Below are 288,358 nucleotides of genomic sequence, written 5' to 3'. Positions count from 1 at the left end.
AGCATCCCTTTATTTCTCTGCTCACCATGAATCTATACTCAGTTTGGTGTGTGTATCCTCACATCAGAACTTTCAGGACTTCCCTGACAATTTTAATGTGCCATTCAAGGTTGAGAATCAGTGGATTAGAGTCTAGATTTTTCTAAAGCCATCTTCTCAAGAAATAGGCAAGGATCTTCTTTCTTTCCCTTTTTTCCTCCCTCTTATTAATTAGGAGAAAATTGCAGATAGAAGTTGCTAGAGAGTAAGGTTCTTTCCCTTTGGTGGACAAGTGCAGTGAATTTGGGAGCTTCTCTTTGTAGTGATTTTTAACTTTCAAGTAATGTTGTAAAACCATGTTTTCAAATAATGTAATTCTGAATCATTAAAAAAAAATGCAATTTTAATTTAAAAAAAAACCCTTCATTTAACTGTACTTATTAATAGCTAGTTAACATTTCTCCTGCTACTTTGTGATAAAATCACAATTGTGTTTAATTTTCAGTATCACAGTCTCCCACTGGAACAGATGATTCACTTCTAGGGGGCTTACAAGCAGCAAACCAGTCCAACCAGCTTATTGTACAGTTATCATCTGTCCCAATGTTAAATGTTTGTTTCAACAAACTTTTTTCCATGCTTCAAGTCCATCATGTTCAGGTATGACTTCAGGAGAAATGGTGTATTTTTAGATGTTATTGCCGGCCTGGAAAAGATGAAATAACTGGGAAGATCAGTCTCAATTAGACAGGGATGATTTCTTTGTCATACTCAGATGGAAAAATCTTGGAGGTATTTTAATTAACCACAGTTCATCAATGATAGCTTATTATTTTTATGATTTTAAACTTTACTTTAGTTCTAACTGCATATTATATACACACCTGTATTTAAAGACTTGAGTCACCTCTTTTAATTTAGTGAAACATTTGTATTAGGTAAATTGTAAATTTTAATTCAGTTAAATTTCATTTGATCTAGATTTTTAAGATGTTTGCTCTTCACCTGAATTGAAGTAACCAAAAATAGTATTTAATTGACAAATTATTTACTCATAATCGTAAGGATTCATTCATAAGTTTTTTTGTTTACATGTTATTTCATAATATCATGGGTACCTTTTCTGTCAATTTTCATTGCTTTTCAGTTGGAATCACTTCTCCAGTTGTGGCTCACATTGAGTCTGAATTCTAGTTCATCTGGAAACAAAGAAAATGGAGCAGACATTTTTTTATATAATGCTAATCGAATACCTGTCATTACATTAAATCAAGGTAAGATTTACTTGAAGGAAAATCATTAATATAGCATAAAGTAAGTTAAAAAGAAAATGATTACGTTAATAATCTTTATCATGGTTGTAATGTTTTAGTAAAAAAAAAAATACCTATTTTAATATACTAACTTATTAAGTAGCAGGAAAGAGGACAGAAAGCTGTATTCTCTGATCTGTATTATGTCTGTGTATAACTCTACAGTGTACTGTTAATCTTTACATTGTATTTCCTTAAAATATTGTCTTGTTCATAAGCTATTCTTTTTTTTCTTAATTCTTTATTCATTTGGCTGTGTCAGGGTTAGTTATTGGGTCTTAGATGCGGCACACAGGGTCTTCATTGTGTGATTTTTGTTGCATCTTGTGCATCTTTTGCAGTGCACGGACTCTAGTTGTGGCACGTGGGCTTAGTTCCTCTGAGGCAAGTGGGATCTTAGTTCCCCCACCAGGCGTCAAACTGTTGTCCTCTGCATTGCAAGGCTATCAAGCTCCCATAAGCTTTTCTTTTGCAACTGGTGTTTTTTTAAATGTGCAGTAACTCTAGGAGAATTAGTAGATTGGAGAACGATGTCAATTTTTTTGTAGAAATTGTGTTCATTCATTTTGTTCTTTTCTTGAGAAATGCAGAAATGTGGGAATTGCAGGACTTGAATAATATCCTTTGATAGGAATAGAACTCGCTTTCAGCTCTGGTTACAGGAATCTGTTTGAAGAAAAGTAAAAATTATTTATTCCTGGTGCTTTCTCTCTGGAGATGTGCATCACACATGGCCCTCATATGGCCTGTCTCTCAGCCTTAGTGACAGCTGTGCTGTCTCCTGGTCTGCTTATATATGCATTGTTTCTATAGGAGCCAGCCCTACTTTAATTATTAGGTTTCCATCTGTTTCACTATATTAATGATTATTGTTATAAATTTTGCTCCCATCCCTTTTTTAAACTTTATTATTGTGAAAAACATTAAACATAAACAAGGGTAAGAAGTATTAATTATTTCTTACTGTCATCAGATATTTGGTCAGTATTCAAATTTCCAATTGTCTAAACTGTTAACAAAACTTTTTGGTTTATTTGAGATAGAGTCTGTAGAGGGTCTGCACATTTTAATTATGTTTTTAAATTCCTCCTATGTCTTTTTTTCCCCATTCTTTGCAGAATTTTTTGTCAAAAATGGTTGTTTGGTAGTTAGACATGGAGTTTAATCTGATTTTTTGTTTTGTTATTTAAAGGCAGTTTCATAGGTTGTTTGTTTTTGTGTTGTTAGTAGGCATTGATGATTAATGCCTAGAATTACTAGCCATTCACAGGAAGTTCCAAAATGAAAATAGTCTAATTTTGTTATTCCTTTTTTAATTTATCTTGAAATATCAATACTTCCATAAAGAGAAACTTCCTTTAATATGCTATCATGTCACCCTTTGGACGTACAGTTTGTGTAATGGAGGCAGAAAAAACGGAAATTTTTTGTATTTTAAAATTAATTTTTAAAGTTAATTGGTTCACAAGTAGTCTATAATCTAGACCACTTAGTTTCTTTAATAAATATGTCATGATTTAAAAATATTTCTTCTGTTTCTGTCATAATCATTGTTTATTGATGCTGAAATTATCCAGTTTGTAGTCAGTAACATACTTTTTTTTAGATTGTTTTGGTTTTGTTTTTTGTGAAATACACAATGTCTTTTTTAGGTTTTCGTGCGGTAGGTGTTGCAGACTATATATATTTCCTGCCTGGGATCTGGAGTCAGCCATTTTACTTGGTGTTTTAAGGGCACGATTAAATGCTCTGTGTTATATTTGCTTATTTTTAATACCTTTTTTCATTTCTCCACCTGCCACACGTGCTTCTTATCCAGACCTTGTAGGTGACTTAGTTATTGTTTTAGTTTGTGCTTTTTTCTGGGAAGTTGCATTGATTTTGAATGGCCTGTCCCACCCCTCTCTTTCCAGGATGCCCTGTTATTTTCAGTTTTTGGTTTTGCAGAATATGAGAACATTAAGTAAAGCACAAATTGTGTTATAGTAGAAGTGCATGTAGTTTGGAAAGGATGACAAATGTGTAGTGATGACATGTTATTTTATTTGTCATGGAATGAGCTTTAAACTTAGACATAAAATGTTGCTGACTCTAATGCTTTAGTTATATTTAATGGGAAACTCTTGTTTATGTTTTTAGGGCACTAAATTGATTTAAAAAATAATATCATGGTTTTAAATTCTTTTTGTTTTAATTCTTAATAAACATTTGCTATTTCTGAGTGAAAATTTCCCCTTTCTCTTTTCCACATAGCATCAATAACCAGCTTTCTCACAGTGTTAGCTTGGTATCCCAATACTTTGCTCCGGACGTGGTGCCTTGTGCTTCATAGTCTAACTCTCATGACAAACATGCAGCTTAATTGTAAGTTCAGACATTCGTTTGTATCTATGACATACACTTTATTTTTCTTGCTATCAGGTTCTTAAAAAGATGTTTCCAAGAAGTGAAATAGTTGTGAAAATGATTGAATTTCTTATTTGAATATGTCTCTGTTAGACTTGTTCTTAATGTGTCTTGTCCTTTGTGCTTCTTTACTTTGATTATATACTCCCATGTATCTATAATTACAGGTTTAAATTATATTTTTACCTTCTGAAAACTTTTAATTTTAAAAATTACTTTTAAAGTACAAAATCAAGTATTTAATGTTAGCCTGTGTCTTGTGCTGGTTATTTATTCTTTTTAAAGTAACTTAGCATTTAAAAATAGTTTATTCATTAATATATTCGTGAACATATATATATGACTAGATACCTCGGTTTGTGTTTTTCACATCTAAAATCTGTTTTCATGGAACTTAATTGTTTCTTCTCAGATTCTAAACTCCTAATAGTTTCCTACTTTCTTTACCCCACTTCTTTTTTTTATTAACTAATTAATTTATTTTTTTACTTTACAATATTGTATTGGTTTTGCCATACATCACTCCACTTCTTTATTTCTTGTTTAAGTTAAGATAGTAAAATTAATTTTTGAAACTTTTAAGAAGGAAACTTCCCTGGTGGCTGAGACGGTAAAAAATCTGCCTAAAACTCAGGAGATCCAATTTAATCCCTATGTCGGGAAGATCCCCTGGAGAAGGGAATGGCTACCCACTCCAGTATTCTTGCTGGGAAAATCCCATGGACAGAGAAGCCTGGCGGGCTACAGTCCTTGGGCTCACAAAGATTCCGACACGCTAAACCACTAAGACTTTGACTTTCTGTATGATACTGACGACAGATTTGACTCGAGTATTTTGTTCTCTTCAAAAAACTGTTGTATTGTCAGTATATATTTTAACAGCATATAGTCTTTATGTAGCTGACATGCTAAAATGAATAAATTTTATCTCAGTTTATCTTCAAAAGCTGGGTTAAACTGTATCTGAAAAATAGATCTTTGTTTCTAGAAGGGGACAGTGATTACTAAGAATAGGCTGACCAAAAGGACAGTAAGCATTTAGTTATTTCTTTTCCACTTGTCTGTATACTGAATAAGATATACATTAAACTAGATATTTTTCACTGCTAGAAAGGAGGCAAGAGATCTATGGCAGAGGAAAATAGAGAGTGAGGCTCAGTCAGAAGAGATTCAGATTGTTTTTAGTAACTATCAGGAATATATGAGTTTTCTTTGAAACCAAGAGATGTTTTAAATACTGCAGTCCCATTGTTTCAGACTATTTGTTGAGAACTTTTTTTTTTTTTTTAATGTTTTATAGCTGGTTCCAGTAGTGCCATTGGAATTCAGGAGAGTACTGCCCATCTGCTGGTTTCAGATGCAAACCTGATTCATGTTTTAGTGAAATTTCTTTCTGGCACAAGTCCACATGGAACAAATCAACACAGTCCACAGGTATATGATTTTTGAAAACTAGAGATAGGCTTAGATTATATAGTAAACTTATTTCTAAAAGAAATTTTAAGCATACCTAAATATGTAAAATTTTTATTGCTAAGGTATTAAATGATGGCTTTTTATGTATAAATAATGTTTTGAATTGTTTATAATAATAATCACTGTACTGAAACAATATAGCAGGTAGTAAGTTTTCTCTTGGAATTACTTGATTTTTATGCAGAGATGCATTTTTGGTGTTGTATTATTTGTGAAACCTAAACAAACACTTAAATGTTAGGAAAGCATTTCAAAACTTTGGGAGTTTAAAAATATTTTTAAAATAATGTATTGTGTTTAATGACCTCTACAATCAAGATTTAAAAAGTCACTTAACTTAATTCTTTTATAATATTAAATATTTTGTTCAACAAAATACAAAAAGTTGACATGAATGGACCTAAACAGTATTATGCTAAGTGCAGTAAAACAGAGAAAGACAAATGCTTTGAGTTTACTTATATGTGAAATCTCAAAAAATGTAACAAATGAACAAAGGTAATAAAAGTGAATAGAGTCATACATACAGGGAACAAACAGGTGGTTGCTGAATGGGAGATTGGGGTCAGGGGGTGGGAAAGATGAGAGAAATGGATGAGGGAAATTGAGAAGTACAAAAGTCCAGGTACAAAATAAATCAATCACCAGTATAAAATGTACTGCGTGGGGCATATTGTCAATAATAATGCAATATCTTTATGATGACAGGTGGTAGCTAGACTTACTGTGGTGATCATTTTGAAATGTATAGAAATATCAGATCACTGTTGTACCCCAGTATCTAAGTAGTATTGTAGGTGAATTTCACTTCAAAAACAGACTCATAGAAAAAAAGATCAGAGGTGGAGGTTGGGGGAATTGGATGAAGGTAACCAGAAGGCAAAATTTTCCAGTATAAGATAAGTAAGTACTAGGGATGTAATTTACAGCAAGATAAATGTAATTTACATTTCTGTATATTATATATGGAAGTTTTCTGAGAGAGTAAATCTTGAGACTTATATAGAAAAAAATTTTTTCTTATATTTTGTATCTATATGAGATGGATGTTCTCTAAACTTACTGTGGTAATCATTTCATTGTGTCTGTAGTCAAATCGTTACTCTGTACACTTCAAACTTACATAGTCCTATGTGTCAATTATATCTCAAAACTGAAAGGAAAAAGATAAATACCGCTTTTGTTAATTCAGAAAAAAAAGATATATCTGAACTTACAAGCTTTTTTAGTCTAACCACAGATATTTCTTTTATATCAATTTAAGCTTTTGTTGTACTGCTTTTTTTTTTTTTTTCACTCCTCAAGTGTTTATTCCATAATCAGTTACTGCAGAGGAGAAAAACCCAATTGTACATAGGTTGAAAGCAAAAAATATACAATTTCACACAATATATCCAGTTTTCAACCCCAATAGGTATACAGGTACAATACAACATAGAGTCAGTGAAGGAAATCTAACAGCTCAGGCTTTATAAGCACTGAAGAATCCAAGAACGTCGCTACCATCCATGTTAACAAAATTCAAGTGCTTTGAAGAACCAACTGGAGGCCTATCCACAGACGTCTTTCGTTTCACAGGATGAGCCCTAATACGGAGTTTTGTGATTCTGTAATTTCCAATTCTTTGCTAGCCCTTTCTGTTTATGGGAAAACTGTTCTCTTCCATTTATCTTTAAGGCAACCTCATACGAGCATTACATGCCAGGTGTGAGGGGGGTCCCATCAGGAGCCACGTGGATGAGCCAGGCCCACAGTGTGTCAGGAGGATGATGGCGGGGCTGGGGTGGGGAGGAGATGCAAGACCATCGAGAAGCTGCCTCATCTGAGGTTGGGGACAGAATGGCTGTCACCTGCCTGACCCCACCCAGAGAAAAATGGAGCAGGCGGACTCCTGACCACACAGTTTGGCCTGAGCAGGTCAGCTGCGTCTCTCATCCTTCCATGTGTAACACCTGTCACCGTTCGCAGGCCTCTCTCTGCCTCGACGTTGAGTTCACCTAAAGACTGAATGTGAAAGCATGAGTTTGGGGTATAAGCTGCCAGAGCCTGCCGGGCTCACAGTTACAGGGTCTGGTCCCAGGAGGCGGCTGCCATTGCACTCTGGCCACCGCGGCAGTGAGAAACATGGCCCACTGTTGCCAGAACTTTTTCTCTAGAGAAACTGACAATCCAGATTCATATGAGCCCCCCAATTCGAAAAAGGATGCACTTTATTCACATAATTTAAAAATTATTTTTCCTTCATTATATTTCTTTTCAAATAAAATGTATTCACTGTTGATAGTATCTTTCTGATGGACATTATTCATAATTGTCTTACAAGGTTATCTTTTATTTCTTAGCTATGTGCTTATCTATGTGTAAGATCTGTGTACTGTTCTGGGTGCTAGAGATTTATGTAGTTAACGAGACTCTGCCATTCTTGGAGCTTAAATTCTGTTGGGTGCATTTAGTCAGTACTGTCATGCTACAGAATAGACTTAAATTTTGTAGATCATCATAAACGAGACAAAGAAAAAGATAAAAAAAAGAAGAGACTATTTGTAGTTTGATTGGCCCAGAGTTTTGATGAGGGGGCAGAGACATGTTATCAAGTATACATGTATGTATATTTATACATAAAGATTGCATGAATTTGGAATGTGAGGATTCCTGAAATCACTGATTCCAGCTTCTTTATTTTACATGTGAGAAAACATGCATTATCTGCAATGCCCACAATTATACAACTAGTTCATGGTGGAGCCTACGTTTCAGGGAGCATACTACTGTATAAAATAGTTTCCTCTCCCCCTACTTTTTTTTTTAAAGGCAGAATAAAAGTTACTGAAGATCAAGCTTTCCCCAGATATTTTGGTTTATAATAGATAGTTTGGTTATGAATGTTAAGATTTTTATGCTCAGAATTAGAAATGATGTTTGTCTAAAATGGTTTCGAGAACTACATTGCATTTTGTTTTTCCAAAACTCCTCTAGGGTTTATGATCATAACATTCCAACATATAGTTCAGGGTACATGGTGTAGCTCTCACTATCGTTTTTTTTTCATTGAAGAGATAGAAGTTTGGAAAGCTTTTTTTTTTCTTTTGCAGATTGCTACAGGTTTATTTTTAGCTCTGTGTTTTTGTTTGGAGGGTTTTTTCCCTCCATTCATTTTAGTAGTTGCTCTTGTAGTCATTAGAAGCATGACCTTTTGTGGATCACTTAGCCTGTCTGTTGAAATGGGATAATTAAGATCGTGAAAATCACAATTTTTTGTGCTTTTGAAAGCGTTATAGAGATATTTTTGTGTAATTTAGGCGAGTCTTTGTCTATATTGAATTAAGTCTGACATAATGGAAAAATATTGACCATAGAATCTATAGTTTTCAATTTAAAATATATCAAGACCTAAAAGCTTAATTGGTTTCCTGCTATCACTGTTAATATTTTTGTTTTTCAAATGAGACGTTTCAACCATATGGCTCTTAACACTTGATACTTTTAAATGAATAATTCAGTAAATGGAATCAGTAAGCAATTTTCAGTAGAATTACATTTTTCTTCAGGTTGGTCCAACAGCTACGCAAGCTATGCAAGAATTTCTTACCCGATTGCAAGTGCATCTTTCTTCAACATGTCCTCAGATATTCAGTGAATTTTTGCTGAAGCTAATTCATATACTTTCAACAGAAAGGTAAATTTCAATGTCATTAACATATATTCCTGATATATTAATAGAAGTAATAGGTAATCCTCCAAATAAATTTTCTCTTATCATTTGTTGGGAGTTTATCTGGGGATAGACAAGCAGGATGATACCAAGAATTAAGAGGGAAAGATTTATTGATATGTTTCCTAATTGTTTTCTTTTCATTATGGCTCTCCCAGATCCTAAGCTTCTTCTATTGTTAATGGAATAATGGGTTCATAGATTAGTAGTTATAAACCTTCTATGTGAAATTTACTTGAAGCTCTTTAAATTATTCTAGAATAAAGGTAAGGAATTAAAGCTACCAGTAATTTTATCTGAAACCTACTTGATAAAGGTATCTTAAAAAAGAAAAATATTAATCTCGTATCAAAATCCTAAATAAAATTTATTACCAAAGTCAGGCTATAGGTTAAAAAGAATAAACTGTGACCATAATGGGTTGATTCTTAAAATGCATGAATACTTCACTATCATATACTATTTATCATATTAACGAATCATTTCATCATACTCTGAGATAAAAAGCCAACATTGCTTTCTGAGAAAAACTTTTAATGAAATATTAACTGTATCATCTTATTTAAAATTACAAAAAAAAAAACATTATGAACAAACCAGACACTATTATGTTTATTTTAAAAGTTCCCATTGATATCAGGGAGAGTTAAAAATGCTGTTTGCTATCTTTATTATTTAGTTTCATTGTGGAAGTGCCAGTGAAGTTTTAAAATATTTTAATGTATATTTGAAAATGATTAAAATAACTTGGAGATTACATCACTCTCTAACAATTAGTTTCAAAATATTGGAAGTCAGAAAAAGGTATGGTTTATAATACCATGAAATAATTAATAAAATAAAACATTAAAAATTAATAATTGGTTTAAATAGCATACATTAATAATTTATTCATAATAATAGTTATTTTTAATAGATCCATAGCAAAATGCCTTCAACCTAATATAAGAATTAATGCAAAAATTTATATGGAGATATGTTTTCATAGTGGCAGAAAATTTTATCTGAGTACTATCCTCATTTGTGTTTTCTTCCTCCTTTATAGCTATTTTAAAATACTAATGTGGTTGTAGTTCAACTTGTTCATAGTGTATGTGCAATGATGAAGCATAAGTGTGGGAAGGAGTAGATTCACAAAACCAAAAATGTGATGTTATGATATGCATACATGTAATTGGAAAACGTGAACTTGAAGTTTTGTTGTATGATTTCACTACAACTTCAAGAGTTCTCACAATCCCCCTTCTGGTTCAGTAGCTTTCTAGAAAGACTCACAGAACTCAGGAAAAACATTTTACTTACATTTTTCACTTTATATAAAGTATAAAACTCAGGAACAGCCAGATAGAATAGATGCACAGGGCAGGGTATGTGTGGGGGATGTTGAAGGGAGGTTGCTTGTGAATGAATGTGAATTCTCAGGCTCAGTGTTAGCACCCTTACATACCCGGAGTAATTGTTAAATATTTTAGCTGAATTCTTCTTACACTTATGTATGTTGCCACCATCTTGACTTCCCAAGTTCTGCCACAGGAAAGCCAATGCTCATGTTCCACTTCCCGGAGATGCCTATCTTTTCATGGATTTCAGTCTTTTTGGTACCCTCAGCTCTCTGATGGGTTCAAGAAAAGCTTTGACTTAAGCTCTCTGATAGGTTCAAGAAAAGTTATGACTTAATTTGGCTTTTTTTTAAATTGTTAAGTTGGGGGAACAATGATCTTTTCAGCTTTCTATATCTTAAGCATAAGCAGAACTTGAGAGCATTCAGTTTGATGTGTAAGAGTGAATTGGTTGAATCCTAATTTATGAAAATCAAGATCAGTAGGAAATGTTTAATAACATTTGAGGTTCTAACAATACAGAGCTCATTCATTATGAGGAGTGCCTTGTGATATGTAATTACTTTAGTCTATGGCTTCAAAATCACCTCTTTGATTTACTTGTTCTTCAGTTTTCTATTTGGAAAGAAATTTATTTTTTATTTTATATGATAAAATGGAGATAAGAACAAGAAGGACTCAGGAAGAGTGGGAAACTCTGCTACAAAGTGAAATAGTGAATACCAGGAGTTTAATTATTGTTTAGCTTTCTTGTATTCTGGTGGTTACCTCTTTCAAAACAATTTAAAATGGATTAATTTGTAATCCTCTCACTTTTTCTGCAGGGGTGCCTTCCAGACTGGCCAAGGACCTCTTGATGCCCAAGTAAAGCTTTTAGAATTCACTTTGGAGCAGAATTTTGAAGTTGTTTCCGTTAGTACTATTTCTGCTGTGATAGAGTCTGTCACTTTTTTAGTGCACCACTATATCACTTGCTCAGACAAAGTCATGTCTCGAAGTGGATCAGATAGCTCAGTGGGTGCCCGAGCATGCTTTGGGGGACTCTTTGCCAACCTCATTCGTCCAGGTGATGCAAAAGCAGTTTGTGGTGAAATGACAAGAGATCAACTCATGTTTGATTTGCTAAAACTGGTTAACATTTTAGTTCAGCTGCCTCTTTCGGGCAATAGGGAATATAGTGCAAGAGTGCCTGTGACCACCAATACGACAGACAGTGTTTCAGATGAAGAAAAAGTTTCAGGAGGCAAAGATGGTAATGGAAGCACTAGTAGTATTCAAGGACCACCTGCATATGTCGCTGACTTAGTGTTAGCCAACCAGCAGATTATGAGCCAGATTTTGTCTGCTCTGGGCCTGTGTAATAGCAGTGCCATGGCGATGATAATTGGTACGTATTGAGAATATTAATCTTAAACCTGTTTCTAGTACTGTATCTCTTTCCTTTAGCAATGTATGAATTCATTTTCTTTTTACTGTACAGCAGAGTGTTACTTTGTTGTAAACATCTTATCCTGATTGATCATTATTAGTTAAAACTTCTGTAGAGTGGCATACATCAGCTGAAAATTTTTAAGTGTGAAATTTTTTTAAATTGGAGAATACTAACAAAATAACTTGTATGGAATTAAATTAAGAAAAGGAAGCAGTTTTGTAAGCTAGGCACCATAATTTATAGTCATATATCTCTAACATTTTAAAGATGAAGAATTAGACTTCAAATTTCATATTAGGGAATGAGTAAATTTTATTTACTTACAGTTTCTTATAATGTGAAGTATAAATATTTGTTCAAGTTTTAACAGTTTCAATGACACATTGATGTAAATTTATATGTTGTTTCTTTACTTTTTTACTTCTTTGAAAGCTAATATGTTAATTATTTTAAACTAATTAAGCTTCAGTATGACAAAATCCATTCCTGATATGATTTTGCTTATTAGTATTTCTTCCTTCATGTAAGGCAAAAAAAACTATTGTCTTTTTGATTAAAAGTTTTGAAGTATAGTTGCATAATAGTATCAGTTATTTTTCTCTGCTTTTCTTCTTGATATGTATAATGTATTCCTCAGTTGTGTGATAGAAGGACTTTTTTATATTGTTACCAACAACAGAGATATCTTCTATAAAAAGATAACCAAAAATCATTCTTTACTGAATGTTATGTTAGGTATTTTAATTTCTAGACATGTGTATATGTATATAGACACACAACATGCGGACACACACACAGCTGTTTTGTATGCATCCTTCATTGGTTTGGGGGAAAAAATGGCTTGTAAGACTATTTTAATTATCATTGGTTTTTAAGGATTTGCTTTTTAAAAAATGTGTAAACTTTTTGTTTAAACTAGGGGCAAGTGGATTACATCTCACTAAACATGAAAACTTTCATGGTGGGTTAGATGCCATATCAGTTGGGGATGGACTGTTTACCATACTGACAACTCTTAGTAAAAAAGCGTCTACAGTTCATATGATGCTGCAGCCAATTTTAACCTACATGGCCTGTGGATATATGGGCAGACAGGTAAGTTCAATCCAGCAACAATTGCAATGATTTAAGTAGTTAATAGCAATAGGAGCAGAGAATTATCTGTAAGACAGAGACAAATACAGTATTCTAGTTATATATTGAAAAATGAACAGAATCAGCAGATGAGAACCATAGATTAATAATACAAGTTGAAGAGAAAAGTTTCCTTGAAATTGTCAAAGTTAACTGTAGTGATGCAACAGTAAAATATTTTTAAATTTTAAGATTTTTTTTTCCATTGTCTTAGGAAGTAGTTCTTTCCTTTTCTCTAGAAATAGTGTAGTTGGATACCAACATGTTCTTCATAGAAGTATATATGAAAATTTAATATGAGTGTTTTTTTTCTAAGCTTAAGTTGCATATTTAGTTTCCTTTCAGTTAAAAGGGGTTAGAGTAATTTTAAAAGAGAAATAGGTTAGAATGTTATTACTTTTTAAATTTCCTTTTTAAAAAATGATATTTTAGGAGCCAGTGTGATTATTTTACCTTCTAGTCCATTTACTATTTTTTTTCCAAAAGCAGGTTTTAAAATATAATTTCTTAAGAAATCTTTTATTTGTCATTGTATAATTATCATTTTCATAAATATGGATTGAATCTATATATATATTTCCCCGTTGGAAGATATAGAGATAAATATTTGAGAAGGCTACATTTTTAAAGGAAAGTACTGTCTAGTGGAAAAGGAAATCAGTGCACATTAAGGTAGAAAATGATAATGCTAGGTAAAGACAGACACAAAAAGTGCTGAGTTCAGAGAGGAGACTGTTCACTTACCTTCTGACACCGGCAAGATTTCTTAAATTATTTGGCAGACATTTTATATTAATTGATTTAGGTTAAGGTTACCATTTTATAATGATTAACTATAAGAGAATGTTATATTCAGTGAGACTTAATTGTCCTAATTCATGTGAAATTAATAATCACCTTTTAAAAATCACAGCATACATGTATGGTTTTTCTTTTAGGGCTCTCTTGCTACTTGCCAGTTATCTGAACCATTATTGTGGTTCATTCTGAGAGTACTGGATACTAGTGATGCCTTGAAAGCATTCCACGATATGGGTAAGGCAAAATTTCCAAAACTGCCATTTAAGAGTAATCGTTAAGTAGTGCAGTATGTTCTTATTTTGATAGTCTTCTGTGAGAGTTGACTCAGTGTCAAATCATCTGTGTTAAGATAATTTTCATTTAGTATTCTTTATAAATTTAGGTGGTGTTCAGCTCATTTGCAACAATATGGTTACTAGTACAAGGGCTATTGTAAACACTGCAAGAAGTATGGTATCAACTATTATGAAGTTTCTTGACTCTGGTCCAAATAAAGCTGTTGACAGCACTTTGAAAACAAGAATCCTTGCTTCTGAGCCTGACAATGCAGAAGGGATCCATAACTTTGCACCCCTGGGTAAGAATACAGTTGTTTCATCTTATGGGTGTGAATTTAAATAGTAGTTAGTTAATTGGCTGGTATGAAGCAAAAGTAGTTGTTAAAATAAATTGATTGTGTTATAATATCACCATTTTAATTACAAACAATTGATTTTAAAGGCTCTAGTTTTCCAAACCGCCTACTGATTAGAAGGAAGTTTTTAATTCTTCTGTAGTAGGAAAATTTGTTTTTATTACTGAGTTTTAATAGTCACAATTTATGAAACTAGGTAGTATAATTCTTATGTCAGTTTTCAGTATAAATGTTTGTTTTAAAAAGCTTGTTCCTTCTTGAGTGATTTTTTTTTTTAAAAAGAAATTTAAAATTTATATAGTTATTCATTCTTCCAGTCTACATAGTTTCTTTTTGTATTTTTCTTTTCATATTTGTAACTCATAAACATTGATAATTTAGAATAAAGGTGATTATTTTCAAGTTTATTTTTTACTATCAAGTATATTTTATTTCGGAGAAGGCAATGGCACCCCACTCCAGTACTCTTGCCTGGAAAATCCTATGGACGGAGGAGCCTGGTAGGCTGCAGTCCATGGGGTTGCTAGGAGTCGGACGCGACTGAGCGACTTCACTTTTACTTTTCACTTTCATGCACTGGAGAAGGAAATGGCAACCCACTCCAGTATTCTTGCCTGGAGAATCTCAGGGATGGGGGAGCCTGGTGGGCTACCGTCTATGGGGTCGCGCAGAGTCGGACACGACTGAAGCGACTTAGCAGCAGCAGCAGCATATTTTATTTTCAAGGCTGTATTGAACATTGCTTTTTACTTAAATCATTTGAGAATTATTGTGCTAAGTTTGTTGTTGCTTGTTTAGTTTTCATTTGACATGTTAGTACATAGAAATTAGGCAGCAGTTAACAGTGAACTTGTCACCTTGCCAGTTGACTGGATGTCCTGATTATTTGCGAATATTGTGACAAATTATGCTAAGTATATTATGTGCATTCATAATATTAAATGTTCATGTTTTTAGCTAATTTTTCTAGTGTAATTATTGTGATTTGAATAGTTCTTGATGCTTTATTGGGTTTCTTCTGCAAGTTTTTATTTTATTTGAAATACTTCTGTAGGTACAATCTCATCTAGCAGTCCCACTGCCCAACCAGCTGAGGTGCTTTTGCAGGCCACGCCCCCCCATAGAAGAGCTCGCTCTGCTGCTTGGTCCTACATCTTTCTGCCAGAGGAGGCTTGGTGCGACCTTACCATTCACCTTCCTGCAGCAGTGCTCCTTAAAGAGATACATATCCAGCCTCACCTGGCATCTCTTGCAAGTGAGTAATAATTTGTTTAAAGATCCACCATGGGGATGGGGGTTCAGGATGGGGAACACATGTAAACCCATGGCTGATTCATGTCAATGTATGGCAATATCCACTACAATATTGTAAAGCAATTAGCCCCCAACTAAAATAAATAAATTTATTAAAAAAAAAAAAGATCCACCATGAAAATAAACTATAACATATAGAAGCATTTAAAAAATGAGAAATACACTTAGCAAACAGTGATAAACTTAGATAAAATTTCCAAATTGCTTAATTTTGAACAGTTTAATATAATATTTAACGTTAGTACCACATCATTTACCATCAAATGAATTGGCATGACTGTTCCCCTGAAATAAATAGAAAGTGTGATGAAATTTAAAGAAATATACCCTAGGTGTATATTATTTTGCCTTTCGTCTTGTCCCGAATTTATGGCACTATAGCATTAAGATAAAATGAGTTAGTTTGTACAACTGTAGATAACTGTCTTAGTTTTTCTAGTCCTCAGTCCTAGCTCTGTAATGTGAAATTAACATAGATTCCCTTTCCATTGTAAGATAATTACTTCTGCAAAGAATTTTTTATTGTAATATGTAGAGTGTGATATTTTGAATATTATGACCTTTAAATTTTTAATGTTTTGAGTATCTTCCATTTGATGCATTTTCATTTAATACATTTTGTTGTAACTTTGCAAGGGAAATAATTAATTGTAAAGAATTAAAAAAAATAAGTTACACATTAAAAGAAGAAGGAACTCTTTCAAGCATTCATGAAGAAATATAAAGTACTATTTTAATTTGTGATGGTCCCCAAATTCTTTCAATATAAATATAATGATTTATACAGAATTGTTGAAGTTGTGACAATCATTTATTTTCATTGATTCTCATTGCTATCATATGTCACTCAATAATTCAGTGAAGATCTATGGGAAATTTTGTAGACCACTTGAATATTTGGAAGAATAAATTTTTATACTTATTTGCAACGTAAGATTATTATTATACCCTAACAGAGTTGTAGAATCCACACATAACCAGGTTAAAATAGATATAATGAATAAAACGACAGAAGAAAAGTATATTAATGCAGTGTTTTAGCAGGTCAAAAATAAATATATTACATGGCAAAATGTAAGCCAGTATAAGACTTAGGAGATAATCTAAGATGAGGAGGAAACTGCTTTTTTTGGAAGGAGAAAGTGGCTTTGAATTGTAGCTAGAATTTATACACAGTAATTTGAATAGGAAAGATGTTACAACGGAGGACTCTGTACATTATGATAAATCGATAGATTACATGTTTTCTAACACAAGTGTGCTTAATACTTTAGGTTTCAGATCAGAGTACAAACTAAAGATATAGTGTATTCCTGTAGAAATAACATAGCCTTTAGGATCAAAACATGGGCTTGAACATAAAATGTGCCCTTTATTCATGTGAGGGTTTGGGTTAATCTCTTTTTATTAGTTTGTATTGGTAGAGTCAAAGAGATTATATAATGTGGATAATACTTCCTTGAAAGGTTAAGATTAAATTTAAAAATTCTGTGACTTATCTAGTTCTCTGTGCAAACCAGAGGTATAATTGGCATATAATAAAAGTTAACTTCCTGATTTTATAGTTGGCATTAAAATCAAGGCTCAAAGCTTGTTTTAGTTGATAGATAAATTTATTAAATGTTCTTCCATGTATGTGAAAAAGAGTTTTCCCATAGCAGCTGCTAGTTAATTACTTCATTGTGTGTGTATGCTCTGTCATGTCAGACTCTTGGTGACACCACGGACTGTAGCCTACCAGGCTCCTCTGTCGATAAAATTACCCAGACAAGAATGTTGGAGCATGTTGCCATTTCCTACTCTAAGGGATCTTGCCACCCAGGGATCGAACCCACATCTCCTGCATTGATAGGCAGATTCTTTACCACTGCAGCACCCAGTTACTTCATTCAGTTCAGTTCAGTTCAGTCGCTCAGTCGTGTCCGACTCTTTGCGACCCCATGGACTGCAGATGCCAGGCTTCCCTGTCCATCACCAACTCCTGGAGTTTACTCAGAACTCATGTCCATTGAGTCAGTGATGCCATCCAACCATCTCATCCTCTGTCATCCCCTTCTCCTCCTGCCTTCAATCTTTCCCAGCATTGAGGTTTTTTCCAATGAGCCAGCTCTTTGCATCACGTGGCCCAAGTATTGGAGTTTCAGCTTCAACATCAGTCCTTTCAATGAACAGCCAGGACTGATCTCCTTTAGGATGGACTGGTTGGATCTCCTTGCAGTCCAAGGGACTCATAAGAGTCTTCTCCAACACCACAGTTCAAAATCATCAATTCTTCAGCACTCAGCTTTCTTTATAGTCCAACTCTCACATCCATACATGACTACTGGGAAAACATAGCATTGACTAGACGGACGGACCTTTGTTGGCAAAGTAATGTCTCTGCTTTTTAATATGCTTCTTAGGTTGGTCATAACTTTTCTTCCAAGGAGTAAGCATCTTTTAATTTCATGGCTATAGTCACCATCTGCAGTGATTTTGGAGCCCCCAGAAAATTAAAGTCTGCCACTCTTTCCAGTGTTTCCCCATCTATGTGCCATGAAGTGATTGGACTGGATGCCATGATCTTAGTTTTCTGAATGTTGAGTTTTAAGCTACCTTTTTCACTCTCCTCTTCCACTTTCATCAAGAGGCTCTTTAGTTCTTCACTTTCTGCCATAAGTGTGACGTCATCTGCATATGTGAGGTTATTGATAATTTCTCCCGGTAATCTTGTTTCCAACTTGTGTATCATCCAGCCTGACATTTCTCATGATGTACTCTGCTTAGAAGTTAAATAAGCAGGGTGACAATATACAGCCTTGACATACTCCTTTTCCTATTTGAAACCAACCAGTCTGTTGTTCCATGTCCAGTTCTAACTGTTGCTTCCTGACCTGCATACAGGTTTCTCAAGAGGCGGGTCAGGTGGTCTGGTATTCCCAACTCTTGAAGAATTTTCCACAGTTTGTTATGATCCACACAGTCAAAGGTTTTGGCATAGTCAGTAAAGCAGAAGTAGATGTTTTCCTGAACCTCTTGCTTTTTCGATTACTTCATTTGGCCTCCTTAATTTGTAGCAGGAAATTATTTTAAATATTTTGAATGTTTAAATTTTGAAAGGCAAAAAAAGATCAGAGGTGAAAACAATTTCTAAACTCAAATGTGTTTAAAATCATAGCAATATGATAGTAGTGAAATAATGAGTTTGTGAAAAGGTACTTTTAAAGTCACATTCTTCCTAAATTATATATAGCTGTAAACCACAGCATACTAATCAAATGCCCCATTTTGCCTGTGGTAATTCTGAGAGTAGAAATAATAGAGTAATTGCCAGTTTTTGTTTTCTTCAAGAAAATGAAGTATATGTGGATTGCATATCTTCAGTTACTCTGTTTTTTAGGTTAATGTTAGAATTTTTTATGTACAATTTTTATTATACTATAACTTTCATATAATAGCTCCAAAATCAATTATAATGAAAGATAGCAACAAAGTATGACTTAGCGTATACATATTCTTTTTATGAATTCGTAATGAATATAACTGAAAGCTGCCATTTTACTATAGTTGCCTTTAAAATAGGAACTAGAGTTTACTTTTTCTTTATTAATTATTCAATTTTCTCTCCGTGTAGCCTGCCCATCCTCAGTTTCTGTAGAAGTAAGTGCAGATGGAGTAAACATGCTACCATTGTCCACTCCTGTTGTCACAAGTGGTCTTACCTACATAAAAATTCAACTTGTGAAAGCTGAAGTAGCTTCCGCTGTCTGCCTTAGACTCCATCGTCCACGAGATGCCAGCACACTAGGCCTTTCACAGATCAAATTACTGGGCCTCACTGCTTTTGGTACCACTTCTTCAGCAACAGTTAATAATCCCTTTCTTCCATCTGAAGATCAGGTATCCAAAACAAGGTATGTAGTTCCTCATTCTTAAGAAAAACCTTTCTGTGCTTTTCATAAAATTTATTCTGTGGTTTCTTTGTGTTTTTTTAGAGTTTAGAAAATTCTTTGTTCCATAGGTTTCTAAATAATATCATAATTTTTTAAGTGTAATAAAGAATAATTGCATAGAAACAGAACTTTGAGGCTGGTTAAAATTGAGATTCATGTGTGTTTAATTCTTGAGATGATCTGATGTGCTCTATATGGGTGTGAGTTCCACTTCTTTGGACTGTAATCTTGTGTAAGCATTTCCAAATCCCTATCCCCAAGAGTATATCTGAATCAAGTAAGTTGACCACACAGATAAGCACCTGGTCTGTTATATAGTAATTCTTAAGTTGCCAGTCAATAAAGGGTTTGATTTGAACCATACAAATTGATACAGACTGACCAAAGAAGGACCTGAATGTGTCCTTTAATTTACATTTTTCTGATAAATTTGGATGGTTGAAAATTTTATATATTGGTTTCATTGTACATTTTAGCTGAGAAAAAAAGTTGGGATTTCTTTTTTATTTTCAAGTTGCTAGGTCTTTTCAGTTTTGCAATTCTGTGATCCTCTGCAGCTCATATTTATGCATATATGTATATTCAAAACTATTTCCTGACTAAATAAAAAGCAAGTTCATAATTCCTAAATGCGACTTGTACTGAAGTATTTTATTTTTTATGTTACAGGGGAAACTTACTGTGTGTTTAACTCTTATTGATGTTATAGTATTCTAAAAATATTCTTTTTTTAACATATATTGGTGCTACCTACTTATGAAATACAACATGCTGGTTATCTTTTCTGCTTTATAAGGCACAAATATTTTTTTATCACATATCTCCTCCCTTTTTTTTTTTTTTTAAGATTCTTTGCATGTAGTCCATTACAGACTATTGAGTAGAGTTCCCTGTGCTATATATACATGTATATAGCATATATATATTGGAGAAGGCAATGGCAACCCACTCCAGTGTTCTTGCCTGGAGAATCCCAGGGACGGCGGAGCCTGATAGGCTGCCATCTATGTGGTCGCACAGAGTCGGACACGACTGAAGTGACTTAGCGGCAGCAGCATATATATATGTATATATATATATAGAGAGAGAGAGAGAGAGAGAGAGCAGGTTCTTAGTAGTTATGTTTCATATATAGTAGTGTGTGTATGTCAATCCCAATCTTCCAGTTTATCCCTGGTAACTATAAGTTTGTTTTCTAATCCATGCCTCTGTTTCAGTTATGTAAGTAAGTTCATTTGTACCCTCCCTCGCTTTTTTAAATAATCCTCATATAAGTGATACCATGTCATTTTTGTCTTTCTGTGTAAGACTTCATTCAGTAAGACAATCTGTCTATGACAATCCATCCACAACTTGCTGACCTTGGAGAAGTTTTGTTTGATCTTGGAAAAGTTTTTACTTCAGAAGTCTGAAGTAATTTAAGCTACTTAAATTAACCCATATAGGCTGTTTTGTGTTTTGTATTTCAGTATTGGATGGTTACGGTTATTACATCATTGCCTTACTCACATAAGTGATCTGGAAGGAATGATGGCAAGTGCAGCTGCACCTACTGCTAATTTGCTACAAACTTGTGCTGCCTTACTGATGTCTCCATACTGTGGAATGCATTCACCCAACATTGAGGTTGTGCTTGTAAAGATAGGACTTCAGTCTACTCGAATTGGCCTAAAGCTTATAGACATTCTTCTGAGAAATTGTGCAGCATCAGGCAGTGATCCTACAGGTGACAATTAATTTTGATATTTGAATTTTTTTACGTATCTGCAGAGAAATAATATTTGAGCTGTGATGTTTGTGATTAATTCCATTTCCAAAATTAAATTCCATATGGCTTCATTATTTTTGGAGTTTGATTTTTTTGTTGTCGTTGAAATTTATAGAAGTTATGTTTAATGAATAATTTAAGATTAAACTGAGCGAATCTTTTCATCCCATTTGCTTATTTAGCAAATTTTTCCTTTTGATTCTCTTTTTGCAAGATTTGAATAGTCCTTTACTTTTTGGAAGACTGAATGGACTCTCTTCTGACTCTACTATAGATATTCTTTACCAGCTCGGAACGACTCAGGATCCTGGAACAAAAGACAGGTATGTGGTGATCTCATTTTTCACATGAGAACATATATACACATAATCTCATGTAGTGGATGTTACTAATAATGCTTTTTTTTAAAGATCTTTTTGTAAAAGTTAAGCTTAGGTATTACTAAACTTACAGAAATAAAGGAATAGTGTGTCTATATTAGATACCTGGACTATTTTGATAATAGTAATGTTTATTTTCACTGATTATTTATATTATCCATTGACATCTTTTCATTAGATTCTTCCCCTTCTTTCTCTTGCTTCCTACCACAAAGTGAAACACTGTCATACCAAGTAAATAATACTGATTGTTTCACCTAAATGTTTACTGATCTTTCAGTATAGGTAATTTTAGGCAAGCTTTACTAATGTAGTTCTTCCTTGATGTCTTCTACCTTCAAATTCATAAGGACTCCAAGTATCTTTGGAACATGTTTTTGTTTGCATAAGTAATATGAATTATCTCTATGCTGGAGACTGTTTCCTGAGTTAATATCCTTTTAAGTATGTTGAATATTTTATATTCAATTAAGATTCTTTATTTTTATTAATTTGTATTTAAAGTGAAATCATTTGGTATGTTGTTAAACATCTTCATGAATTATTAACAGATTATTAATTTTTTGGTGGGTTCTTACTCATTTTACAGCTGTTCAGTGAGTAGTTGGTATATGTCTAGCATTGTGCTAATACTAGAGAGATCAAGTTTATTCAATCCAGTTTGTGCCCTCAGGAGTGGGGAGACAGAACAGTGTCCCTAATAAGGGGAGATTAATGTAGGTCAGACTGACGGGTATGAATTAGAGTGCCTGGCAGTGAAGGCATCTTGGAAAAATTGTTACTTAATCCCTGATAATGTAATCAGTTCAGTTCAGTCGCTCAGTCGTGTCCAACTTTTTGCGACCCCATGAATCGCAGCACGCCAGGCCTCCCTGTCCATCACTAACTCCCTAAGTCCACCCAAACCCATGTCCATCTAGTCGGTGATGCCATCCAGCCATCTCATCCTCTGTCGTCCCCTTTTCCTCCTGCCCTCAATCTTTCCCAGCATCAGGGTCTTTTCCAATGAGTCAAGTCTTCGCATCAGGTGGCCAAAGTATTGGAGTTTCAGCTTCAACATCAGTGCTTCCAATGAACACCCAGGACTGATCTCCTTTAGGATGAACTGGTTGGATCTTCTTGCAGTCCAAGGGACTCTGAAGAGACTTCTCCAACACCACAGTTCAAAAGCATCAATTCTTCGGCACTCAGCTTTCTTCACCGTCCAACCCTCACATCCATACATGACCACTGGAAAAACCATAGCATTGACTAGACGGACTTTTGTTGGCAAAGTAATGTCTCTGCTTTTTAATATGCTATCTAGGTTGGTCATAACTTTCCTTCCAAGGAGTAAGCGTCTTTTAATTTCATGGCTGCAGTCACCATCTGCAGTGATTTTGGAGCCCAAAAAAATAAAGTCTGGCACTGTTTCCACTGTTTCCCCATCTATTTCCCATGAAGTGATGGGACAAGATGCCATGATCTTAGGTGTCTGAATCAGTTTAAGCCAACTTTTTCACTCTCTTCTTTCACTTTCATCAAGAGGCTCTTTAGTTCTTCTTCACTTTCTGCCATAAGGGTGGTGTCATCTGCATATCTGAGGTTATTGATATTTCTCCCGACAATCTTTATTCCAGCTTGTGTTTCTTCCAGCCCAGCGTTTCTCATGATGTACTCTGCATATAAGTTAAATAAGCAGGGTAACAATATACAGCCTTGACGTACTCCTTTTCCTATTTGGAAGCAATCTGTTGTTCCATGTCCAGTTCTACGTGTTGCTTCCTGACCTGCATACAGGTTTCTCAAGAGACAGGTCAGATGGTCTGGTATTCCCATCTCTTTCAGAATTTTCCACAGTTTATTGTGATCCACACAGTCAAAGGCTTTAGCATAGTCAATAAAGCAGAAGTAGATGTTTTTCTGGAGCTCACTTGCGTTTTTGATGACCCAGCGGATGTTGGCAATTTGATCTGTGGTTCCTCTGCCTTTTCTAAAACCAGCTTGAACATCTGAAAATTCATGGTTCACATATTGCTGAAGCCTGGCTTGGAGAATTTTGAGCATTACCCTACAAATTTCAAAGCATTATTGTTTCAAAAAGTCTTTTGCTTTCATTTTGTGGTCCCCAGCTGTAGGCAATGCAGTATAGTAGGGTGGTACTTGAAAACGTATGTGTGTTGAGGCTGTTCGGTTGTCAGAGTGCAGGAAGGTGGGGTGTCTGCTACTAGTATTTAATGCTTGAGGACCAGAGATGTGAAACATGGTATATTGCATGAGATTCTGCACAATGAAGAGCTGACCCCCAATCACTGCTCTATGGTATGTGGATTTATTATGAAATGAGTAAATATTTAGAGGATAAAATTAGTTTTTTTAAACTGTGTATCCTGTAATTCTAGACATATATATTCTTCCATAAATGAGGTAAGAATATGTGTATGCTGATTAGATGAGTTATTGCAGATATTTTCATCACTTAAATAGGTATTATTGGAAAATTAGAATTACTTTGACATTATTGATTGCATAATTCCTTTTCCCTCCTATTTTACATTAAAATTACTGAGAATAATCATATATTATTCTCATATATACATTGCTTACATGCAGTGGCGGAATTTATCTGTATTAGATGTCATCTGTAGTATAATTGATTATTATTTGAATTCGTCTTCTTTTTTTAAGAATTCAGGCCTTGTTAAAATGGGTCAGTGATTCTGCAAGAGTGGCTGCTATGAAAAGAAGTGGCAGGATGAGTTACATGTGTCCTAACTCTTCATCAATAGAGTATGGTCTTTTGATGCCATCTCCTTCTCATTTGCACTGTGTAGCAGCAATTTTGTGGCACAGTTATGAACTGCTGGTAGAATATGATTTACCAGCACTGCTAGACCGAGAGCTCTTTGAGTAAGTATGATTTACAAAATTCTTTTTCTCCCCAGTATTAGATCACTTTAGGTTTTTACTTGATAAAGCACCATTTTTATATGCTTAGTTGTATAAAAATAATGAAAGTGCTGCTGCTAAGTCGCTTCAGTCATGTCCGACTCTGGGCGACCCCATAGACGGCAGCCCACCAGGCTCCGCCATCCCTGGGATTCTCCAGGCAAGAACACTGGAGTGGGTTGCCATTTCCTTCTCCAATGCATGAGAGTGAAAAGTGAGAGTGAAGTCACTCAGTTGTGTCCGACTCTTAGCGACCCCGTGGACTGCAGCCTACCAGGCTCCTCTGTCCATGGGATTCTCCAGGCAAGAGTACTGGAGTGGGGTGCCATTGCCTTCTCCGAATGAAAGTGCTAGATAAGTATAAATGATATCATTTTGAAATGAGATGCTACTCAAATTTAATCTTCATGTTTTAAGAAGCTGTATTAGTGTCATTGCTGCTTTTCCCAACTAAATTCGGAATGTTTAATGTATTCTGCAGTTCACAGTATTTATTCTCTTTTGTAAATTTACTCACTAGATTCTTTTATCTTTATATACAACTTTGGAGGGAAAGTGTAACTAGAAATTTTAAAAGACTACCTTAGACAGTTCTTACAGTTGTTTGTTTCTCATTCTTTCTAGACAGCTATGATTATTCTTTTGACTAGTAGTTTCCACTTAACCCACATTTCTTCACCATACACAGTTAAGGCTTTATTGAGCTGACTGCCTAATAACTGAGTCTATGGCAAAATATAATATTATTTCTGAAGAGTTCCATGACTCATAAAAGGTTGGCCTTTTGTTCTCTAGTTTGTCATTTTCATATTTGCTTCGTTTACGTGGCATAATCCATGACTTATTAGTGAAGGTCACTAATAGTTTTCATTTTGCAGACATGAATTAAAACCATTAATCATGTCAAAGTCAATCTAAACATTTCTTTGCTATAATTTTTTCATGATTTTCTGTATGTCATTTTTTTTTTTTTAGGGCACATGGAGAATGGTAGAACCATTTTGATAGAGATCTCTTAGTTTTCTGTGCTCATCTTGCAAGTTTTACTTCAGCATACTGAAGTACTTAATGATGTTTATCAGAACCAATCTTGCTGTGACATTATAATGTCGTAATACTGAGTGTTAGACTATGTAATTTTCATTGAGTGATTTCTAGTAGAAATAATGGACAGTGAAGTCTTTCTAAAAATAAATGTGTTTTCTTTAACATGGTATCTTTTATTCCCTAGGTTACTTTTTAATTGGTCCATGTCTCTTCCCTGCAATATGGTTTTGAAGAAAGCTGTGGACAGTCTGCTTTGCTCGATGTGTCACATACACCCAAGTTACTTTTCTTTGCTCATGGGCTGGATGGGCATTACCCCTCCCCCAGTGCAGTGTCACCATGGACTGTCCATGACAGATGATAGCAAAAAGCAAGATCTCAGTTCATCTTTAACAGACGACTCAAAAAACGCACAAGCACCTCTTGCCCTAACTGAATCACATTTGGCAACCCTTGCTTCCTCTTCTCAATCTCCAGAAGCTATCAAACAATTATTGGACTCGGGTTTGCCTTCTCTTCTTGTGAGGAGTCTGGCTAGTTTTTGTTTTAACCACATTGCTTACTCTGAAAGCGTTGCTCAATCAGTAGACACGTCCCAGGACAAACTGAGACGGCACCACGTTCCACAACAGTGTAGTAAGATGCCTATCACAGCAGACCTGGTTGCTCCTATTCTTAGGTTTTTGACAGAAGTTGGCAATAGCCATATTATGAAAGACTGGCTTGGTGGGTCTGAAGTCAATCCACTGTGGACAGCACTTCTGTTTTTATTGTGTCACTCTGGATCTGCCTCTGGAGGACACAACCTAAGTGCACAACAGACGAGTGCAAGATCAGCTTCTCTTTCCTCAGCTGCTACAACAGGATTGACTACTCAGCAGAGGACAGCAATTGAGAATGCGACTGTTGCATTCTTTTTGCAGTGCATTTCATGTCACCCTAATAATCAAAAGCTGATGGCCCAGGTAAGAGTAGAAAAACTGACTTACGTTCCAGGTGTCTTATTATTTTAATGTGCTGTCACATAAGACTCTTGAAATTAGTTCAGAAATTGGCATGTATTAAGGCCAGGTGATGATGAAGTTTCTGGTTAGGTGCATTTAAGGATTTGAACTTAAACCATAATTAAAATTAAGTACTGATATCTCCTCCCTCCTCTCTTCACTTTTTACATAAGTCAGTTATTCTTTTTGATGAATGATGGACAAATTCTTCAAGATTCTAGCTAAACATCACACATTCTTCTTTTTAAAAATCTACTCCCAATATGATGCTTCAGCTCTTGGAACAAGATTGACCACTTAAAGGTGGCCATTGAAGGCCTCATCTGCATCAAGGCATTACATTTTGTAGTAACTGGATTGTTGAAAGCTGTTGATTTGCTTCTAATGAAGCAGATATTAGAGTAGGTTTCAGACAGAAGACTCTTGACAAATCACATACAAAGTATGAAAGATTATTGTATTGAGTCTGGGAGCCAAAAATCTTGAAAGCTGGAATTATCTCTAAAATAATTCTAGTTCCTTTTTGCCAGATTTTGCTTGTTTCCAGCTGTTGTGATCTTCAACAAAATTTAAACTATAAAATGGAAATAGTAATACCTGCCTCTCAAAAGATTTTTTTTTTTGAGAGGATTATAATGTATATGAGCATGCTATGCTATATATACTAGCATAGAGCTTATTTGAGACATGGTTCAGTTCAGTTCAGTTGCTCAGTCGTGTTCAACCCTTTGAAACATGGTAGACACCAATAAATAGGAATGAGCATTTACTCCCTTATTTGATAGTGCTTATTCGGGTTAAACTATTAATATCTAAAAGGATGAGCTATTATAATTTAAAAAAATTACTGAATAACTTAGCTTTTAGAAGAGGAAAATACTTTATTGCCTCAGCTATATTATTGGTAAACTATCTACTTAATGTGCCTAATTTGAAATAAATGCTTAAATTACCAATTTTAACGAAGTCCTTAAATATGAGTATTTGAAAATTTGGTTTCTGCCTGTGGGTACAGTGAAACTTTCTGTGCCATTGTCTTCTGTCCTGGTTATTCTCTCTTAGTTTCTTGTTAGGGCTTTATTTTATATTTTTAATACTTTTTTTTTCAGAATTTTTATTGTATAGTAAACACATTCACATATTGATTGAAATTAAAATTAAGTTGGTTTTGCCAGGTATTTTGTGAAAACCCTGTACTAGTAACTTCTCTCATCCACAGAAATTTCTGATTCACTTTCAACTTCATGTCTACTTCTTATTCATTTATTTTAAGATGGAATAACAAATTCTTTAATTGCTAATTTGATGAAACATACTTATTAATCCACATTTTAAATTTCCTCTTTATTTTTTAAAGTAAAAAGCTGTAAGTACCACATTTAACTTTTTAAATCTCTCACTTTGCCAGGTTCTCTGTGAACTGTTTCAGACATCTCCTCAAAGAGGGAACCTTCCAACATCAGGCAATATTTCAGGGTTTGTACGTAGATTATTTTTGCAGTTGATGCTGGAGGATGAGAAAGTGACAATGTTTCTTCAGTCTCCCTGTCCAGTGAGTATTTAACAATTAAATTAAATCTTAATGATAAACTGTGTGTAAAGGTATTTTATGTTTTCATATCAGAGCTTACAGTTATCTCTGTTCTAATTTCTAATACAGCAGAATGAAACTATCATAGCCTTTATACTTAATGATAGGACTTAGAAATCTCAGCTAACCCTCTGTTTGGAATAACCTAGTTGTAAATTGCCATGAGTAGTATAATTTGATTTGGGAGGAAAATTGACAGATTGTTGGTACAACAGTGCTAATGCAAAATTTGACCAACAAATCACATGACAGACATGCCACATTTGAAGAAATGCAGAAAATAAACTCGTATATTTTTGTATGCATTATTGAATTTTTATTCTTTTATGCTTTTGAAATTGTTATATAATATATATTTCAAAAAATCTGTTCTTTATTTCTTGATTTCCAGCTGTACAAGGGGAGAATTAATGCTACTAGCCATGTCATCCAGCATCCAATGTATGGAGCAGGCCACAAATTCCGAACACTTCATTTGCCAGTCTCAACAACATTATCAGAAGTTCTGGACAGAGTGTCAGGCAAGTCAGACTTAAATAGTTATTTTTCTTTAACTTTGTTATATGTATATAGGAATTTTATCATTTTTATAATTTTATTATTTTCACTCAGGTACTATTTGATGACATGAAATGGTCAAGATGGTTTCACATTTCAAAACATGATGCAGTGTACAAAATGTATAATTTCCAGCACCTGTAATTCTTTTGTTGTTATGTGTGTTATGTTTAGTAGTGGCAGAACTGGCAGTTGGAAATGTCAATTAGCTGTGGAAAGTTATTGATGGAATTTTCTTGAGATAAACCATAAGTCTATATTATAGTAGATGAATTACACAGTATATTAGGTTGAATGATAGCATTCTAAGTAATAAACATTTACTAAATCTAGGGGAGAAATGAATGATCAGTAGGTAGGATCGGCTGGTGACTTTATTGTTTATAACAGTGAGGAAGACAGAACTTGTCACCTAGATTTGTTGCCTGTATTTCAAGAGCTCTCAGTTGATGCCTTCAAATAGGATATAAGTTTCTGAAGTATAAGCATTTTGGGGGTAGAATGCTGGTTGACTGTGGTGAGTTTCACTTTTTTTTGCCTCTCTGAAATCCTAGTCAGTGATAAATTCATTGAATATCTGCTGTGTGTAAGCACAGTAATTTCTTCTAGGGTTGTGAAAGTGAGCAGGACACATACTCTGCCTCTTAGAGTATTTATGATATTTTGTATATTGTCAGAATAAAAAACAAACTGAAAATTTAAATGTTTGCAATTTAAATATAAGTCAGTGTGTTTCTAAGTCTTTGAGCAACACTGTTAACTGAAAGAAGTTAGGAGTTCCCCAAAAAACTGGCTTTATCTATTTATTAGTTGGAAATATTAATCCCAGTTTGAAATAAAAGACTGAGTTGAAGAGATGTGGGAGTTGTTACCATACATATTTGGGCTTCCCTGGTAGCTCAGCTGGTAAAGAATTCACCTGCAATGCAGGAGACCCTGGTTCAATTCTTTAGTCGGGAAGATACCCTGGAGAAGGGAGAGGTTACCCACTCCAGTATTCCTGGGCTTCCCTGGTGGCTCAGACGGTAAAGAATCTGCTTGCAGTGCAAGAGATCTGTGTTCGATCCCTGGTTTGGGAAGATCCCCTAGAGGAGGGTATAGCAACCCTCTCCAGTATTCTGGCCTGGAAAATCCCCATGGACAGAGAAGCCTGACAGGCTGCAGTCTGTGGGGTCACAAAGAGTCAGACATGACTGAGCGACTAAGCACACCAAACATACTTAAATAGACGGTAAGTTAAACCGCAAGAATGAATATGATCACTTTGAGAAAATAAAGTTGAAAAGATTTTTTATCGGTTTTAGACACTGCATCTAACACGAATGTGTGCCTGATATTATAATACTTTCCTGCATTTTACATATTACACAGTAAAGTGTTGGAATATATTATAAATGTCTAACATTGTTTTCTTATTTGAAAACCTCCACCTTACCTGTTATAGCTAAACTTTGTGAAAATTTGATTTTACACACTTTTTTCTACATTTCAGTTTTCTGAAATTGTGCCTTTTACATGATAAAGAAAAAATTTTTAATTAATTGAAGGAAGGAAGTGAAGAAGAGTACTGAAATTCAGTTTTTGAGATGTCAACATTTAACTTGATAATCAAAATGTATAGACATAGTACAAAATAACTGGAAGTTTAACATTTTTACTTATCTGTACTATAAATGAATACTGTTTTCTAAAATGTCTTGTTCTGTCATTTAGCATATTGTACAAAATAGCTCCCTTTATTATCTAAAAATTAAAAATAAAACTGATGGCTGTAGAAGAACAGTGTCCTACTAAAAAGTCCAACAGAGTTATCCTTAGCAAATATCAGAAACTTCTAAGTGCCTATTTTAACCTCTGGTTAGCAGTACTTTGGTCTTTAAACTGTATTTGTGTTCTTTAGTCACATCTCATGATATATTAACATGTGCATATGTATTTTACTAATATTCTTGAAAACCAAGAATCCAAAATGATTTAAATGGTCCCTTTACCTGCTTCTATTGCTTTTAACTATATTGCTTTCAAATAACAATTGTGTTTGTTGTTTTTTTTTAAATTTCTATCATTGTTTTAAGCAACTTGACTATTACTATCATCAGATAATATGCCTTGTGGTTTTCTTCATGTTCCTTATGATTTGAGTTTTTTGACTTAAATCTGTGTGTTTATGAATTTTTTCAGATTTGGAAATGTTTTGCCTATTAGTTTCTCAAATATATTTGTTTCCCCATAACTCTGCTCTTTTAGTGATTCTAATTACACATTTGTTAGGCCTCTTGAAGTTATTTTACAGCTCACTGAAGCTCTATTCTTTTTTCCCCCATTTCCTTCTTGTACTTTTTGAGTTTCTTAGTGGTTAAATAAGATCATTGTATGGTGATCATTTATTTCATGATTTACAATAGCATGCCATATTCAAAAGCATGAAAGAAAATATTAATTCAGAGTAATGACTATCTGTGAAAGTCCTTGGTATTCATTCTTAAAGTACTTGCAAAATATGTCATTTTATCTAAGATTCCTAGCCAAATAAAAACAATAAAACCAGCAACCTCTGATCCTTAAACTTGTTTGGTTATACTCACATTTGTAGCAGGAGAAGTATAATGTAATGAATATTAGGATTAATCCTGAACTTGAGTTTCATATTGCCCTTTATAGATTGTGTCAATAACCTTGCTAAGACTGTTTCCTTGTTTTGAAAATAATATTCTTCCTTGATATGCATGTTGTGAGGACTGAAATATATAGATCTAGGTGATAAGCAGATTGATCTATGCCTAAAATAAAGCAGAAGTTCTTGATAATAGTTTTTAAAACTGCCTCTAGAGGTAGTACTATTGTAATACAAAATATTTTCTAGAGGTTGGAGTTTAGGTATCCTGGCCTAAGGAGAATGATGAATCCCTTTCATTGATAAAATCAATGAGAATTGAATGTGTCGCACTTTTCTTCATAACGTTTTTTTCTAGACCACTTACATTGCCTTTGTGTTAGTTACAATATAATCTTATGTAAAGTCCCCTAAGATATTTATTATTTCCCTTCTTAATGATTTTTGAGAATCAATGTATTTTACACAAAAATTTCTTACAGATACACCAAGTATCACTGCTAAACTAATTAGTGAACAAAAAGATGACAAAGAAAAGAAAAACCATGAGGAAAAAGAAAAAGTTAAGGCAGAAAATGGATTTCAGGATAATTACAGTGTTGTTGTTGCTTCAGGTATGATTTTTTTCACATATAATCTTGACTTTGTTGGTTTCTATAAAGTGTAACAATTTATATTTATAGGAACTTCATGTAATAAACAGTATTAATGTAAAAGCTGGTATAATGATGTCTTAATATTAAATACACAATTATTGTACCAGAAACCAATTACTTTTGGCATTGGAATTATTAAACTTATTTTGTGCTTGCCATATTTCATCAGATTTTGAACATGTGTAAATAGTTTAGATGCTGCATTTCGACTTGACAGTGTACAGAGAATTATACTCTTTAAAAGTTCACTAAGTCTTAAGGAATTTTTCTGTAACTGTTTTTTTTTTTTAATACAAATTGAAAAAGTATTCACTAGTTTTCATTTATGATATTGTGCTCATTCCGTAAAATTAGAAAATAAAAATCTTCAAAAGAAAATTGGTTGAAAACTGAATTTTTACTATATTAGATGCAGGAAGAGGAAAAATTGGTCAAGATAAGGGATAATCTTGGAGAATGTTTTTCTTAACAAAATTCTTAGTTCAGAAAAGAAAGGTCAACCGAGATTACATTTCTTCTTAAATAGAAGACCTGTATATTGGTTTAATCTGTTCTTTCTCAGAGAAAAATTAAGAACACAAGCTTTTCTGTATATATTTGCACGAAATTACTTTCCAGTAAATGGATGCTCATCTACACGTATCTCAGAGAATACAGGAGTTAATTTATACTTTCTTGAAAAATAGTTACACATGCATCCAGTTATTCATTGCGGTTGTTTAGTTGCTAAATCATGTCCAGTTATTCATGAAGTATAATAAATGACAAATAGAATCAAATACAAATAGAGTCAAATGACAAATAGAATCAAGAGGTTAGATACTGCATGAAAAGAAATATTTCTGTCTTTTGGTGTTAGGAACATGGTGCTTTAGTAATATATTGTAGAAATACACTTTTACTTCATTAGTGTTTTGGCTATATACATTTTTTGCTTGTTTGTTTGTTTTAGGGCTGAAATCCCAATCTAAACGTGCTGTGTCATCTACGCCACCTCGCCCACCATCCAGGAGAGGGAGGACAGTGCCTGATAAAATAGGAAGTGCTTCCTCAGGAGCAGACGCTGCCAACAAAATAATTACTGTCCCTGTGTTTCACCTGTTCCATAAACTCTTAGCTGGTAATGTTCACAATGATAAAGCATATGAGAAATTTTAGTAATCTTACAAATGAATAAATCACATGTGTCATAACCAAAATCATGTTTAATTAGATGCTGTTGATGAGATATATAATTTGGTGAGACTTTATCCATACAGGTCTCTCCAAGAGAAGTGAGAATAAAAAGAAAGAAACCTGTTTAATACCCTTTTTATTTATTTATTTTTTTATAAATTTATTTATTTTAGTTGGGGGCTAATTACTTTACAATATTGTAATAGTTTTTGCCATACATTGACATGAATCAGCCATGGGTTTACATGTGTTCCCCTTCCTGGACCCCCCACCCACCTCCCTCCCCATCCCATCCCTCTGGGTCATCCCATTGCCCCGGCCCTGAGCCCTTGTCTCATGCATCGAACATGGAATGGTGTTCTGTTTCACATATGATAATATACATATTTCAATGCTCTTCTCCCAGAACGTCCCACCCTCACCTTCTCCCTCAGAGTCCATAAAATTGTTCTATGCATCTGTGTCTCTTATTCTGTCTCGCATATAGGGTTATCGTTACCATCTTTCAAATTCCATATATATGCATTAGTATACTGTATTGTTGTTTTTCTTTCTGGCTTACTTCACTCTGTATAATGGGCTCCAGTTTCATCCATCTCAGTAGAACCGATTCAAATGTATTTTTTTAATGGCTGAGTAATATTCCATTGTGTATATGTACCACAGCTTCCTTATCCACTCGTCTGCTGATGGACATCTAGGTTGCTTCCATGTCCTGGCTATTGTAAACAGTGCTGCGATGAACATTGGGGTACACGCGTCTCTTTCAATTCTGGTTTCCTCGGTGTGTATGCCCAGCAGTGGGATTGCTGGGTCATATGGCAGTTCTATTCCCAGTTTTTTAAGGAATCTCCACACCTTAATACCCTTTTTAAACATTATAATGTTGCAGTTTTGCACTAACTTCTTAAATTTTGTTCTGAATGTGCTGTAAAATGATCAGTAAAATTAATGTTTTAGTTCATTCATAACAAGTTATATAGGACGTAACATGAAGTTAATTTTAAAGAACTAGTTCTAGCAGTGAAATTCTTAGATGTAGTCCTGATGGTTAAACTTTCTCTCTTCCTGAATCATACTCTTTGACCAGTATACTTTCCTTTTGTCGAGGTAATAGCCATTTTATCTGCATGTGTGTGCTGTATCATTATAATCAAACTGCCAACTAACTTTGGATTTTACTTTTTAGCTTTAGACATTGTTGATTTGTAGCAGAGGTCAGTAAAGTATGCCAGGTAGACTGGATATTTCTTTTTACAAAAATATTTTCGTAGGAATACAGCTATACCCATTTTATATACAAGGCAGCAAAAGAGACAGAGATGTAAAGAACACACTTTAGGACTGTGTGGGAGAAGGGGAGGGTGGGATGATTTGAAAGAGTAGCATTGAAACACGTATATTACCATATTGTAAAATAGATGACCAGTGTAAGTTTGATGCATGAAGCAGGGCACTCAAAGCTGGTGCTCTGGGACAACCCAGAGGGATGGGGTGGGAGGGAGGTTGGGGGGGTTCAGGTTAGGGGGACTCATGTGCACCCGTGGGCGATTCATGTTGATGTATGGCAAAAACCACCACAGTATTGTAAAGAAATTATCCTCCAGTTGAAATAAATAAATTAATTTTAAAAAACCTTTACATAGGAATACAGCTGTGCCCATTCATTTATGTATTGTCCATAGTTGTTTTCATGCTACAGTAGAGGTAGTAGTTGCAGCAGAGACCATATGACCTCGTAGCTTAAAATATTTATTATCTAGCTTTTTTGGAAAAGATTTGCCAACTCCAGATTTATGGAAATTTTTTTTCTCCATAGTGCCATTGCTCAGAAGATCTTAGTGGGATTTGGTTAGTAACTAAGTAACACTTTGTATCAGTTCAGTTCAGTCGCCTAGTGGTGTCTGACTCTTTGCGACCCCATGGACTGCAGCATTCCAGACCTCCCGGGCCATCACTTTGTATAGACATTATTGTTTACACTTGTCAGAAACAGATTTGAGTTTTGTAAACTTTCTGTTGGCTGTTTTTATATTGTTTTGAAATTGGTGTCAGAATCAAACTCTTAACCTGTAATTTAGTAAAAGCATTAAGTGATTGAATAAATTGAATCAAGTAAATCTCCCTCTTGGATTCCAGTTTTAACTTAGTTATGTCATTTTTAGGCCAGCCATTGCCACCTGAAATGACGCTTGCTCAACTTTTAACTCTGCTATATGACCGAAAACTTCCTCAAGGTTACCGTTCAATAGATCTGACTGTTAAATTGGGATCCAGAGTTATCACAGACCCAAGTCTGTCAAAAACAGATTCTTTTAAAAGACTGCACCCTGAAAAAGGTACGTGTACGATACTTCTTTTAAGTTACAGTCTGTAATCTGAGCAGGCAGGTATTTCTGTAGCTGATTACTTAATTTACATTTTATTATGTCAACTTGAGATTTTTTTTCTTTATGACTGAGTTATTTCTGAATATAGAAAGTTGTCATTATTTCTGTTGGAAATTAATGTTAATTCCTTGTGTAGCATCACTTTCTTTTTATTGGCCCATATGCTGTAATTTTTTTCTCCCTTTGGCTACACCATTCAGTTTGTTGAGTCTTAGTTCCCCAACCAAGGATTGAACTTGGGCCCTCAACAGTGAAAGCATGGAGTGCTAACCACTGGACTGCCAAGGACTTCCTAATTTTTAAAAAATATTATTTCTGAATGAGCCATGTTAATTGTTCATAATTTTATAATCAAAGTGTGGGCCCCATTTAGAATTTCCAATTTACTGATAATTTATATTGAGTGATATTTTGTGCTCATAAATATTTCTTCTCTCAAAAGTGGGATCATACAGTTTCTTACCTTTTATTTTTATATATTCAATGAAATATTTCTAAATGTGCATTTTTACTTCCTGTTTTTATATGGATATAACAATTTATCTGTTTCACAGTTGTTGAAGCATTCTGACTGTAGTATTTCACTACTATAAATGCTATTTAAGCAATGATTTTTATAGTGTGGATATGGTATCTTATTTATCTTCAATTTTTCCCTTGATTAAAGTTCAGTATTTAATTATTAGCTCTTTGTGCTCTTTAATAAATTTTAATACATTTCCTTTGCCCAAATTTTCAGCAGGATAATTTGTCTCTTTTAATGTTCATAGGATCTGGTTGTATGTGAACATAAGCTTTTGGTTTTCCTCTGTGAGTGATTCAGATTTAACCAATATGGTATAATTTTCAGTTTTCAGTAAGAAAATTTTTTGTCACTCTTCAGTTTTTCCTAATTGAGTACTTTTAGAGCATAACATGCACATACATTAGTATTTTCTGAAGTCTCTGATGTTTTACTTATTTGCCCTAAAGAATAATACTTGTCAGACTTCAACGTGCTTGCAAATCACCTATAGAACATTATAAAATTGCAGATTCCTATTCAGTAGGTCCAGAGTATGACCTGAGAGTCTACATTTCAAAAGCTCTCAATATGATGCTGATCCTGACTGGACCATGTAGTGAAACAACTATAGGGAGCAACATCAGAAGTTATTTAAGTATTTTTGTAGCTTCTAGCTTTAAAATAACTAAATCTGAGTAACAGGATAATTATGCTCTTTTGTTGAATAGAGAGATGACAATAGCATCTGCTTTGTAAATGAAAAAGTATTATAAAAATAGATCCTCTCTTTTAGCTGTTATTTGCGATTATTCTTCTAGATCATGGAGATTTACTTGGTAGTTGTCCCGATGATGAGGCTCTCACTCCAAGTGATGAATGTATGGATGGGATATTGGATGAATCTTTACTTGAAACCTGTCCCATTCAGTCACCATTACAAGTTTTTGCAGGAATGGGTGGACTGGCTCTTATTGCAGAAAGATTACCCATGCTATATCCAGAAGTAATTCAACAGGTAAGATAAGATTCCCAATTAATTATATCATTCCATGGCCAAGACCTGTTTTTTTGTTTATGTTTAACTTAACCTTTGGAAGTATCCTTTCCCTTAAAGTCTTTGAGTATTGTATAAATCTTTCAAAGCTCAGCCTATATGGAGCTTTCTAAGAATTCAGTTCAGTTGCTCAGTTGTGTCCAACTCTTTGCGATGCCATGGACTGCAGCACACTAGCCATCCCTGTCCATCACCAACTCCCGGAGTCTACCCAAACTCATATGCGTTCAATCAGTGATGCCATCCAACCATCTCTTCCTCTGTCGTCCCCTTCTCCTCCTGCCCTCAATCTTTCCCAGCATCAGGGTCTTTTCAAATGAATCAGCTCTTCACATCAGGTGGCCAAAGTATTGGAATTTCAGCTTCAACATCAGTCCTTCCAGTGAATATTCAGGACTGATTTCCTTTAGGATGGACTGTTTGCCTGTTACTAACGAAATGTTGTAAACCAAGCACATTTGCCAAGGTCATCACACTATAGCATTTTTATTTCTGTGCTTCTTAAGATGTGATATTAATTATAGATACTACTAGAAAATACGGGAGTGAAATAGTAGTGTATACTTCTACCCAAATACACTATGTCTTTTTGCTTCACTTTTATTTCTTTTTAAGTGCCATTTCTATTTAAGTCATTTTTAAAACATTAACTTCTTCCCCTGTCTGTTAATGTTACTGTCATTGATGTGTGTACTTTAAATGTCCTTTTATTAAATGAAGTAAGTGTGTGATGCATGGAGAGCTGTAAATATGAAGTTCTTTATTTTTGTTGATTGAGTTAGGGAAATTATTCTCTGTAATTTTATTTACTTTGTGTGTGTGTGTGTATGTATAAGTTTATGTATGTATTAGTTTCCTAGGGCTGCTGTAACAAAGTACCACAAACTGGGTGGCTTAAAACAACAGAAATTTAATTTTCTTACAGGTCAGAAAGCTATAAGTCTGAAATCAAGGTGTCACCAGAGCCATGCTCACAGTGAAGTCTCTAGGGGAGAATCCTTCCTTACTCTTCTTAGTTTCTGATTATTGCTGATAGTTAAGGGCATTCATTGCCCTCTAACTACATCACTCCAGTTTCTGCCTGCAGTTTTACATGGCTGTCTTCCTTATCTGTATTTCCCGCTCCTTATAAAAACACCGTTCATTGGATTTGAGGTCCACCCTAAGCCAGGATGACCTCATCTCTTAATTGATTACATCTGCAAAGACCCTGTTTTCAAATAAGTTCGTATTCACAGGTGCTGGGAGTTAAGACTTGAGCATATCTTTGGGAGGATACAGTTCAACCCACAATAATACCTACCTAGATAAATGGTTATTACTTAACTTCTATTCAAAGAACTTATGGTATTTTTATTTTTAGATGATATAACCAGGATATAAGATGACTGTCACAGAAAAATATGAGTAAAATTTTACTGCTTTCTAAAAATTGTAATGATGTAGCTAAAAGTTTGAAATGTTGGAATGTTGGAAAAAAACTCCAACATTCTCAAGACTATTGTTGCTCAGTGAAAATGACTTTCCTAGTTCAGTATTCAGTATGGTTCATTATAGTGATTGGAGACCAAGAGCTGCTATAATAAATACCTAGATGAGTGAAAGTGACTTTAGAATTGAATATTTATCAGAGTATGGAAGAATTTTGAGGAGCATGATGTAAAGAGGTCTAAGTTGCCTTGAACAGACTATTAGTAGAAATATGGATGGTAAAGCCTTGTCTAGTGAGAGCCCAGAAGAGAGTAAGGATCATGATAGAGAGAAACCTATGTATCATAGAGAATACCTAAGTTAGGTTAAGCAGATTGTTGTTAGAAATATGGATGTTGAAAGTACTAGTGGTGTAGTTTAGTAGGGAATGCTGCTACTGCTGCTGCTAAGTCGCTTCAGTCGTGTCCGACTCTGTGCGACCCCATAGATGGCAGCCCACCAGGCTCCACCATCCCTGGGATTCTCCAGGCAAGAATACTGGAGTGGGCTGCCATTTCCTTCTCCAGTGCATGAAAGGGAAAAGTGAAAGTGAAGTCGCTCAGTCATGTCCGACTCTTAGCGACCCCATGGACTACAGCCTACCAGGCTCCTCCATCCATGGGATTTTCCAGGCAAGAGTACTGGAGTGGGGTGGGAATGAGGAAAATGTTATTGGAAACTGGAGGAAAGGAGATTCTCTGTCTTTTAGTGATAGAAATCTTAGCGTATTTGTGTCCTGTATGTGGAAGGCAGGACTTGGAAGTGATGGATATTCAGCTGAATTTCCAACCTAAGTGTGAAATTACCTGTTTTCTTCTTGGTACTTACTAATAGTAAAATGTGAGAGGAAAGAGATAAATTGAGGGAAGATGTTAAAATTAGAGATTTGCTATCAGAAAAGTAGGCTCTGGCGAGAAAGCCAAGGATGTGGCTTTCAGTGTTTGCTGGTGCCTCAGAAAAATCAAGATGCTAGTGTAGTCAGTCACATACAGGGTTGTTTGAAGAGATAGTATGGATCCCCTCAGTCATCTAACCCTGAGCCAGGAATGAAGAAAGTTGTGTGACAGTGCTAGCATAGTCAAAGAGGGAGATGTGATGATGAAAGCAGAGGTTCAAATGAAGCAGCTGAAAGCCAAGGAATATAAATGGTCTCTAGTAGCTGGAAAACACAAGGAACTGACACTCCCCGAGAGCCTCCAGAAAGAGCATTTGATACTTAGGATCCAAAGCTTTGATTCCAACTCCATAAGACTCTTAGATTTCTGACCTCTAAATCTTTCAGATAATAAATTTGTGTTGTTTTAAGTCAGTAAGTTTGTGGTGATGTGTTACAGCAAAACATATAGGAAATGAATACAGATTTTGGTGTGTACTCTTTTTAGGATTTTTTTTCTGGTTTTGGCATCAGGGTAATACTGTCTTATAGAATGGGTTGGAAATGTCTAGTGCTTCTTATTAAGAACTGTTAGATGGGTTTTTCAACAGATTAAACACTTAAAGATTACAAAATTAGTAGTAGAGAAGATATGTCAAAAGAAATAATCCAGACTGAAGCATAGAATGTGTAAGGAATGAAAAGACCATGACAGCTATATGGACATGTAGCTAGAAGTGAACAATTCTGATGTCTGTTTATGGTCACAGAAAAAGAGTGAATTGAAACAAGGATAGAAACAATACTGAAAGGAAGAAAATTTTCCAAAACTGATAAAAAACCTCAATCCAAAATTCAAGAAGCTCTCTAAACCCCAAGTAGGATATTCGTGCCTAAGAACATTATGATAAACTACGTAAAAACAAGAGAAAAGCTGAAAACCAGCCAAAAAGCAGTAAACCCATTTCTTTCAAAACAGTAACAATAATTCTGACAACTAACCTTTCATCAGACACCTTGGGAGCCAGGGAATTACTTCCTTGAAAGGAAAAAAAAAAAAATCTGCTATTCTAGAATTTTATACCCAATGAAGAAGATTTTGAACATTTTCCTCAACCACCACTACTCTTTCCATAAAAGGTAAATTGGTAATATAAAATAGAATATGAGCCACCTGGGAAGCCCAGTCACATATATATGTATACATGTTTTTCCTAGATTTGTTTGCTTATAGAGCATGGAGTCAGACTGCCTTAGGCAGTTTGTATATACCTGTGTCCCATATCTGCTTTGTAAAATATCATTTCCACTAAAAGAAATCAGTGCCCCTTGGAAAAATTCTAGGATTCAGCCAGAGAATGTACAAGATGAGCCTAGATACAGAAGTCTGCTTTAAGAGAGTTCCACTGACCAAGCCTCATTCTACTTGGTCATGAGATAAAATGATAGTAGCAAATTATTACTTGAAGAGTAACTTTAGAATTAATTAATAATTAAATTAATAAATGAATGAATAAATAGATGAAGAGAAGGAAATGTTTTTGTGTACAGTTCACTGCCAACCAATAAATGTAGAATTAATGAAAGAATTAGAAAACACCATTTGGCAGCTACATAGTAATTATTATTTCTCAAAAACTTGATAAAAATACTAACTCTGATGATCAAAGTTGAGTGGGAAACAAGGATATAGTCTCAAAGACTCTGTCTACAGAAACTTAACTAATCACAAAGGAGAAAATAGTAACTTTTAGAGTAGAAATACTTGGCTCACACCACGATACTCATGGAATCATATAACTCATTTTAAAAAACATGTCCTTTTATTGGTTTAAAAAGATTTTTTTATTTCAAATTTGAGTTTAGTTGATTAACAGTGTTTTGTAGTTTTAGATGTACACCAAAGTGATTCAGCTATACATTCTTTATTGATTTTTATATTCTTATTTTAAAGAGATCATTTGAATTCAAGTCTTTACTTTGAACCTGATGTTGAAACATACAAATAGCCAAACAAAATTGTTTTACTTTAGGTGAGTGCTCCGGTTGTAACATCTACCACTCAGGAAAAACCAAAGGATAGTGATCAGTTTGAATGGGTGACTATTGAACAATCAGGGGAATTAGTTTATGAAGCGCCAGAAACCATTGCGGCTGAACCTCCGCCTATCAAGTCAGCAGTACAGACTATGTCTCCCATACCTGCCCATTCTTTGGCTGCTTTTGGATTATTTCTTCGGCTTCCGGGTTATGCTGAAGTGCTACTGAAAGAGAGAAAACACGCCCAGTGCCTTCTTCGCTTGGTTTTGGGAGTGACAGATGATGGAGAAGGAAGTAAGTGTTGAGTGTTACTAATGAAATTTAATGTAGATGGGTTGTGTGAAATGTGCTTACAAAACTGCTGGTCATCTTTGGAGACATTTAAAGATGAAGCAGATATTTAGATCCTGCCATCAAGTAGCTAATGTGCTACAGTAATAGCAATGAGGAATGTCTATACACATATATACTTAACAAGTTATAAAAGCCTTGAGAGAAGTACAGTATTATGGAGACTTACAAGTGTGAGATTGTTTTCTTATGAATAAAACAGCATTATAGTTTTTAGTGGGCCCTTGAAGGAAATTATCAGTTGTAGACTGAGAATGGTTGTTTCAGAAAGAAGGACTGCTTTGAGCGGTGTTTATATGCTTATATTATATGAGAGGGCAGATGAAATTTACATAAAGCAGCACAGAGAACTCATTTAAAAAGCTGTTATTGATAACAGATCATGGAAAAGCTTCTTAAGACCTTCAGATTTTACTCTGAATAATGATTAAGATTTATTAAAATATGTTAAGTGATGTAGTGATGTGATGAGAATCTTTTTAAAGAATTTTTCTGTGAATCTGGTAACAATATTTAGATGAAAGGGAACAGAATGAAGAAAATATAATAATAATGTATTTTATAATATAATGATAGTAGAGAATAATAACAGAAAGCTATGATGGTTATTTTCATTGGGCTGACAGTTTTTTTAATAGAAAGAAACAAAGAAAAATCATAGGGTAGTAGCCTGGCAAGTGTATTTTTATTTGGTTTACCTCTAGTTCTTCAGGGAATGACCATTACATTTGAGAATCAGAATTTTTTTTCATGTTATTTTAAAATCACGTGGTTTTGATTAGAGGTGATGTCTTTCACATGCTGTGTATGCAGTGTTAAACTCTGTACCACAAAGTACATATAATCCAATAAAATTATATGAATTTATTCATGAATCCTTTAACTTGAAAGCTACCGAGTATTGTGTATGTACTTTTTGGTGTGTGTTTTCATATTGATGGAATTCTTAAGAAACGTTGATATAATTTTAAATGTGTTCATAACTGTTGTTAAATTACAGTGTCTATATACTAAATACATCCTGGTTTATTTTCAGATATAAACTATGTATACTTATTTTAATAGATCAGAAATTTCTAATTGCTTGAGCTGATTTTTTAAGTAGCTAGAGTGTAAGAACCATGGTAATTTAGGACTCTTACTATGAGACAGTAGGTATAACCCTAAACTGAAAAGGAAAAGAATTGTCTTTAGGCCATTTCAAACTGTTTCTAGTGAATAAACAGTAATGTGTATTAAAAAGCATTATTTTATATATCTTTTTGCAGTGGTTGTCTCATCTGCCGTTCATGTAGAAGTGTTTTTTTGTTTGTTTTGTTTTACATTTAACACTCTGTAGCTAGAACATAGTAGAAAACTTTATTGCAAACAAAACAAAATTGTTTTACTCTTGCATTCATGGTTGAAACTACTTCCAGGGCAAGACTTTCATACTCTTGTAAGGAAGTTTTAATGCTGCTTTTTTAGTTGTTAGTTTAAATTTTTAGATTATAATAATTTTGACATAGTCTGTAACAAGTATCATATGAGTATATTTCAACTTTCTTTTGGAGTTTATATATTTGATGTCTTTTTAGACACTTTATTATTAAATACTAAGTATTTAATTTCATTTATGGTACTATTTTGTGGCTTTTTAATAAATATAATGATAAAATTTTATATTGTCATTATAAATTTGTGAGCTTATGTGTTGTTTCTTTTTGTGTTTTAAAATATTTTTTAATTTTGAGTTCTCTTCTTTTAATCTAGGTCATATCTTGCAATCTCCATCAGCCAATGTGCTCCCAACCCTTCCTTTCCATGTCCTTCGTAGCTTGTTTAGCACTACGCCTTTGACAACTGATGATGGAGTGCTTCTTCGGAGGATGGCTTTGGAAATTGGGGCACTCCACCTCATTCTTGTTTGTCTCTCTGCTCTGAGCCACCATGCTCCACGAGTTCCAAACTCTAGCCTCAATCAAACAGAGGTAGTTTCAGTTTTAATTCTTTAGATCATGAAAAATTGTTAAGATTCATGGAGTACAGGCATAGTGTTTTCTGAAGTAATTAGTATTTCAGAGGCTGGGGGGGGCGCAGTTTGTTTGTTTTGGTTTGGTTTTTTGCCCCTAAAACAAACAAACAAAAAGGTTATTTAAAAGAGGATAGAATGAATTGTTCTCTTCTTTCTTAGGCTCTTTCAGAAAGCCTTAAGTTAATCCATCTACTTAAACAAAAAAGATGTTATAGCTTAATAAGCTTTTCCATTTACCAATTTATACTGTGATCTTTTTCCTTTTTGAAGGTTCTAGTCAATACAGTAAGGTTCTAGTCAGTATAGTAAGACAAGAAAAATAAGAAAGAAAGAAAGAAAAAATAACTCTGATTGTTTTGAGATGATTTGATTGTATTTATAGAAATTCCAAAAATAAATAATGGCATAAGTGAGTTTAATGAGGATATAATTTCCAGTTTCAATATATAAAAATAAGTCATTTCTGTATACCAGCAACAAATATAAAATGAGCTTTTTAAAGATGTCCTTTAGAATAGCATCAAAAATGGGAAATATCTAGAAATAAATATGAAAAATATATGTAAGACCTCTCATCATAGAATATATAAAACTTTGTAAACAGATACTTATTAATTAGACTTTAATAAACTGAAGTCTGTCCAAGTTTACCTCTCATGAAGTAGAAAATACATTTCATTAGTATTTCTTCCCAAATTGATTCTTCTTCTTTTTTTTTGCTCAGTTTGCAGCATGTGGGATCTTAGTTCCCTGACTAGAGATAGGACCCATCGCCCCTGCATTGGGAGTGTGGAGTCTTAACCATTGGACCAGGGAAGTCCCACCAAATTGATTCTTAAGTTTGATGAAACTCCAGGTTTATTTTGGAGGAAATTGACAAGCTGATTGTAAAATTCACTGAGAAGCTCAAAGGGTCAAGGATAGCCAGAACATTTTCAAATAAGAACAATATAACATATATAGGGTTTTCTGATATTATGACAAAGGTGACTCTGGAACAAAATGGTGATAGGGTCAGTTAAATATTCATATGGAACAAAAATGAATCTTTCGACCCTACTGTGCTCTAAATGCAAACGTTAATTCTAACTGGATAGTGAATCTAAATGTATATAGTATGTACAACATATAACAATACCATTTTACCAAAAAAAGTAAGAGATACCTTTATGATCGATCAATTCCGCTATTTAAGAGAGTAAAAGGACAAGCCACAGAATGGGAGGCTATATTTGCATGTATCTGATAAAGGACTTATATCCAGAATATTTAAAGAGCTTCCAGAACTTCCAAAAGGAACTCAATCCAAGTTTCTGTAACAACCTAGAGGACTGGGATGGGGAGGGAGGTGGGAGAGAGGTTTAAGAGGGAGGGGACACATGTATACCTATAGCTGATCATATTGATGTATTGTGTCAGCTATACAATATTGTAAAGCAATTATCCTTCAATTAAAAATAATTAAATTAATTATAAAAATATTTCCCAAAGGAAAAAGCTGATAATGAGATAGAAAAATACAAGATGAAAAGCTTGAATGGGTACTTCACCAGAAGAGGCTATCTAAATATTCAATAAATGTGAAAGGGTGATCTATTGCTTTAGTTACCAAAGAAGTACAAGGGAAAACCTTTAATACACGGAGTACACATCAATCGCAATGTGTAAGATTTCAAAACTATTCCACCATACTTGTAATAATGTAAAGAGAACAGAATTTAATAAAATAAGTAATGTAAAAAACAGTAGAGTGGGCAAATAAGCTGTAGTCTATTATATAATAGAATACTAGAAAGCAATGAAAGTAAACAGCTATAGCCAACTACGTATAATGGAACTGATGAGTTTTATAATCGCAGCTAACAAGCTAGATATAAAGGAATAATGCATCATGATTCCACTTACGTAATGTTAAAATAAATATAAGTTATAGTGATTAGAGTTTCATGTTTATGTGGTAAAGTTATAAAGAAAAGAAAGGAAGTCATGAGTATAAGACTCGGGATTATAATTCGTTTTGTAGAGGAATGAGGATGTGAGGGAACAGGGCACTTTCTTGCATGCAGTGGCTTAATTCTTGACTTGCATCGTTAAGTTGATTTCAATTCATTAAGCTTTACATACTTGTTTTGTGTTCTTTCTGTAAATATGTTATACTTTACATTTAGAAATTTTTTTTTAAATAAATAGCTGTTTTTATTGATAACTCTAATTATTCTAGTGGTAAATGTATGATAATGAAATTTTCATGATTTGTTTAACAGTTTATTTTATAAAATGTGAAAGATGGAATCATTCAGTCATAGATTGACCCAACTCTCCAGATCAATTTATGAAAGTATCATTTGTCCATAATATTCTTTCGTAAAATGTTCCTATTAAAATATTTGCAAAGTACCCTTGAAATTAATACTTAGATGCAAATATTTTAATGAAAATTCTTTAAAGGAGGCTTCTTATTACAGAATTAATTTTATAGTCAACAGTAGTCATAGTAAGAATTGACTTTTACTGAGTTTGAGGTTATATTAATAAACCAGTGGTTCTCAGTTTTTTGTTTTTGTTTTTTCTTTCTCTGCAACATTCACGTTTTTAATATGTCCTCTATCCCCAAAAGAAATTTTTCTGCACATCATATTCTGAACAAAAAAGAAATTGAGAAGTACTCCTTCTAGAAATAGAAGCAGACTTTCTTGCTATGATTGAAAACATATGATACCATTACAGAGTAATCCTAGAAGATCTGGCTCATCTCTCTCTATTCCTTTCTCTGCTTTCTCTGTTTAATTTTGAGTCGTTGACTCTTTAGGCCCTTAGATGCTTTACTCAATCTATTCCTGATAGATTATTTTAAATGCTGATAAAAATTTCTTATATTTATTCTTAAATATAAGCATTTGCTCCCCATTTTTCTCTTTCCCTAACCTTGATAACTACCACTTTGCATTCTGCTCTAAGTACTCTGGATATTTCATAAAAATGGAATCATACAATATGTTACCTTTGTAACATTGTGTGTCTGCTTTGAATTAGCATATTGTTTTTGAGATTTATCCACGTAGCATGAATCAGTACTTAGTTATTTGTTATGGCTGAATAATATTCCATTGTATATATATGCCACAGTTTGCTTATCCATATAACTGTTGATGGGCTTTTGGGTTGACTTTTTGACTGTTGTGAATGGTCTTGCTATGAACATTAGTGTAATATATTTGAGTTATCAGTGGTTTTTTTCCCTTTGGATATATACCAAGGAGTGGAATTGCTGGGTCTTGTAATTCTTTGCTTAGTTTTTTAAAGAATTGGCCAAACTATTTTCCATAGCAGCTAAACTATTTAAATTTCTACTGGTAATTTGAGGATAAATAAAAGCAAACAGTAATAATTTTTTTCTTTTTGTTATAAGCCACAGGTTTCAAGCTCTCATAACCCTACATCAACAGAAGAACAGCAGCTCTATTGGGCCAAAGGGACTGGCTTTGGAACAGGCTCTACAGCTTCTGGATGGGATGTGGAGCAAGCCTTAACCAAACAGAGGCTGGAAGAGGAACATGTTACCTGTCTCCTGCAGGTATATTTGTAAAGTTGATATTGTCAGTGATAATAGTTCATCTTTTTTTGTGTGTCTGTGTTGATTTTTAAGTTTTATTGGCCTTATCCTCAGCTACTTTTTATAAAGTTCATTTTTAAAATGAAAAAACTTTCTCCCTTCCCTCAGTACATTTAGGATACTAGATAAAGATTGCTCTTCGGTGCTTGCAACTCTAAATTCTTCCCTCTTAGCCTCTTCACTGAGAGGAAAGTGACAAAGGTGAAGTTGTCCAGTAACAGGAATGTACCATATCTAGTTTCTTCTTGTCAACTTCTCATCTAAACTACTATATCTGGACTCTCTCTTTTTAAAAAAAATCTGTTTACACCTTTGTTTCTCATATTGCATTGCGTTTTCTAGAATTGGGCAAGGTGAACTAGTTTATAAAGTTTTTAATGCAGAAATGAGAAGAGTAGGTTCTTAAAGATTAGCTTTTGTTCCTGCATCAACTAAGTATTGACTAAAATTAGGGTTTTGTTTTTTATTTTTCCGAGCATTAGTTAAGTCTTTGAGCATTATTTTTGCAGTTCTAGAATAAGCTTATTCTCATATAGACTTCTAAGATTCCATCACCCTCAACTATAAAGTAAACCTACTCAGTAAAATAAATAATCTCAAAGTTGCAACTAAGCTTTTAAGTTCATGTTCTGAGGTGGATTGCTTCTATATGTCTGGTCATAGCACTGTACCTCATCATGAGAAACATATCCTCTTTTGAAAATGTAAAGGAAAAAAGTCTCATTTTTAAAACCTGTAGTATGAAGCATTGATTGAGTTGAAAATATATACTCTTCATATTCAGATTGAACATCTAACATAAAATATGGGATTTTAAATTTGTGAAGCTAAAAACTCAGTTTTAAATCCAAGGATTTTTATTTTTAGGTTCTTGCAAGTTATATAAATCCTGCAAGTGGTGCTATAAATGGAGAAGCTCAGTCATCTCACGAGAGTCGAGGACAGAACAGTAACGCCCTTCCTACTGTACTTCTAGAGCTTCTCAGTCAGTCCTGCCTCATCCCTGCCATGTCATCTTATCTACGAAATGATTCAGGTAAATAACATTGTAACTAGTCCTTTACAATATCTTAGTGGATGAGTACTTTTGTTTACTTATTTAATCATTATCACTTTAAATAATAAGGCTCATTTTTTTCTTTTAATAACCTATAACTGAAAATGATAGGGTAAAGGCTAGCAGCTTCATGACAATACTGTGATCCAAACAGTTAATTGAATTTCTGTGTGTTTTTAACATTTTTCTTAAACATTAGAAGTGCAGACAAGTAGTTTTTTGAAGAAAGGCAGATAGATAAACTATACAAGTCTGTAGATACTTGACAATGAGTATTAGTTTTTACAAATTCAGTTATGAAAGTACCTTAGGTAGATACTTTGCAGTATTCAACTGATTATCAACTGAAATTGCTTTTTTATTTCCTTGGTTGTGGAATGATCTTCCAGGAAATGTATCCTTCTCTTAAGTAGTATAGAAAGTTGATATTTTATTTAGACTCGCAGTGACATACAGGTATTGCCAAGAAAAATAAGCAGTTGGCATCTCCTCATTTTAACCAAGATGTTTATTTATTCACTTTTTAAAACTATGTGCTCTTCTTGTATTTGCTTTTATTCATATTCTTACTCATGAAAATAGACACACATTCAGTTAGATCATTAAGGAAGGTTAGGTAAGGAGAGCAATGGGAATGAATCTTGAAGTAGTCTGTTTTGATGCTTGGTAGCAGTTTAAATGCAATTAGATGGATGGAAAATGTGTTTGAGAAGGGATTACTGCTGCTATTCTTCACCTTCAAAAAATTATTCTACTTCCAAACACACTATTTCTGGGACTTCCCTGGCAGTCCAGTGGTTAAACCCTGCACATCTCAATGCAAGGAGTGTGGGTTTGATCCCTGGTAGGGGAACTAAGATCCCACAAACTTCCTGGTGCAGCAAAAATTAAAACAAAAAACACACCATTTCTCAGCCTACCTCAAACTTCTTATAAAAATATTGCTGTTACATTAAATTGGTTTTTTTAGATTGAGCTGTTTGATACATTAGGTTTGTCTCTTTTGAAAAAATAGATATCAAATGTACAATATATTTTTTGATAAGGTAAAACATTTAGAGCTGTGAACACTTAAGTACTTCAGATCGGTGCCAAAATTTAATAGTAAATCATTTAGGAAAACTGAACAGAGGAGGATAAGGTTTCTCTTTATCTCCTTCCACATTGTTAAAATATTAATCCTTCACTTTCAAAGTGTGTGACCTCTCAGAAGTTTTTCATTTTGTCTTGTTCTGAAATTCAGTCTTTGTGTAACACTGGGCTTTTTATCTTTATGGTTTAGAGTCAAAAGGGAGATCTGGGATTACCTTTATTGTTTAAAATAATCTATTCAAGTAGGTGCACTTTCTGGTAAGAGTGTATTTTAATAAATATGCTGTGATTCTGGTAAATATATGGAATTATAGCGAATTATATACTCTGTCTTGGAACTACTTTAGAAATTTAATGTTTGACTATCCTTTGTGATTATTTTCCCAGAGTAAAGAAATTTCTTTGTCCAAAGTTTAGATATATGCTTGAATCTGGTACTGTGTCGAGTGAATAATTTTAATTGATAGATTTATACTTGAATGTGGCTGCAAAAATAATTTTGAAATTAGATTTTAAGATAAATAAATATAAAATAATGAACTAAGTTAAGTATGTCATCAGATAATTGTCAGTTCAGTTCAGGTACTCAGTCATGTCCAACTCTTTGCGACCCCATGAACCGCAGCACTCCAGGCCTCCCTGTCCATCACCAACTGCCGGAAACCACCCAAACCCATGTCTGTTGAGTTGGTGATGCCATCCAACCATCTCATCCTCTGTCATCCCCTTCTCCTCCTGCCCTCAATCTTTCCCAGCATCAGGGTCTTTTCAAATGAGTCAGTTCTTCGCATCAGATGGCCAAAATATTGGAGTTTCAGCTTCAGCATCAGTCCTTCCAATGAATATTCAGGACTGATTTTCCTTAAGATGGACTGGTTGGATCTCCTTGCAGTCCAAGGGACTCTCAAGAGTCTTCTCCAACACCATAGTTCAAAAGCATCAATTCTTCTGTGCTCAGCTTTCTTTATAGTCCAGCTCTCACATCCATCCAACCACAGCCTTGACTAGATGGACCTTTGTTGGCAAAGTAATGTCTCTGCTTTTCAATATGCTGTCTAGGTTAGTCATAACTTTTCTTTCAAGGAGCGAGAGTCTTTTAATTTCATAGCTGCAGTCACCATCTGCAGTGATTTTGGAGCCCCGAAAAATAAAGTCAGCCACTGTTTCCACTGTTTCCCCATCTATTTGCCATGAAGTGATTGGACTGGATGCCATGATCTTACTTTTCTAAATGTTGAGTTTTAAGCCAACTTTTTCACTCTCCACTTTCACTTTCATCAAGAGGCTCTTTAGTTCTTATTCGCTTTCTGCCATAAGGGTGGTGTCATCTGCATATCTGAGGTTATTGGTAATTCACCCTGCAATCTTGATTCCAGCTTGTGCTTCATCCAGCCTGGTATTTCTCATGATGTACTCTGCGTATAAGTTCAGTAAGCAGGGTGACAGTATGCAGCCTTGATGTACTCGTTTCTCGATTTGGAACCAGTCTGTTGTTCCGCGTCCAGTTCTAACTGTTGCTTCTTGAGCTGCCTACAGATTTCTCAGGAGGCAGGTGAGATGTTCTGGTATTCCCATCTCTATAAAAATTTTCCGCATTTTATTGTGATCTACACAATCAAAGACTTTGGTGTAGTCACTAAAGCAGAAGTAGATGTTTTTCTGGAACTCTCTTGCTTCTTTGATGATCCAGTGGATGTTGGCAATTTGATCTCTGGTTCCTCTGCCTTTTCTAAATCCAGCTTGAACATCTGGAAGTTCTTGGTTCCTGTATTGTTGAAGCCTGGCTTGGAGAATTTTGAGCATTACTTTGCTAGCCTGTGAGATGAGTGCAGTTGTTTGGTATTTTGAACATTCTGATCCGTAGTTTTGACAAGCAAGGTATATTATTTAAGTATGCCCCTTTATAATATTCTAAATATAGATTATTTATTTCAGGAAAATGTAGCTTTACTGCTTATGTAAATTACCAATTTTGGATAAAATATTAATTTTTAAAATGACATTTTAAAATCTGAACAAATAAACTTCTTGGAACTTAGTAAAATTTTTGTTGTATAAAATTAGTCTAAAGTCCACTTTCCAATTTTGTCATTAGTCTGTAGAATATTATTTTTGACCTTTGGGGATTTGGGATAAGGAAGAGCATCCAGTATAGGATCTTTTATTTCATTCAATTGTCATATCTTTGTTCTCATTTAATCTGGTAACTTTACCAACTTTTCTTTGTCTTTCGTGATATTGATGACATTTTATAGACTATTTTATAGCGTATCCAGCAAGTTGTTTTTTAAGTGTGAGAACTAATAATTTTGTGTAAGGCATTGTATTCAAGAAATGGCTCACTTATGTTGCTAGCATATAGTATACAAAACACAAGCCTAATGTAATAGGCCCTTTCAAGAGCCACACTGAGCTATAGACCCTCCACCAAAACCAAAATCTTTCTGCTTTATTCTGTGAATGTTCGATGTATTCTTAACAGCCTTACCAGTTCACTCTGGCAGGCGACACGCCACTTTTCAAATGATCTCAGATGTTTACTTTCTCATCAAAACATAGCACTTGATGTTCCCTCTTAGCCTTTGAGATGTTGCTTTGACCACTTAATTGCTTTTTAGGAGCCTTCACCCCTGCCCCCCTCCCCCACTGCCCCCCAAAGAAACAAAAGGGTGCATAAAACACAGAAAGTGAATGAGGGAGAGGCTAACAATGCTCAGTAACAACAATGTGCTGGTCAACTATATGTAACAGACTTTGTAACTTTTTAAGTAGAATTTGTGCAGATTTTACCTGCAAAGAACTTAATTCAAAAAGCTGAATCTATAAAATAGTTGTTAGAAAAGTTATAAAAAAGCATGGATGTGAGACTGGACGGTGAAGAAAGCTGAGCGCCGAAGAATTGATGCTTTTGAACTGTGGTGTTGGAGAAGACTCTTGAGAGTCCCTTGGACTACAAGCAGATCCAACCAGTCCATCCTAAAGGAGATCAGTCCTGGGTGTTCACTGGAAGTACTGATGTTGAAGCTGAAACTCCAATACTTTGGCCACGTCATGCGAAGAGTTGACTCATCGGAAAAGACCCTAATGCTGGGAAGGATTGAGGGCAGGAGGAGAAGGGGACGACAGAGGATGAGATGGCTGGATGGCATCACCAACTCGATGGACATGGGTTTGGGTGGACTTAGGGAGTTAGTGATGGACAGGGAGGCCTGGCGTGCTGCGATTCATGGGGTCGCAAAGAGTCAGACACGACTGAGCGACTGAACTGAACTGAAATTTGAAGCCACAGCTTTAAAGTAGGTTACTGAAACAAAAAGTGATTTATATGTTTGTATTTGGCTCTTTTATCTCTAGTATCATTTTTTAAAGGAATGATAAAAGCTTCCAAAGAGAGAAAGTAGTTATTTTTATGAGATTTTTTTTACTAGATAGGAAGATCCTCATATGAAGTATATGTTCATTTCAGTTTCTCTCTCCCCATCTTCTGACTTCCTTTTGTTGTAGCCATGTTAGTTTGAAAATTGCTTGTAAACAATGATGTACAAGGACCATTTTTCCTCCAGCTGCTGTTTATATATGCATGCTATTGAGTAAGCCATCAGTTACCCCACTGGCCACTAGATGGCGATCTCATTTCATTGCCAGAAATACTTTGAGCTCAGTTCAGTTCAGTCTCAGTCTTGTATGACTCTTTGCGACCCCATGGACTGCAGCACGCCAGACTTCCCTGTCCATCATCAACTCCCAGAGCTTACTCAAATTCATGTCCATTGAGTCAGTGATGCCACCCAACCATCTCATCCTCTGTCATCCACTTCTCCTCCCACCTTCAATCATTCCCAGCATCAGGGTCTTTTCAGATGAGTCAGTTCTTCGCATCAGGTGGCCAAAGGATTGGAGTTTCAGCTTCAACATCAGGTCTTCCAGTAAATATTCAGGACTGATTTCCTTTAGGATGGCCTGGTTGGATCTCCTTGCAGTCCCAGGAACTCTCAAGAGTCTTCTCCAACACCACAGTTCAAAAGAATCAGTTCTTCGGCACTCAGCCTTCTTTATAGTCCAACTCACATCCTTACATGACTACTGGAAAAACCAAAGCTTTGACTAGACGGACTTTTGTTGGCAAAGTAATGTCTCTGCTTTTTAATATGCTGTCTAGGTTCATCATAGGTTTTCTTCCAAGGAGCAAGCATCTTTTAACTTCATGGCTGCAGTCACCATCTGTAGTGATTTTGGAGCCCCCAAAAGTAAAGTCTGTCACTGTTTCCATTGTTTCCCCGTCTATGTACCGTGAAGTGATGGGACCAGATGCCATGATCTTAGTTTTCTGATTGTTGAGTTTTAAGCCAACTTTTTCACTCTCCTCTTTCACTTTTATCAAGAGGCTCTTTAGTTCTTCACTTTCTGCCATAAGGGTGGTGCCATCTGCATATTTGAGGTTATTGATATTTCTCCCTGCAATCTTGATTCCAGCTCGTGCTTCATCCAGTCCAGCATTTCTCATGATGTACTCTGCATATAAGTTAAATAAGAAATACTTTACAGTGTGTGAAGGTGAGAAGTAGCTGGTGACATGTTTGAGTCCCTCATCCTCATGTTTCTCATTCCCATTTTTGAAAATGAGATGTTCCTGTTTAGAAAATAGCACCACTGAGCACATTAAATTACTTGCTCCAAATATATTAGAATACAGTAGAACTTTCCAGGAATGTTATCAAGTGTTAAAAAATTTTTGCCTTGTTAGTACTTGTTTCATAGTGTCCTAATAGGAAGGGGCAAATGAAATCAAGAGGAATTTATTCAGTTGCCCAACTTTAAGTTGGGCATAATACGGCCGTTATTACTAAACTCACATATTTTCAAATTTTAAAAATGATATAAATACCAGTATGGAAAAGAAAAATGAGTAGACCTGACATGTTAGAGGAAGGTCAAAATGAGAAGAAGCACTGTTGCTGCTGCTAAGTTGCTTCAGTCGTGTCCAACTCTATGCGACGCCATAGATGGCAGCCCACCAGGCTCCCCCGTCCCTGAGATTCTCCAGGCAAGAACACTGGAGTGGGTTGCCATTTCCTTCTCCAATGCATGACAGTGAAAATGAAGTCGCTCAGTCTTGTCCTACTCTCAACGATCCCATGGAGTGCAGCCTACCAAGCTCCTCCATCCGTGGGATTTTCCAGGTGAGAGTACTGGAGTGGGTTGCCATTGCCTTCTCCTGAGAAGAAGCACAGACCTTTTTAAATTGGGAGGATTATAAAGTATCTACTGATTTGGCTGGTTGTCTTGGCTGAGTGGTGTTACGTGCTAGTATTAAAATTTCATCATTTTCATTTTATTGGTTTCATAGTTCTGTAACGAGGTGTAATGGGACAAAACCCATTACAGAAGACTTTGTTATACCATCTGATTTTCCTTACCCTGGATTAAAAGTTACTGTATCTTAGGTTATTTCCTCTAAAATTCAGTATTTAAATTAATTTTATGAGAGAATAAGTTAATTCTGTTGCTATGCTAATGTGTTAAATATGACCACATTCTTTAAATCCAAATATTATTACTAAGTTTGTTGTATTTTGTTTAGTCACTAAGTCATTCCAACTCTTCTGTGACCCCACGGACTAGCCTGCCAGACTCCTGTGTCCATGGAATTTCCCAGGCAAGAATACTAAAAAGTTACGTAGGAATAAATGTACACTTGGAACTGTCACTATTTTTCCATGATTATATTTTAAGATATGCATGCTATTTATATTACCTGTAGGGATATTGATTGCACATCAGTTCAGTTCAGTTCAGTCACTCAGTCGTCCCCGACTCTTTGCGACCCCATGGATTGCAGCACGCCAGGCCTCCCTGTCCATCACCAACTCCCGGAGTTTACCCAAACCCATGTCTATCAAGTCAGTGATGCCATCCAACCATCTTATCCTCTGTCGTCCCTTTCTCCTCCTACCCCCAATCCTTCCCAGCATTAAGGCCTTTTCCAATGAGTCAGCTCTTCTCATGAGGTGGCCAAAGTATTGGAGTTTCAGCTTCAACATCAGTCCTTCCAATGAACACACAGGACTGATCTCCTTTAGGATAGACTGGAGTTGGATCTGCTTGCAGTCCAAGGGACTCTCAAGAGTCTTCTCCAACACCACAGTTCAAAAGCATCAATTCTTCGGCGCTCAGCTTTCTTCACCGTCCAACTCTCACATCCATACGTGACCACTGAAAAAACCATAGCCTTGACTAGACGGACCTTTGTTGGCAAAGTAATGTCTCTGCTTTTAAATATGCTATCTAGGTTGGTCATAACCTTCCTTCCAAGGAGTAAGTGTCTTTTAATTTCATGGCTGCAGTCACCATCTGCAGTGATTTTGGAGCCCAAAAAAATAAAGTCTGACACTGTTTCCACTGTTTCCCCATCTATTTCCCATGAAGTGATGGGACAAGATGCCATGATCTTAGGTGTCTGAATCAGTTTAAGCCAACTTTTTCACTCTCCTCTTTCACTTTCATCAAGAGACTCTTTAGTTCTTCTTCACTTTCTGCCATAAGGGTGGTGTCATCTGCATATCTGAGGTTATTGATATTTCTCCCGGCAATCTTGATTCCAGCTTGTGCTTCTTCCAGCCCAGCGTTTCTCATGATGTACTCTGCAAATAAGTTAAATAAGCAGGGTGACAATATACAGCCTTGACGGACTCCTTTTCCTATTTGGAACCAGTCTGTTGTTCCATGTCCAGTTGTAACTTGCTTCCTGACCTGCATACAGGTTTCTCAAGAGGCAGGTCAGGTGGTCTGGTATTCCCATCTCTTTCAGAATTTTCCACAGTTTATTGTGATCCACACAGTCAAAGGCTTTGGCCTAGTCAATAAAGCAGAAATAGATGTTTTTCTGGAACTCTCTTGCTTTTTCGATGATCCAGCGGATATTGGCAATTTGATCTCTGGTTCCTCTGCCTTTTCTAAAACCAGCTTGAACATCTGGAAGTTCACGGTTCACGTATTGCTGAAGCCTGGCTTGGAGAATTTTGAGCATTACTTTACTAGCGTGTGAGATGAGTGCAATTGTGCAGTAGTCTGAGCATTCTTTGGCATTGCCTTTCTTTGGAATTGGAATGAAAACGGACCTTTTCCAGTCCTGTGGCCACTGTTGAGTTTTCCAAATTTGCTGACATATCGAATGCAGCACTTTCACAGCATCATCTTTGAGGATTTAAAATAGCTCAACTGGAATTCCTGGAGAAGGCAATGGCACCCCACTCCAGTACTCTTGCCTGGAAAATCCCATGGACAGAGGAGCCTGGTAGGCTACAGTTCATGGGGTCGCTAAGAGTCGGACATGACTGAGTGACTTCACTTTCACTTTTCCCTTTCATGCACTGGAGAAGGAAATAGCAACCCACTCCAGTATTCTTGACTGGAGAATCCTAGCGACGGCGGAGCCTGGTGAGCTGCCGTCTATGGGGTCGCACAGAGTCGGACACGACTGAAGCGACTTAGCAGCAGCAGCAGCAGTAGCAGCAGCAACTGAAATTCCATCACCTCCACTAGCTTTGTTAGTAGTGATGCTTTCTAAGGCCCACTTGCCTTCACATTCCAGGATGTCTGGCTCTAGGTGAGTGATCACACCATCATGATCATCTGGGTCGTGAATATCTTTTTTGTACAGTTCTTCTGTGTATTCTTGCCACCTCTTCTTAATATCTTCTGCTTCTGTTAGGTCCATACCATTTCTGTCCTTTATTGAGCCCATCTTTGCTGATTCTAGGAATCAGTGAACTAAGATGGACTGGAATGGGTGCATTTTACTCAGACGGCCACTATATCTACTACTGTGGGCAGGAATTCCTTAGAAGAAATGGAGTAGCCATCATGGTCAACAAAAGAGTCCGAAATGCAGTACTTGGATGCAATCTCAAAAATGACAGAATAATCTCTGTTCGTTTCCAAGGCAAACCATTCAATATCACGGTAATCTAAGTCTATGCCCCGACCAGTAACGCTGAAGAAGCTCAACTTGAATGGTTCTATGAAGACCTACAAGACCTTTTAGAACTAACACCCAAAAAAGATGTCCTTTTCATTATAGGGGACTGGAATGCAAAAGTAGGAAGTCAGGAAACACCTGGCATAACAGGCAAATTTGGCCTTGGAGTACAGAATGAAGCAGGGCAAAGGCTAACAGAGTTTTGCCAAGAGAACGCACTGGTCATAGCAAACACCCTCTTCCAACAACACAAGAGAAGACTCTACACGTGAACTTCACCAGATGGTCAACACCAAAATCAGATTGATTATATTCTTTGCAGCCAAAGATGGAGAAGCTCTATACAGTCAGCAAAAACAAGACCGGGAGCAGACTGTGGCTCAGATCATGAACTCCTTATTGCCAAATTCAGACTTAAATTGAAGAAAGTAGGGAAAACCACTAGACCATTTAGGTATGACCTTAATCAAATCCCTTATGATCGTACAGTGGAAGTGACAAATAGATTGAAGGGACTAGATCTGATAGACAGAGTGCCTGATGAACTATGGACAGAGGTTCGTGACATTGTAGAGGAGATAGGGATCAAGACCATCCGCATGGAAAAGAAATGCCAAAAAGCAAAATGGCTGTCTGAAGAGGCCTTACAAATAGCTGGGAAGAGAAGAGAAGCGAAAAGCAAAGGAGAAAAGGAAAGATATTCCCATTTGAATGCAGAGTTCCAAAGAACAGCAAGGAGAGATAAGAAAGCCTTCCTCAGTGATCAATGCAAAGAAATAGAGGAAAACAACAGATTGGGAAAGACTAGAGATCTCTTCAAGAAAATTAGAGATACCAAGGGAACATTTCATGTAAAGATGGGCTCGATAAAGGACAGAAATGGTATGATTGCACATAGTTATGGATTAAGTTTTAGTATTCAGTCACTTGAAAGGATTTTTACTTTACAGAGAAATAATTTAAGGATAACTTAATTAAATATTTGAATAACTAATTTTTTAATTCTCACATTAGTTTTTGTGTCTACTCAAATGAACATTCCATAAAGAAATGTTACATTCCTAGATTGTATTGAGGTTTTTATACTTTAGGTGAGCCTCTAATTTTGTATTTCTGAAGTTGATCAGAGAAATAAAATCAGCATATGCTTAAAAACATCAGAAAAAAGCAAGATGTTTTTCTAGGTAGTTACTATTTATTTTGTATGTGATCTTACTGCTTACATACCAATGGATTAATATAAAGCCTGCATTTTTTTGAGATATTTAATGTAAATCCAAAGGAAGACAATGATGTTGAAAATGTTCAGCATTTACTGATGCTGAATAAAACTTTATTTTCCTATACATTTTGCTGGTCAGCTTTCCCATGTTGAAAAAATTTCCCTTTCCTATATTAGGTAGATTATTAGAAACTTAAAGTGAACATAAATGTAAAAGCAATTTGAATTTAAATGATATTCAATATGTAGTTTTAGAAAAATGTCTGTTGCATCATTGTTTTTGTGTCTTATTTCAGTTACTGTATCTTGTATGTTTTCTGGCATCCAGAAATCTTTATTGTCCATATAGTCACTGCTGTGCTTGGAATAAGGCAGTTACTCTGGATGCTGCCCTACGGGCCAGGCCATTGCCCTGGCATGTTATAATTTTCTGGAAATACACTTTTAAAGGTTATTCTTAAAAACAATTTTTTTAAGCTGTGTTTTGTCTTGAATGCAACCCATGAAAGAGACTTGTTAGAGTGTGATAAAGATATACACAAAAACAGTTACCAAGAGGTTAAGTGCTGTTGCGTGGGAGACATCAGTTTGATACCCTGGAGAGGGGAATGGCAACCCACTCAGTGTTCTTGACTAGAGAATACCATGGATAGAGGAGCCTGGCAGGCTATAGTCCATGTGTCATAGAGTCGAACCCGACTGAGCGACTTTCACTTTCTAAGTACTATCCCAATAATCCTAACATGGTCAAGACAGATTCTTCTTTTTCTTTTTCCTCTTCTTGTGTCTTTACATCTTTTGCTACAATGATGACAGGAGTACCTGTTTTCCCAGAAAATCTTTTGGTATAGAGGGAAACAAAAATTGTGAGAAAATCCCTAAGAAAAATGTCTTTGAACTGTATAGTGAAATAGGAAATAAATTTATTATACTTGTATTTGTTTCATAATTTTTCAGTCTGCACTTTTCTTTTGCTCTGTTGAAGGTGGTAGAAAATGATAGAAAATAAATGCGTTTTAGTAGAACTTCAAAGAATGTTTTATCATTTTAACAGTTGGGTGAATAATAGAAAATATAATGAAAACGTACATATTAGAACATTTATGTGTTCTGGCTCTATATTTAGTAGCTATAAATATATTTTTAAAGTCTTCTATGTATATTTAATGGGATATGCATACCTAATTGATATATTTAACATGAATAGCAGTTTATGTCTAAAATGTATAATCACCACATATTTTAGCCTAAAATACTGAAGTTATTAAATATCTGAGCTATTTTTTAAAATATAGTTGATGTATAATATATAAATTATAGGTGTACAAAATAGATTCATAAGTTTTAAAGGTTATAGTCCATTTATAGTTATTATAACATATTTGCTATAAATGTCTGAGTTTTAAAAATAATTAAAAGAGAAGTGTTCGTTACCCTCCATTGCCTCAGGAATGAAATATTCCCAAATATCCTACTTTAGTCCACAAAGTGATGAATAACTTCTGTTTACACTCAGAGAAAAAGAAGTGAACAAAAAACCTGACAAACTTCCTGATTGAAGGTGGCAAATGTTTTCAGTTCTCTGGAAGGAGTGGGTCTTTTCCATTAGTAATCCATGGTAAATTTCAGTGAAACTTTTTGGTTTGAATTGATAGCTTCTGCCAGTAATAAGCCAAGCAGTAAATGTTTTCCACTTTTTCTTAGAATTATTTTCAGCTTTTATACGTGCTGAATTGTGTGTTTCATGAAAAAATGACTAATCTCTATGATTACAAATTTCTTCTCACCAACCTTTACCCTATAGTTTTTCTTTCCAGCAATTTGAATATCATTTTCCCCACTGAAATGTTTTTTCATATACAGAAAATGGGAATTTTATTCTTTTACCCAGTACTAGTTACTCCTTTCAAAATAGAACATTTCTCTAACTGAAATAAGTATATAGCAGTGTCACACACCTGTATCTGTAGTTGTTGATGGTAAATTCCAAGGTATATTTCAAGCATTGCATAATTCAGCCAACAGGTACATCTGAGGATCCTAAAGATAGTGACTTTACTTGCTTGGGGGTAAGCAGTAACATGAAGTACGCACTTGGCACTTGCTGAGTGAAGAAGTTGCTGTAAGCCATTTGCAGACGTGGCATTGCATAGCAGTGGTGTGGTACTGCTCTTTTTTGTCAGGCTAGTCACATTTGATTCTGTAGTAATGATGACGTGTGCTGTGTGAAAGGACACCTGAGGGTTTTCTGATGAAGCTCTGTGTGGCAAAATACAGAATTACGGAATTCAGAATTGAAACACTTGGTGTATTTTGTACTCATCTGTATTTTATCATTAATAGTCTGTTATGTTTATTGACTCCTTTTGTTTGCTGACCACCCACCAGTCATGTTAGTTTAAAAGTGCCTGTCTTAAAAAGAGAGCAAAAATTAGCTCTCCCTTAGTTTTCCAGATTCCCCTTCCTGGAGATATCAGAAAAAGTCTTAAAGGAAAACATGAATAATGGAAATCAGATATGAATAGCCATTTTTCAGGTTCTAGACATAGCATGGATTGCTGGATGCAGTAATATCTGTGTGGAATTTGACATTAAAATAAGGACACTTGTTTATGTAACTGACTGTTGTCAAGAAGGTGGAATTACATAAAATCTTCATTTTTTAAGCTAAAAATTTGTCATAAGAAATGACATAGTACTGAAATTTATTTCATGTTCTTTGTAAATCAGGCCCATAAATGTATGTCTCACTTGTGTTTACTATTCTCAATCTCATCTACTGCCTGTTACCTTGCTTCCACAGCTTTTGCTTTTATCCTTCTTTGATATGAAGAGACTATCTTAGCTTTCGGTAGTTTAAGATTCCTAGTTGGAATCTGCTTAGTTGAATAAAATAAATATCAATGCATAAAAGGAAGTATCATGTTTCACTTAACTTAGAAAACCTGTCTTATTTTCTCTATGGCTGTTTATTTCCAGATTTTAAAGTTTTAAAAAATTATCTACCATTCATGTTTGTCAGATTCTTTTCCTCCACTGTCTTCTGTATTGAGTTTTAGCATGTAGGCTGTCCTCAGTTTATTCAGATAATGGAGAAATAGCTTCTCATTTTGTGGGTTTTTTTGTTGTTGTTCTTGATAACTTTATAACCATTTATTTTAAAAAACATCAGTGTGTCTTGGATTACTTACATTGTTGTATAATTTTATGTAAAATACTTTAATTTTAGACAGTTTATTTTTAACTTGTTAGACTAATGTTTTAAAAAATTAATCAGTAGACTAAGATTTTTAAAGGAGCTTCGAGTTTACAGAAAATTGAGCAGATGGTACATGTCCCCGCCCCCCCACTCATAGTGTCCTGTTACTTACATCTTGTATTAGTGTAGTGTGTATGTGTGCTCAGTTGTGTCTTTTTGTAACCCCATGGACTTGTGGCCCACCAGACTCCTCTGTCCATGGATTTTCCCAGCAAGAATACTGGAGTGGGTTGCCATTTCCTTCTCCAGGGGATCTTCCCAACCCAGGAATTGAACCAGCGTCTCCTGCTTTGGCAGGCAGATTCTTTACCACTGAACCACCTGATAATCTATATTAGTGTGGTACATGGTACAACTGATGAACTAATAGTGACATATTTTTGACTGAAGTCAGTATATTAGAGTTTACTCTTTGTGTTGCATACACAGTCCTGTGGGTTTTGACAAATGCCTAGTATTGTGTGTGTCACCATTACAGTTTCACTGCCCTAAGAAATTCTGTGTGTTCTATGTATTCATTCCACCCTCTCTCTTTCTCCCCAGTGAAGCCTCTAGTGACCACCGATCCTTTTTCTGGCTCCATAGTTTTTCCTTTTTCAGAATGTCATTAGTTGGAACCATGCAATGTAAACCTGTTCAGACTGTCTTCTTTTACTAAGCAGTATGTATGCATTTAAGTTTCCTCCATGTCTTTTCTCAGTTTTGTAGCTCATTTCTTTTTTTTGCAGAATAATATTCCATTGTATGGTTATACAACAGTTTGTTTATCCACTAACCTTTTGATGAACATCTTGGCTGTTTCCAGTTTGGGGAAGTTATGAATAAAGCTGCTCCAAACCTTCATGTACTCATTTTGTTATTATTTCTGTTCCATTGATCTATTTGTCTTTCACCAGTACTACATTCTCTTGATTATTGTAGCTTTATAGTAAGTTTTGAAGTCTGATTCTGTCAGTCCTTCGACTTTGTTTTTCTTCTTTAGTGTTTACTCATTTGATAGACATTTGAGTTGTTCATACCTTTTGGCTATTGTGAATAATGCTTTAGTGAACATGAATGTACAAGTACTATTTTTGTTCCTCCTTTCAATTGCTTTGGGTTTTTACTTAGGAGTGGAAATGCTGGTTCACATGGTAATAAGTTATTTCTTTACTTTTACAGCGATCTTAGTGCATGTAAGATGGCAGGTAACTCATGGTGGTTTTGATTTGCATTTCCCTGATGACTAATGTGTTTATTGGCCATTTATATATCATTTTTGGAGAATTATCTATTCAGATCCTCGGTTCCATAAGTGAGGCCTAGGCAGAAGGAAGCATCTGTCATAGAATATGGGCATGTAAAATAATGTGAAATTCGTTATCACTTTGCATGTCCACCTGTTTACATAAGTCTAGCCTTTTCATATCCTCACAAATATTTATGTTGTGTTTTATGCCTATCAATTAACTTTGGTTTGTTTTTTATAACTTAGGATTTTAACTTGAATTTCCTGAAAACTAGAGTGTACTATGTTATAGTATAGAATTATAATAAGAAGTAGCATTAGGTCATAAACTAAAAAAGAAGCTTTAAATACAACCAAATATATGGCTCAGTGGTAAAGAATCTGCCTGCCAGTGCAACAGATACATGAGACACAGGTTCAGTCCCTGAGTTGGGAAGATCCCTGGAGAAGGAAATGGCAAGCCACTCTAGTATTCTTGCCTAGAGAATCTCATGGACAGAGGAGCCTGGTGGGCCACACAGTCCATGGGGTCACAAAGAGTCAGACAGGACTGAGTGACTGAGCATGCACACATGCAAAGTTTATGTTTAAAGATGGAGAGTAAAATTTCAAGTAAGTGAAGAGATAATGAACAGTCATACTTTTTACCCCTGTTCTCTGCATCATTATTGGAAGGTGTGAAACAAGGGCCTACTCCTCCATAACTCTGAACAGCTCACTGTTTGTCTTCACATTACCAGAACTAATTTTTTAAGCCATCCCTTTACATACCTTGGCAAACAAAGTCCAGAATTCCTGGATGAGACCTCATCCCTCCCCATATCTAACCCCAGTATAGTGCTGTGGGCAGTAAGACAGTGTCTTCCTCAAGCTGGTACTCCCTAATTCTCCTTCCCTGTTTCGATCTTCTATTTAGCATTCAGTGTACTTAGTAATGTCTGAAAAAATTTTTACTCACTTGGTCTTCTCTACCTTGAGTGTAAGCTACATGAAGGCAAGGATTTTTGGTTGTATTCTTCACTGCTATGTTCCCAGCCTGTCCACCAGTAGGTTTTCAGTAAATAATTAAGGAATAACTAAAATAATAAACAGTTATGGATCAACTTTGTTCAGTAACTGCTATTGGAAAAATGTTGTTAGGTCCTTAACTCACATGATTCACAAAAGGAAATTCCACTTGGGAGGAAGCCACAAAACCTAACAAAACAGCTTATAAAAGCTTTAGAAGCAATATATGTTCTTAGAGCATGGAATCCACTGTTAGATGAATGTAGTTTTAAGAAAAAAGTTCATTTGATTTGTAGCTGATAGCTAAAAGCTAACACTGTCAACTTTCTTTTTTCCCTAACAAGTTGATTTATTGAATTTTGCTTTTGATAAACTGTGGCTGTATCATCCTGTTTTACCTAAGATACAATGGTTTCCTTTCAATTTAATTTGAAAAATATATTTCCATGTCATACTAATAAATGTATTTACTGCCCTAATATATTATTTGGACTGTTTAATCATTTTTATCTGTGATATAACTGAGTAGTTAACTTGGAACTTACCTGGTGATCCATTGGTTAAGCATCTACCTTCCAATACAGTGGACACGAGTTCGATCTCTGGTTGGGGAACTAAGATCCCACGTGCCATAGGGCCGCTAAGCCTGGGCACTGCAACTAGAGGACGCCAGCACCACAGCTGCTGAGCCTGTGTTCCACAATGAAAGAAGCCCATACAGTGCAACAAAGACCCAGCACAGCCAAAAACAAGTGGCAAATTACTTAATTCCATTTCTTGCTATCTCCCAACTTTGTGTCATGTTCATTTTTTTGTTGTCGTTCCCTAAAAGTGCCTCTTATATTCTATACATTGATGCTTCACAAACATCTACGTCAGTCCATTTACCAGCCTACCAACTAATCTCAAGATTGAAGTAGAAGCTGTATTGCCGTGGACTTAACTTTTATATTGCTCATTTTATACTTTTCCTCTCTTCCTCCTTACAGTTCTTGACATGGCAAGACATGTGCCACTCTATCGAGCTCTGCTAGAATTGCTCCGGGCCATTGCTTCTTGTACGTGCATGGTGCCCCTATTGTTGCCTCTTTCTACAGAGAATGGTGAAGAGGAAGAAGAACAGTCAGAGTGTCAAACTTCTGTTGGTACATTATTAGCCAAAATGAAGACCTGTGTTGATACCTACACCAACCGTTTAAGGTACTGTTCATTTCTTTTGACCTTTGCTTTTATGATCTTTTTAAAAATAACTTTGTTCATTTTTTTAAAATGATATATGCTGATTAAATACAGTATACACAAGCTATAAATAAAACTATGAAGAAAAAGTATCCACCAAATCCTACACACAAATGTTTATTCACAGTGGCTTATCAGACATCTCCATCTGAGATCTTATAGCTGTAGGTAGAGTTTTTGTTAAATGTTATCACATTGTACCTATTATACAAATAGATGCTAGTTTCACTCACTATTGAGGTGGAAGACACCTTCACTCTCAGTAAATACATACTGCTAATATTCTTCTGAATATTTATGATTATGCATTGTGTATAGATGCTGTATTTTACTTAACCATCTTTTTGTGGACATTTGGGTTGTTTCTAATTCATAACAACCTCTTACATCTTTTGGGATTTGTAGAAATCTCTGCAGAGTAGATTCATAGAATTAGAACTGTTGGATTTATGGATTACTACTATTTCATTTTGATACATGCGTTATAATTTATGTTATAATGTTTTTGAGAAGAAGAGGATTTATTTGTTGCAGTTATAATAAAGTTAGCATTTTATCTTCATAGAAAATTGAATTTTTAAATGAATCTTTGGTTTTTTAAGTTTACACCTTGCTAGAAATCAGATGATGAGTTCTCTCATCAAAAACTTTAAAAATAGCCTTTTCCTGGTAACTTTTTCCATTCTCTTAGCAGAATCTGTCTAGTGGTTGTCAGTTTCATCTAAAAGAGATGGCATAAATTCTGATGTTTGCATAAAAATTCAGAACTAGGCTAGAGGAAGTTTATTCCTTTCTAAGTGGTCTTGTGAATCAGTTAATCTTCTTTTTCATCTTTGCAATATGTTTGTCTTACCTGTTCTCACTTAATTTTTTAATAACCTAAAATTTGTTGAGAATCACAGAACATCAAATATTGTCAGAGAATTGGTCATTGGAGGAATGTCAGCCTTCATTTCTCAGAAGAAATCAACTTCTCAGATTATCCTGACTCTGTTAGCTTTATTGTACTATCATTATTACTTTAGAAACTGGTGGCTCACTACCAGGCAATAAGAATCATAAATTAGAGGAGAGATTAAAGAAGAGCCAGTTGGTAGCAATATAAAAAAATGTAGGTTCATACTTTTTCCAGGGAAGGAAAATGTAAAGGTATATTTTCTTTGATAGTGTGAGGTTTTTTTCTTTTGTAGAAAAGAAAATAATACTGCCTTTGGTCTCATTTTTCATTATGGCAAAAGTCTTTCTAACTGGTAACCTAGGCAGCTAACATAATTATACAAAAATACTGTGGCATTATCAGACTAAAGGTCTGATTTTCTTTTCTAATTGAGCTAAGTTACTGAAATGTTTACAATTAGATTGCCTTTTTTGCTACTTTATTGTATATAAATTAATGTATATCCTGTTCTTGAATTAATGTTTGTACTGTTCATATAACATGCAGTATAATTTTTTTAAACTGCATGAAATCCATTAAGTAATGATTGACTGCAAAAATTTAATTGCAGATAAGGATAACTGAATTTCATTTAACAGGAACTCTTTATTTTTCTACTTGGCTACCTGGAAAAAGATATTCTTTAAAATCTTTCAATAACACAAAAATGACACTTCAAACTTCTAAATTCTGTACCAGCAAAACATGCATGTAAAGATCATAATGACTGTTCACAGAAATCATTTCATTTTTTATTTTATCTTTACAGTAACCTTGTGCAGTTAACTTTTTAAAAGCTCTTTTACTGACAAAGAAACACTGACAGAGCGTTTTACATAGAGTTTGAATATGCTTCATGAAGATCCCTCATGGTATCTGTTATTTTTTTACATATGTATAAAATACAGCCTCTGTTAGAAAAAGACGCCAACAAAGATGTACATATTATAACATTCTTACTTTCCTTTCAAACTTTTGGTACCTTGAGAGCTCATTTTCCACTTCCCAGAGGGAAAATCTGGTCTTTTCCAGCCTGTCAAAACTTAAGATACACTTCTTTTCATATTTTCATCAGTATAGAACTCTAGTAAAGTGAACAGTATAGCCCAATTTCCTGCAAAGTTTATACTCACTGAAGTTGACCTAAATTCATTTTTAATACTGTTTCAAGATGCAAAGCTTCCCCCTACCCCTCCCTTCTACCTGCCTATCCAACCCCCAAGGGTATTTAAAAAAAACAACACAAAATCAGGACACTCAAAAGGGAATGGTCAAGGCAAATATGTTCTGTTTACGTATCATTTTTAGAGTATGTTTTAGTGCTTCATCAGGTTTGTAGTTACAATTTTGAAAATAATGTGTAGGTGTACCATAGCTCAGAACATTTTTACATTATTTTTGTCTCTTTTTCTCAGTAAGAAATAAGTGGGGAGGGTGCTGTGCCTGTGGGTGATTCCTTGTGAAGTCCTGGCCACGTCTGCACCCTGGGGTCTCTAGGGGAAAAAATGTTAGGGTAAATAAAGTACATCTATTTAGTAGACATACTAGTTTACTAATTATGTTCATATATTTATTGTATTGCCTTTTTTTTTGTCTTGTTATTTCTCCTTTGTTACTCTTTGTTTTTCCTTTCTTAAAGCCAAGTTTATGTAAAAGACATGAATTTTATTTTTCCTTCCAAATGAAATTTTAACTTCGCACTCTCTGGTCATCTTAGATAAAGAAAAAATAGATTCTCTGTGTAATTTGCAGGTCTCTAGATGATAACTGTGCTTACATGTGATAATTTACATTGAAATTGTTTTCTCTATATATGTTATACTTACAGTTTTTATATTTTGTGGATGAAGGAGATTAAAATGTTTTGCCCGAGTCCAAAGTTGACTTTCACTGGTTGGAATAACGTAATTAAGATTATTCTTATCTTGAGGACAGTACATAAACTCAGCTAATGTTGATCTCAAAACTTAAAAAAATGATGGAGATTATGTAGGTTTGCTGGCTCTCCCTCCTTAAGCCTGAAACTTTCTATAAGAGGAAATAGAATATTATTAAGACATTAAAAAGACAGATCATATATCTTTCTTTTATCCGATTTGTGTTTTAGAAACTTGCAGTTATATTCAGATAGGGGAGATCTGGCTTGGTCATAAGAGCATGACTGATTTTGTTCCTTCAACAGATGTTTATTGAATGTTCATCAGAGCATAACAAGAAAATTAGGCCTTTTTCCAAGGGGCTGACAAATAATGTGGGAAACAATAATTAGACAGTTTTAATAACAAGTACATGATATATGGAAAATTTAACACATTATTGGAGCATCAAGTCAGTTTTGGAAACCCAAAGAATATGTAAGAATTGGCTAAATAAGAGGTGCAGGGGACTGGTATACCAGACTGTGTGAGGAATGTTAGCAGCGAAAATTCAGGAAAATATAAAGAATGAAGAAGTTTGGTGAGCCTGGGTGTCCTTTGGGTGGGAGGTAGGGGTGGGAAGTGAGGCTGGAGAGGAAAACCGGGGCTTGAAGAACTTCATAGTTGTGCTGTGTTGTGCTTAATCGCTCAGTGTGTCCATTTCTTTGCAAACCCATGGACTGTAACCCACCAGGCTCCTCTGTCCATGGGGATTCTCCTAGACATGAGTACTGGAGTGGGTTGCCATGCCCTCCTCCAGGGGACCCTCCCTACCCAGGGATCAAACCCAGGTCTCCCTCATTGCAGGCAGATTCTTGACCTCTTCCCTGACTTAACCATAAGGGAAGCCCAGCTTCATAGGTACCTGTTTTTAGACGTGATGAGCCCTTGAAAGGATTTTAGCGGAGATTTATTAAGATTTGCATTATAAAAAAAGATCATCTTGCAGTGTAGCAGAATGGTAGGGTGGGAGTTAGAAGAAGACTGAGAAGAGAAGAGATTTTCTTCCTTTCTGTCTTGACAGTTGAGCTGTGTGTTTCATCTCCCATCTTGCTGTTGTGGGACTGAGGATTTGAATCCATTAGGATTCTTGCTCTAATATTGTGGTCTTTATAAAGATAGTTAGTTCCTGGGTAGAAATACTTCCTATGATTCAGATGTTTGACTTTATAAAAGCAATAATGTAACTCAGGCATTCATGGTCTTAGTCTTCTGCTTTTTGCATCCTAAGTTGCTTTGGTTGTGTCCAACTCTTTGCGACCCCATGGACTGTACCCTACCAGGCTCCCTGTCTCCATGAGATTCTCCAGGCAAGAATACTGTAGTGAGTTTCCATGCCCTCCTCCAGGGGATTTTCCCGACCCAGGGATCAAACTCGCGTCTCTTATGTCTCCTGCATTGGCAGGCAGGTTCTTTACCACTAGCGCCACCTGGGAAGCCCTCTTCTGCCTTTTATCTGTGTTTAATTGGGGGAAACTAAAGTTAGCCAAGCTAGCCTAGCTTGTTTTATATGTGACCGCAATTTAGAGTGGTATTTTGGTTCTCATCCTCACCTTAAGATTTTCACAAAGAATAGCTGGTTCTTAACATGCTTCTCTTTTTATTTTTCACTTTCCTGCTCACTAAGATACGCAGTGTCCTCCTCTGGCTGTGTGTATAGTGAAGTGTTTTATAACTACATCTGCTATGATGTTCCAGGATTTTGTTCTTATTCTTCAAGGCAGATTTCTTATTTCAGAATACTCTCCTGGGTTATTAAAATTTATATAAAGAAGCAAATGATCCTTTAGTCTTTCACGGGGGCACTTGTACTTTAATAAAGAATAACTCGGGTAATGCTTGAGTGAAGGAATGTATTGGAGATGTATTAGTGGGGTTGCCTTCTTTCATGTGGTCCGCTGAGGAATAGACTAGGTAGAACCAATACAGCATTACAATTATATTAACAAACTGTCTATGCATCCAAAGGCTTCAGTAAGAATGATTGCTTAGAGGTGAAACTGAGTTGGCACAGTGGAACAACACCATGCAACTAAATGCCTTTTAAAGCTGTTAGTTCTGTAATTAGGAGTTTTTGCTGTTACATGTAATAACATATGAGATAATTATATATGCATGTAATATGCAGACAAATACATATATCTGAAAAGTACCGTCTGACTTTTAGTATTTGAAATAATAGACTATAAGATATGTTTCAGACTTTCTGGATTATAATCATACCTTAATAATAAAATTATTATCTCTTGTGGGTGAGGATTAGTTTGGTGACAGATAATTACAGTACTCTGATGAGGTTGGTGTAAAGAAGAGCTCTGTTCAAGGAATTATTGTACTTCTAGTTTATTATGTTCATCTTTCCTGGCAAGATTAACCTCTTGACATGGCAAAGTGGCAACTAGGAGTAATTTATTGCGATTTAGTCTGTCTTTAAAAAAGTTGTTAAATATTTACTATACAAATTGCTTTAAGAACTTCCTAAAGATGACAATATTTTAATATTCTTTTATTCATAAGTCTATAGTTTTACTGTCTACACCTCTCCTAATAAGTCCTCTCAAGATTCACAATTTGCAGTAACTATATAGAGTTAATTTGAATCTAATAGTTAACATAAAAAAACTGATTGACATTGCTGTTTCCTGATTATATTAATAAGCATTTATATTAAGACAAATCAGAGATAACAGACAGTCTATAGAATTCTACAGGCCAGAATACTGGAGTATGTAGCCTTTCCCTTCTCCAGGGGATCTTCCCAACCCAGGGATTGAACCCAGATCTCCCATGTGGCAGGCATATTCTTTACCAGCTGAGCCATAAGGGAAGCCCAGGAGTACTGCAGTGGGTAGCCTATCCTTTCTCCAGTGGATCTTCCCGACCCAGGAGTCGAACCGGGGTCTGCTGCATTGCAGGCAGATTCTTTACCAACTGAGCTATCATGGAAGCCCTTAAATATCCATGGAATTCTCCAGGCCAGAATACTGGAGTACGTAGCCGTTCCCATTTCTAAGGGATCTTCCCAACCCTGGGATTGAACCCAGGTTTCATTGCGGGTGGATTCTTTACCAGCTCAACCACAAGGGAAGTGCAGCGTTCCTTTAGAAAACACTAAAGACTAGGCAAAGTGTATTACTTCAATATAGATATGTTTTACGTTCAGCACTTTGCATCTTTCGTCTAAAACAGACAAGATTTAGATAGTTAATTATAAGGATCTTTTCAGCAATTCATTTCTTCTGATTATAAAATAACATGTTTTGTACACCTGTTCTAGGCAGTTTTGAAAACATAACTGTCCTATAAGCATAAATGTAATTTTCTACTTCGGCCATTTCATCTCTTATTTAAAATTTAAACAAATTGGAACATTTTAGGATGCCATCATAAGGAAATTTTGCCCTTTTTTCTTATTCAATTGAACAAAAATGGGGAAGTGTGGTTGATTTAAATATTGGTTCTAATTAATTTAATTTGCCTCAATAACAATAAGTAGTTTTCAGTTCAGTTCAGTCAGTCACGTCTGACTCTTTGTGACCCCATGGACTGCAGCATGCTAGGCTTCCCTGTCCATCACCAACTCCCAGAGCTTGCTCAAACTCATGTCCGTCGAGGCAGAGATGCCATCCAACCATCTTATCCTCTGTCATCCCTTCTCCTCCTGCCTTCAATCTTTTCCAGCATCAGGGTCTTTTCCAGTGAGTCATTTCTTCCCATCAGGTGGCCAAAGTATTGGAGTTTTAGCTTCAGCCTCAGCTCTTCCAATGAATATTCAGGGCTGATTTCCATTGGGATTGACTGGTGGATCTCCCTGAAGTCCAAGGATTCTCAAGTATCTTCTCCAACACCGCAGTACAAAAACATCAATTCTTTGGCACTCAGCTTTCTTTATAGTCCAGCTCTCACATCTGTACATGACTACTGGAAAAACCATAACTTTGACTAGACAGACCTATGTTGGCAAAGTAATGCCTCTGCTTTTTAAAACGCTATCTAGGTTGATTATAGCTTTTCTTCCAAGGAGCAAATGTCTTAATTTCATGGCTGCAGTCACCATCTGCAGTGATTTTGGAGCCCAAAAAAATAAACTGTCGCTGTTTCCATTGTTTCCCCATCTATTTGCTATGAAGTGATGGACCCGGTGGCCATGATCTTAGTTTTCTGAATGCTGTTTTAATCCAACGTTTTCGCTCTCCTCATTCGCTTTCATCAAGAGGCTCTTTAGTTCTTCGCTCTCTTCCACAAGGGTAGTGTCATCTGCATATCTGAGGTTATTGATATTTCACCCTGCAATCTTGATTCCAGTTTGTGCTTCATCCAGTCCAGCATTTCTTATGATGTACTCTGCATATAAGTTAAATAAGCAGGGTAACAATATGTAGCCTTAACATACTCCTTTCCCGATTTGTAACCAATCTGTTGTTCCATGTCTAGTTCTAACTGTTGCTTCTTGAGCTGCATACAGATTTCTCAGGAGGCAAGTCAGATGGTCTGGTATTCCCATCTGTTTCAAAATTTTCCACAGCTTATTGTGATCCACACAGTCAAAGGCTTTGGCGTAGTCAATAAGGCAGAAGTAGATGTTTTTCTAGAACTCTCTTGCTTTCTTGATGATCCAGCGGATGTTGGCAATTTGATCTCTGGTTCCTCTGCCTTTTCTAAATCCAGCTTGAATATCTGGAAGTTCACAGTTCATGTACCGTTGAAGCCTGGCTCAGAGAATTTTGAGCATTACTTTGCTAGCGTGTTAGATGAGTGCAATTGTGCGGTAGTTTGAACATTCTTTGGTATTGCCTTCCTTTGGGATTGGAATGAAAACTGACCTTTTCCGATCCTGCAGCCACTGCTGAATTTTTCAAATTTGCTGGCATACTGAGTGCAGCACTTTCACAGCATCATCTTTTAGCATTTGAAATAGATCAACTGGAATACATCACCTCCACTAGCGTTGTTCACACTGATGCTTCTTAAGGCCCACTTTACTTTGCATTCCCGCATGTCTAACACTAGGTGGGTGATCACACCATCGTGGTTATCTGGTTCATGAAGATATTTTTTGTGTAATTCTTCTGTGTTTTCTTGCCACTCTTCTTAATATCGTCTGCATCTGTTAGGTCCATACTATTTCTGTCATTCATTGTGCCCATCTTTGCATATATAGTTCCCTTGATATCTCTAATTTTCTTGAAGAGATCTCTAGTCTTTCCCATTCTATTGTTTTCCTCTTTTTCTTTGCATTGATCACTGAGGAAGGCTTTCTTATCTCTCCTTGCTGTTCTTTGGAACTCTGCATTCAGATGGGTGTATCTTTCCTTTTCTCCTTTGTCTTTAGCGTCTCTTCTTTTCTCAACTATTTGTAAGCCCTCCTCAGACAACCATTTTGCCTTTTTATGTTTCTTTTTCTTGGTAATGGTCTTGATTACTCCCTCTTGTACAATGTCACAAACTTCCATAGTTCTTCAGGGACTCTGTCTATCAGATCTAATCCCTTGAATCTATTTGTCACTTCGACTGTATAATTGTAAGGGATTTGATTTAGGTCATACCTGAATGGTCTAGTGGTTTTCCCTACTTTCTTCAATATAAGTCTGAATTTGGCAATAAGGAGTTCATGATCTAAGCCATAGTCAGCTCCCGGTCTTGTTTGTGCTGACTGTATAGGGCTTCTCCATCTTTGGCTGCAAAGAATATAATCAATCTGATTTCAGTATTGATCATCTGGTGGTGTCCTTGTGTAGATTCGTCTCTTGTGTTTTTGAAGGAGGGTGTTCCCTATGACCAGTACGTTCTCTTGGCAAAACTCGGTTAGCCTTTGCCCGGCTTCACTTTGTACTCCAAGGCCAAATTTGCCTGTTATTGCAATTATCTCTTGACTTCCTACTTTTGCATTCCTGATCCTTATAATGAGAAGGGCATCTCTTTTGGGTGTTAGTGCTAGAAGGTCTTATAGGTTTCATAGAACTGTTCAGCTTCATCTTCTTCAGCATTACTGGAACATTAAGTAGTTTATTTACTTTTATTTGAGAAATCGCTCAAAAGCCACCTCTTATTAATCACTTCAATAAAAAGATCAAAGTACTTCCATAATAAAAACATTCTTTGGCCTGTATACTGCTGTAATAAACATTTATGAAAAACAAAAAATTAAACATGTCATAAAGGATAAGTAGAATTCGTTCTCCAGCATAGTTTCTGAAAACTTTATCATCATAAATGTTCCATTTTTCAGGTGCCGTCAGTATAGCAATAGTAACACTTTTCTTTCATGCCTAATGCAGAGAAACTTTACCAGATTTTCATTTATTTTATCCAAAAAGTCTCAATTTCTGTTTTTTTCTTATATGCTTTGATGATTTTTGTGTTTAATACTTTTAATTTTTAGATCTACAAGCAGTGGAAGAAGTAGTTCCCTAGGGCAAAAAGAAAGAGAGCCAATGTGAGGGGAGGCATGTGAGAATACCAGCATGTACAAAAATAGGACATAAAGGATGTTTAAAGGTATAATCTATGTTAGATATGTGGCAAATACACCCTGTGATTAGTTGTTTATTATACATAAGATCAAGGTCACTATCACTTAAATTTTATGACAGTTATTAGAGGTCAAAATCTGGTGAAAATGAATTTTCATACCTATCAGATTAATGACTTAGGTAGATGTATTGCCTGAATTCCTTTTGTTCAGCCAGTTTGAAATAATGTGATTAGTGTAGTATTTATATTCTAGCCTGTGTGCTTTTATTAGTTTCCCTTCTTTCTAGACAATATCCAAACTGCTTTAAATTGTGGGTAGTTATAATAAATATATAATAGCAAATAGTTATATAAAAAATGCAAAGAAGTAATATTGCAACGTAACTTTTGTGTAGGATATACAGTCTCAACAGTTCATAGATGTGTATTATTAAGTATTTCTGCTCTGTGTGATTAGGCAAGAGATTATTTAATCTTATTTAATAGAGAATGAAGCTATCACTTAAAGTTTAACATTTAAAAATAATTATTATTAGGCAATAAATCTGTGATTTAGCCCCCGCAGTTTCCTGGTGCCTATAGTGTTCGTTATCAAAACCTATATTTATGAAGAAAGCAAATTGATTGACCTGTAGTCCAGATACTTCTATTTTTATATACTGTTGGTACCTTTTACCAGAATTGCTTATTGATCATTTAGGTTTCATGCTTGTAGAATAGCTAGACTTGAGCCTTCGCTGGTTTCTGGAAAACACTTAAGTATCAAAATACAGGTTGTTCTGTTATTTAAGCAATTAACAGACAGAAACTCATTAAAAATTATAAATTGACGTGCTACTTCTACCTCAGTAACATAACATATGAAATGATTATTCCTTATCAGATTACATTAGTTAAGCTTTATGTTTCTTGTCATTTTTCATTATATTTTAGCAAAATCTCAAGTAATCTTAATAATTGAATTTGAAGTCCCTTGGTAAGTAAGATTTAGTTTGTAACAAATCTGGGCACATCACAATAAGTAACCTGTTCATAGTATCTATGGTTTTTAGAGCTGTAGGAACACTGTTTAGAGTTCATATGGTTCAGATCCCCTTTTTTATAAAAGAGGAAAAACAAGGCTCGTAAATATAGTGATTTGTTCCACGTTCTCTGATCCTTAGTAGTAGAGCTATGATTAGACCTGAAATTTCCTAATGTCCCAATCAATATAGTGAAAAAGTGAAAGAATTAGTTGCTCAGTTGTGTCTGACTCTGTGACCCCATGGACTGTAGCCCACCAGGCTCCTCTGTCCATGGAATTCTCCAGGCAAGAATACTGGAGTGAGTAGCTGTTCCCTTCTCCAGGAAATCTTCCCGACGCAGGGATCAAACCTGGGTCTCCTGCATTGCAGGCAGGTTCTTTACATCTGAGCCACCAGGGAAGTAATGAAGTATATTTATTTTCTAAATTGAACTTCCAAAGAGCAATTTGGCTTACACGTCAGTAAATAATTAGAGATGGAAGATGGGAACTTGTTTCTGATTTGGATTTGGAAATTTAGGATACATAAATTTTTTTTGTTGACAATGAAGTAAAATTTTTTAATTGAAAATTTTACTTTTAGTAATTTAAAAAGTATATACAAAAATACAGATTCTGCAGAAATTTTTTTTGATATTTTCTTCTTCATTCTAAAGAATTTTTAAGTTAGCCCTATGATAAGATGTTAAAAGGCAGCATATTTTATTAGATATGCATAGCCATTTGATTACACCTAAGGAATAATTACTAGATTACCAAGGTTCACTAAGTAAGGAAAACTGTTTTGTAGTCTGTAGATCATGAACTGGTAGCAGCTTAATGTACTTACCACTTAAATGAGGAATAAGTCAACTTTACCCATTTGATTTTTTTGCTTTTTGCTTAAAAGAATTAATAAAAACCTTTCCTATGAAAATGTCTTAGTTACTGCTCTATGTATTAATACTTTTCCTCTACTGTTTTTTTCAAACTGATTTGATATATGCTTGCATAAATGAGGGTGGTGTGTTGGAGATAAAATTATTTTCTCAGACTTCCTTGGCAGTCCAGTGGTTAAGAATCCACCAATGCAGGGAACATGAGTTCAATCCGTAGTCTAGGAAGATTCCATGTGCCAAGGGGCAGCTAAGCCTGTGTGCCACAACTGCTGAGCCTGCGTTCTAGAGCCAGGGCAACAGGAAAATCCAACCACAATGAGAGAGTGGCCCCCGATCGCCACAACTAGAGAAAGCCCACATACAACAATAAAAACCCAGAGCAGCCATAAATAAATAAATAAATATTTGAAAAAATCATTTTCTCTGTGTTGCTATAGAAACCTCTTCTTACCCTCCGACACATCCTATTTTCCACCTCCTAAATTTTGTTACTATGTTAATATGTCTCATATTTCTAATATCTTTTAACTCTTTAGATTCTTGAAAAAGAAAGAACTTGAAATCAATTCTGTTACCTCCATTAATAAAGGGATTTGTGGCATATGACTTGTAATACATTACATATGAGTTATGTAATACTTTAAATCTTAACATAGGTATTGTTTCCACTTGAAATATAATTATCTAGTGTGAAAATCCATTTTGTTGTCCACAAAATAATCACCATGTGAAGATGTGAGCTCTTCAGCTTTTAAGTACCATTCTTTGTGAAATTCATCTTCTGCTAGCCATTGCAGCCTCTGTTATCTCAAAATGAAGTCATAGAATCAGTTCAGTTCAGTCGCTCAGTCGTGTCCGACTCTTTGCGAACCCATGAATCGCAGCACGCCAGGCCTCCCTGTCCATCACCAACTCCCGGAGTTTACCCAAACCCATGTCCATCGAGTCGGTGATGCCATCCACCATCTCATCCTCTGTCGTCCCCTTCTCCTCCTGCCCCCAATCCTTCCCAGCATTAGGGTCTTTTCCAATAAGTCAACTCTTCGCATGAGGTGACCAAAGTATTGGAGTTTCAGCTTCAACATCAGTCTTTCCAGTGAACACCCAGGACTGATCTCCTTTAGGATGGACTGGTTGGATCTCCTTGCAATCCAAGGGACTCTCGAGAGTCTTCTCCAACACCACAGTTCAAAAGCATCAATTCTTCGGCGCTCAGCTTTCTTCACCGTCCAGCTCTCACATCCATACATGACCACTGGCAAAACCATAGCCTTGACTAGACGGACCTTTGTTGGCAAAGGAATGTCTCTGATTTAAATATGCTGTCTAGGTTGGTCATAACCTTCCTTCCAAGGAGTAAGCGTCATTTAATTTCATGGCTGCAATCACCATTTGCAGTGATTTTGGAGCCCAACAAAATAAAGTCTGACACTGTTTCCACTGTCTCCCCATCTATTACCCATGAAGTGATGGGACCAGATGCCATGATCTTAGTTTTCTGAACGTTGAGCTTTAAGCCAACTTTTTCACTCTCCTCTTTCACTTTCATCAAGAGGCTCTTTAGTTCTTCTTCACTTTCTGCCATAAGGGTGGTGTCATCTGCATATCTGAGGTTATTGATATTTCTCCCGGCAATCTTGATTCCAGCTTGTGTTTCTTCCAGCCCAGCGTTTCTCATGATGTACTCTGCATATAAGTTAAATAAGCAGGGTGACAATATACAGCCTTGACGTACTCCTTTTCCTATTTGGAACCAGTCTGTTGTTCCATGTCCAGTTCTAACTGTTGCTTCCTGACCTGAATACAGGTTTCTCAAGAGGCAGGTCAGGTGGTCTGGTATTCCCATCTCTTTCAGAATTTTCCACAGTTTATTGTGATCCACAAAGTCAAAGGCTTTGGCCTAGTCAATAAAGCAGAAATAGATGTTTTTCTGGAACTCTCTTGCTTTTTCGATGATCCAGCGGATGTTGGCAATTTGATCTCTGGTTCCTCTGCCTTTTCTAAAACCAGCTTGAACATCTGGAAGTTCACGGTTCACGTATTGCTGAAGCCTGGCTTGGAGAATTTTGAGCATTACTTTGCTAGCGTGTGAGATGAGTGCAATTGTGCGGTAGTTTGAGCATTCTTTGACATTGCCTTTCTTTGGGATTGGGATGAAAACGGACCTTTTCCAGTCCTGTGGCCACTGCTGAGTTTTCCAGATTTGCTGGCATATTGATTGCAGCACTTTCACAGCATCATCTTTGAGGATTTGAAATAGCTCAACTAGAATTCCATCACCTCCACTAGCTTTGTTCGTAGTGATGCTTTCTAAGGCCCACTTGACTTCACATTCCAGGATGTCTGGCTCTAGGTGAGTGATCACACCATTGTGACTATCTGGGTCATGAAGATCTTGTTTGTACAATTCTTCTGTGTATTCTTGCCACCTCTTCTTAATATCTTCTGCTTCTGTTAGGTCCATACCATTTCTGTCCTTTATTGCTGTAGTTATTTGGTTTCACTTTTGAATAAGTGTGACACTTCATAGCCCCCTTGGAGCAGAAGCAAAGGCAAATATTTTGTTCTTGATCTTCTGTGCAGACTTTTCCTGCTAGACTCCAGTAGGCAAATAATCATATTTTGTATATTTAGTATTTAATAGTTTCACCAAAAATTTGAAAAAAGGAATTTATGTCAGTCAAATAATCCTTTCTTTAATTAATTAATTTTTTATTGAAGAATAGTTGTTTTACAGAATTTTGCTGTTTTCTGTCAAAGCTTTTATTCCTCCTCAGGCCTAGGTAACCGAATTGTAAGCATGAAACAAAAGTCTCAGTTTGAGCATGAGCGAGAACAAGATAAGAATAGTCAGTCAAATAATCTTAATTGCTAATAAGAATGTGACACAAATGACTCTGTGTTGAATGTGAGGTGTTCTTGAGATTGAACTTCTATTTAACAGCATGAAAGTAAGCAGCTTTGATTCTCTTGGCTATCCAAAGTGTCTTCTGGGGCAAAGTTCAGTCAGTTGTTTTAAAAGAACTGAATTCTCTGGTAGAAATCCCAATTCCTTTTTATTCACAATTAATTGATTTACTTCTTAAAAGGCTTCAAACTCTCTGTTAGTTCCTCTAATGCTTTGATTGAGAAAGAAATTTCAGTTCCAGTCCTTCTACTTTTGTTTTTGTTGGAAAAGCATTTCCCGTGTCTTCTTTTTCCTCTGTCAAACCTACCTACAAAATAAAAAAGACCTGATTTCTTAGCCAAAAAGCATTTGTTACAACCATATATATATACATACATATATATATATATATATATTTTTTAAGTGGTTCATCAACCTTTTTTTACTTGGTGATGGAGTCAACAATGCCAACACATATTTTAGTATCTCTTCTTAGCCTCATTTGGATTGTCCCCCAGTGATGCATATTACTTGTGACAACTCCATTTCACAGCAGCACATAGTATCATTATTTGTCCTGTGATGTTTAGTCTGACCTAAAAATTATTATATTTTTATCTAATCTAGAAGTCAAGGTTTTATTTTCAAAGGCTTCTCATACCCCTGTTTTTAAATAGTCCTTTTTCTTCTACTGCTCATTTATGCTTTAGTTAAGACAAAGAAGATTTTATTTTCTACTTCCAATGAAACCTAAAACTATTACTTCCATTTGGAAAGAAGTAAAAATAAAAGGGAATCTAGAATTAAAAACTAAGATTTAAAAAAAGTATGGAAAGCATTCATCTTACAAAGGTCTTTGTCCAGTGTAGTGGTGCATTTCAAAAATTATTTTCATGTTGTCTGTAGACATAAGAAGCAAATTCTCCACAGTAATATTTTTAAAAATCTGCTTACTTTTATTTATTTATTTTAAACTATAATTCTTGGCAAAGAATTTTAGAACTGTGGACTATGATATAACACATTGTTTTAAGGTAAATGTAGCTTGTAGTTTTAGAGTCTTCCTCTAAGATGCTAATTCTTAATACTTTTGAATCTGGACATTTCACATATGATGTCCTGATTATTTCTTCAATGTGCCTCTGCTTTTTAAATGTTTATTTCAACAGTGTGATAGTTGTGACTTCAGAATTAGGAGTGCAGGGGATTGAAATGGTCTTTCCCAATGTTCAACCAAGAAAATAGCTATATTAAGCTGTTTTCATGTTATACATTATAAGAGAACGTAATTTTGATATTTTGTAGCCTTACAATTATCCAGCTTAATTTGGGCAGTAGTATTTGCAGAGGCAGTCCAATATAACTGAATGATGAATTTTGGGGGTTATTTTTTTGATTCGCACAAGAAAGATTTGCCCATTCTGCTCACATCCTAGTTTAGACTATATGTCACAGAGCCAAAATTTGCTTAATTTCTTAGCTGTTTAGTTGGAATTCACAGCATAGTGGAAAATGTTTGCAGATAATTCTTGCAATAGTAGAAACTTCAGTTGATTCCTCGTATTTCTTCAGGGCAGTGATCACAACCAGATTCAACGTATGCACAAAGCAGCGGATACCATGGTAGCGGCCGTCGCTGATTGCTTTTACCATGTTGGATCCATTGTCAGTCTCAGAGACCTACTTCCAGCTAGGTGCCTTGAACTCAAATAGCTTTTCACACAGACTTCAGGATGTGAGCTAAGGTATGGCCTTTTTTCATGAGCTGGGCCTACATATGGGTTGACAGTAACCTGCAACTTTTATAGAAAAGAAACTACTGTCTGTAGTTTAATGTCAGACAATGACGAGTTGTAGTCATCGTTAGGCAGGTAGTTTTTGTTCTCCATATATTCACCTTTTGAAGTTTATTCTTTTTATCCTGTATGTTTTTGTCAAAAAGACTGTCCATATAAAAAAAATTTCATTAGAACCTACACTAAAGGTCTAATTATGTCTGCTTTATGATTCAGCCTTTATCTTCATGATGTATATGATTATTTCTTTCATGCATTTAGTGTAAAAAAATATTATTTTTAAGACTTCTGTGGTCTTTTGCACTATTTTTTAAAATATTTTTAAAATATTGTTGTCCAAATTTTCATCCTGTTTGTACTATTTTAAAAATAGAGATTTTTCCTACTAATCATCTTTTAAAAACTAGAGTTAGGTAATTGGTATTCATGAATAGGGCTTGAGATTTAGAATCAGTTTTCCAGGGTAACTTGCTCTAAATTGCGTTGATGCAGTTTACTCTCCACACCAGAGGTTCTTGTTTCTTCAAGGAGAAAGTACCTTAATTCTGGAAAAATGAGCTTCACTCCTGTAATCTTCCTTCTCTGCTTGTCAAGATGCATTTCTTTAAGTGAAATCTTTATTGAGAGTCTAATGGAGGGACTGACTGATGATAGATTTAGGAAACCATCTTTATTTTATTATAGCTATAACCACAACTCTTACGTTTTCTTGAACTACTTACTATTGTTTTCGTATTGTTCAGTGGCCCTTCTACTTAAGAATTTTTTAGGCCCCAGGAAGAGAATCATTTACAGTTGAAGAGAAAGAAAGTCTGTATAAATTCAGAGGGGGTCCTGTCAATCAGCTTATGTGCTTTTCTTGACTCTCAGTGTTTCACACAGATTGTGAACAGCTATTGATAAATGCAGAAGTTGAGAAACTGAGCTTGTCTACCAGAATCATTTTATTTAAAAAATTATTGGACTCATTATTAATCTGTAATTCCAACTTTACTTCATAGTTGTAAGATGCAGTATCTTATTTAACTCTAGCAGTAAAATGTCTATTTCAGTCTTAAAACATTCATTCACTGTATTCTCCTTATATATATATATATATATATGTATGCTAACATATATGATCATATGCACATTTACACACAGAAGTTGATGATGAAAACGATACATAATAGATATAACTCTACCAAGCGGTTTCTGAGTAGCAAAGGAGAGTGAGTTGACCATGTGTTCTCTGAGACTCCTGTATACATCAGGGAAGATAGGAAGAGAACACAGGAGAAAAGGCGATAAACCAGTGACACATTATGGTTCTTAAGCCAAATCACCTTGCCAGGTGAGATAGTATATACCTTGTGGTTAAAAGTAGCTGTTGTTACTAGTTTTTTCACATAGTGTGGAGATCAGTTCAGAACTCATACATAACACTAAACCCATTTCCTGTGTTATCCACCTGAGTGGCTCCTCTTAATTTACCTCTTATTATCTACCTAAAGTTAAGCACAGTATTGCTTCTGAACAAATTTTTGTCTTTGTAATAAAGAACAGTTCATTTGGACATAGATTGCTTAATATTAATTTGTTAAGGACTCTTCTGCCTTCTATTAATCTTTTTTGAAGTTCTTTAAGGGTCCATGCCCACTTTGTTAAATGTTATTTTAATATAATAGCCACATCGTTTTGTTAGTAGGTGTACAACCTAGAAAAATAAGTGATATATAGTCTAGATCATACCTTAGCATAAATATTTTAAATACATTTATTTATATGTGATTATAGTTTGTTTTAATTTAAGTAATTAACAAAGATGTAGATTTTTAGTATCTAAGTAGTGGTGTAATGATGATTTGAATAAAATATTCTGAGAGTTGAAAAAAAAAGGAAATTGATTCAGTTGCTGTTTTTAGTGAACCTTGTTAATAAAATACTACAGCATTCTTCTAGAAAATTTAAGTTGAGTATATATTATACCCCAAATAGGGAGCAACAGAAGGATATCTTTTAAATGATTATGCTCTAAAACTGAGTGTTTAAAGAAAGATTCAGTGTATAGGAGCACATATGAATTGAGTTACCTAGTAGTGAACCTACACTTTATTCTGGAATATTGATCCCCCCGTCTTGGAAATTAATATACTCTTAAGTGAAATACAAATAGTATTAAAATGAAAAACTACATATGGATCTTTGGTTCCCAGGTCTTAGAAGGCAGGGGATCTGTTACTTTTAGATACAGAAGTGACGTCTCTACTTCTAGGTATAGTTTCAGTAAATGTGTTTGTAAAGATATTAATTAAAGGACATAACTGGTATCAGGGTCTTTTATAGTATGATATTTCTATAGTGTTTAACTTGTGTCTGTGTTTAACTTGTGTCTGTTTTTGCATACAAAGAGACAACCTACCCGAAACTTCAGTTATTATGCTAGGCATCATCCTATGACTTCAAAATGAATCTAATTTGAACCACTGCTGGTATATACCATATGTATGTCAAATGAAATGCACAATATCTTGTTGATTTTTAACCACTGTTACTTACGGAAGTATTTATTTTTCAAGACTAAAATCTTAATTTTCCTTGCATTTCTTTCCATATTAAAAAACCTGTTCCAGATCTAAAAGGGAAAATGTTAAAACAGGAGTAAAACCAGATGCATCTGATCAAGAGCCGGAAGGCCTTACTCTTTTGGTGCCAGACATTCAGAAGACTGCTGAGATCGTTTATGCAGCCACTACCAGTTTGCGGCAAGCAAATCAAGGTACAGCACTAGTCCCTTTCTGCTACATTTCTTTTGATACAAAGATGTTTTATTTACTTATTGAAAACTGCATTCTTCTCCCTCTGTTTATGTAAATAACTTGCTGGAAAACCATTAAGATTTTGCTCTGTCAGGTTTTCAAGCTAATTATGAATAGTCTCTAATTTTAAAATATTAATCTCTACTGCATATGGTATCTAAGACTGTTAGTAGGCTGACAACATGCAATATAAATTTCTCTTTTCTTCCCATTGAAAATTATGAAATTGAAAAATGGAATTGTGTTAGATACCAAATAGTACATTAAATTAAAATTGGCATTTTCACATATTAACAATGGAAGATATAAGTGATTCTGCATCATCTATTGCTTCATTTCTGTGACTTTTGCCTAAATGGATAAAATCTTTTTACCATTTTAAGAACTTAAGCTTTAAAGTTGATAAGATTTTTAGCTTTATTAGTTATTCTTATGAATGGAAAGTAATCTTTTAATTTTAAAATGGGATAATAGGAAGATAATTATGAAGAGTTTGGTAATTTTATTTTGGCATTCAAAATTTGATTTCTAGAAGTATACGGTGTTTTTTTGTTCTACTCTTCAAAATGTATACTTATTTAATTTATCTTGAAATATTAAATAACAGAAAAAAAACTAGGTGAATATTCAAAGAAGGTGGCTATGAAACCCAAACCTTTATCAGTATTGAAATCACTTGAAGAAAAATATGCAGCTGTCATGAAGAAATTACAGTTTGGTAAGTTGAAATCATACTCTTCATTTTTCTGATCTCAATTCATACTTTGTAATGGTGCTATTGAAATATGTTCTAGTAAAATTAGAATTTCAAAGTTGCTATTACCATGAATTATTCATATACTCTATGTGTGTCTGTATGCATATATATTGTTGTTGTTTTGTGACTCCCCTAGACTGTAGCCCGCCAGGCTCCTCTGTCCATGGGGTTCTCCAGGCAGGAACACATGCAAAACTGTTTACCATCTTTCTGTCTCTGAATGTATAGCTGTATTTACAGTTATGTTTGGGAATCACAATTCAGTAGAAACCTAGGGAAAAAAACAAAGCCAAATGTCTAACAAACAGGCAGAAAGTGGTTTTCTTTCTTTACCTCTCTGTGTCTCTATATCCTTGCCTTGAAGGAAGCCAAAACTGGGGACTTGGAACTAAGTCTGTGACTCTTACACCTTTTTAGAATTCCATGGGATTTACTTTTAGAAAAGGTAGTTAGGCATAGTTCTCTTGTAGCCTTTCCCATTACAAAACTCTTGGCAAGTAAGGACTGATGAAAAGATCACTGAAGTACCCTTCATAACATGCTGGTCTATAAATAAACACTAGACTTCCAAGTTTTAATAACCACTTTTAAATGTTATTATATGTCCCTCTTTATCCTTCTTGGGAACCAGCCCAAAGGACGTTGACTATATTAAAAAGAACAGTAAAGTAGGAGTTCGCCCCAAAAATGTAGATTTATGTCATACTGTCAGAGTCACAGGGCATAAGCTTTGATTAATGTTAGTCAGCTAGGGGGCTTCCCTCATATCACTTAAAATCATAAACTCTACCAGTTGGACATGACTTTAAGTCTAAATGTAAATATATGATGTAAAAATTTCCTCCAGGCATAGCATTAGGCTCATATGTGTATCTGGTGAATTGCTGTTTATAAAACTCAAAGGAAATTTTTCCCTGTTATGTGAAAAGCAGTCGAGTTGGGCAGATGAATAGCTCTGGTTTACACATTTACTAACTGAAACTATTCAGAACTCTTGCTGAGACTGAGTATATTTGTAGTGCACAGACCATAACACTGTATAGGCCTTCTCCTTTTTTGTAGATTATAAGCTTCTTGAAGGCAGATATATTTTCCTATTTATTATTTACCCCAAAGATCCAAGCTTAGGATCTTGCACTTAGTAAGTTCTTGGTAAAATTTATTGCATTAATGATAATTAAAATGTAGTTTTAATGTTTTTCTGTATATTTAGAATTGTATGTAGACAAGATCAAAGGTTGCCATTGTTTCTTTGTATTTGCCCTAGTATTTGTAGGTAGTTTTAATTTAGTGTTATTAGTCCTTTGGTGGATTAGGGTTAATCTAAATTAGAGATAATTTTTTCTTTCTGTTCTATATGGATTTAGCTTATAAGTAAAGAAGAACTTCAAGTCCTTCCAAATCTGCCTAAATATATTGTAAAGAATTAGCGCATTATTTATATTCTGTCAGAGTATTTAGGAGATTTTCCTAATAATCCTCTTTTATTCTGTTAATTTAATTTCAAAAGTAATACAGAAGTAAACTGCAGCTTGTCACTTCTGTTTTCTGATTCCAAATCAGTGCAAATATATAAAGTTTTATTCTCTTTTAAAAATGAAATATAATGAAATACTTTTTAGTATTTCATATTTTGAATTATCTTGGCAAAAAAATATCATTCATTTTAAGAATAAATTTATCTACTACGTATCATTTAAATGCTTAATATAATATAATCTACCTACATGTCCAAACTGCAAATTAAAAATCATTTTTGCCTTTGCTTCCACGATACATTCTATCCATCTAGCAGCATTAACACACATATGTAGGTATTACATAAACACTGATAAGTTGGCCCTTCTTCCATGTTGCAGTCTCTCCATTTTGGGTGAAGAAGGGTTAGTTATTTATTTATTTGTAATTTTAATTATCATAACAGCTATCCTCCATTCTGGTTCTCTTTTTTTTTTCAGTGTTTTTTTTTTTTTTTCCTTTTTCTTCTTTTAGATACATTTGAGATGGTTTCTGAAGATGAAGATGGGAAATTGGGTTTTAAAGTAAACTACCACTACATGTCTCAGGTGAAAAATGCAAATGATGCCAATAGTGCTGCTAGAGCCCGCCGCCTTGCACAAGAAGCTGTGACGCTGTCAACCTCACTGCCTCTGTCGTCGTCCTCCAGCGTGTTTGTGCGCTGTGATGAGGAGCGACTTGACATCATGAAGGTAGAAAAAACAACTTTTTTCTTATTTCTCTGGCTAATCCAGTTATTCAGATATTCATATAAAATACCACTAGAAATAGCATGAAGTTTTAATACATTTAATAAAAATTCTGTTGACTGTTTTGGATATCAATGAAGGAAGTCTTTTTCCAATGTTAGTTCAGAGTATGTGAATGAGAGTACCAAGTACCATTCAAAAAAAAAAGATCTAGAAATACCTACCCTGAACAAAGGCTGTATACAGTCTGTCATAGTTTTAGAGCATATTATCAAAGGACTTAATGATGATCAGTAGAAAAAAAGTCTCAGGATTTCTTCCTTATAATCCGAAATACTTCTCTCAGGTTTTATACTATCAGTCTTCAGGTTTTTTTTCTTTTCTAGGTAATGTAATGTAATGTATTGACAGATTCATGTGATCTATGATGTAAGTTGTGGTAGTACAATAATAAATAAAACCTGTAGCTTTATGTTTTAACACTGTGGTGATCTGGCCTCAAATTCCAAGAGATGCTGCAGCAAGTAACTTTCTTTTCTTTTCTTTTTTTTTTTATAAATTTATTTATTTTAGTTGGGGACTAATTACTTTACAATATTGTAATAGTTTTTGCCATACATTGACATGAATCAGCCATGGGTTTACATGTGTTCCCCTTCCTGGACCCCCCATCCACCTCCCTCCCCATCCCATCCCTCTGGGTCATCCCATTGCCCCGGCCCTGAGCCCTTGTCTCATGCATCGAACATGAAATGGTGTTCTGTTTCACATATGATAATGTACATGTTTCAATGCTCTTCTCCCAGAAGCTTTGATCCCTGGGGTGGGAGGAACCTTTCTTTACATCATTTAACTAATGGGTTAAGTAGTCTGTCTTCCTTAGATACACAGCGGAAACTATTGATCCATTGATTTGAGGAAAGTTTTTTGTTTGCTTGCTGTTTTGTTTTGCTCTTTTGGATAATTTTTCAGTAGAAATCTCACAGACCTTGCTTATTGACCACACTTTTCCTTGTTACAAACAGTGGAGCCAATTATTAGATGATTGCCTAGGGAAGTATTTTATCTCTAAGTGGCCCACATAAATTCAGACTTGTGACTTTGTTATTATGCTGCACTTAACATAAAGAATCCTAAGTTGAATCACAAAACATAAATCAGAGTTGAAACAGATTGAGCCTATAGTACCACTCGCCTCCACGCACAGCTGTTCAGGACCCAAGGCTTTGATGCTTGCGTCTTATACACTAAATATCTGTTGATTCAAACATAATTCATTAAATAATTCCGATAGTCACTGTTGGGTTCTTTGGACTACCAATAACCTAAGGGAAGGCTTCCTAAGTGGCACAGTGGTAAAGAGTCCGCCTGCCAATGCAGGAGATGTGGATTCAATTCCTGGATCGGGCGATCCCCTGGAGAAGGAAATGGCAGCCCACTCCATATTCTTCCCTGGAAAATCCCATGGACAGAGGAACCTGGCAGGCTACAGTCCATGGGGTTGCAAAGAGTCAGACATGACTGAGTGCGCACACACGCGCGCACACACACACACACACACAGCCCTAAGGGACACACCTACTGTTCTCTCAGAAACTTTTGGTCATTAGTTGTTACATGAGAATTTTATTTGTGTTACCTATTTGTCTCATTATCCCGGAAGATAATATTTAAAAGTAAGTTATTTCTTAAAACATTAACGTGACGATTTGAAGCAGAAAGTTACTCTCATACCTTTGAGATAATAATGATGTATTAGAGTCTCAAATTGTTGACAGTACTGTAGAGATCATGAAGGAAAGCTCTTAGAAAAAAACGTAACTTAATATTTTAAAAGGTATTTGCTGTCTAGGTAAGCTTTCCTGTTGGCAGTTGGGCATTTCTCTTTTAAAAGCCCGTTTTCACCAAAACAAAATCACTTTAATCATAATTTAAAACCGTTTCCTATACCTGTGTATGTTTTTAACTTTTACTTTATTTTTAGCACATTTTGATTGGAATGTATATAGGATGTAAGCAGATTATTTTGAGTTGTGTTTTTTAAATAACAGTATTTAAAAATAGTAACATAGGCTTTTGTATTCGTATATGCATACTAGGTTCTGATAACTGGTCCTGCGGACACTCCTTATGCAAATGGCTGCTTTGAGTTTGATGTATATTTTCCTCAAGATTATCCCAGTTCACCGCCTCTTGTGAATCTAGAGACGACTGGTGGTCATAGTGTGCGGTTCAATCCAAACCTTTATAATGATGGCAAGGTAACGTAATTGAAGTCCTTTGTTTTTAATGCCAAAGTATTGTAACCCAAAGGTTCTTTGTAATTTGAACTGAAATTTTGTTTTAGTTATCTTCCTTTCAAAAATACACAAGTTTCTTCATGTTTCTCTTCCCTGTAATCAAAAATCACCCTCAGGATTGAGAGAGGAAGAACCTGACAGGGCAGAAACACAATGATGTTACAAACCACTTACAGTTTTAAGGAGTTATTGTGAGGAACTAACTTGTTCAACACATTCCTTGGTCAGTTGAGTGCTATCTCCACTCAGAAAATAGTAGAGCCAGATGTCTGTCTTTGCCACTCACCTTTCTTTACTTTCTGTATCTTTAGTTCCAGTTACCTTTTCACAAGTGCCTAGAGATAACTATCCACGTTTTCTGATACATACCATTAAGTCTGATTTGTGTTAAAATTTTTTACATATTCTTATAAATAGAAAGATTGGTTCCTATCCCTGCCCCCCCAAAATGCATAGTGAAAATATAAACAAGGTATAATAAAAATCATTTTCTATGACAATAAACCTTAAAAATGAGATTTAAAAAAGAATAATCGTTTTTCAAAATAACTGGTTTGATGAAATTTTGGTAGTAAATTCTATGCTGAGTGTATTCAATGTTTCAAAATTACTCAAAGGTCAGAAGAAATTTCTCAACTTCACAAGTAGACAACTTCTTTGCTGATGTGAGAATAGCAGATGTGTGAAGTTGATCCAGTTTATTAAAGATGGCCCAAGTTTTCCCTTGGTTTTGCCTTCCTGTTTTTAAAAGGTGCCGCTTGTCTCAGATCTGTGCTTACGTGTTATCATTTTGTATTCACCATATGCTCAAATCACAAAGTTGGAATTCATTTTCTGGTTTTATTGTAGGATACTTAACCAGAGGTAGACCTTACTTTGAGAAAGCAAAGAACAAGTCTTTTATAACTGAGCAAAGTAGACGAAATAGCAATGTTGACTTTATTCAAGGGAGAGATTGGAACTTAAGTAGAGTTTAAGTGTAAATGTTAAGAATTATTTAAGAAATTATTAATACTTCCTTAAGAATTACTGGTATAGGTAACAGATAAAGGACTTAAGATTCCAGGTGGCATGATATGTCTGATGGTGCTTTAAATGATAATTCACAAAGCTGTTCATATGCACATCTTTTAAAATTATTAGTGACTTTACTAAATGAATTAATGTATTTTGCATTGTTGTTCTCACAGAGCATTGAAAGAATAGCAAGGAGATGGATTTCTGCTCTTTTAAAGACTGCTTATATTCCAAATTTTGGCCCATTACACAAAATTGTTAATTTACAAGTGCAGATAACATGTCCCAGGTTCTCTTTTTCCTTGGGTAAATGTTGACCTGTGTTTGGTAGATGCTTTGAGTTCATTCTTGCTCTATGAGTGAACAAGTAACTAGTGTCTTCAAATTTGTTCTGAGGCACTCTGGGGATCCTCGAGATCATTTTAAAGCATCTACAGGGTCCTCCCTTTTCCTACTTCATGCTTGTGTGAGGCCAGATTTTAGTCATGCATTTCAACCAAAACAATATATTACAACAAATGGAATGTAGAGGCAGATATAAAATCAATATCTTTTCTATTAAGCTATATCCCATTTCAAAATTTTTTAAGAGATTTTCTTAAATGTAAAATAATACCACTTTTCCTCACCAAGAATTTTGTTGTTGATGATGATGTTGTTTGGAAAAGAGTTTTCATTAAGAAAATATGTTACTTGTATTAATCTGTAATAGCTGCTCATTCATTTTTCATTAATGAAGAAATTGTAATGCCACATAAATTTGGATCACATCTGAAGATACAAATTTGTTTTAACAGACCTAGCCTTAGGGTTTTGTTTGGGGCCATAAAACTCAGATTCTTGGACATAGTAACATTTCAATTGTATTCCTAGTTCTGGGTGTTTACTTTTGAAAAGCACTCCTTTCAATTCTGTTTATAACTTTCCCTGCTTCTTTCTCAGGTTTGTTTAAGCATCTTAAATACATGGCATGGAAGACCAGAAGAGAAGTGGAATCCTCAGACCTCAAGTTTTTTGCAAGTAAACAAATTTCTCTTACAGTTTCACTTAGAAAACAAAGAACCATCTATGTTTAAGAACATTTGTTTTAGTGACCAAGAATAAACATAGTAAACCATAAAAAAAAAAAAATGTAGATTGATGGAAAGTGCATATGAAATAGCTTATAGGTAAGCAATTAGTACAATGGAATTATATCTCATTTGGAGTTGAGATTCTTAAGTTAGGACATTAAAAATTTCTTTTTGTCAAAATTCCCTGTTAAAAAAATCCCTGACTTGCCTTAAAGTACACCTGGGAGCAACAGGATCAGATAAGTCAGATTAGCCTCTCCCATCTCCCAGTGCCTACTGGCTCAAACTCGGGTGAGTAGAATTTAATAACTACTAGTATTACATATCTCTCCACCCATGATATGATTCTTCTGTAATATAGTTAATAATGGGACTTATCTGAGATTGAGAAGTACTGTCCAGGAATTCATAAATCTTGAGATTTGCCATTCTTATTTTGCAGAGCACTTAACACATACATTTCATAGCCTTGAAATTTTTAAAGTTAATTTTCATAAGCCATTGGACTCCATAAAATAAAATGTTATATATTAATACTATCCCATCAAATCTTTTTTAGCCAGTGCTTTATCTTAATGGTTCAGAATTCCAACAAAGAGACAGACATATTAATGATAGGAATTAACTGTGTTGCTTGATCCTTAAGGTAACAGAAACAAATCACTGTTGCTACATAATAGTTTAAACTCCACATTTACAGTTTAGTGTTTATTTTAAGAAAGACAACCATAAATTACTCCCAGGAAAGCTTATTAAAGTTGACCTACCTTGAAAGGATTCTTTTCCTAATTCTTATTTTGTAGTCGATAAAAGAGATATGAAAGATCATTCTTTAGGATGTAACTCTTAGATTTTCTGAAAAGACCTTGCAGCATTCCCATGAATGAAAGAAATAGTACTCTAATATAAGTTTTTTTCCTCTTGCTAATTTGGAGATCCAAGAAAAAAAGAGATTATATGATTCGTTCAAAGTAACTAAAGTTATTAGACTATTTCTCCAAGTACCTGCTTCTTCATTTTAGAAATGATTATGTAGGGGGCGGTATAAATTAGGAGTTTGAGATTAGCAGCTACAAACTACTATATATAAAATAGCTAAGCAACAGGGTCCCACTGTATAGTGCAGGGATCTATATTCATTATCTTATAGTAACCTATAATGGAAAAGAATATGAAAATGAATATATATATATATATTCACTTTTGCTGTATACCAGAAACTAACACAACATAGTAAATCAACAGAACTTCAATTAAAAAAGATAAAAAGTGATATGTTCAAAAAGTTTAAAGTATTTTTCTACATGTATGTTACTCTTGTCAACAGAAGCTGTTTCTATAATGAGTTTTACTCTGAAAGGAAACTAAGAGCCGATTTTTCATGAAGTAAATTAGACTTATACCTGAGAATTGGAATCAGTTTTTGAATTTTTTGTTGAGTTTATGTAGTTTTAAAAATAAATTTTCAATTAATCTTCATATTTTTTTAGTTTAAAATTGTATTTGCTGGGACTTCCTTGGCAGTCCAGTGGCTTGCAGTGCTGGGAGCACAGGTTCAATCCCTGGTTGGGGGACTACAATCACACAGGCCATGGGACATGGCCAAAAAAAAAAAGAAAAAAATTGTATTTCCTTTTAACTTTTTTATTGCCTTTATGTCAAATATATACCAAAAATCCTGGGAGATAAGGAAGCTTACTCAGAAGCATTTAAATTTTACAACTTTGGAAACTTACTATCCTCACATAAATTACTTTCTCCTCTGTTTTCCCTTTAGGGCTTTTTGTCATATACATAGTTCACATAGTTATAATGAAGATAGTAGATAATTATTTGTGTACCTCTGTGTTCACTTAACATTAGAGCATATCCATTTTTCTAGCTTATATTTTTATAATTTCTAATTGCTATGTAATAATCTTTTGCGTTCTTATATAATTGAACTCTTTCTCCTTTTTTTACTAACGTTCACTTTCATTATTTCCATTTTATGGATAATACTGTTATTATATTACTTTCCCTATACTTTAGATGGCTTACTAAATATTGATTTCCAGATCTGTGACAAAATTGACTTGAGCAAGAGCAAGAGAGGCTATACATTTTTTGCGGCAAGAGTGAATAGCCTTGTCTTCTCCAGACCTTAGGGGAAACTTTCAGCCTTTCCCTGTTGAGTGTGATCATAGCTGTGGGTTTTTCATAAATTTCCTTCATCATGTTGAGGACATTCCCTTCTACTCCTATTTCCTTGAGTATTTTTATCATGAACAGATGCTGGATTTTGTCAAATGCTTTTTTTGCATCTGTTGAAATGATTGTGTTATTTTTATTTTTTATTCTATTAATATGATTTTTTTTTTTTTTTAATGAATCAATCTTGCTTTCCTGGGATAAAGCTTAGTTAGTCACGATGTGTGATTCTTTTTGTACGTAATTGGATTCAATTTACTAGTTTTTTTCCTTTTCTTTCTGTCTGTCTTGGGCACCTTGTGGGATCTTAGATCCCCTACCAGGTATTGAACCTCAACCCAGGCATTGAAAACGCTGGTCCTAAGCACTAAACTGCCAGGGAAAGTCTCAGTTTGTTAGCATTTTGCTTGAGGATTTTTGTACCCGTATTTCTAAGAAACATTGGTTTGTAGGGTTTTTTGTGTGTGATACTGCTTTATAAACTAGAAATAAATGCATCTAGGCAGGAATGCGTTGCCCCTTGTTCTCTGTTAGAAACTTTCTTCAGAGGCAGACTACAGAGCCTTAGGAAAAGTAATTTCTTTTTACTTAGATTTTGGGACCCACAATGACTGTTCTACTCTTTTGTTTGTACCCATAAGATAAAAGTACTTTTGACAGATTAAAAATCGTCCACAAAAACTTCTGAAGGTTATATGCAATTTAAAAGATTTCCAAAATATTTGGAACAGTGACAAACATTATTAGAATTTCTTAGTTTCTTTGTAATGAGACTCTTAAAAGAATATTTATTTGTGTAAAAATACAAAATTTTGTAGTGTTATGTCATAGGTCTCATATCCAGCAGTAACCAAGTAATAGTCTTGATTGTTTGCATAATTTAAAGTCAAAAATCCTATCATTCATTAGAACTATCATCAAGAATTACTACATTTTATCAGTAACACCAAATTTTACAGTTGCTTATGTGACTGGTTTTTAATGTTGCTATAATATACCTAAAATGTATATTAATGTCTTATAAATAATTTGTTACAGTTGGATGTAAAGATGTCGTGCAAGAGTAAACATACTTAATGTAACATAATCAACCATTCATAAACCTATGTATAATATAATAATGTATAAATCCTAACATTTTTCTTAAAGTTGAAGTTTTTGGAAATCACCCACTGATTATAATCCTACCCAGTAGCAGCATAATTTTCCATAGAGGAGGGTACTTGCTATTTTGAAAAGCTAAAGCATTTTAACTAAGACTTGTTTCTTTCCATTATCCTAAACATGTTATTTCGTATAATATAGTTTCTTGTTACAGATTAATATTTTGGATTGTATAGTCTGTACTTTGCTGTGTTTGAAATATCTATAATAAATTTTTTTAACATAACAGACTAAGTCAAAGAATTAAATCTTATGACATGATATAATCTGAAAATAAAGGCATTGATAGAAGACAAGATTGCTGACTGGTTGATGGCCTAATAGCAGACTTTACAGCAAGGTTAAAATTTTCGCTTGACACAGCTAATGAAAGGAAGCTGTTATATGATTCTTGATTTAGTCAGCCTCTGAATAAATTATAATGAGAACATCTTGCAATTTTGTGGACACTAACATAAAGCTAAAGAGGTGACGGACAGTAAATTCAGCCTATGAATAAAAGTTTTTTTTTTTTTGACTCTTGACTTCATGAAAATATCAGAGGACTGACTAAAAATCAGTGAACTTACACTATGGAATGAAAATATATTCTGTTTATTATTAGGTTAACTTTAATATAACTAATGTACATAACATGGTATCTAGTAGATGTTTTTCTGCTAATTAATGACTCATTTAAGAAAGCACTTTAGCCAGATGTAGCTATGATGAATATTGGAGTTTTTTTGGGTTTTTTTGTTTTTTTGTTTAATCCAGGAAGCTCTTAAGTTTTGTTGATCAAAATGGAGTTCATGCTGACTCCTTTTTGCATACCCATAAGTTAAAATATATTGTTTTTAGAGTAAGAGAGATTTTGTTTTGTGTTTTGCTGTCTTCTGGATGCTTGGTGTCATTTTTACTCCAAGAAAGAATAGCTGTTGTGTATTAATTACACTTACTTATGAGTCCTATTGTTTTATACCCCTTGATACCTTATTTAGTTCTCACAGTCATCCTACAATGTAAGTAAGTATGGTTTCTATTTTACAGATGACCAAAATATGGATTCTGAGGGGATGAAGTTATTCTGCCTGTTTTAGTCTCTCTCAGTTCATAACATAGTGTTTCTCAGAGTTAGATAAATCATTAATTTCAAATATTGAAAATCAAACACTTTTAAAAAGAGAAATCCTTCTTCTCAAGGATTTATCTACTGGTTTTTCATGGGAGTGTTTTTTGGGCTACAGTAAAGTGTGCTGTGAAATAAAATGAGTAAATATGTCAGATAATTCAAAACTCCAGAAATTCCATAAAATGAATATTTTGACTCCTAAATAGCTTGGTTCACTGAAGAAAAATGAAGCAGCATTTATGTATCTCCTAAAAGGTATATGTTGAAAAAAGTGAATAGAAGATGCCCATTAAAAGTAGATAATGTCACCCAGGGATAAAAGACCACATATTATCAATTACTCTTTGAATCTAATTCCAGAAATATTGATCTCTGCTAATGTGTTATCAAATGCAAATGTTATAATTCAGTTTTTTAGCAGAAAGTGTTATACTCAAATTTATATCTCTAGTTTTATATCTCTAGTTTTCTTTGTTCTATACACAAAACATCTATTTTTTCATTTCCTTTATATAGTTTAGCTGTTTTAAAAAACCAAATGTGGTATGAATCTGAAGTAGTTTATAAATTGTTTGAATTTCCAGCTGCCTGAGTTTATAAAACTGTATTTTGTCTCAAAGAATGTGAGGTTAAGTAAGTAACTGAATCCTTTGTTACAAAATTTCTTTCTCTGCTTTTGTAGAAAATGAGGATATACCCTACTTATGTAAGAGGAAGGTTATATAAAAGGGAAGAGGAAAAGAGATAATAAATATCCCCTGGAAGATTATTTCAGAAGTATCAGATTTGAGTTGAGGGGAAGCATATAGCCAAGGGAAATCACTTTCCTTCAGTAATATAGTTTCAGTAAGTTTAAAAATTATGAGATCTTTGCCTCAGAATTAATACACATTAAATTTTTTTGTCTATAGTTGACCTTGACCTCAATAACATGGTTACTTCAGGTCACATGTCACCTTATCTATTCATGGATCATACATTTCAGGTTCAAGTTTCCAATTTTTAACAGTTTTTAAGAAAATCTGTCCCTTTTCTAAGGTGCATATCCTTGACTTTGCTTAATCATCTTTCCTAATGAAAATGTTGTTAATCCTTTTTAATTTTTGAAGTGGGCAGATTGTAGCTAATATTTTCCTGCCTTCAACGATGTCATATTAGCTAGTTATATATTAGCAAGCAGTACTATATTAATAAGAATGACCTCTCAGTATTGATTATATCTAGAAAATCAAACCTGGTATATAAGTAGAGGATCACAGGTGGTCTTAGAACCATATCATCTTGCCAGTGATGGGTCTAGTAAGATTTTTGTGATACTGTGAAAGTTAGTTTTCCTTGGGATTGAAGTAGAGACTGCCTCATGTAGTTTTCCTTACGAGTGAGTATTGTTAAGAGTACATTGTTAGCATCATGCTCTTTTAGGACAATTTGAGCAAAATGATGTCTAAATTAATATGAGATGTTTATAAGCAAGTGTTCTTTCAGTAGTTTTAGGAAATAGGACTTTCATACCCATTTTTCTTTTTCAAGGATTCAAGAATGTAAAACATATGATATATAAATGATCATAAGATTCTGCTGTACCTTTGCTTTAATAAAGTATTTCAGTGTCAGTTATTAACATCGACTTTATGGTGATAAAATTATGTGGAAGCACTTACTCAGAGGGGCTCCTAGTTGATGAAGCAAGGTGTGAGTTCACTGGTAGTAAAAGTGTCCTGTCATAACTGCTTTTTGTTTCTTTGTTTGTCAGGTGTTGGTGTCTGTTCAGTCCCTTATATTAGTAGCGGAGCCTTATTTTAATGAACCAGGATATGAACGGTCTAGAGGCACTCCCAGTGGCACACAGAGTTCTCGAGAATATGATGGAAACATTCGACAAGCAACGGTTAAGTGGGCAATGCTAGAACAAATCAGAAACCCTTCACCATGTTTTAAAGAAGTATGTTTAATAAAATTAATGAAATACTTTTTTAAAGACACTGTATAGTTTATTAGTATTATACTTGCATTTATATTTAGAGTATCTGTGGTGTAATTTACTATTATCTTTAATCGTTAAAAATCAGTAGTAGTATAGTACAGATGAATTTTTTAAACCATTATTTCCTAAAAGACATCTGACTATATTTTTGGACAGTTTTATTAATTCTTTATTTTTCATGGCTACCATTCTACTAGCATAATGTCTGTGCTAGTTATGTTAATATATGCTAGAATATGTTACTAAAATAGTCCTCATAAAAATAGTTTGGTTTTTTAATATTATTATTAGAGGTTAAGATATTTTTTTTGGAAAAGGAGATGGCAACTCACTCCTGTATTCTTGCCTAGAAAGTCCCACGGACAGAGGAGCCTGGTGGGCTACAGTCCATGGGGTGGCAAAGAGTTGGACGTGACTTAGCAGCTGAACAGCAGCAGCAGCGAGATACTTTTTTAGTTATCTTACAGATAGAAACTTTGCCCTTATACTAATATCTGTGAGTCAACATTGAAGAAAAACATAGTTTTTCTTTAGGAAAAAGTTGGATTACTTTCTGAAACCTGTCTTGATAATGTGACATGCTTTTATTCTACCACATCCTGAAGTGTGGCTCTTTTCCTGGGCTTGGTTATCTCTCTTTAGTCTGCCTAAAATATCATTATATTTTTCACTTGTCATATCAGATTACTTCAGCATATCCTAACACTATAACTCTGTCATGAAACATTTTTATTCTTAGATTGTACTAGAAACCACAATACTTTAGAGGAAAAATTGGCATATTTACCTGACAGAAAAGTGATCTTTAACATCTTTACAGATATTTAAAATCATTAAAGATCCTGTAATATTTTTAAATCGATCGTTAATTTTGTCAAGCAAATATTGTGTTATTATTGTATAGCTATATATACGAAGTTAACAAGTGGCATCGTTGAATCTATTTAAGGAGTGTAAAAATGTTTCTTCCTTTTGTTATTACTAAATGAATTTGCACTTTGAATGACAAAGTTGGGTATTTTATTTTTGCAAAGGCTTGTATTCAAGGCTGTGGATAATTATTACTTTTCCTAATATTACAGGAAATACAAACATGCATTTCTTTATACTTTTAAGCATAGTGTTCGGTCCTCTTTCAAACTTGGGTTACTTCTATTAAGTAACTCATTTTGTAACCAATATCTAGGTATTGCACTAAGGTACTCTGAGCCCAAGGAAAAACAAAACTCACTTCCTGCCCATGAAAAACTTAACATTCTTCCTGTTTGTATCATAAACTAATTTCTCAGTGTCCTTAAGACTCAAATAATGTATCCAGATATATAAACTACTTGACAAGTCTACTAGAGTATATAATAACCACCTCAAACCTAAACACTGTCAAACTGCACTTTGATTCTTTCTTTCTTCTCTCAGTAAAAGCACCATTTAAACCTCAGACTTTAGCCACTTGTGGCTTCCTTCTTTTACTCACATACTACATTCAGTCTATTCATTGAATCTTGTTCTGTGCTTATCATGGCTCTTCATGTTAGGTTGTTTCTTACTCATTTTGTATCCTTGTATGCATCAAACTCAATAACTCATTGGTGTTTTACATCCATTCCCAGGCTTTCCTAATAATTTTTCCGTTGTAGGTATTGGCTTTTCTTTAGAGGAGACAAGCTCATTGGGCAGTGTAGTAAGTAGCTCACCCACAATACAGAATAATGATTCCCAAATGACCTATTTTCTCATTTAAATTTGTCAATAACAGACTTTTACTACGTACACAGAAATTTTACTCATTTTTCCAAAGAGAGAAGTTTAAAAAATTGAAATGTAAAGTATATTTATCACATAAAGATAAGCTTCATAAAATAAAATTTTGTTCTTAAGTTAACCAGAAGACAAAATTAATAGTGCCTGTTCTAGGGTTAGGTTCTGATTTTTATGCAAATACCTGTGATTTAGAATCTCTTTACCCATCCAGATGTTGTTTGAGTTCTCTTTGAAAGATAAAAATTGACAGTTCTTCTGTTTTCAGTACGTTTTCTCCTAGTTATTCATTTGTTTACACTTACTTCTGATTCTGTTGTGTTCTAGATATCTTCTTACATTCTCTGGATAAGATTAACTAATGAAAAGTCTGAGTGGGATAGGACATTAATTTTTGCTCTAGAACCTGGCTGTTTCAACACACGTCATCTGATGCCATAATCCTGATTCTTCCCTGTTATTAATAATAATGTGCAGTTCACCACACTGAGTTCTCTGGAGACAAAAAAAAAAAAATGCTGTATCTTTTCAATTTTATTTATTTGTAATGCCACATATGTTGTCTTTTAAATTCTGACCTGATCACATTTTGTCCTCTGGCGTGGTTTACTCTTAAGGTTATACATAAACACTTTTACTTGAAAAGAGTTGAGATCATGGCCCAGTGTGAGGAGTGGATTGCTGACATCCAGCAGTACAGCAGTGATAAGCGGGTCGGCAGAACCATGTCTCACCATGCAGCAGCTCTCAAGGTGAGTAACCCTCCCTCACAGAAGCCTGGCTGGTGGCTTTAAAAGAAGAGGTATATGTTCCCTGACAGAACTGTGACCACTAGCTAGAAACATTAAATGTATTAAGTTCAGAGGCTCCCCAAAAGTCTACAGAAAAGATACATTCCTTTTGACAAAGAATTGACAGTTCCTAAAGTTAAAAATGAGTAACATGATGGTTTGGGAGTGAGTGGATTTTTTTTTTTTTTTTTTGATGTGGGAATCATAGCTTCAACAGCCACTCTTTCTTCTCCACCTTGGGATATCTGCTCGCCTCTCTTCCTTTTATTCTCTGTTGATTTCGGTTCTCTCTACTGGCTCCTTTCCTTCTAACTTTAATAGTATCTTCACTTAAAATAATTAGATGATGATGATAAGGGTTTATTAGTTTTTTATTGGTGAATTTTTAAAATATTCCTGTTTTTTCAGGTTATACACAGAAATATTTATGAATGTAAAACCATGTGATATCTGAGGCTTGCTTCAAAATAAAATGAGAAAAGTGGTGGGAATATAGATGAAGGAAGACTAGCCATGAGTTGATAAGTGTTGAAGTAGACTCATGGGAGTTTTATTTTATATTCTGCCTACTTCCGTGTATGTTTGAGATTTTCCATTTTATATAAAAACCTTTAAAAAAAAAACTTTTTCTCCTTAACATCTGCATCTTCCTAAGATAGTTTTATCTTGCCCCATTTATAAAAATGTTTTTGCCTTTTTACTACCAAACTAGAGTTGTTAATATTTTTGCCTCTGTTTTTAAATGACCCTCTGACCAAGGAGCATTTTGCAGTTGAATTTCCATTCTATGAAAGTTACCAACTCTCTGGTTCTCAAAGCCAGTGACCGTGGCTTCCCCTCTACAGACCTCATCCCCCCTTCAGGCCTTAACAGATGTTGCTTTTCACCTGCTGTGCTGGCTCACTTCCATTCAGTTTTCATCTTAACTTTTGCTTCATGGAACCTGCCTTGACTTTTAAATTGAATGATTTCAGTATAATCTCTTGTAACACTGTACCATCTTGGCTTCTCTTCTCACATGCTAATTCTTTCCACTTGTTTTTTCTTTCCCCTTCTCCTAAATGATTGTGTATGTAAAGCTTTACTATTTGACCTTTTAGGGGTATTCTCTTTCTTTATCATTGTATCTGTATCCCTGACATTGACCCTTTACTCTTTGAAAGTGCAAACTTTTAAAAGTTGTCTGCTCTTAGCTTTCTCAAAGTTATATTACTGGCATTTTTACTTGGATATCCTGTATTTCTAACGTTCTGTATTTACTTAATTTTAAACACTTTTCTCTGTCTTAAAATCTTCAGATTATATTTATATCCCCCTTCATCTAGTACACCTATCAACTGTTCAGTGCTGGGTCCTGTCAGTGCTGCCTTCATACAGAAATTTCTCTCCCCATTTTTCTCTTCAGTGCCCATAGCTCAGTCTTCCTCTCCTCTTATTCCCACCCTTACAGTTTTTTCTGTAGCGCATAACCAGATTGATATCTTCCCAAGTGTGTTTAGATATTTCTTTCCCTGACACAAAAACTCAGTGGCTAAAGTCCAGCGTCTTTGGCTTTGTTGCTTCAGTTGGTATCTTGCTTTTATCTCAGATTCTCATTGTCTTTTGTTTCTGTGTCATCCTGATTTAAAAATCTCTATCTCTGAATCAGTCTACATTTTCATCATCTGAGATATACTTTTGCTGCTGAATGCTAATTGAGAAAAGTATGCAGCTGTTCTGTTTAATTTCACAATAAAGGTATAGTATTCCCACCTTAACTGGGCCTCCATAATTGTCAGTTCTGTGTTTTTCCTCTTTAGTTAATGTTTTCTCCTACTGTTCATGGTAGAATGGAAATTGGGGCTAGAAAAATTTTTAAGTTGCCAGTATGTAAATATACTTTGAAGCCTTACAAATGGCTGCAAATGTATAGTTGTCTTATCTTGCTTATTTATGTAAACTTCCAGCCAAAATGTAGGCTCTTTTAAGTCAGAGATCATGTAGTTGGTTCTCTGTATCCACAGAGGATTAGTTCCAGGATCCCCTGCAAATACCAAGATCCACAGATGCTCAAGTCCCTTGGAGAAAATGGCTTTGTATAGTTGGTCTCTATCCAGCTGTATCTTCCTTACTTTACTCATTGCTTTTTGCATTATTACTGTTGAGCACAGTGCCTTGTTCTATGAATGTTGGTTAAATTTTCAGAGTCAGCTATTGACATACCTAACTTTCAAAGTCCTTAGTGTGAGATTTGAGATCATTTGTCTCCCACTAGAAAGTTATAAACTAAAGCTTAATGTTTGTAAACAACCAACCACTCTCTATTAACATCTCTCTATCCTTCCATAAATGGCAGTATGGGGTAATACAAAGTTAGGTGCTCTCCCTAGATCTTTTTTCATTTGTTTACATTTTCAAAAATTCTGATGATGAAATTACTTCTAAGGTGTATTCCAAGCATGACATGAGATAATAAGTATGAAACATTTCAAGCGTTCTGTATAAGGCCTAGTACCTGAGACATACTGTTTTCATTCATTAAAATAGCAGTGGGTTTATTTTAATTTATGGACTGTTTTTCTCAAAAATATTTAGTCAGAGGCAGCGTGTATCACAAGTCAAGATATTCTCTTTAACTTAAAACTATATGTTGCAAATGACTGGTGCCATTAATAATGCAGTTTATGTTACAGAGGTTGGGGCATTGGTAGAGTCTGTGGTCATGCTACTCAGGTACTCAGGGCTTATCAGCAACATCAGATATTTTGAGATAGAGATTTGTGCCAGTTTTGTTCACTTGCCTGTTAGCGTAGCTAGCTTAAGGAAGATCCACAATAAATATCGGTAGACCCAATTCTTTGGATTTTGTTTTAAACTCATTTCGTCCCTTCAGTGATGTGCTAGCATCCTGGGGTTTGCAATTCTGACATCACTCCTTCTCCCCTGCACAGCGTCACACTGCTCAGCTCCGAGAAGAGCTGCTCAAACTTCCCTGTCCTGAAGGCTTGGACCCTGATGCCGATGATTCCTCGGAGATGTGCAGTGCCACAACTGCTGCTGAGGAGACTCTAATGCATGATCAGGTCAAACCCAGCAGCAGTAAAGAACTCCCCAGTGACTTCAAATTATGAGCTGCGTTGACGTGGACATCATAGACACAAAGGCTTTGAAGCACAAGCCAAATATGTCAATATTTGTATGTAAGAAACTAATTATGTAATAGGTAATGAAACTGAAACTATACTACACCCTTAAGGAGATCCAGTTTAATTCAAGGTGATCTTTTATTTACCTGTACAAGAGTGTAAACTTTTGTGTGCTTTTATTTTTCAATTGTGAGAACCACTGATTGGTATGTTCAACAAATTTGTGTATACAAAGAAATGGAGAAATCACTGATTATATAAGGGAAACTACCTTAGGAAAGAATGTTTACTGAATGTTTGTTTTCTTTTTTTTACTGTAGAGTGAAGGGTTGTTAACAAAGAATATATATTGGTCATTCTTACAACTACTATTTAAAGTCAGCAACTTTTCACTGAATTTGATAGATTTTATGTTTGGCCATATCTTCATGCTCATATTTGATTTCTGAAGACCTCCTCCATACACTTCAATAAAAGTTAAATGGACATACTCCCTCTTTTTTGATTTACTGGTACATTTTTAAAATGATAAATCTGCCATAAAATGCATTATAGCTGAAGACTTGCACTTGTATGGATGAATTTATTACATTCAACGTATTTAATTTTATGCTTTCTAAAATTCTAAGATGCAGAAAAATAAATGAACATGATTTTATTCTATGCCAATATTTGGGCCTGTGAATGTATCTGTTATTTGAATTTAAGTCTTTGAAAAAGAATGGTCAATTTGAAAAGTCACTCTAAACTGAATTTTCCTTAAAGGGCTCCTGTCTTCCTGGACTATCTGGTTTTATTACTAACGTCACATGTATGTATTAAACACTGAGGCTCTGTAGAGCAGAGAGGATTGGACCTCTCTGGTGCTGTACTTGCCATATAGGCTCATTTTCATGCAAATTCCTCCTAGAGCCAAATAAATAAAGACTTAGGTGTATTAGTATGTCTTGTTTCTAAAACAGTTTGCCATGGTGTGAAATGCTATTTCTATAAGGAATTGGACACTTTCAAGAGCTACTCATGGGAAAAGAAAGGATTTTTTTTTTTTAGACCAGTTATCACAAAGGAAAACCTGAGATGATTCTTGACAGTGTCTATACAAAATAAACTGATCTGTGAAAACCCTGAATCTGGAGCTGACCAGGAGGAGAAGCTGTATCCTGAACAGTGAGTTCATCTGTGAAGGAACAGGAAAAGTAGGGATCATGATACTCTTGCAACAAGTTCCAGAGCTCTGTAAAGTGAACGAAGAGTGTGACCAGGAAATCAGAGTTTGCAAAACACCTACCTCTAGGTCTAGTGAGTTACACCAAGCATGACAGAATCAAGTTAGTTTATGAGAAAGAAGAGTCATCAAGTTAGTTTATGAGAAAGAAGAGTCAGTTAAATGTTACCTGCAGACATGCTAGCTTATATCTCAGTATAAAATTATCAACGATAAGTGATAAAAGGACAGTCATCAGTCCTCTAGGCTTTTTTTTTTTTGGTCTGTTACCGTCCTGTCAGGGATAGATAATAAAAGCTTCTATCCAAGTATTTGTTTATCTCCAATTTTGGAGTTTATTTTTGATCATTAAGTAAGTAAATAAGTGAAAGTTGCTCAGTTGTGTCCAACTCTTTGCGACCCCATAAATTGTAGCCTGCCAGGCTCTTCTCCGTGGAATTCTCTGAGCAAGAATACTGGAGCGGGTAGCCGTTCCCTTCTCCAGGGGATCTTCCCAACCCAGGGATCAAACCCAGGTCTCCCACATCACAGGTGAATTCTTTACCAGCTGAACCACAAGGGAAGCCCAATCAAGTAGGGTCATTTTCCCCATTTCACATCATTAGTCCTCAGAAAGCTTTATAAAAGCAAACAGTATCAATACTATAAGTTCCAATTCATGTTTTTGTAAAAACTGAGGCCTAACATCTGAATTTGAGACTTTATAGTCTATTTTGGTTCCATCTGGAATCTAGAGTTTCTGCCAACAAACGTTTGAGCATTCACTTTGTATTAGGTATAGGTTCCTGCACTTGAGGATTGAATGACAAATGTGAAAACATAATGTCAATGAAGAATGGTAAGTTCTCTGATACTCTTATTGACAGGATACTATTAGGAGCACAGAGGAGGGACACTTAACCTCAGGCAAAACGTTAATGATTTGATCACGAAGAGCTTCCTAAAAAAGATACCCTAAGTCTTAAAGGATGAGGATAAATAAGCCAGGCAGAAGTTATTCCAGACACAAGAGAGCAAAAGGAGATCTTGAGTTAATGGCAGCATGTTAAATGCTACTGGATTTTAAGAGGCAAAGTCGGGATTGTCAAATGGGTGGTCTTGGGCTGTGGTGTGGGGAAGCTAGGAGGGATTGGGTCGCAGAAGAACTTGTTTGTCCTGTTAAGGAGCTTTGACATCCTGTTAGTGATGGAGGGCTGTCCAGTAGCCTTAATTAGAGGAGCGGCCTGGTGGGATCATGTTTCGAGAAGATCATTCTGCCAGCTGTTGGGTGGCAAGGAAGTCAGTTGAGAGCCCCCAGTAGAGTCCAGGTGGTGATCATCATTGAGGACAGTGAAGGGATGGAGAGAAAGCAACAAGTGACAGAACTGGGGGAAATAGATATTTTTTGGTATGAGAATAACTTCAGGATGTTTTCAGGCTGAGGAGAAGGGTAAATGGGGAGGCCTTGGAGAAGGCTGGAGCAGATGCCAACAGACACAGGGTGGCTTTGGTCCAAGAGCATGTGCAGAAATCAGTAAAGCCAACTGGTCAGTTCATAAAACTATTTAACTCATGAAGTTGTGATCTTGAAGTACAAAAATTAAACTGCTTAGACAACATTCTAGCATTAAGATCAGTATCTCTGAAATCAAACATAGAAGGTACTATAAACATTTTTTCCTTGATGTCCTGTAATTGGATTTGTTTAAGGTAAGATGGATGAGGTAAAACGTTTTAGTCATTGTCTCCAACTGTGGTGAAGGGTCAAGGTTTTTGGTTCCCCTTCTTTCCATTGGAGACCAGTACTTTCTAAAACACAATGAAGACGTTGCAGCATCGAACCACTGCTTACTCACTTTCTGTACTTAGCCTGCTGCCAACAGTCACAGTCTGTGGACTGTGGCTTGAGCACCCCTGTGCTGAATAATTCATATGACAATTGGTCCCTCGGTAGGCATTGCTAACTGCTTATTTATTCCTTAAACCAGGGCTAGTTATTTGGTACACAGATTTCTACAGTTGCTTTTTTTTCACCATATTATATAGTTTTCCACAATTTAATGCAGAGTTAATACTCTGGTATGTCCATGAGACTGGTTAGACCAAAAGATTCCAAGGTAGAAACAGACAGGCCTGCTGAGTCAGCCTAGAGATGGGAACAGACCAAGTTGCAGACCTTGGTGGAGCTGTATACTCAGGGCTGAAGCAGCAGCCAGGGTACAAGAGGACTGACTGACTTGAGGAGCTACTACACCAAAGATGGTCAGAATGTGGCAAGGCCTCAGGTTCATTTGGTTTGGTTTCAGTAATAGTGATAGTCATACTCCAATGAGTGGAAAATACTGAAAAATACAAACATGAAATTAAACACTTAATTTTCTGGTATCGTCCCTTATTTTCTGTACTTTTCTATATAATTGGTATATTGTATGTTCAATTTTATCACCTTTTTAACATATTACATACTTTTTATCATAAAATTAATGGCTTCATAATATGGATGTACTTAGCTTCTTACTGTTGGACATTCAGGTTATTTCTGTTTTGCTAATTATAAATAATGCTCTAATGAACATGGTCTATATCTTTTATTTCCTAATGATAAAGCCTAGAATTACCAGGTCAAAAGGTTTGATATATAATGACTTACTGCTTTCTAGAGAGGTTGTATTGACTCACACTTCTAGCTTCAGTTAATGTTCCCATTCCCTGGCCTGCATAGGCAATTATAGTTTTTTAATCAGAATATTTACCTATCTTCATTAAACATGCTTTAGTCTGCCTTTTTTTCAACATTGTTTATATTTATTAGCGACTTGAATTTCTGCTTTGTCAACGATCAGTTTATACATTTTCCCCATTTTGTTATGTATTGTCTTTAGATATTTTAATATAAATGAGCTACTTGTGTGATAGAATGTTAATTTTTATCATATTTGTCAATATTTTTTCTAGATGGCCCTTTAACTTAATTTTTCTCATAGAAGTTTTAAATTATCATGAAATCATCTATTGAATTTTTTCCTTTGTGATTTTAATTGCTTTTTACTCTTTTTTTTTTTAAGAGCTCCCCTCTGCAAAGACAAAAGAATCATGTATTTTCTAACTGGGATTGATTCTGGTGTTGATATAAGCCTGGCTGGACCTAAATTAGAACGGGCTTAAAAGCTCCCTTCTTCCCACCATAGGAGTGCAGCAGGGTGGTAAGAGTGTAGGGGCCACATGCAGGAGTTTTAAGGTGTACACCAGTTTGCAAAGAAGCTTTTTCCTCTTTTCCTTGCTCTCAGCTTCTAGTCTTCTGCTTCTTCAAACTAAAGGAGCTGTGCTGAGCCCTCTGAACTTACGCATTGCTTGGACAGAAGAGGCACCCTCTGGCCTTCTTCCCTTAGTCCCTGGATGTGATCCCATGGGCTTCACCAAAAAACGGGTTTTCTTTGCTTTCACCTATACGTGTCCCTCCTCAGGTTACACCAGCTGTGTTTTCCAGTGCAGGAAGAGATTGTGTCAGGCCACCATTTTGATGGTGAGTTAGTTTTACTTACCTGTTGCTTCTCCAGGGAGGGAATGCCCAATCCAGCTGTGTCAGCTGCAGTCCTGGGCCACTAGAAGGCCCAAGTCCTGGGATAAACACCTCTGCCTGCTGGGGTTCCTGGGAGAGTGATTTGATCCTCTCTACCTCCCTGGCCTTTTCTCGTTTCCAAGGGATAGGTCACATGGATAGGTACCCATCTCCCTCAAACTCACCACCCCCACTCCCCTTCTGTTCCTGTTACTGCTTTTCTCTAACCTTTCCATGGATTTTGTTCTTTGGTTTATCTCTTTCTCTTTTTACCTTGCGGTCTGCAAAGTTGACAAACAACCCCAGAGCACCTCCCATTTCCCTGGAGTCAGTTTCATCATTTATAGGGACAAGCTAGAGCTCCTTTATCATGTTGGTGCCCGTTTTCTACAAGTGATTATTCTTGTTATCTTAGCTCTAACCATATAAGGTTTTTTGACCAGTTGGCTCCTGTAATTTCTCAGAAGCAAAGAGCCTAAGCATTGGCTACTGAATTAAAGGATATGCTTTATCTGGCAGTGGTTCTTCAATATGTGCCATGTTATTGAGATAATGCCCCTAAAGCACAGATTTAACATTTCTAATATTTGTACAAAAATGAAGATTTATAATTATCTAGGAATAATCAAACTGGACTCTAATGTGCTGATAATCTTCCTGTGTTTGTCCTATATTACCTATAGAGATTTATCTATAGTCTTGGTATTCTAATATCTAAATCAGCTATAGTCTGATCCTCCATAAGGGCTACACTACATTCTGTCTGGGAGCAAATCCTGAAGTTGTAGGTTTTGTGTCCCATAGAATAAAGAAATAATTCTAATAATTATTCCAAAACATCCATCATAGCTTAGGACATAGGCTCATTGGAGATTCTTACTACTTGAATGCTTCTCTTAAACCAATGTGAAAGTTCATTTCCCTTCAAGCTCTTTATACGCTCAAAAACACTAATATTTTATTATCTTTTCCCCACACACACTGGCAATTCCTCTTTTTTTCTTAATAATAGTGAACTTGCTTTCCTTTTTGCTTTTCAGCTTACTTCAAAATTGTTCACTACAAGATTTTATGTTCTACAGTCGGGAATGAGGTAGATAAGGTGGCATTATTTCAACAAGAATTATTGTCTCATTATTATAGACAATTCTCCCTGGGATTTAGAGGAAGGACACAATATTGTTTGGGTGCTGATGTCTCTTGAAGTGGCATCATTGGGCTGATTTTGGACACTCGTCTTTGTTTTTTTTTTAGGCAATATGGATCAGTGTTTCTTTCAAAGGGCCTTCTGCTTGTAATCTGTACCATTATCCTTATATGTAGGCTCCCAAGTCTTAAAGAAGAAAGCCTTATTTTATTGTTTTATATAGAGAGACATCATATGGATTTCTCCCTTGTTTACTTTCTGTCTGGAAGTTACTAACTATACATTGAATTTTTTTTTTTAACTGTCAATTTCATGTATTATTTTTTTTTCATGTATTATTTCTGATTGAATTCAATAATTCATGCTTGAACCCATTTGTAAAAGAGGATATTAGGCTCCCTTTAGCTTGGGTCTACTCTAGGATATTGGCTGAAACTTTCTTAAAGTCTTTTTAAAATCTTTACTTATTTCCTGATTTTGAATCTTTAGGTTAATCCAAACCTTAACAGAAAGACTTCTGAACTTACTTTATGTAGTGTGTTTTTTATTTTTAAATTTTACATAGAAGCTTTATTTAAATCTTTTTTTTTTAATCTTACTATTCGTAAATATTTTTTTTCCATCTTAGAGGAGTCTAACAGTTAATTGAATCAATTGGTACAGGTCCAGCGTTATAACCTGCTTTAAATATCTTATTCCTTTATCTGTTTTCTTGAAGTTGGTGAAAATCCTTAATTATAGCCCTCTACTTGATTCTTGAGAGTAGTTTTTAACTATTATACAAATCTGACTTCCTATCCTAGCCATTTTCCGATGTAATTGCTTTTTTGTTTGACTGGTTTTTGTTTGTTTTTACCTTTTTTTGGTATTACTCAAAAATAAATTATTTACACTGAGAAAAGAGACCCTAATCAATGAATAACAAAATGCAGAAAAATAAAATACTTCAATTAATTAATTGACATACATGTTTATAATAATTTTTCCTTACATGTTTTGACTGAAATTAAAATTTTTTTTCTTGGCTGTAATCTTTTGATTACCTCTTCCTAGAACCATAATTTTTGTAATATTTCCTAAGACTGAATAGGGAGAGAATTCACTATTCCTTCCTGGTTGAACAAAATCTTTTTTTTATTATTGATGGTAGGAATGCATAAATATACAACTTCTACCCATGGCTGATTCATGTCAATGTATGGCAAAAACCACTACAATATTGTAAAGTAATTAGCCTCCAATTAAAAAAAAAAACATAACTTCTCCCATGGACATATACACTGTTCATAGTATTCCAACAGGTCTGTGGCCCACCAGCACATAAATTTTGTATTCTATGGTTCCCATCAAAAAAGAAAAGGGGTAAAGTATTGTCTAACTGTAAAAAAAAAAAAAAAGAGGGGTGAGAGGTGGGAAGGGGGTTCAAGAGGGAGGGAACACATGTATACCTATGGCTGATTCATGTTGATGTATGGCAGAAACCAACACAACATTGTAAAGAAATTATCCTCCACTTAAAAATAAATTCTTTTTTAAAAAATTATGATGGATTTATAATGATATCCATTCTCAGTGTGAAAATCAAGTATATTACTGATAGGAGTGGATTTCCATTTTGGCCAGGAATTGATAAGGATTGAATCTTCTCACAATTTTACATTAGTCTGATTACTGGAAGAATTTTACATAACTTCTGGTTGTGTGCATTTCATATCTTGTTTTTCTTCCATTATCCACCTAATCCTGGTGTTGAGCATCACAGGACTCATTCATTCATTTCATTCTAAGATCGCCAGCCTTCATTTTTGTTTCACGGTAGGTCAGTACCCAGGCTGTAGGAATATTCTTGGAAGCCCTTCCTACACTGAAGTGGTTAGCAATAGCCACAGAAATGACTGCATACTATATAAATCTATCTCACTTAACCAAAGTTAAACACATCCCCAACTCAGCTTCCTGGATTCCCCAGATTCCCACAGCCACTCCAGAGCTACCTGCTTAGAAAGGAAGTGTATCTGAGTGGAAGACAGATTGAAGCTAACTAATTAACATGACAGTATCTTCCTTTTTTGGCTGTGCAGCTTGTGGGATCTTAGTTCCCTAAAGAAGGATTGAACCCATGCTGCCTAAAATGTAAATGCCAAGTCCTAATCTCTGAACCACCAAGGAATTACTGAAGGTAACATTTTTAAGTTGTATTAAGATATATTTCACATACCATACAGTTTACCCATTTGAGGTATACAATTCAGAGGTTTTTAGTATATTCATATGTGCAACCATCACCACGGTTAATTTTAGAACATTTTCATCATCTCAAGAAGAAACCCCGTATTTTTTAGCCATCACTGTCCTCTCGCCTTGTTCCCTCACCAGCCCTAAGCAATCATTAACCTACTTTTCTATTACTTTTGCAGATGTTGTGCAGTCTGAGGATCAGGTTGTTAGGACTACATTGTTAAGACCCTACCCAGAGCCTTGAGAGGGGCCATAAACCTTAAGCTGCATTAGCTTTGTGGTTTATCTGCCTTTGTACCTTTATTCTGCCAAAATCTGTTCATGTGGTTCCCTGTTGTTCACAGAGTTGATTGGATCTACTAGAGTATGTGAATTTTTTGTGAAAATTCTGGGGATAAGGAGGAGTTCATTTGGAAAATTAGGTAAAGCTGAGTAAAGCAAAAAAGTAACCCAAGGAGTTGGGAATGTTACAAAGTCTTTTAGACTGTCTTGCAGTTTGAATTGTTTGTAGTTGTTTTTTTGGCGGGGGGAGGCCTCACTTTTTCAATAAAAGAAGCCAGTGTTGTCTATATGGTGTTTTGTCTCCTAATTTCTTTCCAGAATGCCTCTTAAACATATTAATTTATTCTTCATGACATGTCAAAAGCTCCCCATGATACCACTGTCATTCTAAGTTTTAAAAGATTAAAAAAAATTCCTCCATTTATCAAAGAAAATTCAAGAGTTAGGAGGATTATGCTATAGCGCTATATAAGAGGTAGAAATTCTTCCAGGAAGAAGTTTAGACTTTGACACACTGAGAAGAAACCAGCACAACTGGTTGGTAACAGTATCTCACATTCTCCTTTGTAAGAACGACAGTCACTTTGAATGAAGGCCCACCGTAATGACCTTATTTTACTTTAATTCTTTACAGACCTTGTCCCCAAATACAATCACATTTTGAGGGGGTTCTAACTGGGGGTAAGACTTCAACATAGGAATTTGGAAGGCCTACCACAATTCAGCCAATAACATATAGTGAGGTGTTGATGTAAATAATAAACAGTTTACAATAGGAATCAGTTTAGTTCAGTCGCTCAGTCGTGTCTGACTCTTTGTGACCCCATGAACTGCAGCACGCCAGGCCTTTCTGTCCATCGCCAACTCCCGGAGTCTACCCAAACCCATGTCCATCGAGTCAGAGATGCCATCCAACCATCTCATCCTCCGTCGTCCCCTTCTCCTCTTGCCCCTAATCCTAGCCAGCATTAGGGTCTTTTCCAATGAGTCAACTCTTTGCATGAGGTGGCCAAAGTACTGGAGTTTCAGCTTCAACATCAGTCCTTCCAATGAACACCCAGGATTGATCTCCTTTAGGATGGATTGATTGGATCTCCTTGCTGTCCAAGGGACTCTCCAGAGTCTTCTCCAACACCACAGTTCAAAAGCATCAATTCTGCGGTGCTCAGCTTTCTTCACCGTCCAACTCTCACATCCATACATGACCACTGGAAAAACCATAGCCTTGACTAGACGGACTTTTGTTGGCAAAGTAATGTCTCTGCTTTTAAATACGCTATCTAGGTTGGCCATAACCCTCCTTCCAAGGAGTAAGCGTCTTTTAATTTCATGGCTGCAATCACCATCAGCAGTGATTTTGGAGCCCAAAAAAATAAAGTCTGACACTGTTTCCACTGTTTCCCCATCTATTTCCCATGAAGTGATGGGACCAGATGCCATGATTTTAGTTTTCTGAACATTGAGCTTCAAGCCAACTTTTTCACTCTCCTCTTTCACTTTCATCAAGAGGCTCTTTAGTTCTTCTTCACTTTCTGCCATAAGGGTGGTGTCATCGGCATATCTGAGATTATTGATATTTCTCCCAGCAATCTTGATTCCAGCTTGTGTTTCTTCCAGCCCAGCGTTTCTCATGATGTACTCTGCATAGAAGTTAAATAAGCAGGGTGACAATATACAGCCTTGACAGACTCCTTTTCCTATTTGGAACCAGTCTGTTGTTCCATGTCCAGTTCTACCTGTTGCTTCCTGACCTGCATACAGGTTTCTCAAGAGACAGGTCAGATGGTCTGGTATTCCCATCTCTTTCAGAATTTTCCACAGTTTATTGTGATCCACACAGTCAAAGGCTTTGGCCTAGTCAATAAAGCAGAAATAGATGTTTCTCTGGAACTCTCTTGCTTTTTCGATGATCCAGCGGATATTGGCAATTTGATCTCTGGTTCCTCTGCCTTTTCTAAAACCAGCTTGAACATCTGGAAGTTCACGGTTCACGTATTGCTGAAGCCTGGCTTGGAGAATTTTGAGCATTACTTTACTAGCATGTGAGATGAGTGCAATTGTAAGGTAGTTTGAGCATTCTTTGGCATGCCAATAGGAATAGGAAAGAGTTTTATTTGAGCCAAACTGAGGACTATTGCTTGGGATACACAGATTCAAGAAACACTCGAATTGTGTTGACTGGACTACAAAATAGGGGAGGCTTATATAGGCAAAAATTGAAATGTTGCCTAAGTTGTTAAATATTAGGATTTGTGCCGGCAAGAACGGTGCAAGGACTGGTTGGGGTCCAAAATGATTGCATATTTACAAGGGGGAACTTAAGGCCATATGGTTATTTCTGGTAGCTGCTTCTGAAAGTGGCTGGTGGTGTACTTAAGTTTGATGCAGTTCAGAAAATTCAGATTCTCAGTTGATAGAGGAACATGTCTGAAACCTCATCCACAATGGCCACCTGGCTTTCCTTTGAATGCCTGAACCACAGCTAACTCCATTTTTATTTTTGTTGTTCAGTTGCTAACTCATGTCGGCCTCTTTGTGACCCTATGGCCTGCAGCACACCAGGCAGGATTCTCTGTCCTTCACTATCTCCTGGAGTTTGCCCAAGTTCATGGCCATTGAGTCGGTGAAGCTATCTAACCATTTCATTGTCTGCCGGCCCCGTCTCAGTTGCCTTCAATCTTTCCCAGCATCAGTGTCTTCTCCAATAGGTTGACTCTTCTTCACATGTGGTGGCCAAAGTATTGGAACTTCAGCTTCAGCATCAGTCCTTCCAATGAATATTCAGAGTTAAGAGTCTCCCCACTTGCCAGAGCTTCTGATTTAATTAGGGTCAATTCCAAACAGGTGATTACAAAAGTCCCAAGGTAGTTCTGAGGGCCAGCCTGATTCCAGAAGCATTAGTAAGCACTCCCAAGAGTGGTAATGCTCTCTCAATCCACTCTCTTCTGTCTCCATTAGTTTTCCCCCTGAACTTGATGCCCTTCCCTATTTTTCTCCCATAAGCCTCAGAAGAAAAAGCCCTCCCTATGCCATAGTTGTACAACTTTTGATAGGATGTCTATGGCTCTGATATATCTCTAAAGTGGCTATCATTTTTTTCAGTTAAGGGAAAACTGGTATAAAACATTATATGTCTCAGGTGTGCAATATTTAATTCGACATCTGTATACTCTGCCAAGTGATCACTCCCCAAAGTCATTACCATCTGTCACCACGCAATTGAACCCTTTCCCCCACCCCTTAACCTCTTTCCCCTCTGGTAAACACCAATCTGTTCTCTGCATCTATGAGTTTGTTTTTCTTATGTTTCTCTGTTTGTTTAGATTCCGCATATGAGTGAAATCTTATATTTGTTTTTCTCTGTCTGACCTCAGTATAATATCCTCAAGTTCCATCCGTGTTGTCACAAATGGAAAGATTTCCCTTTTTTTAAAATATTCAAGTGGTATTCTAATTATATATATAAATATAAATATATAAATATATATATATTTATATATACACATCACATCTTTTTTATCCATTCATCCATTTGATAGACACTTGTTTCCATATTTGGGGGATTATAAATAATGCTGCAGTGAACATAGGGGGTCCATATATCTTTTCAAATTAATGTTTTAGTGTTCTTTGGATAAATACCCAGAAGTGAAATAGCTGAATAATATGGTAGTCCTATTTTCAATTTTTCGGGAATCTCCCTACTGTTTTCCATAATGGCTGCACCAATTTACATTCCCACCAATAGTGCACAAGGGTTTCCCTTTTCTCCACATCTTCTACAATACTTGCTATATCTTGTCTTTTTGATAATAGCCATTTCAAGAGGTATGAGTTGATATCTGATTATCATTTTGATTTGCATTTCCCTGATGATTAGTGATGCTGAACATGTTTTCATGTGCCAGTTGGCCATGTGTATGACTTCTTTGCACAAAGCTATATTCAGAACCTCTGCCCATTTTTTTAAATTGGTTTGCTTTTTGTTGTTGAGTTGTATGAGTCTTTATATATTTTGCATATTAATCCTTTGTTAAGTATATGGTTTGTAAATATGTTTCCCCATCCAGCAGGTTGACTTTTCATTTTGCCCTCCAAGATTCGAAAACTTCCCTCAAACCCGCCGCCGGTGAGAGGGTTTCCTGGTGTTTGGAAACTTCTCCTCTTTTATGACTCCCTCCCTGGGACAGGTCTCCATCCCTAACTCTTTTGTCTCTCTTGTCCTACCTCCTTTCGAAGACAATGGGCTGTTTTTTTGGATGCCTGATGTCCTCTGCCAGTGTTCAGAAGTTGTTTTGTGAAGTTTGCTCAGCGTTCAGATGTTCTTTTGATGAATTTGTGGGGGAGAGAGTGGTCTCCTGGTCCTATTCCTCTGCCATCTTAGCCCCCTCCCTCCTGCCTTTTCATTTTGATGATGGTTTCCTTCACTGTGCATAAGCTTTCCAGTTTGGTGTAACTCCATTTATTTATTGTTGCATTTGTTTCTTTTGCTTTTGGAGTCAGATCCACAAAACATTGCTAAGACCAATGTCAGTGGTGGTAGTGGTGGTTTAGTCACTAAGTCGTGTCCAACTCTTGTGACCCTATGGACTGTAGCCTGCCAGACTCCTCTGTCCATGGGATTCTCCAGGCAAGAATACTGGAGTGGGTTGCCATTTCCTTCTCCAGGGCATCTTCCCAACCCTGGAATCAAACCCAGGTCTCCTGAATTGCAGGCTCTTTACTGACTGAGCTAGGAGGGAAACCATGTCAGTGGGTTTACCGCTTTTGCTTTCTTCTAGGAATTTTATGGTTTCCAGTCTTAAATTCAAGCCTTTAAGCCATTTTGAGTTAATTTTTGTATGTGGTGTAAGATAGTGGTCTAGCTTCATTGTTTTGTATGTGGCTGTCCATTTTTCCCAACACCATTTGTCAAAGAGACTGTCCTCTCTATTGTGTCTTCTTGGCTCCTCTGTTGTAAATTAACTGTCCGTTGTATACAGGTTTATTTCTTGGTTCTCAGTTCTGTTCCATTAATCTATATGTCTGTTTTTTATGTAAAGTGGCTATCTTTTTTTTTTGTATGTGAAGTGATTACCATCTTAATACATGAAAGTACATGTTACATTGATCATGTGGATAAGAGAAGTATCTTCAGATACAAAAGTGGAATTCAGAAGACAGGGAGACTGGAAGGTAACTTGTTCCAAACTGTAAAAGGACAATCACACAGAAGTCTGCCTGTAACATTTACAGGGTTGTGAAATACATTCTATAATACTTCTTTGAGAAATATATCTTCAGCAAAAATATGTGTTAAACTATATGTTTATATAAGTGCTAGTCATCAGAATAATTAATTAAAATAACTTAGTGGGCATTGGAAAGGATAGTAATGTTTGGAGAGGGCTTCCAAAGTGGCACTAGTGGTAAAGAACCCACCTACCAATGCAAGAGACATAGAGACGAAGGTTTGATCCTTGGGTCAGGAAGATCCCCTGGAGGAGGGCATGGCAACCCACTCCAGTATTCTTGCCTGGTGAACCCTATGGACAGAGGGACCTGGTAGGCTACAGTCCATAGTGTTGCAGAGTTGGACACAACTGAAGCGACTTAGCAGGCATGCAGTATTTGGATAAGTAATAAAATAAAGATATACATAATTAACATTATATGTTTATCCATAAAATATATTTATCTTGCCTTTACTTCTATAAAATCATCAATTATGTTTTTGTACTTATATTCGTTTCTGAAGATGCTCTACAAAATTACCACCAACTTGGTAGCTTAAAGCAACAGATGACTGGGGACTTTCCTGGTGGTCCAGTGGTTAAGAATCCACCTTGTAATGCAGGGGACACAGTTTCGATCCCTGGTTGGGGAACTAAGATCCTACATGCTCTGGGGAAAGATCCCACAGTGCAAGACCTGGTGCAGACAAAATAAATAAATAATAATTTTTTTTTAAAGCAACAAATATATTCACTCATAGTTCTGAATACTGTAAGTCCAAAATCAAGGTGTCAGCAGGACTACTCTCTCTTTAAAGGCTCTAGATGAGAATCCATTCTTTGTCTTTTTCAGTTTCTGGTGACTGCCAGCATTTGTTGGCTTGCGGATGCATTACTCCAACCTCTGCCTCCATCTTCACATATCGTTCTTGTGTGTGTGTGTGTTTGTGTGTGTGTAAATTCTCCCTCTGCCTTTCTCTTATAAGGACACTTAAAAGTGCCATCTCTTAGAATAGCACTTTGTACCCACTGGATTCATTTTAAAATCCTTTTTCCAAATGAGGTAACAGGGATTAAGACTTGATATCTTTGGGGCAACTAGTCAGCACACTATAGTAACCAAAGATTTCCCGCTTCTATTAACACTAATTGACTAAAGGATTATAAAAATGTATTTTTATTTGAAGTATATAAAGTTTAAATGCATTGTTGGCCAGAAACAAATAGACTGCCAGATATTTTTTCCAGCAAAGATAGGTTTACTCAGGATCGTCAGAGAATTGTACTTTGGTACCCACAAACATGGCAAGTCATGTGTGAGTTTCCTTTTCTGATCTCTGCTGCTGCTAAGTCGCTTCAGTCGTGTCCGACTCTGTGCGACCCCATAGACGGCAACCCACAGGCTCCGTCATCCCTGGGATTCTCCAGGCAAGAACACTGGAGTGGGCTGCCATTTCCTTCTCCAATGTATGAAAGCGAAAAGTGAAAGTGAAGTTGCTCAGTCGTGTCCGACTCTTAGCGACCCCATGGGCTGTAGCCTAGCAGGCTCCTCCGTCCATGGGATTTTCCAGGCAAGTACTGGAGTGGGGTGCCATGGCAAGTCATGTGTGAATTTCCCTTTCTGATCTCTGAGCTCTGTTTAATTGAAATATCTATTTGTTAATTTTTTACATTTCCTTCTGTTGATAAAGATCTTTCTCTGAAAGTCTCCCTAATCAACAGTCAGGTTTTCTAGTTTCAGTGGGTTTTTGTTCCTCTATGACAAGAAGGAGCTTTCCTGAGTGTAGAGTCTCATGTCAGAGGGAAAGTGAACAGATTGGACCTTCCTCTAGTTGCAGGGAGCACGGGCTTCTCTCTAGCTGTAGTGCGTGGGCTTCTCATTCTGGGGGCTTCTCTTGTTGTCAAGCAGGGCCTCTAGGGAATGGGGGTCCAGTAGCATGGGCTTAGTTGCTCCATGCCATGTGGAATCTTCCCAGACCAAGGATCGTACCCGTGTCCCCCTGCATTGGCAGTCAGCTTCTTAACCACTTGTTCACCAGTTAAGTTCAAACAGAGTTCTCATATGGAATTCACAGGACTCCTCTTCGATGGGTCTCTAATTCCCTAAAATGGTACCTCAATGTTGGTAGTAAGGGCCCACGTGCTTTGGCAGGACCGACTAAGGCTTGCATCAGGTAGTCTGGAGGGTTCTGACCTAAAGAGGTTTAGGAATCAAAGCTGCACTCTTTCCAACTATACGGCAGCTGGGCAAGACCGAAACTTGGACCTTTTCCACCGGCCTCCTGGGTGGGCGGTGCAAGATGACGCCACGCCCTCCTCGCCTTCCACAGCTCAAGGCTTCGCCTCTGGGGGCGGGACTGAGGGGGACCAAGGCCCTTCCCCCCAAGTCCCGCCCCTTTCCCCAGCTTGGGGCGGGGCATCCACACGGGGCATGCTCGGTACTAAGGGCTCGCGTTGGTCTTCTAGGCGGAAGCAGGTTCTGCGAATGTGCGTGTTTTTCCCAGGGGTCTCCGCGCTGCTGTCATGGCCGCCTCCTTGTTCCGCTCTCCGCGCATGGTGTTCTAGGCTTTGTATTTACAGGAACTGTCGCCTCTAGTCGTCGGCGTCCTGGTCGCTCTAACTTTCACTTTCTTATTTTTGACTCCTGTGTGACCCTCGTAGGAATCTTTTGGCTGCAGCTATGTCCGGGGTGATGTGGACCCCGGAGCTGGCAGTTCTGAGGGGCTTCCCTACTCAGGCTGAGCGGCAGCAGTGGAAGCAGGAGGGAGTCGCCAGTTTGGGTGAGAGGGGGCACTTGCCAGGGAGGGACTTAGGCCACCGTGAGGACTGTGGGGAGAAGAGGTGGCGGCAGCTGGGTTTTCATCCCTCCTGTATTTTTTTCCTACCCAAATCTACCTGATTTTTTAAGGCTTCAGGTTGTTGCATCCTTGACCTTGTGGGCGTGGTCTTCAGGTTCTGTACCTGTCTTCACCCTAAATTTTTCCCTGTCCAGGGATTCTTTACCGTCTGAGCTACCAGGGAAGCCCTCAGTAATAATGTCAATTATTTTTATACTCTCTTAACATTTATTCAGTCATTTAATCCTTATAATAGACATATAAAGTAGACAGTACTTTTATTCCCTTTTTGCAGATGAAGACATTTAAGTACAGATTGGTTAAGTAATTTATTCAAGGTCTCGCAGCTTGAAAGTACAACAACTGAAATGAGGCAGCAAAGATGTAATCTTGTAAGCAAAGCACATTTACCAGAGAACTAAAGAGTGAAGAGGCACATTTACTACAGGGTTATAGGTACACGTTGTTGTGGAGTTTAAGCTGGACCCAAAAGAGAAATATCAATTTAAGACATTGTGTGTGAATGTGTGTGTGTGTGTGTGTGTGTGTGAGTTTAACACAGTATATATGTATAAGTGGGGTTTGGGTGTTACACACAATAGGTGCTTCTGGAGAGAGGTAGTTTCTGAAGTCTGAGTCTGGAAGTCTTATGGAAGAAATCAAACTTGACCTGATTTTTGATTCAAGAGTAAGACTAGTAAGTGGAAAAGAGTTCCCCAGGAGGAAATCACCAGTGTAAAAGTGTGGAGGCAGGAATGTGCATTTGGGTATTAGGGGAACAATAAGTGCACCAGCTTTTCACCAGGGAGTATGGTTGGGCTTCCTTGGTGGCTCATAAACAGTAAAGACTCTGCTTGCAATACAGGAGACCTGGGTTGGATCCCTGGGTCCGGAAGATTCCCTGGAGAAGGTAATGGCTCCCCACTCCAGTATTCTTGCTTGGAGGATTCCATGGATAGAGGAGCCTGGTGGGCTGCTGTCCATGGGGTTGCAAAGAGGGACACGACTGAGTGGCTATCACTTTCACTTTCACAGTGAGGGTAGTGGGAGCCAGATGGTAAAAGGAAATGTTCTAAGGAAACTTCTCTGTCTCAGTAGGATTCCTTTTGAATTCTCAGCAGAAGGATGATGTTCCTTGCTAATGAGGAATATTTTTTCTAGGTCTAACGTCTGCCTTACTGTTCGTGATATGGATGAGCTCCAAATTCTAGGAGAAGTGATGGGAATTTGACAGTGCTTTGTGACTAATTTATAGGAAGCGTTCTAGATATATATACTTTTTTTTTTTGCATACTGAAATGGTAATAGTGTTACCCTTTACAATATGAAAATAGCAGTTTTTTAAATTATTGTACAAATTTTCTTTCTATTACAGAGAGTGAATCTTTCCTACAATTGTTGCTAGAAGGGAACTACAAAGCTATATTGTTAAATTCATTGACTCAAAGTATTTTAAATTCAGCAACAATAACTGAAGAAAAGATTGACAGCTACCTAGAGAAGCAGATAGTAACATTCCTGGATGATTCAGCAGATTTGGACAAAACCAGAAGGTAGAATTTTATTTGAAATTTTCATAGAGAAATGAATTTTGAATACATTTGGTAGTGTCTTGACAGTGTGTAAGGTACACTGACTTTTGCGGTTTTTGAAAAACCTGGCTTTACCTTTAGTCAAGACTCTTGATGTATGTAATAATCTATGTAATAGCTTCTGTCCAGAGGACTATCGTGAAAAGGTAAAGTGGTGTAGGATGTCAGAGTTTCATATATAACATTAACTTATGATTGGGTGGAAGCTGCCAACCACTGAGCTTCCAATTGCTTAAGTCTCGTAGGTTTTAGCCATACTTAAGACTTAAGACCTTCCTTCCTTTTAACGTGAAAGTGTACACTATCCATCTGGCTATTTGGAGATTGCTGAGTGAGAATTGTAACTACTTTTATTATTTTTAGATTGTTATCTTTAATGTTTTTATTATGGAACCCTTGGTTTATCTTCTTCCATTGATGCTTATGTAATTTAATAGTATTTAGTATAAGGGATAGTTGTACAGTAGTTAACCTAATTTTTTCAGTGGCTTATATTTTACTCATGTAAGTTTGTTAATATACCTTTCTTTTTTCCACTGTCTCTGGCAACCATGTTGATTTAGTTTTCTTTAAAACATATGCAGTTTTATCATAATTTGTAAGAAATGACTTCATTTTAGTTCTTCAACAAATCAACTACTGTGGTTGGTGTTGAGGTTGTAAAGATGAATAAAATGTAATCTGTATCTATTAGGAGTTCATAAAAGAATAATACTATAGACATTTTATATTACTTAAAAAATGTTGTTCATTTTTATTTTTCTGGCTTACTGGTAGTTTTTCATTCCTCTCATGTTGTTCCTGTTATTTCGCTATCAGGTGTCTGTGTGTTATCATAGCTTTGTGTGGTGCACATGAAAACACACGTGTATACACAAATGCATTATACACTGGTTGACCAGAACTCTGCTTGTCACATAGAGCTGAAAAGAGACGTTTCAATTACCTTATTTTGAGGTATTTGAAAATTGTATTCTTAGCTCCCTTGAGGATTTTGATTTTTAGTTATGACATTTACATTAAGGCTTACATTAAGATCTTGCTGCACACCTGTTTCCCCAAGTTTCCTAAACTTCTAACTACAAACAGCCTCTACTCTTTCTTTGCTCTGCTCTCAGTTGCGCTGTATGCAGAGCATTCTGGATACTATAGGCTTGTAGGTTTGGTTTTTTTTTTTCCCCTTAAAGAATCTTCCTTTTTGAGATAGGGCCTAGGGGATATAGGAGGATTCCTGTAGCTTCATGCTGAAGAAAAAGTAAAAGCAGTCATCCTCTTCCTCCAATATTCCCTAAGCCCTACTTCAAAAAGGAAGATTCCTATACAGTCCATGGAGTCACAAAGAGTCGGACATGGCTGAGCAACTTTCACTTTCACTTGTGTCTTAATCTAAAGGTTGGCGAATTACCTCTGGTGGGTCAAGGCCAAAGTGCCAAAGAATGATGCTTACATTTTTAAAAGGGTTGGGGAAGAAAGAAACGTGTGACCTGTAAAGCCCAAAATTTTTTCTCCTTTACAGAGGAGAAAATTTTTCTCCTTTACAGAATAAGTGTACCTACTTACTCCTGTCTTCAGCCAAAGTAGGATTGAAAAGAAATAGGTTCAAGTGAAATATCTGTCGGTTTTTTTTGTTGTTGTTGTTCTAATAGTTTGTAGTGCAGATCAATAAAATGTTTGGAAACAACTTTTTATTGTCAGTTTTCTTGTGTATAAAATCAATTTTTCACCCAGTCAGTGTCAGAGCTGTTAAATAGAACACAAGACAAAGTTCTCAGTATCTGATCAGGTCCTAAACCAGTGCTGTTGAAGAGAATTTTTGTGATGATGGCGATACTCTGTATCTGCTCCATCCAGTGTGGGAACCAGTAGCCACGTTTGGCCATTGAGCACTTGAAATGTAGATAGTGTGACTGAGGGACTGAATTTTTAAATTTTATCTGTGTGTGGGTGCATACATAGTTGTGTCCAACTCTTTGTAGCCCCATGGACTATAGCCCACCAGTCTCCTCTATCCCTGGAATTTTCCAGGCAAGAATATTGGATTGCCATTTCCTTCTCCAGGGGATCTTTGTGACCCAGGGATAGAACCCACATCTCTGGTGTCTCCTGCCTTGGCAGGTGGATTCTTACCACTAGCGCCACCTGGGAATTAATTTAAAGAGCCATATGTGACTCAAGGTGATTGTGTTGGACTTTGCAGACCTAAACTGTGTAGATTTCAAAAAAATTTTTTGTAATAACTCTTAGATAATCTCAGTGTTGATATCTTACATTTTTCTTAATAACACTGAAATGTAGTAGTGTATTTGTGGTTATACATAATGGTTTATGTTTATTTCTTTATTCTTACATGCAGACAACAGAAGATATTCCTACTTGGTGTGAGCAGTTTGCAACTTTTTGTTCAGAGTAACTGGACGGGGCCTCTTGTTGATTTACACCCTCAGGATTTTTTGCCATCTGTTTTGTTTCAGCAGTTCAGTGAGGTATGCTTCTTGGAATGTCATATGTAGGTATTATTGTGTTTATTCTTTAGAAGTGGATCTTTATAAGCCAGAGTTAATAGTAGGTAAGAGAGAAACATGACTTCGTGGCTTGTACGGAACCTACTAAGAATGCTTGTTCATTGATCAGAGTTTCATGTAATTCAGAAGTTCCCTTGTCAGTCTCAAACTCCTCTTCAAATGCTCCTCATTTTATGGAGCTCTGTTAGCTGCTCTGTTTATTAAAGAATGGACAGCTGCACCAGTCCTCCAGCTGCATATTTTACCACAGCTACACAAAGATATTTTCTGAAGAAGTAGAAAGTCTGGAGATCTGTTTAATTTTGTTGCAGAAAAGTTTTGCGGCTGTGCTTGAAACAGTTCCTAGGGAGATTTCCTTTGTGTCACAGATATACTTATTTGTATGTACTTAACATGTCTGGCTCAGAGATGCTCCATGGTGATAATGATTCTTAATATCCATGTATGGCATCAGTAGGTCATCAGTAGAGCTTGCGGTTTGAACTCCTCAGTTGTGTTTGAGCACATATACTTAGGGCTTGGGGGAATATAACATGCCCTAAGAAGAAGAATGATAACTGAATTATCCAGCCACCTCAGAGAACTAGAGCCTAACTATTGATCACTCAGCCTGGAAAAAGGGCACCTTAACATCCAGAACTTATGCAGTCAAAGAGACCTGTTTACTGTTTACCTGGCTTCTCAGAATTAGAAATAGCTGATGAAAGGGGAATGGAGTTGTTAGAGATCAGTGTTAATAATTTGATGGTAGGTGGGAAGAGAATTACAAAAGCAGTCATAATCTGAAGCCATAGCAGTTACTGCTGTACAGTCGGTTTACTGAGTCATAATGTTATATTGTGATAGAATAACTAAGATTTATAGTGCTGGCTGTAAATCATTATTGAAAGGTTAAAAGCCCTTCCATATTTTATGTCTAAGAAGGGAATTTAATCTATACCTTACAAGAGTTTTCATCCAAAATGATTACAAGTAAAATCCCCAAGATTTTGGCACTTAAAAAGATGCTTTGATTATCTAGAAGTGTATGTATATGGAACATCTCGCTTCCTCTTTGACTGTGTATGAAACAGTTTCTGGCCTCTGTTGCTGTACAGTGCAGGTTAGAAGGTTGCTACCAAACAAGGTTGCAAATATGTACTGAGCACTGATGTGTGGTTGGAGTGGTGCTTCATTCCCGTGTGTTGTATCAGTTTGACATAGCCTTTGATGAGAAGACTGAAGCTCACAGTGGTAAGAGAACCTTGCAGAGGCTTTATAGCTGGGGGATTGGAACCCGCATTTTCTGGGTCCAAATCCAGTACTCTTCTCTGCTGTGCTAGTGTGGTGGCACCTGTGGAGTCAGATAGCAATGCAGACGGGACAGAAATGGGTTACATGAGGGACTCAGACTATAAGAAGACCTTTTAGTCAAGAGTGGGCCTTGAGGTAGAACCTGAAGGGTGATGAGGGAAATGGATTGGTAGAGAAGAGGAGGAAATATGTTCTAGATGTAGTCACGTGAGCACAGATTTAGAGGACAGAAGAGTAGGGTGTTTGTGAGGGCTGTATGAGAGGGCTGCTTTGAGCCTGTTGGAGCAGCAGTAAAAGATGGGGCTCAGGCCAAATCGTAGGAAATTTTCACTAAGACCTTGATTTTAATCTTTTTATTATAAGTACCTCTTACTCAAAAAAGCATACAAAATGTGTGCAGTTTAAATAATAAAACATCTTTGTTTCCACCACCTGGCTTGAGAGAGGGAACATCACCAGCCTCGGAGAATGGAACTTTCTGACTGCTCTTGCTTAGGTGTTGATCCCCTTTGCCACTGCGGTGGCTGTGTGGGCCCAGGGCTGGGAGAGCCTTGGAACTGGTCTCATCTGGCTTAGCGGCCTCCTCTAGCTACCTGATGTGCACCACAAATCATAGCATCTTCTGCATGTGCTCTGACTTGGAAAAGGTTGGAAAAGAATTAGAAGGTCTCCTGTGTGTGCTTCTTGGTGACATCCCCAGCCCCCTTTCTCATGAAACACTCGCATGAATTTGATGTTAACATTCCATTGCTTTCTTCACAGTTTTAGCACTTGTGTATGTATGTATCCTCAGAGAATATATTGTTTAGTTTTGCCAGTTTCTGAACTTTATGTAAGTTAAATAAGCAGGGTGACAATATACACCCTTGACGTACTCCTTTTCCTATTTGGAACCAGTCTGTTGTTCCATGTCCAGTTCTAACTGTTGCTTCTTGACCTGCATACAGGTTTCTCAAGAGGCAGATCAGGTGGTCTGGTATTCCTATCTCTTAAAGAATTTTCCACTTTGTTGTGATCCACACAGTTAAAGTCTTGGGCATAGTCAATAAATAAGTAAATAAAGCTTATTTAACTTATTTATCAGGAGAAATGCTGGACTGGATGAGGCACAAACTGGAATCTAGATTGCTGGGAGAAATAATCAGTAACCTCAGATAAGCAGATGACACCATGCTTATGGCAGAAAGTGAAGAACTAAAGAGCCTCTTGATGAAAGTGAAAGAGGAGAGTGAAAAAGTTGGCTTAAAACTCAACATTCAGAAAACTAAGATCATGGTATCTGATTCCATTACTTCATGGCAAATAGATGGGGAAACAGTGGAAACAGTGACAGACTTGAGTTTTTGGGGCTCCAAAATCACTGTAGGTGGTGACTGTAGCTATGAAATTAAAAGATGCTTGCTCCTTGGAAGGAAAGTTATGATCAACCTAGACAGCTTATTAAAAAGCAGAGATATTACTTTGCCAACAAAGGTCCGTCTTGTCAAAGCTATGGTTTTTCCAGTGGTCAGGTATGGATGTAAGAGTTGAACTATAGAGAAAGCTGAGCACAGAAGAATTAATGCTTTTGAACTGTGGTGTTGGGGAAGACTCTTGAGAGTCCCTTGGACAGCAAGGAGATCCAACCAGTCCATCTTGAAGGAAATCAGTCCTGAATATTCATTGGAAGGACTGATGCTGAAGTTGAAACTCCAATACTTTGGCCACCTGATACGAAGAACTGACTCATTTAAAAAGACCTCAATGCTGGGAAAGATTGAAGGCAAAAGGAGAAGGGGACGACAGGATGAGATGGTTGGATGACATCACCAACTCAATGACCATGAGTTTGAGTAAACTCTGGGAGTTGGTGATGGATAGGGAGGCCTGGGATGCTGTAGTTCATGGGGTTGCAAAAAGTTGGACACGACTGAGTGACTGAACTGAACTTTATGTAAATGAAATAAATTGTGTTCTGTGACTTGCTTTGCTTAGAGGTATATTTTTGGTATTATAAATTACTCATTTTTCCTGTTGCATAGTATTCCAATTGTATGAATGGACCACAATTTATATATGTATTCTACTCTTGATGGCCACATGGGATGTTTCCGTTTTCGGTAGTATATTATGTACTGTGCTGTTGGGAACACATCTTCTGGGAATCATTTGTAAGAGTTTCCAAGCACAGCAAAACTTATAAAAGGATAATGTTTGGTGCAATGAGCTAAATGAAGGAGGCTGTTTTTCCTGCCCGCCCCCTTCCTAGGGCTATAGTTAGGCACCCTGAGGGCTGAGGGGACTGATGTTTTACCACACTTGTAAATGCTTCCCAGGCCTGAGTTGGGAAGCTCTGCTGAGGACATGTATCCACGAATGGAGTTGCTGTGCTCTCGGGTGTAGCATGTTCAGCTCTTCTTATTTGTGTCCGGTTGTCTTGGAGAGAATTATTCAGTTTATACTCTTTACCAGCAATCTGAGAATTTGGAAGATAGAACGAGTTGAAGTTTTTAAATTGGGAAGTGACATATCAGTATTTTCCAGTTGTTTTTTTCCTGTGCTGATTGATGTTTCATAGTTCTTGTGATTACAGATATCTGTGAATATACTTCATGGTCTTGGAGTAGAGTCATCAAAGCCACATTAGTTTTCCCTGCCTCCAACTGATGGCCTTGGCGCTTTTAGCAGTGTTGTGTGACCGCTGGTCTAACCAGCCTCGGGATAGCACTGAAGGTTAGCGTCTGAGTAGGTCCTTCTCACACATAACAGTTGCACTTCTAGTAAACTGGTTTTATATCAAATGTATCTCAGGCTTCCATATGTTGACTTTTTTTCACTGTTCTGATTAATAAGTATTTTTATATGTCTTATGCTCTCTTGACTGAGGAATTGTTGCTAAGGAACTTGTAACTTTCATTTTATCTGTTTTAGTTGAAAATATAAACAGTCCTCTTTAAAACTCAGCCATTTTTCCAAACCTCTGTAAGCATGGTTGGAGCTCGGTTGGAATATCAGTGGTAGATCACAGGAGTAGATAAAGACTGCTCCACTTAAGCAGAAGATAGAAAAGCATTCAATTTTTTGATAATAATGATGCAAAATAACTTTGGGAAAAGAAATTTGTTTGTTTATTCATGCATTCACTCCTTTACTTATTTATTATTTGCCCTATTAATGGCATTCTCTGAGAACTTACAGAGAAGGAGGTTTAGTAACCAACCTCTGACTTTGAGTATCAGAGGAAATGAGATCCAAGTAGTATATCACGGAGTATCTCTTTGTGTAATTTTCTGTTTGTTGCCCTGTTAAGTCTCCTGTTTGTTATCTTTAGGATTTCATTAGAAGATAATGATCTAAATTTGTGCTACAACAGATAGATGTCTTTTTTGTCCCAGTGTGATTAAAAAAGGATTCTTTTTCTTAAAGTCATGTCTTGTACTTCACCAGTTTGGTTGGGATGTTAGGAAATAAAGATTTTTAAGTCTACCTAAAGGGCAAGATGATTCGGTGAGGCTTCAGGTCCAGTTTGGGCATGTTAGGCAGTGTCTTCTCTCAAGTCCTTAAGCAGTAGATTTGCTGGTGTAATTGGTACCTCCACTTGGAGGTCTTGCAGGGAACCTCAGACTCATCGTGTCCACACTGGATTCATGATGAGGTTCTTCTCCAAACCAGGTCCTGTTCTGCGTCTGTGTCTCAGTTACTTACACCACCATCATGCAGTTATCCCAGTCAGAAGGCTGGAAGTGATCCTGGCCCTGTCCTGGAGGGCTTCCTCGTGCTTAGCCTAGGTCTGAGGGGAAGGTAGCATGAGATGGTAGGAAGAATACTGGCTTGGGAGTTGGAAAATCTGGGCTGTAATCTCTGTTCAGACGCTAACTTTGGTGTGATTTTGGACTGGACTGAACTTTTTTTGTTTTGTTTTTTTCTAAGACTGAGGCAGTTGTAATACTTCAGAATACTTCCTTGATTATTGAACTTTAAAAAAAAATTCATTCTACCCTCAGTGTAAGTCAGCAGTAAGCTCTATTGGTAGTTTGCTGGTGGTCATTTACATTGTCTTTATTCCTCAGGTACACTTTTCAGTGATGATGAAGGGGCTGTTCCTTTCGTACCTTTATTGAATGTTTTGATAAAGCATTGAGCCTGGCACTGGCATCACTTGGATAGTTCAATCCTTACAAGAACCCTGTGAGGTGTAGGTTCTGTTATTTGATTTTATAATTGAGGAAACTGAGGCTCAGTTAAAAGAAATCTACCTGTCCCCACAAACTAATAAACAGTAAAAGGACTCCATCCTGTGTTGGTGACTTAGAGCTTGTGTTCCTGATGTTGAGCATTCCTGCTGCTGATTTTGTGGCAACTGTCAAAATTATTCAGCCCGCATTTTAAAAACATGAGTGTTTGGTCCACTCTGAAAAATCTGTTCAGTTGAGATAAGGATTTTTCAGAGACCTCCGTTTTGGGCAGCCTCTGTTCACGTCGGTCTGTGATTGTATGCCTCCTCAGCATCTGATATGTAAGACTTTGTTGTTCTTTGGCCTGATAGTAATTAAGGGGCAGCTGTGGTTTGTAATGACATTAGCTGACTGGTGAAGCATATATGAAATGTAGGTGTTAAATATGAATTCTTTCACATGGGGATGGCTTTACTGAGAAAACACTTTGTTGTAAGTAAATCTGTAAGATAATGGTGCCTCTTCAATAGTAGCATTTTCTTGATTGTTTTGTTCCTCTAAAGTATAAGCAGATGGGTGGTCATTGGTCAGGGCAGGCTGGAGTTGTAGATCTCTAAAGACATTTATAATATTAGGACTTGGTCCCGTGCCAGTTGCTGTGTAATAGATTAATGATTGTGTTTCAGAGCTGATTAACTGGAAAATATGTATCCTTATAAGACATAAAGGTTAATTTTTTTCTAAATTATTTGATCTTAAATTTTTTTTTTTTTTTTCAGATCAAAGGACTGGATGCGTTTGTTCTGAGTCTGCTTGTTCTAGATGGTGAATCAATCTACAGCCTGACCACGAAGCCTATCCTGCTGTTATTAGCAAGAATTATCTTAGTGAATATAAGACATAAACTGACAGCTATTCAGGTAAGGAAAGAAAAGGAGCCAGGAGATTCAGACCCAGGTGTGACTTTTGTGCTGATTAGCATCAGACTTTGGGTGTGATGCTGACAATGTCTTGATATATTTATTTTCTAAGTCTTCCTTAGGTATTTAATTTTATCTCCCCCATTTTATTAGTATAAAATGAAACATTGTCTCTTTAATAGAATTGTACATATGTGTTGTATGTATGTATACATATGTGTAAGTAAGTGTTCATTTTCTGAATCTTAAAAGTGGGTTTAGAAACATCCATCACAGTCTTTTATGAATTTCATGTAAGGATAATGAGCAGTAGCCAGAAGCATGCATAGCACTTACAGTAGATCTTAATTACTATTACTGTTTCTTGGCTCATGTCCTGCGTTGATTGATATTTGGGTTAGGTTTAGTAGAGCATTTGTTCAATATCCATTGTATGGTTTTCTAGGGTACGTATAAATTAGTGAGAAAAGCTAATATGTAGTTCAGTTCAGTTCAGTTGCTCAGTCGTGTCTGACTCTTTGCAACCCCATGAATTGCAGCATGCCAGTAGGAGGTGATAAAAACCACAAGAGAGACTTGAAGAAAGTCCTTGAGGTGTGTTGGTTCTGTTGCAACTTCTCAACTGTGTGCAGCTAACTCTTCAATCTTCCTTGCAGTGTGAAAGCAGCTGCAGATATATGTGAATGGGTGTGACTGTATACCAATAAAGCTTTATTTACGGACATTGAAATTTACATTTCATATACTTTCCACATGTCACAAAATTTTCTTTTCTTTCTTTCAAAAATGTAAGAACCAGTCTTGGTTTTGGGCTAAAGGAAAACAGGTGGAGGGCTGTTTCTGACCCACAGGCTTGAAGCTTCCTGATTCCTATCCTGATTGTTGCAACTTAGGCATGTAGAACTTGTATTACCAGAAATAGTAAATCTAAATTTTATGTGAAATCTCCTAGTTTTCAAGTGTTGGCTGAAAAAGTTTAAGAAATAATATTTCTCTGGATAAAATGGGGACTTGGTCTGTACTGTATAAGGGCTTATTTTCCTGAGCATTTAAGTTGAGACAAAGAAGAGGTAAAAAGGGAATCATGCCACTTTCAGCAACTCTGATGAGAGCCAGAAGGTTTGGAATCAGTTTTACCAGAAGGGTTTTTACCTGATGGGTTTTGGTGTATACTAGCAGATATAAAGCCTTATCTTTGATCTTTTTAGTGATGTTAATTTGAATAAAAAAATGTTTTTCCAAGTTGATTTGAGTTAAATGATCTTATAGACTGATTAGTACTTGACCCTAAAGAAAGTGTCATCAAGACATGAGGTTGCTAAATGGCATCATTTTCTTTCTAGTGAGACTAATGGTCATTAATGAGTTAGTGATACAGTTTTCTTGATAGAAAACTTTCATCAGTATGCCTATTAAGCAGGAATGTATCAGGTTGATTTTTTATTGAAAATAAAAATGATTTTATTTTTGTGAAACAATAAAAGAAGATGATTTTTCCCCATCCCCTAGTCTGTGAAGTATATAGACCATTATTAGTAACATGTTAATGTTGAGTAAAAGGAATTTTGGCTTTGGAATCAGACCAGAGTTTGTCTGGCTTAGCGTCTTACCATCTCTGTGACCTTAGGCCAGTGAATTACTCTGAATATCAGTTTCCTTATTTATAAAATGGACTTAAGTTGGCAAACATTTACTGGGTTTCTTTTTTTTTTTTTTTTTTTATAAATTTATTTATTTTAGTTGGGGGCTAATTACTTTACAATATTGTAGTGGTTTTTGCCATACATTGACATGAATCAGCCATGAGTTTACATGTGTTCCCCTTCCTGGACCCCCCTCTCACCTCCCTCCCCATCCCATCCCTCTGGGTCATCCCATTGCCCCAGCCCTGAGCATTTGTCTCATGCATCAAACCTGGAATGGTGTTTTGTTTCACATATGATAATATACATGTTTCAATGCTATTCTCTCAGAATGTCCCACCCTCACGTTCTCCCTCAGAGTCCATAAGACTGTTCTGTGCATCTGTGTCTCTTATTCTGTCTCGCATATAGGGTTATCGTTACCATCTTTCAAATTCCATATATATGCATTAGTATACTGTATTGGTGTTTTTCTTTCTGGCTTACTTCACTCTGAATAATGGGCTCCAGTTTCATCCATCTCAATAGAACTGATTCAAATGTATTCTTTTTAATGGCTGAGTAATATTCCATTGTGTATATGTACCACAGCTTCCTTATCCATTCGTCTGCTGATGGACATCTAGGTTGCTTCCATGTCCTGGCTATTGTAAACAGTGCTGCGATGAACATTGGGGTACACGTGTCTCTTTCAATTCTGGTTTCCTCAGTGTGTATGCCCAGTAGTGGGATTGCTGGGTCATATGACAGTTCTATTCCCAGTTTTTTAAGGAATCTCCACACTGTTCTCCATAGTGGCTGGACTAGTTTGCATTCCCACCTACAGTGTAAGAGGGTTCCCTTTTCTCCACACCCTCTCCAGCATTTATTGCTTGTAGACTTTTGGATAGCAGCCATTCTGACTGGTGTGAAATGATACCTCATTGTGGTTTGATTTGCATTTCTCTAGTAATGAGTGATGTTGAGCATCTTTTCATGTGTTTGTTAGCCATCTGTATGTCTTCTTTGGAGAAATGTCTGTTTAGTTCTTTGGCCCGTTTTTTGATTGGGTCGTTTATTTTTCTGGAATTGAGCTGCAGGAGTTGCTTGTATATTTTTGAGATTAATTGTTTGTCTGTTGCTTCGTTTGCTATTATTTTCTCCCATTCTGAAGGCTGTCTTTTCACCTTGCTTATAGTTTCCTTTGTTGTGCAAAAGCTTTTAAGTTTAATTAGGTCCCATTTGTTTATTTTTGCTTTTATTTCCAATATTCTGGGAGGTGGGTCATGGAGGATCCTGCTGTGATTTATGTTGGAGAGTGTTTTGCCTATGTTTTCCTCTAGGAGTTTTATAGTTTCTGGTCTTACATTTAGATCTTTAATCCATTTTGAGTTTATTTTTGTGTATGGTGTTAGAAAGTGTTCTAGTTTCATTATTTTACAAGTGGTTGATACTGGGTTTCTTTTGAGTACACTGATGCTCCCTGCCTTCTAGAAGGTTATTTACTAGTATGACTTGTCAATCAGAACAAGTAATAAGTGCTCTAGTCAGGAGACAGGATCTGGGAACTGTCTAAAGCAAGACTTCAAGTTTCCTTTTTATTAATGCCTCAGATTTTCTATTAAGTGATTCTTGACAGATAGAAAAAGGCACTTTTATTTTCTAGTAAAAAAAAATTAGATTATGCTTTCTTTCTTTGTTTCATACTCCCCCTTCTCCCATGTGAAGACTTTGGATTAAAGAGTTAGTTTATAGATCTGATTTTTAAGAGCTGAGCACCTTAAGTTGTATGTTTTTTTAACAGGGCAATCTGTTTGACTGGATCTATCTTAATTCCCATGTCTAGAAAAGGAAAGAATAGGTTGCCAGATCTGACTCACTCACTGCTGACAGAAGATAAGGACGGATAATTGGAATATAGACTGACTTCATTAGCTTAGTGATAGGAAAAAAATGAAAATGAGGCAACAACTCAGGGAATTAAATTAAAAATGGTGTGAAACTTCTTTCTATTAGATAATTCTACCTTTCCTTTACTTCTGTGGCCTGAGGAAATAGCATTAGTAATTAGAAAAAATTTTCTCATAGAGTCAAAATTCATTTGTGATTTTATCATTGTTGCAACAGTTGTGTGTAGCGGTTTAGAAGGGAAACAGGCAGTTTTACCCCTTGATCAAATGAAGAAATTAAATTCAAGTAACAGAAAATGCTTTTGGTAATTAAGCATGATTTCCAATTAGTAGGTATTGCTATAAAAGAAAGAAAAATTTTCACACCTTTGGGCAAAATAATTCAAAGTAACATAGTTATAACTAACTTAGATGATTCAAGGCATGATCATACTTGGTAATTTAATGAGCCTATCAAAAATAGTTAATACTTCTTACTGGCACACACACACATATGTATAGAGGAAGAGCCTAGAGGAATATAAACCTTTGTTATGGATTTTTCTGAAGAAGGAGGAGGGTGCTGAGGCAGCAGAAGAGAGACTTACATCTTCACTGTGTATGCTTCTGTATCGGCTTGTTGTTTAATCAGGATGTGTTGAAAAGTAAGACTGAGCACCAGAGAACTGAGAAAAGGCTACTGTGCTTTCAGCCTGTGCATTAGTCAAGACAATGTATAAAACGCAGTCTCCACCCTCCAAACTACAAGGACCAGCTACTTACACACTTGAAAAACACGAACTCTGCAGTGTGGTTCTAACTTCTAGGCACAGTGTGGAAGTTCAGGGGAGTGAGAGACCAGTGCGTGCCCTAGTCTCTTCTTTGGGAGAAGAGGTTTCGTGGAAGAGGGTGTGGCAGAGCTCTTCCCAGTTTGAGGAATAAACTGAACCCGGGCTATTTCTTACCTTCTAGCGTGCACAGCATGCATTGCTTCAAGGAGGATACAGGGATGAGTGAAACATGGTTCCTCATCTTGTTGGCTAGCTGGCTGACAACACTGAAAACTAGGATGACATACACGAGTATGGTGGGGTGCGTTTGCAAAGGGAGATGGGAAACACGTGCTGGAAGTTGAGACAAGGGGAAGAATCACCCCACAGGAGGTTCTAGTGCGGGGCCTCCCGGGATGGTGGGTGTTGGATCATGGTGCTGGTAGAGCGCTGTAGCAGAGCCGGGTGATGACAGTATGCATTTTAAAGGAGGAAATGGGAAGTTGAAAATGACATCAGGAAGCCCAACTGGCTTTGAGTGAACGGAGGAGAGATGTTGTCCTCGTGGAAGACAAGGCAGTGGATTTGGTGTTACTAGTGAAGACGTAGCCGTGGGTGGGTAAGCTTATTGAAGAGTGAATTTAATCTCACAAATGTAAAAAAATTCTAAAAGTTGATTTGAGTTAATATAAAATTTTTTTCAAAAGGGTCCTTTTATTTCAGCTTACATTGGTATTTCCTTTTTCTAGAGCTTACCATGGTGGACGTTGAGATGTGTGAATATTCACCAGCAGTTGCTTGAGGAGCGCTCACCTCAGCTTTTTGCTCTTGCTGAAGACTGCATCAATCAAGGTATGCTGCAGATTTTGTCTGCTTTGAGCATGTAGCTCTGTTCTGTTTTCTTGGCTGAGACTTTTGCTTTTTCATTTATTGCTTGACAGCATATGGTAACTTTGTCTGAGGTTGTTTCTCCACTCTTTCTGGATTTGGACTATCACAAATTATTAGGATGTCAGATTATAGGATTTCTTTTTTGTCTTTGAATTTTAAAAAAATCAATCAGTGTTATTTATATTATTAATACAGACTTAAGTGATTTATTCTGTGAGTTTACCTTGATTTTATTACAAATTGCCTAAAGGTATTTAAATATTTTCTTGGTTTCTTAATGTAAGAAACCTTGTAAGAAACAAGTTAAACTCCCTTTATTAAGAAAATAATCCTTAACTAATTTGAACTGGAGTAAATTGTGCCAAACTACATGCAGAACAGGAAATTATTTATCCTATATCCTTCTGAGTACATGAAGAAATAATTCATTTTTTTAATTAATAATACTTGGTAGAAAATAAGTTTAGTGAGGATGACAGTGGGTATAGAGACATTTTTATAGTTTTTTCATTATTTTTGTTGTAATATATAATGTACATATGGAAATGTGCCTAGAATAGAAATGTAGAATTTACCAAATACTTATAAACCACACTTTTTAAATTTTATTTATTCATTTTTGGCTGCACTGAGTCTTTGTTACTATGAAAGCGGGGGTTACTCTCTAGTTGTGTTGTGCAGGCTTCTCATTGCAGTGGCTTCTGTTGTGGTGCATGGGCTTAGTTGTCCCGAGGCATGTGGAATCCTCCAGAACCAGGGATTGAACCTGTATCCCCTGCATTGGACCGCTAGGGAAGTCCTATTGAGCCTTTTCTACATTCACTTTTCAGAGGAGACATTGTAGAACTCCATTTGTCCTCCATCTCGATAGCAGTTTTTATCTGAGTTAATTTCTGTATGAGAGTTTTTCAAAAAGTGAAATATTATAGAAGTTATGAGAAAATTAATCCTACCCAGATACCATATGGGATCTTGAATCTTCTCATAATAGTGTTGCCTAGGCACGGAGTTCTCTTTCAAATGAAATATGAAGTTGGACTTGGGGAAAATTAAGACCTGATGCTCAATTTACTGGCATCATTGTCCTCTATTTTTAGTAAAATGAAAACTGTAGACTGAGTCTTCCCCCCATTCATGTCATTTCGTATTTTTAAAATGAAGTGAGATACATTCCATAAACTAAAAGTGCAAGGGAGAAAGAGAAGTGGGGATAAACTTCTAGTTCATGAAATCAGATAAAGTTTTGAAAGCCAGGGACAAGTTGAACATTACTGATTCTAATGGGGAAAAAAGTTGATTTTTCCAGAGGATAGTGAAAGCATTTGAAAGAAGATGGCGTCCGGATTCAGCCCACTATTTAATTTTGTGAAAAGGTATTATATTATAATAAGTATTACGTTATACTGTGTAGCATATAAAACAATTTCATATGCTTCATTATACTTTTATGGAGTATTGGTAAATGAACAAAAACACAAGGAGTCACTGGAAGTTTTATTTCTTTCTCTTATTGTAAAGGAAATCAAGTTTGATGCAGTTGCCAGAGGGAAAGCTACATCTCTTCCCTTTATCCCATTATTACGTAAATCTACATTTATGTCTATACCTTAACCACATCTCAGTGACTTATGTTCTTAATGATGACCTTTAATTATTAAGAAAAGAAAAAAAATACCTTCTTAATGTACCATATTAAAAGGTAAGAACCATTTGATGTGTTGTAGAGAGAATTCTAAGAAGTAAAATATAGTTCTCTAAACAGAAAGGGTTAACTAAGATATCTGGAAAATATGACTCTAAGTGACTCATTCCCCAAGTGGTCTCAGTTCTTTTCTGCAGTATATTTCAGCTTATCATTTGCTTTGCCTTACAACTAAGAATTTTTTATGTTGCTGTTCTAGGCTAATCAATGACATTTTTCATTTTATCTAGTCATAAATTGGTCCGTTTTAGCTATGACTGAGTAAGTCTGCACATGGTCTTAAATTGCAACATTTTCATAAACAATTTTATTTAAAAAAATGTTCTGGGATTTAACCCAAATGTTGACCAAGCATTCAGTTATAACTGAAATATTGTTTGGTATCTAGAGAAGACTATTATATTTGAAATGTTGCCCTTGAACAATCATCAAAAAGTTGGCAAGATTTTTTTTTTTTCAATCTGTGACATATAAGCAAGTGTGATCTTTGTATTTTTGTCCAGGAACGTTACATCAGTACAGTGTAGTGGAATAGAGCCCATCAGAGTATCAGCATAACTATGCTGGACTGATCACATCTATGAAAGGAGTGAGTTAGAATCTTGAAAAGTCTGCTCCTCAGCACACTCTGAGGTCCTCTTTTGGATCTCACACTAACGAAACCATGATTCTCTGAAGAACTGCTTAAGGGCACACAATCATTTATTGAGGCATCTGATACTGAAAACATGTTCCATATGGCGCATGAGATGTAATATTGAGGTTTAGGTGTTTGAAGATGAGCTTATGAGGAAGTCACTGTTAAAGAAAACAGCCTAAAATACTTTGTCTGAAATTCCACTGTAACATCTCCAGGCAGCTCTGTGACTCGAGGCTTATATTGTCTCCACATCCAAAGAGTTGTTCAAGAGATTAGTTTCTTGGTGACTGATGTATGCATAAATTAAAAAAAAATAAATTTGATACTTTGGAATGAATGTCATTATAAATATACTAATAATCTAATCACAAGTATCTGATTATCCATATGAATCCATAGGGATTTCATTTTTAACATAGCGTTAAAATAATCTGATGAGAAGAGATTTTGTTGTTTGTTTTTTTTTTTGAGATTTTGGTTTTAGCATTCATTTTAAATATAGTGGTTTGACATTTTGACCCAGAAGGTTATGATTATTCATTACCATGGAGCACCTAAAGATTTATTAAAACGATAATTATATGTCTGTTGGGTCAACATACTTTATTTATTTATTTCATCTTTTTATTTAAACTTGAGTTATCCAAATCTCAAAACTTTGTGTTCATGGTTGACTCACTGTTTTTCATCATTCTATGTATCTAGCCAGTTCTTAAATCTTATCAGTTCTTGCCTAAGGGTTCCACATCCATCCTTCTTTTCCATTCCTACAACTTTTATCCTAGTCAGTGTCTGAAATCTGAGGTTTGGAAAGACACATTAGAGATTATCTTGTCCAGCAAACTTATTTTCCAAAGAATTGAAACTCGAAGAGATTGTCCAAGCACCAGAACTATGACCTGGAGTTTCTGACTCCAAATCCTGCTTACTCTTCTCTCCATTACTTTTCTCCAAACTGGTCAGTAGGGCAGAATTCTAATATCTAATAATTATAATGCAGTTCACATTTCAGTAGTCCATACTCCATACCAAGCACTGTTCTAGGTCTTTAAATATATTAACTAGCTTATTCCTTGCAACAGCTCTGAGATAGGACTGAAGACTTGACATAGGAAGGTGTAGTGGTGGGTTTGTGTGCCGCCCTTTTTTAGCAGTGTTTCTGGAGTGTAGTTAACCTACAGTAAGACTCACATTTAAAGTGTAGAATTGGTGGTATTTTATATACATATATACTTCTGAAATTATCAGAATCAAGATAATTAACAGAACCTAGAGTTTTAAGATCTGACTTTCAATTTCTCTTCTGTCACTCACACCCTGTGTGACTTTAGGGAGTTTGTCTGACTTCCAAACCAAGAGTTTCTTTGTGTGTAAAGATGGTCCGTGAGTCTTTTCCAGGTGTAAGATAATGTGATTCTTTGTAGGCCAGCTTCTTAATGCTGGTATCTGTTGCAAGATTGTGACCAAAAAAAGTTATCTCCTCTTTCTTTGGGCTTTCTTGTTGGGATCCATAATTGCTACAGAGTGCTTCCTTTTAGTAAATTAAAAAAACCTGCTGTTTGTTGCCCATAACTGCTATCTAGAGCTGTGCTGTCCGGTGTAGTAGCCACTAGCCACTAATGTGGCTAATTAAAAGAAGTAAAGAATTCAGTGTCTCAGTTTCACTAGCCCCGTTTCAAGGGCTTAGAAGCCACCTTGATGGTAAATGGTTACCATTTTGGACGGTGCAGCTGTATTTCATATCATCACAGAAAGTTTTATTGGGTAGCACTGGTGTTGAGCAACGGAGAAGTACGTAGGTCTATCCTTCCATCTGTGGGGTCAGTCTTGCAGTTCCTGAAGGGTGTTATCACTATCACTTCGAGTCTAAGGGGTTGCACCTGACTTGTAGGCTCTTTCTTGGCCTTCCTTTCTTCTCCTTGTACAGCAGTACTGAATTGTTTTTATTTTTTGTTTGTTTATTTTGTTTGCTTGTTATTTGGCTGTACCAGGTCTTAGTTACGGCATGTAGGATCTAGTTCCCTGACCAGGGATTGAACCGCAGGCCCCCTCCATTAGGAGTGTGGAGGTCTCAGCCACTGGACACCAGGGAAGTCCCTGGATGATTATTTTTACATACTGATTTCATCAGGTCATTTTTTTAAATTAGGAAAATCTTTAATTATTCTCAGTTTTATTTTTGACTTTGTATTTCCTGTGTAATTTGATACTTACTTTAAAAAAGATTTTTAATTTCTTGCTGTGATCTGGTCACTGGTAGTTGCTGGGGATATCAATGTACTCAGTGGGATTGAGGCTAAAATACAAGAAGAAGAAAAGGGCACAAAAAGAAGGGAGTGACAGCCATGTAAAAAAAATGAAGCCTTGCTATTCGTGACGATATGGATGGGCCTTTAGGGCATCATGCTGAGTGAAATAAATCAGAGAAAGGCAAAAATTGTGTGATCTCACTTACATACGGAATCTAAAAAACAACAGAACAATGAAAACCAACTCATAGATACAGAAAACAAATAGCTAGTTTCCAGAGGAAAGGGAGGTGGGAGGGGCAATATAGATAACGGGGATTACGAGGGGCAAACCTCCAGTTATAAAATAAATAAGCCATGGAGACTTAATGCAGCATAAGGAGTATGGTCAACAATATTGTAATAATTTTGTATGGGGACAGATGGTTATTAGGCTAGCGTGGTGATCATTCATAATGTATACAAATGTTATACAAATGTCAAATCACTATGTAGTACACTTGAAGCTGACATAATATTGTACATCAACTATATTTCAGTTAGAAAAAAAGAGGGAGGAATGAAAGAAAGGATGTGATTAGTCTAAACTTGAGACCAGAGAAGGCTTTGCAAAGTGGCTAATACTTGAACTGATTATTGAAGGAGAAACAATCCAGTAGGTAGTTGGAAAGGGCATGTTATATGTACAAAGAGAGGCACAGAAACTTGAGATATCTTTGTGTATTTGGGATTTCCAATAGTTTGGAACGGCTGGACAGTGTTAGGAGTTATGTGTCAGGTGATGTTGCAAGAGGTTGATAGGAGCTAGGTGGGTAGGAAATTGGAATTCTGTCTTGTTGGTGACAGCCATCAGAGAGTTTCTAAATATTTGCCCACTCTTAGGATATTTACTGAGCACCAACTATGACAAGTGCTAGGCTTACACAGCAGTGAACAAGACACATGTGGACCCTTCTTTTGTGACCCTTACAGTCTAGAGGTGGAGTTATAGCCAGATTCTACCCATCTTTCAAGGCGTAGTCCTTCTGACAAAGTTTGTTCAACTATCCCAGCCTTATGGATTTTCCCCCTATGATATTTATGTCCAGTACCACCCAGTTTCAAATCAGATTTACTGTATATTGAATAATGATTATGTGTCTTCTCTTCTTAGTGCTTCTTCCATCTTCTTTTTAGGGGAGCACAGGGCTTAACTTTGCTGTAGGATCTAGCCCAATCCTAAGCAAGTAAAATAATTCAATAGATACTGATTAGAATTGTAGGGTGGAGAATGGAAAGTTGGAAAGGGGTGAGAGGCAGGAGGAGGATGGAAAAATCAGACAGGGTGACAGTGGAGACACGCTTGGGAAGTATGGAGGTTGGGGAGAAGAGGATTTTTTAAATTTTTTTTGAGGAAATGAGTTGGAGTAGGCTGGCACTTCCTGTGGTTGTGTGCCTCCTTGGTCTTCATGGCTTATGATGGACACCCTCCATCCAGCTGTCAAGGATCCTATAAAGTTTCCATTTGGTTGGCGTTTTTACTTAGGTGACTCATGCTGCATTTGGCTCTGAAAGTACCATCTGTCTATTCATTGTAAGTACTTACCTAGTGATTTTATAATTCGGTCATTCTTTTTTTTCCCCTAGAATTCTTTTGTAAAGAAGAACTCATCAACCAGGGTTATGTGAGAACCCTAAAATTTAGTCTGTGTAGGAAAGACAAGCTATGTTCTTAATTTTTTCTTTAATTGCTAATATTTTGGACTTAAATTTTTTTTGAAACATAAATCTCTAGAAAAGTTGCTAGTACAAAGAACTTTTTTTTTACTCTGAAACCATTTAAAATAAGTCATTGAATTGATGCCCCATCACTTCTGCACATTTTAGGGTGTTTTTCCTACAAAGACATTTTCCTGTACAATCACAATACAACCACCAATATTAGGAAATTAACATTGATTAAATACTAATATCTAATTACTGCTGTTCAAGATTAGCCAGTTGTTCCCAAAGCATCCTTTATAGCAACATGATCCAGTCCAGAACCTAGTGTTACATTTAGTTGTCGTTATCTCTTTAGTGTCTTTCAATATAGATCTGTCACAGGAACTGTGCTGTGTTATTCTCATTGCATCCTACCAGGTGGTACACGAATTCACTTGGTCTCATTACTGGTGATACTAACTTTGGTTACTTGATTAAGATGGTATTTGTCCGTCTTCTTCATTAGAGTTACCCATTTTCTCTTTACTTTTTTTTTTTTCATTTTTTTGTTTTTGAAACAGCTTTATTGAGATATAATTGACATACAATACACATGACATACTTAAAATGTCAATTTGTAAAGTTTGGACATGTATTTACACCAGTGAAACCATCATCAAAATTGAGATAATGAACATATACTTTGCTCCCCAAAACTTCCTTGTGATTGTTGGGAATCCCATCCTCTTACACCCTTCCTGATCTCTCCTTCAGCCTCTCAGGCCACCACTGATCTGCTTTCTGTTACTACATATTAGTTTGCATTTCCTTGAATTTTATAAAAGTGGTTTCATATAGTCTCACACTTTTTGTGAGTGTGTGTGTTTAGCTGGGCTTCTTTGACTCAGCAGAATTATTTTGAATCATCCATATCGTCACCTATAACAATAGTTCATTCTTTTAAATTGCTAAGTAGTGTACCATTATATGGAAATACCATAATTTGTTCTTTCATCTGTTGATGGAAATTTGATTGCTTCCAGTTTTTGGTTATTACTCTTTATAATTAATTGCTGTTGTATGATGATGTACTTAGATACCATATAAGTCTCCTATTCCTCAGTAAACTTTGAATTTATGCATTTATATATTGACATTCGTGTGCACTCACAGATTCCAAATTTATTCAATGGATTACAATTTGGTGCTCAAAATGTCCCACATTTGGCCAGTTGCTGCTGCTGCTGCTGCTGCTGCTAAGTCACTGCAGTCGTGTCCGACTGTGCGACCCCATAAATGGCAGCCTGCCAGGCTCCGCCGTCCCCAGGATTCTCCAGGCAAGAATACTGGAGTGGGTTGTTTGGCCAGTTGAGGCTTATTCAAATTGGCTTCTGTGCCCTTTCAACATATCTTTGAGCGCTTCTTTATTTTCTGACATAAGAAGATGCTTTAGCCTTATTTTGTATTACTTTGCTCTGGCCCTGGAATCAGTAATTTCTCCAGGGAGCTCTGGTTCCTTTTAAAGTCTTTCAACAGCCATAGCTGGAAAGTATGTGTATGTGTATATGTAAGTACACATGTACATCTGTGTCTATTTCTATATTTATCTATGTATTAAAAACCATGAATTGCATCATCTCCAGTTCCAATCCAATATCACAGAATTATTTTAGTCTTCTCTCTTCCCAATTTCTAACTCCTTTCTTTGACAGTGAAAAAACAGGCTCCCATTAACCTCAATATAAGTGTTTGTACAGTTTTCCTGTACACAGTCAGTCTCCCAGCTGTGTCTCTACGTTCAGGCTGCTCCCTTGGCCCTGACCTTGGGGAACCCACGACTTAATCCTTGACCTGGCTCTTTTGAATGTTGGTTGAGTCCCTGGCCCTTTGGAGCACACCAGTTGAGACCCCAGCCCCCACAAACACTACTCTAGCCTCTGACTGATCCTGAGCAAACTCTCTGGGTGAGCTGTGGACCTGGCAAACATGCTGGCTGAGCCTTTGGTCAAGTCACCAGGCCTGGTTTTGAGAAAGCATAACGCATGTTTCAGACTTAGGCAAGCAGCCAGCTGAGGCCCTATTTTGAGACTGTTCTTAGCAAACATGTTGGTTGAATCCCTGTCAAGTCCCTAACCCTGACCAAGGAGCTCCAATGAAAATTTAACTCTACAAAGTGTTTGTATTGATATTTGTATCTTTTTCCTAAACTGAAAATCTTGTTCATAACAATGTTAATGTAATTATTTGCTTTACATATAAAATATTTCAGTGGGAAAAGAATAGTCTTTTTAGCAACTGTGCTGGGACAGCTGGGTAACCATATGCAAAAGAATGAAATTGGACCCTTACCTTACACTGTAGAGAAAAGTTAAATAAAAATGGATTAGAGTCCTATTGTAAGAGCTAAAACTCTAAGACTCTTAGGAGAAAAGATAGGGGTAAATCTTTATGACCTCAGATTTGGCAGTAGATTCTTACATATGACACCAAAAGCATCAGCAGCAAGAACAAAAAAATAGGAAATTTGGACTTCATAACAAGGTTATGGACCTGTAACAAGGTCTATTCAGAAAATTTTAAAAGCTTTCGTGTTTCAAAAGACACTATCAAGAAAGTGAAAAGACAGGCCATAGAATGGGAGAAAATATTTGCAAATCATATATCTGATAAGGAACTTGTATCTAGAATATATAAAGAACTCTGACAACTCAGTAATATAAAAGACAAATGACCCAATTTAAAAATGTGCAAAGGATATAAATAGATATTTATCTAGAGAAGACATTCTAATGACCAATAAGTAAGTACATGAAAAACATTTGATATCAGTCATCAGGATGATGAGAATCAAAAATACGATAAGATACCAATTTACACCCACATGGATGGCTGTAATTTAAAAAAAGTGAGATAATCATATTGTTGAGGATGTGGAAAACTTGGAACACTGCTGGTGAAATATAACATGGTGTAACCATTATGGAATACAGTTTGGTAGTTTCTTAAACAGTTAAGTGTAGACTCACCATATGATCCAGCAGTTCCTAGGTGTATATACCCAAGAGAAATGAAAACATAGGTCCACCCAGAACTTTGTATATGAATGTTTATAACAGCATTATTCATAATAGCTAAAAGATGGACGTGTCCATCAACTGATATATGGGTAAATAAAATATTGTATATTCATACAGTGGTTTCTATTATACTATTTTTTAGCCATGAACAGAAATGAAGTGTGATACATACTTCAGCACAAGTGAACTTTGAAAACATCATACTAAATTATAGAAACCAGATATGAAAGACCACGTGATAAATAAATTTCCTTTATATGAAATGTCCAGGATAGGTAAAGTTAGGATCAGAAAGTAGATTAGTGGTGTTTAGGGCTATGAGAGGGATGAGGGGAAGAGAATGATAGCCAAAGGGTTCAGGATTTATTTTTGAGGTGATAAAAATGATTTAGAGTTGACTATGGTGATGGTTGCACGTTTCTTGGAATATACGAAAAGCCATTGAATCCCATACTTCAGATTGGTGGACTGTATGTGTATGAATCATCTCAGTAAAGCTGTTGAAAAATTTCACCTTACATATACAGCATAGTGACTATAATGAATAATTCTGTATTGTATATTTGAGAGTTGCTAAGAGAGTGGATCTTAAAAGTTCTCATCACCAGAAAAAATACTGTAGCTATATGTGGTGATGGATGTTAACTAGGCTTACTGTAGTGATCATTTTGCAGTATATACATATATTGAATCATTATGTTGTACACCTGAAACTAATGGCATGTTTTATGTCAATTATATTTCAAAGAAAAGGTAAAAAAAGATTTAACCCAGGAATTTCTTAAAATGTTCAAAACCAAAATGAAGTCAGTTGTACAACTTTACTAAAAAAATATTAAAGGCATACTATTGTCTTGAATAGGATGATCAGTATTGTCAAGATGCTAATTGTGAAATTACAATTAGTGCAGTTACAAACATTTTGAAGAGAAAACTTGCAAATTAATTCTGGAAGAAAAAGTGTGTAAGAATAGTCAAGACAATTTTTAAAGAGAAAGATAATGATGGAGACTTTCAGGTATAAAAGTTAATTAAAAACTAGGGTAATTTCAACAGTATGATACTAGCAAAGAAATAATGTGATTAAAAAATTTTAACCTTGCATTGTGTCAGTATCTTTGATTTTATATGTGTGTCCTTCTTTTCTTAAACTGAAAATCTTGTACCAAATAATATAAATGTAATGACTTGCTTTGTTGCATGTATAAAAAGTTTCAGAGCAACACCAGCATGCCAACTAACAGTAAGACCACTGAATAAGTCTCAAGAGGTCTTTGCAACCCTCTTTGTCCCTTCAGTATATTACATTAAGGATGTATTCTGTGCTCTAAGTCATTTGCAATTACTTTTTCTCTTGTCACCAACTTATGATATATAGAGTTTTAGTTTTCCATTTGTTTTCAGTTTTTAGGGATTGCTTTTTTCTTTCTGATTTATTTTTTGATATGTAAAATAGTTACATGATTCCAGAGTCAAAACTCTGTAACAAGGTCTGTTCAGAGAAGTTTCCCATCTGTCTCTATTTTCCTTTTACCTTATTCTCCCTGCACTTTCACCTGCCTCTTTTTTTAAAAAAAAGAGTTTATTTATTTATTTATTTGGCTGTACTGGGTTTTCGTTGCTGCGCTGGCTTTTTCTCGTTCATTGCTGGCAAGCGGAGACTACGCTCTAGTTTTGGTGAGCAGACTTCTCATTGTGGTGGCTTCCCTTGTTGTGGAGCACAGGCTCTAGGGCACGTGGGCTTCAGTAGTTGCATCTCCTGAGCTTCAAAGCACAGGCTCAGTAGTTGTGGAGCACAGGCTTAGTTGCTCCACAGCATGTGGGATCGTCCTGGATCAGGGATGGAACCAGTATCTCCTGCATTGACAGGTGGATTCTTTACCATTGAGCCACCAGGAGAGCCCAAATCCAGCTTTTTTTGAGTTTGGTTTGCATGGAGGAAATCTACTGAAGGATTTTCACAGTGAGAAGTTTGTGTTTGGATGCCTGTCTGCCTTTTAAAGTAAGACATGTACATCTTGATTTGATTTCTTTGAGTTAAGAATCTCTTTAAAGGACTGGCAGTATATAAAAAACAGTTTTTTTCAAACTCATTTTATATTCACTTCATGATAAGATAAAGGGTGTCTGTTTCTTAGCTATAGGTTTCTGTCAGATTACTTGGTGAGAAAATGTATAGATTATGTTTTGCAACATCACCTCTACACCTTGGTTGTTGCTCTGCCAACTCCCTCTTCCCCTCTTCCCAACAGGTTTGGATTCAGATTTTGGCTTTGCCACTTCTAAGCCGAGGTGACTAGTCAGTAAGCTGACTAAGCTCAGTTTTCTCATGAGTTAAATGAAGTTGATGTCAGCCCTAAAGACATCATTGTGTGAATTGGCACAACATGTAAAATAGCTAGTGCCGAGCAGAGTAGGTGTCAGTCGATATCACTTTCTTTTCAGCTTGAATAGTAGAAAATGGATTCTCAGTTTTTAGACATTGTAAGTGTATCTTCTGTCATCCACCATCCTTCCATTCATATGAATTGCTTTGTGAAATGCTGATCCTGTTACTAGAGACATTGTGAGGGTCAGTTTGTCAGGGACATTGTAGAGGGATGGATGAGATGACCTGTTAGACACCCCCTTGGTGTATACCAGTAGCCCCTTTATTATATATATTTATTTTGAAAGTTATCTTCTTACAGATACCATGTTATTAGGCTATTATGCTCCCATCTTTTCATCTGAGGTGTTTGGAAAAATACAATATGACTGCTAAGCCAATACTTACTCATTTTCTACTTGATACTCATATTGTCTCAGATAGATCCAGATATACATCTGTTTCTCCTTTTAAGGGAGAAATTCTACATTCTTTATGTGGGAAACTGTATACTGACCTCCTCTTCATTAGATTTTCATGTTGTTTAACTCTTTGCAGATTGACTTGATATGTTGTATCATCACCTTGTATTGCCGTATTTTGGGCGGCATGATTAAGACAAACACTCTAAATAAGAAAGAGCAGGGTCATGAACAATATCTCTTGGGACTGTGTGGAGTAAAGGAGATACTGTATGTAATGTCCTTAGCTTCTAGCTTGGAATATGTAAGTGCTCAGACAGTGCTTGCTGTGAACTATTACTGTATGTGTTCCTCATTTTCCAGACTTGAAATTCTTTAAGAGTAGGAACTATGTAATATATGTATTTCACATACTATGGCCTAAATGTTTTACTTACTAATACATTTTTATTCTCATACTTTTAAAAAATATATATATATTTTATTGAAGTATAGTTGACTTAAAATGTTTCAAGTGCACAGCAAGGTGATTTCATTATACAAATACACATAAATCATTTTTGAAATTATTTTCTGTCATAGGTTATTATAAGATACTGACTACTTTTCAATGTCTCATCTTTTGTCTTACAGTGATGAAGCTAGAGGATCTGTTTGTAGATGATTCAGGTCGATGTTTGGCTGTTCAATTCCATCTGGAATGTGCATATATATTTTTATATTATTATGAATATAAAAAAGCAAAAGATCAGTTCAATATTGCTAAAGACATCTGCAGATTACAAATTGATTTGACAGGTAAGATTTTTAACCTTTTGTGGATAATTGATTTATGATAAAACTAGTATATACATTGATGATTTGGCTGTATTTTATGGTGGTATTTGATTATCTATGTCCTCTTGGTTGCTTTACAAAAATATGTTTTTGAGATTTTATTTAAAGAGTTAATAGTTTTAGAACAAAATTGAAACTATATTTTCTTTATTCCTGCAAATGCTCACTTATTTTCTAATCTGGCTAGACATATCGGTAATGTGTGGTCGCTAGACAGTACACAATGAACTTTGCCCATTTAGTTGTGATTGTGGGCTTCCCAGGACCCCTCCAGATTCTCAAGTTTAGTTTGGCTTCTTACATTGCCCTTTTCTGTAAATACACACCTGTAGCTTCTATCTTGCCTTTCTTGTATTCCTTAAGAACAGAAGTTTTTTGACTGTTTTGTTTAGATGCTTCTTCACTGTCTTAGAATACTGCCTGGCATATAGTAGGCACTCAGTAAACATTTGTTGGTAGAACAAATAAATTACAGAATTTTTCCTAAAATCTGTGTTTCTTCTGAGTAACAAACAAGAAACATCGTTTTCTTTTAATGTATCTCCTTGTCCCTAGCCTAAAAATACTGACATTCTATATTGAAACATTCATGAAAGTTAGACATCAGCAGTTGGTCACACCATTTACACCTGTTGAATCTGGGCTATGTGAATGTTGAAACAACAATCTGTAAATGTTGAAATGATTGAACCTGTTTGTCCTCTCTAGGTTGGGTCTAGATGATCTTTGAGGCCCGTTTTTAGTCCCTAAACTCTATGCTCATTGAGGTAGTCCTCTCAGTAAAATCCTTAAGATATGTTATGAGGTAGATATAACTTAGTGGCCTAGTCTGGGATATTAGCCACCTTTTATTACATTGTTTGTATAGGGGAAATTATTAAATATCCAACTTATAATTTTGGGAACAATGGCCATGTGTGAGTTGGAGTCTTATATTTGAGATATAGTTAGATTTAATATGGATTCCTGGTGACTCAGACGATAAAGAATCAGCCTGTGGTGCAGGAGACCCCAATTTCATTCCTGAGTCGGAAGGATCCCTGGAGTGGATCAAGAGTATGGCTACCCACTCCAATATTCTTGCCTAGAGAATTCCATGGACAGAGGAGCCTGGCGGGCTACAGTCTCTGGGGTCGTAAAGAGTCAGACACAACTGAGCAACTAATACTTTCAATATAAGTGGTGAAGTTAGTTTTAGAAATTACGTTTTGATCCTAGTAGACATTTTTGGGGGGATCATTTATAAAACTAGTACCATGGTACTCAGCATAGTCAGCTTTAACTGTTGATGTATTTACTAGTTAGTTTGTCATATTTTTTTTCCAAGTTAAGATTGAAAAGATTAAAAATACAAATATGCTCACAAATATAAAATGAGAATCAGATAATAATTTTTTTCCATTCAGCTCTCGCCTCTCGCCTTACTATAAAAAAGTAAGCTGTGCTAGACCATCTCAACAGCTATTTTTAGCATAACATGTTTCAGTGGTTGTATAACATAGAGCCAGACTCATCACAGGATGAAATCCAGACTTCTTAGACTGGTCTTTGTAATCAAGGGTCTTTGTAATCTGACTCTCACCAGAGAATAGATGTCAGAACTTGTTCTTCTCTTAAAGCTGTTCTGCAGCTAGCTATTTCAGATACAAAGTGAAAACAATATTTGGCCTTATATGAAGCCAGATAATGTAATAGAAAGACTGAGATTTAGAATCTGCAGACCCTGGCTTTAAGCTCTGGCTCTGATACTAAAAACCATGTAATCTTGAGCAAGCGAGACTATACTTCAGAACTTAACACTTTTTCATCTGTTGTATGAAGAGGAGAGTATTTCTTCTCCCTGTGACATTGAATGCATTCTTTTTTGAGGAGGGAGGTAGTTTAATGCAAAGGTAAGTATGGGGAATTTCTAGTGGCAGAAATTTGAGTTCTGGGTCTATAGCTTCCTGGCTTTATAATTTTATAAGTCACTTTAAAGTCATCACTGGGCTTCAGGTTTCTCTTATTTGAAATGGAGAAAATACCTCATAAGCTCTAAAGCACTCTGAAAGTACTACTGTTTATGATTATATGGTATTCTGATTAGCAAGTTACTAAGTATAATTTAATATATTTATTTTCAGGTGCTTTAGGAAAAAGGACACGATTCCAGGAAAATTATGTCGCACAACTTATTCTAGATGTAAGAAGGGAAGGAACTGTCTTTTCAAATTGTGAATTCACTCCAGCACCCACTCCTCAGGAATATTTAACCAAGGTGAGTAGGATCATAAGCTGTTTAAATTAGCATCTAAGTCTAATAGTTTCCATAGGGAAGTTTCGTAGAAATACCGGATGGAGTGGGAAGAGGCTTTTTTGGACCCTTCTTGAGCTTTTACAAGGTGGCTGGATGTTAAAAAGAATCTAAAACAGAACCCATTTTAAAGCCACTTTTATCCTCAAACAGAGATAAACTGTTGTTTTTCTTCTAGACTTCGGTAAGTATGAATTAATAATGTAGTTACTTATATATTACTGCCCTGAAAAAAATGAAAAAAGCAGACTGAGTAGAAACTAATTTTTCCAGTGGCTACCCTATTTTTTGCCTTCTGTTGATATTCTCAAGTATTAAGAGCCTTGACATTTCTTCGGCTTCTTCTAAATATGTAAACGGATGATCAGAATTCCTTTTTACCAGTTTTCTGATCTGTCTTCAGTTGCTCTGTTACTATTGGGCTGGTTTCTGCCATAGTACGTGTTTCTGACTTGGGTAATACATTCTCTTGTAGCTTAAATTTACAGTTTTTGGTCAGTTTATCCACTCAATAGGCTTTCCATCTGCTTCTGTGAAGGCCATTAGCATTTATATTTTCTTATCCCAGAGACCCCAGACCAACATTTCTGCTTGTAATTTGGTTGATGTTACTGTCTTTGAAGCCTTGTTTTGCCACTTTTCATTCCAGAGCCTGTAAACAAATTTGCTTTGTGCATTGAACACTACAATTCTAACTGTACTGAAGATAATGCCAAGAGTAGGGGCTAGGGAGATTGGAAAGAAGAATGGCAGCAATAAGGCGTCCTGAGGAATGTCTTTGATGAGACCTAACATACTTCCTGGGCTTGCTCCAAGTTCTCTGTTTGTTTTTGTGATATTTTGGGGGCTGGTGAGCAGGGACAGCTATGGATTCTAAGAGAAGAAGGAAGGGAAGAAGGGAAAGATGGAGAAACTCAGGGATGAGACCACACAGAGGGACAGCCTGTCTCTCCTGCAGTAGGAGAACCATGGCTGGAGGAGTGTTTGTAGCACTGTGTGGCTGCTGGTCAGGGAGCTGTGGTATCTGCTTCCATCCTGTCTTTACTCCTTGTATATACCAAACCCTCCTCCTGCAGCTTTTTTTTTTTTTTTTGCACACTGGCTTTTATTCATTTATTTTTAAAGATTTGTTTTTGGCTGCTCTGGGTCCTGGTTGTGTATGGGCTTTCTCTAGTTGTGTCAAGTGGGGACTGCTCTTCGTTGCAGTGCACAGGCTTCTCATCATGGTAGCTTCTCTTGTTGCAGAGCACAGGCTTTAGGTGCGTGGACTCAGTAGTTGTGGCCCATGGGCTTAATTGCACCTCAACATGTGGGATCTTCCTGGACCCGGGATCGAACCTGTGTGCCCTGCATTGGCAGGCAGATTCCTAACTGCTGGACCACCAGGGAAACCCCTCCTTCAGCTTCTGATGTAACCCAAGTCCCTCCCTGAGGCTTAGTTTAACTACCATAGGCCTAGTGTTTAGGCTGAAGCACAGCATCAGTGAAAAGAGACTTGGTTCTGCAATCCAAGAATTTAATTCAGTAATCCATCATTGTTTCCTTATGTGTACATGTATATTTGTATGTATGTATTTATGTGGAGTTGTATGGAAAATTATCTCCTATGGTTATAAATAGAATATCATGACTGTTGTGAGAAATGCATAAAACTAATGTATAATTTAATATGAAATTTATTTAATCTTTCATATTTGAATAAAATACATTCAGATAATCTTGTGATCTTCATAAATTACCACTTAAAGGTGGAAAATATAAATTATGTGATGTAGGTATGGATTAGATAGAAACAGCTTTATACTCATGGATGGAGGATAGACTTGTTTGTTTGATTAGTTATAGATCTTAATTCCTTTTGTCAAAGATACTGTTAGATTATAAAATACACCAATTCTGCTTAATAACCAAACTTTTCAGGAAAAAAGGAACACTATGATACCAATTATACTGATTATAAAATATATCATGATTAGAAATGTTACAATGAAAAGATGTGTATCTTAATAATTGAGGAAATACAATAATTTTATTGTCAGTGAGGAACATAGTTTCCCTTTGGGCCTTCCTAGATTTTTTTTTTTTTTTTTTTACATAGTGAAAACTTTTATATTTGGAATTAGCCAGCTGGACTCAGTTTAGATGATCCCAATTTTGTTGGCAACATCCAAAGCATCATAGTCAGGAGCCAGTCGAACATATGCCTTCTTCTCTCCATCAGGCCTGATCAGAGTATTGACCTTAGCCACGTCAATGTCATAGAGCTTCTTCACAGCCTGTTTAATTTGGTGCTTGTTAGCCTTGACATCCACAATGAATACCAGTGTGTTGTTGTCTTCTATTTTCTTCATGGCTGACTCGATGGTGAGGGGGAATTTGATGATGGCATAGTGGTCAAGTTTGTTTCTCCTGGGGGCGCTCTTCCGAGGATATTTGGGCTGCCTCCTGAGCCGCAGTGTTTTGGGCCGCCTGAAGGTGGGTGACGTCCGGATCTTCTTTTTCTTGTGGCTGTGGACACCTTTCAACACTGCTTTCTTGGCCTTCAAAGCCTTTGCTTTGGCTTCAGCTTTAGGAGGGGCAGGGGCTTCCTTTTTCGCCTTCGGCGCCATCTTCATGAAAAGGGTCCTAGATTTTTAATCTGTTATTAATGGGGAATTTACGTAACCTATAGCTACTGGACTTTAGGCTTTAATAAGCCAACAGTTATGAGGAACCTCAGTGTGCAAATCAAAGGCACAGACTCTGTTCTTTATTGTTAAATCATCAGTGTGCAGTATGAGGAGGGAGGATAAATTAAAATTGTACATTGAACAGGAAACACAAACACATGATCAGCATCATTGGTAAAAGTGAAGTCGCTCAGTCATGTCCTACTCTTTTGTGACCCCATGGACTGTAGTCTACCAGATTCCTCTGTCCAAAAAATATACATTAAATGCTGAACAAATTGGAGATATACTATGTGCTAGTTTTTTTCTTTTATTTTACATTAAGCACAATACAGCAGTTTATTAAGGTGCTTAGAATGAATACAAAGGGAAATAAAGACCACAAAATTATACATTCTACAGCAGTGTGTCATGTATAAGACGGTATAGATGAATACACGAGGATGGCATTTACAGGTAAAACTAAATATCCCAAATGGCACTCACTAATCTGTTGCTTCAGGACAACACCCTTTTGTACAGATCTTAAAGGTGTCAAAATTAGTAGTTTCAAAGTCAATTCTTGCATGTGATTTTAGCATAAAAGATTTTAGAAAACTGATCTGAAATATCACAGTTTTCATTTTTGTCAGCTGTAATGTCAAGGATTTTCATAACAAGAAAAATGCAATAATACAGGACAATCCAGATATGTGTCTCATGTGACTAGCCTCTGTTGAAAAATTGTACATGGTTATGGGCAAAAACTAAGTCGGTCCAAAAGTCCACACCTGTGCAGTTTCAGGTTTTAGCTTGATAATCTAGATATAGCACTTACTACATGGCAAGGGCAACACCAAAAGAAGAAACAAATCTGTGATGGGTACACAGTAACAATATCATAAGCATCATCTGAGTAGGTCTGAAAGACTAGCTGTTGTTTTTTTTTTTCGGCCATGTCAAGAGCCATGTGGGATCTTAGTTGCCTGACCGGAGTTTGAACCCGTGTCCACTGCGTTGGGAGCTCAGAGTTTTAACCACTGGACCTCCAGGGAAATCTCTGTAGCTAATTTTATGGTTCAGTAGAATACTACGAGGTTGGCATGAGTCTAAAGTAGAGCCATCTTTTAAATTTGCAGCGTGTAGAACATATAGGCAAGTAGGTGCTGCAGCCGACTGGTTTTAATTTCAAAAAGTGCTGAATAGGAACGTAGAGAATCTTAAATGAAGATCGAAGTTGTTTTGATCACCCATCTGTAGCTGACAAATAAATGATGCTCTGTTGCTAAGGCTGACCTGTCTCAGGTCTTCTGTGGGGGAGGGGGAGGAGTCCTTGCTGGGAGGTGGAAACTTGGGTCCTTGTCACATCTTTATTAGTCTAGCCAGATTAAGAACCTGGGAAGGTTATTATATTTTTAGCTTCCTCGTTTGTTTTGTCCCATGTCACACTTTTTAAAGGGATCAGATTATATCTATAAAGACACTCCACAAACACTGGGTATCAATAAGCAGGTTGATACATCCTTATCAGGATGTGAAAAAGTGGGAATTTTGGATACTGTAGAGATGCACTGTCCAGTGTTGTAGCCATATATGATTATTAATCACTTGAAAGTTGCTTGGTCCAAACATAGATGTGCTGAAGTGTGAAAGATGTACTAGATTTCATAAACTGTATGAAAGAGCATATAGTATCTAATTAATAATTTTCTATTAATGTTACAGGGATAATATTTTTGACATACTAGGTTAAATCGCTTTTATTTATTTATTTGTTTATTTTTTAAAGTGTAGCTGTTAGAAAATTTAAAATTATATATGTAGGTTTAAAAAAAAAATTATGAAAAGCATATGTTGAAAATGGTTGGCCACCAGGGTGCACTGTGTGCCTGCCAGCCCAGCCTTTTGAAGTTCTACAGGTCAGGGAAGAAGAGGCACTTTTTCAATGCCTACGCGCCTAGAGTTCTGTCTTCCTCCTGTCAGCTGTTGTTGAAGGTTGTATTCTTTTCCCAAAACCTTATAAATAGAGCTAGGCCTACAGTTTTGTCTTCCTAGTTTAAGCTACTTTTATTGAATTGGAAGAAAAAATTAAATCGAGTTTATTGAGGAATAATTTACATAAAATAAAGTGCACCTATTTTAAGTGTCCAGTTTGGTGAGTTTTAACAGATAGACCCATGTAACCACGCTGTAATCAAAATACAGAACCATGTCCGTTAGGCAGAAAAGTCACCCATACTTCTTTGCAGTCAGTCATTTTCCCTCCCTGCTTTCTGTCACAGATTAGAGCTGGTCTTTTTCCATCGAGTTTAAAATAAATGGAATCAGATAGTATGACTATTCTGTGTCTGGTTTCTTTCACTTAGCATAGTGTTTTGAGATTCATCCTTGTTTTAATACCAACAATTAGCTCCTGTTTATTGCTGAGTATTTATTATTTCATTGTATGGATAAGCCACAGTGTGTTTATCCATTCTGTTGGTAGACAGCTGAGTGGTTTCTAGTTTTTGGCTATTATGAATAAAGCTGTTTGGAACATTCATGTGTAAGTCTTCATGTGAATGTATGTTTTTAATTTTCACAGGTAAATGCCAAGGATTAGAATGGCTTGTATTAAGTGTATTTTTAACTAGAGAAATGGTCAAACTGTTTTCTGCAGTGGTTGTACTATATCACATCCCCACCCTCAGTATATGAGACCATTAGATGCTCTGCATCCTTGCTGGTGCTTGGTATTATCAGTTAAAAAATTTTTTCCATTTATATGAGTTGTGTGTAGTGATTTCACTATTTTTTGATGATTAATTTTTTAAAATCAATTTTATTGAGCTATAACTTAAACATAGAAAAATTTTAATTCTATAATTTGATAGGATTTGAAAAATACATACACCCAACCATTGCAGTCAAGATATATTTCATTACCCTGGGAAATTCCATCCTGCCCCTTTGTAGTTAATTCCATACCTTCTCTAGCCCTAAATAATCATTGACTTGCTTTCTGTGACTATAGATAGTTTGCCTTTTCTAGAATTTTATGTGACTAGAATCCTACAGTGTGTCCTCTTTTCTATCTGGCCTCTTTTGCTCAGTGTTATGTTTTTGAGTTGAGATATGTCTGTGTGGTTGTATGTGTCAGTACTTTTCTTTTTATTGCTGATTAGAATTTGATTAAAGACATAGAGTGTAATTTTTCTTTTTAATTTATTTACCTCTTGACAGACATTTGGGTTGTCTCCAGTTTTGGGTTATTACAGATAAAACTGCTATGAACACACACGCACATATATATATATATATCTCTTTGGGTGGACATATTATGTTTTTGTTTCTAATAGATAACTACAAAGAAGTGGAATTGAGAGCTCATATGGTAAATATGTTTATTATAAGAAACTAGCAAACTATTTTCTGTGATTGTACCATTTTACATTGTTACCAGCAATGTATGAAGGCTTGAATTGTTCCAGATCCTTGGCAACAATTGGGATTGTCAGTCTTTTAAATTTTATATATTCTATGTATGTGTACTAGTAGTTCATTCTGATTTTAATTAGTATTTTCATGTGGACTACTGTTATTGAGGATCTCTTTGTGTGCTGATTAACCAACCTTTTGTAAAGGGTCTTTTGTAAAGTTGTTCATATTTATGTTGAGTTTTTTTATCTTCTTAAGCTGTAATTCCATACTTTGATTACAAGCCTTTTCCCAGATATTTGTTTGGTGAGTATGTTTTCTTAGTCTGTAGCTTGACTTTTCACTTTCTTAACAGTGTTTTCAAAGAGCAGAAGTTTTTATTTGATGGTTCAAGTTTTTCTGTGTCCTGATTAAAGACTATCCCAAAGTTGCAAGTCTTTTCTCCTATGATTTCTTTCTTAGAAGTTTTTTAGTATCAGCTTTTATAGTAAGGTCTGTGATTCATTTTGACTTAATTCTTGTGTATGGTATGAGATCTGGGCAGAGCATTATTTTTTCCCAAGTGAATATACAATTCTTCTAACATCATTTATTGAAAAAAACTTTCCTTTGTTGAATCATCTAGGCACCTTGTTGAAAATCAGCTGACCATATAATAAGAGTTTGAAATTTTGGACTCTATTCTCTTCCTTTCGTCTATATTTCTGTCTTTAGTCAGTTCAGTTCAGTCGCTCAGTCGTGTCCGACTCTTTGCGACCCCATGAATCGCAGCACGCCAAGCCTCCCTGTCCATCACCAACTCCCGGAGTTTACCCAAAACCTATGTCCATTGAGTCGGTGATGTTAGTACAACACTGTGTTGGCTTTGTAGTTGTTCTTGAAATCAAGTACTCTACCAAGTTCTCTAATTCTTCAGGCTTATTTCTTTTTCAGTTTTTTTTTTTTTTTTTTTTTTTCCTATTCTAGATCTTCTTGAGAAACAGAGTTGGGAATTGATGTTTGAGATTATGATTTAGAAACCAATTAGAAAGATCTGGTTTCGAATCCTGATGTATCAGTAGAGGAGGTTTTGCCTACTAGGCTCAATAAAACAGGGAATAGCAGTTATTCCCTGTTATTGATGATGTCAGTGCATTCCTGGCATATAGATGGCATGTCCTCCATTACTATACAGTAAATTGTCCCCAAATATGTGTTTCATGAGAACAGCCTATTGACCATGTATAGACACTGTAAAATCTTAAACAAAAAAATGTTATCCTACCCAGCAGTCTGTTGCATATAGTCTATTGAATAAATCAAACTTAGTTTTTGTTTTAAATATTTTCTTTGGTATTCCACCAGAATCTTGAGCTCAATGATGATACTGTTCTAAATGAGATAAAGTTAGCAGATTGTGAACAGTTTAAGATGCCTGATCTATGTGCTGAAGAGCTTGCTGTTATCCTTGGAATCTGGTAAGTTAATGACTTACTTGGCCACCTTGAATTTCTTGCGTATTGATTCTCTTGTGTTGGGGAAATCTTTGTTCAAGAAGGTCCCCAGAGTTCTGGATGAATAGGGAATCTTGTTAACGGTTATGAAGATAGAGAAGAGTTGGGCAACCAATGAAAGGGTTAGAGATTAGGAATCTCCTGTAAGTTGGTATACTTATCCTTCTCTTTTCTTCATAAAGAAAATTCCTTCTGTTAGCCTTGGCTGGGCTTCCCTTGTGGCCCAGCTGGTAAAGAATCTGCCTGCAAAGCAGGAGACCTGGGTTCAGTCTCTGGGTTGGGAAGATCCCCTGGAGAAGGGAACTAGAATCCCTACCTGAATAGAATCCTAATGAAATATTTAGGAGAGGTGACTATTTTGATCTTTGAGGATATGTACATTCAGAGGATAGAATTTTTAATACAGTAGAACCTTATGTGTGGTAGAAATAGTTGTTCATTTTATGTTTTAAAGTGATTTCAAATTTAGACAAAAGTTGCAAGGGCAAGGCATTGCAAAGACTTTTTTGAGAATGATTTTCTGACATAATATTCTGTCACCCCTAAATACTTTAGTGTGTGTCTTCAACAAACAAGGGCTTCCCTGGTGGCTCAGATGGTAAAGCGTCTGCCCACAATGTGGGAGATTTGGGTTCGATTCCTGGGTTGGGAAGATCCCCTGGAGAAGGAAATGGCAACCCACTCCAGTATTCTTGCCTGGAGAATCCCATGGACAGAGGACCCTGATAGGATACAGTCCATGGGGTCGCCAAGAGTCGGACATGACTGAGCGACTTCACTTTCACTTTCTTTTCAACAAACAAGGGAGCTTCTGTGCGTAGCCATAATACATTTATCAAAATCAGGAAATTAGCACTCATGCTTTACTATCACTTTGTACTCAGACCCCATTCAGGGTTTGCCAGTTGTCCCAATAATTTCCTTTATAGCACAGGATCCAGTCTAGAACATACGTGTTACATTTATGTTTGTATTCGTTCTGTCAGTTTGGAATAGTTCTTCATTTTTGTTTGACTTTCATGATCTTGACACTTTGGAAATTTATAAGCCAAGTTATTCTGTAGGATTACCCTCAACTTGAATTTTGTCTGATTAAAAAAATATATATACGATTAAATCCACGTTCGGGAATTTCTTCGTGGCTCAGTGGTAAAGAATCCAACTGCCAGTGCAGGAGACACAGGTTCGATCCCTGGTTTGGGAAGATCCCACATGCCATGGAGCAACTAAGTCCATGGGCCACAACTCCTGAGCCTGTGCACTAGAGCTAGAGCCTGGGAACCGCAACTACTGAGCCAACATGCTGCAACTACTGAAGCTTCTATGCTCCCTAGAGCCTGTGCTCCCCAGCAAGAGAAGCCACCACAGTGAGAGCCCCATGCACCACAACTAGAGGCTAGCAGTTGTTCCCTACAACTAGAGAAAAGCCTGCATAGCAATGACGACCTAGCACAGCCAAAAATAAATTCACATTCTGCACCATTAGCAAGGGTATCAGAGAAGGGAAGTTTTGTGGTTCTTTTAGCATCCCAGCAGGTAGAACACAATTTTGAATTTTCTTTTCATTCTTAATACAAATAATGCTGCTGCTGCTAAGTCGCTTCATTCGTGTCCGACTCTGTGCGACCCCATACAAATAATATTTACATACAAAATAACTTATGTAATATGTAAGCATAAGTTATATAACACGAATCCACCACCCAGTTTCAGAACTTGAAGATTGCAAATACCACTAGCTCAGTCTGTGTGCTTCTTTCCCATCTCATCTTCCTTCTTGTCCTAAAAGGTAATCAATGTCTTAAATTTTGTGTTTGTCATTTTCTTGCCTTTTCAAAAAATATATTTACTCAGATGTCTTTTATACTTCTCAGTCAGTTCCTTTATTTTTTTTTTGTCTTTCAGCTTTGTAAAAGTGGTATGTTACTGTATGTAGTCTTCTGTGATTTGTTTTTTTCTCTCACCAATGTCTTTATGTGATTCATCCATGTTGTTACATATAGCTGCAGTTTACTTTGCAGTGGAGCGTTCTGTTGGGTATTTTACAGTGTATTGATTTCCTTTTTGGACATTGGATTGTTAACAGATTTTTCCTGTTACACACAGTATTACTATGGATATTTGTGTGTATGATTCCCAGTACAGCTGTTGAATTTCTGTGGGGTCTATATCTAGGCTGGAATTACTGAGATTAGGCTATGTGAATGTTCACTTTACATGATAATGTTGAATTGTTTTTGAAAATTATTCATACTTGGATCAGCAGGATCTAAGAATTCCCATTGTTCTGCCTCTTTGAGAACTTCTTAATTTTTGCCTGTCTCGTGATAATAGTAATTTTTTTTTTGCATGAGTTTAATAAATAGGAGTTGGTGCCATATTAATTCTTTTCATTTTCTTTGTGGAGTGGCACAGATTAGATTTTGTTTTTTCTTATAAAATAAATTGTGTTGACATTTAGTATACCACCACATTTACTTGTTAGCATTTCATTACTTTTTATGCTTATCTTTGACACAGTCATCTCTACATTTGTAAATAATGCAATAATATTGTAATATCTGCTTTCAAATATATAAATATAGTTTACTTGCCTCTTTAAAAATTGTATTTCATTCATTATGACATGCATTCTGTAATTGATTTGCTTTTTTATTTTTTAAATTTAAAGCACAAATTTCCAAAAGAATAACCCAGTGCATAAGTTAACTGAAGAGGAACTGCTGGCATTTACATCAGTGAGTAATGTCTTTTTCCTTTCCGTTTCTTTTTTTTTGTAAATTATTTTGCCTGTGGTATGTTCTTGCCTCAGATTGCTCATGTTGAAATACTGTCAACTAAGGAAATTAAGTCAGAAAAAAAAGCCTATCATTTTAGTTTCCAAGCTACATCTATCTTGATGCTGATTTAGACATAAGCATTTTAAAAATTTTATTTATTTTAATTGGAAGATAATTGCTGTACAATGTTGTGTTGGTTTCTGCCACACATCAACATGAATCAGCCATAGGTATGCATATGCTGCCTCCCTCCTGCCTCTTACTCCATCCCACCCCTCTAGGTGTCAGAGAGCACTGGGTGTGAGCTCCCTGCATCGCAGCAAATTCCCACTGGCTGTCTGTTTACATATAATAATGTGTATGTTTCAATGCTACTCTCTCAATTTGTCCCACCCTCTCCTTTCCCCACTCTGTCTGCCAGTCTGTTCTTTACAGACATAAGCATTTTTGTTTGTACTTACTTGAATTTAAGGGCAGTGAATAAATATTTCTTGTTCTTTGTTTGATCTTTGTTTACAGGGCCGAATCCAGTATCTTGCACGTAATAGTGCTCGATAAATACTTGTCGACTGAGTAAATGAAGTGACAGAGTAAGAGTTTAAATCTTTACTCCAAAGCCAGTGTAATGTGCAACTCTTTTGGTTAAAACTTGAGGGTGATGCTTCATGGATGTAATGGGACCGGGGGTTTCAGAGAGCGAGGGGCAGAAACAGGAGAGCATGGGTTATGGAGACTCAGGCAGGAGACAGTGTCGAGAGCAAGGGGCACTTGTCAGCGTTCAGCAGTGCAGAGCAGTCAGGAGGAAAGGCTGAGGCTTTGATGGCTGGAATGCATTGCTTATCTCTATGACAAGTTTGTTGAAATAGCTGGGTAGTCACCTCAGTGCAGAGAATTAAGGAGAGAATGGTGTGTGAGAAAATAAAGTTGATAGATGAAGACCACAGTTGGAAAAAATGGCCATGAAAAGGAAAGATAGGAGAATAGATGTTTGAAGGTTTGATATCAAAGAAGGCTTTTCAGAAGAGAAAGGCCACACAACAAGAGGGCAGTTGATATCTTTTTATTTTTATAGATAAAAAGATACACATGTCTTTAATGAACCCAAATTGCTAAGATACATCATTTTTTCAAAGGCATTTTTATTATTGTATTTAGGGATCAAGTTAGAATTCTGGTGTTTTCTTCCTTTGTTATTTTTCAGGTAAGGCAGAACTAAAGTACTTTTATCTGGTAGAAAGAAAGGCTAGCTTACTTTGTGCTGTAAAATAAATTTTGCAAGTTACTATTTCCTACATACAGTTTTAGAACTGGTCGATGTTAATCTTCTGAGTCTTCTGAGTGCCTATTTTAGTTTCCCACGTCAGTTTTGTTAGAAGTCTGCTGATTTTCATTATAGCATATGTGTGTTTAGGTAACTGTGTGGAATGTCCCTAATTAGTTGTTACATAGATGGTAAGGAATTTGACAAGTAAAGTGTTAAACCTTTTTTAAAAGATATATTTAAAAAATTATTATGCACCTCTTATTTATTCATTCAACATAGATTGAATACTTAACACACGCCTTAATGCTTGAAACTTAAAGCATTGTGCTGGTTATTGAGGATATAGTAGCCTTTTCCCTCTTGGAGTTTTCATCAGTTTATATTCTTGTGAGGGAAATATATGGTAGACAAAGAAAGACAGGTGTTTGATAGAAGTGCTCATTGTAAACATAAAACAGTGTAGCAGAGTAAGAATGGGTTAGGGGTGGCTATTTTAGGCGAGACGGTGGAGGAGCATCTTAATGGGAAGGTGATGTTGGACACGAGGCTTCCTGATATGAGGCACCGGGAAGGGCACACGGGGTCTGGTTTGGTGGGAGTCTTGAGTCAGTGTCGGGAAGTACAGAGCTGGATGGGGACAGTCGCTGGTGTGTAGATGATAAGTGATGACCTGGGTCCCTGGGCTCATTCTGATGACAGAGGTAAACAGGATGCAGCCTATGATAGGAAGTGTTCCTGTTGGCCTCTCATGGGAGGGTGGTCAGCAGAAACATCTTGAGATTGGCTTCATAAGCACATTATTGTGGAATATAGATTATCCACAGTTAACCTGAAATGACATGAAAGCACTCTCATCACATTCAAGCAGTTAACTTAGTTTTTAGTGCTTTTTGTGGATGTGATACATTTCTTCTTTTCTTTAACCTTTCTTTTCTTATTTTTCTTTTTTTCCCTTCCCCCCCTTTTTTTTTATTAAATGCATTTACTTGTGTAGCTGTGCTGGATCTTGAGTTGTGGCATATAGGGTCTAGTTCCCTGACCAGGGATCGAACCCAGGTCCCCTGCATTGGGAGCGCAGAGTCTTATAGCCACTGGACCAACAGAGAAGTCCCTCCATTCCTTTTCTTTTTATTTCCCTGTTCTTGTTCCTCTATAAAGTGAAGTACAATACTGCTGAAGCAGTTAACTCTAGTAACCTCTGCTGGTGGGTAACTCACCCCTCCTAGCTTGCAGTGAAGGTTGTGTAGTCTGGTTTTATGTTTTCCCCTCAGGGCTTTATGATACATAATTGTTTTGCTTTTCTCCACTAGACCTCCTCCAAGTCAGCACTGACCTGAGAACTGATGTCTTTTTCAGGAAAAGCTGTTCAATGAAAGTGCTCCATAGTGCTAGCCCTAACACTTTCGAAGAGATAAGTTGGTTAATGCCAAATAAATTTTAACTGATGAGAAGGAAGACAAGGAACTTAAGAAAGAGGAGGGCTCTGAGGAGCCCCATGTATACTTTGGGCTGTGTAGTACCCATTCCATTCCTTGTCCCAAGTGAAGCATACAGAATACTCCAGAAAAACCCAAGTCGGTTCTTCCTTTTGTCATTCAGTCTTTCCTCTTATCCCTTCCTGTGCATGATTCTGAAGCAGATAATAAGGTGAGTTGTAAGTGGCCCCTGGTTTTAATAATTTCACTAAAATTTATATCCTAAATAACTGTATATCCTATACATAAATATCCTTTATTTATATCCTGTATAACTGCTGAGGAGTGTCTGAGACAAGAGGGACCACTTTTAGCTGCTACCCTGCTTCTGAACTCTCTTTTAACAAAGATCATATTTGGACTCACTGTAATTATTTATGTGTATGTCTTATCTTCCCTGTAAGACTAAACTTCCAGATTTAGGGATGGTCTCTGTCCTTCTCTGGGTCTTCTACAAGGCCTGCTACAATGCTTTACTCATAGTTCTTGCTCAAGAGAAGTATGCAGAGTACGGGAATGAATGAAGTATACTAGAACCAGGAACTGGAGCTGCACTACTCCACTTAGTTCCATGGTGTAGGTAGTATGACTGCCCAGTATACTATTGACACCTGGTGTGTCCTTTTCATCTTTCTCCTCTGTAAAATGAGGGAGGGCATGATGTGTCCCTCCCTTGGCACTGAAAACTTGTTCTTAGGATCGAATTACAGAATGTGCATGAGAATTCTTCACAGTGGGTAGATAGAAGCTCATGCCCCCATAGCACTCAGTGGTGAGTCAGGTTATCTGGTCGGTGGTTTGTAGGAGCATACCACTGTCTTCAAGGAATAGGAATTCCTAAGTGGATAAGGGCTGTTTGGAATTGGCTGTAGATGTAGAAGAGAAGGGAGTAGAGAGGATAGAAGCCGCATCTTTTTCCTGAGCATCCATCTCTCTACTCTGACTGCAGCATGGTACCTGGGGTCTGGAGCCTCATTCTTGAGGCTGTGAGGTGTCTCTCTCTGTTGACAGAAGAGCAAGTCCAGTAGAAATCTCACTACCCCTACCAGAGGATTATGAGCACTTGGAGGGACAGGAACCACAGTTAGTGGACATCTGATAAATACCTAGGAACCAAATGATTGGCTTATGGGTCCTGAATTTTGTTCAGTTTTCATCAGCTGTCCTAAAGTTTACTAAAATAGTGGTGAAATCTCTTTTCTGGAAGAATTTTTGCCAGTGTTTCCAAGTTGGTGTAGCATGTTGAGATATGTGTGAGATGCACTGGGAAAAGGTTTTAATTCAGCAATGGCAGAAGATTGTCCTAAGAGGAATACTTTCCTTTTTTTATTAACATTGTCATTATGTAATGCTATCCCGAGACATTCTTTCCTCACATTTCAGGAAAACTGAATGAGTCATAGTAAAAATAACCCACATTGTTCTAAAGAGCCATTTATGTTGTATCGGCTTGATAATTTAAAATTAGCTGCATTATCTAGGTTATTTCCTTTCAGATGAGCCAAGTCAGTGACATTCAGTAATGCTTTTAATTTCCTTTCATTGTTGAAAATGGGAACAATTTAGTTAATTCATACAGGTGTTTCAGTTTTCATTGGCAAAAGTTTTGCTTAAGTGTGAATTGATACTGGCAGCCTGCCTTCTGACTGTCTGCCTGAAGCCCCAAGGACTCTGTAAATGAAAAACGAAAAAAGACCTTTGGAAGTTACACATTATGTTCTATATATTTTCTCTTTCTGCTATTAATTTTAAAGCTATTTAATGATTACTTAACTGTGAACTTAAAAGTTTGCTAGCCATTTTTACAGATAAAAATGATACTTTTTTTTCTTTTAGGGTATACTTATTTCTTAATTTTAATTTTTTAAGATAGGCAATATAACTGCAAGATATCCATGATACTTCTGATAGTTTGTCCTCATGTTAGATGATGACATGTCTGTATTAAGCAGGGTAACACAGGATTTTGATTTTCTTTCTGGTTTGAATACTTGTCCCCTCAGGTGTTACTCATGCATTTAAATTTAACAGGTGTTCTGATCATGGGCGGAGAAGGCAATGGCACCCCACTCCAGTACTCTTGCCTGGAAAATCCCATGGACAGAGGAGCCTGGTAGGCTGCAGTCCGTGGGGTCGCTAAGAGTCAGACATGACTGAGCAACTTCACCTTCCCTTTTCACTTTCATGCATTGGAGAAGGAAATGGCAACCCACTCCAGTGTTGGAGAATCCCAGCGACGGGGGAGCCTGGTGGGCTGCCGTCTATGGGGTCGCACAGAGTCGGACACGACTGAAGCAACTTAGCGCTGATCATGGGCCTGGTAGCTATATCTGGGTGATAACTTGGTAGCTTTTAGAGAAGCAAGAGATGGGTATGCTTTGTTTCAGTTTGTGGGTAAATTGTTTTTAAACAAAGGCTTAAAAAATATTTTTTGACTGGAGTTGAACTAGGTTACTTGTATGTATCTTATTTCAAGAATAGACATAGTGGGATCTTACATGACTTCTCTTCTTACCATTATCTATTCTGGTAACTGCTGGACATCTTTCTTCACAGTTAACCATGGCTTAAACTTAATGCTTATTTGTCGGTTTATTTCTAGCCATGTTGGAGTAACTGGTACTGGATGTTTACACTTGTAAACAACCACAGATCTGGGGCAAAATATATGAAATAGCAGTGTATAAAAAGGATAATCTTTAATCCAATTTTCTGATGATGACCCATCTTCTGACAAAGCGTGGTCCACTGGAGAAGAGAATGGCAAACCACTTTAACATTCTTGCCGTCAGAACCCCATGAACAGTATGAAAAGGCAAAAAGATATAACACTGAAAGATGAACTCCCCAGGTCGGTAGGTGCCTAATATGCTACTGGAGAAGAGTGGAGAAATAGCTGTAGAAGGAATGAAGAGGTTGAGCCAAAGCAGAAACAGCCCAGTTTTGGATGGGTCTGGTGATGAAAGTAAAGTCTGATGCTGTAAAGAACAATCTTGCAAGGAACTTGGAATGTTGGGTCCATGAATCAAGGTAAATTGGAAGTGGTCAACGGGAGACGGCAAGAGTGAACATCGACATTTTAGGAATCAGTGAACTAAAATGGGCCAGAATGGGCAAATTTACTTCAGATGACCGTTATATCTACTACTGTGGGCAAGAGTCCCTTAGAAGAAATGGAGTAGCCCTCATTGTCAACAAAAGAATCCTAAATGCAGTACTTGAATGCAGTCTCAAAAGCAACAGAATGATCTTGGTTTGTTTCCAAGGCAAACCATTCAGTATGACAGTAATCCAGGTCTATCCCCCAACCTCTAATGTTGAGGAAGCTGAAGCTGAATGGTTCTATGAAGAACTACAAGACCTTCTAGAACTAACACCAAAAAAAGATGTCCTTTTCTTCATAGAGACTGGAATGCAAAAGTAGGAAGTCAAGAGATACCTGGAGTAACAGGCAAGTTTGGCCTTGGAGTACAGAAAGAAGCAGGGCAAAGGCTAACAGAATTTTGCCAAGAGAATGTGCTGGTCATAGCAAACACCCTCTTCCAACAAGGCAAGAGACGACTCTACACATGGACATCACCAGATGGTCAATACCAAAATCAGATTGATTATATTTTTTGCAGCTAAAGATGGAGAAGCTCTATACAGTCAGCAAAAACAAGACTGGGAGCAGACTATGGCTCAGATCGTGAACTTCTTATTGCAAAATTGCAAAATACAGACTTAAATTGAAGAAAAGTAGGGAAAACCACTAGGCCTTTCAGGTATAACCTAAATAAAATCCCTTACGATTATACAGTGGAAGTTAGAAATAGATTCAAGGGATTAGATCTGATCTAATGCCTGAAGAACTGTGGACAGAGGTTCATAACATTGTACAGGAGGCAATGATCGAAACCATCCCCAAGCAAAAGAAATGCAAAAAGGTAAAATGGTTGTCTGAGGAGGCCTTATAAACAGCTGAGAAAAGAAGAGACATGAAAGGCAAAGGAGAAAAGGAAAGATATACCCATCTGAATTCAGAGTTCCAAAGAATAGCAAGGAGAGATAAGAAAGCCTTCCAAACTGAACAATACAAACAAATAGGAAAACAATAGAAAGACTAGAGATCTCTTCAAGAAAATTAGAGATACCAAGGGAACATTTCATACAAAGATGGGCACAATAAAGGACAGAAATGGTATGGACCTAACAGAAGCAGAAGATATTAAGAAGAGGTGGCAAGAATACACAGAAGAACTATACAAAAAAGATGTTAATGACCCAGATAACCATGATGGTCACTCACCTAGAGCCAGACATCCTGGAGTGTGAAGTCAAGTGGACCTTAGGAAGCATCTCTATAAACAAAGCTAGTGGAGGTGATGGAATTCCAGTTGAGCTATTTCAAATCCTAAAAGATGATGCTGTGGAAGTGTTGCACTCATTTCAGTTCAATTCAGTCGCTCAGTCGTGTCTGACTCTTTGCAACCCCATGAATTGCAGCACGCCAGGCCTCTCTGTCCATCACCAACTCCCAGAGTCCACCCAAACCCATGTCCATTGAGTCAGTGATGCCATCCAACCATCTCATCCTCTGTCGTCCCCTTCTCCTCCTGCCCCCAACCCTACCCAGCATTAGGGTCTTTTCCAATGAGTCAACTCTTCGCATGAGGTGGCCAAAGTATTGGAGTTTCAGCTTCAACATCAGTCCTTCCAATGAACACCCAGGATTGATCTCCTTTAGGATGGATTGATTGGATCTCCTTGCAGTCCAAGGGACTCTCAAGAGTCTTCTCCAACACCACAGCTTTCTTCACCGTGCTCAGCTTTCTTCACCATCCAACTCTCACATCCATACATGACCACCGGAAAAACCATAGCCTTGACTAGACGGACTTTTGTTGGCAAAGTAATGTCTCTGCTTTTAAATATGCTATCTAGGTTGGCCATAACCTTCCTTCCAAGGAATAAGCGTCTTTTAATTTCTTGGCTGCAATCACCATTAGCAGTGATTTTGGAGCCCCAAAAATATGCTAGCAAATTTGGAAAACTCAGCAGTGGCCACAGGACTGGAAATGGTCAGTTTTCAGTCCAATGCTAAAGAAGGGCAATTGCAGTCAGTGTTCAAACTACTGCACAATCGCACTCATTTCACATTCTAGCAAGGTAATGCTCAAAATCCTTCAAGCTAGGCTTCAACAGTATCCCTGTGTGAACCGAGAACTTCCAGATGTACAAGCTGGATTTAGCAAAGGCAGAGGAACCAGAGATCAAATTACCAATGATCCATTGAATCATAGAAAAAGTTAGAGAATTCCAGAAAAAAATCTGTTGCTGCTTCATTGACTATGCTAAAGCCTTGACTGTGTGGATCCCAACAAACTGTGGAAGATTCTTCAAGAGATGGGAATACCAGACCACCTTACCTTCCTCCTGCGAAATCTGTATGCAGGTCAAGAAGCAACAGTACCAGACATGAAAAACGGACTGGTTCAAAATTGTGAAAGGAGTACGTCAAGGCTGTATATTGTCATTTAACTTATTGTTGTCATTTAACTTATATTGTCATTGTCACTTGCTCATTTAACTTATATGCAGAGTACATTAAGCGAAATGCCAGGTTGGATGAAGCACAAGCCAGAATCAAGATTGCAGGGAGAAATATCAATAACCTCAGATATGCAGATGACACCACCCTTACGGCAGAAAGTGAAGAGGAACTGAAGAGCCTCTTGTTGAAGTTAAAAGAGGAGAGTGAAAAAGCTGGCTTAAAACTCAACATTCAAAAAACTAAGGTCATGGCATCCGGTCCCATCACTTCATGGCAAGTAGATGTGGAAAGAATGAAAAGAGTGAACAACTTTGTTATCTTGGGCTCCAAAATCACTGCAGATTGTGATTTCAGCCATGAAATTAAAAGATGCTTTCTACTTCGAAGAAAAGCAATGACAAGCCGAGAAAGCATATTACAAAGTGAAGACATTACTTGCCTACAAAGGTCTGTATAGTCAAAGCTATGGTTTTTCCAGTAGTCATGTATGGATATGAGAGCTGGACCATAGGGAAGGCTGAGCGCTGAAGAATTGATGCTTTGGAACTGTGGTGTTGGAGAAGACTCTTGAGAGTCCCTTGGACTGCAAGGAAATCAAACCAGTCAATCCTAAAGGAAGTCAATCCTGAATATTCACTGGAGGGACTGATGCTGAAGCTGAAGCTTCAATACTTTGGCCACCTGATGCGAAGAACTGACTCAATGGAAGAGACCCTGATGCTGGGAAAGATTGAAGGCAGAAGGACAAGGGGACGACAAAGGACGAGATGGTTGGATGGCATCACCAACTCAGTGGACTTTAGTTTGAGCAAGCTCCGGGAGATGGTGAAAGACAGGAAAGCCTGGCGTACCGCAGTCCATGGGGTTGCAAAGAGTCGGACACGACTGAGTGACTGAAGAACAACAAAAAGGATAATTAGTCATGACCAAATAGTTTTTATCTCAGGAATGCAAAATTGGTTTAACATTTAAACAGTCATTGAAGTTCATCTTTTAATACAGTAAAGGAGAAACACTGAATGATTATCTCATTATATTTATTTATTTCAGCATTTGGAAAAATTCAATACTCTTTCATTATTAAAAAACTTAGTAAATTCTGAGTACAAGAGAATATCAATCTGATACAGGATTTCTATGAAAAATCTAGAGTTAAAATCATAATTGATGAAAAACAATTTTTTTCCTCTAAAGTCAGGAAAGTGGCACTTCTTTGAACCGAAAATCCCAGCTAGTAATGCAATAAGACATGAAAAAGATACAGAGTGAGTGCAGATTGGAAAGAAATATATAAAACTATCATTATGCATAGACAACACAATTCTTTACATGGGAAACTGTAGAGAATAGACATGAAAGCTACTAGAACTAATAAGTAACATCAGAGAATACAAGGTCAATATAAAAAAGTCAGTTATGTTTATATATACTAGCAGTAATAATTGGGAAAATAATTTTAAAACCACATACAATAGCATAAAATATCAAATATATAGTGATGAATTTGACTAAACTGTAAGACTTGTACACTAAAAATGACAAATATTGCTTTGAGAAATTCAAGAAATTTAAATAAATGGAGAGACTTACAATGTTCATGGATTGAAAGACTTAATATTGTTGAATTGACAATTCTTCCAGAATTATACAATAATAAATCCAATAGCAATCAAAATCCAAGTACTCCGCCCCCCTGCCTTTTATTTTTCTTAGAAATTGACAGGCTGATTATAAAATTTTTTGAAGTGCTTCTGTGATGGCCAAGTAAGTTCTTTGGAACCATTTGTCTGCAGATAAAAATTATAAGCTAAGGACAAAAAAAAAAAAATTACCTGATGACATTAGGATAAATGAATGACCCGTGAAGAGAAGCTAAGATGGTTAATATCACTAGTCATTGGGAAAATGCAAATTAAAACCACAACAATATACAACTGTCTACCATTTAAAAGGCGTGTTACCATGTGAGGTAGTTGAAATCCTCATGCATTGTAAATGTAATGTGACATAAAACGGCACCACCACTTTGGAACATAGTTTTTGGCACTTTCTATGCAGTTAATCATCAGTTCCACTTTCAGGTATTTATCTATGTGAAATGAAATGTATGGCTCCACAAAGATTTGCAGAAGTGTTCATAGCTGTTTAATTTGTAAGAGCTTAAAACTGGAAACAATGCAAATGTCCATCAACAAGTGAATGATAAACTGCAGTATATGAATTTTATAAATGTAATGATAAGTCTCAAGATTCACATGTGTTTATAGTATATTTTATAACTTGCATTTTAGTTATGCTTAGTCTTTGTGTATTAAATAATAAAAAATAAAGTCTAAAAACCATTCTGCACAACAGCAAGATCATTTAAATATTATTTGATGAACCATTTTAAGGAATAGACAGCACTGACATCATTGTGTGCATTTTACTTTTAAAGTGAATTTTACTGTTGTTTATTAGGCTGGTGAGAGGCAGAATCAGTAATGTGAAGAAAATATAATGTGAAGGAAAAACCTTACTTCAGTGGGTCTTCCAGTCCCTAGATAGGAGAAATACAAGGGGATTATAGTTAAGATGGTAATACATTTGATATGGAGGAGTCTTATCAAACTCATGGTTTTGTGCTTCTGCTTTTGGCCGTCATTGAAGCTAAAAGTGTTAGGCCATCTGACATTATGAATTAACGTGGTGTTAAAGGATGAAAAATTCAGTTCAAAAATAATTTGTATGGTTGAAATATGTCTGCTTTTCATGACCGTGTGAAAGGTGCATCTGGCAGTGCTGATGAAATAGCATCTCCAGAATGCAGGAGATCTTTCTTTTTTGAGGCAACTGAATGACCACCAGCTAGAACTCTCTGGTGTCTGCTTTGTATATGAAAATTTGCAGAGTGGAGAAAAGAGCTTTGAGAACATTGTGATAGCAGGAGATCCAAAATCTCAGGATTTGCCAAGCATGCTGCTAGATACTGTGGAAGAAATAAAGGTACAAAACATAAGACTTGCCTTCATGGAATTTTTAATTTAGCCAAGATCCAATAAACTTATGAAAATGTAATTAACAATACCAGGCAATTTAAATTACATTGATAGCACAGATAAATCCCTAACTGCTTAGAAAAGAAGAAAATATTTGGAACAGGGCAGTCAAAGAAGGCTTTGTTACCTCAGGGAGCATTAGAGGGGCCTTGAAAGACCGAAGGGATCTAGATGGAGTGATAATGTGAGCAAAGCCATGTGGCTTTGTTGGGAGGTTGGTTTAGAGCAGTAGTAGGACTTGGGGGGAAAAATAGCTTTGATTTTTTAAATGGTCTACAAAGCAAGGACAGAGTGTTTGGACCACTGTTCTATGTCTACTGGGAGTAATTTATAGACTACATTGGGAATTTAAGCTTACTGTCATTTGGTACTGATTTTAACAAATGAATGCTCTTTTAAATTGCTCATTAAGATGGGGGAATAATTCTGCTTTTTATAGTGTTTCTTTGATCCGTGCTTTTATAAGGTCAGCCTGACCTGGGTGGGCATCATTTGATTTGGCCTTAGTATAGCCAAGCAAGTTACACATTCACAGGAGAGCTCTGAGTTGCTTTGATTTATATGTGGAAAAAGTAGCTATCTGAAGGCTCCCTCATATTTAAAGGAACAGACTGGCTGTCTGTCCTGTAAAGGGTCCTAGTGACCTCTAGAAGAAGAATGTTTGAAATGTTCAGTGATAAGAATGAAAGGAAATTGTTTTTAATAGAAACAACACTCCAGGTCCTCTTTGATGGTGTTACAGAATTTTCTTTGCTACTTTTCTGGGAGTGAGGGCAGAGTTACATATGGTGGGAAATTGTGAGCTAAATAAAATCATGCCTGACTACAGAATGTGTCATAGTATTAAATTTTACTTTTTAGTGTGAGGTAAAGTGATATTCATTGACTTTCATTTCAGGTAATGGCATTTCCTCAGATGGTAGATGATTACAGCTCCTTTTTATAATCGGAGCCCAAGCATCCGCTCAGGTGGCATATCTCAGTGAGAAACTCCTGCTGAGATATGCAGAGCTGTCTCCGGTTTGTTCTCAAGGTATCTTGTTACACTCCTTATCAACAGTTGCTGAAGTGGATTGATTCTTTAACTCGTAAAACATTCTAACTATAAATAAAAGTTTATTTCAATTTTTACAGCAACAATAGAGATATTAAAGTGTATATGAAAAGTTATACACTTTTAAAAGCCTACTGACTCAATGAATCACCTTTTGGAGGTTTTGGTCAATGAGATGTGAGCAGTGAGAGAACTTTTTAAGAGACACACAGATGTTACCATTCACTTTTCAGGGGGTTTCTGACCTCTGCCCTGGTGTGTGAAAGTGGTGGAAATTCCATCTTACATACAAGTTTGTTTGCAAATGGCAGTGTTCTGTAGCATTGTCCTGATTCTCAAATTGCTTCCAGTTGAACACACCAAATTTCTTAAGTGTCTCATTTTTACTGTATTTTTAGATAGTATGCAATTTAGTGAGCCAGTATTTCATCAAATTGCTTTAGTTAATAGATTCCAGGTAAAAATAAATGAACTTGTAAAAGACAGCACTTGCAACTGCATGATTCCATTTGTATGAGGTACCTCATAGTAGTGAAATTCATAGAAACAGCAAGTAGTATGGTGGTTGCACCTGGGTGGGTGAGGACAATGGGGAAATGTTTAATGGGTATAGAGTTGCAGTTGCAAGATGAGAAGAGATCTAGAGATTAGTTGTACAACTAGGTGGATATATATAATTAAACTGTACACTTAAAGATGGTCAAGAAGGTACATTTTATGTTACATATACCTTAACTACCATTAAAAATATTAAAGAGCTTCTTGATAAAGATGAAAGAGGAGAGTGAAAAAGCTGGCTTAAAACTCAACATTCAAAAAGCTAAGATCACAGCATCTGGTCCCATCACTTCATGGCAAACAGATGGGGAAACAATGGAAACAGTGGCAGACTTTATTTTCTTAGGCTCCAAAATCACTACAGATGGTGACTGTTGCCATAAAATTAAAAGACGCTCCTTGGAAGAAAAGCAGTGACAAACCTAGACAACATATTAAAAAGCAAAGACATTATTTGCCTACAAAGGTCTGTATAGTCAAAGCTATGATTTTTCCAGTAATCATATATGGATGTGAGAGTTGGATCATAAGGAAGGCTGAGCACTGAAGAATTGATGCTTTTGAACTGTGGTGTTGGTGAAGACCCTTGAGAATCCCTTGGACTGCAAGGAGATCAAACCAGCCAATCCTAAGGAAATCAACTCTGAATGTTTATTGGAAGGACTAATTCTGAAACTCCATACTTCGGCCACCTGATGTGAAGAGCTAACTCATTTGAAAAGACCCTGATGCTGGGAAACATTGAAGGCAGGAGGAGAAGGGGACAATAGAGGTTGAAATGGTTGGATGCCATCACCGATTCAATGGACATAAGTTTAAGCAAACTCGGGGTGGTAAAGGACAGGGAAACCCAGTGTGCTGCTGTCCATAGGGTCGCAGAGTCAGACACGACTGACTACTGAGTGACTGAACAACAACAACAGAACATTATTAAGAGAAATTAATAAGGACCTAAATAAATGGAGGGATATACAGTATTCATGGGATATACAGTATTCATATACAGTACTCAATATTGAAATTTCAGGTCTTCTCAAATTAACCTCCATTATCAATGCAATCCCTAACAGAATCCCAGTGGCTTGATTTTTGTTGTTATTGTTTCCTTTGTTGCTGCTGCTGCTGTTCTTTTGATTTTGTGGAACTAAGCTGACTTTAAAATTCACATGGAAATGCAAAGGGATAAGAATAGCTAAGGGAGTCATGAAGAACAGAATTGGAGTACTTAGGTTGATAGATACCAAGACTTATTATAAAACTGTATCAATTAAGACAGCTTAGCATGTAGTGGTTCTTGGACTGGCAGCATCAGCATCACCTGGGAGCTTGTTAGAAATGGAATTTCTCTGGCTTCACTTCACACCCTATTGAAGCTGAGTCCTGGGGTTGGGACCAAGGAGTCTGTGTTTTAACAATCTCTCTAGATTATTCTTGTGCACTTTAAAGTTTGAAAAACACTGAATTAAGACATTTTGACACGAGGAAATAAAAACTATCCAGTGGAACAGAGAGTCCAAAAACAGAGCTATACATACGTGGTTCATCTGACTTATGTCAAAGTTGGCACTGCAGTGCAGTGGGGAAGGGGTAGGCTTTTTGATAAATGGTACTAGATGATTTATATTTATATGGAAGCAGTCTATCTTAACCCCTATATCATACTAAATATACAAAAATCAATTCCAGATTGAATATGTAGAAGTGAAAAGCAGAATGGTAAAGTTTTTAAGAGGAAACTATAGGAGAACATCTTTGAGACTTTAGGACAGTCAAAAACAACAATAAAGCTCTAACCATAAAACAAAAATAAACTAGATTATTATTAATATTAAGCACTTTTAAAAAATTAAAAGATGCCATTAATATTTGTAAGGCACTTGGACCAGTGCCTTGCCAACACAAGTGTGTGTTGTGTATTTGTCAAATAAGAATAGTAATCTGTCACCCTCCTCCAACAAAAAGACAGAGGGCTTATGTCCAAAAAATAAGAATATTTAACAAATTATCAAGAAAAATTTTGACAACCCAGTAGAAAACAACAGGCAAAGGACTTCAGTAGGAACTTACAAGAGAGGCAACTAAAATGATCATTAACATGTTAAAAGGTGCTCAACTTTATTAATCATTAGAGAAATGTGAATTTGTTACAGACATACAAGTTAACCATATGGAATACTACTAAATATTCACCAGAATGGCTAAAATGCAAAAAAACAGACAGCGTTGAATGTTGCAAGGTTGTGAAGCAGCAAGGACTCTGTTTCTAATAAGAGTGTAAAGTAGAAAACCTGTCTGAGAATTGTGGAGTATTCATGAAAACTCAATACTCTGACCTAGCAGTTTCACTCCTAAGTATTAATGCATGTCTAACAGAAATATGTGTTGAGCTAAAGAACCTGTTTTAGAATGTTCATGATGGCACATTCTGATAGCACATTAGAATATTCGTTGGACATCTGGTAGTTCCGATTGGAAACTACCTAAATGCCCATTAGCAGTATAATGGTTACACAGATTGTATATTGCAGTGAAATATTATTCAGTAATAAAATGAACATTCTGCAGCTATACAGAGCATTAAAGCATGTATCTCCTGTTTAATTTTCTTTTTGTGTATACCATATTCTGATTGATTCTTACCTTGTGGGCAGTAGTGTTTTGTAAGATATATTAAACAAAGCCTATCTGCAATTACATCCTTTAGAAAGACTTTCCCAAGTCAGACATCTCCCAGCCAAACAAATGTAAGATAAATGCATTCTTCAGTGATATCATTATCCAGCCAGTTCTTTCTTTAAAGCTTTTCAAGTGTCTGTTTTTCAGATTGCATTTTACTTTCAGTGTTTAGTGAGAATGTTTTGCTTGACCTTCACATTAAAGTCTCAGGCAAACTCTTGTTCTCATGCCAGCATAGAAAACAGTCTGAGTTGGTAGTTTTCCTGAGGCAAATATCCCCCCACCCCCTACCCCTGCTTTGGTGTGCAAATTTTTTAAAGCTGGGATTTAACTGATAAGCCTACCGCCTGCACTGGTCCGCCCTTGATGTTATTAGTAGAGTGTGGCCAAGAGCTGGGAGTTTTCCTCGACCTTCTTAGGGTCCCAGGCTGGGTCTGAAAATTAAACTGACAAAGATTAGCAGGAAAAAAGCACACACATTTACTTAATACAGGTTTTGTGTGACATGGGAGCCTTCATAAGGTTATAAAGACCTGAAGAAACAGTTCAGTTTGAATATTTTATGCCTGGTGGCTCTGAAGGTAAAGAATCTGCCTGCAATGTCGGAGACCTGGGTTTGATCCCTAGGTCGGGAAGATCCCCTGGAGGAGGGCATGGCAACCCACTCTAGTATTCTGTCCTGTAGAATACCCATGGACAGAGGAGCCTGGTAGGCTACAGTCCATGGGGTCGCAGAGAGTTGGACACGACTGAGCTACTGAGCACCTGCTGGGTTTGACGAAGTGTGGGCAGTTATGGAGGAATATGATAGGGTAAAGGTAAGGACTGTAAACTGGGGGAGACTTAGGAAGGCTTGTTCGGATTCTCAGGATCCCTTTGCCTTCAGAAATAAGGATGCTCCTTTCCTCTTGGTATGAGGGGGTGGGCACCTCTCACATGAGAGTTTTATGACCTATTTCAGAGATGAAGGTCACAGTGATCTTCCTGCTTCTGCTGTTTCCTCTGGGTCCTTCAGCTGAAAATGCTCAATATGCCTAGGTGCCCTATTTTGGGAGTAGCCAATGGTTAGGGTCATCACCTGTGCCCACTCTGGATGATGCCTTTCTTCTGAGGGTGAGAGAAAGCTTTGTAGGAGGAGAAGTCCCAGTGGTAGGGGGGATGTGTTTTTCAGCAGGTACTCTCAGAGGCTTGTTCTGCTACTGCTAAGTCGCTTCAGTTGTGTCCGACTCTGTGCGACCCCATAGACGGCAGCCCACCAGGCTCCGCCGTCCCTGGGATTCTCCAGGCAAGAATACTGGAGTGGGTTGCCATTTCCTTCTCCAGTGCATGAAAGGGAAAAGTGAAAGTGAAGTCGCTCAGTCGTGTCTGACTCTTAGCGACCCCATGGACTGTAGCCTACCAGGCTCCTCCATCCATGGGATTTTCCAGGCAAGAGTACTGGAGTGGGGTGCCATTGCCTTCTCCGCAGAGGCTTGTTAAGCATCACCTATTCATGCTTATCATTCATAATCCTCACAAGTTTGTGAGAGATGGGAATTACTGTTCCTATTTTAGAGAGATGAAAATTGAGATCCTGAAAGGTCAGGTGACTTCCCAGCTAATTACCTCCCTGGGATTCTGATCAAGCTCTGGCTGATGTGAGATGGATGATCCGCCCTGTTTTATAGCCCTGTTTTACGGAGTCTTTTCCTAGGTGCTCTTCCGTCCTGTCAAGGTTACAGAGACAGTCCCTTTAATAAAATGAAGAGAAAAAAGGCCACCCACTGTAGGTAGGAGAATCACTATGCAGATTTACTTAATGAAAAAGGTTTCATTCTTTGTTTTGAACTTAGTTATATTAATAGAAGAATAAGATTATCCAATAGTCATTGCATTAGAATGTAAATTCTCTGAGGGCAGGGACCTTGTTTGTCTTGCTCACTGCTTTGTCCCTGGGGCCTTGTGCACATTGCCTTGTGCAGAGTTAAGTGCTTAAGTGAATTAATGAATGAACACACTTCAGTAATAATGAATTCTTCTGATTCTCTTTCTTCCTTATTTGTATATTCTTTGTTTACTCCTTCTACTTCCCTTTAATATAGCAGTTTCCTAAAGTTTTTTTTTTTTTTTCACTGAATGCTCTACTTACATTGTTCTACCAGTGTTTCCTGTTTACCGTCATCCACTTCCTTGGAGAAAGTGTTGAGAAAACAATACAAACATGTTCTGCGGCCAAAAAAGGTGACATATTGCTATTTGCGACAACATGGATGGATCTAGAGGGTGGTATAAGTCAGACAAGAAGGACTACTTGACCTCACTTATATGGTGACCCTAAAAAACAAAGCGCAGACAAACAAAACAGACTCATAGGTTCAGAGAAGAAACAGGTGACTGCCAGAAAGTGAGGTGGGGTGGGCAAAATAGGTAAAGGAGATTAACAGTTACAAACCTCCAGCTATATAATAAATAAGTCATGGGGGCTTTGTATGGGGAAAGATGGTTACTGGACTTATTGGGGTGATCCGTTTATAATGTATGTAAATGTCAAATCATCATGTAGTACTCGTGAAACTGAAAAAATATTGTATCAACTGTATTTCAGTTACAAAGTGAAAATGGTTGCAGCTTATGCCAAAAAAAAAAGATGTTTTTGGGGATCAAGAGACCCCCCCCAAAGTATTAGAATTAGCTTTTGCCACTAATGAAGATGTAACATTGAGCACGTAACCTAATCTATTGTTCTCTTTTTTATAATAAGAAAGTAGGCCTAGATTTGGAGTTGAAAATTCCAGTACCCATAGGGGCCAGTCAAATAATAGAAATGATGAAAGTGAGCTGGCCATTCATGGTACAGTAAAGAGTTGGAGAGACTGTGATAGAGTTTATACTCCATTGAAGGACTTCTTGCTGACTTTTAATGAGAATTTGGAGTTATTAGTGCCTTTAACCAAAAAAAAATACTTGTGTTGCTTCCCTGGTGGCTCGGTAAGGAATCTCCCTGCCAATGCAGGAGACAAGAGTTCATTTCCTACATCAGGAAGATACCCTGGAGAAGGAAATGGCAGCCTACTCCAGTATTCTTGCCTGGAGAGTTCCATGGATAGAGGAGCCTGGCGGGCTACACTCTATGGGGTCGCAATAGAATTGGACACTATTTAGCGACTAAACAACACTCGTATTAGCTTAGCCTCGTAATTCTTCAATTTGACTATGTCTTAGAATTATTTGGAGAGTGTTTTAAAAAACACTGATGCTCAGATCCTGCTCTCAGAGGTCTAATTTACCTTTTAAAATAAAACCTAGCTGTGCATTACCTTTTAATGCACAGCTAGGTTTTGAATGATTCATTGGACTCTAGTTAACTAGGATGTTTTTTTATATATGACTTTTATAAATAAGTAGATAAGGATATAGTCATCTGTCAGACAAGTACGCCTTTTGCCTTTCTTGGAAGCAACCCTCACTGTAATTTACTGTTGTGAATGATCACTCAGGGTCACTGTTGGTTTCCATGTCATCAGCAAAGAACTTAAATTGTGTTCATTATACTGTGCAGTCCCTACTGTATCAGAATACATTTTTCCCCTGTTCTTGTGCACCCAGAGCTCACTCACCCTCACCCCCCTGCATCTGTGGTCAGATTCAGTGGTTTCTGCTGCACTCTCTGAACTGATGGTGGTCACAGCTTTCTCTGGGTCTAGGTTTCAGTGTGTGCATATTCATGATTTTCTTATAAGCCAGTTTTTCTTAAGATGTCCCTCTAGGATAACATTTAACTAAAATTAGAGACTCCCTACCCTAACCAGGACTAGAAAGCATTCTCAAAACTGTTAGGATGGTTTCCTTAAACTTTGATTTGCCTTTGCATCAGGAGATTAGGGTATTTTTTAAGTGAAAAGGTGCCAGATTTCTAATTATTTGTTTTCATTTGTGAGTTTGGATAATTTTTAAAAATTTATTTCAAATTTGAGAAGTATGGTCTTTAACATTTGTATAACTCACGAGATAAAAGAGATGTATTAATTAATGGTATGATTTATTCCAGTTACTGTTTCAGTTATCTGGAAATAATTCTGATTCATTCCTTAAGGAATCTTTTCAGTTGAACAGGTCAGCTCAGTTAAGTAATGATTCTGCTCAAGTGAACACATTCTTTTCCAAAAACATTTGAAAGCACACATCGTCTTTTATTTTCCCTGAGATGATTTTCAAATTGTCACTCAACTGTATCCTGATATATTAATTTTGTTATATTCAGAGTGGATTATCCAGTTTATACATTTCTTTCGTGGTCTTTCTTTTTCCCCTCCCCATCAGTGTTTACTTTCACAACCCAAGTTCTGGGCCATTCAGACGTCAGCTTTGATCCTCCGGACAAAACTTGAGAGAGGAAGCACCCGCCGAGTGGAACGAGCAATGAGGCAGACACAGGTAAGAATTAGTGTTGCAGTTCTTATTAGTTTTCCAGCTCTTTATTGTTATCAATAACCATACATGTTTGTTATGAGTATAAAATAATGAGATGGCTTTCATTTTACTCAAACACATTTTATTGTTTGAGAGTGTTGTTCTAGAATTTGCTTGACTCCAAAGCCGAACTGTGTACTAAGCTCTGTGACTCTGGTGTTTAACCTCTCTAAAGGAAAGCTGTTCCTCTGCTTAACACTTCTGACACCAAGTGTGTGGGTGTTTCCACACCAAGTATGTCTTCTCTTCCCTGTGGACATCAATTGGGTGTCCTACAGTTTAATTAAATTCTGGCACTACGTGGAGTTAGTACAAACCCCATACATGAAGGGCTCAGTCCCATAAGACTGCCTCCCTTTTCTGATTCTGATTTCAAGAGGGATACTTCAAACCGAATGGCTTTAAACTGGGAGTTTTCATGACCTCCTTCTTAGCTCAGGTTTGATCATTTGCTAGAATGGCTCACAAAACTCAGGGAGACACTTAGTTACTATTACTGATCTATTATAAAGGATATTATAAAGGATATAAATAAGCAGCTGAATGAAGAGGTTTTGGGGGCAAGGTCTGGAAGGGTCCTGAGCAGAGGAGCTTCTGTCTTTGTAGAGTTTAGGGTGCCCCACCCTCCCAGAACTTGGGTGCATTTACTACCCTGGAAGCTCTGTCTATTCATTCTATTAATTTTGAGAGTCTGATATTGAAATTCCAACTAAAAGTGGGTTGCTATTACCTTTTCCAGGGGATCTTTCTGACCCAAGGATCGAAGCTGGGTCTCCTGCGTTAGCAGGAAGGTTCTTTGCAGTCTGAGCCACCAGGGAAGCCCACTTTAGGTGGTGGTGGTTTAGTTGCTAAGTCGTGTCCGACTCTTGTGCCTCCATGGACTGTAGCCTGCCAGGCTCCTCTGTCCGTGGGATTCTCCAAGCAAGAATACTGGAGTGGGTTGCCATTTCCTTCTCCTTTCTTTTATCATGAGAGCACATCTTTTCCTTCTTTGCTTTAGTATGGTAAAAGCAATATATTGTATATAATCCAAATATGAGGCAAATTAATTGAAACCTCATACATTCAAAGTGAAAGAGAAAGTGTTAGTTGCTCAGTTCAGTTCAGTTCAGTCACTCAGTCGTGTCTGACTCTTTGCGACCCCATGAATCGCAGCACGCCAGGCCTCCCTGTCCATCACCAACTCCCAGAGTTTACCCAAACCCATGTCCATCGAGTCGGTGATGCCATCCAACCATCTCATGCTCTGTCGTCACCTTCTCCTCCTGCCCCCAATCCTTCCCAGCATCAGGGTCTTTTCCAATAAGTCAACTCTTCACATGAGGTGCCCAAAGTATTGGAGTTTCACTTTCAATATCAGTCCTTCCAATGAACACCCAGGACTAATCTCCTTTAGGATGGACTGGTTGGATCTCCTTGCAGCCCAAGGGACTCTCAAGAGTCTTCTCCAACACCACAGTTCAAAAGCATCAATTCTTCGGCGCTCAGCTTTCTTCACCATCCAACTCTCACATCCATACATGAACACTGGAAAAACCATAGCCTTGACTAGACAGACCTTTGTTGGCAAAATAATGTCTCTGCTTTTAAATATGCTGTCTAGGTTGGTCATAACCTTCCTTCCAAGGAGTAAGCGTCTTTTAATTTCATGGCTGCAATCACCATCAGCAGTGATTTTGGAGCCCTAAAAAATAAAGTCTGTCACTGTTTCCACTGTTTCCCCATCTATTTCCCATGAAGTGATGGGACCAGATGCCATGATCTTAGTTTTCTGAACGTTGAGCTTTAAGCCAACTTTTTCACTCTCCTCTTTCACCTTCATCAAGAGGCTCTTTAGTTCTTCTTCACTTTCTGCCATAAGTGTGGTGTCATCTGCATATCTGAGGTTAGTTGCTCAGTCATGTCCAGTTCTTTGCAACTCCATGGATCCCCACCAGACTCCTCTGTCCATGGGATTCTCCAGGCAGAAATACTGGAGTGGGTAGCCATTCCCTTCTCCAGGGGAGTCTTCCTGACAAAAGGCATTGAACCCAGGTCTCCTGCATTGCAGATAGATTCTTTACCATCTGAACCACCAGGGAAGCCCTACATACATACATCTAACTTTTGTTCAAACCAAAAAAAAACTTGTGTAAACCAGCTGTCATCCTTGTCTGGTAACATTCATATTAGTGTTAGATAAACTCAGTTCAGTTGTTGAGGATTAATGTTAAGTTACTTTATGTTCATTATTAAAATAGTTTCGCTGATGAAATTTAATTACCCAGTTATCTCTTAAATCAGTTAATTTAAATTTAAATCTGCCCCTGTCCAGGTGCTTGTGCCTCTGAAGATGATTGCATGGCAGGAATCTTTTCCTTCACCCTTGAATTTCTGGGAATTTGAGATTGTGGCAGTTTTCTGTCACTGGAGACTATTCATGCTGCAATTTGACTTTCTTAATGGTAGCAGATAATTGAGATTTCACAACTTTTGAATGAGTATTTTTAGAACATCTGTTCTTGATACTGTAGTTTGATGCTGCTGCTGCTGCTAAGTTGCTTCAGTCGTGTCCGACTCTGTGCAACCCCATAGACGGCAGGCCACCAGGCTCCCCCGTCCCTGGGATTCTCGAGGCAAGAATACTGGAGTGGGTTGCCATTTCCTTCTCCAATACATGAGAGTGAAAAGTGAAAGTGAAGTCACTCAGTTGTGTGCGACTCCTAGCAACCCCAGGGACTGCAGCCTACAAGGCTCCTCCGTCCATGGGATTCTCCAGGCAAGAGTACTGGAGTGGGTTGCCATTGCCTTCTCCAGATACTGTAGTTTAGCATTTACTAAATTATATTTTATTTGAAAATCTTTCCATCTTCACGGCTAGAATGTGAGCTTCTTGAAGGGTCCGATTCTGTGTTTTACTTATTTTATATACTCAGAATAGGCACTTGGTGGATGTTTGTTGAATGCCGAATGTTGTATTTATTTATACCCTGCTTTTTACCAATAGAATATATAAAGTACGCATCTCTCTGTCATCATTCAGCTCCTTCCTCATCCCACTATGCCGCTAAACCATGTGTGAGCCAAAAAAAAGAAAAATCCATTTTGAATTACCTACTCATCAACAGGAATAATTAAGAGTTAGCTGAATTGAAGGTTATATTCTTATCTGGCACTTTAGCAGTCTGAGAGTTGTAGAGCCCGGCCTTCCTAGTATCATTGCAGTCCAGATCTTCAGCCCAGGGCCAAAGCTAACAGGAACAGAGCAGCTGTTGTGATCACAGTGAGGGTAAGGTCGTGGTCTTGGCGGGTAGTAATTCACGGTTTGGTTGGTTGTATTTTTTTAAGGGAAAAAGAGATAAAGGAATGTCAGGGTTTTTTTTATAGGGTTTCCTAAAAAATGATAAACTGCAACTGCCCTCTGAAGTGATTAGAAGTGATAAGAGACTGGAGTCCATGAGTTAACTACTCGATTAAGTGGAAATATGTTCACTAGTCTATTGGAGTTTGAGTAGAATTTGTATCCTCTGTAGTATAAGCTGGTCATTTGTGCTACATTCCAGTCTTCACTCCCATGTTTTAGTGTCAGAATGTGCTTGTTCTATATTATGTTTTCACATATCTTCTTCATGAAAGTACATCCACATGTATTATGCTTGGCAGGCTCAGTATTGACCTTGGTACGTGACTGTTTGTGTGGATGGAAAATATATGGCTGCCATTATGGAGCCACTGACTGAGGATGGGAGGTGGGGTGGGGATGTGATCTAGTAGTTCAAGCTGACGTTGGTCATGTTTGGTTTGCCCAACGAGGGGGTGTGGCTTCAAAATTTGAGAAATTGCGTTCAATTTTTATACTTATTTTGAATATCCTTTTCCTAAATGCACGGTGCTTATAGAGGACAGATTGAAGCTCAGAGCTTTTCAAGACTCTTTATACTTTTACTTCAGTACAATTTAAGAACAGGTCTTGGTCAGGAAACTTAAGGGACAAAAACCCGATTCAAACTCACTATGAAAAGGGATATTTGTTGGCTGTTATAGCTGGGAAGTCTAGAGGTATTCCAGTCCCAGAGATAGTTGGATTCAGGGCTCAAACAGATCATCGGGTCTTTCTCTCTTTTTCCATTTCTCTGCTTTTCTCTCCCTGCTTCGGTATCAGAATGTCTTGTCAGAAAAGCACCAGATTTTGTTGTCTGTAGCCCTCACAGTCTAGGAGGAAGAGAGATCACGTACTGTGGCCAAGGCTGAGCCCCCTAACTTGTGCTTCACTTCCCTTACCTGGAGAATGGAGAGAGCCATCATTCAGATACCAAGGCGTTAAATGACTTCATTTAATGCTTGAAATAGTACCTGGCACATAGAAAACCCTCAGTGAATGTTGACTGTTACTATTATCCTCACTTTAAAGAGGGGAAGTCTAGGTACAAGAAAAAAAAGCTGCCCAGTCCTTCATAGCTCACTGAAAGCAATCATTACTACCTGGAAGATCTAAAAACATTGGGATAATGACAGTGCTTCATGTTTAGTGTGCTGTGTCCTGCCATTGAGCTTTTCAGATATCTGAGATAAGAAATGTTGTCTTCCATTCTAGCTCTGTACTTCACCTGAGTTAATAACCACACATAACGTTTGAAAGTTATTGAAAAACATACTGGAACTTGCTCCTGTGACTGTGGCTGTGCTTTAATTTTATTGGAATCATTGTAGTTACTATTCTTTGTTCAGAACTGTGTATAGTTACTGCCATTTACTGATCACTCAGATGCCAGGTGCTAGATAATCCTAGGAAGTAGGTGCTACTTATATTTTTATTGATGAAGATAGTAAAGCACAGAAAATTTAAGTGACTTACCCAAGATCTAATAGCTGGACTGGAATTCAAACCAGGTCTGCCTTGGGTTTCAAAGTCCATGCTTTGATTGACCATGTTGCACCCATCTGTGAAAGACTTGGCATCATCTGGAGGAAGGGAGTTGAACCAGCTTAGACAGGAAGAAGTGAACAGAGGCTTTTGTGAGCAAGGCTTGGTGGCAGAACTCAGCATCTCAGGGCCTACAATTTAGGTGAGAGGAGGGGAACGTGGAGTGCCCATAATATCAGGATGCGGTCCTATGTGGGAAAAGAATGCGCATGTGGATGACTGAAACAGGCTTCTGCTAAGGCCAAGAGAGGGTGCTGCCCAGAGGGAGGCTGGTGGATCGAACCAGGATATGAGTTTTGTAATACTAGATTAATAAAAAATAGGTGACAGTTGGTTCATAGATAAGTGAGGTAAAAGAAGGGAGAAGCGATAAAATAAATTATTGTTAAAAAATAATAATAATAAATTATTGTTGATAGTAAAATTTTTTTTTAATCTAGAAAGTTACAGAACAATGAAAACTCAAGAATAGCAGAGGAACTTACTAGTGGGGTGAATAATGTACACCACACGTCTAAAGGCACTAAATGCTCACTTCAGTCAGATTCCAGCTGGGGCACTCAAGATTCTTTGACAGAATCAGATTGTTTTGGTTGGACTGACACGTTGGTTCTGGGACAGCACCCTGTGTACATCTTAAGGGCCTTGTGCAACATTTCCCGAACTTGCCTGAGCATATGAACCACTTGCAAGGTGCTTGTTAAAATAAAGCTCTGTAGCCCAGCCCACAGAAATTGAGGGTCCTGTGAGGGTGGTGATTATGGTCGCCTTTGGAAGAGCTTGCTCCTGGCTGAGACCGGCTGTTAATCTTTAGTAGCTCCAGATGTTTTCCTGTCTCATACCCAGGTCCATACAGAACATAGACTAAAGGGGCATTTATCAAGGCCTGGAGGCCAGCGTTGTGGTTTAACAGGGAACTGAGTCCCAGAAGGAACCTTAGAGGTGTGTGTTACTGAGGGCCACAGACTGGAGCCAGATTGAGCTCACTGAGGAACAGGCACTCTGCGTCTGACTGAGACTGCTCAGGAAAGCAGGTGTAACTATTATTAGATGTGACTACTTTAACTTTCTTAGAAAGGATGATAGTAGAAATTTAAAACATTCACTTAGATTTTAATAATGAATATTCTTTGCACTCTTACCCTACTTTCAGACTACAAATAGACTGACTTTTCTCACTGGACTTTTAAGACAAGATAGTGAAGGAGAACTTCCAAGAAGGTCTCCCGGAGAAGTTTTGGGAGAAAGTTGGAAGTGGGCAGGGCCTGGGAAAGGCACGTGAGATGGTGCATCTCCCAGTTCTCAGAGGGCAATTGTGGAGCCCTGAGGCTCCTTAAGACCTTTCAGAGAATCCGCAGGTCACAAATGTCTTCACAGCAACACTGATGTGTAGTTGCTAAGTCGTGCCTGACTCTTCTGTGACCCCATGGCCTGTAGCCCACCAAGCTCCTCTGTCCATGTGAATTCTCCAGGTAAAAATACTGGAGTAGGTTGTCATTTCCTTCTCCAGGGGATTTCCCTCACACAGGGATCGAACCCATGTCTCCTGTTTGGCAAACAGATTCTTTACCACCAGACCGCCTGGGAAGCCCCTTTGCAACAATACTGACATACAGTTTTACCTTGTAACTGTGTTGATACTGAACCAGCAGAAGCAATGGAGGGTCAAACTGTTGGCCCCTTCACCAGAATCATGGTCGGGACTCCACACTGTGCTCACAGTCAGCCTGTACTTCATAGCCATGCATTTGCAGCTTAAAAAAAAAAGGGCAGTTTTGTTTATGATTGTCTTTGATAAAGCAGTCAATATTATTTTATTAAATCTTTATCCTTGACAGTTTGCTTTTAAATATTTTATATGGTGAACTGGGAGGTACTTGCAAAACACTTGTGTTGTGTGAAGTGCAGTGGTTATTCCAAGAAAACCTGAGCAAACTGCTCTTCCCGTTGTTGTTCAGTCACTAAGTCCTGTCCAGCTCTGCAACCCCATGAACTGCAGAGCACCAGGCCTTCCCTGTCCTTCACTATCTCCTGGAGTTTGCTCAAACTCATGTCCATTGAGTATCCAATCATCTCATCCTCTGTCTTCCCCTTATCCTCCCGCCTTCAGTCTTTCCCAGCATCAGGGTCTTTTCCAGTGCGTCTGCTCTTTGCATCAGGTGGCCAGAGTATTGGAGATTCAGCTTCAGCCTCAGTCCTTTCAGTGAAGAGTTAGGATTGATTGCCTTTAGGATTGACTGGTTTGATCTCCTTGCTATCCAGGGAACTCTCAAGAGTCTTCTCCAGCACCACAGTCTGAAAGCATCAATTCTTCATTGCTTAGCCTTGTGGGCCAACTCTCACATCTGTACATAACTCCTTGAAAAACCATAGCTTTGACTATATGGACCTTTGTCGGCAAAGTAATGTCTCTGCTTTTGAATATGCCGTCTAGGTTTGTTATTGCTTTTCTTCCAAGGAGCAGCATCTTTTAATTTTATGGCTGCAGTCACTGTCCGAAGTGATTTTGGAGTCCAAGAAACTCAAATCTGTCACTATTTCCATTGTTTCCCTGTCTATTTGCCATGAAGTGATGGGACCGGATGCTGTGATCTTATTTTTTGAATGTTGAGTTTTAAGCCAGCTTTTTCACTCTCCTCTTTCACTTCATCAAGAGGCTCTTTAGTTCCTCTTAGCTTTCTGCCATAAGGGTGGTGTCATCTGCATATCTGAGGTTATTGATATTTCTCCAGGTGATATTGATTCCAGCTTGTGCTTCATCCAGCTTGGCATTTCGCATGATGTACTCTGCATATGAGTTAAATAAGCGGGGTGACAATATGGAGCTTTTCCCATGGAATACTGTTTTTACTTTGAAGAACCACTGACAGACTATGGGTATTCAGACTTGGGTATTATGGCCGAAATTTTCTCAAAAATGAATGAAGTGAGCTTATCACTTCTATTTGTTACCAGTGATAAAATTTTGAGCTTGAAGAAAAAAAATGAAGCTTGGAAGTCGTATATCTTCCATTATAAACCTGACAGCTTCCCATTGCTTCAGTTACTGGGATGAGAATTTTTATATGAGCTTGCTGATAATATTAGTGGATGTAAGTTTTAATGTTATATGAAATATGTGGACATTTGCAAATCTGCACATTTTTCCAAAATGACCAGTGCATGATGTGAAAAATCAAACATGGGTAAAAGACCCAAAGTTCAAGACACATCAGTGAGTGGGTTTGTTTTATGATTTTTTTTATTTAGACCAGTGGATTTACTATGACAGAGTATTTAATGTAACAGGAAAACTTTCATTGATAGGATTTCAAATTCCACATTGCAGATAACTCTGAGAAGCTAACCACATGTTGAATTTTGATGTAGTATCAAAGAATAATATGCAAAATTAGCTTAAAAAGCTATTAAAATACTTCTCACTTTTTACCAATCTGTGTGAGGTCAAATTTTCTTCATAAATTTCAACCAAAACATCGTATTGCAACAGATTGACTATAGAAACAGGTAAGAGAATCCAGCTGTCATCTATTAGGCCAGACATTGAATAGAGTTGCAAAAGTGTAAGTCATTGCCAATTGTTTTTTCTTTTCTTTTTGACTACACCAGTTGGGTTGCAGGATCTAAGTTCCCTACTACTACTAAGTCGCTTCAGTCGTATCCGACTCTATGCGACCCCATAGACGGCAGCCCATCAGGCTCCCCCGTCCCTGGGATTCTCCAGGCAAGAACACTGGAGTGGGTTGCCATTGCCTTCTCCAATGCATGAAAGTGAAAAGTGAAAGTGAAGTCACTCAGTCGTGTCTGCCTCTTCGCGACCCCATGGACTGCAGCCTACCAGGCCCCTCTGTCCATGGGATTTGCCAGGCAAGGGTACTGGAGTGGGGTGCCATTAACCAGGGATCAAACCCAGGCCCTCGGCAGTGGAAGTGGGAAGTTCTAACCACTGGACTACCAGGAGAGTCCCCAGATTTTGCTAAACTTCTCACGATTTTGTTTTTTGGAAAAAAATAGTTATTTTTCATAAAACATATTATGTAAGTTAATGTAATGGAGTCATTATTTTATTTTAGAATGAACTTAATATTTAAATTTAACTCAGTTTTAATTTCTAATATGATAAATATTGATACATTATAGCCCACATAAACAAAAGCTCTTTGTAGTCCCTCAGTAATTTATAAGAATTCAAAGAGGTCCTGACACCGAAAAGATTAACTGCTGAGGTGTGACTAAGGGGAATGCTCCAAGAGCCTTGTCTGCATTTCCTTGAAGACTTCCTCTTTATGTTCATCTCTTTAGTCTGGAATCATAAAAAAGACATCTAGGCTCTCCTAGCCCCCATTAGTATACCCAATTCCTACCAGCCAACACAAGAAAGTCTGTGGAACAGGAAGCAGAAATCTTGGTCAGATCTCCTGACCCTGACTCCCTTATTATGGGATTAGGTGGGGGAAAACCCTGTTAGAGTTTTCAGTATTTTCCAGTGAGAAGCAGCTTTTTATTTTCACAGATCTTACCATTTCCACTTAGGAGGATAAGGTTTTGATGAAGCTTTCAGTATAGTGTTTGAAATCAGACAGGCTCTGATTCATAGTTTTAAACTTTGGGCACCTGGGCTTCCCTGCTGGTCCATAGGCTAAAACAACGCTTCCAATGCAGGGAGCACGGGTTCAGTCTCTGGTCAGGGAAACTAAGATCCTGTATGCTATGCTGCACAGCCAAAAAACTAAAACAAAATAACAGCCAAAAAGGAAAAAATTAAACTTTGGGTAAACCATTTTTTTAATCTAGAGCTGCGGTTCCCTATGCATGAGGTAAAACTGGGTTAACAATAGGTCTAATGATGATGTTGATACTTAGTAGGTGTGTTAATAGGTTTTGATTCTCATTCTCCTTGTTCCTATTGGAAGTTTTTTTAGGCTTGGAAGTTTGAGGTAGCAGTTAACTTGACCACAACTGTTTATGAATCACAATTGAATGACTGCAGACTCCTGTCAGAGAGAACTGTTCAACCCAACTGTTGGATATATTTGATTAAGTACAGATTTTTATAATAAATCTCACCCTCCTAGACATATGCATGCATACACAGATTGCACAAAAAAGCAAGGTGATTTGGCATATGATCAATCATACCTTTTATATTATCAGCTAATTATGACTTGGCTCTTCAGAAAGCTGATAAGCACTTAGATATCACGCAAGCAAGAAGGAATAGCCTTCAGTGAAAGTGTAGGTCCTTAGGGACTAGCTGTGTTTTTTCGAAGATATGTGTGCCATACTTTTAGATATGAGCACATAAATAAAGTCTAAATCATACCAGACCTTATTCTGAATTGTCCTTCAAAATTGTCTTAAATCATTCTCCATGTGCTAATTTTAAATATAGTCTTGATTTTCTCTAGTTTTTTTGGAGGGAAGTCCTTTCTCTGCTGAAAACAGAGAGGGCCCATCATTGTTTTGTGGGAATTTATTCTTTTATTCCCCATTCCTTAGTGGTGTCCTCTGATCTGTGGTACTGGCTTCTGGAAGGCTCAAGAGTTGTTATTGTCTGGGGTCAGAGAAACTGTATGCACAGGCACATTGTCTCAACACTGAAAGTATAAATGCTTTGAGGTGGAGTTTGGGGAGAAAAAGACATTAAAAGGGAGTCTTAAAACTTGAAAGCAGTTTCATATGACAGTTTATGCATCATGAATGAAGTTGTCTTTGGTGTGTCCCAGCAGTTGAACCTGGATTTTCTGTCACCTGATTCTCTTATCGCGCCTCCTCCACCCCCCCACCAACCTCTCAGTCTAATCTGAGCTAGACTCTTCCTTATTACTCTCTTCTCATCATATTTCTTTGTGACCCCATGGACTGCAGCACATTAGGCTTCCCTGTCCTGCCCCATCTCCCGGAGCTTGCTCAAAACTCATGTCCATTGAATGGGTGATGCCATCCACCCATCTTGTCCTTTGTGTTTATTAAATAAGCATTATTTATTTTTTATTTCCAAAGGAAGAAAAAGAATTTGATAAAAAGAAAAATTTGCCCCCTTAATGAAGTAATTCAGTGAGCCTTTTATTTATGTATTGTAACCATATGTACTCAGCCAGAAGTTTTTATTCTCTCTTTCCTCCAACTATATAGCTTTGGGCAGAAGTAAGCAACCTTTTTGTTATTAAGTTTCTCTGAAGTAAGGCCAGAAAACTTTAAAAATATTTTGACCAAGATGGTTTTAGAAGTCTGGTTATGACTCAATTTGTTCTGACTGATTTGATTGAATAGCATCTTGGGTTGTCAAAGAAGTGACGTAATGAGTGTTTTCTCATTCGGCAGGATCTTCTTAGGCTAACAAGTATATCTTCCACCTCATATAATATAGAGAACTTCATATTTTCCCCAGCTGAGGAGCAGTTCCCCTGCTCAGAAACTGGTCTCCTTTTACTGATAGTGGGATTTGTTAGATTCTTGTCCTTTTACAAGGAAGTTTGGATTTACTACCTCTTACTTCTTTTTTTTTTCAATTTTAAAAGCTAATTTCATTAAAACTTAAAAAAATTGAAGCTTACAGAAAAGTTCTAGGTACAGGACCAACTGTCTTTTGTATCCTGAAGTTTTGGAAAGTAAGTTGCCAACACAGTGCTTCACCATTCTCAAATACATTGATGTTCTCCTTGTTGTCGTTCCGTTGCTCAGTCATGTTCAGCTCTTCTGTGACCCTGTAGACTGCTGCACACCAGGCTCCTCTGTCCTTCACTATCTCCCCGAGTTTGCTCAAACGTATGTCTACTGAGTCGATGATGCCATCCAACCATCTTATTATCCTCTGTCGTCCCTTTCTTCATGCCTTCAATCTTTCCCAGCATCAGGGTCTTTACCAGTGAGTCAACTCTTCACATCAGGTGGCCAAAGTATTGTAGTTTCAACTTCAGCATCAGCCCCTCCAGTGAATATTCAGGACTGATTTCCTTGAGGATTGACTAGTTTGTTCTGCTTGCAGTCCAAGGGACTCTCCAACACCACAGTTCAAAAGCATCAATTCTTTGGCGCTCAGCCTTCTTATGGTCCAATTCTAACATCCGTACATGACTACTAGAAAAACAAAAGCTTTGACTAGACAGATCTTTGTTGGCAAAGTGATGTCTCTGCTTTTTAATACACTATCTAGGTTTGTTACAGCTTTTCTTCCAAGGAATAAGCGTCTTTTAATTTCATGGCTGCAGTCACCGCCCAAAGTGATTTTGGAGCCCTGGAAAATAAAATATCTCACTGTTTTCCATTGTTTCCCCATCTATTTGCCATGAAGTGATGGGACTGGATGCTATGACTCTAGTTGTTTGGAATGTTCCTACATAACCATAATATGTGCATTAACATTGCCTTATTGTTGCCATGTAATCTTGGTAAGACAGGCCTATGAAACCTAGTCAGTTGCCAAAAAGAAAATTTGAGTGCTGCATTATGCAGAAAAGGTCATGATAATGCACAGTTGAAAGTGCTCAGTGTAAAACAGAAAAAACATGTATATGTACTAGATGACAAATGAAGAGTCAGGTAAAGATGATCATGGTAATGAGACCGCTGTCCGTGTGTTTTCTAGGACTCCAGAGTGTCTGCATTGATTTTGATGCTGAATATGTGAGGTCTTGTGATGCTCATCCTGTGACCACCAGTTAGTGGCAGCCTTTAGCTTTGCATTTGGCCTTGGTCCCCTTTCTTAGAGTCAGCCATCTTTGTCTGGTTGGTCTGCCCGCTCTGGGTTCTGCAGGCTCAGTTATCTAGTACAAAGTGCAGGTGTTTGAGCCCAGCAGAGGGTTTCCTCAGTGCATGCAGGTTGAAGTTGTTCACTGGTCTTGCATGAAGGAGTGTCCTGCCTTATGGTTGGTTCTGTTGCTGAAGAGTAAGAGACTTCACCCTCTGTGATCAAATAGACACCCTTTGATTTCATTTTATTCCTGAGAAAATAGTCCTAAATGAAATTCTTCATGTAATTTATCTCTGATTTACATTAGGAAGTGCCATTGTTACAGTGACAGTATGGTTGTGAAATAGACATGCTAAAAAGTTCTTCTTAGAAAACAGAAAAAATAAAAAGATGGATTAATAAGGCTAGTTCTTTGAAAGAACTACTATAGGAAACCTCAGTTTAAAAAATTGTTTTCTTAAGTTTTTAATGTACAAATTACATAAATGTTGATTAATTTAAAATCTTTTTTTTAACATTTAAGGAAATTCAAGAAAATATTCACACATCCCAACACCTTATCAAAGTAGCTTGTATTCTTTATTGTTCATATGTCTATTTGTAAAACTTTTGCAGCAAAAATCTTGTTTATATTAAAAAGTTATTACTCATATAGATTCTGATTATGATACATGCTCTTAAGGCTCTTGCAGACCAATTTGAAGATAAGACTACGTCTGTATTGGACCGTCTGAAGATTTTCCATTGCTGTCAAGTGCCACCTCATTGGGCTGTTCAGGTATTTTCGTTGTTGTCATTGGGTATGGAAAACACTTCCCTTTGGAAAGATAAATGCATTAGAAAAAAATGACTGTAAATTTATGTTGGAGTTTTCAAAAATTTCAGGGAAAAGAAAAAGTATCTAGCTGGGAATTGCCGGTTACTTCAAACTGCTATTTGAATGAAGTGATACTAGACTTTTAAAACATTTAAAAGAACGTAAATTAGGTTGAATAGAATTCTCGAAATTAAATAATAGAGCCACAGAAGTCTTTATTTTCAAAATAACTTTTTATGTTTAAAAGCCCTGGGATGATTTTCTGCTAAAGAATGAACCTTTTAAGCAAATTGCTTACAAAAGGTAAGATAAAGCATTTATTTGATAGTTGATAATGGGAAATGCCCTTAACTACTTTCTTCTTTCTAATGGCATGAGAACACCTAGCTTAGCTCTTGCCCTGTGGGTTCTCTTGTGTTACAGGTGTCATTCCTCTGTTTTGTAAAATTTTAATCACTGAAGGCAGCTTAGACACCTGGTCTGGTCTCTTAATTTATAATTCCAGTTTCTTAATCCTTGAAAAAAATGGAGGCCCAGGGCAGTTATCAATAACTACATTTTTCCAGTGTTCATCACACAGCGGTTCATGAGCATCTCTAGTTTTCCTACTTTTAGTCTAGTTTGCCTCCTTTCCTTTATCTTCATTGGGTTGTAATTATTCCAGCCAGCTTTTACTGCACATTTATTGTGAAGCATGCATTTTTTTCTGCCTTTCACACACATTATCTTATTTTATTGCAACAATTTTGTGAAATAATCCCAAATTACAAAGCTATGAAAGCTATTACAAATTATGAAAGCTATGGCACAGAGAAGCTAAGTGGAGGCAAATAATGCCAGCCAGAAATTTCTCGATGATTTAGTAACCATTGTCATTTTAACCAGCTTCCTGTCATCTCTTGTGGATTATGAACATAGGCAGTGACTTAGAATTATAAATGCCAACCCACAATTCAGTGACTCAGAATCTTCATAAAATTTCTTAGAGTAGATTATTAGTATATTCGTAAGCTCAGGGTAAACGAGAGGGTCTATTATACATTGGGATTCACTTATCTATTGAAGACATCTCAATTAAACAGGCAAAAAAATTTTTTTATATCATCTCAAAAGGATAGCTTCTTCATCAGAAAGGTATTAACAATTGGAACTTTTTGGCATGTTTTTAACCCTGATCTGTGAAATTTGTTAAGTGCTTTGTCTTTGTACTATGTGGTTTGTGGTGTATAAACAAATCAAACTCTGAGCTATTAATATGACAAAACATATCTGTTGAGGGTGTAGCTGTTACTTTCTGAATAGAAATATTAGGAAAATTAAATATTGTTCAAATAGGCTCAGCGTTTGTTTTTTTATTTTATCTGCTTAGGAAGCTGTGGATTTTGGGATCTTTGAGCAGTTAGATAAACATCCTCTTTCATTAAGAAATTAACTCAGTTTTATTTCATTGTAAGGAATAAGCATATCTTTATATATTATTTTTAAAGATCAGGAAATAACAACACAGTTTATTATAAAACGTATTCATCTTTACTCCTGGTTAGCCATATCAGCTTAGACGCTGTAACTTTGTCACTATTAGAAAGATTGAACTCCTTACTATATGAGCATTAAGATTTATTCCAGCTCCCACATGTGATGTTCAGTTTTTTAAAATGTCCAGTCACTTTTTCTAAAATAGCCACATTCTCCTGTATTTCATAGGATACAGAAGAATTGATCCATTACTTTTATTTATTTTTATATAGCTTGTAATTTTCATTATAAAATGAAATTTTATTGTTTCATTTTACTTTCTGAGTTTGTTCTATATGTTCCATGTCTGTTAGCTTCTTAGCTCTTAAATATGTATTGAATTTTACAACCATACCTTACTCATGAGTTTTACCTATTTTTTAAACCTTTTTAATATTGTTTTTCTATTCCTGCAGGATAGACCGCTTATAAAATACACTATCTTTATTTTTGAATATACATAACCTTCACTCACTTTATCACAATTTGTCCCATTTTATCTGCCAAGTATTGGGAAACTAGGTAGCTAAATTTTTTAGAATGTACTTATTAAAATAAATTAGCGTTTTCATTTTTCTCAGTTATATATCCAGAAGTGGAATTACTAGATCATATGGTAGCTCTGTTTTCAGTTTCTTGAGGAACCTCCATATTGTTTTCTGTATTGGCTGCACAAATTGACAGTACTGCCAACAGTGCACAGGAGTTCTCTTTTCTTCACATCCTCAGCAACGTGTATATTTGTCTTTCTGATAAGGGCCACTTTAACAGAGTTTTAAAAATTGACTAATTGGATCTCAGCTTTACAACAGAGATTGTCATGTATAGATTCTCTAGATAATAAAGAAGTGCAGATTTTGCCTTTTAAATTCTGAATTCTTAGGGAAAATTGATATATTGTGTATTTTGAACAGTTCCTGTATGTTTTTCAACATGTAGGAAACATATATGTTTTTTCAGCAGGGGTTGAATTACAGATATTAGGCATTTTTTGCAATAAGTAGATGCTTAAAATGGCAGATTAGATATACCTACAAATGGGACAAGAATCTGTGTGTGAATCTGTGTGAAGCATTGTTCATTATTTTAATTTGATTTTTCTAGCGCCAACTTGCAGGTTTACTCTTTGAGTTGGGATGTACCAGTTCAGCCCTTCAGATATTTGAGAAGCTAGAAATGTGGGAAGATGTTGTCATTTGCTATGAAAGAGCTGGACAGCATGGGAAGGTATGTAATAGTGAAATTTTATGCTCTGGCCAGACCCTTTCATCTTTGAGCCATCATCTTACCTGTTTTGTTTTTTAAGGCTACTTTTGCCAACAGTTCACTTATATTCCTTTTTTCACTTTTTTCATCAAATCTTTTTAATGTTTTCTCTGATTTCCGTTGGGGCAGATTATTTTATGTCTGCATGTGTACTATAAAGGAAAAAAGCAAGGCCCAAAACTGATACAGTGATTCAGTGTTTTGATGTTTATGAATAAATAATGAAAGCTTTAAAGACATTGCACAATTTCGTCTCTTCCCTTTATTAATTCTCCTTCTGTAGACAACTTCAAAGTGAACTATTAGGAAATATTTTAAGCATCACTAGGTTGCCTGATGATCAGAGGCTGTGGGTCAGAAGCAAGGTTACCTAGGAAGGAGGGCAGCTCGACCTGTAGAAGATCCAAAGGTTATGATAGCCCCCTCCCCCACCCTCCACCTTGGGGCAAAAGAGTTGTCAAGTGTGTAATGCACATTTAATTCCATCCTTTAAATTGGGTCAAGAGAGAAAATGTTTCAATATTTGCATCTGTTATTAATATATTGTTTTTTCCCTCATAAATGAACAGAATTTTTAAAGGACTGTGCACTGTGTATATCTGTTAAAATGGACACATTGAAATCATTTGTTAATTTTGGACTAAAATTTTAAATGGTAAATTTCTATCATAAGTATGGTACACAGGCAGAGTAAAACCCTCAAATTGGATCATTTGTATCTGTAATCAGCCTTTGCCATCATCCTGAAAAAGAGAAATAGTGGTACATGTACGTCTGTTTCTTAATAATTTTCCTAAGTGTGTGAATTTTAGAATAATAGTAAAAGTTAGGTTCTTTTCACTAGTCAGTAATGGTGGTGAAGGTCTTTGAATTTTACAGGGTTATGGAGAGGCTACCATGTGGATAACATTTTATTATAAAAGATTATAGAATTATAGTATTTTCATCCTGGGAAGGAACTCCATAATCATCCATTCCAGTTCTTTCCTTTTCCAGGTAAGGAAAGGAGTCTCTAATGATTCAGGTTGGGTCACGGAGCTAGTTATTGATTAATAACTTAAGTGACCACATGACATAGTGGTTAAAAGCATAGCCTAGACTGGATTCAAAAGCTAGCCTCGGCACATGCTAACTTTGTGATATTGGGGCAAGTTACTCAGCGCCCCCACCCCAAGCCTCAGCTTCCTCATCTGGAGGCACATAGTCTACCTACCTGACAGATTTTTGTGACATAACGTATGAAAAGTACATAGAATGGTGCTCTTTCCTCGTGCTCTGTGAGTATTTGCTGCTATTACTGATTCTGAGGCTCATATATTTTTTTCGCATTTTAATATCTTTGAATTTGGGTTGTATCTGCTGCTTGATGGCGTCTGTCAGTTGCTGTCAGGTGGCCATTTGGCCAGGTTGAAACTGCTTGTGCTTGTACAAGTTTTAGTTGTAGCTGTATTTAGTATCATCATTTCAACTGAGTTATGTACAGTGTCAGCTCTATATATGTTGAATTTAATTGCCATTTAAAATATCTTCAAAAAGATTCCATTATGATTTGGCATTGAAACAGAATTGGTAAAGGACCAAAACAGAGTGGAGAGATGTGAATTTAACATTAGTGAAGTAAACATGTGCCATTGGTAAAATAATCACAATTCCACTTACTTTTCTTTAAAAACAACAACTGAATGCTTTATGGGAGCCAAGAAAGGAAGACACTCCAATGTAGATGAAGCCGTGTTTCATACTAAGATTCATAAAAGAAAAAAAAAATTGCTGTTTATAATATCAAGCAGTGTATTGGAGGCAGGAAAAATTGCCAAATTTTTCTGAGTAGATTTAAAAAATATCAAAGCAATGAGAAGCTGATGTGATTCATCCAAAGCATTATGTCATAATGTAATTGAAAACAATTTTTCTTTTTTAGTTAAGAGTTAGTCTTAAAATTGATGGCATCTCAAATTTGATGAAATACAGTATCATGTTTCTTCTAAGTGTTTATTTAGTGCCCTTTGACTGGCATACAAGTAGTATTTGGATATTTGTTTAACAAGGAAGTGAATTATTTCTTGACTCCCAAGATACCATTGATGTAGTTCCCATTGCATCATTCTTCCCATTGGTCAGTGAACAAATAAGTAATAACTGTATATAAAAATATGGAAATTTTTGAAATAAGCAAGTTGGTGAATCCCAAATACCCAAAGCACACTTTGCTATATTAAATTTATTTAGTTATTTTTAGAAAGTATGGAAAGTAGAGATGCTCTTAGTGGAGAATAAAAAATATGAGTCCATTCCTTTCAGAGAATGTATTTGACTAAGTCCTTCAAATTAGTGGTATTATTATTTTTTAAATATGCATGTAAACCTTGTAAGAAATGTCTTAGAGTAATGATAAATTCCTGTGTTTTAAATCACTCTATAAAATGTCTGTATTTTAATTTTTAGGAATGTACAGTTATTAACTTTGTCTCAAGTCTTTTGTGAGTTACAGCCAAACATCCTTCAAAATCTTGATTTTAAAGATTGATTTTAATTTTTTATTTGCCATATAAAAGACCCCTTACCTATTTTTCATGCTGTATTTGCAAATCAGTTTAATCATAGACCCTAAAAAGTTTTGCTTCAAGCTGGAACCAAATGTTTTATTTCTAAAACAGCTGAGAATCTTTTAATATTTGATTGCATACCAGTAGTTGTCACCACATTTAGAATTAATTGGAAGTTTGTGAAATTTTAATCTTTGCCTTTAGTACTTAATGGCATAATTTATTTTTAAAAGACAAACTCAGAAAAGTATCTAAGTCTAATTATTGTGCTCTGGTACTCATGTTTGCACCCCACTAGTAAGATCTCAGACTAATTTAGAAACTACCTACAGAAATTCTTGTTATTTAATGACGATTGGCAAAATAATGAAGATTAATTGTTGAGCAAGTTGAGTCTATAAATGAAAAGAGAAAGACTGAGCAGATGTTAAGTTGCCTGGAGAAGGCAGGGTGGAAGGAGGTGGAGAGATTTAGGCTGGGACCTCTAGTATTTTCTCTTATGTCTTAGGAAAGAAGGCTTACTTGAGCTGCACAGCCTTATATTCACAGATAATTGTGGCCATTAGACTTAAAAAATTTTCCCCTTTAACTTGCCAAGCAAATCTTTTATTTCTAAAACAGCTGAGATGCTTTTTAACATTTAGTTTGGATTTTGTCTTTTTTTCTTCTAAGGTAGTTTCTTTATGTGACTTAGGAGAGTTTGCACGTGTTCTTTTCTCACACTGCAGTCAGAGCAAGCTTCCTAAAAGGCAGATCTAATCATGTCATTCTGACTGTAGGAACTTTGCAGTGTTCTTAAGATTAACTCAGAGCTCTTATTGTGAATGATCTTCACTTCATGATCTGACTCCTATTGACATTGCTGATGCTTGTCTCCCCCCTCTGTTACCTCTGCTTTGTCCCCCCTTTGTACTCACTCACCCAGGTTGTGTCCAAAGTTCTGGCAGGACTGAGCTGCTTGGAATTGTTGATTTTGCAGCGTTGTTTGACCTCAGAACCTTCACACATGCTGTTGTCTGTCTAGAACTTGTCCTCTGTCTGCTAACTCCTTATTCCTCAGACTTCTCCTTGGTGATTGCTTCCTCCAAGAAGCTTTCTGTGAAATCTCCCTCAGAGATCTGGTGGTGTTCTCCTGTGTGCGCCTCTAATACCCAGCACTACTCTCATCGTCCGTGTGCTAGCTTAACTCACCTGCTCAACTGTAAGCAGTTTAAGAACCAGACTTGTGTCTATTTTATGTATAGCACAGGCCTGGCACCTTGGGGGAACTCACTTATATTTGCTGAATGAAGGACTAGTAGGTGTTCATAGAATAGTTATTGCATTGAAGCAAATCTTCACGTGGTCACTCTTTATGGACCCTACATGTGGTAAAAGAAACTTCTCCAAGCCCTGCTGTATAGTCTCTCTCCAAAAACTAATTGTGAGATCTCTCTGGTCTCATTTTAACCTCTTAATATTTAGGAATAGAAATAGAAGAACTTTTATTTTTGCTCCATAGATGCTAAAGTACTCTGAGCATGCTGTTATTATGTAATGCAGTTGTAGAGCCCCTTATGTACTACATTCCTTATAGAATTATTTTGTCCTTGTCATTTAATACAAAGTATGCATTATTTTTTGCCATTTTACCGATTAGCCTCAGTAAGTGGCAGATTTTGGAAACCAAGCTCAGACCTGCCTTTCCTCTAAAGCCCATACTCCTTCCCCAACACCTACCTGCCCCCATCCTGGTTGTTAATCCTTTAAAATTTGATGGTCAATTTGTAAGTTAAAACCTGTTGTGTTCACTTGAATGAGGAAAACAGGCAGAACACTCACTGAAAATATCACTTGGTGATATGAATAGGAGATAGATGATCAGCTAATCGGATAACAAGGCCTGTTTTTAATTATTCTGTTTTATCTTGGACCTGGGATATTTATGTTGGCAGGTCTCCTTTGAAAAATCAAGCCAGACTGTGATGCAGTCACACACATAAACGTCCAGAGCAATTAGAGAACAGTTGGCTGTCAGAGAGTGAGTAGGACTGGGCATCATCCTACGGAAGAGGGGAGCAAGCAACCGCGGGGAGTTGAAGTGTCTTGTAATTTTCACCTCTCAGTTGCTGCTCACAGAACAAGAATGCAGGCTGGGGAGAAAGTGCCTTTCTGCCAGAAGGATTGTGTGGGCAGCCATAAGAGTCCAAGGTTCTATGGTGCTCTTTTAGTTCTGCCCTGTCATCCTTATTCCCTGTGTCACGGGCAGTGGAGCACTTTTCCAGCAGTCCAGCTCCCTTTTCTTAAGAACCAGCCTCTACTGTAGTGAAAATTAGAAACCATTTTCCTTTGTGCTTCAGAGAAAAGACTGAGTTAGACTATGCCCAGAGTTGTTTGAGCATAACTTACACAACACAAATACATTTTTAAAAACCTGAAGCTATTATCAGGTGGCCAGATCTGACTAATAGTATGTCCTTACATTCTTAGCCTGCCATTTTTTTTTTTGTCCCTTTGGAGCAGACTTCTAGTCGTTAAGCCTAATTCTGTCATTTCTGTCGCCCTTAGAGGCACTTGTTATGATTAGTACCATCTCTGGGTCTAGAGCTTATTTCCCCACCTTCATTATTTTGCCAGAAGAGCTTCCTGGAGTTGCTGGTTTCCCAGTACCTCTGCCAGTACACTGACCAGATGCAGTGTCAGATGAGGGCCACTCTTATCATGGGTTAGAGTTTTTAATTCCTTCTGCTCATTCACAAAATCAAGGCACAAATCACAGCCAAAAAGGGTGGTTTGTTTGGATAATTCCTTCTGATTCAAGTATGAATAATTTTCCTGAAAGATTTTCTCTTTTTCTCAGAGACTGACCTGAACTTTCACCCATATTCTTTTTTTTAATTAATTAATTTATTTTAATTGGAGGTGAATTACTTTACAATATTGTAGTGGTTTTTGCCATACATTGACATGAATCAGCCATGGGTGTACATGTGTTCCCCATCCTGAACCCCCCTCCCACCTCCCTCCCCATCCCATCCCTCAGGGTCACCCCAGTGCACCAGCCCTGAGCACCCTGTCTCATGCATCGAACCTAGGCTGGCGATCTGTTTCACATATGATAATATACATGTTTCAATGCTGTTCTCTCAAATTATCCCACCCTTGCCTTCTCCCACAGAATCCAAAAGACTGTTCTTTACATCTGTGTCTCTTGATGTCTTGCGTATAGGGTCATCATTACCATCTTTCTAAATTCCATATATATATGCGGTACTATACTGTATTGGTGTTTTTCTTTCTGACTTACTTCGCTCTATATAATAGACTCCAGTTTCATCCACCTGATTAGAACTGATTGGAATGTATTCTTTTTAATGGCTGAGTAATATTCCATTGTGTATATGTACCACAGCTTCCTTATCCATTCATCTGCTGATGGGCATCTAGGCTGCTTCCATGTCCTGGCTATTATAAACAGTGCCGTGATGAACATTGGGGTACATGTGTCTCTTTCAAGTCTGGTTTCCTCAGTGTGTATGCCCAGCAGTGGGATTGCTGGGTCATATGGCAGTTCTATTTCCAGTTTCTTGAGGAATCTCCACACTGTTCTCCATAGTGGCTGTACTAGCTTACATTCCCACCAATGGTGTAAGAGGGTTCCCTTTTCTCTGCACCCTCTCCAGCATTTATTGTTTGTAGACTTCTTGATAGCAGCCATTCTGACCAGCGTGAGATGGTACCTCATTGTGGTTTTGATTTGCATTTCTCTGATAATGAGTAATGTTAAGCATCTTTTCATGTGTTTGTTAGCCATCTGTATGTCTTCTTTGGAGAAATGTCTGTTTAGTTCTTTGGCCTATGTTTTGATTGAGTCTTTTATTTTTCTGGAATTGAGCTGCATGAGCTGCTTGTAAATTTTTGAGATGAATTCTTTGTGAGTTGCTTCGTTTGCTATTTTCTTCTCCCATTCTGAAGGCTGTCTTTTCACCTTGCTTATAGTTTCCTTCGTTGTGCAAAAGCTTTTAAGTTTAATTAGGTCCCATTTGTTTATTTTGCTTTTTTTCCCATTACTCTGGGAGGTGGGTCATAGAGGATCCTGCTGTGATTTATGTCGTAGAGTGTTTTGCCTATGTTTTCCTCTAGGAGTTTTATAGTTTCTGGTCTTACATTTAGATCTTTAATCCATTTTGAGTTTATTTTTGTGTATGGTGTTAGAAAGTGTTCTAGTTTCATTCTTTTACAAGTGGTTGACCAGTTTTCCCAGCACCACTTGTTAAAGAGATTGTCTTTTCTCCATTGTATATTCTTGCCTCCTTTGTCAAAGGTAAGGTGTCCATAGGTGTGTGGATTTATCTCTGGGCTTTCTATTTTGTTCCATTGATCTATTTTTCTGTCTTTGTGCCAGTACCATACTGTCTTGATGACTGTGGCTTTGTAGCATAGTCTGAAGTCAGGCAGGTTGATTCCTCCAGTTCCATTCTTCTTTCTCAAAATTGCTTTGGCTATTTGAGGTTTTTTGTATTTCCATACAAATTGTGAAATTATTTGTTCTAGTTCTCTGAAAAATACCGTTGGTAACTTGATAGGGATTGGATTCAATCTACAGATTGCATTGGGTAGTATACTCATTTTCACTATATTGATTCTTCTGATCCATGAACATGGTATATTTCTCCATCTATTTGTGTCCTCTTTGATTTCTTTCATCAGTGTTTTATGGTTTTCTATATAGGTCTTTTGTTTCTTTAGGTAGATTTACTCCGAAGTATTTTATTCTTGTCATTGCAATGGTGAATGGAATTGTTTCCTTAATTTCTGTTTTCTCATTTTTAGTGTATAGGAATGCAAGGGACTTCTGTGTGTTTATTTTATATCCTGCAACTTTACTATATTCATTGATTAGCTCTAGTAATTTTCTGGTGGAGTCTTTAGGGTTTTCTATGTAGAGGATCATGTCATCTGCAAACTGAGTTTTACTTCTTCTTTTCCAATCTGGATTCCTTTTATTTCTTTTTCTTCTCTGATTGCTGTGGATAAATCTTCCAAAACTATGTTGAATACTAGGAGTGAGAGTGGGCACCCTTGTCTTGTTCTTGATTTAAGCGGGAATGCTTTCAATTTTTCACCATTGAGGATAATGTTTGCTGTGGGTTTATCATATATGGCTTTTATTATGTTGAGGTATGTTCCTTCTGTGCCTGCTTTCTGGAGAATTTTATTATAAATGGATGTTGAATTTTGTCAAAGTCTTTCTCTGTATCTATTGAGATAATCATATGGTTTTTATCTTTTCAATTTGTTAATGTGGTGTATCACATTGATTGATTTGCGAATATTGAAGAATCCTTGCATCCCTGGGATAAAGCCCACTTGGTTATGATGTATGATCTTTTTAATGTATTGTTGGATTCATTCTGTTTGCTAGAATTTTGTGAAGGATTTTTGCATCTATGTTCATCAGTGATATTGGCCTGTAGTTTTCTTTTTTTGTGGCGTCTCTGTCTGGTTTTGGTATTAGGGTGATGGTGGCCTCATAGAATGAGTTTGAAGTTTACTGTCCTCTGCCATTTTCTGGAAGAGTTTGAGTAGGATAGGTGTTAGCTCGTCTCTAAATTTTTGGTAGAATTCAGCTGTGAAACCATCTGGTCCTGGGCTTTTGTTTGCTGGAAGATTTCTGATTACAGTTTCGATTTCCATGCTTGTGATGGATCTGTTAAGATTTTCTATTTCTTCCTGGTTCAGTTTTGGAAAGTTATACTTTTCTAAGAATTTGTCCATTTCTTCCAAGTTGTCCATTTTATTGGCATATAGTTGCTGATAGTCTCTTATGCGCCTTTGTATTTCTATGTTGTCTATTGTGGTTTCTCCATTTTCATTTCTAATTTTGTTGATTTGATCTTTCTCCCTTTGTTTCCTGATGAGTCTGGCTAATGCTTTGTCAATTTTATTTATCTTCTCAAAGAACCAGCTTTTAGCTTTTTTGATTTTTGCTATGGTCTGTTTTGTTTCTTTCCCATTTATTTCTGCCCTAATTTTTATGATTTCTTTCCTTCTACTAACCCTGGGATTCTTCATTTCTTCCTTTTCTAGTTGCTTTAGGTGTAGAGTTAGATTATTTATTTGACTTTCTTCTTGTTTCCTGAGGTAAGCCTGTGTTGCTATGAACCTTCCCCTTAGCACTGCTTTTACAGTGTCCCATAGGTTTTGGGTTGTTGTGTTTTCATTTTCATTTGTTCCTATGCATATTTTGATTTCTTTTTTGATTTCTTCTATGATTTGTTGGTTATTCAGCAGCATGTTGTTTAGCCTCCATATGTTGGAATTTTTAATAGTTTTTTTTTCCTGTAATTGACATCTAATCTTACTGCATTGTGGTCAGAAAAGATGATTGGAATGATTTCAGTTGTTTTGAATTTACCAAGGCTAGATTTATGGCCCGGGATGTGATCTATCCTGGAGAAGGTTCCGTGTGCACTTGAGAAAAAGGTGAAATTCATTGTTTTGAGGTGAAACGTTCTACAGATGTCAATTAGGTCTAACTGGCTCATCGTGTCATTTAAAGTTTGTGTTTCCTTGTTAATTTTCTGTTTAGTTGATCTGTCCATAGGTATGAGTGGGGTATTAAGGTCTCCCACTATTGTTGTGTTATTGTTAATTTCCCCTTTCATACTTGTTAGCATTTGCCTTACATTTTGCAGTGCTCCTATGTTGGGGGCATATGTATTTATAATTGTATATCTTCTTCTTGAATTGATCCTTTGATCATTATGTAGTGTTCTTCTTTGTCTTTTTTCACTGCCTTTATTTTAGAGTCTATTTTATCTGATATGAGTATTGCTACTCCTGTTCTTTTTTGGTCTCCATTTGGGTCAAATATCTTTTTCCAGCCCTTCACTTTCAGTCTGTATGTGTCCCTTGTTTTGAGGTGGGTCTCTTGTAGACAGCATATATAGGGGTCTTGTTTTTGTATCCATTCAGCCAGTCTTTGTCTTTTGGTTGGGGCATTCAACCCATTTACATTTACGGTAATTATTGATAAGTATGTCCCCGTTGCCATTTACTTTGTTGTTTTGGGTTTGAGTTTATACACCTTTTCTGTGTTTTCTGTCTAGAGAAGATCCATTTGTTGAAGAGCTGGTTTGGTGGTGCTGAACTCTTTCAGCTTTTGCTTGTCTGTAAAGCTTTTGAATTCTCCTTCATATATGAATGAGATCCTTGCTGTCACCCATATTCTTTATGCCTAATGTAGGGCCTTGTCTCTAACAGGGTGCTTCCTGGAATCCTAGTGTGCTTAGGGTAGGGGCCCTCCCTCAAACCTTAAATATCCCATGTAACAGCTTGTAGAAAAATACACCATCATAAATGTAAATAAATCCCAATGTGGCATATATTTCACTTTTATATAGTAACATTTTTGCTTGTATTTATCTGAAGTTCTCAGCTACCTCTCAACACTGGACTGTTTGGTCAGAAGTTTCATTACCAGGGTAGGGAACTCAGACTGTCAGTTTTGCTCTTTGATCTTTTTAGTCCTGAGAGTCACTTCTCTCTTTTTTGGAATATTTATATATGTATTTGGCTGCATCAGATCTTAGTTGTGTCATCAGTCATCTTCATTGCATTCAGTTCAGTTCAGTTCAGTTGGTCAGTAGTGTCCGACTCTTTGCGACCCCATGAATCGCAGCACGCCAGGCCTCCCTGTCCATCACCAACTCCCGGAGTCTACCCAAACCCATGTCCATCGAGTTAGTGATGCCATCCACCATCTCATCCTCTGTCGTCACCTTCTCCTCCTGCCCCCAGTCCTTCCCAGCATTAGGGTCTTTTCCAATGAGTCAACTCTTCGCATGAGGTGGCCAAAGTATTGGAGTTTGAGCTTCAGCAGCACTCCTTCCAATGAACACCCAGGACTGATCTCCTTTAGGATGGACTGGTTGGATCTCCTTGCAGTCCAAGGGACTCTCAAGAGTCTTCTCCAACACCACAGTTCAAAAGCATCAATTCTTCTGTGCTCAGCTTTCTTCATCGTCCAACTCTCACATCCATACATGACCACTGGAAAAACCATAGCCTGGACTAGACGGACCTTTGTTGGCAAAGTAATGTCTCTGCTTTTAAATAAGCTATCTAGTTTGGTCATAACCTTCCTTCCAAGGAGTAAGCGTCTTTTAATTTCATGGCTGCAATCACCATCAGCAGTGATTTTGGAGCCCTAAAAAATAAAATCTGACACTGTTTCCACTGTTTCCCCATCTATTTCCCATGAAGTGATGGGACCACATGCCATGATCTTAGTTTTCTGAATGTTGAGCTTTAAGCCAACTTTTTCACTCTCCTCTTTCACTTTCATCAAGAGGCCCTTTAGTTCTTCTTCGCTTTCTGCCATAAGTGTGGTGTCATCTGCATATCTGAGGTTATTGATATTTCTCCTGGCAATCTTGATTCCAGCTTGTGTTTCTTCCAGCCCAGCGTTTCTCATGATGTACTCTGCATATAAGTTAAATAAGCAGGGTGACAATATACAGCCTTGACATACTCCTTTTCCTATTTCGAACTAGTTTGTTGTTCCATGTCCAGTTCTAACTGTTGCTTCCTTACCTGCATACAGGTTTCTCAAGAGACAGATCAGATGGTCTGGTATTCCCATCTCTTTCAGAATTTTCCACAGTTTATTGTGATCCACACAGTCAAAGGCTTTGGCATAGTCAATAAAGCAGAAATAGATGTTTTTCTGGAACTCTCTTGCTTTTTCGATGATTCAGCTGATGTTAGCAATTTCATCTCTGGTTCCTCTGCCTTTTCTAAAACCAGCTTGAACATCTGGAAGTTCACAGTTCACGTATTGCTGAAGCCTGGCTTGGAGAATTTTGAGCATTACTTTACTAGCGTGTGAGATGAGTGCAATTGTGCAGTAGTTTGAGCATTCTTTGGCATTGCCTTTCTTTGGGATTGGAATGAAAACGGACCTTTTCCAGTCCTGTGGCCACTGCTGAGTTTTCCAGATTTGCTGGCATATCGAGTGCAGCACTTTCAGAGCATCATCTTTCAGGATTTGAAATAGCTCAACTGGAATTCCATCACCTCCACTAGCTTTGTTCGCAGTGATGCTTTCTAAAGCCCATTTGACTTCACATTCCAGGATGTCTTGCGCTAGGTGAGTGATCACACCATCGTGATTATCTGGGTTGTGAAGATCTTTTTTGTACAGTTCTTCTGTGTATTTTTGCCACCTCTTCTTAATATCTTCATTGCATTATGTGGCACAAACTCTCTAGTTGTGGCTTGAGGGCTCAGTTTTTGTAGCTCATGGACTTCATTGCCCTGCAGCATGTGGAATCTTAGTTTCTGGACCAAAGGTTGAACTCATGTCCCCTACATTGCAGGGCAGATTCTCAACCAGTGGACCACCAGGGAATTCCTGAGAGTCACTTCTTAGTTGTGATCACTTAGGTGAGAAAGGCTTGTGAAGTTCAGATTCTGCTGTATGACCTCTCTGCTTGGACTGACTTGTTCGATCAGTGCTAATTTAGTCATACTCAGTGTTGATGTCAGCCAGCCATCCCTATTGTGTTCTCCCTTTGTTCTCAGTAGGAAGAATCTTTTATGTTTCTTTGTAGAATCTGAAGCCTTTGGTATTTCACTGTTAGTTTCGGTTGAATTCATTCAGTACTTTATAGAGCACCTACTGTGTGCTGGGGAGTGGTATTCCAAGATGAGAAAAAAAAATTTACCTTCAAGGAGCTTATAGTTTGATACTGCAGACATATGTAGATTCCAAATTCTGTTTGACCAGCAAAATATTTCTCCCTCTGCTGTCCTTCTATAAAGCAATATTCCACTAGGTTTGTATCTTGTACAGATTCTTTCTCTGAGATCTCTAGGGCCTCCTCCCGTGACTACACATTTTCATAAAAAAAAAACAACTGATGTTTGGTTGAAATCAGCCTTATGTGGAAGAATTCAGCTTTTTAACCTGGTAGCATCAGTACTTTTTCCCTTTGACCTCACTTCTTCCAGTCCCATTGGCCTCGGTTACGTAAACACCTATTTAACAGTTTAACGAGAGCAATTCTTCTATCTGTGGACAATCTATACACAGTTAACTAGTATGATTCTTTACAGAAAATTTTAATGCTTCTAGAAGCTGTTTCAAGTTCCTTTCTTTCTTCCTAGTAGTGAAGCCTCAAGCTTCTTGCTTTTCAATCTGGTTTTCCAGTGGAGGGATTAAGAAGGAACACAAACATTAGTTTAGGGCTTACTGTGTGCCTAACAAAATCCTAGGTACATTTCACATGTAATTCTTGAAGGTCATGTACAGATGAAAAGCAGACTCTCAACGTATTAGTGAGCTTACTCATGGTCATGCCTTTAGTAAGTAGTAGAGCTGGCATTTGAACTGTCTTTCTGACTAACCTATGTTCTCACAGATCTTCTTGTAGTTGGAAGTCTATAGAGTGAATTATGCAACAGAATTTTCTAGGGACATTTTAGGATGGTTTTGATTATAAGAGAACCAACATACACTAGCTTAGGCAAAAAAAGGAATTTATAAGTTCATACAACTGAAACTTCTAGTTGACTAATCAGTTCAGTTCAGTCGCTCAGTCGTGTCCGACTCTTTGCAACCCCATGAATTGCAGCACACCAGGCCTCTCTGTCCATCACCAACTCCCAGAGTCTACCCAAACCCATGTCCATCGAGTTGGTGATGCCATCCAACCATCTTGACTAATAATGATAGTCATATCCAGGGGCTGAGATGGTGTCATTTCTCCAAGAGCCAGCCAAGAAGGCCCCTGAAAGCTCAAGTTTAGTAACCCTGGTGGACTCAAGTCAATTCCATGGTTCTCACAGAAAAGTTCTAAACAGCCTGAGGCATGTGACCTGGCCTCTGATAGGCCCTGCCTCTGTACCACATGGAATGGTTTCTGTTCAGGGAAGAGTAATTCTGTAATCATCAGATCAGAGAATGGATGCTGAGCAGAAAAAAGAGCAAGTGATGTCCACTGTAGGGTGGGAGCTTAATTTTCTAAATCTGAAGTTGCAAGAGGTATTTTGTTTGACTTACATAGTGCTTTGGAAAAAAAAAAAATCAGAGTAAGCACATTCAAGTGATTTCATCTAAAAATCTAGATTTCTTGGCTTCTCTTAAAAAAATCAAATGATGTGGAAATGTTGGGCCAAATACCCACAGTATTGTGCTAATTGGCTAGAGTGGAGGAGTGGCTTGTTCCTTTGTATGTTCAATTGCCAGCCTACTTTATTCATTCTCAATAATTGGCAAGAATTTCTGGGTATCTTTGTATGTAATCCTTGCTCTGAACACCACATATTCTCCAGATAAAGTAAGGAGTGTATTATTCTAGCCATAATTAATCATCTTGGGTGACTTAATTTTATGCTGAATTTCACCGTGTGTTCAGTTCAGTTGCTCAGTTGTGTCCGACTCTTTGCGACCCAATGAACCGCAGCACACCAGGCCTCCCGGTCCATCACCAACTCCCGGAGTCTACCCAAACCCATGTCCATCGAGTCGGTGATGCCATCCAGCCATCTCATCCTCTCTCGTCCCCTTCTCCTCCTGCCCCCAATCCTACCCAGCATTAGGGTCTTTTCCAATGAGTCAACCCTTCGCATGAGGTGGCCAAAGTATTGGAGTTTCAGCTTCAACATCAGTCCTTCCAGTGAACAGCCAGGACTGATCTCCTTTAGGATGGAGTGGTTGGGTCTTCTTGCAGTCCAAGGGACTCTCAAGAGTCTTCTCCAACACCACAGTTCAAAAGCATCAATTATTCAGCGCTCAGCTTTCTTCACCATCCAACTCTCACATCCATACATGACTACTGGAAAAACCATAGCCTTGACTAGACGGACCTTTGTTGGCAAAGTAATGTCTCTGCTTTTAAATATGCTGTTTAGGTTGGTCATAACCTTCCTTCCAAGGAGAAAGCGTCTTTTAATTTCATGGCTGCAATCACCATCAGCAGTGATTTTGCAGCCCTAAAAAATAAAGTCTGTCACTGTTTCCACTGTTTCCCCATCTATTTCCCATGAAGTGATGGGACCAGATGCCATGATCTTAGTTTTCTGAATGTTGAGCTTTAAGCCAACTTTTTCACTCTCCTCTTTCACTTTCATCAAGAGGCTCTTAGTTCTTCTTTGCTTTCTGCCATAAGTGTGGTGTCATCTGCATATCTGAGGTTATTGATATTTCTCCTGGCAATCTTGATTCCAGCTTGTGTTTCTTCCAGCCCAGCGTTTCTCATGATGTACTCTGCATATAAGTTAAATAAGCAGGGTGACAATATACAGCCTTGACATACTCCTTTTCCTATTTGGAACCAGTCTGTTATTCCATGTCCAGTTCTAACTGTTGCTTCCTTACCTGCATACAGGTTTCTCAAGAGACAGATCAGATGGTCTGGTGTTCCCATCTCTTTCAGAATTTTCCACAGTCCACACAGTCAAAGGCTTTTTCATAGTCAATAAAGCAGAAATAGATGTTTTTCTGGAACTCTCTTGCTTTTTCGATGATTCAGCTGATGTTAGCAATTTCATCTCTGGTTCCTCTGCCTTTTCTAAAACCAGCTTGAACATCTGAAAGTTCGCGGTTGACATATTGCTGAAGCCTGGCTTGGAGAATTTTGAGCATTACTTTACTAGCTTGTGAGATGAGTGCAATTGTGCGGTAGTTTGAGCATTCTTTGGCATTGCCTTTCTTTGGGATTGGAATGAAAACTGACCTTTTCCAGTCCTGTGGCCACTGCTGAGTTTTCCAGATTTGCTGGCATATTGAGTGCCGTACTTTCAGAGCATCATCTTTCAGGATTTGAAATAGCTCAACTGGAATTCCATCACCTCCACTAGCTTTGTTCGTAGTGATGCTTTCTAAGGCCGCTTGACTTCACATTCCAGGATGTCTTGCGCTAGGTGAGTGATCACACTATCGTGATTATCTGGGTCGTGAAGATCTTTTTTGTACAGTTCTTCTGTGTATTTTTGCCACCTCTTCTTAATATCTTCTGCTTCTGTTAGGTCTATACCATTTCTGTCCTTTATCGAGCCCATCTTTGCATGAAAAGTTCCCTTGGTGTCTCTGATTTTCTTGAAGAGATCTCTAGTCTTTCCCATTCTGTTGTTTTCCTCTATTTCTTTGCATTGATCGCTGTAAAGTTATACTAAGATTAATAATTGTTAATAGTTGTGTGGAATTACACAATAAAATAGATATTTTAGATACATATGTATGTGTGGGTAAGAGAATGGTCCTCAGATTTGCACGTTCCTATAGGCATCCCACGTTCTTTGTAGCCATTTGCCATTTGAAGTATACCTTTGAATGTTTGGGAATGTATTTTTATTCTGCTTAATGATGTTAAGATGACAAATTTCTTTTTTTTTTTTTTTTTATAAATTTATTTATTTTAGTTGGGGGCCAATCACTTCACAACATTGCAATAGTTTTTGCCATACATTGACATGAATCAGCCATGGGTTTACATGTGTTCCCCCTCCTGGACCCCCCACCCACCTCCCTCCCCATCCCATCCTTCTGGATCATCCCATTGCCCCGGCCCTGAGCCCTTGTCTCATGCATCGAACATGGAATGGTGTTCTGTTTCACATATGATAATATACATGTTTCAATGCTATTCTCCCAGAACGTCCCACCCTCACCTTCTCCCTCAGAGTCCATAAAATTGTTCCATGCATCTGTGTCTCTTATTCTGTCTCGCATATAGGGTTATCGTTACCATCTTTCAAATTCCATATATATGCATTAGTATACTGTATTGTTGTTTTTCTTTCTGGCTTACTTCACTCTGTATAATGGGCTCCAGTTTCATCCATCTCAGTAGAACCGATTCAAATGTATTTTTTTTAATGGCTGAGTAATATTCCATTGTGTATATGTACCACAGCTTCCTTATCCATTCGTCTGCTGATGGACATCTAGGTTGCTTCCATGTCCTGGCTATTGTAAACAGTGCTGCGATGAACATTGGGGTACACGCGTCTCTTTCAATTCTGGTTTCCTCGGTGTATATGCCCAGCAGTGGGATTGCTGGGTCATATGGCAGTTCTATTCCCAGTTTTTTAAGGAATCTCCACACTGTTCTCCATAGTGGCTGTACTAGTTTGCATTCCCACCAACAGTGTAAGAGGGTTCCCTTTTCTCCACACCCTCTCCAGCATTTATTGCTTGTAGACTTTTGGATAGCAGCCATTCTGACTGGTGTGAAATGATACCTCATTGTGGTTTTGATTTGCATTTCTCTAATAATGAGTGATGTTGAGCATCTTTTCATGTGTTTGTTAGCCATCTGTATGTCTTCTTTGGAGAAATGTCTGTTTAGTTCTTTGGCCCATTTTTTGATTGGGTCGTTTATTTTTCGGGAATTCAGCTGCAGAAGTTGCTTGTATATTTTTGATATTAATTGTTTGTCTGTTGCTTCATTTGCTATTATTTTCTCCCATTCTGAAGGCTGTCTTTTCACCTTGTTTATAGTTTCCTTTGTTGTGCAAAAGCTTTTAATTTTAATTAGGTCCCATTTGTTTATTTTTGCTTTTATTTCCAATATTCTAGGAGGTGGGTCATGGAGGATCCTGCTGTGATTTATGTCGGAGAGTGTTTTGCCTATGTTTTCCTCTAGGAGTTTTATTGTTTCTGGTCTTACATTTAGATCTTTAATCCATTTTGAGTTTATTTTTGTGTACGGTGTTAGGAAATGTTCTAGTTTCATTCTTTTACAAGTGGTTGACCAGTGTTCCCAGCACCACTTGTTAAAGAGATTGTCTTTTCTCCATTGAATATTCTTGCCTCCTTTGTCGAAGATAAGCTGTCCATTTATCTCTGGGCTTTCTATTTTGTTCCATTGATCTATATTTCTATCTTTGTGCCAGTACCATACTGTCTTGATGACTGTTTCTTTTGTCATGGAAGAACATACATCTGTGATTTCCAGTAGGGAAGTAGCAACCCATAGCCAGAAATAGCAAAGTTTTTCACATTCAGTGAGGATTTCTTCCCACTCACATTTCGATATTACAGAAGTGATATCAGAAGCCCTTGTGCTTTATTTATGTTCACTGGGCACATATATAAATTGACTGGGTAAATGAGGAGGGAAGATGAAATAGAACATTTTGGAGAAAGTGAGGGAGACTGAGGAATGCAATGTGACTAATTGAAGAAAGGAACTGTATTGCCTGCAAGCATTGCCCTTGAGGAAGCTAAGTTTGTTGGCAGGACCAAGAGGTATAAACTCTTAAGGAGAAATAGTTGACATATCTGAAGAAACTATGTGTCTTCCCTGATGGCTCAGACAGTAAAGAATCTGCCTGTAATGCAGGAGATTGGGGTTCAATCTCTGGGTCAGGAGTATCCCCTGGAGTAGGAAATGACAACCCACTCCAGTATTTTTGCTTGGGAAATCCCATGGACAGAAGACCCTGGGGGGCTACAGTCCACGGGGTCACAAAGAGTCAGACACGACTAAACAACTAACTTGAACTTCCCTGGTGGCTTAGATGGTAAAGAATCTGCCCTCAATGCGGGAGACCTGGGTTCAATCCCTGGGTTGGGAGGGCTTCCCAGGTGGCGCTAGTGGTAAAGAACCCATCTGCCAGTGCAGGAGACACAGGAGCCGTGGGTTCAGTCTCTGAATCAGGAAGATCCCTTAGAGGAGGGCATAGCAACCTTCTCCAATATTCTTGCTTGGAGAATCCAATGGACAGAGGAGCCTGGCAGGCTATGGTCCATAGGATCACAAAGAGTCAGACATGAATGAAGCTACTTAGCATGCACAAACAAACTATGGAATAGGAATGTGAGGAAAAAAACAAGCAAATTTAGACAAAGCTAAGTCAGTGCTTTAGTGTTTCTTAACTTGTGTAGGAAACTGCTCCACTCTGGCCCTCTGGACCCGTCTTCCAGTAGATAAAAGACCCAGAATTAATATTATTTGTTATTAATATATAGACATTTATAGTTATAAGCTTTCCTCTAAGAACCACTTTTACTGCATCCATAAGTTTTGGCATATTATATTTTTGTTTACATTTATCTCAAAGTGTTTTCAATTTCCCTGTGATTTCTTTTTTGACTTATTGTTTACTTCACTGTGTGTTGTTTAATTTCCACATATTTGTGAATTTCTCAAATTTGTTCATTATGATTTCTAATTTCATCCCACTATAGTTGGAAAATATACTTTGTATGACTTCTACACTTTCAGATTGTGGTTTTCATTCTGTCTTACCTCTTATGGATGAGGATCAGGATTGTGGAAGCTTCCTGATGGGAGAGACTCGCTGTGGGGAAAACTGGGTCTTGCTCTAGTGGGCAAGGCCATTCTCAGTGTATCTTAATTCCAATTTTCTGCTGATGGGTGGGGCTGTGTTCCCTGCCTATAGTTTGGCCTGAGGCCAAACTATGGTAGGGGGTACTGATGACCTCCCAAAGGACTTATGCCAGCACACCACACCTCCCAGGGCTGTGCAGTCAGTGCCCCTGACCCCGTGGCAGGCCACTGTTGACCCACGCCTCCGCCAGAGCCTCCCGAACACTCACTGGCAAGCCTGGCTCAAGTCTCTTGTGGGGTCACTGCTCCTTTCTCCTGGGTCCTGGTGCACACAAGGTTTTGTTTGTGCCCTCCTAGAGTCTCTGTTTCCCAGTCCTGTGGAAGTTCTGTAATCAAATCCCACTGACCTTCAAAGTCAAATTCCCTGGGGGCTTCTCAGTCCCTTTGCCGAATCCCTATGTTGGGAAATCTGTTGTGGGGCCTAGAACTTTCGCAACAGTGTGAGAACTTCTTTGGTATAATTGTTCTCCAGTTTGTGAGCCATCTAACTGGAGGGGCTATTGTGGGGCTAATGGTGACTTCCTCCAAGAGAACTTACACCACATGCTGCGCCACCCAGGTATGCTGCTGCTAGAGCCCCTGTCCCAGTGGCAGGCCACTGATGACCCATGCCTTTGCATGAGACACTGAAACACTCAAAGGCGTGTCTGGCTCAGTCTTTTGTGGAGGTCACTGTGCCTTTCCCTGGGTCCTGGTTGCACACAGGATGTATGTCAAGGCTGTATATTGTCACTCTGCTTATTTAACTTACATGCAGAATTGTTGTTCAGTTGTTCAGTCATGTCCAACACTTCGCAATCCCGTGGACTGCAGCACACCAGGCTTCCCTGTCCTTCACTATATCCGGAGGTTACTCAAACTCATGTCAGTTGAGTCTGTGATGCCATCCAACCACCTCATCCTCTGTCGTCCCCTTCTCCTGCTTTCTCTTTCCCAGCCTCAGGGTCTTTTCCAGTGAGTTGGCACTTCACATCAGGTGGCCAAAAGATTGGAGCTTCAACTTTAGCATCAGTCCTTCCAATGAGTATCCAGGGTTGATTTCCTTTAGGACTGATGGGTTTGATCTCCTTGCAATCCAAGGGACTCTCAAGAGTCTTCACCAACACCATAGTTCAAAAGCATTAGTTCTCCGGCACTCAGCCTTCTTTATGGTCCAACTCTCATGTCCATACATGACTACTGGAAAAACCATAGCTTTGACTATCTAGACCTATATCCAGAGTACATCATGTGAAATGCCAGGCTGGATGAAATGGTAGCTGGGAGAAATATCAATAACCTTAGATATGCAGATGACACCACCCTTATGGCAGAAAGCGAAGAGAAATTAAAGAGCTTCTTGATGAAGGTGAAAGAGCAGAGTGAAAATGTTGGCTTACAACTCAACATTCGAAAGACTAAGATTATGACATCCAGTCCCATCACTTCATGGCAAATAGATGGGGAAACAATGGAAACAGTGACAGACTTTATTTTCTTGGGCTCCAAAATCACTGCAGATGGTGACTGCAGTCACGAAATTATAAGATGCTTACTCCTCGGAAGAAAAGCTATGACAAACCTAGACAGTGTATTGAAAAGCAGAGACATTACTTTGCCAACAAACGTCCATCTTGTCAAAGCTATGGTTTTTCCATTAGTCATGTACAGATGTGAGAGTTGGGCCATAAAGAAGGCTGAGTGCCGAAGAATTGATGCTTTTGAACTGTGGTGTTGGAGAAGACTGTTGAGAGTCCCTTGGACTGCAAGGAGATCAAACCAGTCAGTCCTAAAGGAAATCAACCCTGAATATTCGTTGGAAGAACTGATGCTGAAGCTGAAGCTCCAGTACTTGGCCCTTGATGCAAAGAGCAGACTCATTTGAAAAAACCCTGATGCTGGGAAAGATTGACATCAGGAGAAGGGGATGACAAAGGATTAAATGGTTGGAAGGCATCACTGACTCAATGAACACAAGTTTCAGTGAACTCTGGGCAATGGTGAAGGACAGGGAAGCCTGGTGTACTGCAGTCCATGGATCGCAAAGAGTTGGATACAACTGAGCGACTGAATAACAACAACACTTTCAGATTTATTGAGACTTGTTTTGTGACTTAACATATAGTATATCTCCTGGAGAATGTTCTCTGTGCACTTGAGAAGAATGTGTATTCTACTCTTACTGGACAGAGTTTTCTTTACGTGTCTCGTGGGTCTAGTTGGTTTATAGCATTGTTCAAGTCTTCTATTTCTATCTTCTGTATAGTTATTCTGTTCATTATTGAAAGTTGAATATTGAAGTCTCCAGATATTTTTTTTCCCTTCAGATCTGTCCATTTTTGTTTCATGTAATTTGGGGCTCTGTTGTTAGGTGAATATAGACTTGTAACTATTGTATTTTCTTGATGGAGTGAATATTTATCATGAAAACATGCCTTTCTTCGTTCTAGTAACAAGTTTTGTCTTAGGTGTATTTTGTCTTAGTGTAGTCACTCCAGCTCTCTTTTTGGTTACTGTTAACATGATGTGTTGTCTGCCTTTTTATTTGGGGGCGTATCTGTGTGTTGGGGCATGCTTTCAACACTTAGGCAGTTGACACCTCTGCCTGAGCATTCATTAACTGCTTGTGCAAAGCCTCAACGTCAGCCTGAGGTGAGAGCATAGGCCTTCTCATGTTGTCTGAGCACATGCATAGCCCCACACATGCATGGACTTCTAGATTCCCACCAAAATGTTGGAGTTTTTCAAAGCCCTTATGTATATCTCATTCCTTTATTTTCCTTTTAAGTGTTTTGATTAGCCTATTGTTTGCCCCAGGTGTTATTTACCACCTCAGGCAGCTGCAGGATTAATCAATTGTCTCTAATTGTCTTTGACAAAGTTTTGTCACTGGACAAGTTCAGAGTTAGGTTAAATAAAGGCAGCTTTGCAAGTGGACTCTTCAACTACCAGAGTGTTTTCTGAGAATGAGACTTCATAGGAGCTCCAAATCCATTTTGTTCCTTTTGGTGGCTGCTTGGCTGTCAATTTTCGCCATGATAACATCCTGTTGGTTTTCAAGGCCAGTGCAGAGCTGGAGAAGAGGGAATAGGAATGGTACATATTAAAATGACACAAAGCTTGCTTTCCTTAATAAAACTTGATCATTTTCATGCATAAACATTCTCTAGATTATTTCAAATCTTTGATTAATTTCCAGAGTTCTGAAAAAGTTTATTCAAACATTTTGCCAGTTTTCTTACTGCTTTTTGGGTACAAAGAATTTTTAGAGATCCTTACACCACCATTTTTGCTGATGTAAAATAGGAAAAGTATTGAACCCGAAATCAAGATCCTGTTTTTCAACTATTATCTTAGTATTGAACCCGAAATCAAGATCCTGTTTTTCAACTATTATCTTTTGGTTTGGGGCTTACCAGTTGATCAAGGAGTCTAAACTTGTATTTGTTTGTCTTAAAAATGCAGATGTTATTATCTACCTCTCAGAATTATTATAGAGGTTAAGTGAGATAATACATTTAGTAATGTGCTGAATAAAACTAATCTGTGAATCACTATCAGATGGAAGGACACTTAAGGCACTTAAAAGACAAAAATGAATAAAAAGATCATATAATATTGAGGTTTTGGTTGTGAAAGCAGAGCCACTTTGAGTATTTTGGGGTATAAGAGGTCTGCTGAAAGAATTAGGTTCTTCTCACATGATTGTGGGAAGGGAAGTGAAGGTGTAAAAGACGGAGTAAGAGGATCAGGGAAGGAATCACTTACCACCCACTTGAAGTATTGGCACAAGTAAGTCAGAATTTAACGGGGAAATCTGAGAAGCCAGGAATGTCCAGCCATTGAAATGGGAGGATACATCAGGAACTTGTGGAGAGATCTGTGGAAAGCTGTTGGATCTGTATAGCAATGCTCTGTGGTCCCCAGGAAAGTGTCTAATGGTTTGTCCGGAGTTACTCTTGGTTGGCAGGGCCAGCAAATGGAAAGACAAGAAGGTCACCTAGTCAAGCTGGGATCTGGAGGGCATCTCTGCATCTTGTTTGATGTCATATTTAACCATGACAAGGGCCTTCCGTGATGGCTCAGATAGTTAAGACTCTCCCTGCAGTGCCGGAGACCTGGCTTTGATCCTTGGCTTGGGAAGATCCCCTGGAGAAGGAAATGGCAACTCACTCCAGTATTCTTGCCTGGAGAATTCCATGAACAGCAGGAGCCCAGCAGGCTACAGTCCTTGCGGTCTCAAAGAGTCGGACACAACTGAGCAACTGACATGCACTTATCCATGACAACCTTCTAAGAGTAAAGGATGTTTGTTGCTTTACTTCTACCATTCAAATCCTTAGCAAGTTTCCCTTCTCACCGACTCTAACATGAAATCAGAAGGAAAAGAGATTTTAGGAAACATAGTTCCCAGATTAAGCAAGTACATAGTATAATCCAGTACATATGACTGTGAAATGGTTTAACCCTTTTACTTGAAAGTTTACTTATTTGGAAAGTACCAAATTCTAATAGGTCCAGAGTATTGCATTGTATTGTATTTATCTTTTTTTGACTACACTGCTCAGCATATGGGATCTTAGTTCCCCAACAAGGGATCAAATTTACTGGACTGCCAGGGAATTCCCAGGCCCAGAGTATTTTAGAGATTATGTTTCATAGGTAATGAAGAATTTCTGATTTGAGGGAAAACTATAGCTTCTTCAAAAGAGGTTCAGATAGTGAAGCATTCTGAGAGGATGTAAGAACAAAAATAACTAGAAATAATAAAAATAAAACACAAACATTTATTTTACATACCTTGTTTTAATAGATGAGTTCCTTATAGGGAACATTATCAAATAAATTTTTACAAACTGAAAATTTTCTTAATAACAAGTTACAGTGTTAAGAGTGTGTAATTTCCAGTTGGTTTTTGGTTGACATTGGCACATAATTTTTTAGTTTCTTGTGTTTTATTAGTATGATGTCATCAAGACTGTTAAGGTCTAATGGGATGGCGAGACAGTCAAGGTCCATGCAGACTGAATTACACTATAAGTCCATATAATTCTGAGGAGAGATAGGGAAAGTCCACTTCTTTCTGTGCTACTTCAAGCCCACCGCATTTGATGTTGTCTGGTTATTGGGTAGAGAAAAGCATATTTGCTGTTATCAGTCCCTGCTTGGCATGTATCAGGGACTGTGATGATTTGCTCCAGTAAAATGGAACAGTAGCTATAATTAGAGCACCATTACATTTTGTTTATAATAATCTATGACATTTCCCAGGACCTGTCTGTGTTCTCAATTTAAATGGGCAGATTAAATCGCACACACATGCAAACACACACACTTTGCAGTGTTTCTCAAGTTTTTGGTAGTGGCACACATTTCTGTAGTTTACATAGATATATATATGTTTGGAATTTCTCTTTTAATGAGAAGAAGCAGCTTCAAAGGCTTTCACTTGGCCCTTTATTCCAAAGTAGCCCTCACTGTGGGCTCTGCTTCTTGCTGGATGTATGTAATTTCACCTCTGTATTCAACTAGTAACTACTGGGTGGGTTCAGAACTTACTAGGCCTACAGTGGGGTGGACTAACTCCCATAAACCTACTAAGTCAACATGGTGATAGTCCGAGTCCTCAGGGCTTAGTGTAACTAAGAGCTAATCAACCCTGAAAAGAGGAGGTATTTCTTTTTCCTCAGGATACAATTACCTGGTCAGTGATTATAATTACCTTTTGGGGAAGACTAGGTATGAAGAATTATGGTATATACTTACTACATTATCACAGGATCCTTTCTCACTAGTATTGGATTGCTTACTTATTATTTATTTGTATGTTTATGAAAGACTCTGAGTCTGTGAAGTGACTCAGGGATAGGAATTGGGTGAAGATCAGTGTTTTAGCAGGTTATTCAGGTCAGACATATGGTTTCCAAACCTAGATTTTTGTTTTGTTTTTTTAAAGTCTTATAAAGATCAAGTTTGTCCTTAGTTGGCTGTTTATCTAGTTTGGTTCAAAACCTTCATGATCAGTTGGTCATCACCTTTGATCCATGCTAGTCTAACCATTCTGCCTACCATTCTGGCTGTGCTTGTTACAAAGAAAAATGGTCATCTTTCATCTAGAGGTTCAGTGCTATGAGTAAGTCTCTACTACCTTGGCTTTTAATCATTCCCATTAAAATCAGGAAGCTCATTTCAACAGAAGGACCTCTCAGCTTTACCCTTAGCTTACACTGGACATCTACTATAGCACTTTTCAAAATGCTGGTACTCTCATGTGCGATGTATTTCTCCAAGTCAGAGTGAAGGAAATAACCCCTTGACCCTCATGGGGACACAGGTAGGGTGGGTGAACAGGTCACAAATGATAAATTAACAATAGCCTTTTCTTCTGAGTTATTGGATTCTTTCTTCATATTATACCAAGGCATTTTGGCATCTCAGCTTTAGTTTTGGCCATGTTTGTGTCTCGATTTTAGTCAAACAATTGAGCAAGTAGTTTGGAACCATCCCCAGCTACTCAAGCACTGTCAACCAAAACTTCTGATGAGTATCTAAATTCAGCTGATTTAAAATTACGATCCTCTTTGTCTATGGTCTGTCCCCCTTAGAATCTTTTTCCCATGGTCTCAAAGTTTTCTCTCTAGAAAGTAACAAAATCTTGCAGTTCTTTTTGTGTATATATCTATAAGTTTGGCGACAGTGCGGGGTGGGGGGTTGCTAGATATTAGGAGAATTGGCATGCTCTTGCAAGGTGACTCCCTGAGGGATAGTTGTTACGTTGTCCTTAGGCTGGTAAGTAAGACAGGTGGCACCTGTCTTATCAGATAGAGGAGGATTGCATCTCCTGGTGTAGGAAACTCCATAGAGTTTGGAGGTTTTCTCTTATCTGAGTCATCCCAAATGTCCCCACTTAAATTCTTGGGTCTGGACCTTTTGTAATCAGTGTCCCCTTCTCCTGGCCATGATGAAGTAACTGATACTAGAGTAACCCTCTTGCTTTAAACAACTTACAATTATCATTGGTATGGAACAAATCACATCAAAATACAATGGCTTAAAACAATAGCAATCTTTTATCTCTCATTGTTTCTATGGAATAGAAATTTAGGAAGACAGCTTGTGACATGAAAAAGGTGAGATGATACAATATTAAGTCTAAATGAACTTAGATAAATTAAAGATGCACATGAGTAGCCCTAGAGCAATCATGAAAATTTAATTAAATGATCAAAAGCCAAGAGGCAATAGAAGAAACAAAATGAATGGCTAAAGATTGAGGGCAGGAGGAGAAGGGGGTGACAGAAGATGAGATGGTGGATGGCATTATCGACTCAATGAACATGAGTTTGAGCAAACTCTGGGAGATAGCAAAGGACAGGGAAACCTGGTATGCTACAGTCCGTGGGGTTGCAAAGAGTCGGACACAACTGAGCGACTGAACAACAACAAAGCATATTTGATTAACCTCATCAAATGCCCTAACTTTTACATAGAACTCGTGAAACTGAATTCATTCTGTATCGTAATTCAGCAATCCTACAAGAGCAGTGCTTGTATCTGATTTTAGCTATACCAGCTTGGCAGCTATAAGGAAAAAGAAATTCTTTTAGGAAATTGCCTGGTTCTCTGACCTTGAGGATTTAAAACACTGAGTGTCATTTTCTTTTTTGTGCTGTCCAGTACACTTAGAAACAGTCTTGTGCTCTCTCATAATGTCCTGTCACTAAAACCACAAAAGCCTTGATTAGATACGTTCTTCATTCTAAATTATTGCAGATGTAATTTAAGCAATCCCTGCATCACTGGATGTCATGGACTACTGATGTTAAACCCTGTCATAATCACTGGATCCCCATTGTTTTCACATCTAACCAGATCAGATCACCAGTCACAAAGTTAAACTTTTTTCAGAAATGTATTGACTGTAATCACTTCTGTACCCAGTTACTGTAATGGTCATTATTTAATTGCAGACCACAGAATCCACTCTTAACAGTTTAAAGCAGAAGTGAGAGAATGTGGGTATAAAATTTCAGTGCCATGCTGCCAAAAGAAATGCCTTCAGTTACACTGTAAGGTAGTAAAAATCCTTCTGTTGGTACAGTCTGTTACGCACAATTTGGCTGAATGTTCATGCTCAGTCACTTCAGTCATGTCCGACTCTCTGTGACCCCTTGGACCATGGCCTGCCAGGCTCCTCAGTCCATGGGATTCTCCAGGCAAGAATACTGGAGTGGGTTGCCAGTTCCTTTTCCAGTGATAAAGTATGAAGTGAGTGAAGTGAGTGGAGTGAAGTCGCTCAGTCGTGTCTGACTCTTTGCGACCCCATGGGCTGTAGCCTAGCAGGCTCCTCTGTCCATGGGATTTTCCAGGCAAGAGTACTGGAGTGGGTTGCCATTGCCTTCTCCAATTTGGCTGAATACATATACATATATATATTGAATATAAAATATATTGAAAAATCAATTTATTGAATATAGAATTACAGTTAGATACATTAATAGCTATTGTATTATCTGTGAATAAAGGAATTACATGAATTATATTTGAAAACTTCATTTTTATTTTGACTGTTTAGGACTTAGAACTGTTTTCCCATAGAATCTGTTTTATGAGTTCTGATTTCATTCTCAGACTAGGCCTAAAAGACCTACATAACCCGTGCTGTATCAAAAACGCAAAAGAGACGGCATCCAAAGACACCTTGAGAAACACAGCCGTCTTTTAAAAAATCTCACAAAAAGTAGACTGCCCAAGAATTACAGATATGTTGAAAATAAAATACACAGACTTTAAGATTGCCAGCCACACAAGGTAGGCAGGGTCTGATCTACCCTTTTAGCTACCAGAGGCTGGTTTCTTGGATAGCTTTACCCTCTAACTACACCCATGGCTTTCTTGGCATGTTTGGTGACCCCACTGCTGTTTATGTGAAGCTATTTGTATGAGGATGGAAAGTAGAGCTAACACCCTGCTTCTTGGTGTCTGTTGAAATTAATCAGAAATGGACATGGTTGGGGGAATTGGGGAAGCTGTTGTAACAAGTCCAGAGTTAGCTTGTGACAAGGTGAATCCCAATTGTGGACACATGAGACTAATGCCCAAGCTGTGTATTGAGGATGGTCTGTAATTTCTAAAGTGAATGGACTGTCTGGAAGCAGATAGGTCTTGTGTTGGCAGGTTTTATCTGTGAGGCGAAGTGTAGTTTGATTAAGAGGCAAGTGTTTAACAATGCCTATTAAATTGTACATTCTTCCTTCTTTTGTAAATTTTTCAGCAATCCCAGGCTCCTTGATCAAAGCATTTAAAAAAAAAGGGAAAACATACTATTCACTCCTGTTGGGTGGAGGTGATTTAAAGGTTCTGCTTTAACAAATGGTCACAGTGGTGACAGCTGGAACAAGGGAGCAGGAAAATGGGGAGCTGAATGATGCCCCCAGTATCATGAAGTCATCTCTCCTTGATGCCTTTCCTGGAGGATTCACATGCCAGCAAAGCACGTTCACCTCTTACTTGTTTTCTTTTTTTTTTTTTTTAAGAATTTATTTATTTATTTTTAATTTTGGCTGTGCTGGGTCTTCATTGCTGTGCGAGGGCTTTCTCTAGTGGCAGCAAGCAGGCTTCTCATTGTGGTGGCTTCTCTGTTGCAGAGCACAGGTTTTAAGGCTTCAGTAGTTGTGGCACACAGGCTTCGTTGCTCCGGGAAATGTGGGATCTTCCCAGACCAGGGATCGAACCCGTGTCAGGGAAGCCCCACCTTATACTTCTTGTTCCTCAGTTACTTTGTACCATATTTATCTTCTGTTTTTCCTTTTTTTTTAGCCTGTGTCCTAGATGCATGAAATAAGCAGATCATCTCAAACTTTGAAAATAAAATTTTGGGTCATGTGACACGAAAGACTGTATAATGTGCTGAAAAATGGGCATTGGTCACTGTTGAGCAATTTATTTATTTTTGTTGTTATCTCTAGGCGGAAGAAATCCTGAGGCAAGAGCTGGAGAAAAAGGAAACACCAAGTCTGTACTGCTTGCTCGGAGATGTCCTTCGAGACCACTCGTACTATGACCAGGCCTGGGAGTTGTCTCGACACCGCAGCGCTCGAGCCCAGCGCTCCAAAGGACTCCTCCACCTGCGAAGCAGGGAGTTCAAAGAATGCGTGGAGTGCTTCGAACGCTCGGTGAAGATTAATCCCATGCAGGTTGGACAATTCATGAATCCTCTTCTGCTCTCATCATTTCTACTTTTCTTTAATTCTGATTCTTATTGAATGAATACGCATTTTCTGTTGTAAAGACTGGTGAGCTCACCTCTCAGCTAAGAACCTAGACTCTAATACACTTTTGGCTTGTCACTAAAAGTGGACTGGTTGGTTTTCTCTTACTCGCTTTCTTTTGTATTTCCGTTATTCACTTTTCTGTTTTATTTTGTTATTTTTCTCTGTTAACTGTCCTTAACGCAAACACAACTATTAAAGTTGGGGTCCATTCTGAGTAGATATTCTAGGAAGGCAGTGAATGATTGTCAGAGTTACAGATAGTATAGGACTCTTCAAGTAATTGCTGATGTCAGTAATGAAAAAAAAACTTTCATATAAATAAAGTAATATATAGAATGGGTAGTTGATCATTTTAGGAAAAAATGTCTATATTTGTGTTACAAATACAGAAATATTTTAAATTGTTTAACATTTTTCAAGGTTTGAAAAAGTAATACAAAAGGAACAAGTAAGCGACAAGATAAATCCAAGTGAGAAGACAAAATCAGGAGAGGGCCTGATTTTGAGGGGAAAGAGATCAACTTATTTTGTATTTAATGATACTCAGTAAAATGATTTTAGTCCCAGAAACAGTGTTTTTTCTTTTAACCAGACTTTCTTTATGACTGCCTTCCCAATCACCAAAGTCACATATAACTGTAAACTAGGCTCCTGATAATCATGCACACTGACTTGATATAATTTTAGTTATAATAGTAACTTAGAGTCAGCTACTTTTGCCGATGAAGGTCCGTATAGTCAAAGCTATGGTTTTTCTAGTAGTTATGTATGGATGTGAGACTTTTTTTTTTTTTTGCTATACCATGAAGCTTGCAGGATCTTAGTCCTCTGACCAGGGATTGAACCCCAGGCTATGGCAGTGAAAGTGCTGAGTCCTGATCACTGGACCACCAGAGAATTCCCTTGGGGCATATCTTTTTCATTGAAAAAAATTAGGAAACATTTTTTTATGACAGGTTGAGCTAATTGCTTACTTCCTTCACTCTAGATAGTGAATACCATGCGACTCTTCCTAGTTTGTGGGCTGGTGAGAGGCCTGGAGAAGAGAAGAAGACAGGTATAGAGTACCAGCAGAGAGTGGCAATCGCATTTCTCGGCAAGGACACTTAACCGTGGAGTTGGTTTTTGTTGCCAGCTTGCTCTAACTCAGAGGTTCTCCACTGGGGATGATTTTGACCCTGGGTCCTTTGGCAGTGGGAGGTGAAGGGGTACACTGCTGACATCTAGTGGGTAGGGACCAGGGATGCTGTTAAACATCCTGTTAGCACAGCCTCCCTACAATAAAGAATTATTCGGGCTAAAATGCCAGTGGGGCCAAGATTGAAACTCCCTGCACTAACTTGATTATCACTGGACTCTGTTTTTTTTTGGTAGAAACTAGAACTCATTATTGTGTTACTAAAATGTTACTTTTATGGAAAACTCTATCATATCTTTGCTTATCTGCTTGAAGTTTACTCAGCCACAGCTGCCATAAGGAGTGGAGAAAATAAATTCCCTCAGTTAGCCTCCATCGTCCGAGTTAAATCAGTGCCACCTACCTCACACACATAAATTATTTCCTGAGCACATAGTCTCTGCTTCACATCCACCCTTAACATTGTCCTCCTGCCTCACTGGCTACTCCTTCTCCTTTTTTTTTTTTTTTTTTTTTGCTGGTTCCTAGGTCTTAGTCCTTGAGCTTTATTTCTGTCTACACTCACTCCCTTGATCTCATATAGTCCCATAGCTTTAAATACACTCTCCATGCAGACAACTCCCAGAAGTTGATTCCTCCCCCTGGAATTCTAGATTGCTATATCTCACAGCTTCCTCAATCTCCCTTTTTGTTCCTTTGACTTAACATTCCTAATATGAAATACCATCCTAGAAGCTTTTGCTGCCAAGACCACCCTCATCCCTGTAAATGACATCCCATTTGGTCTTGGAGTCATCCTTGATTTCTCTTTCTCTCATACTCTCATCTGATCCATCAATAAATCCTGAAATATATCCAGGATCAGACAACAGCTTGCTTCCTGCCACCGTTCTGGTCAAATCCCCATTGTCTCTCACCTAGTTAATATGCTGCCTCCTTACTGGCCTTTGCCTCTGTCTTAGTTGCTCAGTCATGTCCAACTCTTTGTGACCCCATGGACTGTATAGCTTGCCAGGCTCCTCTGTCCGTGGAATTCTCCAGGCAGAAATACTGGAGTGGGTAGCCATTTCCTTCTCTAGGGACTCTTCCCCACCCAGGGATTGAACCTGGCTCTCCCGCATTGCAGGCAGATTCTTTACTGTCTAAGCCAACAGGGAAGCCCTCTGTCTTATTACCATCTGCCTATATTCAGTGAACATCTGAGTTGATCCTTTCAAATTTGAGTTAAGACATGTCATTCCTCTGCTCCATCGCCTGTGGTAACAGCCAAAGTTCCTGACTGGCTCTCGAGGCTTTTCCAAGCCGAGCTCCTGTTGCATCTTTACTGTCCTCCTCCCATTCCCTACTTCGCTCACCCAACATTGGCCTCTTTGTTCTTCCCTGAACATTCCAGGCACATTTCTGCCTCTGCGTTTTAGTACTTGTTCCTCTGCCTGGAATGTTCTCCTTCCAGATAGACATCTGCATACCTTGCTCCATTACCTCATTCATATCTGGGCTCCAATGTCCCTTTCCCACAGAGGCCTTCCATGTTTATTCTACTTAAAATCTCACTGCCACCTTCCACCCTTCCTTACGTTCCTTCTCCTTCCCTGCTTTATTTTTCCCCACAGCACTTAGCACCTTCTAATATTATATACAGCTTACTTTTTTAAAAATTCTATTCTTCCTCCATTGCAATATAAATTCCACGAAGGCAGAAATTTTTATTTGTTGATTCATTTATATGTTCCTAGTGCTTCTAACAGTGCCTAGCACATACTGGGTCTTTAATAAGTAATTACTGAATGAGTGAGTAAATAATGTCTCCAACCAGTTATTCAATCAAGTATACATTAAGAGTCTGCTGTACACATGGCACTGAACCAGAGGAGGAGGCAGGAGCAGCAGATCACCAGGTGGTCTGATTTGTACCAAGACGGCTACAGTCTAGTGAAATGGACATGGACAAAGCTAGCCAATGAGGAATCACAGAAGGGCCCAGAGTCATTTGTAAGGTGCAAGTTTTATAGAGTCTAAGGAGACCATTTCTGCCTTTGGTAGACAGTGGAGGATGGTGACTTTGACTTTGAAGGACACACAATACTTGAATAGGCCAAAGGAAAGGGCAGTGGTAGGGGTCTTCCAGGCAATGAACAGTATGAGCCCAGCCCCAGAAACATAAGATGTACGTGTGTGTGTGTGTGTGTGTGTGTGTGTGTGTGTGTGTGTGTGTGTGTGTGTGTGTGTGTGTGTGTGTGTGTGTGTGTGTGTGTGTGTGTGTGTGTGTGTGTGTGTGTGTGTGTGTGTGTGTGTGTGTGTGTGTGTGTGTGTGTGTGTGTGTGTGTGTGTGTGTGTGTGTGTGTGTGTGTGTGTCGGGGTGAATAGCCTAGTTTTTTTTGAGTGAAAGGGAATAGGACAGTCCCAGTAGGAAAGCTAGACTGGAGCCAGATTACAGAAGGTCTTCTTGAATGTGAGGCTAAACTCTTTGGATTTTATTTGGCAAATAGGGAGCCATTGAAGGTTTGATTTGTGTTTGGCTTTGTTTCGAATGAAGGAATGTGGCTGCATAGAGGTGATTTTGGAATATTGTTTTGGCCACACTGGCCACAGGAGATCCTGGATGTAGGCGGGCTTAGGAGACTGTAGTGATGGTCTAGAAGGACAGTTATCAGTTTAGGAAGGGCAGTCAGAAAGAAGGGATGAAGTAAGGGATGAAGGCATGAAGCCCTTGACAGGGCTTGATGGTCTCATTGTATAATTTTAAATTAATTACTTAGCAAGGCAAAGAAATAGGAGTTGCTCCAAGCAGCACCACAGTACAAACAGATATTATGTGAGGGTATCTTACAGTTTGTCATATGGATCCAATTCAGGCAGTCTGTAAGCCATGCCAAAACATGCAGGCATTTGATGCTGCAGTTGTACAGAACTACTACAGAATGCAAGCTTGAGGGCCGTAGACTTATTATAACTTGTGATGCAAGTTTGAACTGTCTTTGCAGAAGGAGAGCTGTTACATGCTGTTGTCTCTTCAGAGTCCTGGAATGAGAGAAAATAGAAAAATAGAATTAAAAAATTCTTTCCCACCTTTTCAGACATATCCAGGAAATAGGTTTAGTAACAAAACTCAGGCAAAATGAGAGTGAGAATTGAATGGCTTTTGTGTATTTTAATGGCTTCCTGAAATCAAATTGGTATAAAAATAGGACTGTTTGGTTTTATGTCAGGGATGGTCTATGAAACTAAATGAATTTGTCTGTGGTGCATTTGTTTGAGAACCAGAAGATGTGTGTACCATTTGCACTTGCGCTTTTAAGATTGCTCACTGTCATTCACTTAACACCTATCTATTTCATTTTCCCAAATAACTTCTGAAACCTGTAAAATTTAATCTTAGACTTCTGGGAATTGTGGGCTGTTAGAAGCTGAAGAAAGTGGAAGGAAGTGGTCAAGTGGTCACCAAACCTCCCAAGCAGGATTTTATAGACTCAGGACCAGAATTAAAGCATACATCCTCAGGTCTCCTCTTAGGTAGTTGCTATTCTCATTGCTCCTTACTTTGAAGCAAAAAGTAAACATAAAGAAATTGCTCAGATATCAAGCTAGTCTGTGTCGCCCTGAAAACGGAGAATGTCACTTCTCCATCCCTCCCTCCCTCAACACTCATACTTCATTCCTTTTATCTTGTCAGTTTTCCCCCCTCCCCTTTTAAAATTTTTAAACTTTCTTCCTCAATTAACTAGTCATCTTTGTAAGGTTATATGATATTACATATGTACACATACACACACATATATACACAAAGACACTTGTGTAGGCAGAAGGACTGTAGGCATTGAGAGGAGGTGAGGGGTCTCTGTGATGGGACAGAAGTTAGCTTAAATGTTCACCGATTGATGCAAAGTCAGTAGACGTGCCAGGAGGGAACTGGCTTCACAATAGGAGAAAAGCATGAAGAAAGGTGAGGATTTGAGAGTTTACCCAGCATCCATGGCTATCCCACTCTGCCTGTTTTCCTGATAGCCCATCCAGTTTGACCTAAATTTTTTAAATGTTTAAATGAAGTGCTAGGGGGCTTTCCTTATGGTCTTGTGGTTAAGACTCTGCATTTCCACTCCAGGGGAGAGTGGGTTCTACCCCTGATAGGGGAACCAGGATCCCACATGTTGCGCAGTGCTGCCCCTCCCCATAAAAATTTACAGAAAAAAATCAATAAAGTGCTGTTATTAACAGTTACGTTAAAGGAAACTGGAATGGCTTTTCATAGACATCCACTTTGTGCTTCTGTCTTCTGCCATAGCCTCCTCTAGTATGGTGTTTAAGACATGTGGTAGATGGAGCGCCCTCTTTACGACGTGTGAAAATCTGAAAGATGGCCAGTAGGTGCCTGTCTCTTTTTTCCCAACCATTTCCAGATGCAGCTTAACTACTCTCGCCCTTTAGAGGACATTGTGTAGGAGGCTTGCTGATAACACCGACTATGCTTGCTCTGAGAGGCCGAGGATAGCCAACTGCTTAGGCCTTGGGTGGTGATAGGAGAAATCTTGGAGGCAGTGTCTCTGTAAGCCCCTTGTTGTACATCAGACATTTGTGCCAAGTTGCGGCCTGTGAGCTGCATGTCGTTGCCTGGCTACCATTTGGCAGGATTACTGGGAAATGTGGGGAATTGTAGGCCGAATAGATGTATAGGGAGTGGAGGCAGAGAAGTCTTGCCAGAAATAAAAGCGCATGAAGAATAGTCTGAATTCTCTAGACACAAGGGTTTGGTCACTTATTGTATGGTCTAAATGTACCACTATTTCCATATTACATGGCTTGGTAACTTTTTATATAGTTTATAATAAACCCTTTTGGCAGCAATCATCTCCAAAAAGCAAACAAATTTTAAACATGTGTTTTTAGAGAGTAATTAAGAACTTGATTTTTGCTTGTCAAGAGAGGAAATGAATGTGTAACTTGCACAAAACGTAGTTGATATAATTACAATCCACCTCAGGGGCCGTAATCATTTCACTAATCACACGAAAACCAAAAACTCATGTCTTCTGAAGAAACATTAGCATTTATGTCAGAAGTTAGTTTTTTCAGGAATTCCAGGACTCCACAGTTCCACTGCCAGGGCTCAGTCCTTGGTCAGGGAACTAAGATCTGGCAAGCCCCGTGGTGCAGGCAGTGGGGGGGGGGGGGGGAGTAGTTTTTGTTGTTGTTGTTTTAATAGGAAGCATGTCCAAAGATGACAATTTAATACACAGCTGTAGGAGGTGCATTTTCATGTTATCCTGTGAGACTGGATTTTTTATCTAGTACAAATGAAAATGAGCAACATTAGTTTAGAAAATTAGTCGATACCAAATATTCTTGTGCATGTATGCAAAGTGAGATCATAGCTGTTAATGTGCTAGCTCTTTTAGCAGAAGTAGTTCATTAACAGTTGATTTTGCCAGTTTTATATCAGTGACATCAGATGCTTCAAATAGAAAACTCTTTAATTTGGTTCTCACTAGTTTTCATTTTTTTCACCTGATTAGTGGATTCAACATAAAATTTTTGGTAATGTGCTATATCAAAGGTGAAACATCTGATGTTATTCTGAATGCTATTATAAACTCAGTTAAAATGTTAAACATTGAAGATAAAAGTACTTACAAGGTGATAATAAGGATACAAATTTTGGTGGATCATGGCAGCATGGTAAAAGTAAAGCTCTTCCTGAATTAAGAACACCAGTGGAGCAGAAATATAATGGGAGTAGGTTGTAGTGGTGGGCATAATATGGTCAAACAAGCTCCTACCAATGAAAATAAAAACTAGCTGTTGTCATTTACACACACACACACACACACACACACACACACACACACACACACACATTATTTGAACATGATCCATGATGTCTGTACAGGGAGGTGTCTGTCCATGATGTCTGTACAGGGAGGTGTCTGTCACCTTCTCAACTTTAGTCAGACACTTAACAAATTGTGACCAGTTTTTAGTTAACTGCACTTTTTAAATTTATTTAGCTAGCTGTTGCTACTGCTAAGTCGCTTCAGTCGTGTCTGACTCCGTGCGACCTCATAGACAGCAGCCCACCAGGCTCCGCCGTCCCTGGGATTCTCCAGGCAAGAGTACTGGAGTGGGTTGCCATTTCCTTCTCCAGTTCATGAAAGGGAAAAGTGAAAGTGAAGTCACTCAGTCGTGTCCGACTCTTAGCGACCCCATGGACTGCAGCCTACCAGGCTTCTCCATCCATGGGATTTTCCAGGCAAGAGTACTGGAGTGGAGTGCCATTGCCTTCTCCGTTAGCTAGCTGTGCTGGGTCTTAACTGTGGCACATGGGATCTTAGATCTTCCTTGCATCATGCAGGATCTTTAGTTGTAGCATGCGAATTCTTACCTACAGCATATGGGATCTCATTCCCTTATCAGGGATTGAACCCAGGGCCCCTGCATGGGGAGTGCAGAGTCCAAGCCATTGGACCAACAGGGAAGAATCCTTTTGTTATTTTTAAATGTTCAGATAATCAACATTTTAAATTTTTTACTTTAATACATTTTTCAATAAATAATTTTGAGAATGGTTTTCTAATAGAACCACCTTATAGGTCCTCTGATACAGTAAAACCAATTTGATGATCAACAATTTGTTAGTCAGTAAATAAGGTCTTTTTGAGTTCATATAATTTTAATGATTATTTAGTGCCTTGTCTCACTTTTAAAAATGTTGCGGTTTGAATGTGGTTCCCTAACTAGCATTATTGAGATCCTGCTGTGAACCAGACGTGGATGTGGGAATGAATTAGACTGTGTCAGTCTATCAGCAGAGAGCAGAGTTTCCTCTGGGAAATGATATGGGCAGAAGTAGTTTGTGGAGGACCTTAAGGATCCTTCTTCAGAATTAGCTAACCATATAGATGTTGAGGTCTGTTGTGGTTTTGAATAAAAGAGTGATATGACGAAAGTGATACTCTAAGAAGTTTAAATAAAGGATGAATGTCGTGGATAAGCAATCAGTGGCTTTAGCAATAAGGATGGGAACATAGGGCTTCCCAGGTAGTACAGTGGTAAAGAATCCACCTGCCAGTGCAGGAGACTCAAGAGACATGGATTCAATCCCTGGATCAGGAAGATTCCCCTGGAGTAGAAAATGGCAACTCACTCCAGTATTCTTGCCTGGAAAATTCCATGGACAGAGGAGCCTACGGTCCATGGGATTGCAAAGAGTCAGACCTGACTGAGCACACACACATACACATGGAAAGACAGAACAGTTTGAAGCTGTTTATAAAGGAAAATTTTCTGGGACTTATTCCTTAGGTTGGCAGGATTGAAGGAGAGTTTGGAATCTGAGAACATGCCAGTTTTCTCAATTGTTTGATTAAGAAGGAAATGTTCCTATTGATAGACACAGAGGATATAAGAGAAAGGGGAAATATCTTTGATAGGGGATAATGATGTGATGTTGAGTGTTGAATGTGAAGAGATGTTGCTGTGTCTTGAGTAGAGATGGCCCATAGTCCACTGGGCATAAAAGCCTGAAGCCCAGGAGTGAGGCCAAGAGCTGGGCTTGTAGTTGGGTTTTCTGAGGCAGTAAGGCAGATCCATGCAAGTGAATGAATTCTTTATAGAAACTGTGTTGGAAGAGAACATCAGGCAAAATCTTGAACTTTAGACATCTCTAGGGGTTGGAGGAAGGGAGAGGAAATAGCATCAGTGAAATAGGATTCAAGCAAAATATACCAGAGTCTTGGTCAGAGGGAGAGAAGGAACCCCAAAGGAGGAATTCATGGAAACTAAAGGAAAAACAAATGTCAGTGAGAAATGTCACCTGGAGTGATAAAGTCTGAAGAAGGCTAAGAAGAGTTCATTGGATTTGGAGCTGACTATTGATCTTCAGTACCAGCTTCAGGAGGTTAAAGAGTGAGGATGAGGAAATTGACATAACATCTATAGACTGTTCTTTTAGGAGCATGTCAAGGAAGTGAGAGTCAAAATGTATTGTACCAAAGGGCAGCAGAATCAAATAAAACTTTTCAGGATACTGAAGACTTTTATGGGGTTGAAGGGCTTCCCTGGTGGCTTAGACAGTAAAGAATCTCGCTGCAATGCAGCAGACCTGGGTTCAGCCCCTGGGTCAGGAAGATCCCCTGGAGAACGGAATGGCTTCCTACTCCTGTATTCTTGCCTGGAGAATTTCATGGACAGAGGAGCCTGGTGGGCTGCAGTCATTGGGTCACAAAGAGTTGGACACAATGAGCAACTAACACTTTTCACTTACAGGGTTGAATCCAGTGAATGAAGCAGAGATTGAATGTTGTCAAGAAAGAGGGGATGACAACTAGGGAATGTCATTTTAGAGAAGAGTGGAATGAGAAGAGATGAAGGTGTTAGCTCTGGAAACAATAATGTTTCAAGTGAGATGAAAAAGAAGATGAGAGCATTAACATTATAATAGCAATTTCTATTTATTAAGCATCTTCTGTAGCATAAGCTAGAACGTAAGTGGAAATGAACTCTTTCTAAATTATTGTGAGGTATGAACTAGGAGAAACAGTTGGGATTTAGATAGGAGGCAAACATTAGGAAAATTTCTTTCAGGAAGGGAGACTACCAGATGCAAAAACCAAAAATGTAGCAAAGGTTTCTTGGTAACTGTAGGTTTTGACTATTCATGTTTAGATTCAGTTATAATAGTAATACTAGCAGCTAACGTTGAGTATTTACTGGGTGCCAGGTACTGTTCTAAGCATTTTACATGTATTGTTAGTCCTCAGCCCAGTCCCTGAGGTACTTAACTGTTTTTACCCTCATTTAACAAGTTAGGGAATAGAGGCCTAATTAGTTTGCACCAAATCGCACAGTTTATGTGAGGAGTGGAGCTGGGATTTGAACCTGGGCTTTCTGGTGTTACAGCACTTACTCTTAACTTCTTTGCTGTTTTGCCTCTAAAGGATGTTGTCTTATGTTAAGCAGGAATGGTGGATTTGGCTGAGGTCAAGTTAGAAGTTATGGAAAGTTTTGAATACAAGACTGTGCAGTTTGAATGTGTTTCTTCCTTTAGTTCATAACCATCAGGGCTTTCATCAGGAGCACAGTGAAGTTGTAACTTCGGTGTATGGGACAGTCCAGCACATGAGAGCTGGTGAGTCTCTGTGAGACCAGGGAGTTTTCAAGGGACCACGGCAGCCCTTCCCAGCCCGTGCTGTGTGTAAGACCGGACTTTCATGATGCACTGATAGAATTGTTAATTATCCTGAGAGCTAGTGTTCTTCCATGATTTGCGGGGGTTAGCTTTCTCTTTCCTGTCAGCTTTTGAAAGCAGAAAATGTATTTGCAGTGGAGTTACAGAGTTTCTGTTGTGTACTTATGTTATTGTGGTGGGGAGGTCCAAGGAGACTGGAGCTTACATTCCAGTGGAGAAGACAGAATGAACATATGCAAATAATATGTAGAGAAAAAAAAGATTATTTCCTTTTTCTTCCTTTCTCATATTGGTAAGCAATAAAAAATGAAACTCTTAAGGTCTAACTTGCCTAGCTGCCAAGAAATATGAGCGCTGAGATAACATCTGGGCTGTAGCTGAAACTGAGGGGTAGAGGGAAGGGCTCCGTTGCCATAGACCTGACTCTGGATCCTAGTAATCTCTAGGTGAATCACTTCATCTTTCTGAGCTTCGGTTTTCTTGTTTGTAAAGTGGAGATGTACTCCTGACGTCAGTTTGGTCTAATTGGAAAATTAGAGTCAATATATATAAAGTGTCTAGCATATTTCCTGGTCTATACTAAGTTCTCAGTGATGTTTTGTATCCTGACCATTGCAGCGTGGTGGTAGTGTGGTGGAAAATCATTGTAAGCCCATTTTCTGTAGCCTAAAAATAGAGAACTGCATCTCACAGGAGAGTCTCATGCAGGTGATATGTAAACACCCGTGTTGCTTCGCACTGTGAACTGGAAAGAGTAGGCGAATAGAAGACTCAGTGGTAACCCAGTCTAGGATGGGAATAAGAGGGAGACACTAAACAATTAACACCCTTTCTAATGAAAGAAAAAAGTGCTGCTTCTGTAGTTTAAAAGAAGACATTGACATAGAGGAAACTTTTGAGAGAGAGAGAAACTGACAACGCTGGCAGGTTAAGATTTGTGTTTCCTTAGGAAGGAGAACTTAGTATTTAATAGTTAATGAGAAATTTGGTTATGAAAGAATTGGTTGGTGGTGCACAGTTTTTAAAAATAAGAGCACCAGGCATTATTTTAGGAAAAGCTACTACCAGACAACATTGATATCTCTCTTGAGTTTGGCTTGGGTCATTTCCTGTTTAATGAAGTCACATTCAACCACTTATCTGCATTTGGGGTCATGGGAATGAGTCAGCGATGCAGAACAGAGAGAATGGAGAGTGTCGTTTGCCATCAGAATTCAGTTATAACATGTTGCACTTCATTATACAGAATGTCAGAAAAATCCAGTCAATGCATAAGGACAATTAGTAAGATAGGTGAAGCTACTGATTAGTCATTTGTTCTTCAGAAACTTTGAGGAGGAAGGAAATTTGAGTAGTAGGCTCATAAGTTAAGAAAGAAATTTGTAGTATCACATAAGCAAATGGCATCTATTGCATATGTGCTTTAGATAACCTTGTAAAAATTAACTTCATAATTCTAAGAGTAATCCATAAAAACTATAGGTTTGATCCCTGGATCGGGAATATCCCCTGTAGGAGGGCATGGCAACCCACTCCAGTATTCTTGCCTTGGAGAGTCCCATGGACAGAGGAACCTGGCGAGCTACGGTCCGCGTGAAGAGTCAGACTCAACTGAACGACTTAGCATACAGGCACTCTCTTCACCACAAGTATTGCACACCAGAAACCAGGAACCATAGTGTGACTTCAGGCAAATCACTTCCTTTCCAAACCTCATTTTTCTTGTGACCTCTTTTCAATTGATTTCTAAGCCTCAATTCACTTCTTAGTTCATCAAACCTGCTGATTCTATTTGCATCATCATATTTGTTTTGCCACGAGATGGCAGTAATGTACCTTTGAACCCTGTGGCTTCTGAGTTTTCAGAATCTAGGATCTGAAGGGATTTTTGCTTAATCCCCCCACCCACCCATTTAACAACTGGGGAAGTGAGACTCAGGTTAAGTGACATGGCCAAGGTCATTCAGTTCCTTAGAACCTTTTGAACCCCAGTCAATCTATCTTTCCCTCTATTCCTGTTTCTCTAGAGGGCTTTTGAGGGAAGTTCAAAGAGAGATCATGTTTTCAGCCATTTCTGTTTTTGGTTAATTATTTAAAAAATAATTTAAAACCATTCTTCAAGTATGTATGTCATATTCAAAATACTCTACTTCTGTGTCTCTGTATTGGCTTCTTCTGAGTAGAAAACTGGACTGTCAACTTCTAGGTCACTGCCTGCCTAGAACTTGCCTGCCTTCACAGTTCACCCTAGAAATAAGCTTCACAGCAATCTCCACCAGAGCCTCCATGATGGTTATTATCTTTCTCCATTCTTGCTCAGTCCCTTGGTGAGAGGTTTGCCTTTCAGTTCTTTCCTCAACTAAACATTCATTCTTCCACTTCATCTTTATCCATTTGCCTATCAGGAGAACTTTCTGAGGCAGAGGCAGATAATGCCCCAGTTCTCAAAAACTTGATCTCCTGGGTCTTCCCAGCATGTGTTAAGTGCACTGTTTCCTTCCCCCCACCCCTCTGCTGCTGACAAGAATGGCTTTGCCGTGAGCCATGGCTGCGTGTGGGCAGAACGGGGTAGAGGGAGGCAGCATGGTCATGTGGAGGTGACACAGCCTCTGGAAGGAATCACACTGACTGGACCTCAGATCTCTCCTTCATTGCTGACTGACTCTGGTCTGTGTTTGTCTCTCCAGTGAGGGTGATATCTACTGCCTTACAAGGCCATTTGTGAGGAATAGACAAGGTGATGAGTGGAAAGCTCATGGTATCAGTGCTTGGCTACATAGTAGGTGTTCATTGTTGTTTAGTCGCCTAGTCATGTCCAACTCTTTGTGACCCCGTAGACTACAGCATGCCAGGCCTCCCTGTCGCTTACTATCTCCTGGAGTTTGCTCAAACTCAAGTCCATTGAGTCAGTGATGCCATCCAACAATCTCATCCTCTGATGCCCTCTTCTCCTTCTGCCCTCAATATTTCCCACCATCAAGGACTTTTCCAATGAGTCTGTTCGCATCAGATGACCAAAATACTGGAGCTTCAACATTAGTCCTTCCAGTGAATATTCAGGGTTGGTCTCTCTTAAGATTGACTGGTTGGATCTCCTTGCTGTCCAGGGTACTTTCGGGAGTCTTCTCCAGCACCACAGTTTGAAGGCATCAATTCTTTGGCGTTCTGCCTTCTTTAATGGTCCATCTCTCACAACTGTACATGACTGCTGGGAAGACCATAGCCTTGAGTATACAGACCTTTATCAGCAGAGTAATGTCTCTGCTTTTCAACACACTGTCTAGGTTTGTCATCACTTTTCTGCCAAGAAACAATAGTCTTATGATTTCATGGCTTCAGTCATGGTCCGTAGTGATTTTGGAGACCGAGAAGAGGAAATCTGTCACTACTTCCATCTTTTCCCCTTCTGTTTGCGGTGCAGTAACGGGGCTGGATGCCATGATCTTAGTTTTTTCAATATTTGGTCTTAAGCTGGCTCTAGGTGCTCCTTAAATGCTAATTATTCTGGTTGCTGTTGTGTGGAGAGGAACTGGAGTGACTTGGTGTATGAGGAGCCCAAGAGAGGAGCCCAAGAGTGGGTCTTAGCCAGAGGAGCCAGTTTTTTTTTAATGGAGACAAAAGGAAAGGATGCAGGTATGTTAGGGTCTGTGTCACTGTTGTAGAGTTGTGTACAGTTGTGTAGAGTGTAGAGTTGTGCTGCTCAGTATGGTAGCCACCAGCCTCATCTGGCAGTTGAGCATTTGAAGTGTGGCTGGTCCAAACTGAAATCTGCTGTTAGTGTAGGACACACACTAGGTTTCAAAGACTTCATATGAATGAAGTGAATATAAAATATCTCAAGTGATCTTGTATATTAATAACGTGTAAATGATAATATTTTAGATATGTAGAGCTAAGTAAAATGTTGTTAAAATTAATTTCACTCATTTCTTTTTACTTTTAAAATGTGACTGCTAGAAAATATAATGAAGTTAGCATTATATTTCTATCTGATAGCATTAGACTAGGAGATGGAGACCTTTTGTACTCAACCATATACAGTGTTAACTTGGGGATTCATGTGAGTTTTATTTTTTTTAAGCTTCTTTTGATTTTTTTCTTTTATGATTTTTTTCTCTTCTTAAGAGCATGACCATCCTAAATCAAGATGTCAATCAGTGTAATATAGGTTAAGTAATACTTAAAAATAAAAAAAGTAAAAGAGGCACCAAGTATACTCCTTAGTCCCCCCAAATCCAAGGACTTTGATTGAGATGCAGGGTATAAATGGATTTTTGATGGTTTAGTGGGTAATCTAGAAGCAATTAGAAGATCCTAGAGTTTTTTTTTAAGCCATTTCATGATTCAAAGAATAGGGTGTATACAGAAGTCATCTTCCATCTTAATTATTTGTCATTAGTAGATGAAAACCTACTAGCAGTTAATGATCCTAGAATTTTTTTAGATGCAAATTATTGAAGCAGTTACACAAATGATCAAGAGTAAAAAGAAAAGAGAATCATAATACTATATATTAAATTGTCATCTGCTTGATTTTCATTAAACTTACTTTGGTGTTAAGACATTAGTTATAAAGCATTGACTTGTTTTAAAAACTTACATAGTAATCTCATCACCAGTTTATGTTGGAGCTGTAAAATAGTTGCTAATTTCAGATGTTTATATAACCTTTGTCTTTTGAGGTGGATTGAAAAATAAATTTTCAATTTTTATTTTCATATTGAATTTATACTCACTGTTTTTTATGACACATATGAAATAGGTCTGTTGTCAGTTTGTTCTTTCCTGATGCAGGAAGCAAGCAGGGCATATGCATTTTGAGAACTTTGTGGGCACTTCTCATTTTTCTTCATTTGATCGCAGGATGAGATATTCCTCATTCCAAGTAAACTTGCTGCCATGATTCTTTGAAGGTATAACATGCTGTCACTTGTAAGAAGCACATGCATTTTAAGTGCCACCTTGTATAAAAAATTATAAATGCTGGCTTCCTAGATGGCGCAGTGGTAAAAAAATCTACCTGCCAATACAGGAGATGCAAGAGAAGGGGTTTGATCCCTGGGTAGGAGGAAATGGCAACCCACTCCAGTATTCTTGCCTGGAAAATTCCATGAACAGAGGAGCCTGGCAGGCTACAGTCCATGGGGCCACAAAGAGTTGGACACGACTGAGGGACTGAGAACACATACACGCACAATAAAAGTCTGATCAGCTATTGGTTATTAGCATTCAGAGATGTTAAATGGAAAAAAAGTGCACCTTATAAATGATGAGTTATAATATACAGATTTTGAAACTTTCGACTAGATTAGAAGTAAAGCTTGTTTTATACGTTAGCATCAGACTTTAGGCCCTCTCGGAGTGAGTGTGGTTTAGTGTGTTAAATAACCAGACAAAAGCAAAGTGTAATGAGCTACTTTTTAAGTTGCTGAGGTCCCTTGATTCAGAAAAGGGAACTTCTAACTTAATTTCAACCTCTGCATCCCTCACAGATCCCCAGACACACACCCACCCTGTTTTCAGCCATTACCTATGCTTCTAACAAAATTTGTTCTCTTAAAGGCTGCTGATAGCAGTTATTTATAGCCTCTTGTGAATTTAAGGCAAAGTGTTAAATTGCCCAGGGATGTTTGCTTTCTGAGCCTTATCTCTAATTATCTTTATCTGCTTAAAGAACTTTCAGACCTCAACTAGCCAAACGGAACCAGGTTTGTATGAATGGGGGGAGGGGAGGGCAGCCTCTGTGGAAGGCCCTGGGCGGATAACGCAGCAGCTCATTTCCTTTCCCAGCCTGCAGTGTTCAACCAAGCCTGTCTGCTGGCTCACTGCCCTCATACTAGAAGTCAGAGAAAGTAAGAAAGCAGAATTCATTCTACTGTTGGCCTTATTGACTGTATCTGAGAGGAAAGCAGAGTTGTAATAGCTGCATTTCTGACTAATTTCATTGAATTTTTATCAGTTTTATCTTCCTTTTGATAGAGGCTATTGAATTTTAAGGAAACCCTGTGATGTAAAGAATTCTTTTGTAATTCTCAATAGCCACTTCCTACTTACCTGTTTTCTTTTTTTTTAATTAATTTATTTTTTTTAATTGGAAGTTAATTACTTTACAGTATTGTAGTGGTTTTTGCCATAGATTGACATGAATCAGCCATGGGTATACATGTGTCCCCCATCCTGAACCCCCCTCCCACCTCCCTCCCCATCCCATCCCTCATAGTTACCTGTTTTCTACATCTCTGAATTTACAAATCTTAATGACTTCTGACTTAAGTCAGGCTTTCTACTTTGAATGACTCTTTGGTAATCCAGATTCTGAGCCTACTTTTTCTAAATTTTTTCAGGCATGCCTAAGCAGGTAGATGCCAGGGCAGTTTGGCTCTTGGTTAAACAGCAAAAGTATACTTGTGGTCTAACTTGAAGATGGAAGCAAAACTTTTTCCTCTCAAGTTTGTAATACATTCATCAGTTGTGAATCTGCTGATGCTTTTTATACTTTTTACATAGTTACATTGATGCTCAGTTAATTTATCATATCAGGGCTTATCAACAGAGCTCTCCATTGTGTTCATGAAGTCGGTTAAAACAAATGGGTCTTTTTCAATTAAAGATGTGCAGTGATATTGCACATGCTTTTATTTTTGAATTAGTTTTGAAAATTATATGGAAAAATATCATCTCCATAGCTAAATTTCCTAGTTTAAGATAAAATGTAAGGCAATATTTATGATATAGCTCTATACACTGCTAGTGTAGTGTGTTTGTTGATAGCATCCTAAGGGATTTTCAGATTAATCCTATAAATGTCTCTATGTGTTTGAATGACTTCGTCTTTTGGTCTTGCAGCTTGGGGTGTGGTTTTCTCTGGGCTGTGCCTATCTGGCCTTGGAAGACTATGGAGGTTCAGCGAGGGCATTTCAGCGGTGTGTGACTCTGGAACCCGACGTAAGTTTGTTTGGTCTTCTTTCCTTATCACAGCTCTTTGGTACTCTCTAAGTTATTTGAACTGTACTGTAGTTCAGAACAGCAATTCCTACAAGTATGCAGTTTCAGTTATGCAAGATGATTAAGTTCTAGAGACTTGTTGCACAACATTGTGCCCATAGTTAACTGTACTGTGTTGTGCACCTAAAAATTTGTAAAGAGGGTGATCTCATGTTAAGTGGGGTTTTTTTTGGTTTGTTTTTTTTTTGCTTTTTCTACTAGCTTAAAAAAAATTTTTTTATTGGAATATAATTGCTTTACAATGTTGTGTTGGTTTCTGCTGTATGACATCATGAATCAGCCATATGTATACATATATCCCCTTCCTCTATTTTCTCTTCCACCACTACCCACCCATTCTACCCCTCTAGGTCCTCGCAAAGGACCCTGTCGTTTACGGCAGTTTCTCACTAGCTTATCACAATAAAAAAGGAGAGAGAAAAGAAGGCAGAAAGATTCAAACTTTCTATTATTTTTATGTCCAAGAAAAAGAGCATCATTCCTTTTGTGTTGGAGGGAAGTGTACCTTTGGTAGAAGGTCATGCCCTAAGGTTGGAGAAGGCAATGGCACCCCACTCCAGTACTCTTGCCTGGAAAATCCCATGGATGGAGGAGCCTGGTAGGCTGCAGTCCATGGGGTCACTACGAGTCAGATACCACTGGGCGACTTCACTTTCACTTTTCACTTTCATGCATTGGAGAAGGAAATGGCAACCCACTCCAGTGTTCTTGCCTGGAGAATCCCAGGGACGGGGGATCCTGGTGGGCTGCCGTCTGTGGGGTCACACAGAATCGGACACAGCTGAAGCGACTTAGCAGCAGCAGCAGCATGCCCTAAGGTATATGATTTCTAAATCTAGAAATAAGTTTTTTCTTATAATATCTAAGGTATTCATAGTTTTGTTTAGAAAATAATTTTAATAAAATAGTTTTTTAGTTAGAAAATATACTTTGCTGAAATATACAGCAAAATGTCACATATATTTTGTCACCCCCCAATATGGGCTGCCTGTTAATTGCATTATTAGAAAGTTCTTTTTTTGATAGTTTATGGTCTTTAAATATTTAACAGCTTTACTGAGATGGTAAATAACTCACATACCATATAGTTCATCCATTTAAAGTGTACAATTCAGTGATTTTTTTTTTTCTTTTTTAGTGTATTCAGAATGGTGCAACCATCACCACAGTTTTAGAACATTTTTATTATTATAAAAAGAAACCCCCGTACCAGTTAGCAATCATTCCCCATTTCACCCAGAGACTTTCCACTCGTACCTCCCACCCCCACCCCTAGGCAACCACTAATGGATATTCTGTCTCCATACATTTGCCTGTTCCAAATGTTACATGTAAATGGAATCATACAATGAGTAGTCTTTTTGATGGCTTTCTTCACTTAGATTAATGTTTCCACAGTTCATCCATGTTGTCTCATATATCAGCACTTCGTTTCTTTTTATGGCCAAATAATATTCCATTGTAATGAGCATATTACGTGTTATTTATTCATTCATCAATTGATGGGCATTTAGATTGTTTCCACTTTTCAGTTACTGTGAATTATGTTTCTGTGAACATTCACTTTCAAGTTTTTGTGTAGACATATGTTTCCGTTTCTCTTAGGTGGGTGCCTAGTAGTAGAGTTACTGAATCATGTTAGCTCTGTGTTCAAAATTTTGAGAAACTGCCAGACTGTTTTCTGAAGCACCATTTTACATTCCCACCAGCGGGGCATAAGAGTTCTAATTTCTCAGCATCTTTGTCAACACTTGTTACTATCTTTTTGATTATAGCTATCCTAGTAGGCAGTATCTTGTTGTGGTTTCAGTTTGCATTTCTTTGACAGCGGATGATCTTGAGCATCTTTTCATGTACTTATTGGCCATTCGTGTATCATTAGAGCGGAGAAGGCAATGGCACCCCACTCCAGTACTCTTGCCTGGAAAATCCCATGGATGGAGGAGCCTTGGTAGGCTACAGTCCATGGGGTCGCTAAGAGTCAGACACGACTGAGCGACTTCACTTTCACTTTTCCCTTTCATGCGCTGGAGAAGGAAATGGCAACCCACTCCAGTGTTCTTGCCTGGAGAATCCCAGGGACGGCGGAGCCTGGTGGGCTGCCGTCTATGGGGTCGCACAGAGTCGGACACGACTGAAGCGACTTAGCAGCAGCAGCAGTATCATTAGAGAAATGTTTACTCCCATCCTTTGCCCATTTAGGTTATTGGTCTTTTTATTGTTGAGTTATAAGAGTTCTTTCTGTGTCCTAGATATAAGCCCCATATCAGATACATGATTTGCAAATTTTTTTTCCCATTTTGTAAGTTGTTTTTTACTTTATTATAGTGCCTTTGAAGTACAAATATTTTTAGTTTTTATGAGGTCCAACCTGTTGCTGTGCTTTTGGTGTCATATTTAAGAATCCACTGACAAATCGAAGGTCATGAAGATGACCTTATCTTTTTTTCTAAGAGTTTTATTGGTTTAGTTCTTATGTTTATGTCAAATCTACTGTTAAACCTGGTCATTAAGCTTACCATACTATGTGTGGTGGTGGATATTCACTAAACTTATTGTGGTAATCACTTCACAAATATATACATATACCAAATCATTATGTAGTACTTCTAAAACTGGTACAATGCTGTATATCAATTACATCTCAAAAAATAACATTGTTTCAGATAATGTGCTTTCTTTTTTTTAGTTCAAGAATTTTTATTTGGTTCTTTTTACAATTTTTGTGTTTCTACTGAGATTCCCTAATTGTTCCCTTATTATGTTCATGTTTTCTTCAAATATTTGATTATATTTATAACAACTGCTTTGAAGTTTTCATATGTGTATTCCAATATCTCCTTAATTTCTGTGTCTATTTCTATTAACTGATTTTTAATTTGGTTATGGAAGAGTTTTCCTGCTTGTTTGCCTGTCTACCAATTTTTTTTTAATTATCATATCCTACACTTGTGGATGCTATGTTGTTGAGTTTCTAAGTTTTGTTATCTTCCCTTGAAGAAGGTAGAGGTTTTTTTTGGCATTTGGTTAATTTAATTCTGGATCAGCTTGATTTTCAGCTTAGAGTAAGTCTGTTGTTGTCCTTATTGTAGAGTTGCAGTCACCCTTCTCTTGAGGTATAACGTTTGGGGGGCTGAATTTAATCCCACGGCTGATCAGTAAGAATTCTCCACTAAGGCTGGTTTGAACTTGACTAGGTCCCAGCACTTGTGTGACCCCTAGAATCTCCATCCAGCTCACAGCCCTCTGGTAGTTGTTCCCTACCTGACCTTAAGAAATTTTGCCCTGCACAGTATAGTTTAGTATTCAGCCAAGGATTCAAGGAGTTGCATATTGAGATTTCTGGAGCTTATTCTCTGAACAGTCTCTCTTCCCTGGTAGTTTGTCTTGCAAATTCAACCACTTTTGCAGCTCTGAACGCTGGACTTTTGTCTTCCTTTCAGTGAGACTTGCTGTGTTTTGTTTGGTTTCTGTCTTTCTGTGGTGCAGCCCTCTAAGTTCCTCTAGCTGGAAGCGCAGGTTGATTGTTGAGACACCTCAACAGCTCTTCTCTCAGGGATCACAGTCCTGTGCTGCCCACTGTCCAACTTCTCAAAAACAGTTGTCTCCTAAAATTTTGTCCAGTTAGATATCTTTTTATGGTAATAAGACTAGTCTGGTCCTAACTGTATTCTGTCTATAAGCAGAGGTCCATTGCCATTAATTTTTAAATTGTGTCTTTGGAACTTCAGAACTACATACTCTGTGCTTTATAAAATGTGGAACAAAAAAGAACAAGCATAATTTATATCATTCTTGTTAGAATCAACATTTATATAGAGGCTTTAATTTATTTTTGTCATTGCATAGAGGAATAGGTAGAGAAATGTGTTTGATGAAGTACATAGCCTTAACATTGGAGAACACATACTCCTTTATTCTCCTGTCTGATAAAAGATGATGGTAAAATAGCAAACCCTTTTATGATAGGAAAAACAATATTCTGCACTGCTTTAGATTTGTAATTAATCTATATATTGTGTAAATGCCATTGTAAATTGCCCAACTATTTTGTAAATCTAAATTTGAAAATAGAATCTTTTCTAAATTCCAAATTAGGACTATAACAGTTATATCATTCTGTTGATTGTTTTTGTGACTTTTTAAAAATTATAAATGTTAGGTTTAATTATAAATGTTAAATTTAATTTACTTTTATTATACACTTTTAAACATTCCTTATTGAAAATTATGATCATAAAAGCACATCTTGAGCTAAGAAAATATGTTATATTTTTGTTGGCAGCAATTATACCTAAAGGAGAGGATAGTCTGTAACTGAATTCTCTATCATTTCAGAATGCTGAAGCTTGGAACAATTTGTCAACTTCTTATATCCGATTAAAACAAAAGTAAGTACACCAAAAAAAGATGAAGAACTTTGCTTCCAAAATAACGAGATTTTCTTCAATTGAACAGTGAAACATTGTGCCTTTACTTGTTATCTTATTATCTTTTTCCCCTTTCCTACCTGTGTCTTTGAGTTACAATGACTTGATTTAGCCATTTGCATTCTAAGTGTAGTTTATTTCTTTAAACCACTTAGTGTATAATAAATATTTTTTTGAAATCCTTATTTGAAATTGAAGTTTTGTGTCCTAAATTTCATTACCTGATAAAAGTAAACATGCCTTTAGTCAGCTCAACAGATAGATTCTTTTTTTTTTTATTGGCGAATAAATGCTTCACAATATTGTGCTGGTTTCTGCCATACATCAACATGAATCAGCCACAGGTATATGTATGTCCCCTCGCTCTTGAACCTCCCTCACATCTCCCACCCTATCCTATCCCTCCAGCTTGTTGCAGAGCGTGATTGCTTGCTGTGTACTAGACATTATTGAGAAATAGAAGTATGAACCAATGACTTCAGGGAGTGTGGGTTTAGAAAATATTATGTCATATTATTTAAAATATTGATTAATAACCTTGGTCATATGTGGTAAATCTCAATGAGAAGTACAAAGAGGGCTGTGATAGTAGGTAATATTTGTAGAACACTTACGTTCTCTACCACTTGTATAGTCCTCTGAGGATCTCAGAGGAGAGAACACGTGTGATGCTGGTTCAGAAACGCTTCTGAGAGATTGTTGGACTCAAGCTGTAATTTGAAGAATTGGTAGAGGGGACAGGCTTTGGAAATAAATGGTCATTAATGGCTGTGCTTAGCCTTCTGAATTTGGGTGACCAAAAGCAGAGTGACAGGCATGAATGCCACACTTTAGGGGACAGGAAGTAAAGTCGTCCAGCTTGAGACTAGTGAGAGCCATGGTGAGAGGATTGGGAAGGTCAGTTGGGGTCATATGGCAGCATGTTCTGATTATCCGACTAACTAGTTGAGACTATCCTGTTGGTAATAGAAAGCCAGAGATTTCAGTGGGGTAATTTCATCAAGAGAGAAATTTCTTGAAGTTTCATGAAGAGGGAAATTTATCTGATGACAGTGTGTGAGACGGACTAGAGAGGAGACTGGGGGCTGGGAAACCAGTCAGGAGACAGCTGTTGTAATAGTCCAGACGGGAGATAGCTAGACTGGAAAAAGAAGGGGCAGATGCCAGTTTATAAAGGGGACAAGCAACTGGACTTACTGACAGGCTGCAGAAAGCCAAGGAAAGGGAAGAGGCAAGGATGGCTGTTATCCTAGTTTTAAATAAACGAAAGGATAGATATATTTCCATTTTTGTTTGGCCTTATTTTCAAACTTAGTTTTCTTTGTGAATTCATGAGTATTTCTGGAGATATCATTAAATCCACATTACGTCGAGATCATGAAATGCTTCTGCTGCTCTTGGATGATAACTACATAAATAAAGTACTGTTTGTTCGACCACGCTCTTTGGAAAATAATATTATGTTCTTGATTGCAACTGATTGTGTTAAAACTCACTAGAGACTCTTTTGGTGTAAAGCAAGGGGAAGGAAAATCCCTGTCATAACCGTGGAATGATCTCAGTGGGTTTTTCTAGTAATCTTGATCATTGTGTATGTAGCGAGGCTCTTGATGTGCTACGTTGTCCTCCAGCCCATTGATCCTAAGAATTCTAATTGCTTTCTCTCTTAGTGGTTCTTGCACATTGTTTCTCAGCTTCACTTTGACACTGTTTTGTCTTCCTGCAGCTCCCTGAATAGGTTTTTGTGTAAAAGTGGGGTTGTAAGGTCAGAGGTCACTCCTTTATTCTTGCCATTTTACTTTGCTTTCTTTGCTGCCACTTCTCCAGACATAGCTCATTTTTCACTCATGAGATTGTTACTGCAGGGGCAAATCATTACTACTCCTCTCAAAAGAATCCTATCCCTGCCTTAAAGTGACCCTTTCAACTCCCTCATCTCTCTCTCTACTGTTGCTGGGTTCTTCACTAAAGTGCTGTTTTCCCTGTTTCATCTGATTCTCCTAGGCATCCTGTCCCTACCAGTCTCTTGGGAAAGTTTTCCATCTTCCTATATAACTGTCATAGTGCATTATCACTACCTTCATGGTTTGATAAATGAATCCAGAATTGAAGCTCCCTAGAAAGAAGTCATTCCAAAAAAACGCAATTTTATTGCAAAAATTTTGTGGACCAAGCAACTATGACTAGAAGATAGGAGGACACACAGGAAAAAAGATAATCCTCCTGGTGTGGGATGCTGCTGGTTGATATCTTTTCCAATAGGATAACTTCATCCCTACCCATATGTGGATGGGAGACCTTGGGAATCTCAATCCACCTCAGGAATCTCAGTCGACAGTTGCTATCACATGTGAGGTGTACAGAGGGAGTGGAGAAAGGGGAAAAAAAGAAAAAAATTATATAGAAACAATTTGTGGCCGAATATGAAGAAGTGTTAGAGCAAGGGTACTTCCATTTTTAACTGTAAAGGAGGATGGGTCTGGGGGTAAATGAATCAGTACATTCCATGACAACTTTAGGTAAATTGTTTAATGTAGAGAATACAAAACTAAACTGCAGTGAATTGGTTGTTATGAAAAGACTAAAAGACTAATTGTAAAGAAGTCATTTCATTCAGTACCGTTGATTAAATGATTTGTGTGACTAGCTGAGAAAGTTACTGATGGTATGGGCACACTTCTTTTTCAGTTCTTAAGGGGGTGACTCTCAGACCAATGGCCTGGGTCAGCCAGAAGAACCTCCATCATCATCTCTAAAGTTTGCCTTGAAGTCAGCAAAATGGAAGTCTTGATGAAACACTGTGAGGCTCAGCAGGAAAAGAGACATGGACCTTGTGGTCTTAAGTTAGCAAAGCAAATTCAAAAAGGCTGTTGGAGAGGGACTGATAGCTTACCCTTGAAAGAGGTTACTATCGTTGTCCATTTTTTATCTTTAAGGGAGCTATAGTGTTTGTTCAGCCAGTAGAGTAAACCATTAAGAATCTTTCTGATAGGTAAGATGTTTAACTTTTAAAATAGGTGACATGAAGTTTTGTTGATTTCCTTGTCAATAACAAGTTTTTAAGTCTGTTTCTATTTTCTGAAGTAGCTTTGATAAGGCAAGGATTCTGTGATGGCTTGATAAACTTTATCTGTAAAAACCACCTAACCTGGTTTTCATTTTTATTGGTTTATTTGGCTTTGTACTTGTTAACTCATTTTGCATAATTTGTTTGTGATGTTCTCATGATTTTTTAAAATACTACTAATTTTATTTATACCATTTTCCTAAATTCTAATGGAATTTCTCATGATGTACTCTGCATATAAGTTAAATAAGCAGGGTGACAATACACAGCCTTGACATACTCCTTTCCCGATTTAGAACCAGTCTGTTGTTCCATGTCCAGTTCTAACTGTTGCTTCTTGACCTGCATACAGATTTCTCAGGAGGCAGGTCAGGTGGTCTGGTATTCCCATCTCTTTCAGAATTTTCCACAGTTTATTGTGATCCACACAGTCAAAGGCTTTGGCGTAGTCAGTAAAGCAGAAGTAGATGTTTTTCTGGAACTCTTGCTTTTTCAGTGATCCAACGGATATTGGCAACTTGATCTCTGGTTCCTCTGCCTTTTCTAAATCCAGCTTGAACATCTGGAAGTTCATGGTTCACATACTGTTGAAGCCTAGCTTGGAGAATTTTGAGCATTACTTTGCTAGCGTGTTAGATAAGTGCAATTGTATGGTAGTTTGAGCATTCTTTGACATTGCCTTTCTTTGGGATTTGAATGAAAACTGACCTTTTCCAGTCCTGTGGCCACTGCTGAGTTTTCCAAATTTGCTGGCATATTAAGTGCAGCACAAGCTGGAATCAAGATTTCCGGGAGAAATATCAATAACCTTATGTATGCAGGTGATACCGCACTGATGGCAGAAAGTGAAGAAGAACTAAAGAGCCTCTTGATGAAAGTGAAAGAGGAGAGTGAAAAAATTGGCTTAAAACTCAATATTCAGAAAACTAAGATCATGGCATCTGGTCCCATCACTTCATGGCAAATAGATGGGGAAACAATGGAAACAGTGGCAGACTTTATTTTTGGGGGCTCCAAAATCACTGCAGATGGTGACTGCAGCCATGAAATTAAAAGATGCTTGCTCTTTGGAAGAAAAGTTATGACCAACTTAGACAGCATATTAAAAAGCAGAGACATTACTTTGCCAACAAAGGTCCGTCAAGTCAAAGCTATGGCTTTTCCAGTAGTCATGTATGGATGTGAGAGTCGGACTATAAAGAAAGCTGAGCGCCAAAGAATTGATGCTTTTGAACTGTGGTGTTGGAGAAGACTGCTGAGAGTCCCTTGGACAGCAGGAGATCCAACCAGTCCATCCTAAAGGAAATCAGTCCTGAATATTCATTGGAAGGATTGATGCTGAAGCTGAAATTGAAACTCCAATACTTTGGCCACCTGATGTGAAGAACTGACTCATTTGAAAAGACCCTGATGCTGGGAAAGATTGAAGGCGGGAGGAGAAGGGGACAACAGAGGATGAGATAGTTGGATGGCATCACCGAGTCAATGGACATGAGCCTCAGTCAACTCCAGGAGTTAGTGATGGACTGGGAGGCCTGGCGTGCTGCAGTCCATGGGGCCGTAAAGAGTCAGACAGGACTGAGCTACTGAACTGAATGGAGTTTAGCTAGACATTTGTTTCATTATTTTTTTTTCAAAGAGCCAACTTTTGGTTTTGTTGATCCTTTGTTTCTTTCTTAACATTTCTTCTCTTCTTTCTTATAATTATTTGGTGTTCTTGTATCAAATTAAGTTGAATGTTTTAACTCGTTTTCCATCTTTCATAATTATAACCAATCCATGTAAAAATTACAAATTTTTCTCTAAATACTGCTTTTTGTCTCTAAATACTATATCTTACAGATAGTGATATATAATACTTTCTTTAAATTCTAAATATTTTGTGCTTTCTAATATGAATTTCTGCCCCCTCATTGGTTTCTTTACTTTAGGAGTGCATTTTAAGTTTGTAGGCATATATTTTTTTAACTCTGTATTTACTATTGATTTTTTATTTAGTTGCAAAGAATATAGTCTACAAACTTTTAGATTTACTTACTAAAAACACAGTTCAAAAAAAAAAAACACAGCTCATAATTATTTTTGTTCTCAATTATTAAGTTACTGACATGCTTCCTCAGATTCTCTTCTCATCATTGAATATTTCTTATATCCCTTTTCTTCTCTTTGAAAGTCCTATTATTTTTGCAAGCAGGGACCCTTTAATAGTTCTTTTAAGTAAGGACCAGTGGCAAAGTTTCCTTTTTTTTGTACATGTTAAAATTTTTGATTTTGCATTTATTCCTGAGTGTTAAGTTTAGTTGATGATAAAATTTTAGGCTGACAGTTACTTTCACTTAACACTTTATAGGTAGTGTTTTATTGTCTTCTGTCATCTTTTGCTGCTTATGAAATATCTGCTGTTCTCTGTCATTCTTTTATAGGTTTTAGGATTACCTTTATGTACTGCAGTTTCACATTATATGTCTAGGTATTGGTTTACCATTATTTAGAATACTCAGTACACAAAATACACTTTTGATCATAGAATTTAGATATTTGTTGAGTTTTAGAAAACGCTTAGTTATTATCTCTTCAAATATAGTGTCCTACCATATTCTACATGTGTTTACTCTGAAATGTCTATGGAATGTGTACTTGAATCTTACCTCTCATTCTTCCCTCTGTGTCTTTATTATTCTTTTTATTTTTTAATCTGAATTCGTTTGAATTTCTCACTAATATCTCCCAGTTCATCAATTCTCTCTGTGTGTGAAACTAGTTTTTGTCACATGTTGAGGTTTTTTGGTTTGTTGTTTTTAATGTCTTTTGCAATTTCAAATTTTCTACTTGCTTTTTATTTGTGTATCCCTATTCTTATTTCATTTGTAACTTTTATTTATTCATTCATTTATTTGTTTGGCTGTGTTGGGTCTCAGTTGCATCATGCAGAATCTTTCGTTGCAGCTGACGGACTCCCTAGTAGTGGCCTGTGGGCTCATTAGTTGCAGCACGTGAGCTTATTTGCTCCGAGGCATGTGGGATCTTAGTTCCCCAACCAGGATCTAACTCGTGTCCCTTGCATTGCACAGTGGATTCTAAACCACTGGGCCATCAGAGAAGTCCCAGTTTCTACCTGTTTTGTTTGCCATTCCCTGTTAGGGAAATTTGGGGTGGTTTCGGGTTGTTTGGACCTCTAATTCTGTTTATTAACATTAATGTTTAAGGACTGATAGAAAGTTCACATTAGCATTTTATACATTTAGGTATGGCTTATTTAGCGGTGGTTATTCATTATTGTTTTTTTATTTTATTTGACCTTCAATAGAGTAAAAGCTTTTAGAACATTACAAGAAGCCCTCAAGTGCAACTATGAACATTGGCAGATCTGGGAAAACTACATTCTCACTAGCACTGATGTTGGAGAATTTTCTGAAGCCATTAAAGCTTATCATCGGCTCTTGGACTTACGAGACAAATACAAAGATACTCAGGTAGGGTATTCGTATTTTGTTACTTAGTTTGTGTTTAATATTAATACTTGACTATAGAATATAAATTGTTCCCTTGACTCTACACGGGAAAATTTTGTTAAACTCAAGTAATATATAAAAGAGTACTTTTCTTGTGTACTTGAATATGCTTAGTTACATATTAATTCTGACATTCCAATGTCAAATATGTTTATGTAATGATAGACTAAATATCACTGTGACTCAGTAATATGTGGTTTACATGTATATAGTCAGCTTGCAGAAACTTATGCTTATGTTAATTTATTACTTTGGTTATCTCAGTGTAATAGCTGGAATAAATCCCATACTCATTTATCCACTCATTAAACAGTCATCTGTATACTTTCAGATTGTTTGAACAATATAGAAATGAAGACTAACATTTTCCTTGTACTGTTTAATAAGATGGTCTTCATCTTAGGATGAAGTCAGAACTGGTTGACTCTAACACAGTACAGAAATTACTATATCCTTTCAGAAACTGGGAGTCTTGAAGGCCCTAGGTTTTACATCCAATAGGATTAAATATAAAAGACTTTTTGTGGGGTTTATTTGTGAAGAGATTGTATAAAGATAGAGTGTACAGGAGCTTACAGGTTACAAAGTCAGGGGGCTCGAAAATGTAACATTATATTTGCAGTTATGAACATATGCTATTAGTGAATTTGGAATTATGTAAAAACAGAAGTAAGATATAATATATGATAATATCTCACTACTCTCATGACTTAGTATATATATATATATATTCCAGCTGTTCCAAAATTTACCTTGTCTGATCCTTGTTTTTTTTAGCTGCAGCCCTTGATCTGTATGCATGCTTTTGCAAATTCAGCTATATAATCGGCTAAACTGTTTTAAAGCTCAGGTTCTGGGCAGTTCACTTAAAGATCTGCGACTTTGTGAAAGTCACTCAGTTGTGTCCGACTAATTGCAACCCCATGGACTATATGGTCCATGGAATTGTCCAGGCCAGAATACTGGAGTGGGTAGCCTTTCCCTTCTCCAGGGGATCTTCCCAACCCAGGGATAGAACCCAGGTCTCCCTCATTGCAGGTGGATTCTTTACCAGCTGAGCCACATGGGAGGCTAGTTCTGTGACTTTTTAAGTAGAACCATATACCTACTTACAGGAGCTATGTTGACTCCTCCAATTACTTGTCTTTTCCTTGTTTTTGTTTTGTTTTGGCCTTTTTAACTATTATATATTGACCATCCAGTATAGAAAGAAGAGGCTTGAGCTTTGAGTGAAGATCATTTAAAACATGTTTGGAAGCATAGCAGAGTTTTTCATCCTAGAGAGGATAGGAACCCTTGCTGGTCTGTTTGCACGCTCCCTCCCCCCCATCCCCCATCATCTTACACTTGTCCTGTTCACTGTTGTGATGGCTCTTCCTCTTCTGCACTCAGCCCCTAGGCTCTGAGCAGGTCTCAGTGTGTTGCCAAACCACTGAGGCTGGAACAGAGATTCCAGAGTGCCTGTTTCTTGTTTACCTCAACTGTAATTTTTTTTAAAAGGTGCTTCTTTACTGAGGAAGCTTCGTGAAGGCTGTTCTAAAATCTCATGCTTGCTTAGTCGCTTCAGTCGTGTCTGACTCTTTGTGATCCTATGTGCTGTAGCCCGCCAGGCTCCTCTGTCCATGGGATTTCCCAAGCAAGAAAGAATACTAGAGTGAGTTGCCATTTCCTTCTCCATCTGAAATCTCAGTGAAAGAAAGTGAAAAGAAAGTGGAGGCGCCCAGTCGTGTCCGACTCTTTGCGACCCCATGCACTGTAGCCTTCCAGGCTCCTCCGTCCATGGAATTCTCCAGGCAAGAATACTGGAGTGGGTTGCCATTTCCTTCTCCAGGGGAATCTTCCCAACCCAGGGATCGAACCCGGGTCTCCTGCATTGTAGGCAGATGCTTTACCATCTGAGCCACCAGGGAAGCCTCAGACAAAAGGTAAATAAGCTGCATTGCTGGTATATTCCATTTTACACTTGAAGTAAATTCTTTTTTTTTCCTTTCACAAAGCTTGTTAAGGATGCATAAAGATACATTTTGAGCAATTTTCAGAAAATGAAAAAAAAAGTAAAAAAAACAAAACCTTCTCCCAGCATAAATTGAGATGCTTTCCTGTAATTTTTATTTTAAATAGATTTTCCAAATGTGTTTTAGTGACCATGTTCACAGTTTTGTTACTCCTTCCGGCAAATCTAATTATAAGAATTTTCACCCATAGTAAAATTGTATTCTGATTCCCATTGAAAATTTTCTAATCTTGTACCTGTTTTAGCAGATTATTTAACTTACATAATTTCTAATTTAAGTGAAAATTTAGTAGTTTCCTACCTAAAGAAAATTATTAGAATTTAGTTTAAATTCATGGCAAGCTAATGTTTTAATTTCTTTTTTTCCTATAATTCTTCTGTTCTTCAAATTCAGAATATGAACCAAACCTCCTTTTGATGAGTTTGGAATTGGTTTTTATAAAAGTTCAGTAGTTTTAGAAACAGTTAAGGGTGACATGCAGATTCGTTAGACTTCCTTCTCACAGCACTGCTGCCACACACAAGAGCACTGAGAATTGTTCCTGTTAGGAAAAAAATACTGCTTGTAAACAAAGCACTTAGAGAAGCGTAAGGTGCCGTAATGATGCCAGATGTTATGGCTCTTTGCTTAATTTTTATATTTGGATTTGGGGAAATAATACTGAGAACATATGGGCTAGATAACAGTGACGTGTTCAGGTCAAAGGATCATCTCTAGCAATTTATAATAGAGAACTTGTGGGTATTTAGATGGAGAAATAGCCACAGTGAGATAATTTGGTAGTTTATATAAGGCCCTGTGAATAGCCCTCTCCAGAAGTGTCACAGAATGCTGATGGCAATGTTTTGGTCTCTGGCAGGTGTGGGTAAGCTCGCTCCATAGTGGTTAAGTCATCATCGAAGGAGGGTCTTCAAGGCTAGTGTGGGCTTAGTCATATTTAGCTTTGTGACATGCTTGTGTCTGTCATCATGCTTTCTCACCGCTCATCAGCACGGACAGAGACAATTGATAGATTGTCTGGAATATTTTTATCTTGGCTAAAATAATTTTACTTAATTTGACTCTGCAAGTTAGGCAACAGGTGTCTTTCAGAAAAACCCTGATATTCTTGTGTTTGACACTACCTGACCTCATTCTATTTTAATTTGCTTTAAAATTCTCTTTTTGTCTATTCTTTTTCTACTTTATAGATATAATTATTTTTGTTTAAATTTTTTTCTATTGTGTGTGTGTAAATTCATACTCGTTTTAATACAGACACAGGATAAATCAGCTATAAATTGTTTTTCTCACTATTTGTAATAAGAGAATGTGTGGGTAGTTATACTACCTTTATCATTTCCTGCCTTTTCTGTCTGTCCTAATTTTGACTAATGCATAGATTAGTATAGCTCAAGAATGCTTTTCTGTAATAGTAAATATTTATATTCATGTCTGGATTATACATACTTTTATTAATCTATCATAAAACTTAGTTTTGTGTTTTTGTGTAATTAGTCCCTGTTCAATTTTCCAGTTTTCTACTATTAATTTACCTACAATTAATAGTGCCATGAATATCCTTATAGATAAATCCCTATGTATATTTATGCTTCTTCCTCAGGATAAATTCTAATGTTGATTTGTTCATTTTTTTCTTTTTCTGCTCTTCCCTGTTCCCCTCACATCCCCTCCCCTTTCTCCTCTTCTTTCTTCTTCTTTGATAACTTACAGTCATTTTGGGAAAAGAATATAAGTATTGTGCTATTGCACCCCATTTGCTGTTTATAATGGAAGAGGAAGGGAAAACGATTAACATATATCAAGTGCTTACTGTGTTCTTGGCACTATCATGGATTATCTTTTACAGGGCATACAGTATTTGAGGTGGGTACTGAAGAGTCCTCATTTTAAAATGAGTCCTCATTTTATAATACATTTACGTATTCTCGTATGAATACGAGACCCAGAGAGATTATGTAACTTGGCCAGTCATATAGCTAGTAGGAACCAAAGATAGGAATCACATTTAGGCATGTCTTTTTGAGTGAATCATGCCTTGAAGTTTGTCAGAAGATTTATATTAAACAGCACATTTCCCCCATCGTGTTACTGTGCATTTGAATTATATCTGACAAAAGGTTTTCTTTTCCCCCCAAATAGGGGTATAATTTACATATAAGAAAATGCACAGATCTTAAGAGTAAGTTTGATATGTTTTGACATTGTGTATTCTTATGGAACCACTTCCCAAAACAGATACGGGACATTTTCATCACCACAGAAAGTTGTATTATTCCCCTTTCCAGTCAACTGAACCACCACCCTTTCCCCTCAACCAGGCAACTGCTTTCTGATTTCCGTCCCCACAGTTCAATTTTGCTTTCTTTTGATTGTCGTATAAACAGAATCATACAATATGTATTCTTTCTTATGGATGTTGTTCTTTGTGTGAATTTCTCTTTGGGGAAGGAGGGAGGTGATGTTGATGGAAAGATTGCCAACTCGACTGAAGTCCTAGAGCAGGTGGTGGCGGGGCTTACCTGAGGGAGAAGAGTGGAGGGAAGGGATGCATTCTCTATGGATTCTGTCTCTGTGAGGTAGATGTTATCTCTGTTTTACTGCGGAAGTATCTGCGGCCCGTCGGAGAAACTAATAAAGCTGATCTTTTCACAGCTTACAACTAGTCAAGCCAAGATGTGAAGGCTGAAGTTTGGCCTATCTAACCTAAAGCTTGTGCATGCCATTTCCTCACGCAAAGAATTTTTTTCTTCTTTTGCTGAAAGAGTGAAAAAGACAATGTTAAGCTGCCTACCTCTCTGTGATAACTGAGGCATGGGGAAGCCAAGGGTCAGGGTTATCAGGCCAGGAAGCAGAGCAAGTTCTTTAGAGAGCTCCAAGTGGAGCGGGGACGTGGCCAAGCTGGGAGGCGGAAATGGCTTCATTCCTGGCCTCCAGCCCTCCTGGAAGTGTTTGTAACTGGACCCGAGACAATCCTGTTCCTTCCTGCTGTGAAGTCCTCCAGGATTCAAAGGGCCAACGCCTTGTGCTTTTGGCCTACGTTTTAGGGAGACTTGGCCAAGGACCTCAAGGTTAGTGTTGGGGAAGAGGATAGTTAAGCTTTCCTCTTTGTGGAGATTAGGATCGCTGCTCCTCCAGGTGAGAAAACTTCACCTCTCTTCAGGGGCTGGTGGTGGTTCCCCACAGTCACACACTGCTTGCATTCCGTGGTACATGATGTGAGAAATAGGCTTAGGAAAGAGAATGCAACAGAAGTGCCACATCACTGAAATGACTGGAGATGGGGGTTAGGGATTTAGAAGTCATGACAGAGTTGGTGGCATGGCATTGGTTTAGTTAGGAAGTGAGGGACTGCAGGGCTATTTATACTGATTAAAGTGAAATCCCTCTAAACATCCAGGCTCAAAAAATATACTTAGATTATTTTATGATACACCAAATGAATTCCAAATGGGCTAAATATATGCTAAATATTTTTTCATCTCCTAGAAAAACTAGGAATACAAGTGAGTACCTACCAAATTTCCTGAACTTTGAAGCAAGAAAAGAAAACTTGAAGGAATTTTTATGACTTCATGAAAAAAGTATGAGCAAAATATCTGTAACAAGTAGAAAAGATAAAAAGCTAATAATATCCTTATTATATAAAGAGTTAACATGTGCTACAGGAATGAAATGAAACAGGATAGAGGGTTCAGAAACACTCAAGAAAGTATGAGAATTTAGTTCATGATAAGGATGGCATTTTAAATCTGTGGGATAAAATAAAATACTCAGTATGCATTGAAATAGTCGGCCAAACATTTGGGACTCAGAATGAAAGCTCTGCTTCACTCCTTAAACCAAAATAAATTTAAGTAGTTGGTTAAAATATTTAAATTGAATTGCCTTGAGAAGCAGGATGATGTTGTGGGTAAGAGCATAGATTCTGGGGTTAGACAGCCTGGGCTTCCAGGCTACCTCCACCAGCCACCAGCTGTATGACCTGAGCAAGTTACAAACCACTTGGTTCTTCACTTTCATGAAATAGGGATGACATTAGTACCTCACGGGATTGCTGTGAGGATTAAGTAAATAGCTGTATGAAAAGGGCAGAGAATATCACCTGGCACATACAAGTGCTGTTTAAGTATAGCTGCCATCATCATCCTTATCATCAATACTATTATGGAAGGTGTAAAACCATAAAAGCACTTGATGGAAAATATTTTTATTAGCTTGGGGGTCGAGAAACCATTCTTTATCATGACACAAAAGCCATACCCCACTAAGGCAAATATGGAGAGATTTGAATTGAAAACTTCTACATATGAGGCAAGGAGAAGGGGGCGACAGAGAATGAGATGGTTGGATGGCATCACCGAATCAATGGGTATGAGTTTAAGCAAACTCCGGGAGATTGTGAAGGCTGGGAAGCCTGGTGTGCTGCAGTCCATGGGTTGCAAAGAATTGGACATGACTTAGTGACTGGACAGAAACAATGAGAGGGCTGGACGTCACTGTACTGAGTGGAGACAGTCTGCCACATGACAGCTGTTCATTTAGTGCTTCCTGAACTGAAATGGGAAGAGGATTAGTAGAAGCCAGGTAAGTGTCCAGGAGGCGTTTGTCTGAGTGTTCTCAACGTTGCCTTGGTCTTTCTAGGTAAGACTGCTGGATTCGTTACCTGGGGCTGCTATATCAAATTACTACAAACTTAGTTTCTTTAAACAACAGAAATCTATTCTCTTCAGTTCTAGAGCTAAAAGATTGAAATCAAGGTGTTGGCTGGGCCATGCTCCCTCTAAAGGCTCCAGGGAACCTTCCTTGCCTCTTCCAGCTTCTGGGGGTTCCTGGCATTCCTTGGCTTGTGGCAGCGTAATTCTAATCTCTGTTTCCCTCTTCACCTACTTCATCTCCTTCCTTGTGTCTATGTGTCATCTCCTTTTCTTATAAGAACATTAGTCATTGGATTTAGGGCCCACATTAATGTAGTATGACTTAATCCTAACTAATTATTATTAACTATTTGCAAATGAGCTCACATTCTGAGGTTCTGTTATGACATGAATTTGGGGTGAGTATTCGACCTCCCCACAACCTTTGCATTCCTTTTCAGAGGGAAAGCAGTGGCTTTGAGAGTAGTGGGGCTGGTAAAGGTAAGGGGATGTGTCTAGCACACACCTCACTGGGAGCTTTGGTCTAAGTAGAGGCAGCATGCACAGAGGCACCCTCTAGAGAAGGCTGGAGATACCTCAACTAATCTCATGCAGGCCTCACCTAACACAGTACCACAGATGTGAACATCTGAAAGTGACGGAAGGGATAAGAAGAAGGACGGAGTTGATAGAAAACTTAAGAAAGCTCTTCAGAGAAATGCACTTACTGGGTCATATGCTGTACTGTACTAAGAGATAAGACTGAAATCCCAGGCCATCTTGGACAAATTAGAATTTCTAAGAAGGATCTATTATTAGGCTTCAGAAGATTGTGAGATTACCTGAAATATCATGGAAAAAAATTGTGTATGTGGCTATATAACTACCTCTTCTGGGTAGGGGATTCAAAACTCTCAGTCAGATCTACAAAGGTGTCCAGAACCCCCAGAAAAAACCACAGCCTAAATAAAGAATGATCCTTGGGGTAGAGTATTAGGGTTAGTTTTCAGATAAAAAGGCAAGTGGACCTTCTCTTATGATCACCATGGGTTAAAATTTACCTGTATAGCTATGTTATATTACAAATGCATTTATCATTGAACTTGTTTTTGAAAGTTCTCAGTGTTTCCAAGCTGTGCACAAATAATTTATGCGCCTCCCCACCCCTAACCCCCACCCCACGTCTCTGCTGCTCTTCAGGACTGACCCTTTGGGAGAGGCATCTTGCCACAGTCTCCACGTCCCTTCCCTCAGCCCTCCGGTGTCTCAGCCTGTCCGTGGCACTTAGCACAGTTGATCCCTCTTCCTTCTGCCGACACTGTCTTTAGCTGGCTTCCAGAATGTCACCGCTCTTACGCCACCAGCTGCAGCTTGCTCATCCCCTTTGCAGAATTGTTCTCGCCTTTCCTTCCCTGTGAGCAACCCCAGGCTCAGTCCTCACACTCTTTTCCTTCCCCATTTATACTGCTGCCCAGGGGATCTCCCCAGAGAAGGCAATGGCACCCCACTCCAGTACTCTTGCCTGGAAAATCCCATGGACGGAGGAGCCTGGTAGGCTGCAGTCCATGGGGTTGCTAAGAGTCGGACAGGACTGAGCAACTTCACTTTCACTTTTCCCTTTCATGAACTGGAGAAGGAAATGGCAACCCACTCCAGTGTTCTTGCCTGGAGAATCCCAGGGACGGCGGAGCCTGGTGGGCTGCCGTCTATGGGGTCGCACAGAGTCGGACACGACTGAAGCAACTTAGCAGCAGCAGCAGCAGGGGATCTCCCTTGGTTTTTCCCTCTCATCTTCCTGAGGGTATGTATTATGAAAACAAGTTTTCCTCCCTATGCCCCTTTAATTCTTTTTCACATAGGCTGTTCAATGTGTTTATTTCATTTGGGCTGCACTTTTTAGATGTCTAATTTTGTCCCTATTGGCTCATCCTCCCGTGGGGATATTGGCTCTTCGACTGGTAATGTGTACTTGGTTGGAGGGCTTAAAGCAAGCTCAGGACCAAATTGTGCCTCTCCTGGTGAAGGGACCTCATCTCCTAGAAATACTTTGCCACTGCCCCCTCCCATCACCACCACCACTGCCACCACCCAAGTGGCCTGGCTCCTCAGGAAACCCTTCTGATCTCTGCCAGTCACTGCTTTCTTCCAGTGCCCATCTTCCTGAGTTGCCATCCAACATCAACAGGTTGGGGGCGGACCTGCTATACCTGCCTGGCCCCTGGCTTGCACTGGGCTGGCACTGTTGTATTTTGGTCTCTCCGTATTGGCGGCAAGTGGCACATAGAGTGGTGTGTGGAAGGAAAAGAAAGCTTTTCCCAGGCTCCCAGGCCATCTGTGAGCCTTGGCACCTCATACTTTTCCACCCTAGGCTGCTCTTCTCCACCAAACCAGGACCCAGCCAGTCTCCATCTCTCCGGGATTTCCCACATGTTTGCTATTACTTTTTCAGATTCATCAACTTTCTCTTTTTTCTCAGCAGTGTACAGAATTGGGGTTTAGAAAAAGAGGCTGGCAACATGTTAGTGCATCAGCTTGTAGTCTGTGTAAGCTCCATATGAAGAGGAACAGTAAAACTGTTCCCACATTGGAAAATGAGTTCCATACAAATTAAGAAATAATTTAAATATATTAAAAAGGAAATACATTTTACTCAACAAACATTTGGAAAGATATTTAAATTCACATAATAAAAGTAAAATTAGAATAATAGCTGCATATATCTTTAGTGGAACAAAATATCATACACACAAACCCAGTACTGATATTTTCCAATGAAATGACACATTTTCATATACTACTAATGGACATCTAAATTTGATTTAGTCCTTTTTGAAAGTATCCAGCTTACCTCTAGAGTCTTAAATTGTTTATTCCCTTGATTCTATAGTTCTGTTCCTGGAATTCTAACCTAGAGAAGCTTCAGTATGAGAAAAATCTTTAGGCACAAAGATACGCAGTGAAATGTCATTTATAGTAATAGTGACAATGACAGCACATGGAAATGGCCTAACTGCAGTTGTTGTTTGTTGTTGTGTGTGTGCAGTCATGTTCGACAATTTGCAACTCCATGGACTTTAGCCCACCAGGCTCCTCTGTCCGTGGAATTTTCCAGGCAAGAATACTGGAGTGGGTTGCCATTTCCTACTTTAGGAGGTCTTCCCAGCCCAGAGATTGAATCCATGTCTCTTGCATCTCCTGCATTGGCAGATGGATTCTTTACCATTTGTGCCTCCCAATGAGAGGCTTTGAATCTATTAAAATGATCTATCTAAAGAAAATATGAAAATGTGAAAAAATTCTATGACATAATGTTAAGTGAAAAACAAAGATAAAACAGTTTACATAGTATTAAATATTTTATGCATAGTAAAGAAACTAGAGAGAAATTAATGGCAACATTAGTAGTGCTTGTGTTTGGGAATTTTATTTTCTCTTTTTATTTTTTATTAGCTCCAATGTCTTAGAGAAATGTTTAAGTTAAAAAGCTACAAAAACCTGTCTGGTTTTGGTTGATTCAAGATTTGGCAAAGAAAGGATAATGAAATGATCAAAGTTATTGGCACGCATATTTCATAAAAGAGCAAATCTTTCCGATGTAAAAGAACTTATTAGAAAGGAAGGAACAGCAGAGGAGTAAGGAACTCTCCTTTATAACTTAAATACAGCAGGTGCTTGAGAACAAGAGCTGGGACACGAGCTGCAGGCTCAAATCCACCTCTGCCTTCCCTTACCTGTGTGACCTTGGACAAGTTACTTAACTTCTCTGTGCTCCAGTTTCTTTATCTGCAGAATACAAATAACAAGAGCACCTTCCCCCTGGAGTTGTTAGGAGGATTGTGTTCATAGAGCTCCTTGGCTCATAGAAAGGGTCATAACAACTCTAGGGGAAAGGTGCTCTTGTTATTTGTATTCTGCAGATAAAGAATATATATATGAATATGTATATATATAAAGAGAAGACAACAGTGATAGTAGATAATATTCATATATATATTTCATAAAAGAACAAATCTTTCCAATGTAAAAGAACTATATATATATGAACATTATCTACCATCATTGTTGTCTTCTCTTTATCCTCATCAAAGCTCATGATTCCAAAAATCTCTGGTGTTTAAAACCCAGCTGCATGACTCACTTATTCTGGGCCCTTGAGAAGCTCACTTTGCCTTTCAGTTTCTCTGTAAAGTGGGGATAATAAAGTCCCTGCTTCCTCGGGTAACAGTGAAAACCAAATGAAATCAAGTTGGTCGCGTACTTAGCATGGGGCTCAACCCACAGTGAATGCTCAGAGCAGAGGTACTGGGAGGTATGGAGGGCTGATACCGAGGTGGTAGAGTTTGTTTTCCTTTAGGTCTGTTTTAAACCCTCAGAAAGTATAGGGGCACATAATGAGTGGGCAGCGATGAGGGCTTTGCGGTCCCCTTTTGACAGAGTGAGGAAGTTGAGGGTCAGTGATAATCATGATAGTTCATAGGTTTATACTGCTTTACAGTTTTCAGAGCTCTCTACATGTATGTTGACTTCCTGATACAACAGTTCACCTGCCCCCGTTAACAGAAGACTTGCCCTCGTTACTGCTATTTACAAACTTCCTAGCCATTCCTCCATGTTCATGGTGGACTTCAGCAACTGACTATGTCTGTCTTCCTCTCCACTCTAGATCTAGCTGTTCTTGAACACTTGGTTTTAGGCAGATGGCGTGTCCATTACTTTGGACTTAAACTTCTTTGTCCTCATCTTATACCATATGAGCAACCTATCCATGTGGCCATATCTTGGATCCTATTTGCCTAAGAATTACCTCTAAATTCTTAAACCATTCTACCCTTCAGCCTGTTACTACATACTTAGTAATTTATAATTTTAACTGTAACTGATGGGTTCAGTAATCAAATTTTTACCCAGTTTAGAGTATAAAAACATTTACCTGTTTAAAAATATTTTTTTTTCACTTTTGATGCAAAGGACTGTAATGAAGGTAAACTTTATGGACTGCCCAGGAGAAAATCATAATCTTTGGTGATTCATTTTATCAAAGAAATCCTAGTGCAAGATCTTTTGCTTTTTTGGGTTAAAAATACCTGTTTTCTAAAGAAGGGTTAAATATATGTTACTATTTGTGTAGTCAGTCTGGATAACTAGAGTGTGATTTTTCTCACTTAACAGTTAAAGAAAGGAAAATGGTGATATTAACCAGTAAATTATAACATTACTCTAATTGTTTTTTTAAAAAAAATTTATCCCACTTTTTAAGATTACATATTAGCTCCATTTGTTAATGTATTTTAATAACTCACTTTTTTCCTTCAGTTTATGGGACTTCCTTAATTGCAGGAAATACCTTTTTAATTAACTTTTATTCAAATACAGTGAAAATATAGAAAAGTGTACAGATCATAAGTAAACAGGAGTTTTCATGAAGGGAACACACCTGTGTAACCCACCCCCAGAGTGTGAGTTAGAACGTCGCCAGCATCCCAAAACCCACACAGTTCCCTTTTAAAAATGAATATTTTTGTGTGCTGCCATCCTTTGTTTCCTGTTTGCCAGTTTTTGAATATATTTATTCTTTTTCTCTCTTTTTAAATAAAATTTTTGTATTTTTAAAGTAACACATACAGTTTTTACAAGTTAAGTCATAGTGTAAGACTTACGACAAAGTACAGCAATTTCCTGCTCCACTGCTCCCCCTCCTCAAGATACTTCTTGCCAAAGGGGAGAACTCCTTTAGAATTCTTTTGCCATTTTCGCATTTCCATATTTCATAATAATAATAACTATATATGGCTACTTTTATTAACCCAATTTTAGGTATTATCAGTTGACCTCCTCTTATGGTAAATAAAGACTTAATTATCTTATACTGGCATTTCTATTACTTCCATTTCTTCCCAATATATTTACACTAAAAATCTTGGTTACATGAATATTTTCTATTAACATTATATGTCTGTGCAAATTATATTCAAAATGGATATTATAGAATACTATGATCGAGGAGTATTGTTTGCTTTTTGTTTTTTTAATGGCATTAATGCTTGTGTTGGTTTTCACATGATTCTCTGTGAGCCTCTTGTCTAAAATCCTCATCTCTCCTGCCCTCCCTTTTCTGGCTTTAGCTCTCGATGCAGTCACTAACCCTCGAGCTTGCCACTCCAGCAGTCTTCCAGTCCTGATCTTTTGTGAATGTACTCTCCTTGTTACTTTCTCCTTCCCTGGTTTCCATGACATCACTTGCTGCCATCCTTCCTTAGTGCACAGACCTCCATTCATCTCTCCTCCTTTTAAATGGTGTTTTTCTTAAAGACTCCATCCTCGGTGTGATTCTTACCCCACACAGTCTCTTTAAGCAGTATCTGCCACGTGTGACTGCTATTTATTCCTCCATATGGAACTCTCTCCTCAGGCCCAGATCCAGCTATTTAATCACTGAACATCAAACAGAGTATAAAAACAAATTTGTTATTGTCTTGCCTTCTTTTCAGGACCTCTCTCCTGATGGTGTCTGCATGTGAATTGGGTAAAGGTGTGTTTGGTGTCTACACCTTGAACCCCAACAGAGGCACTGTACCTCCTTGCCATTTTACAGTTCTCTTTATGCACCCACAGATACACATACACATACTTTACCAACTTTTCCCCTCTCAAACACCAGCACTACAGCTCTCCATTTTAATTGGCAAGAAGAATAAAAGATTTCTCTTCCCCCTTGGCTACTCATCATGGCTAAAATGAGGAGATAGGATGTTGGGCCAACTGTGAGAGCCCAGAAAAAGCAAAGAATTTTACTATAGTATGCTTCACTTGTCCACCTTAGTAACTGTTTCACTAGACCATCTCTTTCGAAGTATGTTAATCCTTCAAATGTTTACAGAACAGTTACTTGAAACAGGTAGTGCATATTCATACCATTTCTCCTGCATTGTGACTTTCAGACTTAAAACCATAAGTGGGGCTGTAATATCAATTTCATTACTTTCAGATTTAAAACTGTACATGTTGAATTATAATGTGAATTTATGGGCAGAGATAATTTGCCTTGTCTGTCACAAAAGAAAAAAAAGCACAACTGAATGTTCTCCCGTCCACTTGTATCCCTGGATGTAATTAGGACCATGAGTCGGAGCTTACATTCCTAACAGTGTTCGTGGGCCAGAGGGGCCTTGATTCCTTGGCTGCATCTCACGTCTGGATCAGAATGCTCTGCGGGGAGACAGAGCAAGGTGTCGGTTGCATTTCTCTTAGCAACTCTTTCTGAAAGAGGTGTGTTCATGCAGTGTTTCTTTCAGGCACGAGTTGTTTATTGCATTAGTACTGTGTGCCAGGCACGATGTTAGACATTAGGGACACGAGTTGATGAATGTGGTCCTCTCCTTGAAGTTCAGAGTAAGAATAAAGATGTGGCACCCTGTCTCTTGGAACCTTGCCACTCAGAAGAGCATGTGATCTGTGGACCATCAGCATCAGCACCACCTGGGAGCTCGTTAGAAATGCAGAGTTTCAATCCGAGATGGAGCGCATTCATCCAGGATTCTGCATTTACAGCAGGCTCCTGGGTGATGCCACTGCTGTTAGTCCAGAGGCCACACTGAGTAGCAAGGTCTGAGGGTACTCTCCTTGAGCTGGTTCTTTAGGTAGATCCATGTGTCTTTGCTGGCCTCCTATCACAAGGGTGGGTCATTGAGGATGCACTTTCTGTGCCTCCAGGAGCCCTTGAGATACATGGCCCAATATAGCTGTACCTTGTCATAGCAGTGTAACCTGCAGTGGGGCTCAACTTAGTTCATCTATCAGCATTCAGAGTATCTGGGGTAGAATGTGTAAAGACTAATGAAAGCGAGATGGCCAAGAAGTTGCCAAACGGTGAGTGGAACTGGGGTAGTTGGAAGGACAAGAGATACTTTCTGGGTAGCCTGTGTGCCTGAGGCAAATTCATTGGTAGTTTATCATTCAACAGTGAGGAAGGGCCAGGACCACTTTAAGCAGAATTCTAATTCTGAGCATTATCGCTGTGATCCGGGTGGAAAATCGTGAGGCCAACATAAAGGAAGAGGGGCTAGATTTAGGACTCATGGATGGCATCACCGACTTAATGTTCATGAGTCTGAGCAAGCTCCAGGAGTTGGTGATGGACAGGGAAGCCTGGCGTGCTGCAGTCCATGGGGTCACAAAGAGTCGGACGCGACTGAACTGAACTGAGGAGTGTTGAGTCAAATCAGTTACGTGTGGCCCAACCAGAAGAGGAGAGAATCTAGGTTGGTGCTCAGGGTGCTGGCTCTGAGAGTATAAGAGGAGGAAGGATCTGGGATCTAGGTTTCCCTTTAGGATAGATAGAGGGTGAGATGTTGATGGGACACGTCTGGTAGGTATTGAGGTGGACGGTTTGGGGGCTCTGTTTGGAAGGTAGTCAGGCTGGCGCTGCACCCACAGTATTGGGTAGATACTTGGTCACAGTGTGTTTGCAGCTACAGGTGTGGATCAGATCATTCGGAGAGGACCCTCAGAGTGAGAAGAGAGGTGCGTGGAGCCTAGGGCCCTGTGAAGCAGAGCCCTCCAAGGAGCCTGAAAAGGGGACACCAGGAGAGGTCAGATCACTGTCTGCATTCCCAGACAGTGGTTCTGGTGGGGCTCATCTAGTTTTTTACTCTTTAAAAGTGGCAGAGTGATATTCTTACAGGCCTGACATGGTTTTTCACTGTCATCATCGTTGATGGTGAGGGTGGCCCTTTGTTTTTTGTTATTGTTTGGTGGTTTCTAGTTTACCAGTTTCTTCTGTGCATTTTTTAAGGTCCTTAAAATCCTGGTCAGGGCAGTAATGGATGGGATGGCTGATCGTAGTGGCGATGTTGCAACTGGCCTCAGAGGAAAGCTGCAGGAGTTATTTGGCAGAGTGACTTCAAGAGTGACAAATGATGGAGAAATCTGGAGGCTGTATGCCCAAGTGTATGGAAACGGGCAGAGTGACAAGCCTGATGAAAATGAAAAGGTGAGTCCTTCCCAGTCCTCTGGGGCTCTTTCTTACCTTCTGTTTGAACGCAGACATGGTGAATCTGCTTTTTTGATGGTTGGAGGGAGACTAATAATTTGAAAGATAAGATTAATATGCTCATATTTTCAGTTGTGATGCAGTCTTTTAACATAAGCACCCTGAATTGTGGACAGGTTAGGATGTGTAAACATTCATCTTTTTTCTTTCCATGAGTTTTTCTTAAATAATTGTTCTCTGTTTCCCAAAAAGGTTCTCTTTAACCTGCTTTCCTTACAAGCTGTGAACAGCTGGTTCTCGTTATTTACTCCACACCCCTTTCTGCAGGCTCCTTACTGAAGACTAAGGTAGTTGGTACAAGGACAAAGGAGTGTTTAAATCTGAGGTGGAGACTATGAAAAGGAGAAAGAAAAAGGAGCACGATAAGACTATTGGAGAGGAGCTTTTAAAGTCTAAACATAAATGTTTGACAAAGGTTGCCCTGCCCCTTTCTTGCAAGTACAGTGGAACACCAGTTACGTTCAAGTTATGCCTTCAGCTTCTTATCTTAGACTGTAAAGGGGGCCTCCAGAGTTTCCAGGGGTGGAATACTAAATGTTTTGTGTTCTTTTCAAAACATCCACAACAAATCAAATGTACTTGTATAAGTTTGGAATTCGCCACAGTACAGCTAATCTATGGGATTCTTAGCCATTCTCTCCCCACCCTTCAGTCCACCCAGCTGGCTTCCAGCAAAGCCTTGTCAGCCTGGAGAATACATACTCACACGCACGTGTGCACACACTCCTGGTTTCCGTCCTTCCATTCTTCTTGAATTCTGTCCTCTCTTGCATATGCGGCATTAAGGATACTCTGAATTCTCTGATCTGTGATTTCTCCCTCAAGGGTGGAGTGGTTGTAAAAGAGAGTTGTTTTAAGCATCTGTGTCGTTACCTACCTGCCAGTAATCCCACAGTTTTCACCAAGTTCACACCTCATTCTCTAAACTGGTCTCTTAAGCTGATGTTTACAAATGCCAGGGAAATGTGTATACTTCTTATAGATTTGCAAACCCAGCCTTTTAATTTTTGGAGGGAAGTGTCTCCATTCAGACATGCCCATTTGATTTAACTGCTCGTTGCTGTTGGATGTACATCTGCATCCCTTCTTTGATGAGAATAATGCTGAGACTATGCTGCATAACCCAGAGGCTGGCTTTTCAGCTGGAATTAGTTCCATATGACTTCCAGGAAGCAGAGTTTGAAATGTGAATTCTGCTGCTTGTTCTGAATGCTGTTCTTTTTCTTTCCTCAGGCGTTCCAGTATCTCTCTAAGGCATACAAGTGTGACACACAGTCCAGTTGTTGGGAGAAAAATATTACGTCATTTAAGGAAGTGGTTCAAAGAGCCTTAGGACTCGCACATGGTATTTGATGTAACGTTTGATATCCATGGTATATTTTAATGTATTTCTACTGATAGGAAAACATATTAGTCAAAAGCAAAATTCCATTTCAGATAATTTCAGATTACTTCATTATATTAGATTTTTGTAGTTAATTCAGCAAACATTTATAGATTAACTTTTATGTAGTAGGCATCCTAGAACAATGAGAAAAAATAGGCTAGAGGCTTAAATAATGTTTGAATAAGTGACAGATAGATAGGAAATACCTTTACAACTATGTTTAATCTTTACACAGAAGTAACCTCCTGCATTGATGATGTAGTAGTAAGAAAATCTGAACTTTTCTTGACTCATATTCTTCTTTTGTAAATGAAAATATTAATAAGAGTACATAGATTACTGGAGTGCATAGCACTGTATTTTAATGTGGTATTTGAGGGGAGAAATAACCTTACCTAGAAAATTGTATGCCGATTAGGGAAAGATATTCCAGATAAAGGCTGCTTTTAATTATTTACATTAATGAAAAGTATACCAGTTACAGGCAATAACACACTTGTATATTTATGTTTGAACATAGGCATGTGATGCCCTGGAAATGCAATTCAAATAAAATAATGAAGCTACACTGTCAAGGAGTGAATCACAAGGACTGTGAATCTATCCTAAAGTCCTCCTGTAACTTCTGCAACTAATAGTTGCCGCAAATAGGACACCAACAAGGGGCAATATAAAGGGCAGACCTTTGGACTCAGGGGGACCTGAGCTCCGGGACCAGCTCTACCACATGCTAACTCGGTGACTTGGGGTCACCATTACTTACCTTCTCTGACCCTTAGTTCCCTTGTCATGAAAATGGGGATAATACCTATGGTTGTTAGGAAAAATAAGTAAAAGCATATTGAAACACTTAACAGTATCTTACACATGGTTTAAATGTTAATCCCTTACCTCCTCACCCCACAGCCTGTTCTTTCTATGGTAGAGGATCTGAGCTGGGTGATAAGGGACTCGAAACTAAAAAGGAAAAAATGAGTAAGAATAAAGCTTAACTGCCTTGAAAAAAGTCACAGAATGTTCAAACAGTTTAGAAATGGGCTTAGCAGTTAATAATTCTACTTGTCATTGACAAAAGGATATAAATATCCAATTTCCTGGGCCACCCACCCCTTGACAGATAAGATAGAAGTTAGACTCTGTGTAGCTGAAACTCAGTGTAGAAAAGGTTGAGACACTTTCTGACAGGCCAGTGGAAGGAGGGTCGAGGGTGGCTGGAATTTACAAAGCTTGTGCTGGCCTTAGGGTAGGTGGGCTCAGGTGGAGTTCATTCTTTAAAAGTTCAAAGGCCTTTGGCCTTTGTGGATGGGACTACTTTTGGAGGAACCCATGCTAAGGTATATTATCTACACAGTTATAGCAGGGTGCAGTTTACTTTGAAGAACTTATCTGAGCTATTTCAACTTGCCAACCCTAAACATTTCTGTGAACAGCAGGTTCTGTATCCATCAAAGCCAAGATATTATCTGTAATCACTAAGTGGTAGTATTAAACCTGTCAAATATAAATAGGCAGGTTAAAGAAATACTCCAGGAAAAAAAAAAATCTTTATTTTGCACCTTAAAACTGATTTCAAACTATTTTTGGTACCCTTTTTTCTCCTTCAGAGAAATACTTAGAGAAAAACAAGTGTCTTTTCTTTTAAGTTTCCCTTTGACTTGAATGAATTATGTGTTCGTGCTCCTTATGGCATTTTAAGCATACCTGAGTGGATGCTCTGCTTTCGTTTCTAGTGATATTTTAGATTTATGAAGATAAATCTTAACCTTGTCTGTGTTGCTTTTGTGTAGCCATGCTCCATGGAAGAATAAGCTGAGTTTCTCTGTTATTTCTGTTCTCTTTTTTTATCTTTCTCCCGATCACTGTGCTCCACCTCACCCAATTCTGAAAAAGGAAATATGACATTAAAAAAAAAAATCTCTATATGATTTATTCCTTTTCAGGTTGCTATTTTGAAGAATAGACATGTGCTCCAGAAAGCTTGGTAAGGGTTTCCACATGGGGTTGGAGACCCTTCTATAACAATGTTGTCATTGTGTACCCATTGTTCTGTCTGGAGGGTGTTCATTTACAGTATGTGCTGTTCTGTTTTCTGGGAAGGGGTGGGCAAAAGTTCATTCCTTCTTTGCCATCCAGGAACTTTTTAAATCATAGTTATGCATTTTAACTACAGTCTGCCTGGAGGAAGCATTGCTGTCTTGGATTTCCTGATGATTTGAAACAGCAGGTTATTTCTCTCTCTCTCTCTCTCTCTCTCTCTGTCTCTCCGTCTCTAATGCCTCTTGAAAATAGGATTGAGGAACTGTTTTTGATATGTTACTAGGTACTAAACAACCCAAATATCTCACTCATGTTAGTTACAACCTTCCTCTGTTATGGGGCACAGACATCATAATCCTCAATATCTACAGGTTAACCTGTGCCCTTTGAAAATGAGTGTGACATTGTCGACTCCCATGCATCCTTTCAAAATCTAGTTATTATTTTGAAATAGGGATGCCAGACATAGCTCTCATGCCGTAGAAGGTATTAATGAATGACAAAACTATTTTAGCAGGCACACACAACCTCTACTAGTTTACATACAGGAAGAAATCTGTTGTCTATCCCTGTTCTAAGAGACAGGGTACTGAGTAGACTAGAGTTGCTGCACTGTTTAGTGGAGTTTTAAAATAGGTTCTGGTTATTGATCTGTTTGTAGTGAACATAATGTATAATACTTTTTAATACTTTATAATACTTTTTAATAGCCAGGGCTTCTGCTAGAAAGGGTTATAGCCTCTGTTCATAATTTCAAGTTTAAGGGAAATGGGCTCCTCAGAACGCAGGAGGCAGAGTTGCTGGAACGAGTGACTGTATTCTCCCCTGCTCGGTGCTAATGGTTACCCGGCGTGGCTCAGCGACTGGAAAGCCTGGTCATGCTCACCTTCCCTAAATGCAGGCACCTGGGTTGTTAACATCACTTCTTTCAGAGGGGTGATACAAGCCTCAAGTATGAAAATACAGTGAGAATTGAGCTATGACTATCTGGCATGTCACTTCCCTGGGCTGGTGTCATTGGCAATTGTGAGTCCCCACCAGGGACCCAGTACTTGGGGAAGCCATGTTAAGATGAACTGCATCTGATTTTGTTCTCTGTGGGCATCTTGTCTCTGCCTAATTTCAATAATCTGTGCTTCTGTGTTTCTTTAGAGTCTATTCCCAACAATCTGTAACTCACCAAAAAACACTCGTTTTCCTCAAAAGTCTCCTTTGAGCAATAAATTATCCTTTTTAAGGGATAAAAGGGAAAATTATGCACATAACTTATTTTCCTTTTACCGAAATAAGAACTTTCCATGTAGAAGCATTTCTAAAGTCTGTTACTATAAAATGCTAATGAAATAATTGGATTTTGTGCCTTTAAATTATCATTATCAATTTTTAATGGATGTTTTTCGTGTATTTATCTTCCAGTGGCTGTTAAATGCAGTAAAAACAAATCCAGTCCCCAGGAGGCTATACAGGTGCTTTCTTCAGTTCGACTCAATTTATGGGGATTATTATCTAAAGCAAAGGTGAGAGTGAAATGTGAAGTATTTAGAATTATCATAGGAAAAAAAAAGTTTTTGGTGTCAGCCAGCTGCTCTTAAGTTTTCTTTACATGAGGGATAGCTTTAGGGCCCACATTTACTTTATTTTTAAATTCGTTTATTTATTTTATTTTTGGCTGTGCTGGGTCTTCTGCTTTGCATGGGCTTTCTCTGCTTGCAGCGAGTGGGGGCTATTCTTTGTTGGGGTGTGCCGGCTTCTCATTTCAGTGTCCTCCCTTGTTGTGGAGCATGGATTCTAGGTGCGCAGGCTTCATTGGTTGCGGCTCCCAGGCTCTAGAGCACCAGCTCAGCGGTGGTACACAGGCTTTGTTGCCCTGAGGCAAGTGGAATTTTCCCAGACCAGGGATTGAACCTGTGTCCTCTGTATTAGCAGGCGGATTCTTATCCACAGTACCACCAGGGGAGTCCCTCCTGTTATATTTTAGATACTAGCCCCCAGGTGGTTGTGCTGGTGAGGAGATCATTGACCTAGTGACTAAACCACCCTACTCACAGGTAACTTAGGAATCTTTGAAATTAATATTTATAATCCAGCTCTTGATGCTTTCTTTAAATTAAACAGTGCTCTTCTACTTACATCACTTTTTCCCAAAATGTGGCATATATACTACTAGTAGCACTTGGGTAAATGTTGTTATTTTAATATATATTTATTTCAGTTCATATTAGAAAAAGTGTAAGTAGCAATCAAATCTATAATTTCATGAATATTATTGCTTATTTTCTATTTACAGTAGTGTTCTAATGTTTTCCTTAAAAAACACTTTTATTTAAATAAAAAAATTGATTTAGAGACAGATATTAAGTGGGTGATGTATGGATTTGACAAAAATGTTAAAGTAGATGTCAAACTCAGGTTTGACAACTAAAACATATGCTATCAGTTTACAAATACCACCCTGTGAACTGGTGCTAGGGGGACAGCTGAGGGTCATCAAGGGAGCTCTTGAGTAGATTGGACTCCACATCTGTACCTATGACAGATCAGGTCTGGGACAGAGCCTGGGAAATCTGTATTCAGTTTCCCAGGTAGTTCTAACATGTAACTAGGTTTGGAGTATACCCCTGGGAACAAAATTTGAAGTAATATAACTTCTAGTACAAATTAACACTTTCTTTTCTAATCTTTATTTGTCTTCCCTTTTTAATCTTGGGTTGTAGCTAATTTTAACTCACTTTTGAGAGCCAAATTCATGGCATGTGAAGCTCACTTCTGGACACAAGTAAAGACCTTTCTAGAGGGTGCATTTTTATTAATTGCTTGATCTTTTCAGATCAGAGCATCATTTTTGCCTCTGTATAGATTATTAACTCACTTTCCTATCTTAATGAGTGTGCCTGCTGGAACCAGGTTTCTATAATCTGGGGGAACTGTATTTTCTCCCAGCTTGACAGCACAGCTTCAGATTATGTGTCTCTCAGAAAGCTGCAGGAGCTCTCTTAGAGAAGGTCAAGGTAGCAAACTTTTTTCGTGACTCTTATTCCCAAATTGGGAGCTCAGTTTCCTAGTTTCAGTGAGGTCATCAACTTACCCATGATTGTTTATTTCTTCAGGATATACTCCACAAATTTCTCTTTCTCTGTGCAAAGCTTATAATTTATTAATTTTACATAAACCTACACTTATATATGACTTAAATAGTCTTTTTGTAATGTAATTTTACTTATTTATTTTTGGCTGCGCTGGGTCTTCATTGATGCACATGCTTTCCTCTGTTTGCAATGAGTAGGGGGCCACTCTCTAGTTGCGCTGCTCAGCTTCTTTCTGCAGTGGCTTTTCTTGTTGCGAAGCATGGGCTCCAGGGCACGTGGGCTACAGGAATTGTGGTTGCCAGGCTCTAGAGCACAGGCTCAGTAGTTGTGGTGCACCGGCTTAGTTGCTCTGCGGCCTGTGGGGTCCTCCTGGACGAGGGATTGAAGCCGTGTCTCCTGCATTGGCAGGCTGATTCTTTAACCCAGAGCCGCCAGGGAAGCCTCACTTAAACAGTCTTGTCTGTAGTGTCCAATCCATTCATATTGTGGAATTCCATACATTGAAAATGAGGCCTCAGAACATCATCTATGTATAGATTTTGTTCTCATTAGATCTCAACTGGATTATCCAAAAATGGGAAAAATTGCTTCCCAGCACCTCCTTTGAAAGCACCTTTTTGCATATAATATTTGGGAGACCCTGATTTTGTAGTAAATCATTTTTACTTTTCTACTTTGTAACAAATTGGATTTGCTAAAAAGAATTGCCTTCCAAAAGAACACTTTTCCAGAAGGCTTTAAAAAGTGGAAATGACTGAGGATAACTGTGTTAAATAATAGGCTCAGTTTGCAGGGATCTCTGTCCTTGCCTGCCGGGCGTGGCATGTAACGGAAGTAAACTTCTAGATAGAACCTAGAAGCTCACCTAAAGGCATCCAGTTCTTGCTCAGCCAGGACAGGGTAACTCCTCGACCCTCAGCACCCCGTCCTTGTACAGATGTGCTGCCAGGGCGGTGGGGGTGGGGAGTAGGTGGCCTGAGGGCGGTGGGTGAGAAGGTCAGAGAGCCTGGGGACAGAGCAGATACACCACTACACTCCATGGGACCCTCAGCAAATTATTCTTTCTTCCTAAGTCTCAGTTTCTCTCTGCTTCCTCCTTACCTTATAGGGAAGTGAGGCAGATTTGTGATGATTTGCAAGCGCTGTAATTCTTAGTAAAAATAAATATGCCATGTAAGTCCAAGTTACTTTGCTCAGAGGTGTTTTTTCTACTGATCACATCGCAGCGGTTGGTATGTCAGTCTGTTGTGAAATGCTGTGTGAGACGTGACTACACAGTTATGTGGCAGAGCTTTACAAAACAGCTCTTTGCTCCATAAATCACTGTGGGAAACTCTAAGCTTATCATGGTGATGACGCCTTCACTCAGAATATCTTCAGGATTCCCTTTTTAGAATAGCTGTCAGAATGATTGCTGTCATCTGTGGTGGTGGTAGTGACAAATAGTCATATTTTAATGATAAGTTTGATTTTTGTAAACAAATAATCTTAAGTGTGATGAAAAAGATAGGTGGTAAGCTGAGTAAATTACATTTCTGATTAAAACACACACAATGTGGTCATAAAATCCTGAAGCTAGTTTTCCTGGGTGCCTGTACTGACTCAGCAGGCAGTTCCTAGAAAGGCATTCCAGAATGTGCCAGCCATGGTGGTATTACTGAAGGATGTTGCAGTATTCCCCCACCCCAAAGCAATTCCTTTTACAGAAGGAGCTCACTTTTGTTTTATTGCACTGGACTTTTTTGTTTTTACTAGTCTTGAGGATTCTTGTGGCCTCTGAGTCCTAAGCCATAATTAATTTTCAAATAGCATAAAGAGTATGATTTATATGAACTTGAATATAAAATGTATTTATTTTGCTTGTATACACAACGAACAGATTTGTTTTGCTTAGATGAATAATGTCTATTTATCCAAAAACCATCTTATGACATTGAAGTGAATAATAGTACAATCAGTATTCAAGATAACCATCTCCAAGAGGAGAACCCATTTGAATTTACAAGTTGAGGCATGTTGTTTGATTTATCCATTGTTGCAGCTTGTTCATTTCCAGGATGGTGAATGGAACAAACACGACTATTGCTGCTATAATGTTGTGGTTTTATTATACAAAGGGAATTTTAATTCTTTACTCTGTGTCTATGTTTTTGTAAGGAGATGGTCATTGTTTTGATAGTTCTGCTTTATTCTTTATGCTGCAGCAACTTTTTACAGACGCAGCAAGTGGAGAAATTTCCAGGGAATTAGCTGATGAAATAGCAGCTATGGACACCTTAGTGACAGAGCTTCAAGACCTAAGCAACCAATTTCGAAATAAGTATTGACCATCCTGGGGAACAGTTTCTGGAAAAGGTGTTTCACTTTCCAGAATTTCTTTTATATCTGTGTATCTGAAACTCAAGATACTGATTTTTTAAATAAATTTCTCTTGTATGGCTAACATCCTTGCTTTTGTGATTTTTTTCCAAATGCTTGAACTTTGTGAAATACATTAAATAAAATGTTCCTTTCCTCTTTCTTTAGGTTTATTTACAGTTGAATTCACTATTTTTATTATTCTTGAGGTATTTCAGCACAAAGAGGGGGGGAAATACAGTTTTCTTTTTAGCATGGAGTTTATTCTCTCTCAGCCTAAAATGAATTAGATCATTCTCTGGAAAAAGTCTAAACAGGGAAAAAAAAATCACACACTGCAAGTTTGTGGAATCGTTAGATTGGCTGGTATATTATCCAAAAGTGATAAAAGAGTACATTCGATAATGGAAACCTTTACACTTCTTGAGATTTTGTATTTGGGTCAGAAAGATACAGACTTGGCTAAATTAAGAATATGGGTATGGTTTAACTTCTAAATCAGGAAAATGAGAGAAAAAAAGTGACATAACTCAAATCTTGACTCAACCATTAGCCACTAGTAACCAGGCTGACCCTCCTCATTGTGTATACTGCCGGCCTTAAAGATGGTTATTTAATAAGGTTATGATGAGTGAAGACAGCTATAAATGGTGCCATATTACAAAAATGCCAAAGTAAAATGTTTTCTTAGTAATGTCTATGGAAACAAATATTGAAGGCAGCAGCTGAATTTAATAATCTTACTACAAAAGTCATAGTAAGGAATTTGTAATCCTGGCTTTGGTTGCTGAATGTTCGGTCCTATGCATAAGTCATTGACCCTTGCTATTTTCCATGTTCTTATTTATAAAATGTGAATAATTTCTATTCCTTACTGCTTTGTGACTTTCTGCTGCCTTTGGAAATTTAAAAATACAGAATGTAACTATTCTGAACATTAAAAAAAACTTTAAGAAACTTTTGTCAGTGAATTTTGGTTATAAATGCTTAGCGGTACTTTTCCTTAACCACATGCTTCTCTTTTCTAGTATCATTGGCATTAAAAAAAAAAAAAAATGTTGATATATGTCTCAGAGAAGTTTCTCTTACAGGAGACACAGTAACTATGAAAAAGAACAATAAAATGATGCAGTAGGTTAACGTTAAATGTCCACTTGTACCTTTTATGGAAGCCATTGAGGATTAAGTGGATAGATGGACGGTTGGATAGAAGGAATGAGATTTTAAGATTAAAACCTTTTTATTAGTGTCTAGCAATGAATCCCAATAGAAGACTAATACTGGAAAGGGTAAAGATTGCAGGAATTGAGTAGAAGATTGAAGAGGAATTTCCAAATTTTTAGTTCTCAGTTTGCTTTCTTTGGGTTCAAGGTAGAATGGCACTGGTAAATGTAATTGTCACTAACCAAGTCACTAAAGGATTGTTCCCTTCCAGTCTGTTCTCAGATGCTATAGTAGACCAAAATCTCCAGAAGCTGTCCTACACCTCTTTTTTCTTGGATTGATTTCACAAAAGAGCTATTAGGTACCTTCTTTTAAAGATACAGATCTGTTAGTTGTTTAGTAATCTTACTAGGTGAGTGAATAGTTAAAGAAAATGTGGTGGTGGTGGGAGGGTGACTATGGTAAAGTCGGGAAAGCTTGGGTTTTAACAAAACCTTGTCTCTACCACCTCCTAACACTTGATACTTAACACTCTGGTACTTGATTTTTCCATCTGTAGAAGAAGTGTTGTGATAATAGTACCTCCTATCAAGTTCTTAATATCACTTATAGCACTTTAACCTAGCTGCAGAGTCAGTAACACAGTATCTGTTTAAACAGCTATATTTCATTTCCTATAGGGTCTTTGGTGCTCTGTATTGCTATGTTATGATTTAAATATTTGCTGTTTCCAAATGAAATTATAAATTTCAGCTTTGGTTTTTTAGTCTTAATACATTTGTCTTCAGAATTACTTTTTTGTTTTGTCAACTAAAAAATATAATAGATATTATCCTCTGATCTTTATTGAGTTCCCACAGTATGAATAATACTTATTGAGTTCCCACTTAAATACTCTGAAGGTTTGTGATATAACCAGGAGACTAACCCTCTCCAGTATTCTTGCCTGGAGAATCCCAGGGATGGCGGAGCCTGGTGGGCTGCCATCTATGGGGTCGCACAGAATCGGACACGACTGAAGCGACTTAGCAGCAGCAGCAGCAAAGGTCACAAACTCTAGAAAAAGAAATAGCTGGAATTCAAAGACTGCTAAATCCTGCATTCTCTTACCATGTTGAGGCCAGAAAAAGGCTTCCAGTGTTCAGCTGATTTCAGTTTTCTCTTTCCAACAGTGCAATACCTGGAAGGTTTGCTTGTCATTGTTTATAGAGTTTTTCAAGGAGAGAAACTCTGTGAAGTCTTAGTTAATGATTGCCTGTGGTCTGTTAAGATTACTTAGGGTTATTTGGTCTTTATTTTAATAAATCTTGTTAGCCTTTTTCCAAAAAGACAGCATAGTAAAGTGAAAAGTGTGTTAGTGACTCAGTTGTGTCCGATTCTTTGTGACCTCATGGACTGTAGCCCAACAGGCTCCTCCGTCCATGGGATTCTCTAGGCAAGAATATCGGAGTGGTTGCCATTTCCTTCTCCAGAGGAGCTTTCCAACCCAAGGATTGACCCTGGGTCTCCTGTATTGCAGGCAGTTTCTTTACCAGATTCTGAGCCATGAGAGAAGCATAGTAAATGGGGAACCTAATTGCAGAAGAATTAAATAAACCCCAATGGAATAAGAAATCTCTTCTTTACACCCAAACCCAAAACTCAAGAAGCTTGGAGAGTTGGTACATCTGGGGTGTAGAGCCACAGGGTGTGTGATGAGGGATGGGAAGTAGAGTAGTAGATTCAGAACTACAGAATCCCAGAGTGGACTTTGAGGTTCCCATGTGGAGGTGGAGAGCTTTGCCTTACATCAAGTACAGTAATGAAGACCCCAAACATCAAAAGCTTGCTTTGGCTTATTTGTGTTATCAAGACTGTTCTCTTCATGCTGTACTTGTTTCTGTTGACATCTATAGAAGAAATGGTATCGAGTATGTGTAGTAAATCTACCTACTTTCCAGACTACATTCAAACATTGTGACATAAGCAGAAGTTTGGCTAGTTTGGGTTATATTTGTGACCGTTTATCCAAATTATGATAAGCCTCCTAGGTTAAAACCCTAAGTGAGTCTTGTGAAAAGTATTCTTTTTTTCCCCACTTCTGTTTATATAACATCCCCATTCTTCTAAATTGCTGTTTAGATAAGGTAACTGTGCTTTACTGGCCAAGAGTGAGGAATAAAACCTGCTAAGTGGATGCAGCACACTTCCTTTCTGCCTGTTCATTCAACGGGCTCTGTAGTGAAATGGCAAAGAGCCTTTATTCAGACGGTGGGCGCCATGCTGTGGTGGTACAGATGGATTTTTCACAACACGCAGAAGTGCTTATAAATAGATAGGTTTCAATCAACAGGCAGCTTATTCAGACATGTGCTCAAATATAGTAGCTGCATTCATTAGATAGACATTTCCACTAATCCCAAGACTATGCCAATAAAAGAGTAATCCCATATGGGGTAAAGGTAATGCTGGCTTGCTTTTAACTCTTAGAGAGTCTTTCATGGACCAAGGCCTAATAATAATTGTAGCTGCGCTAGGTTTTCAACAAGTGGACTGTAAAAGCTAAGCTTATCTTGAAATTTTTTCGTTTTCTTTTTTATATTGCAGTAGCTCAGTGGACAAAGAGGTACTTTTTACTCAGGATATGCAGCTCACAGCAAAGCCAATTTAGAAACCAATTGTGTGTGCATGTTCTTGTTACTTTATTATAAAGCTCCTTCTCTTCCACCCTGGTCAATAAAGTGGTTAATAAAGAATTCGTTTGAGCAGATCTTATTTTTCCCTTTGACTTTAGGATAAAAAGTTTATGTCAATTTTGAGATTTGCAAACTTTTAGAGTGGTTAGACTTTATATGGGGTAGACTTTTCATGTTTGGCTTTGCCCAACAAGGTCTTCACTCCTCCCACACTGTTCAGAGCTAGCTGTAATTAGTTCACTTTGCACAACATTCAAATATTTCCCTTGCCAGTGATGTCAGATCTGCTTTCCTTTCTATTATTCTGACTTCTTATAAACTGCAGTGACCTGTGAGTCAACCACACCATCTCTTGGCCCTGCGCCAACATTGTATCTCTGAAGAGGGACCCCTGCCAAGGACTGTGAAGCGGAAAGCTGAGATTATGAAAGTGGTCCTCTGAACAGTAAGTACCAACCTTTTTTGAATCTTTGTGGTGGTGTTGCCAGAAAGGGGTGAGAGGAGGTAAACCATGTTAATGTTGTTAAGGAGCTGACCCATACATTGCTAACTTTTTCCAGACAGAGGGTTCAAATGAACGTGAGTATCTATAGGCATACAGACATTATTACTCAATGCTGCTCACAAACAGAATCTTGAAGACTATTACTGCGGGACTTGAGGAAGACCTTGGCCTCTCTGTAGCCTGTCAGGGATCCATGTGACAGAGATGTTATTGCAAGATGAGTTGAGAAGATGCATATAGAAGTGCTTTGAAAGTAAAAAAAAAATAATAGAAATACAAATAAGAGTGTCTTAGAAACCACTTGGTAATAAGCATTGATATAACCTTTTCTGGTCTCCAGTTTGGAGCTTAATGATGGGAGCTTAATGATGGGAGCTTAGTGCTGCTGGACCATGATGCAAAAGTGTCGTTGATTCTCAGCAATTTTCATTGCAAACATTCCACATTTCTGGGCTGCAAGTGCAAATGGGGGAAGGGAAGAAGGAAAGACTGGTAGGTTTTTGTGAAATGAAGGAGAAACAAACTTCAGTTCTTATCATCAGGATTTTTTGGGTTGGTGCTAGGAAAAGGAAAGAGAAACAGTGACAAGGGAGAATAAGTAAGTAGACTAGGTAGAGAATAGGTAGAACAAAGGTGAAATGGGGAGTTGACTCCCTAGGATGAACTTGGGGTGAAGAGACCTGGATTTAAGTCTCAACTTCACCTCTTCCCAGTTGTGACCACACCTGAGCATCTGAACCTCTTTGGGCCTCTATTATATTCTCAGTTATAAAATGTGAACAGCCTACAGACCAGACAGAATTGCTGTAGGGGTCATATCAGTTGATGTGTGCACAGTGTTTTGTGAGCAACTGAGCACAATTAGTTCTTGTTACGGTCAAGAGAAAGGGACATTGTGGATAGTCTTTCGAGTCCCGGGGACTGGTGGAGTCCCTGGGTGGGGCGTCCAGCATCTTGGCTCCAGTTTCTATAATCCCGTGGGGTCATGACCTGGAGCTTGAGAAATAATGCTGCAGAATATTTTTCAGTCTTCTGTGTGCCCTTCATCACTACTTACTGAAATCAGTTGGGTCTATAAGATGTCTGGTGCCAGGGTTGATCAAAGCTGTCTTGGTATTTTTATAACCATCTGGCCAGAAAATCTGTTATGCCCCCACGGTTCTTTTTCACAAAAAGATATGTATCAGCAGCAGAACTAGAGCGTGCTTCACATGCTCAGTGGGTCCCCCAACTGGCTTCCTAACCAGTAGAAACAAGGCTATCTATTTGGTGGGGGGGGGTAGGAGTAGACACGCCTGATTAATGTTCACCTCCCCCCTTTAATGTTACACATATGTTCCTTCCATGTTCTTTATCCAAAAATTAACAAAGACAAATAAGATAGAAGAAAAATATTAAATCACCCCAAATCCCACCCCTGTAGGAGATAACCATATTAACATTTTCCTGCATATTCTTCTAGACTGTTTCCTATATGACTATGCACATATACATCTGAGAGAGAGGAAGAGATAGGCTTTTTTAAAAATGTAATTAAGCTTTATAATTAAGTACATGGAAGTAGGCCTGCCTTTGACATGGTGGAGCTTCAAGCCAAAGTATAAATGGAGGCCCACATACTATGTATCTAAATTATTTAAAAGTTATAAATCAAGCTAAGAAACAGTTAAATTTGTTTTGTCTTTTGATCTTGACAAATATTCCTTCATACTGATTTGGGAGGACACTTAAAATATTTTTATTAAATTTTTTGTTGAATGACAGATTATTTAAATTCTGTAGTGCTATACAGTTTTCAGATGTTTCAAACACATGACTTCATACAATCCCATAATAACCCTTTGTTCCCCCTACCTGTGTATTGCCCCCACTTCACTCTCCCTACTGGTAACCACTAGTTTGTTTTCTGTGTCTGAGTCTGCTGCTTCTTTGTTTCATCCACTAATTTGTTGTATTTTTTAGATTCCACATATGAGTGGGTGTTATACAATATTTGTCTCTCTCTGTCTAACTTATTTCACGTAGTATAATCCCCTCCAAATCCATTCATGTTGCTACATATGGCAAGATTTCATTCTTTTTTATGGCTGTGTAGTATCCCGTTGTATATATATACCATTCTTCTTTATCCATTTATCTGTTGATGGACACATAGGTTGTTTCATTCCTTGGCTATTGTAAATAATGCTGCTATGAACATGGTGGTGTGGGGGGGGGATGTATCTTTTTGAATTAGTGGTTTTTGTTTTTTTTCAGGTATTTACCCAGGAATGGAATTCCTGGGTCATATGGTAGCTCTATTTTTAGTATTTTGAGGAACCTCCATACCATTTTCTGCAATGGCTTCACCAATTTACATTTCCTCCAACAGTGTACAAGGGTTCCCTCTTCACATTCTAGCCAACATTTGTTATTTGTTCTCTTTCTGATGATAGCCATTCTGACAGGTATAAGTTGATATCTTGTTTTGATTTGCATTTTCCTGATGATTAGCAATGCTGAGCATTTTTCATGTGCTCAACATCTGATGAGCTACTGGCCATCTGCATGTCCTCTTTGGAAAAATGTCTATACAGATCTGCCTATTTAAAAAAAAATTTTTTAATGTATAAACTTTATATATGTTGGATATTAACCCTTTATTGGTTATATCATTTGGAAATATCTTCTCTCATTCAGTAGATTTTTTTTTTCCTTTGCTTTGCAACAGCTTTTAAGGTTAATTAGATCCCATTTGTTTGTTTTTGCTTTTGTTTCCTTTGGTTTAGGAGATGGGCTTTAAAAAATATTGCTGCAGTTTATGTCGAAGAGTGTTTTGCATATGTATTCCTCTAGTACTTTTATAATACTTGGTCTTCCATTTAGGTGTTAAATCCACTGTGAGTTTATTTTTGCATATAGTGTTACAGAGAATGTTCTGATTTCATTCTTTTACATGTACCTGCCCAGTTTTCCCAGCACCACTTACTGAAGAGACTGTCTTTTCCCCATTGTATATTCTTGCCTCCTCTGTCATAGATTAATTGACCATAAGCATGTGGGTTTATTTCTGGGCTTTCTGTTCTCTTCCATTGATCTATGTGTCTATTTTTTGTGCCAGTATTATACTGTTCTGATGACTATAGCTTTGTAATATAGTCTGAAGTCAGGGAGTGTGATTCCTCCAGCTCTGTTCTTCTTTCTCGATTGTTTTGGCTATATGGGGTATTTTATGTTTCCATGGAATTATTAAAATGATTTGTTCTAGTTCTGTGAAAAATGCCACTGGTAATTTGATAGGGGTTATATGGAATCTGTAAATTGCCTTAGGTACCATAGTCATTTTAACAATATTAATTCTGCAAGAGCATTTTTAAAAATTGAAGACTAGTTGACTTACAATGTGAGGGTATATTTTAACTTAGAATATTCAGAACCTCAGAATTCCAGACCAGAAGGGGGTGATGCATGGGAGAGCTGGCCCTTCCTCAGTGCCCCCTGCTCTGCAAGGCCCTCATGTGCACAGGTGTGCTCACCCCAGCACAACTCTCAGGTCTATCACAAACACTTACAATGCTACTCTTCAGAAGTTATTGTTGTTCAGTCGCTAAGTTGTGTCTGACTCTTTGTGAGTGCCTGAACTATAGCATGCAAGGCTTCCCTTTACTGTCTCCTGGAGTTTGCTCAAACTCTTATCCATTGAGTCGGTGATGCCATCCAACCATCTCATCCTCTGTTGTCCTGTTCTCATCTGCCCTCAGTCTTTCCCAGCAAGGTTCTTTTCCAATGAATCGGCTCTGTGCATCAGGTGGCCAAAGTATTGGAGCTTCAGCATCAGTTCTCCCAATGAGGGTTGATTTTCTTTAGGATTGACTGGTTTGATTGCCTTGCCATCCAAGGGACTCTCAAGATTCTTATCCAGCACCACAATTTAAAAGTATCAGTTTTTTAGCACTCAGCCTTCCTTATGGTCCACCTCTCACATCTGTACATGACTACTGGAAAAACCATAGCTTTGACTATACAGACCTTTGTCAGCAAAGTGATGTCTCTGCTTTTAAGAACGCTGCCTAGTTTTGTCATAGCTTTTCTTCCAAGGAGCAAGCGTCTTTTAATTTCGTGGCTGCAGTCACTGTGATAATTTTGGAGCCCAAGAAAATAAAACCTGACCCCGATTCCAATTTTCCCCCATCTATTTGCCATGAAGTGATGGGGCTGGATGCCATTATCTT

The 288,358-nt window shown here is 37.5% G+C and overlaps 2 protein-coding genes, 1 non-coding gene and 1 pseudogene across 25 annotated transcripts in view; 2 read left to right on the top strand and 2 right to left on the bottom strand.

Moving 5' to 3' along the window:
* The window catches only part of BIRC6 (baculoviral IAP repeat containing 6), a 212,332-nt gene extending 107,597 nt beyond the window's left edge, over positions 1-104,735 (top strand). For all 19 annotated transcript variants that reach the window (XM_081590295.1, XM_081590294.1, XM_081590292.1 and 16 more), the window contains 34 exons: positions 485-639; positions 1,127-1,253; positions 3,546-3,656; positions 4,999-5,132; positions 8,723-8,850; positions 11,051-11,613; positions 12,578-12,753; positions 13,731-13,827; positions 13,976-14,170; positions 15,282-15,482; positions 19,155-19,434; positions 20,943-21,199; positions 21,456-21,564; positions 24,289-24,510; positions 25,781-26,561; positions 28,009-28,152; positions 28,583-28,712; positions 31,846-31,977; positions 32,972-33,139; positions 35,361-35,534; positions 36,909-37,105; positions 41,522-41,822; positions 43,632-43,849; positions 47,303-47,467; positions 48,374-48,542; positions 65,340-65,550; positions 84,114-84,259; positions 84,907-85,017; positions 87,049-87,266; positions 89,363-89,524; positions 91,523-91,600; positions 97,872-98,060; positions 100,478-100,612; positions 103,582-104,735. In XM_081590295.1, coding sequence (XP_081446421.1) covers positions 485-639; positions 1,127-1,253; positions 3,546-3,656; positions 4,999-5,132; positions 8,723-8,850; positions 11,051-11,613; positions 12,578-12,753; positions 13,731-13,827; positions 13,976-14,170; positions 15,282-15,482; positions 19,155-19,434; positions 20,943-21,199; positions 21,456-21,564; positions 24,289-24,510; positions 25,781-26,561; positions 28,009-28,152; positions 28,583-28,712; positions 31,846-31,977; positions 32,972-33,139; positions 35,361-35,534; positions 36,909-37,105; positions 41,522-41,822; positions 43,632-43,849; positions 47,303-47,467; positions 48,374-48,542; positions 65,340-65,550; positions 84,114-84,259; positions 84,907-85,017; positions 87,049-87,266; positions 89,363-89,524; positions 91,523-91,600; positions 97,872-98,060; positions 100,478-100,612; positions 103,582-103,761 — 6,764 coding nt within the window. In that variant the 3' untranslated portion in view covers positions 103,762-104,735. The remainder of the gene's footprint in view (positions 1-484; positions 640-1,126; positions 1,254-3,545; positions 3,657-4,998; positions 5,133-8,722; positions 8,851-11,050; positions 11,614-12,577; positions 12,754-13,730; positions 13,828-13,975; positions 14,171-15,281; positions 15,483-19,154; positions 19,435-20,942; positions 21,200-21,455; positions 21,565-24,288; positions 24,511-25,780; positions 26,562-28,008; positions 28,153-28,582; positions 28,713-31,845; positions 31,978-32,971; positions 33,140-35,360; positions 35,535-36,908; positions 37,106-41,521; positions 41,823-43,631; positions 43,850-47,302; positions 47,468-48,373; positions 48,543-65,339; positions 65,551-84,113; positions 84,260-84,906; positions 85,018-87,048; positions 87,267-89,362; positions 89,525-91,522; positions 91,601-97,871; positions 98,061-100,477; positions 100,613-103,581) is intronic.
* Positions 104,736-119,921: 15,186 nt separating this feature from the next.
* TTC27 (tetratricopeptide repeat domain 27) lies at positions 119,922-279,888 on the top strand. Of its 4 annotated transcripts, XM_081590270.1 has the most exons (20): positions 119,922-120,199; positions 121,632-121,809; positions 124,202-124,331; positions 130,597-130,737; positions 135,768-135,870; positions 148,684-148,848; positions 151,011-151,144; positions 158,590-158,702; positions 161,410-161,476; positions 181,416-181,529; positions 194,844-194,939; positions 197,598-197,720; positions 226,596-226,823; positions 244,067-244,165; positions 248,564-248,616; positions 255,030-255,195; positions 270,678-270,875; positions 272,169-272,280; positions 275,776-275,876; positions 279,650-279,888. In XM_081590270.1, the coding sequence occupies exons 1-20, from the start codon at positions 120,100-120,102 to the stop codon at positions 279,770-279,772; spliced, it is 2,544 nt and encodes an 847-aa protein (XP_081446396.1). In that variant the 5' UTR covers positions 119,922-120,099; the 3' UTR covers positions 279,773-279,888. The 4 variants fall into 4 exon arrangements, 2 of the variants coding, with proteins under 2 accessions (XP_081446396.1, XP_081446397.1); XM_081590271.1 differs by lacking the exons at positions 275,776-275,876; positions 279,650-279,888 and adding an exon at positions 274,213-274,303 and having other exon boundaries at positions 272,169-272,308; XR_014082145.1 differs by lacking the exons at positions 270,678-270,875; positions 272,169-272,280; positions 275,776-275,876; positions 279,650-279,888 and adding an exon at positions 257,043-257,303 and having other exon boundaries at positions 255,030-256,892.
* Positions 153,162-156,509, bottom strand: LOC145545542 (large ribosomal subunit protein uL23 pseudogene; annotated as a pseudogene). The gene has a single exon (XR_014082147.1). The product of XR_014082147.1 is annotated as a large ribosomal subunit protein uL23 pseudogene (transcript).
* Positions 257,073-257,144, bottom strand: TRNAC-ACA (transfer RNA cysteine (anticodon ACA)). Its single transcript has one exon. It is a non-coding gene; the product is annotated as a tRNA-Cys (tRNA).
* Positions 279,889-288,358: the final 8,470 nt, after the last annotated feature.

The sequence above is a fragment of the Giraffa tippelskirchi genome, chromosome 4 (genome assembly GCF_054371585.1).
Source record: "Giraffa tippelskirchi isolate mGirTip1 chromosome 4, T2T-mGirTip1v1.2.pri, whole genome shotgun sequence".
NCBI classification, from domain to species: Eukaryota; Metazoa; Chordata; class Mammalia; order Artiodactyla; family Giraffidae; genus Giraffa; species Giraffa tippelskirchi.
This window is presented reverse-complemented; position numbering and strand designations above follow the sequence as displayed.

Coding starts and splice junctions, on each gene's coding strand:
- TTC27 (XM_081590270.1), top strand. CDS start 120,100: ATGTCCGGGGTGATGTGGACCCCGGAGCTGGCAGTTCTGAGGGGCTTC. Junction 151,145..158,589: donor CTCAGGAATATTTAACCAAG/GTGAGTAGGATC, acceptor GTATTCCACCAG/AATCTTGAGCTCAATGATGA. Junction 161,477..181,415: donor AACTGCTGGCATTTACATCA/GTGAGTAATGTC, acceptor CCTCCCCATCAG/TGTTTACTTTCACAACCCAA.